This window comes from Dendrobates tinctorius, unplaced genomic scaffold (genome assembly GCF_039654945.1).
Source record: "Dendrobates tinctorius isolate UK_male_01 unplaced genomic scaffold, ASM3965494v1 ptg000250l, whole genome shotgun sequence".
NCBI classification, from domain to species: Eukaryota; Metazoa; Chordata; class Amphibia; order Anura; family Dendrobatidae; genus Dendrobates; species Dendrobates tinctorius.
This window is the reverse complement of record NW_027361917.1, coordinates 8205231-8493588: the sequence shown is the minus strand read 5'-3', so window position 1 is coordinate 8493588 and position 288358 is coordinate 8205231. Positions and strand designations below refer to the sequence as shown.

The 288358-nt window shown below is 45.1% G+C and overlaps 1 long non-coding RNA gene across 1 annotated transcript; it reads left to right on the top strand.

Annotated features, from left to right (window-relative positions):
• The first annotated feature begins 100112 nt into the window (after positions 1–100112).
• LOC141063607 (uncharacterized) lies at positions 100113–223366 on the top strand. Its single transcript, XR_012224907.1, has 3 exons — positions 100113–100183; positions 222247–222322; positions 223080–223366. It is a non-coding gene; the product is annotated as an uncharacterized lncRNA (long non-coding RNA).
• Positions 223367–288358: the final 64992 nt, after the last annotated feature.

Below are 288358 nucleotides of genomic sequence, written 5' to 3'. Positions count from 1 at the left end.
AGGTGGACATCAGACACTGGAGCAGCATTTACAGGGCCCATTATACACTAGAGCATTAGAAATGGGGCCCATTATGTTTGGAGTATTATTTGGGCCCATAAGAAAGTGGAGCTTCATCCATGGGGACCAACATATACTGTAGCATTATGTGGAGCTCATCATATACTGTTTCAAACATTATATGGGACCAATGATTCTGTATGGAGAAATAGATGGGCCTCGTCATGAGATGTAAAAAGTGAAGTATTTTTCATTGTACTATACCGCTATTTCTCTGCCGTATCGGAGCATGATGAGTTGTGGTATGTGTTAAAGGGGCGCTCTTTTGCCCAGGGCACATGAAAACCTGGAGCCAGCCCTACCCCCCCACAACTTTAGCCAAATAACCCCCATTTTTCAGTGCGTAACTTGTATTATGAAGTTAATTAAGGTTGACCAGCTTAAGTAAGAAGAATTGATGCTTTTGGCATTCAAATGAGCACTGTAGGTGTGTTTCCTGTCCTCCTCTCACTTCCGACTTTTATTCCCCATTGACTTACATTGGGTTTCGTGTTTCGGGACGACCCCGACTTTTCCCTATAATCGGCCGATCTTGCTCGACCCGACTTTTGGAAAAGTCGGTTTTCACGAAATGAAACTCGACCATAAAAAAACAAAAGTCGCTCAACTCTAACTGGCAATATTAATTGCAGTGCAGGGAGCTGCCGGATCTCTGCATCACAATACATTTCAGTTGAAAGTGCATTCTACAGTCACTGCTGCACTCTCTACGACAGTGATCGTTATGTCTTGCCAAAGGGTCTGGAAATATAAATTTATGATAGTTTTTTATACTCTCCACAAAAGACCAAATCTGTCACAAGGATTTATGACTTACTGCAAAACCTGAGGAATCTGCTCCAGAGACAATGAGAGTATCATGTTGCTGATCTTACATGAATATTGGGACAATAAAACTTTCATGCCACCTATCTGAACTAATTAAAGGAACCTGACAGGTTCCCCATACCTACCAGCATTTGCATATTTCTTCCTAAATACTCTGCTTAACCAGATCTTTATTGTGTTGGATGCCAAAACACGTTTTAAAAAAGTATTTTTAAACTCTGTTTTTCATATGCAAATTAGACTTTTGGCTAGCCGATGTACCGTCCTCTTCATTCCCTGACATGCGCAATGCGCCTCTGAAGTCGGGAAGCATACACATGGGTCCAGAGGCACAATGATGTGGGTGAAGAAATTGACGTGCAAGTACAAGATTTGCAGAGATCTAGCACTCTTGCAAATCTGCTATAATGCCCACAGGGGAGTAGAAACATCTGTCTGGTGAAGCAAAAACCCCATTGATTAGTCAATTAGTCAAGTATTGCATATGGAAAACAGTTTCTCAAAACATTTTTAAAACATATGTTGTGGTGTCAAGCACAATAAAGGGACTATTAGGTAGAGTAGTTATCAAGAAATAATGTGGGTTGGAGGGCATGGGGGACCTGTTAGGTTCCCTTAAAGGATTAACTCGGTGAGCTCAGTTTGCTCTTTTTCTTTACCCCTTAATGACCGCCGATACGCCTTTTAATGGTGGCAGTTAAGGGTACTTATTCCTCAGTGCCACTTTTTAACGGTGCTGAAAAATAAGTGTACAGCGACCCCCCATTGTCGGAAATTCTCTGGGGTCTTGTCTACGATTCAGGTTGGTTTTTACCAACCCCAGTGTTGCGATCACCATTATTCATGAAATAACGGTGACCGCAAAAAAATAAAGGCCGATTTCCTATTTAATTTCTCTCTCCTCTGATGTGATCTAGCACATCTGAGGAGAGAGAAATGGGGTCCCCAGAGCCACCCCTGTACCTTCAGTGTCTCTAGACCCTCCAGCATCGCCTGTTATTATCTTCCAGGAAGAATATGATGGACGCATGTGCAGTACGTCCACCAAGATCTGCAGGCCGGCACCTGGCAACAATAGGAAATTTTTCCTATTGGTTCATTTTGATCATTGTGATAAACCCTATCACAGTGATCAAAATAAAAAAAAAGTAAGTCAAACCCCCTTTATCACCCCGTTAGCTAGGTAAAAATAATAAAATAAAAAAGTATTTATTTCCATTTTTCCATTAGGATAAGGGTTGAGTTAGTGTTAGGGTTAAGGTTGGGGCTAGGGTTAGGATTGGGGCTAGAGCTAGGGTGAGGGTTGAGCTAGGGTTAGGGTTGGGCTAGGGTTGGGGCTAGAGTTAGGGTTGGAGCTAGGGTTAGGGTTGAGACTAGGGTTAAGGTTAAGCTAGGTTTAGGGTTGGGCTAAAGTTAAGGTTATTGTTGGGCTAGAGTTGGGCTAGCGCTAGGGATGTGTTGGCGTTACGGTTGTGGTTAGGGTATTGGTTGTGGCTATGGTTGGGATTATGGTTAGGATTGAGAGTAGGGTTAGGGGTGTGTTAGGTTAGGGTTGTGGTTAAGGTTATGGTTAGGGCTGGGATTAGGGTTAGGGGTGTGTTGGGGTTAGGGTTGTGGTTAGGGTTAGGCTTATGGATAGGGTTGTGATTAGGGTTTGGGGTTGTGTTGGGGTTAGGGTTGGAGTTAGAATTGGGGGGTTTCCACTGTTTAGGTACATCAGGGGGTCTCGAAATGAAGCATGGCGCTCACCATTGATTCCAGCCAATTTTACGTTCAAAAACTCAACTGGTGCACCCTCCCTTCTGAGCCCTGCAATGCGCCAAAACAGTGCCTTTCCCCCACAGGGTTTTGGCGTACTCAGTAGAAATTTCACAATAAATAATTTGGTTCATTTTCTCCTGATACCCTTGTGAAAATAAAAAAAATTGGTTTCAAAGTAAATTTTTTGTGAAAAAGTAAAATGTTTATTTTTTCCTTCCATTGCTTTAGTTCTCGTGAAGCACCTGAAGGGTTAATAAACTTCTTAAATGTGGCTTTGCGCACCTTGAGGGGTGCAGTTTTTAGAATGGTGTTACTTTTGGGTATTGTCTATTATATTGACCCCCCAAAACTCACTTCAAATGTGAGGTGGTCTCTTAAAAAATGGTTTTGTAAATTTTATTGGAATAATGAGAAATTGTTGGTCAACTTTTATCCCTTATAACGTCCTAACAATCCTAACAAAAAAATTATGTTTCCAAAATTGTGCTGATGTAAAGTTGACATGTGGGTAACATTATTTATTTATTAACTACTTTGTATGTCACCACTCTCTGATTTAAGGGTGCAAAAATTATAAGTTTGAAAATTGCAACATTTTCAAACCTTTTGCCAAATTTCCATTTTTTTCATATGTAAACGCAAGTTATACTGAAGAAATGTTATCATTAACCTGAAGTACAATATGTCACGAAAAAACATTCTCAAAATCCGTGGGATACATTGAAGCGTTCCAAAGCTATAACTTCATAAAGTGACATTGGTCAGAATTGTAAAAAATGGCCAGGTCATTAAGTACCAAATTGGATCTGTCTCTAAAGGGTTAAATATCCCTTTATTATGCCATGTAGGTATTCTTTTTTTTTTTTTGTGTATGTATTTGATTTTCTTCAAATACTTTGTTATACCATGCCTGATAAAGAGACCTAAGAAGTCTCAATAGCTTGTTTTGTAACATCATGTATTTTACTTTTGTTAGCTTAAGTATTGCTTTTATTTTTGCTATAAAATGTATCATTACTACAATATTATTTTGTTTCTCTCATTGAGAACAATCAATCTTTGGGCTGAAAAGCAATACAATTGAGAGCTGATATATTACAAAATTGTGTTTGTAAATTTTATACTGTCTGCATACTAGTAATTTTAAACAGCAATATATGCAGAATACATTATAAAACATAACTTTCAATATTATTTTTGCTTCAAAGTTGCATACTGGCAGCTGAACTTTGTGTGCTGAGAACAACTAGGATTGACCAAATATAACAAACATCATAATCTGTGGCTGTCATACAATGTGAAATCCATACTTTTTTTTTTCATGACTTCTTGCAATCTCCAGCAAATATTTTATGCTATTAGCACATTTATTTTTACTAGTCACCTCTCTAACTTCCTTACAAGTCAAAGTCCCCCATAAATTTTCATTAACAACTACTGTCTCCAACTCTATTTGCTTAATATAACTTCTTATCGCACAACCTCCCTGCCTCCAGTTCATACTTTAAAATCTTTTTTCACCATTCTAACCATCCTTTCTCCCAGCACAGCTGCAATCTCCCATTGAAGTACAGTCCAGTTAAACTTGTGTGCCATTTAGCTGACAGAAATGTTGGCCCAGTTCCCCATGAACTCAAATCCATTCTTACTTGAAAAATTTCTAAGCCATTTTGTTTAAATGATGTTCGAAAAGTTTGTGAACCCTTTAGAATTTTCTACATAAATTTTGACCTTAAACTACATCAGATTTTCACCCAATTCCTAAAAGTAGATAAAAGAAACAGTAATAACTGCATCTAAAGGTTTCTACTAATTGGAGATTAGTCCTGCTTGTCGTCCCTTGGGAATTTTACCCCATTCCTCCCTACAAAACAGCTTCAACTTTGTTATCTTCATAGGTTTTTTCCCATGAACTGCTCGCTTCATGTTCTTCCACATCATTTCTATAGAATTAAGATCAGAGTCTCAACCATTTTGTTTTTCTCAATGCCACCAAGGAATTTTTCTATCTGATCTACAATATTCCAACCCGATCACCCAGTTGACAATGCCCTCTCTGGCTATTCCCTTACTTATAAATTCCCCTGCCACCAACATCTGTCTGACCTTTTCTGCACTCCTATTTCCATCCTTCCTACAGCAGTCGTTTTCCTGGTCGATAGAAACAACATCCTGCTGTATTGATGCTAATCCTTGACTGTATTCCCTCCTATTAGACAAGCAGGCATATTTACTAGGGTGTTCCTCATCAGGATTTGTCTCTGGTAGTTTTACCCCTTCCCTTTCTTCTGCTATCCAGCTATTCAACTGAGTGAGTAAAATAAAAAGAATATTGTGATATCAGGTAGACCTATCTAACACATACGTGTCAAGCCCAATTCAGCTGAGTATTTGCATCATTTACATAAAATTGTGCCAAAATGTTAAATTACCCAAGGCACCTAGTGTTTAGTGACATATAGTGGCATTTTCTTGCAGAAGCAGGGTGAGCAAGCTTACTGAGTACACTGACCTTCTGTGAAAGATTACATTCTTAGGATGGCACAATTCTTTGTCAGGAGGGAAATCAGTCTAATTAAAACGTGAACGTTTCTATTAAAATACTTGCAACCAAGCTGAAAATGATATTACTGTTTAACTCAATCATTGAGGCAAAACAATAATGCATTTGGGAAGAAAAGTTTAATGGGGACAGGAAAGCCTTACAAATAAAAATGTCATACACTAATACTACATTTTACCCAGGGCACTGTTACTATTAAATATTTCACATGACAGAAGCAGTTCAAAATCTGAAATAATTTAAAAGTAGCATAAAAATAATTTGCATAAATTAAGTTTACACATATGACTAGAGTATGAATAAAAATGACAATTATAATTTTGCATTATTTTTCAGGTTTCTCTTGAGGGATTTACTATGGGCTCCACAATACAAGATCTTCTGCTCAGAAAAATCCTTCTTCTTAGTGCTCATAACCATGATGTCTGCATGTCAAATTTAGCCCCAACTGGTCAGGGGTATGTACCTGTAGGCATACAGCTTGCTTCTGTGTGGTACCTTATATGAGGCAATCTTTTCAAATGTGAATACTTGTGGGGAGACTTTACATGAAAATGAGAAACATACAGATATACAGTATAGGGGCCAGGAGAGGAAAGGGCACCTTAACTTGGCCACAAGTAGGTTTGGAACAAGTATCATGCTCTCTCACCCATTTTTTTTTTACTTACACTCTCTATGAGTCTCTAATGACTCCTGTCAGCTAATTATAGGGGCTGGAAAAATGGAGAAAAATTGAGTCACCAATTGCTGTATAAATAGACAATTTTATTAATTACAAAAGGAAATATATTGGGTCGAGACAAACTTCATAAAATAGTCACATAATAAGTGCAAAATGATGGGAGACTAATGACCATTACCCGGAAAAGAAAGGCCGTTATAGCCCTATTGTCAGTAACCCCTGGGTAGAGGCAGGCTGAGGCTGGTCAGATTGTCAGATGGATAGGCGACATGCAACCAGAAATGACAGGTAGTAATGCACATGTAAGGGGATAGGCACCCTGCCATACCAATTACATATCGACCACCAAAAGGCAAAGAAAGGCCAGGCACAGCACACAAATATACAGCTAGTAGCCACCGAAGGGGCACACAAAATAACATATGAAGAGGGGCAGAAAAAAGCCTCTATATAATAAAGCAAAGTTGGAAAATTCCCTGATAAAAAAAGAGACTTGACCGCACCCCCCCCAGAAAAATCATAAACAACATTAGCCAAAGAATAAATTACCCATTGTAGTGGATGTAGGGGAACACCAGCCACCCTGACGTATGTTTCACGCAGGTGATATTTGCTTCTTAAAGCATTAGCTTTATCAATCATTTGATTCCCTTTTGATAAAGCTAACGCGAAACGCGCGTTGAGGGGTGGTACGTGGCTCCCGGGCACCTGAGCCCCATACTCATGGGTAAGCACTAAAGCACTCACTTTTGTTTGGTATTGAACCATTTTCCTCATTAGTGTATATGGCGTCCTTAATGGTTGCAATTTAGGGCTAGTCCGTTGATTTAAAATGCCATTATTACTATGTTATATTAGGGTCATATTTATGATTCTTGACAAGAGGGATAAAAGGTGCTATGATGTTGGATACATGATTTTATTTTGCTTTAAGTGATTTTTTATAATACCTTTTGTTACATGCCCTGGATCCATGTAAATGTCACTAGGGTCATTTGTGTTGTACCACCTTGTGGTTTTTTAGCTACATCTATGTAATTTTCTGAAGTAATAACTACTACTTTTTTATTAATTTTTCTTGTGTATGGAACTCCATTTTTTCTTTGTTGTTTGGTTATGGTTTGGGGTATGTATTACAGTCATTAGATTTCATGGGTAAATAAAATAGTATAAATCTACTTGGATTACGCATTTTTATATATATTCGTTGATAATACCCATAGCTGTATTGGGAGTTTGATCATATTGGTTTTTGGTGATAAGTCTAAGTGGTATGTGTGGAGAAAACCAGGCACTGCTCATCACCTGCCCAATACAATCCCAACAGTGAAACATGGCGGTAGCAGCATCATGCTATGGGGTGTTTTTCAGCTGCAGAGACAGGACAACTGGTTGACATTCAAGGAAACATAAATGCTGCCAAGTACAGAGATATCCTAGATGAAATCCTCTTCCATAGTGCTCTGGACCTCAGACTTGGCCGAAGGTTCACCTTCCAAAAAGACAATGACCCTAAGCACACAGCTAAAATAACAAAGGAGTGGCTTCAGAACAACTCTGTGACCATTCTTGACTGGCCCAGCCAGAACCCTGACCTAAACCCAATTGACCATCTCTGGAGAGACCTGAAAATAGCTCTCCACCAGTGTTCACCTGGAGAGGATCTGCAAGGAAGAATGGCAGAGGATCCCCAGATCCAGGTGGGTGTGAAAAACTTGTTGCATCATTCCCAAGAAGTCTCATGGCTGTACTAGCTCAAAAGGGTGCTTCTATTCAATACTGAGCAAAGGGTCTGAATACTTATGACCATGTGATATTTCAGTTTTTGTTTTTTAATAAATTTGCAAAAATGTCTACATTTCTGTTTTATTTCAGTCAAGATGGGGTGCAGAGTGTATATTAATGAGAATAAAAGAACTTTTTTGAATTCACCAAATGGCTGCAATGAATCAAAGAGTGAAAAATTTAAAGAGGTCTGAATACTTTCCGTACCCACTGTACCTGCTCTCCCTAACGCTTAAACTATGGCTCAGGTGTTTGTCACTGAGATCATGAAGGTTCACCTCTGATGTGGTGTCAGACCGGGAGAACCAGTTTGTATCAAAATTCTGGAGGGCACTTTGTGCTCACCTGGGAATGCATTTATCCTTTTCTTCGGCATTTCATCCTCAACATTATGGCCAGAATGAACATCTAAACCAAAGTCAAGTCTGGAGTCATAACTCAGGTGTTTTGTGTCAGTTAACCTGGGGAATTTGTCATCTTTTCTACCATTAGCTGAGTTTGCCTTAAACAATCACTGCAGTGAGTCCACTGGTAAGTCACCATTTTTTGGAGCGTAAGGCTTTCATCTGCAGTTCTGTATCTTCAATAAAGAGGGGTCTTTAGAGATTCATGGGGAGGAACGATTCTGTTCATCACTCTTCTATGTATAGACAGAGGTTCAGAACTGTGGAGGACAGGACCCATTCCTCCCACGTCATCAATGTGACGTAACTACACAGGCACAGCTCTCCGGCACCCCCTTTGTCTCTCAGGTCAGGAAGGGAACTGCACCTAGAGCAAATGGCCGCCGGGGAGGATGTCCTGTTACCCGCTGGGTATTCTAAGATTCGTAATCAGAGTAAAAGCATCAGCCCAAGATTAATTTTATGGTTTAATTGCCTTAAGGGCTCACTAGATAATTAGAGAAATATACAGTAAGCTATGCAATGGAATTACAGTGGATTTTCAGTCAGAGTAAACTATAACAATAAGGGTACAAGACTTAGAGATATTAAGCTGGAGGTCAATTTACCAGATTGTAGGTTGCATGTGGGTGTCGGGAGCTCTGCAGTCCACAGGTACAAGAATCTTGGTTACCGGACAGATCCCAAAGCGCGGGCCGCTGCTGCAGATCTGTCCCCCAGTTCCTTCTTAGATCATCATCGTCTGGTTCTTCTGTGAGAGTGTGTCTCTCTGCCCTGTGCCTCCAGTTCTTAAGCATGCTGGGTTCCTCCCCCCTGTGTCAGAGGGTGGGCTAATAGTCTCCACCCTTTAGCTCTCTGCAGAACTTATTCCCAATATCTAAGAAAGGGAGTAAGTTCGTCCAGGATGATCGGATTAGGACACGAGAGGTAGCAGTGAATGTGGTTTGCTTTGCCTGTCGTGTGGAGAGCAAACATGGCCCTATTGGGTCGCTGTGTAGGGCCAATCTCTATATCTCAGGTCCCAGAGCCCTCACCGACTCAGGAGTCGCACTGCCAGATGCGCGATTTCCTCAGGGTCATGCGGATATTTTTTATGAGTCTATAACTCGAAAGGTGTGCTCATAATCCATGATCCTAGGTTGGAGTCGAAGAGGCTGGGAGAGACAATGGATGTGTATTTCTGTGTCCAGCTGACAGGTATACTCTAATTGAAGCCCTCAGGCACCTTCATGCCCCATGCTGGTGTGACTCCTACTCAAGCTTTGAAGTTCTGCTTTGGCTTTATCTCATTATCATTCTAAAAGATCTTGCTATTCAACATTGGAGCACTAAATCCTGTTTTCTTCAATATGCTTACAGGCCCTGGGGGGAAGGAGCAGTTAACTCCTTCATCACACCTCCTTGCTTTAGAGGGCACTAGGGGGTATCACATTCCTGTGTTCCCCCCATGTGCCCTTCCGCACCCTCTCCTTGCCAGGAAAACCCATCAGCGTTACCATGGTCCCTGCCTCTTTTGTGGTGAATGGTGAAGTGATACTGCTGGAGAGCGAGGCTCCAGCATAGCAACCTCCCATTCGTCCCAGAGACCGTGTGTAACCAGCCGAGGGGGTTGTGGTCTGCTTCCACAGTGAATTGGCGTCCGTACAAGTATGGCTGCAGACGCTGCAGGGCCCACACAATTGCCAGACATTACTTCTTCATCGTAGAATAGGCCACTTCCCTCGGCAGGAGCTTCTGGCTCAGGTACAGAATGAGGTGTTCATGGCCCGTAGTGTCGACCTGGCTGAGCACAGCACTGAGGCCGAAGTCGCTGTCGTCGGTCTGCACTATGAATGGCCACGTGAAGTCGGCTGCCTGTAGTACAGGAGAGCTAGAAAGGGCGGTCTTGAGCAACAGGAAAGCTGTCTCGCAGGCGACAGTCCAGACGACTGGGATGGGCAGCTTCTTCTTGGTGAGCTCCATCAGGGGCATGGCCAGGGCACTATAGTGTGGAACAAACCTCCTATAGTACCCGGCAGTCCCCAAGAAGGACATCACCTGCTTCTTGGTCCAGGGGGTGGGCCAGGATGCGATGGCATCCACCTTCCCGGGCTCTGGCTTCAGAGCTCCCCCACCTACCAGGTGTCCCAGGTAGTGGACCTCACTCATATCCATCTGGCATTTTTCCGGCTTAATGGTAAAGCCTGCTCGCTGGATCCGCCCAAACACCTGCGCCAGGTGCTCTAGGTGTTCCTCCCAGGTGGGACTGAAGATGGCTATGTCATCTAGGTACGCGATCGCATACCCTTCCAGTCCCTCAAGCAGCGTGTTGACCATCCTCTGAAAAGTGGCAGGGGCATTCTTCATGCCGAATGGCATCACCGTGGACTCGTACAGTCTGAATGGTGTGATAAAGGCAGAGCGTTCCCGTGCCCCAGGGGTCAGGGGAATCTGCCAATACCCCCTGCTCACATCCATGATGGTCAGGTACTTGGCCCCGGCCAGCTGATCAAGCAGGTCATCGATGCACGGCATTGGGTGCGCATCGGTGACCGTCACAGCGTTGAACCCCCCGGTAGTCCACGCAGAACCGCGTAGTTCGGTCCTTTTTAGGGACGAGGACTACAGGCGAAGCCCACGCGCTGTTGGACACTTGGATCACCCCCAGCTTCAGCATCTCGTCTATCTCTTGGCGCATGTGCTGCTGCACCTCAAGAGAGACCCGATACGCTGAACGCCGGATTGGGGGGTGATTGCCGATGTCCACGTCATGGACGGCTGTCTCCGACCTTCCAGGCAGGCTGCTGAACAGCTCCCAAAAGGAGTGTAGGGTGACCCCCAGCTGGGAACGTTGGTCCTCTGAGAGCTGGTGGCCAACCCCCACATCCTCGATGGATCCACCTGCCTTGGCTTGGGTGAGCAGATCCAGGAGGGTTTCTACCTCTCCTTCCTCTGGAAGGTTGCACACTGGGTGGGCACAAGCCTCCCGCTCATGATGGGCCTTCATCATGTTCACGTGGAAGGCCTTCCTCCTTCCACGGGCGTGGTCCAGGGTGACTAGATAGGTGACAGTGTTTAGCCGCTGGTGCACGAGGTATGGACCCTCCCAGGCCACCTAAAGCTTGTTTTGAGGTACGGGGACCAGTACCCACACCTTTTGACCCACGTGGTTGTTCCGTTCACAAGCATTCTGGTCTTACCACCGCTTCTGGTCAGCCTGGGCTTGGGCCATATTGTTATGCACCAGCTGTGTCAAGGCCATCATTCTGTCCCGGAAGCGCACGACATACTCAATGACCAACACTCCAGGGGTGGCCAAATCCCCTTCCCATGCTTCCTTCACCAGTGCAAGGGGCCCCCCTACACGTCGCCCGTACAAGAGCTCAAAGGGGGAGAACCCCGTTGAGGCCTGTGGGACCTCCCGGTAGGCAAACAGCAGGTATGGGAGATAGTGTTCCCAGTCTCTCCCGTGGGAGTTGACCAACATCTTCAGCATCTGCTTTAGGGTGCCATTGAACCGCTCACACAGGCCATTGGTCTGTGGTTGGTACGGGCTGGCTACCAGATGTTGCACCTGTATCTGCTTACAGAGAGACTCCATCAGCTGCGACATGAATTGGGTCCCTCAGTCGGTGAGCATTTCCTGGGGGAACCCCACTCTGGAGAAAATCTCCAGTAAGGCAGTGGCCACTTTGTCGGCCCGAATGGATGACAAAGCTACCGCCTCCGGGTACCGGGTGGCATAGTCCACTAACGTTAGTATGAAGCATTTCCCGGAGCGGCTGGGAGTGGACAGAGTCCAATGAGTTCCACAGCCACCCTCGAGAAAGGCTCCTCGATGATGGGCAGAGTTACCAGTGGGGTTTTGGGGCGCCACCCTCTGATAGGTGTCACACAAACGGCAGTAGGCAATCACCTTGGTCCTCATTCCCAGCCAGTAGAAATGCTGAGCTAGCCTGACCCTGGTTTTAGTGATCCCTAGATGTCAGGCCATGGGAATCTCGTGTGCGATCCGCAACAATTCTGCCCTGAAAGGATAGGGTACCACTAACTGTCGGTCCCTGGGCCACGCCTCCGGTGAACCCTGCTGGACCGTTACCCGGTACAGCCATCCCTTGTCCTGACCACTCGCTCGCGGTCGGACTCCAGGGGAGGCTGTGCTGCCTGCTCCTTGAGAGCTTTCAGGCTAGCATCAGCTTCCAACGCTGCCTGAAATCCCTGACTCGATATGGCAAGAATTGACGAAACTGCCACATCCTCTGTCAGCTCCCCAGGATCTGTCTCCTGGCCGCTGTCTGACTCAGCAGCCACTTGGTCGGAGAGGGGGAAGCCGTCGGTCCTCCGCAAGGCTCCTCGGGCTCCGGCGCTCCTACTTCTGGTAACAGCGGCCACGACCGCTGAGACCACAGGTAGTGTCTGCTTCCCCTCCGCCCCTGACCAAGTCGCCGGGTCAGACAGACTTCCCTGGCCTCCTGACATCACGGATGCAGGGAACTTCTGCCCTGGGGTCTTACCTGGTGGCTCCTCTCCCGGGAGACCCCTTTCCCCATGGCCTGTTCCTCTTTCTGCAGAGGCACTAGACTCAGCAGGCTGGATTCATTTAGGGACCCTACACTGCCCATAGCAGCCCCTCCCTCCACCTCTGAGCTCTCCCCTGAAGTCTTCTCACCTGTCCTCACTGTGAGCCCTGTGTGTGTAGTGTCAGTGCATGGCTTACCATCAGGTTTCACTCCCTCCTCCACTGTTGGAGGCACAGTCAACACATTAACATTAGCATTCACAGTAGAGTATGACATTCTTGGGGAGCCAGACTTTGGGGTTCAGTGGCCACATACTGAGACACTAGCCGCCCCAAATCGGTCTCAAGCAACACATTGGCAGGAATATTTGGCGTTACTCCCACCTCCCACATTCCCCTCCCGGCGCCCCAGTCCAAAAACACCTTAGCGACGGGCAGCGCCAGTTCAACGCCTCCAATTCTGGAGATGGAAAGGGTTTTCCCAGGCACCAAGTCTTGAGGGGACACCACCTCAGGACGTACCAGGGTTCGTTCCGCGCCTGTGTCCCGCAGTCCCATGACCACTGAGCAGCCGATGGTGACGGGTTGGTAATTGTCCAGGGACCTCCCACCACCCCCTCCCACACACAAAGCAGTGGACGGTTTCTGGGACAGGGATGGGGCCTTCTGGCGCTGAGGACACGCAGCCTTAAAGTGTCCCGGCTGGTTGCAATGATGACAACTTCTGGGTTCTGCTCATGGCCTGGAGAGGGCAACAGGGGGGTACACCCCTTGCACTCTGGGGGCTGGGAGGACAGGGGCAGGATTGGGCTTACCCCCTCTCCAGGTGCTGCTGGCAGGCTTCTTTGGCTCAGATGCCCTGTTGTTGGCATACTCATCTGCCAGGGCAGCTGTAGCATAAGCCCCCTTTGGTTTCCGGTCACGGAGGAACTGCTGGAGGTCCTCTGGGCAGTTCCACAAGAACTTCTCTGTGACGAACAGTTCCTGGACCTCCTGGCAGGTGGTGAGCTCTAGACCCGAGGTCCAGTGCTCCGCAGCTCTCAGCAGTGCCCACATGTGGTTGGTCCAGGTGTCCTTTGAGCCCCGCTGCAGGCTCCGGAACTTCCTGTGCTACGACTCCGGGGTGAGGTTGTAGTGCTGGATCAGGGCCCGCTTGATGCTGTTGTAGTCCTGCTCCTCCCCGGCAGGTAAGTCCCCCAAAACTTCCAGGGACTTACCCCTCAAACGGGGGGTCAGGTACCTTGCCCACTGATCCAGGGCCAGATGGTGTTGGAGGCAGGTTCTCTCAAAGGCCAGCAGAAAGGAATCCAGGTCTCCATCCTTTTAAAGCAGGGGGAAGTCCTCCGCCCAGACCGTGGAAGCCTTGGTCCCCGGTGGGGCTGGAGCGTCTAGCGAGAGCCCGTACTGAGCCATCTCCAGTCGGTGCCGGCGCTCCGCAGCTTCACGGCATTCTGCAGTCTGCAGCACACGTTCGGCATGCTCACGCTCTGCTGCTTTCTCTGCCGCCACCTGGAGTCTGTCATGGGTGGCGTCGTTACCAGCCTCGAGCTGTGCCATAGCAGCTTGGAAAAGGGCCTCCGATTTGGACAGGCTGGGGCGGGCAGGTGGTGGACAGTCCACTGCGGGACTCAGCACGGGGGTCTGAGTCCTTGGGGAGCCCTGGCTGAGCTCCCCCTCGCCTTCATTGGTATTGTCCTCCACCACCTCAGTGTTAGGATTTAGTGTTAGGTACCCGTAAACGTGGAGATCTTTGGCGCAGGTTACGGGCTCACGGATTTTGGCCAAAATATCAGCTAATACTCCACATTTTTTAATGTGTTTTTTGAACTTTTTATTCAGGGTGCAGTTGGGCGCATTTGGTCTTGTAAACTGCGGTGTCTGTTCACATGGCATGCATTTTGATAGCGCTGGGCCAGCCCGCCTGAGCTAATAGAAGGGTGTCACTACTAGGCTTGCCTGGATGCTGTGCATGGCCATAGTGTGAACAGCGCCGTATACAACTTTTTTATTGTGCATCAACATACCAGGCAATCGCCCCCTCCATGTATTGGTAGGCTGTGAGCGGTTGTTTTATCGGTATTCTTGCACCTGTGTTGCCATCTTAATTATATGGGTCCACTGCATCCTGATAGTGCAGTTGTCTGGAGGCCTGGACAGGTAAACCTTTTTGCTCTTTTGCTGTTTTCTATTATTGGAGGATTTTTAAGTCCTCTTTCTGTGCTATTTCAGTGTTAAAATTTTCAGAGCAATCTTTATTCAAACAAAAATCAATTGAAAAAATAGTGGACAGGAACAGGAGCAAGCGACGCATTTCGAACACGGTTGATCTTTATCAAGCTTGCATCACAGAACACAACAAATGTATCCTTTCTCCCAGAAAAACTATCCAGGAGGGCCACCTTAGGTTCTGGTTCTGGATGGCCAGGCCAACAGTCTGCCGCTGTGAGACCCTAGATTGCAGATCTGATATGCTGTAGAAAAAGACACATGAGATTCAGTTTTGGGTATTATTTCACCAATATACAAAATATTTCTCTACATTTATTCTATGGTCAGCAAAATATGAATTATCTTGTAAAATAGGCAAAAATGTTTCTTGGACTCTAATTTTCTAGTGGGAAGAATATGGACTGAAGAGATAATTTACTACACATAATTTATCAGTACTTACTCCTACTGCTGTGTAAAAGTCTAGCAAAATACAGAGCTGTTAGGCCTTCGATATTATAAAAAAAACTTTTCTCTTATATCACATTTAAGTCCTACTATTTTACATTTAAAACTAGATTTAAGGCTGGATCATTTTGATGAAATGTATTTTAAATTGTCCAAAACATCCTAAAATCATGTTTGCTCTGCTTGATCGTTCTTTCAGAAGTATTATATTTGTGAAGTCACTCTGGACGGATCATGTAAAATCAAATTCATGTTTTTTTTCTGCTAACTTTTCAGGCTTCTAGCAAATGCAAAATCTACTACTGTTTATGCATAGAACAAGAATGATAGAGCCGCTTCTTGTAATCCAATTGAGAATTAGATTGTATTCAATGTTTCTGCTAGACTGCTCATCCTGAAAATCAATATTTGTGCCATGAACAGCATTGAAATGATCATGTATATCCAAAATTAGAAGTGCTCCATCTAAACAATAAGAGAAAATTTAAAAATTTATCATAGTTAATATAATAATTAGAAAATAAAAAAAGATAGAGGCTGCGCACCATATAGAATTAGAAAGTTCTGCACTTGAGACCGAAACGTCGCCACATGGGCTATTAAAAAGCACTTTTTTCTAATTCTATATGGTGTGCTGCCTCTATCTTTTTTGATTTTCTATTTACAAGGACTGGTCTTTGCACCCCACTTTTTCCTGTGCTGTTGTTCTCTATTTTTAATATAATAATTAGGGATGAGCGAGTACTGAAGTATTCGGACTCGCTATACTCATACTGAGTGTACCGTAATACTCGGGTATTCGGTACAATTAGCGAGTCCAATGATAGTCAATGGAAAATGCGAGTATGTTAGCATGGCTGGTCTGGAGCCGGAATCTCCAGGAGTGGACCCTCTGGGCCGTGGCACAGAGGGGCCCCGGGCAAGCTGCCAGGTGGAACCGACCCCTATACAGGAACCGTTAGGAGCAGGCCCAGGGGATTGAGTACCACAGTAGCCGGTACCGAGAGGGGCGGCTCAGGATGGACTGGAGTAGGACTGTGGGACTGAAGTGTAGTTGACAGAACAGAGCTGGAACACAGGAGACAGGAGTGGAGTAAGACTGTAGACTGGAATGTGGAGGGACTGAAGTGTAGATGACAGGACAGAGCTGGAACACAGGAGACAGGAATGGAGTAAGACAGTAGACTGGAACATGGAGGGATGGCTGGAGCAGTAACACAGGAGACAGGATTGGAGGAGGACGGAAGGACTGGAGCAGGATGGAACTGGAACACCGGAGGCAGGACTGGAGTAGGACGGAACAGGAACACCGGAGGCAGGACTGGAATAGGATGGAAGGACTGGAGCAGGATGGAACAGGAACACCGGAGGCAGGACTGGAGTAGGACGGCAGGACTGGAGCAGGATGGAACAGGAACACCGGAGGCAAGACTGGAGTACAGTGGGACATGGATAGCAAGACTGCGAGGCTGCTGCAGGGAGCACACGAGAACGTGACTGTGAGACTGCAGAGAGCACACGAAGAAGCGAGGCCCAGTGTGCTAGGAAAAACAACAATCAGGTGCCTCCCTCAGGGGGAAGCGGCCTGATATGCCCCTGTCTGATCTGCCATTGGTCAGGGGGTGCTTCCGGGTCAGGGCATAGCCGGAGCACAAGAAGCAGAAGGGAGGCGCGGCCGCGGCTATGGCGCCTGCACATTGCATGCAAAGATGCCTGTTGGCCTTGCGCCTGTCAGAGGTGAACGCCGTGGCTGTTGGGAGGCGAGGGGCTGCGGCATGGGAGCGATGGCCGGGTGAGTATGCAGAGACTGCGTGACAGAGTAATTGTCTGCTGGACTCTACAAAGCGGTCGGGGGGCTGAGGAAAAGGCTAAAAAATGTGTAAATGCTAAAAAATGTATGCTGTAAACAAATGTATATAACATGGGGGCACCTGGTCAGGGACTGCACGAGTGGATTTACACCACTGCTTAACTAGAATGTACAAACACTATTTGAAGTCCTGTGGTTTTTTACCAGCGGGACTCGTACGTCACTTATGCAGTGTCAGTGATATATCAGAAGTGCCGTAAGATTGAGTGATGATGGAGGCGATCTTCTGACAGCTAAGTGTGTAAGGAGAGCGATCTGCCCTGGGGGCTTTGTGATGGTTAACGCAGGAAGAAGCTACCCATCATCATCATCACAAGGGTTTCACAATAATAAAGCTTGGACTACTGTCCTTGTTGTTCCACTGCCTCTGCCCAATGTGTAGGCATAGACATAGTGTCTTCAAAACATTAGCCCAGGGGCTGTATCATGGTTGACGCAGGAAGGAGGCCTCAAGAACCAGACAATTATGAAAGTAGACTACTAGCACAGTAGTTCCAGTGCCCAGTGTCCAGGCATAGCCATTGTGTCTCCAAAAATTAGCCCAAGGGGCTGTATCATAGTTTATGAAGGAAGCAAGGCAGGTCTGAAGGGCCAAACAATTATGACAAAGATAGGACTACTAGCATAGAGATTGCAGTGCCCAGTGTCCAGGCAAAGCCATAGTCTCTCCAAAAATTAGCCCAAGGGGCTGTTTCATAGTTGATGAAGGAAGCAAGGCAGGTCTGAAGGGCCAAACAATTATGACGAAGCTAGGACTACCAGCATAGAGGTTGCAGTGCCCCGTGTCCAGGCATAGCCATAATGTCTCCAAAAATTAGCCCAAGGAGCATGATACCATGGTTGATGAAGGAAGAAGGGTCTCACTCTCATCATAAGTGCCTCTGATGGGAAATATTAATTAACGTAACATTGTTTTTAGCTTATTGTTATTGACCATGAGGTACATGTAGCAGAAGCCAGATTTGAAAACACGTGTAAGAAGAAGAAAAGGGGCTTGTATGGGAAGGGATGGACGTGATCACCAATTTAAAAAAAATAACATTTTTGGTGACTTTAGGTTGGGATACTGTCATCTGGAGGGCTTAAATACTGTTGCGAAATCCAGTCCTTGTTAAATTTTATCAGAGTCAGCCTGTCTGCATTATCTGTAGTCAACCGTGTGCATGTATGTGTGATGACCGCCCCAGCGGCACTGAAAACACGCTCTGACATCACACTAGCAGCAGGACAGGCCAGCACCTCCAGGGAATATAAGGAGAGGTCTGGCCAACTATACAGCTTGGATACCCAGTAATTAAACGGTACTGAAGCGTCAGGAAGGACGCAGGTATGGTCACTTAGATACTCGTTGACCATCTTGTTCAACTTCTCCCTCCTTGACATTGCTACTGTTCCAGCTAGTCCTTGGTGATGAGCCAGGTTTAATAAAGATGGCCCAGTTTGTGGACATTTGACCACCACCTCTTTTGGACCTGCTTGGCGTGTCTCTCCCCATTAATGCATGCTGTTGCACAGAGCTGGTACCTCTGCTAGCAGTGGTGTCTGAGGGTGCTGTTGCCATCAAATGATCGACAACGGCCTTCTTGATGGATTCCATTGTGAAACCCTTTGGTGACTGCAACAGTAGCGAAGGAAATTTGTCTGTGTACCGTGGGTCTAGAAAGGTGGCCAACCAGTATAGGTTGCTATTGAAAATGTGGATTACGCGAGGGTCTTGGCACAGACAGTCAGATATGAAGTGTGCCATGTGTGCCAAGCTACAAAGAGGCAAATCTTCTGTGACCCCAGAAGGAGGAACAATACCCATCCTCTCCTCACACTGACTCACCTCCTCCATCTCCTCCTCTCCAGCCCATCCGTGCTGGACAGACATGAAGCTGGTGTTGGGATTCCCCTCTGTATCATGAGGTGTCCCCTTGGTACTACTGAAAAAGAAGTCCTCTCCCTCCTTATTTTCATCATCATCTTCATCCCCCAATGTTACCTGATGATATTGGCTGGGCTGGGTAGGATCACCTATTGTGAAATCATGCTCCATACCCAGCTGCTGGGCTCGCAAAGATTCCATTTTTTGATTTTGCAGTGATTTTTTCAGCAGACATAGCATAGGGATGGTTATGCTGATAATAGCCTGATCATGACTCACAAGATTTGTGCAGTACTCAAAGTTATCAAGCACCTCACAAATATCAGCGATCCACACCCACCCGACAGTTGTTATGTGTCTAGGCTGAGTCTCTTTGTGATCAGAATGTTTAAGCTGGTATTCAACAAGTGCCCTCTGCTGCTCACTTACCCTAGCCAACATATATGTTGAGTTCCACTGCATTGGCAGGTCGCAAATGAGTCTGTGGTTTGGCAAATTAAATTGCTTTTGAAGCACTGCAAGACCGGCAAAAGTGGTTGAGGAATGGCGGAAATGGGCGCAAATACAGCGCACCTTCTCAAGTAGGTACAGCAAGTCAGGGTATGTTTTCATAAATTTCTGCACCACTAGGTTCAGCACGTGAGCCATGCATGGCACGTGTACCAGCTTGCCGAGTTTTAAAGCTGCCATCAAGTTACGCCCATCATCGCAGACAACCAGACCAGGTTGGAGTTGCAGTGGGGAGAGCCACTGATCGGTCTGTTGTTTTATTCCTTGCCACAGCTCTGCTACAGTGTGTGGTGTTTCACCTAAGCAGATCAGATTCAGCAGAGCATGTTGCCGCTTTGCCGATGCGCTGCTGCACAGCTCTCATCTTGGGAGTGATGTGGAGGGTAATTCAGCATAGGATGACGAGGCGGAGGAGGAGGAGGAAGAGGGGAGACTGGACGTATATGATGAGGCGGAAACTTTGATTGAGGTTGGGCCCGCTATTTGTGGCGTGGGTAGGATATGTGTTGATGGTCCAGTTTGAGACTTTGTCCCACCCTCCTCCAGGTTGAGCCAGTGTGCCATGACAGAGATATATCGTCCCTGGCCACAAGTACTTGTCCACGTGTCTGTTGTAAGATGGACCTTCCCGGTTAAGGGGGTTGGTGAGAGCACTCTTTAGATTGTTTAAGACGTGCTGGTGTAACGTGGGGATGGCACACTGGGAAAAATAGCGCAGGCTGGGAACCGAGTATCTTGGGGCAGCCACAGCCAAAAGATCACGGAAAGACTGTGTTCCCACAAGCCTAAACGGCAACATCTCCACGGCTAGCAACTTGGCAATGTGCACGTTCAGTATTTGTGCTTGTGGGTGCGTGGCTTGGTATTTACGCCTCCTTTCATACATCTGGGGCACGGACAATTGGACACTTTCCTGGGACAAACAAGTGGATGAGCTTGTTGTGACCTGTGTCTGTGCAACCGTAGCTTGAGAGCAAGAGGTATGATAATCACCTGCTTCCTGCCTAGCAGATTGGAAAGGATATATCACAGGCGACATGGCAGTGGTTTGACCCGCAGTCGCAGACACCAATTTGGTACCCTGTTGTCAGGGCTGGTTTTAGGCAAAGTGGGGCCCTAGGCAAAGTTTAAAATGGGGCCCCAAATGCTAACATATTGCACATCACACAGAAGCATTTCGGTTGTAGTTCGCTGAGTTCAGGCCGCTAAATGAGTGTGATCAACAATATTGAAGTTGTTCAACACTTGTTTCCCGGCCTCCATCCACCGTCTGAGAAAGAATGATAGGGACAGAGTAATCACTAATGGATCACTAACAGATCACCATACAGTATCATGTTATCAGCAGCACATCTACAGTTTACACCCCATAGTCCTCCATATAATATAATGTGCCCCATAGTCCTCCATATAGTATAATACACTCCTCATAGTCCTCCATATAGTATAATGCACTCCTCAGTCCTCCATATAGTATAATACACTCCTCATAGTGCTCCATATAGTATAATGGATTGCCATAGTCATCCATGTAGTACAATTCACTTCCCATAGTCTAATGCACCCCATAGTTCTTCATATAATGTATTCCCCATAGTCCTCAATGCAGTATAATGCAGCCCACATATAGTATAATGCAGCCACCCCATAGAGCATAATGCAGTCACCCCAGAGAGTATAATGCAGCCTCGCCATACAATATAATGCAACCCCCCATAGAATACAGTGCAGCCCCCCTCTTATAGTATAATGCAGCCACCACTTAGAGCATAATGAAGCTACCCCACAGAGTATAATGCAGCCACTCCACAGAATATAATGTAACCCCCTCATAGAATATTATGCAGCCCCCCTCATATAGTATAATGCAGTCCTTCCATAGAATATATTGCAGCTCCCTCATAGAGTATATTGCAGCCCCCCATAGAATATAGTGCAGCCTCTTATATAGTATAATGTAGCCCCTCCATAGAATACAATCTAGCCCTCTTCATATAGTATAATGCAGCCCCTATAGAATATAATGGAGCCCCCTTATAAAGTATAATGAAGCCCCATACAAAATAATCTAGCCCCCCACAGAATATAATGCAGCCCCCCCATAGAATACAATATAGCCTCCTCATATAGTATAATGCAGCCCCCTCAGAGTATGATGCAATCACCCCCCATAGAATATAATAAATATAATACACCCCCCCTTAGAATATAATGTAGCCCCAATTAGAATATAATACAGCCCGCCTCACCATAGAATATAATGCAGTCCCCCATATTATATAACACAGCCTCCCCCATAGAATATAATGTAAAATGTACCCCCCATGGTATATAACACAGCCGCATAGTATATAGCCCAGCACCACATGGTATTTAGCCCTGCCCCACCATGGTATGTAGCCCAACCCCACCATGGTATACAGCCCAGCATCATGGTATATAGCCCAGCCACACATGGTATACAGCCCAGCACCACATGGTATATATAGCCCAGCCACACATGGTATACAGCCCAGCGCCATAGTATATAGCGCCCAGCCACACATGGTATACATAGCCCAGCCACACATAGTATACAGCCCAGCACCACATGGTATATAAAGCCCAGCCACACATGGTATATACAGCCCAGCCGCACATGGTATATACAGCCCAGCCCCCCATGGTATATATAGCCCAGCACCACATGGTATATACAGCCCAGCCCCACATGGTATATATAACCCAGCCACACATCATACAGTATATACATCCCAGACCCACATGGTATTTACAGCCCAGCCCTACATGGTATATACAGCCCAGCCGCACATGGTATATATAGCCCAGCATCACATGGTATATACAGCCCAGCCCCCACATGGTATATACAGCCCAGTCCCACATGGTATATATAGCCCAGCACCACATGGTATATACAGCCCAGCCCCACATGGTATATATAGCCCAGCCACACATCGTATATACATCCCAGACCCACATGATATATACAGCCCAGCCCCACATGGTATATAAAGGCCTGCCGCACATGGTATATACAGCCCAGCCCCCCATGGTATATATAGCCCAGCACCACATGGTATATACAGCCCAGCCCCACATGGTATATATAACCCAGCCACACATCATACAGTATATACATCCCAGACCCACATGGTATTTACAGCCCAGCCCTACATGGTATATACAGCCCAGCCGCACATGGTATATATAGCCCAGCATCACATGGTATATACAGCCCAGCCCCCACATGGTATATACAGCCCAGTCCCACATGGTATATATAGCCCAGCACCACATGGTATATACAGCCCAGCCCCACATGGTATATATAGCCCAGCCACACATCGTATATACATCCCAGACCCACATGATATATACAGCCCAGCCCCACATGGTATATAAAGGCCTGCCGCACATGGTATATATAGCCCAGCACCACATGGTATATACAGCCCAGCCCCCACATGGTAAATACAGCCGAGCCCCACATGGTATATACAGCCCAGCCGCACATCTAATATATAAAGCTCAAAGTGTATATGTATGTATGTATGTATAATGTGTGTGTGTGTCCGGGATAGGCATCCGCACCGTCGCAGATACAGCCACAAAATTTGGCACAGTCACACGTCTGGACCCCGAGAGCGTCCTAGGCTATGTTGTGAGGCGAAATTTTAACCCCGCACATTCCAATTTACCAAACAATTTTGCCCCTGTCTACATACTGGGGAAAAAGTGTGAGCGTGTCAAGCCCCGCCCCTCATTATGATGTCATAATGCCCCTATCTATATACTGGGGAAACAGTGTGTGCGCGTCAAGCCCCGCCCCTCATTATGATGTCACAAAGGTTAACTATGGAATAGAGAATGTGTGATGGGTATAAGGGCGCTGGACTATGGGATGGAGGATATGTATGACGGGTATATGGGCACGGGACTATGGGATGGCGGATATGTATGATGGGTATATAGGCATGGGACTATGGGATGGCGGATATGTATGATGGGTATATGGGCACGGGCCTATGGGATGGAGAATATGTATGATGGGTATATGGGCACTGGACTATGGGATGGAGGATGTGTGATGGCTGGGTATATGGGCACGGGACTATGGAATGGAGGATAATTATAATTTGCTATAACTAACCACTGTTAGTTACTATGCCCGGGCAGCGCTGGGCTCTTCAGCTAGTCTAATATATAAAGCTCAAGTGTGTGTATGTATGTGTGTATGTATGTGTGTGTATGTCCGGGATTGGCATCCGCACCGTCGCAGCTACAGCCACAAAATTTGGCACAATCACACGTCTGGACCCCGAGAGTGTCCTAAGCTATCTTGTGAGGTGAAATTTTAACCCCGCGCATTCCAATTCATCAAACAATTTTGCCCCTATCTACATAAAAAGGGGAAAAAGTGTGTGTTTATCAAGCCCCGCCCCTCATTATGATGTCATAATGGTTGCCATGGCGACGCTGATGTCATCATAGGTTGCAAGCCCCACCGCTCATTATGATGTCATAATGGTTGACTATGGGATGGAGGATGTGTGATGGGTATATGGGCACTGGACTATGGGATGGAGGATATGTATGACGGCTATATGGGCATGGGACTATGGGATGGCCGATATGTATGATGGGGATATGGGCACGGGACTATGGGATGGAGGATATGTATGATGAGTATATGGGCATGCATGAGACTATGAGATGAAGGATGTATGATGGGTATATGGGCATTGGACTTTGGGATGGAGGATGTGTGATGGGTATATGGGCATGGGACTATGGGATGGAGGATGTGTGATGGTATATGGGCACAGGACTATGGGATGGAGGATATGTATGATGGGTATATGGGCACAGGCCTATGGGATCGTGGATATGTATGATGGGTATATGGGCACTTGACTATGGGATGGAAGATAATTATAACTTGCTTTAACTATCCACAGTTAGTTACTATGCCCGGGCAGCGCCAGGCTCTTCAGCTAGTGGTATATAAAGCCCAGTCGCACATGGTATATACAGTCCAGCCGCACATGGTATATACAGCCCAGCACCACATGGTACAGTTAGGTCCATATATATTTGGACAGAGACAACATTTTTCTAATTTTGGTTCTAGACATTGCCACAATGAATTTTAAACAAAACAATTCAGATGCCGTTGAAGTTCAGGCTTTCAGCTTTCATTTGAGGGTATCCACATTAAAATTGGATGAAGGGTTTAGGAGTTTCAGCTCCTTAACAAGTGCCACCCTGTTTTTAAAGGGACCAAAAGTAATTGGACAGATTAAATAATTGTAAATAAAATGTTCATTTCTAGTACTTGGTTGAAAACCCTTTGTTGGCAATGACTGCCTGAGGTCTTGAACTAATGGACATCACCAGACGCTGTGTTTCCTCCTTTTTGATGCTCTGCCAGGCCTTCACTGAGGTGGTTTTCAGCTGCTGTTTGTGTGCCTTTCTGTCTGAAGTTTAGTCTTTAACAAGTGAAATACATGCTCAATTGGGTTGAGATCAGGTGACTGACTTGGCCATTCAAGAATATTCCACTTCTTTGCTTTAATAAACTCCTGGGTTGCTTTGGCTTTGGCTTAAACTCCTAAACCCTTCATCCAATTTTAATGTGGATACCCTCAAATGAAAACTGAAAGTCTGAACTTCCACTGCATCTGAATTGTTTTGTTTAAAATTAATAGTGGTAATGTCTAGAACCAAAATTAGAAAAATGTTGTCTCTGTCCATATATATATGGACCTAACTGAATATACAGCCCAGCCCCACATGGTATATATAGCCCAGCTGCACATAGCATATCCCCCCTCGAGAGGGGCCCCACAGTCCAGCACACACAACGATATATTAAAAAAAAAAAACACTCCTCACCTTTTCCTCGTGCCCGCGCTGCTCCCGGCTGTCTCATGTCTCCTGCTCTGCCTCGCACACAGTGGGAGCGTGATGATGTCATCGCGCACCCGCTGTGTCAGAAGCACAGCGGGGTATGATGGGAGAGGGAGCGTCAGCTGACACTCTCTCCTCCATCATTGCTGTGATGGCAGCGGGGGGAGTCGGCGGCGGGGGGAGTCGGCGCTGGGGGCAGGCAGGCCCCCCTGCCTCACAGGGGCCCAATAGCGGTGGAATGATGTGCCGCTAGCTGGGGGCCCCTGGGGGAGCGGGAGCCCTAGGCAGCTGCCTGGTCTCCCTGCCCCTAACGCCGGCCCTGCCTGTTGTTCAGCCCACCGACTAGGGTGCTTGGCTGCCATGTATTTCCGAATACTGGTGGTGCTTTGGTTGCCTTTGCTCTGGCCTCTATTCAGCTTCGTATGGTAGATGCTACAGATGACAACATTTTGTTCAGAAGGACTATTGGAAAAAAAATTCCAGACAGCGGCTGAATGCACCCTTGCCTTGACTTGGGGCACAGAGGGATTGCTTTTGGCAACAGTTGACACACTTCGCACTCTGCTCAAACCAGTAGCCCTTGTTTTGGTGCATGCTACGTATCCACCTTCTTCCTCTGTGCTGCTGTGCTGGCTATGCGTGCCAACTGTCCAGGTCGGATCGGTGGTCTCATCATCGACCACCTCATCATCCATGTCATCCTCCTTACGTGTTGATATTGGCGACTGGCCAGATGGCAACTGTGTGTCATCACCATCAGCCTCCACCTCTTCACCCGGTATATTACGTGGATGAAAGTGACTTTCTTCTGGCTGTGGGGTTTCAAATATTTGACCATCATCAACAGACGATACCCCCTAACGTTCCTCTTCAATTTCACGCAGTGAGAGGCCAGAGGCAACAAAAGGAAATGGATCAAACAGATCCTCGGAGTGACCAAGGTTGGGGTCAAATGTTTCCTGTGACTCCTGACCGGGTGATGAACTAGGAACAAGTTGAGAATAGGATGACCCAGCGTTCTCTGTATGGACAGTAGACTGTTTTGTCATGGATGATTGGGTGCTGCTAGAACATTTCATTGAGGCCTTATCAGCAATCCAAGACAGTATCTGCTCTACTTATTCTGGCTTCCAGACCTGTTTATGTTCCAGACCGGGAAATTTCATCAGGAATCTAGATGCATCAACCTTCTTCTGTCTCCCAGACTCTGTGCCTTGTTGGGCACCAATTACAACCCCATGTTCACATCCCTGTCCCTTCACAACAGCCTTTTTAGGAATTTTGGATTTTTCTGCCATAGTTGCAGATGTTCAGATTCAGATATTGGGGAGCAAGGAGCAATTAGTGCTTTGTGGCAGGTAACACTACAGCCTAGTACTGCTTTGTGTTTTACAAACAGCACCGCAGCAGCACAAAAATATTGCCCAGAGGTTTAAGGTGAGATTACGCACCTCAGTCACCACACAAGACAGCGGTGCTGGCTGCGTGTCAGTTGTGCAGTACCGTGCGTGCGTCCTATTCGCTGTGAACACAGCACCACAACAGCACAAAAAAATTGCCCTGAGGTTTAAGGCGAGATTACGCACCCCAGTCACCTTACAAGACAGCGGTGCTGGCTGTATGTCAGTTGTGCAGTACCGTGCATACGTGCGTCCTATTCGCTGTGAACACAGCACCGCAACAGAACAAAAAAACTGCCCTGCAGGGGTAAATGAGACCCCCAAAACAGCTAGGAAAACTGTCACTACTCAGTCCCTGACCTTATACTTTCAGCTCTGAAAAAAGCTTTTGGGTTTTACAGAGGATTTTTGGATGATTTGCACCAAAAAACACAACTCTTTCTTGCAGCTGCTCACACTTTCCCTACACTAGCTGTGTTCTGCATGCAATGTGCAGAAAATGGCAGTGGCAGGGCTTAGATAGAGCCAGGCTATGATGACTCATAGCCTATGATGCTGGGCGGCCAACCAATCATAGTAACGCTGCCCACAACCAAGAAGACTGCGGCATTACTGTGATTGGCAACTGCTGAGCGGGAGATCCGAGTAGTGCGAGGTGAGTAGTGAAATACTCGCTATGTCCCGAGAACCGCGAGCACTTCACTTCTCGCCGAGTACCGAATACCCAAGATTATGATCGCTCATCCCTAATAATAATGTATACTTAATAGTACAAATATATTGATTTATGTTTTTACTAGTTAAAAATATTTTATGTTCTGTTCATTAAATAATTCTGCTTAAATTTGTGTGACTAAACTTGCTTCCATTTTTTGAGTGATGGCAGGATCTGTGACAAATTGCAAACACCATCAGTGTTTACAGTTATTAAACATATTGAATTTCAACCTTCTCAATATCTTTTATTTTCCAGGGATTAGACTAATTTATACAGGTATTGTTATAAGGTAGTTAAGAATGGTGGGTACCGACAAAAGCTTATGTGATGTCTATGAGATATGCTGGCAGAATCATCAGCAGATTATCTAGTCGAAAAAATGGACCAACTGCCCAATCCTTACATCCCTTACATATCCTCAGGCTTCACAGAATCATCCAGATCCTTGGGTTCAGACAGAGAATTTGGATTCAATCGACCAAAATATTTTTTAGCCAACAACGATGATACTGCAAAAGAGGACCCTCTGAACCAGCAGGAAACACAAAAGCAGGTGGCTCAAAAGTTCAGACATATTCTTCAGTAGGACTGAACTGTTTGTGAATAACATATTCTTCCAGAATATAACATCTAGTGAGTTGTACAGTACGTGTTACAAAAATGGTGTTTACTGTTGTCCCACTCCCCAATTCAACACATTTACCTTAGACCAGGAGCTACATTGAGTTTTTTGAACTTTAAGACTGAAAACTAGTGTTGAGCATTCCGATACCGCAAGTATCGGGTATCGGCTGATAGTCGCTGTATCGGAATTCCGATACTTAGTTCCGATACTTTTTTCATATCGAATACCGGAATCGGAAGTTCCCATAATGCTAGGAGCCCGCTCGATTTGATTCAGCCAATGGGGATCCTCAGAAGTGTGGGCACATCCTGTTAGGCATGTAGGCATGTTAACTACTGGCATGGCTGTGATTGGCTGCTGAAATGATGTCATGATGCACTATAAAAACCGCAGCAGTCGCCATTTCGGGTTCACTCTGCTGTGAATTCAGTTAGGGACAGGCTGCTGTTGAAGACTGTGAGGGACAGTTAGAAATAGCGATCATCAAACATATCTATTGCTCTACCCAGGCTACATAATCCACCACTGTAGCATTTTTGTAGCCCAGCAGCGCTGTTTTAATAGCTGTCTGCAAGGGCTGTGTGAGTGCAGACCCACGCTGTGTAGTGTGTCCTGCAGGCACGTCTGGTTGTAGGCCACCCAGCGTGTGTCTCTGCCTCATACACATTTTTCTTTTATTGCTGCTTTTTTTTTCTCCTGTATAGTGTGCTTCCATACGTATCCATATACGTTGGTTGCAAACACTAAAGGAGTGGACAGCGGAGCCTTTCAGTGCTATAGCCCATTTCTCTGCACTGTTTTTGGCTGTCTGATAGGTCTCTCTGTGAGTGCAGCTCACGTTGCAGTGTGTTCTACAGCCACCGCTGGTTGTAGTCCGCTCAGCGTGCGTCACTGCCTCATACATAGTCCTTTTTTTGCAGCTAATTTGTCCAGATTTTTGCTCCTATATCAGTGTGCTTCCATCTGCAGCCATTGTCATTGGTTGGTTGCAAACACTATATAGGATTAGATAGAGGAGCCTTTTTGCTGGCTTGTGCCCTTCAGGGCCAGCCAGACTAGTATCACCCTATTTTTTGGAGCCTCATCAATTGCATTGTAGGTTAGCTTCCTGCATTGTAATCGCTCCAAAAAGTTTGTGATACTATAGCTTTCAAACTTTGGTCACATCCTTTTCTTTCCCCCCCCAAAAAAAAAGGAAATAAAGTTCACCAAACACTCCACTTTAGAGTTGTGTAGGCCACATTAGATCATATTAAAGTGTAGTACACACACTCTTAGCCAAATTAGTGTTTCTTATACTGGTTAGCAGGTGTTCAGGAATAAGAACACTAAGCCACCCCTTTTTTACTTTTCTGCCTATCTTTATCAGTCTACCAAGATGAAGAAGGCAGGGAGTAAGGCACGTGGTCATGGCCGTGGAGTTTCAGCAGGGAGAGGACGGGGGGATTCAGCAGGGAGAGGACGTGGGGATTCGGTGTCTGCTGCGGCCACCAGTGACCCGGCATCCCCCACTTTTACCAGGCAACAGTCCTTCATGCGCAGCTTTGTAGGACCTCGCCGTACCCCACTGCTGCGTGACGAACAAATTGAAGCCATTGTCGGATGGATGGCAGCTAACGCATCCACTTCAATGACTTCCGCATCCTCCCAGGGCCAGAGCACTGAAGAGCAACCATCTGTCTCTTCACCACCTGCCAAATTGCCCAGGCAGTCTGAGAGCCCTGGACAGGAGCCATCTCAATCTTTACTTCTGTTCTCAGAATCTGTTGGCTTGGAAAGAGGTGGCCAGCCAAGCAGCATTCTAGAGCGTGAAGAAGAGGGAGTATGCAGTGATGCGCAACTGCTTTGTCCCTCTGAATCTGAAGAGGCGGGTGGGCCAGTGCCTATTGTCAGCACACCTCAGTGCTCATCTGATGATGATGAGACTCAGTTGCCAATTTCTGGTGCATACGGTGCTGGCGAGACAACCCAGGACCAGCCGGTGCTTGAAGAGGGGAGTGGAGATGATGAGGTCCTTGACCCATCATGGCGTCAGCCACAGGAAGGTGGTGGGAGCAGCTCTGAGGAAGAGATTCCCCGAACGGCCAAAAGAGGAGGGAGAGGGCGGGGGCAGACTTGGTTGCCTGTAGCCTCCACTTTGGCACCCGTGAGGAGCAATCCTCTTCCAAAACAGAAAACGGGCGCTCCCAGGACTTGCAGTGCGTGGTCTTTTTTTGACACAGTTGCAGATGACATTTGCTTTGTCAAATGCAAGCTGTGTCATCAGAAAGTTAAACGAGGGAAAAATGTGAGCAACCTCAATACCACAAATATGTGGAAACATGTGCGTACCAAGCACGAGGTGGAGTTACACAGACACACTGAAGATGTAGGCCAACCTTCAGCAGCACCTACCACCTCTTCAGCTCGTGTTGGGGCCTCTTCCTCCAGCTCACACACAGCTGGTTCGGCTTCCTCACTGGAACGCCATGGAAGAACCTCTGCCACTGTTGTCCAGAGACCCAGTGAAATTCCACCCACTGAACCACGTTCTCAGTCATCAGCACACTCCCAGGCCACTCACCAGCAATTGGTAGCACAGGCATGGGAGAAAAAGCGGCCATACTCGGCAAACCATCCCCGAGCACTGGCTCTGAATTCCGGCATTGCCAAACTACTGGACCTTGAGATGCTGTCATTCAGGCTGGTGGAGCCTGACACCTTCCAGAACTTGATGTCATTGGCAGTTCCACAATACAATGTGCCCAGCCGCTTTTATTTCAGCAGGCAAGCTGTCCCTGCCCTGCAAAAGCATGTGGAGGGAAAAATTAAAAATGCGCTACTAAACGCCGTCAGTAGCAAGGTCCACCTGACCACCGATGCGTGGACCAGTAGCCATGGACAGGGACGATACCTTTCCCTCTGTACGTATTCTGCCAACTCCAAGGATTGCAGGAATGCAGTCTGTACATATTGAGTCCTCCTCCTACTCTAGTTCCTCGGAATCAGCACTGCATGAGCCTGTTAGGCCAGATATGAGCACAGGTGTGGCCAAACGTCAACAGGCCATCCTTAAATTAATTTCTTTGGGGAATCGGAGCCACACAGCACAGGAGCTCTGGAATGCCATCAAGCAGGAGAGCGATGTGTGGTTTGTGCCAGCGAATCTCCAGCCAGGTTTGGTAGTGAGTGACAATGGCCGAAATCTAGTGGCAGCTCTGGGCCTAGGCAACCTCACTCACATACCATGTCTGGCACACGTCCTCAATTTGGTCGTGCAGAGCTTTCTGAGGGACTATCCGGATCTTGATGCACTGCTGCACAAGGTTCGCCTAGAGTGTGCTCATTTGTGGCGTTCCAGCATGGCAAGATCGCGCATTGCATCTCTGCAACGCCGATTCCACCTGCCAGAACATCGCATCATATGTGACCTCCCCACCAGGTGGAATTCAACGTTACATATGTTGGAGCGGTTGTGTGAGCAGCAGGCAGCAGTAATGGAGTACCAGCTGCATCAGGTGCAAACAAGTCGCACTGTGCGCCGGACACACTTCACCACCACTGAATGGGCCACTATGAGGGACATCTGCCAAGTTTTGCGTGCCTTCAATGACTCCATGCGGATGGCCAGTGCAGATGATGCACTAGTCAACATGACTGTCCCCCTTATCTGTCTGCTTCAAAAAACCTTACAAGCACTAAGTGAGGAGGTTTTTGAAGAGGTCGAGGATGAGGAGTCAGAAATGCCATCTGCTTCTGGCAAGTCTGCGCAACGTGCTTCCACACAAAGGCAAGGGACACTTAGTGAGGAGGATGATGAGGAGTCAATGGAGGAGGAGGAACACATCTCTCCAGAGGAGGGAGGTACACAAGGCTCTAGTAGTCAGTGTGTACAGCGAGGGTGGGGTGATGCTGAGTAGGCTGAGATGCTGCCTCAAGCTGGGGACAGCGTTTCCAGTCCAGTTGGCAGTCTGCAGCACATGGTTGATTTCATGCTGCAGTGCTTGTTAAATGACCGCCGCATCGCCAACATTCTCCACACGGCTGATTATTGGGTGTACACCCTCCTACATCCTCGCTACCGGGACAACTTACAAAGCCTCATACCACAGTTGAACCGGGAGCGTAAAATGCGGCAGTACCAAGAAACACTTGTGCAGGCCATCATGTTCTCCATTCCCCCCGCAAGTGTTGCTGGTAGTGCTTTTCAAAGCAGCCATGTGGGTAGAGGCAGTGGAGGAAGCTCTGCACAAAGAGGTAGCAGAGGCAGTGCGCAGGACAAGGCAAGGCCAGTATGGCCCAAATGTGGAAAAGTTTTGTGGGACCGCCACAAACGGCTACACCATCACAGACGGCTCCAGTCAGCAGGAGGCAACGTTTCCGTCAGATGGTGACAGACTACTTGTCTTGCCCTGTTAGTGTACTCCCAGACGGCTCTTCCCCATTCAAGTATTGGGTCTCTAAGCTGGATACATGGCCAGAGCTTAGCCAGTATGCATTGGAGGTGCTGGCTTGCCCTGCTGCCAGTGTATTATCGGAATGTGTCTTTAGTGCTGCAGGTGGTGTGGTAACAGACTGTCGCACGCAACTATCCGCCGATAATGTTGACCGGCTTACTTTTCTGAAAATGAACAAGGCCTGGATCTCACCTGAATTTGCCAGTCCTCTTCCAGAATAAATAATTGGCTGGCAACAGGATCCAGGTCTCCTGTTGTGTTCATGTTTCTATGACTTGAACTTTATTTCCTGGGCTACAGCAACGCCCGTTGTTGCTCAGAAGTGCTGTCCACACAGACAAAACACTCGCTCATGTGTAAGTGGGGTTCGGTAACGTCAGCTGATCCCCTGCTGTGTGTACGGCAAACTCTCCTGCTGCCTACAACTTCTGACTACCTCTGATTTAATATGTTCTCTGATTTGCCCTCTGTCTCCACTCTGTTTTGAGTATTTCCTCCGGCCTACAACACTGCCTGTTTCTGCTCTCAAGTGCCGTCTGCACAATCAACACTTGTTCCTGTGTTACCTGGGTCCTGTAACATCTGCTCATCTCCAGAGGTGAGTCCGGCAATGTCTCCTGCTTCGTCTACATTCCCACTACTTGTAGTGGAAAAGTGGACAGAGCAGGAGACATTGCCTGACTCACCTCTAGGGAGAAGCTGCTGTTACAGAAGCCCAGTAACACAGGAACAAGTGTGGGTTGTGCAGACGGCATTTCAGAGCAGCAACTGGCGTGGTTGGAAGCCAGAGGAAATACTCGAAACAGAGTGAAGACAGAGGCCTATTTGGAGTACGTTGACAGTTAGTAGTAGTCTAGAAACAATTGAAAACTGCCACCAAGTAGGCCTCAGCCTACTACCTGATTTTCCCTGGGCTCCGACACCGCCAGTTGGTGCTCAGAAGTGCTGTCCACACAGACAAAACACTCGCTCATGTGTAAGTGGGGTTCGGTAACGTCAGCTGATCCCCTGCTGTGTGTATGGCAAAGTGTCCTGCTCCCTCCACTGTCAAACAACCTCAGATTTACACCTGGCTCTAAGTAGGCCTCGGCCTACTACCTGATTTTCCCTGGGCTCCGACACCGCCAGTTGGTGCTCAGAAGTGCTGTCCGCACAGACAAAACACTCGCTCATGTGTAAGTGGGGTTCGGTAACGTCAGCTGATCCCCTGCTGTGTGTATGGCAAAGTGTCCTGCTCCCTCCACAGTCAAACAACCTCAGATTTACACCTGGCTCCAAGTAGGCCTCGGCCTACTACCTGATTTTCCCTGGGCTCCAACACCGCCAGTTGGTGCTCAGAAGTGCTGTACGCACAGACAAAACACTCGCTCATGTGTAAGTGGGGTTCGGTAACGTCAGCTGAGATCTCCTGCTGTGTGTATGGCAAACTCTCCTGCTGCCTCCAAATTCAAACAACGTCTTATCTTAAACTGCCTCCAAGTACGCCTCAGCCTACAAAATGACTATCCCTGGGCTCCAACATCGTCAGTTATTTCTCGGAAGTGCTATCCACACAGAAAAAAACACTCGTTCATGTGAAAGTGGGGTTCGGTAACGTCAGCTGATCCCCTGCTGTGTGGAGGGCAAACTGCTGCTGCCTCCAAATTGTAACTACTTCAGATTTAAACATTCTCTGATTTGGCCTCTGTCTCCACTCTGTCTCTAGTATTTCCCCGGACCTCCAACGCCGCCAGTTCCTGCTCACAGTTGCCGTCCACGCATTCCACACTTGTTCCTGTGTTCCTGGTGTTCTGTTACGTGAGCAGATCCCCCAATGTGTGTCCGGCACTGTCTCCTGCGCTGTCCACCTTCCCACTGCAAGCGGTGGGAATGTGGACAGAGCAGAAGACAGTGGCAGACACATATCAGGGGATGTGCTGACATTACAGAACCGCAGTAACACAGGAACACGTATGGATTGGGCAGACGGCTGATGTACGCATAAACTGGCGGTGTTGGTGGTCACGTGAAATCCTGGAAACAGAGTGGAGACAGATGCCTAATTGGAGCACATTGACAGTCTGTTGTAGCCTACAAACAATCTAAAACTGCCACCAAGTAGGCCTCGGCCTACACCATAATTGTCCCTGGGCTCCAACAACGCCAGTTGGTGCTCGGAAGTGCTGTCCACACAGAAAAAAACACTCGTTCATGTGAAAGTGGGGGTCAGTAACGTCAGCTGATCCCCTGCTGTGTGGAGGGCAAAGTGTCCTGCTCCCTCCAAAGTCAAAATAGCTCCGATTTACACCTGGCTCCTAGTAGGCTTCGGCCTGCACCATGATTGTCCGTGGGCTCCAACAATGCCAGTTGGTGCTCGGAAGTGCTGTCCACACAGAAAAAAACACTTGTTCATGTGAAAGTGGGGTTCGGTAACGTCAGCTGATCCCCTGCTGTGTGGAGGGCAAACTGCTGCTGCCTCCAAATTGTAACTACTTCAGATTTAAACATTCTCTGATTTGGCCTCTGTCTCCACTCTGTCTCTAGTATTTCCCCGGACCTCCAACGCCGCCAGTTCCTGCTCACAGTTGCCGTCCACGCATTCCACACTTGTTCCTGTGTTCCTGGTGTTCTGTTACGTGAGCTGATCCCCCAATGTGTGTCCGGCACTGTCTCCTGTGCTGTCCACCTTCCCACTGCAAGCAGTGGGAATGTGGACAGAGCAGGAGACATTAGCAGACACACATCAGGGGATCTGCTGACATTACAGAACCCCAGTAACACAGGAACACGTGTGGATTGGGCAGACGGCTACTGTACGCATAAACTGGCGGTGTTGGTGGTCACGTGAAATCCTGGAAACAGAGTGGAGACAGATGCCTAATTGGAGCACGTTGACAGTCTGTTGTAGCCTACAAACAATCTAAAACTACCACCAAGTAGGCCTCGGCCTTCACCATGATTGTCCCTGGGTTCCAACAATGCCAGTTGGTGCTCGGCAGTGTCTTTGGCACGGGTACTCCCTGTTGCCCAGCCTGGTTCCAGCACGCCAGCTGTTTCCGGGTAGTGTCAAGGCCACCCGGGTTCCAGCACTGTCAGCTGGTTCTCGCCAGAGCCTTTGGCCTAGGTGCCTCCATCTCGGTATCCGAAGGTCCAGCACCATCAGCTGGTCCTTGGTAGTGCTTTCTAGCACAGGTACCTCCTGCCTAGTAACCGTGGTCCAGCAACGTCAGCTGTTCCTCGGTAGTGCCATTGGCTCTTGTAGCTTTTGCTACTCATCTGGGTTCCAGCACCATCAGCTGGTTCTCGGCAGTATCTTTGGCACGGGTACTCCCTGTTGCCCAGCCTGGTTCCAGCACGCCAGCTGTTTCCGGGTAGTGTCAAGGTCACTATGCCACCAATCCGTTGTCCTCTCGTCTTGCGGCCAGGTTAGCCAACTCTACAGTGCCTGCAGTTTAGGTGACTCCTATGTGGGCTGCGGGAACTGGCACTGAAGGCTGGATCCGTAGTGCCAACGGGACATGGACCCCCTGTAGGACTGTGGGTTTTGGTGACTGCGGCCGGCTTGTGGCCTGGCTACTTTGCTTTGGATGGGTACCTTCTGCTACCCAACCGGGTTCCAGCACTGTCAGCTGGTTCTCGCCAGAGTCTTTGGCCTAGGTGCCTCCATCTCGGTATTCGAGGTCCAGCACCGTCAGCTGGTCCTTGGTAGTGCTTTTTAGCACAGGTACCTTCTGCTTAGTAACCGTGGTCCAGCCCCGTCAGTCGGTCCTCAGTAGTGCCATTGGCTCTTGTTCCTTCTGCTATCCATCCGGGTGCCAGCATTGTCAGCTGGTTCTCGCCAGAGCCTTTGGCCTAGGTGCCTCCATCTCGGTATCCGAGGTCCAGCAAGGTCAGCTGGTCCTTGGTAGTGCTTTTTAGCACAGGTACCTTCTGCTTAGTAACCATGGTCCAGCACCGTCAGTTGGTCCTCGGTAGTGCCATTGGCTCTTGTTCCTTCTGATACCCATCTGGGTGCCAGCACTGTCAGCTGGTTCTCGCCAGAGCCTTTGGCCTAGGTGCCTCCATCTCAGTATCCGAAGTCCAGCACCGTCAGCTGGTCCTTGGTAGTGCTTTTTAGCACAGGTACCTTCTGCTTAGTAACCGTGATACATCACCATCAATTGGTCCTCGGTAGTGCCATTGGCTCTTGTTCCTTCTGCTACCCATCCGGGTTCCAGCACTGTCTGCTGGTTCTCGCCAGAGCCTTTGGCCTAGGTGCCTCCATCTCGGTATCCGAGGTCCAGCACCGTCAGCTGGTCCTAGGTAGTGGTTTCTAGCACAGGTACCTCCTGCATAGTAACCGGGGTCCAGCACCGTCAGCTGTTCCTCAGTAGTGCCATTGGCTATTGTTCCTTCTGCTGCCACTAGGGGTTCCAGTACTGTCAGCTGGTTCTCGCCAGTTTCTCAGCCTTCTTGTACCTTCTGCTACATTTCCAAGATCAAACTTTTTGAAATTGTCTTTGGTAATCCTTATTGATCTCCATGACGACGACCCTGAAGACCACACCAAAGAAGACCAGAAATATGACCCTAAATAATAAGACCAAGAGGACAAAGAACATGAAGACAACCACCAAGATACAGAACAAAAGACAGAAGAACAAGAAGCAGAAGAAGCAAAAGCAGAAGAACAGAAAGCAGAAGAACATTATTATTATTATTATTATTATTTATTGTTATAGCGCCATTTATTCCATGGCGCTTTACATGTGAGGGGGGTATACATAAAAACAAGTACAATAATCTTAAACAATACAAGTCATAACTGGTACAGGAGGAGAGAGGACCCTGCCCGCGAGGGCTCACAATCTTCAAGGGATGGGTGATAATACAGTAGGCGAGGGTAGAGCTGGTCGTGCAGCGGTTTGGTCGATCGGTGGTTACTGCAGGTTATAGGCTTGTCGGAAGAGGTGGGTCTTCAGGCTCTTTTTGAAGGTTTCGATGGTAGGTGAGAGTCTGATATGTTGTGGTAGAGAGTTCCAGAGTAGGGGTGATGCGCGAGAGAAATCTTGTATGCGATTGTGGGAAGAGGAGATAAGAGGGGAGTAGAGAAGGAGATCTTGTGAGGATCGGAGGTTGCGTGCAGGAAAGTACCGGGAGACGAGGTCACAGATGTATGGAGGAGACAAGTTGTGGATGGCTTTGTATGTCATGGTTAGGGTTTTGTAATGGAGTCTCTGGGCAATTGGGAGCCAGTGAAGGGATTGACAGAGGGGAGAAGCTGGGGAATAGCGGGGGGACAGGTGGATTAGTCGGGCAGCAGAGTTTAGAATAGATTGGAGGGGTGCGAGAGTGTTTGAGGGGAGGCCGCAGAGCATGAGGTTGCAGTAGTCAAGGCGAGAGATGATGAGGGCATGGACTAGGGTTTTTGCAGATTCTTGGGTGAGGAATGAACGGATGCGTGAAATATTTTTGAGTTGAAGTCGGCAGGAAGTGGAAAGGGTTTGGATATGTGGTTTGAAGGAGAGATCAGCATCAAGGATTACTCCGAGGCAGCGAGCTTGTGGGACTGGGGAGAGTGGGCAGTCATTTACTGTAATTGATAGGTTCGTAGGGGGGGTCACGTGAGATGGGGGAAAGATGATGAATTCTGTTTTGTCCATGTTGAGTTTCAGATATCTAGTGGAGAAGAAGGATGAAATAGTGGACAGACATTGAGGGATTCTGGTTAGTAGGGAGGTGATATCTGGTCCAGAGATGTAGATCTGTGTGTCATCAGCATAAAGATGATACTGAAAGCCATGAGATTCTATGAGCTGTCCCAGGCCAAAGGTGTAAATAGAGAACAGCAGGGGCCCTAGGACTGAACCTTGTGGGACTCCGACAGATAGGGGGCGAGGTGAGGAGGTGGTGTGTGAGTGGGAGACGCTGAATGTCCGGTCTGTTAGGTATGATGAGATCCAGGAGAGGGCCAAGTCTGTGATGCCGAGGGATGAGAGGGTCTGTAATAATAGGGAATGGTCCACTGTGTCAAAGGCAGCCGACAGGTCCAGGAGGAGGAGGACAGAGTAGTGTCGCTTGCTCTTGGCAGTTAAGAGGTCATTGGTGACCTTAGTAAGGGCAGTTTCAGTGGAGTGGTGTGACCGGAAGCCAGATTGTAAGCGGTCGAAGAGGGAGCAAGAAGAGAGATGGGAGGACAGTTCAAGGTAGACGTGTTGTTCCAGTAGCTTGGAGGCGTATGGGAGAAGTGATATAGGGCGATAGCTAGATACAGAGGATGGGTCAAGAGAGGGCTTTTTGAGGATAGGTGTGATGGAGGCATGTTTAAAGCTTGAGGGGAAAACACCAGTTGTTAGTGATAGGTTGAAGAGATGGGTTAGGGTTGGGATGAAGACTGTGGTGAGGTTTGGGATGAAGTGGGATGGGATCGGGTCGAGTGCACAGGTGGTGAGATGTGATCTTGAGAGTAGAGTGGAGAGTCGATCTTCTGTAATGGTGGAGAAGTTGGTTTTGAAGGTGGAGGGCTGGGAAGTCGGGAGGAAGGGCTCTGGGGGTTGTTGACCAAAACTGTCCCTGATGTTATCAATTTTCTGCTTGAAAAATGAGGCAAAGTCTTCAGCTGAGATGAGTGGGGAGGGAGGAGGTGCTGGGGGGCGGAGGAGAGAATTGAAGGTGTTGAATAACTGTTTAGGGTTGTGAGACAGGGAGGATATGAGAGATGAGAAGTAGGTTTGTTTAGCTGTGGCGAGTGTGGTCTTGAAAGTAGTGAGGGACTGTTTGAATGCGATGAAATGCTCGTTGGAGTGGGATCTTTTCCATCTGCGCTCAGCAGCCCTGGAAGCTCGCCTCAGCTCTTTGGTCAGGCTGGTGTGCCAGGGCTGTCTGTTGATTTTGCGAGTTTTGGTATGTGTAAGTGGGGCAGCGGATTCCAAAGCTACAGCTATTGTGGTGTTATATAGAGCGGCAGCGTCATCCGCATTGTGTAAGGAACTTATATCTGTAAGAGGGAGGAGGGATTCGGAGAATGAGTGTAGGTCAAGGTGTTTAAGATTCCTGCGAGGGTGTGAAAGTTTGTGGGGTGGGGATTGTAGACATGGAGTGAAGAGGGAAGAGAATGTGAGCAGGTTGTGGTCAGAGAGAGGAAGAGGTGAGTTAGAGAGGTTAGATAGGGAGCAGAGGCGGGTGAAGATGAGGTCCAGTGTGTGGCCATCTTTGTGGGTGGCTGTAGAAGACCATTGAGTGAGGCCGAAGGAGGAAGTGAGAGATAGAAGTTTAGTGGCAGCTGAGAGGGAAGTGTCAATGGGGATGTTGAAGTCGCCCATGATGATAGTAGGGATGTCCGCGGAAAGGAAATGAAGTAACCAGGTGGTGAAGTGGTCAAAGAAGGTGGTGGCTGGCCCTGGGGGGCGGTAGATGACAGCCAGTTGGAGGTTGGAGGGGGAGTAGATGCGCACAGAGTGCACCTCAAAGGAAGGGAGGGTAACAGAGGGTGGCAGTGGGATTGGGGTGAAGGAGCAGGTATCTGACAGGAGAAAACCAACTCCTCCACCATGTTTGCTGCTGGGGCGGGGGGTGTGAGAAAGGTGTAAGCCGCCATACGAAAGTGCAGCAGGAGAGGCTGTGTCAGAAGGGGTGAGCCAGGTTTCGGTGATGGCGAGGAAGGAGAGTTTGGTAGTAACAAAAAGATCATGGATGTAGGAAAGCTTGTTGCAGACAGAGCGAGCGTTCCACAGAGCTCCTGTTAGTGGGACTGGGGAAGCGGGGGCTGGGTGAATGGGTATAAGGTTGGAGAGGTTACGGAAGGTTGTGATAGAGCGTGGATGGGAGGTAGAAATGACTGTGGGAATGTGGTGAGGAGGACCAGGATTTGGAGAGATATCACCAGCAGTGAGAAGGAGCAGAGAAAGTGTTAGCAGGTGGGAGCAGGAGAGGGCATGAGGGGGCTGTCTGTGTTTGGAGACAGAGGATTGTATGTTAAGGAACAGTTTTGAGGCGGAGGTGAGGTGGATGGGGAGGATTGAAGAAGAGATGAACAGTTCCTTACTAGGAGTAGGGATTAGGGGAATTAGCAGAAAGTGAAGGATTATTGGGGTGAAAGTGAAAACAAACAGAAACATTGTTTACAGTGACTGTGTCCAGTTACCTTCAGTTCCCTTCAGTTCCAATTCTGGTTTTAATTCTTAAATTAATCTTCACACTTCTAGCACACACTTATAGCAATCACAATGCAGACTGAAGTCTATGCAGACTTGTACTCTGCAATATATGTACAACTAAGTGCAGTCAGGTGTGAAGCAGAGAGGAGCATTAAGCATGAGACTAAAAATCAGCATAGAAGAAATCAAAATTATAAGCAGAAGAAGACTAAGCAGTAAATGGGGGTGAGTCCGTTCCTCCTCGTGGTGCCCCTGGAAAATGCCTGCTGCTGCAGGCCAAACTGAACGTGGACAAATCCTGTTGTAAATCTTTTGTGACAGGCAGAACGTAAGGTGTAATCTTATAACTTTTATAGATAAGTACTACAGGAATGCCTGTCACCATAAGAAAATGAAGAAAAAGAAGAATAGGAAGAAGATGAAGAAATAGCATATGAAAATTAATAATAGCTGAATATGAAGAATGGAAAAAAAAAATTAATGGGAAGAAGGTGAAGAAGATGAATAAGGTGAAGAAAAAGTTGATGAAAAAAATGCTACTGCTGCGGATCATGAAGGAGAAAGTGTGGGAGAAGTACAAAAGAAGGTGAAGAGCATGGAAGTTGTGAAACATACATATCTGACAAAATATAAAAAAAGTTAACATAGTCAATATCTTTTTAACTCCGAACGTCTTGAAAAAAAAAATTGGAATTAATGCTATGCCATGTGATTTGAATAAACCACTATGCCTTTAATGTCTCCTCCACCTCCCACAATACATTCTACATGACTCTTATTTGTTTTCAATTACGTAGAATTAGCCAACAAGGAAATAAAAGGCTTTTTTAAATTCCAATACTGGAAGTCCCATTGACTTGAATGGGACTTCCGGTATCGGAATCGGTGATACCCAATATTTTTTTCGTATCGGGCGATACCATCCGATACGATATTTTTGGGTATCGAATGGTATCGCTCAACACTACTGAAAACACATCTTTAAGGTGAGGCACCCACCATTCCCCCACTAAGAACTACAGATAATGTCATCAACCCATTTACCCTAGAGAAGTTGACTTTGCGAATACCCAGCCACTTCAACCCACAAAGGATCTATCATTCCAGGTTGTAATTTGTAGTATACAGGAAGAAAAAGATTTTTCCACCACCAGGAGCAAAACAGTAACAATGCAGTGACAGGACAAGAATCTGCCTAACTAATCATATGCTAAATAGTTGCAAGTCCAATTTATGCATGAGATATCCAGGATAATTGTCTATAAAATGATGGGAGTCTCACGTTCAAAGCAGAAGTGAATGGTGGGATATGGAGTCTGAACTTGGTTATAAAACCTGCAGACAAGTGCAGAACCATTGTTCTTATGGACAGAACTTATTACACGCAAGAAATTTGTTCTCAACTGATGGACAATCATTTCTACACTCCAATTGGATTTGGATCTGATATCCAAAATAACTAGGGTGATGTAACCCCTCTTAGAAGATTATCAACAAAAAGGAATCATGGATACAAAAACAAGAGACTTCCTGTCTAACTCACATCCTATCATACCACTGTTCTACAAACTACCCAAAATTCAAAAAACCTTCTACAACCCCAAGGTAAACCCAGAGTCAAGTGTCAGTTTTATCTCCTCTAGTCATCTTTCTATAAAAGATTCTTACTCCACTTGTGAGTTAAACACATCTTAAGGCCCCGTCACACATAGCGACTCACCAGCGATCCCGACAACGATATCAACGTGTCAGGATCGCTGGTGAGTCGCTACATGATCGCTGGTGAGCTGTCAATCAGACTGCTTCACCAGCGATCAGCACCAGCGACGCCATCGCTGTGTACCCTAACTATGACATACAAAGCCATCCACAACCTGTCTCCTCCATACATCTGTGACCTCGTCTCCCGGTACTTTCCTGCACGCAACCTCCGATCCTCACAAGATCTCCTTCTCTACTCCCCTCTTATCTCCTCTTCCCACAATCGCATACAAGATTTCTCTCGCGCATCACCCCTACTCTGGAACCCTCTACCACAACATATCAGACTCTCCCCTACCATCGAAACCTTCAAAAACAGCCTGAAGACCTACCTCTTCCGACAAGCCTATAACCTGCAGTAACCACGGATCGACCAAACCGCTGCATGACCAGCTCTACCCTCGCCTACTGTATTCTCACCCATCCCTTGTAGATTGTGAGCCTTCGCGGGCAGGGTCCTCTCTCCTCCTGTACCAGTTATGACTTGTATTGTTTAACATTATTGTACTTGTTTTTATTATGTATACCCCTCCTAACATGTAAAGCGCCATGTAATAAATGGCGCTATAACAATAAATAATAATAATAATAATAATAATAGACATTATTCATACAAAAAGCTGGCTTGTCACAATGGATGTAAACAGTCTATATACAAGTATCCATTGGGCATATGATCAGTGGAGCACTTACTCAGCACCAAACAATTTTTATTAACATAGAAAAAAAAATGTATGCGGTCACACACTCATCCTTACTAGGAACTACTTTTATTTGAGGATCAATTTTATATCCAAACAACTGGCACCAAAATGTGTTCAAGAGCAGTGTGTTACCATATACAAATACATATATGATCTCATTTGAAGATGAACATGTATACACCCATGCCTTATACATCCAGCACACAATACTATGGAAAAGGTACATTGGCAATATTTTCTTTATGTAGCAAGGCACCATTGATGCTTTAATCATATTCTTTAACCCCTTAACCCCCGGAGCTTTTTACATTTTGCATTTTCATTTTTTGCTCCCCTCCATCCTAGAGCCATAACTTTTTTTAATTTTCCGTCAATATGGCCATGTGAGGGCTTATTTTTTACCGGACGAGTTGTACTTTTCAACGACACCACTGGTTTTACCATGCCATGTACTAGAACAGGGTTCCCCTACTCCAGTCCTCAAGGCTGCAATTATCACCTGAGCAATACTAAGGAAATCCTGAAAACATGATCTGTTGGTGGGCCTTGAGGACTGGAGTTGGGGAACCCTGTACTAGAAAACGGGAAAAAAATCCAAGTGCCGTAAAATTGCAAAAAAAAGTGCAATCCCACGCTTGTTTTTTGTTTGGCTTTTTTACTAGGTTCACTAAATGCTAAAACTGACCAGCCAGGTCATTACAAGTTCATAGACACAAAACATGTCTAAGTTCTTTTTTATCTAAGTGGTGAAAAAAAATTCCAAACTTTGCTAAAGGAAAAAAAATGCGTCTTTTTCTGATACCCGTAGCATCTCCATTTTTCTTGATCTCTGGTTGGATGAGGGCTTATTTTTTGCATGCCGAGCTGGCATTTTTAATGATACCATTTTTGTTCAGATATGATCTTTTGATAGCCTGTTATTGCATTTTAGTGCAATGTTGCGGCGACTAAAAAAATGTAATTCTGTCGTTTTGACTTTATTCTCACTACGCCACTCAGCGATCAGGTTAATCCATTTTTTATTGATAGATTGGGCGATTCCGAAAGCGGCGATACCGAATATGTGTATGTTTGATTTTATTTTTGTTGTTTTATTTTGAATGGGGCGAAAGGGGGGTGATTTAAACTTTTATATTTTTTTTTACACGTTTTTTTATTTTGGCATGCTTCAATAGTCTCCATAGGAGACTAGAAGCTGCCACAAACTGATTGGCTTTCTTACATAGAGGCAATGATCAGATTGCCTCTATGTAGTAGAATTGCTGACTTGCTATGAGCGCCGACCACTGGGTGGCGCTCACAGCAATCCGGCACTGACAATCATAGAGGTCTCCAGGAGATCTCCGGTTGTCATGCCAACACACTGATGACCCGCGATCATGTGATGTGGGTCACTGGTGTGTGTTTTTCTGGCGCTATTGCTGGAAGCGCTTGTTAAATGCCGCTGTCAGAGGTTGACAGCAGCATTTAACTGGTTAATAGCCGCAGGTGGATCGTGATTCCACCAGCAGCTATTGCAGACACATGTCAGCTGTTCAAAACGGCTGACATGTCCCGGAAAAGATGTGGGCTCACCGCCGAAGCCCACATCAAAGGGAGGGAGTCCGACATTGGTGCAAATATACGCCCGATATCAGAAAAGGGTTAATGACATGAGCTCATCAGCTCGAGATTATTATTATTATTCACCATTCAATATTGTAACAACAAGTTAAAGTTTCTTGACACTTGGTTTATTCAGCAACCAGATGAACAGTAAAATCCACTGACCAAAACAGGCTACTTCAATTTTCAAGCTGTCATCCTTGTCACCTAAAAGAGGCTCTTCCCAAATCTCAATTTCATAGAGTCAACAGGATTGTCTCTGATTGTTATAAAAACATGACAATCAGAGATTAATGTTGTGCGAACCCTTCAATGTTCACCGAACATCTAAAAAAGTTTGGCAGGTACCAGAGTGGAACCTGAACCCACACCCAATTCAGGTGAATGGGGGGCACAAACATCCGTTGTCATCTGCATGACAGAGTGGCAAAAACGGGCTCTGATCTTTCTGCCAGTCAGAGAGCTGTGGTTCCCATGCTGTCAGATGACAGCGTGAGCCAGCAGCTATGGCGGAGGTGAAAACAAACTTTTCACCTCCAGTCACAGGCATCGGCTGAATAGAGAGTACTTTCTCATGAGCGTACACCTGCTGTCGCTGATAATATTGTAAGGTATTCTCAGGCTGGTAAGAGCCATGGATATTGTCCCCCAAAACTTAAAATAGCAGCCCACAGCCACCCAGAAAAGGTGCATCTATTCGATGTTTAGAGAAATTTCTGACTGAACTGTGGTGAACTCATTGCTGCACCGTGAAACTTTTTCTCATTGTGCTAGTGGTGATCACAATAGTTCATGGGACCACTCACTGCAGCTAATTCTTCCTTGATTCTCTGCATGAACAGTCGCATGATTCCAAAGTTCATGCTGAAGGGCACACGTCGCACAGATGGATTGCGGTGTGAGACACTATGGATTCCAGCCATCCCTCCATACATCCCTAATTCATCTATCTCTCATCTGTACATCCCTCATTCATTCATCCCTCATCCATCCATCCAGCCAGCCCTCCATCCAGCCATCCAGCTATCCCTCACCCATCCATCCAGACCTCAATCTATCCCTCCATCCATCCCTCATCCATCTATCCCTCCATTCATCCAACCATCATTCAATCATCCATCCATCATCCATCCATACAGCCAGCGTCGGACTGGCCCACCGGAGAACCGGAGGATTCTCCGGTGGGCCCTGGCATTTGGTGGGCCCTGGCACCTGCTGGCATAAAGGGCCAGCAGTTGCCTAGGGCCCCCCACTGTTCCAGGGGCCCCCAGCCAGTGATGTGGGGGCCCTGTGCCAGCAGAGCAGCAGCGGGTGACAGGATGCAGGAGCCCCTGTCCCCGCTGCTAAAGAGAAATGAATATTCACTGCTTCCCACACCCACATGGGCGTGGGAAGCAGTGAATATCATTTCATGGTCTCCACTCCCCCAGAGGCCCGGCCCCCCCAGCACAGGAAGCTGCTATGCGGCCGTAAATCAGGGCGCCACCCTCAACTGACCCAGAGCCCATGCCAGGGAGGATGATGAGCACGGCATGACGGCACAATGATCCCTGCCAGCTGGGCATCCACAGCCTCTACTTGTAAGTTTCCAGCTCCTACAGCTGTGCACTTACCCAGGAGATGGTGAGCGCGGAGTGCTGAAGTCCTTGCCTCCCACCAGCCTGAACCCTCGGGGAGAGGGGCCATTGAGAGTGACAGTGTGTGCCATGGTCTTGTGCACCGGACCTGCCTGCTCACCGCTCAGTGCCTGCTGCCCGGAGTGCTGCTCACCCGCCGCTGGCGTCACGTGGGAGGGTCCGGAGCCCGAATGCAGACTTGGGCCGTTGCTAGTTGACGGCGGCCGCGTTCCCTTCTTGCAGAGGTGGTCGGGATGTGGGGTCCCTATGTGACTCACCACCCCATGCTGACGCGTGACTCACTTACGGCCCAGACTGATCCCCACCATTGTTAGCAAGTGCATATGATCCAGCCATAAGTCAAATATGGGACCCAGGGGCCACATTTAGGCACCATTTTAAGCTACTTTTTGGTGTTACCCTGAGAATGTAAAAGATTGGCACTAAAATGTACAAATCATCATCACCATCTATCTATCTCTCTATCTATCTATCCCATATCTATCTCTATCTATCTATCTATCTCTATATCTATCTATCCCATATCTATCTATCTCTATATCTATCTCTATATCTATCCATCTCTATATCTACCTCCATCTATCTATCTATTTATCTCTCTCTCTATCTATCTATCTATCCCATATCTACCTCTATATCTGTTTATATCTATATATCTATCTATCTCTATATCTATCTCTCTATCTCTATATCTATCTATCTATCTATCTATCTCTATATATCTATCTATCTATCCCATATCTACTCCATATCTAGCTATCTATCTATTATCTCTATATCTATCTCTCTCTATATATATATATATATCTATCTGTCTGTCTCTCTATCTATCTATCTCTATATCTATCTATCTATCTATCTCTATATCTATCTCTCTATATCTGTCTCTATCTCTATATCTATCTATCATTCTCGTTCTATCTATCTATCTATCTATCTATCTATCTATCTATCTATCTATCTATCTATCTTTCTCTATATCTATCTATCTCTATCTATCATCTATGTCTCTATCTATCTATCTATCTCTATATCATCTATGTCTCTATCTATCTATCTCTATATCATCTATCTATCTATCTATCTATCTATCTATCTATCTATCTATCTATCTCTATATCTCTCTCTATATCTCTATCTTTCTGTATATCTATCTATCTATCTATATATATATATATATATATATATATAGCATTATACCCTATGAGGGGGCAGTGTTATACCCTATGAGGGGGTGCATTGTACCCTATGAGGGTGTGCATTATACACTATGAAGGGGTGCATTATACCTTTTGAGGGGGGCAGCATTATACCCTATGAGAGGGTGCATTATACCTTTTGAGGGGGGCAGCATTATACCCTATGAGAGGGTGCATTATACCCTACGAGGGAGGCAGCATTATACCCTATGAGGGGGTGCATTATACCTTATGAAGGGGTGCATTATACCTTTTGAGGGGGGCAGCATTATACCCTATGAGAGGGTGCATTATACCTTATGAGGGGGTGCATTATGCCCTATGAGGAGGCAGCATTATACCCTATGAGGGGAGACAGCATTATACCCTATGAGGGGGTGCATTATACCCTATGAGGGGGGCAGCGTTATACCCTATGAGGGGGCAGCATTATATTGTATGGAGGGCTACATTATATTCTATGAGATGACTGCATAATATTCTATGAGGGGGAAGCATTATATTCTGTGAGGGGCTACATTATACTATATGAGGGGGCTGCATTATATTCTATGAGGGGTCTACATTATATTCTAGGAGGGGGCTGCTTTATATTCTATGAGGGAGGCTACCCCAACCCCTGCTACATAATTAAGACGTGTACTACCTTATATTATACCCTGATATTAGAGTGTTTTACCGCACAATTGGTGGTCTTGTATTTATCTCTGTGTAGCTACATAGTGGGCCCCAAGAATGATTTTCTCTGGTGGGCCCAAGGTGTTCCAGTCCGACGCTGCATACAGCCCTCATCCAGCCATCCCTCCATCCATCCAACCATCATTCAATCATCCTTCCATCATCCATCCATACAGCCCTCATCCAGCCATCCCTCCATCCATCAATCCCTCATCCATCTATCCAGCTATCCCTCCATCCATCCCTCATCCTTCTAGCCATCCCTCCATCCAGCTATCCCTCCATCCATCCAGCCATCCCTCCATCTATCTCTAGCCATCCATCCAGCCATCCCTCCATCCCTCATCCATCCATACATCCCTCATCCAGCCATCTCTCATCCATCCATCCAGTTATCCCTCCATCCATCCCTCATCCATCTATCCATCCATCTCTCATCTATCCATCCATCCCTCCATCCATTCATCCATCTCACCATCCATCCATCCCTCATCCAGCCATCCCTCAATCCATCCATCCCTCAACCATCTATCTATCTATCTATCCATCCATCTATCCATCCACCTCTCATCTATCCATCCATCCATCCATCTGTCCATCCATCCCTCATCCATCCATCCAGCCACCCCTCTAATCCCATGCAGCTGCAATGACCTGCGGTAACCATGATGATGTCACCACTAGCTACTGATGCTGCGCTTGCAGCAGCTCATTCTTTCAGTGATTCTCAGCATGGACGGTCGCATCTTTTTTACCTCCGATCACAGCTGCTGACTCACACTGTCATTTGACAGCATGAGAACTGCTGCTGTCTGACCGCTGGTAATGATTTTACCGATGATCAGAGACCGAGTTTGCACATGACAGCATGAGAAACACCCTGTGTTCAGGGGGCCAAACTCAAACAGTAACATGGACTTCCTGGTGAAGTGCTTGCCCGGTTTCTGCACCCAAACAGTAGGTGGTCGGTACGGATGCCGAACTTAACTGTTCAGGTTCGCCCATCTCTATCCATAAAGTATAATGTATCCCAATAGCCATCCATGTAGTAGAATAACCATTCAACCACTCACAGGCATATCAACATCGGGTTGACTGAAGACAGGAGCTTTAGAAAAAGCTGTCTTGAGAGCAGCAAAATCATCAACAGCCTCAGTAAACCAAGAGGAAAAGTCAATATCCTTCTCAGTCAAATCAGTAAAATGTCTGACTATTTTAAATTAGCTACAAATGGTTCTTTTTGAACAATGTATTTTTAGGACATAGCCAGGGACTCATTGCTATAGTAAACATGTCCTGATATTTAAAAGGGTTGTCAGGTACCCTAACATTGATTCCCTACCCTCAGGGTAGTTCATCAATATCAGACGCTACACCCAGCACCCCCACCGATCAACCATTCCAAGTGCTAACAGCAGCCATATGTGCTTAGTTGCATAGCGGATAATCTTCATCTGCGTCAGCTGCATAGTGGCTGAAGCAAGGTATTGCAGATCAACCACTGTTCAATTAAATAGGAGTGGATGTGCAGTACTTGACCATGGCCACTATGCAGATGATGGAGCTGTACTATGCTGCTCTGCAGCAGATCACGTCAGGCTACCATTGGCACCAGGAACAGCTGATCAGTGGGTGTGAGGGGAAACCCCTTTAATAGAACTTTGATTTGCTTGGATGGTGTTATTATGACAAAGCTTTAACTCATGGCTGGGGTCACACAAGCCTATAAAAAACTGGTCCGATTTTCATCCATAAAAGTGGGGCAATTTTTTCTCACTTGTCATCCATGTACAATCCATTATTTTACTCAGCCATTCTAAATCATGTACAGGACCATTTACAGATTCTGTTGTAACAGAATTGCAATGTATCCGTAAAAATCAGATGCCACTCTGATGGTCTGTATAACATCTGATTTTTTTCTCGAACCCACCCAATTTCAGAGTGAAATCCAGCATGCTGTTATTTTTTTCATGCTGAATAAAACTGAAAAAAGATCAGCACTGCCTCATTAAATAACTTTGGTCCGAGGACACTCATTGGCGTTATACACTCATGTGAGCGAGCCCTAATTTTGTCCCACAATGCAATCTGGCATTACAAATGAAATGTTACACAAACTAGTCTATTTAGATGAGATAATAAAAATCTAACTTTAGCCTTGGAGATTACACCAGTGTCATGATTGGTCACAAATCACAATTTTTCACCATTTAGCATGAAACACATTTTTTCTCTTGTTGTTGTAGAGCATAAGAGAAGTCCCCTCGAGTCACCTTAATGATACACTTTGCAAAGTCTAGTCTTACAAGATGCTATGGGCAAAGAGATTTGTAGTTTTCTTTCTTCTAAAATGAGATGCATGTACAGTAATTCCTAGACATCCCTGCAAAGAAACAAAAGGCATTGCGAAGATGTCAAAGGCTTGGCGACATTATTTCAGGTTGAAATGAGATGGTTCTGTCACTGGTAAACCAAATGGACTCAAGAATGTGTAAGAAAAAAGCTAAGCATCCTTGTTAAGTTTGTCATGTATTTTCTATTAAAATAGCAGTAATGCAGCTGGTGCAACAAGAGAATTCCGGGGGAAACTTCAAGTGTATAATAAAAAATTACACGAAATATGAAGTAGTAAAATAAACTAGTATGCCATTCATGCATTTCTGCATACATGTCAGGTAACTTTGTCCACTGTTTCCTATTTTTAAATAATGTAAGGAAGTGACAGGATTCAAATTTGCTTTTTATCAATCCCTGTCATGCTTTGTTTGGACTGTGGGATGTTATGAGCTCATTTTCTGCTCCTCCAGTTGAGAGTTCTCCTTCTGTTCTCCCTCTGGTGGTGACAGGAGGTAGTGAGGTTGGGTTAAGTGGTAGTGATCTGCCACCTGATGAGAAGGATAACGATTGGATCTCTGGAGTATCAGACTGGATATAAGACAGCCGACGCCCTATCCTGCTGCTGGTGATTCAGTCTGCTTCTCAGGTCTTGGACTTCAGCTCTCTTCCAGTCTTCCTAAGTTAAGTTTGTTTTTTGCTAATGTTCACACTTGCGCTTGTTGGTCAATTCAGTTTCTTGTGTAATCAGCTTGCCCCGACTGGGGCTATGCTGAACTTCCACTCCTATTTATCTGTATTTGCCAATTTGCTTTTTTGTCCCTTATTAGATTGGCCTCTTTTTGCTCTGTTTCAGAATATTTCAGAGTGCTGATATAGTGGGAGAAGTCTAGTGACTTCAGGGTTAATTTTGCTATCAGACGTGTTGGACATTATTTTTGGTAGGGTTTTTTGGCAGATTGCAGACAGTGGCTTTCCTTTCCTGTCCTTTCTAGTTAGTCGGGCCCCATCATTTGCTCAGCCTATTTTCCTGCCTGTGTATGTGTTTTCATCTTGCTTCACCGTCAATACATGTGTGGGGGCTGTCTTTTCCTTTGGGGTCTGCTCTGGGGCAGTTAGTTTTCCCTTTTCTTGCTTTAAGTTTATGTAGTCCTCCAGCGGTGACGAGGCATCTAGGAACAACGTAGGAACCCTCCACTGCTATTGTTAGTTGTGTGGTTAAGATCAGGGATCTGCAATCTGCATAGTGACCAACCTCTCTGGTTTTCTGGGACTTAGCTTTTTGTTGTTCCTCCTCCGTGACCCATTCATAACAGTGGGATCAGCTGAGTGCTTCTGACCTTTATGTTAAAGGGAATCTGTTACCACATGTGACCTATCAAAACTATTAATATGGGCATACAAGATATAGACAGTTGAAAAAAGTCCTAACTCTATGTCTAATATCAGATTTGTTGCAGTTGATAAATCTTTTCAGAAATAACCTTTTCCAGGCTCTGCGGAGGATGGTGCCTAGAAGATAACTCTGCCCCCAGAGATTATTGTACATAAATAGGGAGTTACCAGTGTGATATGTGATGGCCACTCTCTGCTCTCCTGATCTCACTGCAGAGCTGTGTCTGATTATACCTGACACATCTGCAGGTTCCTCTCAGCTTCTGCTTCCATCTTACAGGTAGACAGGACTGCAATATTACGGCAATGCAGCAGAGCTGAGACAAGCAAAAATGTGTTTGGAAGAATACAAATTTAATTTCTCCTGTTCTGTGTTAGATACATGTCAAACTCTGATAAATCCCCCTTCATGTAACGCAACGTCTGGAGGCAGAGTTATCTTCCAGGCAGCATCCTCCCAAGAGCCTGGAAGATGTCATTTATATACAGTGATAATAGATTATTTCTCCACAACAAGGCATCTGATACGAGACACACAGGGAGGACTTTTTCCAGCATTCTATGACCTCTATGCCCAAATTAATAATTTAGATAGGTCAAATGTGGGGACAGATTCTCTTTAAAGTATATAGCCAGGACTTAATAAAAAAAAAATGTATCTAAGCACTAACAGGCAGGTAATTGCAACTTACCTGCCTCTTGTGCGCTGCGCCGTTCTTCCCTGACACAGAGCCGTCATAGACTGCTCCTGCCAGAGATTCAGCTGCTTCTGCTGATGCGACAGAGCAGGACTTCCGAGGTCATTCTGATGGGGAGCCGGCTCCCCCAGTTAGACAGCAGGGATCCGGCTGTCAATCAGAATGACATCGGAAGTCCTGCCCCATTGAGAGAGCAGAGCAGAAAAGAAGCCTCTGCTCTGTAGATGTGATGTCAGCAGAGGATTGTGAATCCCCAATAGGAGTGGTTTGTGACCGCTCTATGGAGGGAAAGAACAGTGCTGGACACAACAAACGGGTAAGTTGCAAATCCCTGTCTGTCAGTGCTTAGGTACATTTTTTGTTTGTTTTTTATAAAGTTCCGGATACCCCCTTTCCTGGACAAGTTCAAACTGGAAAACTGGAACATATGATTTGGGAGAAGTTGTGCTTCTTCTTTAGTGGGACAAGTTCTTTGAAATAATAATTTACCCTCTCTCTATGATGCAACCACATAAGACTCATCTAAGTTTCTAAGTTAAAAAGATACTTAGTTAAACTGTGCAAACAGTAAAACCTTGAAAAGCATCCTGCTTCAAATTTCATGGAATGTCCACTGGTGACGTCTAGTGACGGGACTCAATATGACAGAAGTCTCTTGAATATGACATATTACCATTTTTAATCTTCCTCATAATGTACAAAAGGCAGTCATTTTCTGAAAATGAAAACTCTCTTCTATCAAAAGTTTTGAGATCCGGCATAACTTACTGGAAATTCAATGTTTTTCAAGTATGAGCAAAGTGTTGTTGTTATTCTAAAGTCATTCAATACTAAAGATCAATATTCTTCCATGAATAAATGAGGGAATTTAAAAAGAAGACGGCAGTGTACTGGTGAAAGCATAGAGCCACGTGAAATTTGTAATAGCTTAGGAAGTTATGTTCAATATGGATTCAGGACAAGCCATAAATATTCTCCGGCTCATTCTACTGTTTTAGCATTTGAATTGAGCCAGTATGTAGATATCTACGAGGGTTTGGAATATTCCAATTTATTTAGTTCACTAAACTTTTGTTCTTCGGAACTTTAAAAACTGTATTCCCTGTCAACTATTTGTCAAAAGTTCAAAGCACCCAGGAGATGTTTATTAAAAGGCCCTAAAAGTTAAACTAATGTCGAGGTGTTCATTTACATCTTGTCCCACTTCTTACAACCATTCAAAAATGTGCTGCAAAATGTTTTATTCCCTAAACTTGCCTAAATGTATATGTAATGTAGTGCAAGTGATTTAATATACTCAGCAATTGTTGTCTTCCTTGGTTTCCAGCGTCATGCCAGACCTCTTCTAACTTGCATGACTAAAATTCCGACTCGGCAGATCACACTGGGGTGTGTGTGTGAGCACGAAGTCGCATAAAGAGTGAAAGCCTATGAAGACTCATTCTGACGCTCAAAAGTCTTACATTAGACAGACTTAGGAAATAAACAAAATTGCAGTAGTGCTTCTTTAACCTCCTGCTGCCATGGCAAATTTTCATTTTGGCACTTTTTCTGTTTCTATCAAGTGTTATTACCTTTTTATTTTTAGTCAATATATTCATATGAAAGCATGATTTTATGAGTCAAACTGTAGTTTTGAGTTACAATATTATTTTTAACACATAATGTACGGAAAAATGTAAAGAAAAAAATCCAAGTGTGAATATAAAACACAATTCCACTATTGTTTTTTAGAGTTTTGTTTTAATGGTGTTCGGTGCGTGGTAGAAATAACTTTGTAACATGATTTTTCAAATTTGCATGCTTATGGAAATATCAAACTTATCTAGATTAGTATGATTATTATTTGACAAGTAAACAAGCAGAAATGTATAAAAAAAAATAAATTTAACAACTGGTGTGGGACCATTTTCTGAGATGTAAAACTTTGTCCCACCAAGAACAACATCTGAAAGGAGTTTGTATGTTCTACCGGTGTTTGCATGGGTTTCCTCTCACATTCCAAAGACATACTGATAGGGAATTTAGATTGTGAGCCCCAATGGGGACAGTGATGATAATGTGTGCAAACTGTAAAGCGCTGCGGAATGTGTTAGCGCTATATAAAAAATAAAGATTATTATCATTATTATTTTTCAGTTGAAGGAGCTGTTTACAGTGGCATGTAAAAGTTTTGGCACCCCTGGTCAAAATTACTGCTATTGTGGACAGTTAAGCAATCTGAAGATAAAATGATCTCTAAAAGGCCTAAAGTTAAAGATGACACATTTTCTTTGTATTTTAGGCAAATAAATAAATGTATAACTTCATCATTTTAAAAATTACAATAAGGAAAATGGGCCAACACAAAAGTTTGGGCACCCTTGATGCAGCAATAGATATCCAACTATACAAGATGGTGTTTATAATCACCTGTGGAGTGAGTGATATACATCTGCTGGGTGGACCATTCGGAGAAATTGTGAAAATCAAAGAGAAGAAGCCAAACATGTGATCAACAAGACAATATGGGACAAAAAATTATATAAAGATAAAATACCTTTATTGACAAAAGTGGTAAGAGGTAGCATCACATATAACAGGTGCCCACACAATTTAATAAAAAGAAAACATAATCATACCCAATAAAAATTATTATAAAAGCCAAGCCACTAGGTAGTAAATAAATGTTGTATATGAATTTGAATATATATCACAAATAGTTCAAATAGTACAGTATGTGTTTCAATGTGCCAACAATTATAACCCAAGCCTATACAGGAGGTATTGAAAGCTCAGGGCTCAAAGGTGAGGAACAAAAAGCATGATATATTAATATGTGATGGTCAAGGTATAGGTGCTCCTTAAATACATACAAATAATAATTATGTTGAAATATCAGCCATGTTGTGCCTAGGGTGTTGTAGTCAGTGAGGTGAAAGGAATAAATAAATAGAGCATAGTTCCTATGAGACCTGGGATATATTAAAGGTAGAGCACAATTCCTATAAGGTTTGGCATGTAATGAAGGAGCGGTAGGTTACCTGATTGGATGGTGGTTCAGGTGCGGCGCACACCCTGATGTGCATTTCAGACATTGTCCTTTGTCAGGGAGTGTCATCCATAGTGAACTGGGGGTTTAAGAAGCTGAGGACAGGTGCGCCAACAGATGGAGACCGGAGGAAGGGTCAAAGCATGCGTGCCAGGAGGACCCAGAAGTCACCGACACCCATGTCATGTGACCGATGATGCCGAGTCACACGATCGCGACTCGGCGTCCCGGAGACATGGAGATGAAAGTAGCAGAGGCCACTCGTGGTGCAGGCAGTGCATGCGTACAGCTCCGGTCTTCTCCTGTCAATGTAGTGAATTCAGTATGGTGAGTAATGCCTAGAGTGGAGATAGGTCAGCATTTTAAAAGCTGCATAGTGTATACTGCAATTGATGGAAAATGGGTAGTGTGTCTGGTATAGTGGAGGTGCCTTATGAGTGGCGAAAATGGCCAAAAGACCTACATTTCCTGAGAAGCTTGGGGTGTGTATGAAGATGATGAAAGAAAAAGATGAATGATGAATTTTAAGAAATGAAAAGTAAAGGATGGATAGAATTGAAAAATGAAAAATAAAAAAGACAATAATAATAACTACATCATGGATGAACAGTGGAATAGTCAGATGACCACAATGAAAGCATGAGATGGTGATGATAGGGGTGTGAAACTAAAGGGGCATGAGTGTGTGTGGGGTTATAAACAAGATGCCAAATCAGATCTATCTCCTGAACAAATTCAGTCAATAGATACCCAAATGAATAAAGAAATTGATTCATGGGTGAAAGACATTCAAGATAATCAATCTACTAAATTCATTGAATATCAAAGGGATTTGATACTTGGTAACATATACAGATGGAAAAGACATCCAACTGGGGGCCCAACCAGGGATCGCACTCTATCTCCTCCAATCCACCAGCGAGTGACATTTTATTTATTTATTTTACTTATTTATATAATGTCATTAATTCCACAACGCTTTACAGACATTATTGGCACTGTCCCCGATGGGATTCTAAGTTCCCTAACCATTATGTCTTTGGAGGAAACCGGAGAACCCGGAGATAACCCACGCAAGCACAGAGAGAACATTTAAGCTTCTTGCAGATGTTGTCCTTGGTGGGATTTGAATCCAGGACCCCAGCACTGCAAGGCTGCAGTGTTAACCACTGAGCCTCAGTGCCGCCCAATCTGGTGCCTCCTCTTCAGTCCCTGTTTCCGTTATGTCTATCTCCAAACAGAAGCATGAGCTGCGGCTTCTGCCTAACAAACGTAATTTCAGGTACTCACCGGACAATAATAGGAACACTTCCAAGGTAATTAACCTCAGCGCTCATTCATTCTCTCCCATTGAACATAATATGGTAAACAAAGGCCTCATGTTTTGCCCTATTTCTCACTTTGATAGCTTCACTGCCACTAAAGATTTGCACCTATTTGTAAGGAAAATACTATTCAAACACTTTTTTCATGATGAAAATGCTTTTAAATTGTTTCTGACAGAGACGGAACAGGAGGCACTAGCCACCCTGGAGGATTTTGCAAGGGAGCATAACACCACCCAAGAAGTTCAGGCCAGCTGGGAATGCAGCCTCAGTGACCGGCAGTAAACTCAATCATATCACTGCTAGTAACTGATGCTGCGCATTTCCCAGTGGTTCTCAGTTCTCAGCCTGGGGGTAGTATCTTGGCATCATCCAGGTTGAAAACTTTGCAATTCCCTTCAACACGATTCATGAGAGAAAATAACTTTACCCCAATCCTCTGCAGTCAAATATTTGTACTCCCTGCAAATTGATATCTATCATGAAGCTGCATTCAGACTGTTTGGAACATCTTGAAGAATGACTGTCTGGAGAAGAAAAGGTATGCGCCACACCATGAGTCCTGTGTTATACCAACAGTAAAGTATCCTGAAACTATTCATTTGTGGGAGCTTTTCATAAAGAGAATGGGCTCACTCACAATTTTACCTAAGAACACTACTATGAATAAAGAATTCGATCTAAACATACATGAAGAGCATCTTCTCTGAACGATCCAGGAGCAATTTGGTGATGAACAATGCATGGAGACCCTTGTCACAAGGCAACCATGATAACATAACTAACTGGTTTGATGAACAAAACTTTGACATTTTAGGTTCATGGCTAGGAACCCCCCCAAATCTCAATCCTATTAAGAATCCTTGGTCAATCGTCAGAAAGCAGATGGAAAAATACAAACACAGAAATTATGATAAACTGCTAGTACTGATTAGGTAAGAAAAAATTGATCATTCAGGATTTGGTCTAAAAAACGATATTCAGCTGCCAGGGCGAAGGGCAGAAGTCTTAAAAAATAAGGATAAACACAGTAAATTTGGAAAAAAGTTTAAAAACATATGAAATGCTTATAATTGTAGTTCAGTAACTATAGAAACGATTGACTAAAAGATGTAAGAACACTGACGGTGCAATCTTTGTAAAAACAAATATTTGTGTAAGTCTCAAAACTTTTGGCCACGAATGTACTTTACAATTAAATGGAGTTTTGAATACACTGAAAAAGCAGCCTAGAGCTCTGTTCACATATAAATTTCTTTTACTTCAGAAGCATGCATCTGCAGTATTAAGATTTCCTAACTAGAATCCTATTCTATCCTCTCAATCTTAGAGGACAAAATATAAAAGATAAATCATAGACCATTCCTTTAAAGAGAACCTGTCACCACTTTTTTGGCCTACTAGGTTAAAATATCATTTAATTGAGTGTCAGCTATGCATTCTGCAGCTAGTTCTGAAACCCCCTGACTCCCCATGTATCACCCATAAAAACCTTTTTTATTTGTCCCGTGCTGTATGTTAATCTGTTCGGTCCAGTCCAATGGGCATTGCCTCTGTTCCATCATTCCACCCCTCCTCGGTTTGCTGTACGCATTCTTTGCTATGAAGATCGCAGATCGCATACATATTTCGTGTGTGGGCATTGAAATGTGACCTCGCGTGTGCGCAGTATGCATTCCCCAACTGAGGGCAAAGCCGAAAATCAGTAATGCACATGATTGCGAAATACTTCCAGGACATAAGAAACAACTGCGTATGCTAGCACAGGTGCACTACTGATTTTCAGATTTGCCCTCAGTTGGGCAAAGCACGCTGTGCATGTGCAAGGTCACATTTCAATGCGCACGCGCGAAATATGTACGCGATCTGTGATCTTCACAGCGAAGAATGGGTACAGCAAGCCGAGGAGGGGTGGAGTGACGGAACAGAGGCAACGCCCATCAGACTGGACAGAACAGATTAACATACAGCGCGGGACAAATAAAAAAGGTTTTTATGGGTGATACATGGGGAGTCAGTGGGTTTCAGAACTAGTTGTGGAACGCATAGCTAACACTCAATTAAATGATATTTTTACCTAGTAGGCCAAAAAAGAGGTGACAGGTTCCCTTTAAAGGGTTTGTCCACTACCAGAACAACCTTTTCTTAAACTAAATGTTCGGCCCAGATAAAATAATAAGGCTGGAGTCACACTGCCGAATTTCTCATGCGATAATCGCATCGCATAGCACGGACTGGCCAGCACCTCTCCTGACCTGAGCATGACAGCGTGATGGATTTCTATGCAGCTGTCAAGCTCAGGTCAGGAAAGCAGACAGACAGTGCGTGTTTTACGATGCGAAAAATACGCCAGTGTGTCTCTGCCCTAAAGCCTATACTCACCTCCCGTGTCATCACTCACGGTCTCGGGGCTATGATGCACTGAAATGACACGTGATGCCTAGTGCACAATCAGCGCTGGCATCACTGTCCTCACCTTTGGACAAAATGAACATGAAGAGGAAGTCCGGGGTGAGCTGCAGCACTGACTTATTCTTCATGTTCAGTTCATACAAAGGTGGAGACAGCGACGCCAGCAAGGGAGTGCTGAAACCATGGGAATACCGCCTGCACACGATGTGAGTATAGATATAATTATTTTATAAGGGCCGAACATTTAGGTTAACAAGGGGTTGTCCTAGTAATGGACAACCCCTTTGAATGCTAATAGTACCTATACACATGTATTAATACAAATATATACTTTGTGAAAGCAATCTTGCAAAAACAAACTCTTTTTTTGCACCAATCATTTGACTATAGGATGGTATTGAATCATGGAAAATATTTAAAGTCAAATAGCAGTTGAAGCACAATGTGAATGTAATTATACAGTCCCAGCCTTGATACAATTGGCTAAGTACAGGAAAACAGCCATTGGCAATTGCAAATGTTTAATGTAGCAATTATTGCACTCTTTAACATCTTTTTTCATGTAAAGAAATCATCTTCAATTTCATCTACAATGAAAAATCGATAGAGATAAAGATGTTTTAATAGTTTCTTATTCCTACTTTTTTTTCACACATTAGTTTTACATTCCAGTAAAGTGGTTATTTTTATTTTCTTCAAATTTTCCATTTTTTTTTAGTATTCTTAATAATTTACATATACGTAATAACTTGTTACATTTTCTTAGGGAAAATAAAATAATTTTTCTCTTGTTCCTACTGTGTTCTATTGCGGTTGTTCATTGATTTCCCTGTTGTGCAGTGCTAAGCTCATGCTTCAGAGTTTCTGTCAATGTTGTCAACTAGCACCAAATAGCATTTCTACTCCCAAAAGATGGGAGACTTCAATCATTGTACCTATACATTTAGTACTTCATTTCCCTAAGAAATCTTTGTTTAATGGATCATAAGGCAATAGAATTCTCCCTTGTGGACAACTGATCTGACTGATGTGACTTTTATATTGTAATGTTTCCTACAAATTGCTATTCTTCAGTCTTTGCCACATGTTATAGAATCGTTTTACAAGTGAATAAATTGATGAGATGTACATTTTATTTCTATTGTAGTGAGTGAATGATAATCAACTGTTATCTATTACCTAGTTAATTTAGAAAGGAAAACACTGTTTCAAACATAGCTTATGTAACTACGTTTTCATTGCTTCCATGACCACAATTTTATTTTTGAAAAAAAAAATTCTGCTGACATGAGTTTTTTGCTGATTTTACACAAAGTAAATGTGCTAATTCCAGATATTAAGTAAAAGAAATATGTACTGCATCACATTTTTTTCACATATGAGAAATATTTAATTATTGGCTTTAAAGTCGAATATCAGAGGTCATAAAAAATTCTGAAGAACTGATAGCACAAAATATTTGTTTCATGCAAAAATTGAGTCTATTGTCTAAACAAGAGAGCAATAGTTGTGTAAATTTTAATTTTTAGGAAGAAATGTTCTCTTTTTGGATGTACTGGAATAGTTATGATCAGGGTGGTCATGTGGTAAACACCAGCAATAGTCTGCCATCATGTTTTGGTTCCATCCACCTTGGTAACTGTTTTCCATGATCCTGATGTCTTGGAGAAAGCATTCTCCTTGTTCTTCATTCATAGCTCCAAGTTTGGAGGGGTAGCAGTTCAGGCGGCTATCAAGGAAATGCAATTTCACACTCATGTTTGCTCCCAGTCTTTGAAAAGCAATCAACAAATATTGAACGGTTATAATTTTTGGAAAAAGTAAACCAAGCATCCATTTCTATAGTTTTCATGGTATTAAGGAACTCTCTGTCTTTGATTAGAAGCCTAATGGTGGATGTTGCTGAGTGAAAATTGTAAAATCTGCTATTGTAGTGCTCAGTAAGTTGTAGTGTCAAGTATGTTGTGCCCAGCTGGTTCTTCTGGAGACATGCACCCATAAATTAGGTGGGCTCTTGTTGCTACAGAAATGCCAAACATGTGAATGCTAAATGTGGTTTAGGCACACTGTGGGGCTCAGAAGTGAGAGGGGCATTTGGATTTGGGAGTGCAGAATTTGCTAAATTTCTTTTGGGGGGACAAGGACCAATGATGCTTTTCCAGAGCCTTTGAGCTTCCAGAAATGTGGAATCCTCCTATATTTCCGTTAACAGATGATGGACCTGAGTGCTTTTTATATGGATTGAGTTGGAGCTTTTATTGGGAACATTTTAAATAACGTTTGGGATCACATTTATCCTGCGCACTACACTGAGCACTTACATCTGGGTTTCCATCTAAATCTTCGAATGATGTAATTCAGATTAGATTCCCAATCGGTCCATTCACTATAATGAGGCAGCAGAATTACTCTAGACTCCGTCTGGCCTCTGTTCAGTGGTGTCCTTCATTTCAGAAGAGCACAAAACTGTGGTGGACTACGATTTTATGCAAGCCTAAAAAGACAGACACTGTCACATCATATTCGAGACAATGTCTAAAGCGACTCCATCTGCCTCCTTATAGGGATTCTTCCTTTGGGAGATTCATCTGAATCACGTATTTCTGAGATGTACACAAACATCTCAGTGTTAGCACGCAGCGTAGAGCGCAGGATAAATGTGAGCTGAGCCATACTGTGTTCTTTTGGGGCCGAATTAAATAATCAGCAGCAGGACAAGAAGTAGTTTATTTCATTTTTGATGCCTTTCCTCATGTGGTATAAATTATAAAACGATTTTATTCATCGGGTTTGTGTGATTACCGTGATACCACATTTATATTGTTTTTTTATAGTCAAAAAAGGAAAGGATTTCTCAGGCACTCCAATGAGGTTGGTGAAAAAAATTGTTAATTTATTCATACATAAAGTGCAGCTAAAAACAGGGGAGTGGGTTAAAAAAACCTTACGCATTTCTGGCGCGATACTGTACCCTTAGCCATAGGCATATCAAGAAAAATAAATAGACAAATATATGTAGGAAATGCTTACCAATCAACAAGATGAAATTATAATGACATTCTCTATGCACCATGTGTGTAGAAATACCAACGGATAATGGAATCTGTGGAAAAAGCAAGCAGAAACGGAAACAAATGAATTAAAATATAAGAAACATGAGCAAAGCATAAAAATGCGATGAAACAAAAAAAAATTTAAAATAAAAAAAAAATTAGCTGCACTTTATGTCAGAGTAAAGGAACAATTTTTTTCACCAACCTTTTTGGAGCGCCTGAGAAATCCTTTCCTTTTCTTAGGGTGTGTGCACACGCTGCGGAATCTGCTGCGGATTCATCCGCATTGATTTTGCAAAATCTGCAGGTCAAAAGACCTGCGGTTTATCTGCGGATTAGCCTGCGGTTTTGCCCTGTGGTTTATCATCTCCACAATGGAGGAGATGGTAAACCGCTGTGGAATCCGCAGAAAGAATTGACATGCAATTCTTTCTGCGGATTTGAAACCGCAGCAAAATCCGCGTGGAAAATTCTGCAGCGTCTGCACAGCGGTTTTTAATTCCCATAGGGAATAATGGTACTGTACACTGCAGCTAATTCTGCTGCGGATCTGCAGGGCCAAATACGCTGCGGATCCGCAGCAGAATCCGCAGCGTGTGCACACACCCTAACTGTTCATGACTGAGTTCACCAGCAGGATTGGCACCCATCTGGTTTCATTACTCCCAGCCCAACCATACAGCTTTCAACGCTATGGTGACGCTCCCTGACTGTCTTCTGCAATTTTTTTTATGTTTGGCTGCTGCTACACAGTAAAATACACTTTTTTTGCAAAAACAACTTTTTGCACTGCTATATTTTGAGAGCTATAATGTTTCCATGTTTCCGCAGATAGAGTCATGTGAGGGCTTGTTTTTTTTGTGAGACAAGTTGACGTTTTTATTGGTACCATTTTTGGCCACATAACGTTTTTGATTGCTTTCTATCCCAATTTTTGATAGTCAGAATGAACAAAAACCAGCAATTCAGGAATGTTTTTTTGTTTTGTTTTTTTATGCCATTCCATGTGCCATAAAATTGATAAGGGAACTTTATTCTTCAAGCTAGTACGACTACAGTGATACTACATTTATATAATTTTTTTTGTTTTGGCGCTTTTACACTATAAAAACTATTTTATAGAAAAAAGAATTATTTTTGCATAACTGTATTCTGAGACCTCTAACTTTTTTATTTTTCTACTGATAGAGCTGTATGATGGCTTGTTTTTTGCAGGACAAGATGATGTTTTCAGGTATACCATTTTTATTTACATTTGCATTTTATTTCACCTTTTGTTTGACAGTATGATGAAAAATGGTTGAAGAAGAACAAGTAATCGGCACAGCTGCAATTTTTCTGGAGTTATCCTACCCGGGGATCTCGGGTGCCAAACCATGAGAAATTAACAGTGACAATGTCCATATCCAAAAAAAGATAGGGTGGCACTCTGTCCCATTAAAAGAGTCCTATATTCGGATATCACATTAAAACACAGAGGTAGGAGAGTTCTTAGTGGAGACGTAATGGATGACGGCCATTTCGCGCTAATGTGAGCTTCTACAGGTCCTTTTATTTCTTTACTTCTCAATATGACTTAGTATAGGGCTAAACAGCAACACTAGTAGAGCAACCTCAACACTCAGAGAAGTCATATGGCCTAATGCATTTGGGAACCTTTTTAGAATCTTACCGACATCCACCATAGATATACAGTGCAAGTCGGTAGCGGGTATATGGGGCGGGCTCATATGGTGAGCTTGCCCCATACTCAGCAGGTCATGGCTGTGTGTTACAGCCAAGATGTGTAACTAACAATAGAGGGTAGTACGAAGCACTGCTTTCCATTGTTTTCCTGTCCAATGCCGCTGTTAAACTCTGACAGCGGCATTAACAGCATAAGGGCAGGGAGCGCATCTTTCAATGCATCAATCGGCATGCAGCCTGTGATGAGGCTTCAAAGGAGTCCATGATTTTTACTATATGCAGCAATACTGTGGCTTTGCTGTACATAGCACACCATCAGACGATCGCAGATTAAAGTACTTTAAGGGGACTAACAAAAGCAGTTAAAAGTTTAAAAAAAGAAGGAAAAAGGTGGCACTGGCCATTCCATAAAAGTCATTTTATTTATTTAACCATAAAACATGGATGTATGGAAAATGCGAGCAGCATTGTGGACATCGACCATTTCTCGTAATACCATGCTTCTACGAGTCCTAGTATGTCCATGATTTTATGGTTAAATAAATATAGAAGGAAATTTTTCCTCATTTTTAATTTTGAAAATGTCATATGTATCACAAAATCGTATCAATAAAAACATGGTTTCGCCTCACAAAAAATAAGCCATCACATAGCTCCATACACCAAAAAATCAAAACATTATGGGTCACGGAAAATAATGACCCCCCATTTTTTTCCCAAATTCTGATTTTTTTTTTCACCAATAATAATTATAATAATAAAAAACCTTGACATGCTTGGTATCACCGTAATCATATTGATGAGCAGAATCATATTGCAATGTCATCTTTACCACAAAATGTACGCAGTAAAAACAATTCCAAGAAAACAATGTCACTTGGAATTTTTTCCCTGCCTTCCTGTACATTATCTGATAAGATGAATGGTGTCATTCAAAAGTACAACTCGATCAGCAAAAACCAAGCCATGTGGACAGAAAACAAAGGCAATGGCTCTGTGAAGAAGGTGAGGAAATAATGAAAATGGTAATTGACCATGCCAGGATGTGGTTAAAGCTATTAATTTGCAAAATAATGTATTGAAGCCTAAAAGGGGAAAGTTCCTAACCTAACAACTTGCCAACTGCCATAAAAAAAAATCCAGCAGGGTTCAAAAATTTCCAATGATCACTACACAGTTGCGGTAGATCACAGGTTCCAATATAACCCCATTGACAATCATTGGATGGGATGTTGTACTGTAATTTTCACGTCACAAAATACTTATAGTCCTAGTCATAAAAGGTACCTGACAAGTTGAAAATTGCATTTGATTTACAAGCAGGATGTTATAGAACAGAGGAGGTGATCACATTTTTGTGGAAAAAGTCTCATTAAAACTTGTATTTTGGTCATTTAAATCCCTGATGTTTTTATACATGAGTCCAGTGGCCAGTGCTATTCAGCGATGGATAGTCTTCCCTATATGACTGCCCACTGGACGTTAGTGCATAAATATAATACAAGTTAAATTGAATCTTTTCCCACAAACCTATATATCAGGCTTCTCCTTGTCTCTGCAATGCTGTCCACAGATTAAACTACATTTCAAAAACAAACAGACAAGAAATACTCAAGTCTCCTGGGTAATAGTAAAAATATAAAAGTTTATTCAAAAGATCAGATAACAGGAGATGGGAGGGAAAATATAGGGACAATGAGGGGCACATCAAATGCAGGTATTTGCCAAGTATGTCTAAATCTTTGATCTGCACAACCTCTCAAGACCAACATACAGTACTATATCTAAGGCATAATTATACAAGTGAAATAATACTTACAAGTATATAATCCTAAAATGTAATACATAGTAACCTACAATTTAAGGAGGCAAGATCCGTGTTTGGGATCCAGGATTTAGACATACTGATAATAATCTTGGCAAGTACCTGTATTTTCTTGTCCCCCCATTTTGCATGTGTGCATATATTTTCCCTCTCCCTCCCCTGTTATTTCATCCTTTGAATAAACTTGTCTATTTTTACTATTACCCAGGACACTTAACCATTTTTTGGGGGTCTGTTTGGTCTTGCAATGTATTTTCTTTGATTTATACTGATATATTTAGTTAGTCCGGCCATATAGAGTGCATGCTGTCTCCATCATTGAGGTTTTATGCTATATCATAGACATGCCATATATTCCTTGGAGTTATTTATGCTAGATTAAACTGCACGTACAAAGTTACAGGTTACCTTTTAATAATGTAGCTTTAGGTAGACAGGCATATACACAGGTTTGGACCGCTCCACCAGTGGATCGGGGAATCCCCTGGTGAGCCCATGAGATACAGAGCAATCATGGTCTCAGAAGTTGTGACTTCACTGGGCCTGTAGAGGAGTCCAGGGCACCTGGGCTATTTTTGACGACCTTGGACAGGAAGCCAACATATGTCATACCAGTATGACATATGTCAGTATGGGGTTAACAATTTAAAATAAACATTAAATCTAGAAATTAATGTTTCATTTAAACAAGAAAAATTGTCTTCCCCAAGTTTTATTAATCTATAATATTACTGAAAAATTCCGGAATAGTAAATTTTGTAGAAATCCTACATAGAACAAATAGATTAATTTCCTCTTGCTCTGCTCCATCTCAACCTTGTGGCCTACTGAAGATCCACCCATGCTTAGCAAACTTTTGTTTTCTGACACACAGGACACAGCAGAGAAATTCCTGCTCCAACAAGTTGTCTTGCAGCCACTTACAAGACAATGAGAAGGAGGATCATTTATGAGTCCTTGCGACACATATAATATTTCTTCACACATTTCTCATTCTTAATTAAAATATGACAGAAAATAAAATCAAGGAAAAGAATATTAAGTAAGGAGCTGATGCTATATTTTTTTATTCCATTTTGTGCATTTTCTGGGTTATTTTATTTTTATCATATTGAACACGCCATTCTAAATCTGTGCAAAACTGCAAATGTCTGGTCTTCGTTAATAATTGTTACCTTTGCAGGGAACAAATGAAAAACCTAAATAAACTTCAGTACATAGATTAATAGCTTCAAAACTTATGGACTACAAAAAAGCCTGATATGTCAGTGTATTTTATTTTAAAGGATACATACCGTACTTCTTAAATCTTTTTTATGCTAGTCTAGCCTTCCCAGAATTCACGTTTTATTTACCTGCATACAGTGTAAAGCTGTTTACCCTTGGTAATAAATAAGAAAATGGTTCCTCTGAAACTCTGTGCACCTGAGAAAAGTCATAAACACGGCACACCATAACTCATTGTAGAAAAGCTAGAAAACTGTCCTGTCTGACCCCAACAGTAAAATGTATCTATTGTTAACTGTAAGACATTTTATTTACCGTGCCAACATGTGTCTGTGCAAGCTAAACCCGGATATGCGGCATATGAAATAAAATGAAAACTTGCTGTCCTTTCCAAATGCTTAATTTTTCTATTATTAAAAAAAGAAAAAGATGCAATTAAACAAACATTTTTATAACTACAGTATACATGAATTTAAAGCACAAATCCAGTATTTTTTTTCTAATATAGTGCTGGAGTGGTATAACTAATCTAACTTCCCAGCCGTGGTCTTCATTTGTTATTGGTGCCACTACAGTAGTCTTCTGCAGGTTGTGACCTGCCGGATTGCTCCAGTGATTGCTGGGCTATCCGGAAGTCATAACTCAATGAAAGTCCATGAGGTTCAGAACGAGGCCAGGACTAGGCTTTCATAGACTTACACTGAGAGCTTGTTACTAGAGATGGGCAGAAAACTGGATGTTTGGGTCCAGCGAGTTCGGCCGCACCATTGCAAAAAGTTCAGGTTTGGGTACCAGAACAGTACCCGGACCGAAATCCGCGCCCCACTCACTTGAATGGGGGGCCAGAACACCCAGTATTTGCAACACTATCATGTGCATGACAGCGCCGAAAACACCACTTCTGATTTGCAGTAATATCATTACTGCCGGTCAGACAGCCGCTGTCAAAAGAAAGCATGAGTGCACAGCAGTGATCGCAAGTATAAAGTTTACTTCCAGTCACTGGTGTCAGCTGATGTGACTACTGGTTATCCTGTATTTTTGATAACCAGCCAGGCAAAACTCACAGCAAGAGGCTGCAATCCTCAGCTGTCAGCTTCAGCAAGGCTGATTATAAAGAACAAAGTGGTCCCCACACTGATTTTTTAAATTATTTAAATAAAGCAGACAGCTGGGGGCTGGTATTCTCAGGCTGGTAAGGGACCATTGATATGGCCCCCACCAGCATAAAAATAGCAGTCCGCAGCCACGCAAAAAGGACTCATCTATTAGGTACATGTAGACACAGCCAGAATAAAGTCCTATATTTGAAAAAACACAAAACACACTTCTCCTTTTTTAATTAAAAATAACAAACACAGTTATGCTCACCTAATGCCCATTTCATTGAAATCCTAGTCTCCTGTAATAAGACAAAATTTAAAAACAACAATATCCCTCATGTGTTCGACGTTCTGTCCCATGCTGTAATCCATGTCTGGGGAATAAACCGTTTTCAAACTGGACGGTGCCAAGATGCGACCATCCAGGCTGATAACCACTGAGGAATGAGCTGCTGTGAGAGTAGCCTCAGTGACTAGCGGTTACGTCATTGAGGTTACTGCTGGTCACTGAGACTGCGTTCTCAGCCGGGCTGAACTATGGTAACCTCGATGAGATCCTTGCTAGCACAGTGAGAAAGTCTCACGGTGCAGCATGGAGCTCAGAGATTTCACCGTACTTCACTGTGAGAAATTTCTCACAGTGCACTGCGGTGAACTCTTCGAGCTCAGCACTGCACCGTGAGACTTTAAATAAATAAATAATTTTAAAAAAATGGCGTGAGTTCCTCTGTTTTTTTATAACCAGCCAGGCAAAACTCATAGCTTGGGGCTGCAACCCTCACCTGTCAGCTTTAGCAAGGCTTGTTATAAAGAACAGCAAGGTCCCCACACCGTTTTTTACTTATTTAAGTACCGTATAGACTCTTGTATAAGCCGAGATTTTCAGTACATTTTTTTGTACTGAAAATGCCCCATTCAGAGTCTTTGTGCAGAAAGCGGGAGGGGGAGGGGGAGTGGCAGGAACCGGCGGCTGTGACATCATACTCACCCTCCTCGTGCCATTGCTGAATGTTCCTGTGTCTTCTTTGTCCCAGAAGGGCAGCTCTTCCTGCGCTGAGTGGTCATGTGGTACCGCTCAATAAGGTAATGAATATGCACGCGTCTCCACTCCCATAGACGTGGAGCGCATATTCATTACCTTAATGAGCGTTACCACGTGACCACTCAGCACAGGAGAGCTGCAGGAAGCCAGGACAACTGAGATGCAGGGATGTGCACCGATGGCACGAGGAGGGTGGGTAGGACGGGGGAGCACAGAGGAGCACAGGGGAGAATGGAAAAGAATGGGGGAGCATGGAGGAGGACAGAGAGCATGGGGGAGTACGTAAAAGGATGGGGGAGCACGGAGGAGCATGGAGGAGGACAGGGAAGAATAGAGGAGAATGGAGGAGCACAGGGGAGCAGGGAGAAGGACGGAGGAGCATGGGGGAGCACGGAGGAGGACAGGTGAGCACGGAGGACAGGGGAGCACAGAGGAGGACGAGGGAGCACAGAAGAGGATGGGGGAGCATGGTGGAGGATGGAGGAGAACAGGAGGACGGAGGAGTACGGAGGAGGATGGAAAAGCACGGAGGACGGGGAGCCGAGCCATACATAGAAGGATGGGACTGGGGGAGCCGAGCAATGTATAGAAGGATTTTACTGCGGTCCCTGCTAGAGTTGAGCGAAACGTGTCGAAAAATTTCAAAAGTCGCCGACTTTTGGCAAAGTCGGGTTTCATGAAACGAAACCCGACCCTAGGATGAGGTTGGCCACGAGGTCGGCGACTTACGCGCCAAAGTCGCGTTTCAAAAGTTTGTTTTGCGCTCTTTTTCAGCCAATCAGGATCCACGGACACTGTGGGCAACGTGATGACATAGGCAGGGGTCACCACTAGAGTTGAGCGACTTGTTTTTTTAGGGTCGATTTTCGTTTCGTGAAACCCGACTTTTCCAAAAGTCGGGTCGAGCAAGATCGGCCGATTATAGGGAAAAGTCGGGGTCGTCCCGAAACACGAAACCCAATGTAAGTCAAAGGGGAATAAAAGTCGGCAGTGAGAGGAGGACAGGAAACACACCTACAGTGCCCATTTGAATGCCAAAAGCATCAATTCTTCTTACTTAAGCTTGTCAACCTTAATTAACTTCATAATACAAGTTACGCACTGAAAAATGGGGGTTATTTGGCTAAAGTTGTGGGGGGGGATGGCTCCAGGTTTTCATGTGCCATGGGCGAAAGAGCGCCCCTTTAACACATACCACAACTCATCATGCTCCGATACGGCAGAGAAATAGCGGTATAGTACAATGAAAAATACTTCACGTTTTACATCTCATGACGAGGCCCATCTATTTCTCCATACAGAATCATTGGTCCCATATAATGTTTGAAACAGTATATGATGAGCTCCACATAATGCTACAGTATATGTTGGTCCCCATGGATGAAGCTCCACTGTCTTATGGGCCCAAATAATGCTCCAAACATAATGGGCCCCATTTCTAATGCTCTAGTGTATAATGGGCCCTGTAAATGCTGCTCCAGTGTCTGATGTCCACCTTTGGAATGTTCCAGTGTATGGTGGGCCCCATCTATCATTCTCCAGAGTATAGTGCTCCCCAAAAATTGCTGTCCCAACATTGAAAACAATCAAATAAGTCTCCTCGCTAGGGAATCCCTGTACTAGTCTGGACTCCTCGTCGTCCCCATCTTCCATCTCACTGCACAGTATTTCAACCTTGCAAGTGCTGTGATCCCGAGCAAGCAGGGGGGGCCCACTCGTTGGCGACGGCACTGGCACAGGGCCCCTGATAGTACGGTGGTGTGTCTGATGGCGGGTGGGCCGAACCTGCACTTTCATCTGCAGCTTCCTCTATGTCACCGTGTAAGATGGAACTGTATATGGGAAGGGTAACCTGAGTTTCATCAGGGTCAGATTCAGGCCGTGTAGCGTGCGAGGGGAATGTAGTGGTCTGGGTCAAAGTACCAGCAGATTCATCGAGCAGTGGCTGGGCATCAGTGCACTTGTGTCGCCCCTAGGAGTACGGTCGCCACAGTGGCATTACTTTCCTCCTAGGGAGTGTGATGTCATTCTTGGGAGCAACGAAGGATCTCTCTAGCAGGTTAACTGATTGGGCGGCGTTATTCCCACGAGTTATGACCCTCCAAACAGCGCTCATGAAGGCAAAGTGTTTGTTTTACGTGGGCAGTATGGTTGCAAAGCTGAACCTTAAAGGAATATCCAGAAGGGCACCACCAGGAGTGGAGCCTACGGTTAAATTCGACTCCACCTGGGAAACCTCAACCATGCCAGCTACAGAACAGATGCACACATTGCAAGCTTAATTCCGTTAACGAACGAGACTCCGTCATGCCCCGCGGTCCGAGTCCGGCTTACTAGAGGGACACGTGAGGCTCTGGCACATGAGATTGGCCAATAACTGGTGCGTCATGCCCTTACATGTCCGTGGCTGCATGTGCGCTACACTGAAAAGGCCAGCATTTGTCGCTTACAGGTGCAGATAACCCGCTGAACAACGTTAGTGATGGGGATCACTGATTATTACAATTATTACCCGCGAACGATGATTTCCCAGTACGTGCAGGTCAACCGCAGTTCCGGAATTAGGCATAACCATCATTCCTGAAAAAATGAAAAACTTACGCGTGCAAACCACAGGTGCTGTAGCTTGCTTAACAGCTCGCCAGCCGTTCTCACGCCCAGTATGGATTACACGTGATTGCACAAAGGTGAGAAAGGGTACCGTATCCCCGGATAACATGTATGGATAGCGTACACATTCAAAATATATGTCTATACATCAGGAGGCAGGCTCAGACGGTGTTAGGCCCAGTATGGATTACACGTGATTGCACAAAGGTGAGAAAGGGTACCGTATCCCCGGATAACATGTATGGATAGCGTACACATTCAAAATATATGTCTATACATCAGGAGGCAGGCTCAGACGGTGTTAGGCCCAGTATGGCTTGCACGTGATTGCACAAAGGTGAGAAAGGGTACCGTATCCCCGGATAACATGTATGGATAGCGTACACATTCAAAAGATATGTCTATACATCAGGAGGCAGACTCAGACGGTGTTAGGCCCAGTATGGATTACACGTGATTGCACAAAGGTGAGAAAGGGTACCGTATCCCCGGATAACATGTATGGATAGCGTACACATTCAAAATATATGTCTATACATCAGGAGGCAGGCTCAGACGGTGTTAGGCCCAGTATGGCTTGCACGTGATTGCACAAAGGTGAGAAAGGGTACCGTATCCCCGGATAACATGTATGGATAGTGTACACATTCAAAAGATATGTCTATACATCAGGAGGCAGGCTCAGATGGTGTTAGGCCAGTATGGCTTGCACGTGATTGCACAAGGTGAGAAAGGGTACCGTATCCCCGGATAACATGTATGGATAGCGTACACATTCAAAATATATGTCTATACATCAGGAGGCAGGCTCAGAAGGTGTTAGGCCCAGTATGTATTTGACGGCCCAGACTACACAGTGGAGGAGCAGGGAGAGGTAAAGATTGCAAATGCTGGGGCCCTGCCCAAGCAAGGGGGGCCCACTCGTGGGCGTCGGCACTGGCACTGGGCCCCTCATAGTACGGCGGTGTGTCTGACGGCGGGTGTGCACCACCACCGTCAGAGACACTTGATTGCACTATGAGGGACCCTGTGCCAGTGCCCGCGCCCAAGAGTCAGCCTACCCACCTGTCCAGGGAAACAGCACTCGCATGGTGTCGTGCGCTAGGTGGTGACCCCGGCCATGGGGGGGGAGGCAGCACAGTTAGGGAGTTTTAGAAAGTGGCATATGTTGATGTTGGACATTCAGCTGATGCAAAAGGCGAAATAGGTCAAGTCCCAGGAAGAGGTGGACCAAAGCAAGCCATTTTTCTGTCACCCTATGTGTCATCAGGGGAAGGTGGGACAAAATCCTTGGAAACCCATGCATGGTTCATTTTAATGAAGGTTAGATCATCCACATTTTGGGTTGACAGACGGGTCCTTTTTTCTGTCAGGATTGATCCAGCTGCACTGAAGACTCTTTCCGATAGCACACTTGCAGCTGGGCAAGCGAGCTCCTGTAAGGCATATTGTTTCAATTCAGGCCAGGTGTCCAGTTTAGCGGCCCAATAGTCAAAGGGGAATGACCTGTGTGGGAGAACATCGATATGGGAGGAAAAGTAGTTTGTAACCATAGTTGACAACTGCTGTCTCCTGTCACTTTCCATCGATGCAGTATTACCAGTTGTGTGAGCGGTACTTGAAAAATCAGTCCACAACATTGTCATGAAACCCCTGTCTCCAACGCCACTTCTGCTGTGTGCACCATGAACACCTCAGCCAAGCTGCCCCCGGCAGCTCGTGTGAGAACCATTACCGCTGCTGTGTGCTGGGAATGCCTCAAGCAACCGATTTACCAGAGTTGCTTGTTTATTAGCCAATATTAGGTCAAGGTTCTCCTGTGGCATGATTTTTTGTCATTTGCCTTTATAGCGTGGATCCAGGATGCTGGCCAACCAGTAGTCGTCATCGTTCATCATTTTGGCAATGCGGGGGTCCCTTTTTAGGATCTGCAAGGCATAATCTGACATGTGGGCCAATGTTCCCGGTGTCAATGATGCACTGCGAGTGCTGGGTGGAGGAGCACTTTCTGGCAAATCCACATCCCTCCAGTCACGCACAAACCCTGTACCAGACCTTGCCACGCCAACATTTTCACTTGCCCCACGAGATGCATCCTCCTCCCCTAAGTAATCATCCCCATCATCATCCTCCTCCTCCTCTTCTTCCTCCACCTCGTCCAGGAGAGGTCCCTGAGCAGACAATGGCTGAATGTCATCAAGCATTCCCTCCTCCTCTTCCTCCTCATCAACATTGGCTGCAGACGCCTGCTCCTTAAGGTGCGTCAAAGTTTGCATGAGCAGACGCATAAGTGGGATGCTCATGCTTAGGATGGCGTCGTCTGCGCTTACCAGCCGTGTGCATTCCTCAAAACACTGAAGGACTTTACAGAGGTCTTTCAGCTTCAACCACTGCACACCTGTCAACTCCATGTCTGCTCTCAAAGTGCCTGGCTGTGTATCCTCCCACAAATGCATTATGGCCTGCCTCTGCTCGCACAGCCGCTCCACCATGTGCAGGGTGGAGTTCCACCTTGTTGCAATGTCGATAATGAGGCGGTGGTTGGGAAGGTGGAGCAATCGCTGCAGCTCCTGCATACGAACGGAGTGTACAGGCGACCGGCGGATGTGTGCGCACAGTCTTCGCACCTTCTGGAGCAGGGCTTTTAACTCCGGATAATTTTTGAGGAAGCACTGCACCACCAGGTTCAAGGTGTGAGCCAAGCAAGGTATGTGGCTGAGTTTTGAAAGGGTTATGGCTGCCACAAAATTACGGCCGTTATCATTAACTACCTTGCCTGCCTCAAGATGTACACTGCCCAGCCATGACTCAGTTTGTCGCTTCAAGTACTCGGCCAGCACCTCGGCGGTGTGTCTGTCGCCCAAACACATCATCTGCAACACAGCCTGCTGACGCTTTCCACTAGCTGCTCGATAGGGGGACACCTCGTGTGCAACAGTGGCAGCTGCAGATGGAGTGCTCGTACGACTGCGCTCTGTGGACGAGCTTTCGCTTCTGGAGGAGGAGGAGGAGGAGGGTCGAACGCCTACAGCCAACTGTTTCCTATACCGTGGGCTAGGCAGCACTGTCCCACCACCGCTGTCCCCTGTGGACCCTGCATCCACCACATTAACCCAGTGCGCAGTGATGGACACGTAACGGCCCTGGCCATGCCGACTGGACCATGCATCAGTTGTGAGGTGCACCTTTCCGCTCACTGACTGCTTGAGTGCATGGACAATGCGGTCTTTCACATGATGGTGGAGGGCTGGGATGGCTTTGCGAGAGAAGAAGTGGCGACTGGGTAGGTCATAGCGTGGTACTGCATAGGCCATGAGTTCGCGGAAAGCTGTGCTTTCCACCAACCGAAAGGGCATCATCTCAAACGAGATTAGTTTGGCAATGTGGGCGTTCAAACCCAGTGTATGCGGATGAGAGACTGAGTACTTTCTTGACCTACTCATAGTGTCTGGGAGGGTGAGCTGGACTTGAGAGCTGCATATGGTGGAAGTAGCGGTGGACAGGGCGGACTGAGAGAGGGTTGATGATGGTGATGGAGTTGGTGTTCTTTCTGATGGCCTAGAATCAGTCTTTCGTTGATATAACAGTGGGATTCCCTGACTGCTGTGGCCTTGCATCGACACCTCAACATTTGCTGCTGTGCTAACCGGTGGGCTTACAGTGGGGGAAACAATGTAGCGTTGCTGACTACCTTCGTTGTGATCAGTTGCACATGTGGCACTTGAGGTTTGGTGTTGTGTCCACGCTTGCAAGTGCATGCTGGTTAAATGTCTAAGCATGCAACTGGTATTCAAATTTTTCAGATTTTTCCCTCGGCTAAAGGTCTTTGCGCACTTCTTACAGATAACCTTGGCCTGATCATGAGGATTTTGCTCAAAAAAGTGCCACACTGCACTCTTCCTACTTTGGCAGACATTTTGCGGCCTAGCACACTGTGATCTTTTGACCCTCTGGACAAGCTGTCCAGCAACTCTTTTGATGTTTGGAACCTGTCTTTGGAGTGCTCCGGGCCTGCCAGATAACAGCTGTTGCGATGTCGATGTCTGCTGTGGATGCTCCTCATCTGAGCTATTGGAAGCAGCACCCTCTTCCCCCAATGGATGCCAATCTGGGTCAACAACTGGGTCATCCATCACCTCCTCTTCAATGTCATGTGCACCTTCCTCTGTGTCACCGTGTATGGTGGTATAGTGTGCGGGAAGGGGCACCTGAGTCTCATCAGGGTCAGAATCTGGCTCTGTACACTGCGAGGACAATGTAGTGCTCTGAGTGAATGTACCAGCAGAATCATCCATCAGCGGCTGTGCATCAGTGCACTCCATGTCAGATTCATCTTGGCCTGGGTAATTCACCATTTCACTTGATAATCCAGGCATGGTATGTGAAAACAGCTCCATGGAGTAATCAGTAGTATGGCCTGCATCATCCTTCAATCTTGGTTGGGGTGAAGGACACAAGGAAAGGTGTGGTTCATGAACATGAGCCTCCAATGACGACTCAGTGCTTTTACTTTTTACAACTGAAGAAGAGGAGGCGATAGAGCTGGAGGCTGAGTCAGCAATGTAAGACAAAACTTTTTCCTGATGCTCTGGCTTTAAAAGCGGTTTGCCAACTCCTAGAAAACTAAGCGTTCGAGGCCTTATGTAGCCAGACGATGACGCAGGCTCAACACCTCCTGCATTCGGTCCTATTTTGCTCTTGCCACTACCATCAGATCCACCACCAACACCATCATTACCAGCTGCCAACCCCCGCCCAATTCCACGGCCTCTTCCACCAGCCTTCCTCATTTTTGGTAGAAATGTAGACAAAATCCAACAAACTATATAGTAATGTAAAACAAGGTACAAGGTGTCTATAGGACAGGGGAGATTTTGAATTTCTGCAGACACTTGTGGACACTGGACACTTTTGGATTGTGTGAGGCCCACTGATATCTGAGCGCTATGTGACAGGCTCGATGGCACAGCTGTGACAAAAGTGACGAGAGGATAAGGGAGATTTTGAATTTCAGCAGACACTTGTGGACACTGGACACTTTTGGATTGTGTGAGGCCCACTGATATCTGAGCGCTATGTGACAGGCTCGATGGCACAGCTGTGACAAAAGTGACTAGAGGATAAGGGAGATTTTGAATTTCAGCAGTCACTTGTGGACACTGGACACTTTTGGATTGTGTGAGGCCCAATGAATATCTGAGCGCTATGTGACAGGCTCGATGGCACAGCTGTGACAAAAGTGACGAGAGGATAAGGGAGATTTTGAATTTCTGTAGACACTTGTGGACACTGGACAGTGGACACTTTTGGATTGTGTGAGGCCCACTGATATCTGAGCGCTATGTGACAGGCTCGATGGCACAGCTGTGACAAAAGTGACGAGAGGATAAGGGAGATTTTGAATTTCTGCAGACACTTGTGGACACTGGACACTTTTGGATTGTGTGAGGCCCACTGATATCTGAGCGCTATGTGACAGGCTCGATGGCACAGCTGTGACAAAAGTGACTAGAGGATAAGGGAGATTTTGAATTTCTGCAGTCACTTGTGGACACTGGACACTTTTGGATTGTGTGAGGCCCAATGAATATCTGAGCGCTATGTGACAGGCTCGATGGCACAGCTGTGACAAAAGTGATGAGAGGATAAGGGAGATTTTGAATTTCTGCAGACACTTGTGGACACTGGACAGTGGACACTTTTGGATTGTGTGAGGCCCACTGATATCTGAGCGCTATGTGACAGGCTCGATGGCACAGCTGTGACAAAAGTGACGAGAGGATAAGGGAGATTTTGAAATTCTGCAGACACTTGTGGACACTGGACACTTTTGGATTGTGTGAGGCCCACTGATATCTGAGCGCTATGTGACAGGCTCGATGGCACAGCTGTGACAAAAGTGACTAGAGGATAAGGGAGATTTTGAATTTCAGCAGTCACTTGTGGACACTGGACACTTTTGGATTGTGTGAGGCCCACTGATATCTGAGCGCTATGTGACAGGCTCGATGGTACAGCTGTGACAAAAGTGACGAGAGGATAAGGGAGATTTTGAATTTCTGCAGACACTTGTGGACACTGGACACTTTTGGATTGTGTGAGGCCCACTGATATCTGAGCGCTATGTCACAGGCTCGATGGCACAGCTGTGACAAAAGTGACTAGAGGATAAGGGAGATTTTGAATTTCAGCAGTCACTTGTGGACACTGGACACTTTTGGATTGTGTGAGGCCCAATGAATATCTGAGCGCTATGTGACAGGCTCGATGGCACAGCTGTGACAAAAGTGACGAGAGGATAAGGGAGATTTTGAATTTCTGCAGACACTTGAGGACACTGGACAGTGGACACTTTTGGATTGTGTGAGGCCCACTGATATCTGAGCACTATGTGACAGGCTCGATGGCACAGCTGTGACAAAAGTGACGAGAGGATAAGGGAGAATTTTGAATTTCTGCAGACACTTGTGGACACTGGACACTTTTGGATTGTGTGAGGCCCACTGATATCTGAGCGCTATGTCACAGGCTCGATGGCACAGCTGTGACAAAAGTGACTAGAGTATAAGAGAGATTTTGAATTTCAGCAGTCACTTGTGGACACTGGACACTTTTGGATTGTGTGAGGCCCAATGAATATCTGAGCGCTATGTGACAGGCTCGATGGCACAGCTGTGACAAAAGTGACGAGAGGATAAGGGAGATTTTGAATTTCTGCAGACACTTGTGGACACTGGACACTTATGGATTGTGTGAGGCCCACTGAATATCACAGCGCTATGTCACAGGCAGAAATTGGCTAGTGTATCACAAACTACAAGGTGTATGTAGAATTGGGCAGAATAGGAATCTCCCTAGAGTGCAGGTCTGTAAGAACGGAACATGTCCTCGTTTTATTCTCACAGAGTGACACACTGATAGCTTCACTGTGGCTGTGATAACAGCCATTACACGGTACTGTGTGAGGAGCGTACACCGCTGTATGGTGTGAAAAAATGCACGCTCAGTACCTCAGCAGGACAAAAAAAAAAATTGGGATTGCTTTTAAAAAAGCAGTTTGCGGAGCAGTGGGTAAACAGCAATGCAGGAATTTCAGGAAGCCTTAGAAGGCAGTCCAACAACCAACACCACTGATACACCACTATATAGCCTCCCCTTGCACTGCACACACAGTGACTGATGTGTTGTACAGGCAAAATCGCTAGCAGCAGAAGCAGTTTTTTTTTCTTCTCAGCAGGACAAAAAAAAAAATTGGGATTGCTTTTAAAAAAGCAGTTTGCGGACCAGTGGGTAAACAGCAATGCAGGAATGTCAGGAAGCCTTAGAAGGCAGCCCAACAACCAACACCACTGATACACCACTATATAGCCTCCCCTTGCACTGCACACACAGTGACTGATGTGTTGTACAGGCAAAATCGCTAGCAGCAGAAGCAGTTTTTTTTTCTTCTCAGCAGGACAAAAAAAAAAATTGGGATTGCTTTTAAAAAAGCAGTTTGCGGAGCAGTGGGTAAACAGCAATGCAGGAATGTCAGGAAGCCTTAGAAGGCAGCCCAACAACCAACACCACTGATACACCACTATATAGCCTCCCCTTGCACTGCACACACAGTGACTGGTGTGTTGTACAGGCACAATCGCTAGCAGCAGAAGCAGTTTTTGGTGTCTTCTTCCCTGCCTAACGCTCTCCCTACAAAATCAGCAGCAGCAGCAGCTCTCCCTATTCTGAGATCAGCATGAGTAATATGGCGGTCGGTGTGCACGCCCTTTTATACCCCCTGTGACGCCCCCCAAAGCAAGCCAATCACTTGCATGCCCTTCTGAAAGATGGTGGTGACCCGTGCCTATGTCATCACGTTGCCCATAGTGTCCGTGGATCCTGATTGGCTGAAAAAGAGCGCAAAACAAACTTTTGAAACGCGACTTTGGCGCGTAAGTCGCTGACCTCGTGGCCGACCTCATCCTAGGGTCGGGTTTCGTTTCATGAAACCCGACTTTGCCAAAAGTCGGTGACTTTTGAAATTTTTCGACCCGTTTCGCTCAACTCTATACCAGAGTACTGATATAGTAGGGCAAAGTCGTGCGACTTCAGTGGTTTTTTTGCATCAGACGTGTTGGACTTTTTGCAGGGTTTTTTGCGTGATTGCAGACAGTGTCTTTCCTTTCCTGTCCTGTCTAGTCAATGTGGGCCCCATCATTTGCTCAGTCTATTTTTCTGCCTGCATTTGTGTTTTCATCTTGTCTCACAGACAATATATGTTTGGGGGCTATCTAGTCCTTTGGGGTCTGCTCCGGGGCAGTTTAGATTTCCCCTTTCTTGCTTTATTCTTAGTTAGCTCTCCGGCTGTGCTAAGGCATCTAGGATCATCGTAGGTACGCTCAACGACTACTGCTAGTTGTGTGGACAGGATCAGGGGTCTGCATCTGCTTAGTTACCAACCTCTCTGGTTTTCTGTGGCTTAGCTTGGGCCTGCTTTCCTCCTCGGTGACCCATTCATAGCAGTCATCGCTAGTCACTGACACTGCTCATTCCCTAGTATTAATCCCCAGACATGGATTATGGTATGTGACAGATCGACCAACAGGTGAGGGATATTGTTGTTTTTTATTTTTGCTTTCTTACAGGAGACAAGGGATTCAGTAGAATTAGGCATTTGATGAGTATAACTGTGTTTGTCATTTTTAAATAAAAATGGAAAAGTGTGTTTTATTTATTTCTAATAAAGGACTTTATTCTGGCTGTGTTTTTTTACCATATACATAGGATTAGTAATGGACAGGCATCTTATAGATGCCCCTCTTTTAATCCTTGTGGTTGATGTTGCCAGGCAATACAAAGGTGACATCAATCCCACAAATATGAACCCCACTTGCCACTGCTACAGGGCAAGTGGAAAGAACCAGGCAAAGCACCAGAATTGGCTCTTCTAATAGCTGCGGGCTGCTCTTTTTAGGATGGGGGGACAATATCCATGGCCCCTTATCAGCCTGAGAATACCAATCCCCAGCTCTCTACTGTAGCAAGGCTGGTTGTCAAAAATTAGGGGGACCACATGCCTTTTTTAAATTATTTATTTAAATAATTAAAAAATATGGCATTGGGACCCCTCTATTCTTGATTACCAGCCTTGCTAACACTGATAGCTGAGGGCTGCAGCCCCCAACTGCCAGTTGTGCCTGGTTTTATATAGAAACCACAGGGGAACCCACAACAGGTTTTTCATATATGTATTTATTTATAGCGCAGAAACCAGCAGATGAATACATCCATCAGCTGCTTCTGCTCTACTTTTGTTAGTGGCCACCACCTGCTGTCATTGTTTTCACTTGAATAAAACTCTCATAATTCTCCCCTGCTTGTGCTGATCCCCGGCAGAGCAGGGGAGAATGATGAGAGTCGTCTTCAGCACCAGACACTGTGGAACAGCGCTAACTGTACCGCTGCTTGACTGGCGCCCACAGTGTGGTACTGAAGCAGCACACAGGCGGCACACTGCTGCCACATGTGTGACACATGTATTACACACATGGACACTGACATCTCCGATATCAATTTGACATTAACGTGAGCGCCGTGGGAAAATTTCTAACGCCGCTCATGCTGATGTCAGATAGGTGAAGTGAGTTCATTGGCTGTGAACTCACAGGACCTTTCTGATGCCACTGGGAGTGTGAGAACTTTGTCACACTTATCGTGACGTCAGACAGGTCCTACAAGTTCACTGTGAGACACTGTGCAGTGGTAGAAGATGTTACTCAGTGTCTCTGCTGGATGACTGGCTATATGGTTGCATCATGCAACCATGCAACCTGCCATCTAAATGTTGCGCAGCTAGATCTGTCGTGGGACAAAATGGATTATCATTTTCTCAGCATGAAGGTGAGGAATACTGTATTGTTGTTTTTTATTTTAACACTTTTTCAGAAGACAATGGTGTCACTGGAATGGGTGATGTGGTAAGTATGGTTTAATTAAGATTTATTAAAGGAATCTGTGTCATTCTTTCAATTAAAAGGACTTTTTTCTGAATGTCTGTATTTTTATATAATATGACTATGGGGTAAGTAATGGAGGCATCTTATTGACGCCTCTCCATTACTAACCTCTGGGCTTGATGTCACCTGACAATACAAAGGTGACATCAACCCCCCAGCTATCACCCCATTTGTCACTGCTACAGGGCAAGTGGGAAGAGCGAGGATAAGTGCCAGAATTGGCATATCTTAGAGATGTGCCTAGCTACCCCAGGGTAAAAACATAATTTCTCATCCACCCCAGAGGATAAGAAATGATGTTTTTACCCTGGGTTTAGCTAGTATCCATGGCCCCTTCCTAGGTGTAACGAATGGAAGCGGAGGCAGAGATGGTGAAGTTCACATTCGTTTTTAGTTTTTAAGTGTAACCTCGGGACCACGGTCCGGGGGGCTCCGAAGGGGGCATGACTAGTGAGCCCCGGACACCTGTAGTAAAGCCTCTCAGGCAGGGCCAGAATGGAATACCCGGAGGACACAGGTGCTACCTCCAGTTAGACCCCAAGCACGTGGCAGCTGTCCCAGCGGGACCAAAAGGGATAACAAAAGTTACAGCAGAGTCCGTAATGCGCTGGGTCCTGGATCCGGTTAGTTGGTAAGGAGTTGGTTCCAGTGACCTTCACACAGTTCTTGGACTCGGATGGCTGTAGGCGGAACGGGATGGCTTAGGCCCAGATGGTTGCTGATAGAACCAGGTAACACAGGATACTGATATGCTGTGGAAACAGAGAGCATTAGACAATGCACAGAGGCTGCAGATGCAGTGCAGACAGGTTAGCATGGGAACCAAATGAAGCAATGATAGATAGTCATTGCTCCGGCGCTCTCCCTATGGAGGAGAGGCCAGAAATAGCAGCCAGTGCGCTTCCATTGGTTGATTGCATTTTTTGAATAATGCACGCTGCCCCTTTAAGAAGGCAAGAGAGCGGGCGGGCGTGCCCTAATAGCCTTAGCTACAGATCTCCTCACAGGACGCCAGGAGGAGGAGGCAGGAGGGAGGACAGAATGCTGAGCAGCAGCATGAGAGGCTTGAGGTGAGTGCCCAGAACGGAAAGCAGCGGCAGACCTGGGCGCAGCGCCAGGATGGGGACCGGGTGTAACAGTATCCCCCTCTTTACACCCCCTCTTCTTCAAGCCTGTGTAGAACCGTTTAAGGAGAAGAGGAGCTTGGATGTTCTCCTTAGCCTCCCAAGATCTCTCCTCAGGACAAAACCCTTCCAGTCCACCAGGTAGTAGGTCTTACCCCTTACTTTTTTTACGGCCAGGATATGTTTTACCTCAAAAACATCATCCTCCGAGACAGGGTCAGGAGTGGTACTGGGATCCTTAAAGAATGGACTCAAAACTACTGGTTTGAGGGGAGAAACATGAAAGGAGTTAGGCACACGTAGGGAAGTGGGCAACATCAGCTTGTACAAGACTGGGTTGATCTGTCTCAAGATCTCAAATGGTCCGATGAACCGGAGATCCAATTTGTAGGATGGCATCTTTAACCGGATGTACTTAGAAGAGAGCCATACCTTGTCTCCGGGACGAAAGATAGGCGCATCCAAATGTCTCTTGTCCGCATGCCTTTTCATACGCTGGGAGGCTTTCTCCAGAGCAGTTTTGATATCCCTTCAGACCTTAGAAAAATCTTAGGAGAAAGTATCGGCAGCTGGAACACCAGATGATCCGGAGATGGGAAGAGGTATTCTGGGTTGCAATCCGAAGACAATCTGAAAGGGACACTTTCCAGAAGATTCACTTACTTGATTGTTGTAAGAAAATTCGGCCCAGGACAGTAAGTATACCCAGTCATCATGATGAGTGTTGACATAGTGATGCAGGAATCCAGCCAAGATTTGATTTGTCCTCTCCAATTGTCCATTGGATGGTGGGGATGGTACGCTGAGGAAAAATTCAGTTCAATTCTTACAAGTTTAAAAACTGCTCTCCAGAATCTTGAGATGAACTGGACTCCTCTGTCGGACATAATGTGGAGAGGGAAACCATGGAGACGGAAGATGTGCCAATGAGCAGGTCCGCCAACTCAGGAGCAGTTGGAAGACCGGGTAGTAGAACGAAGTGAGCCATTTTAGAGAAGCGATTCACCACTACCCACACCACAGAACAGCCAGATGAGCTAGGAAGATCTGTGATGAAGTCCATCGCGATATGTTGCCAGGGGGCAGACGGAATTGGAAGAGGCTGAAGCCTACCTGCGGGTAGATGCTTGACCGTCTTGTTACGAGCACAGAAAGGACAGGCTGTGATGTACTCCAGAATGTCCTTAGCCATGGCAGGCCACCAGTAGTACCGGGAGATGAGTTGCAGAGTCTTTCTCTGGCCGGTGTGACCAGCCAACTTGGATGAGTGACCCCACCGAAGGAACACGAGTATGCTCAGAAGCTGTCACGAAAGTCTTCCCGGGAGGCAGCCGGGCAAGATCAGTAGAAGCAACCAGGACTAACCTTGAGGGTTCATTGATGTGCTGCAGTTCTTCTTCTTGATCAGGAGGTAGAAAGGCTCTGGAAAGTGCATCTGCTTTGACATTTTTGTCAGCTGGGCGAAAATGAAGAACACAGTTAAAACGAGCAAAAAACTAAGCCCAGCGGGCTTGACGAGGATTCAGCCTTTGTGCAGTTTGGAGGTAAGCAAGGTTTTTGTGATCAGTGTATACGACTACCTGATGAAGAGCTCCTTCTAGAAGATGCAGAGACAATTTGATAGCCAACAATTCCCGATCTCCAACAGAATAATTCCTCTCTGCGGAAGAAAAAATCTTGGAAATAAAACCACAGGAATGCATTCGCCCGGAGAACGATTTCTGGGTTAGTACAGCTCCCGCACCTACTGAAGAGGCATCGACCTCAAGAAAAAATTGTTCATTGGAGTTAAGGGGGTTTTACACTAAGCGATATCGCTAGCAATATCGCTAAAACGTCACTGGTTTTGTGACGTTATAGCGATATTGCTAGCGATATCGCTATGTGTGATACTTACCAGCGACCGGCTCCCCCGCTGTCCATCGCTGATCGCGCGAGAATGTCCGGCTCCATTTCTCGTCGTCTGCTTCCTGCTGAGACTTCCTGCTGTGACGTCCAGCGACGCGTGGAGGCGGGCGGGAGGACGCAGGATCGCTGTGTGTGAATGGTAAGTATCGTGCGCTGCGTCGCTGCTGCATCGCTGTGAGATCTTTCTGTATGAAAGCTCACTAGCGATCATTTAGCGATGCACCAGCGATCCTGACCGGGTCGGATCGCTGGTTGGATCGCTGGTGCATCGCTAAATGTAAAAGGGCCTTTAGGACGATGAAGAACAGGTGCGACAGGAAAGGCCTTTTTGAGAGAAACAAAGGCCTCCTCAGCCTCAGGAGGCCAATCCTTCGGATTTGTACCTTTCCGGGTTAGAGCTGAGATGGGCGCCACTCAGGTGGAGAAGTTAGGAATGAATTGCCTGTAGTAGTTGGCAGAGCCCAGGAATCGCTGTATGGCCTTCAACCCAGACGGACGAGGCCATTTGAGTAGAGCCGATAACTTCTCTGGATCCACTTTTAATCCTGTGGAGGAAACAATGTAACCGAGGAAAGGCAAAGAGAATTGTTCAAAGAGGCACTTTTCAAACTTGGCGTATAGTCTGTTCTCCCTGAGCTTCTGTAAGACCAGGTGCACTTGTCTGCGATGCGAGACCAAGTCAGTAGAAAAAATCAGAATGTCGTCTAGGTAGACAACAACACAGGTGTAAAGCAGATCCCTGAAAATGTAATTGACGAACTCTTGGAAAATAGCGGGAGCATTGCTTAGACCAAACGGCATTACCAGGTACTCGAAGTGGCCATCACGGGTGTTGAAGGCTGTTTTCCATTCGTCTCCATCTCTGATTCGGATCAAATTGTAAGCCCCTCTGAGATCCAGCTTGGTGAAGATCCTGGCCCCTCGGAGACGGTCAAACAGTTCTGAAATTAGAGGCAAAGGGTACCTGTTTTTTACCATGATCTGGTTCAGTCCTCGGTAGTCAATACAGGGCCACAGGGATCCGTCCTTTTTCTTCATGAAGAAGAAGCCTGCTCCTGCCGGTGACGATGATTTTCGGATAAACCCTCTGGCCAAGTTCTCCTGGATATAGTCCGACATAGCCTGAGTCTCTGCCTGAGATAGAGGGTAAACTCTCCCACGGGGAGGAGATGTTCCAGGAAGAAGGTCTATTGGACAGTCATACGACCTGTGGGGAGGAAGTTTTTCAGCCTCCTTTTTCCCGAAGACATCCGAGAAGGACGAGTAAGCGGATGGTAATCCAGGCAGGGTAGCAGGTTGGACCGGGGGTGAAGCTGGTTCAATCCAGGTTAAACAACGGTCCGAGCAGGAATTTCCCCTATGTAGAATTTCGCCTGTTCTCCAATTAAGGACTGGTTCATGTTTCTGAAACCAAGGCAAACCTAGAAGCAAGGGGTGAGACAAACCAGGGTACACATAAACGGATTCTTTCAGAATGCATAAGACCTACCCAGAGTTCCACTGGCTCAGTTTGGAACTGGACAGGTTCGGTCAGAGGCTGGCCATCGACAGCGGTTACTCACAACGGGTTGGGAAGAGCCTGAACTGGTAAGTGGTAACGATCCACAAGCGTCTGCTGGATAAAGCTTCCAGCGGCTCCGGAGTCCAACAGACAGAGTCCAGAAAATTTTATTGCTCCGCAGGTCACGGAGACTGAGATCTGCAATGAAGGAGAGGAACGTTCTCTACCTAGGGTGGCCTCTCCTACCGAGCCTAGGCACAGGAGTTTTCCGACTTCTTTGGACAGGAGCGGATCAGATGTTCGGAACTACCACAGTACAGACAGCTTCCGTTTTTGCGACGCGCCTCCTGGCGGCGGCTGGCCAGACTTACTCAATCTACCTCCATAGATTCGGGAGAAGAGGATGAGGTAGACGTCTTGGAAGAATTAGAGTCCAGGTGGTAGGACCTCCTGTCACGCTTAATCTCCATGGAGCGCTCCTGAAAATGCAGGTCAATCCGGGTCGCCAAGGAAATCAGGTCATCCAAGATGGTAGGCCTGTCCCGTCCCGCCAGCTCATCCTTAATTTTTCCAGATAGGCCCTCCCAAAAGGTAGCCAGCAAGGCCTCATTGTTCCAGGATAACTCAGACGAGAGGGTGCGGAACTGAACAGCATACTGAGCCACCGTGAGGGTTCCTTGGCGTAAGCGAAGCAGGGCAGAAGCGGTCAACGTGACCCAGCCAGGTTCATCAAAGGTCCTGCGAAAAGTTTCTAGGAAAGGTTGAAGATCATAAACCAGCGGGTCTCCTCTCTCCCATAACGGATTCAGCCAGGCGAGAGTCTCTCTTGCTAGATGTGACATAATGAAGCCCACTTTGGCACGGTCAGAAGCAAACATATGCCACAAGATTTCGAAGTGTAGGGTACACTGATTGAGAAAACCCCGACACTGAGTGGGATCACCATGAAAGCGGGTAGGAGCCGCCAGGCGGGGGCCCTTGCTTGTCATGACAGCAGGTACCTGGGTGTTGCTTGGTGAATCAGGAGCAGCTGGGTTCCGCTGACATTGCTGGAACTCGGTTACCGAGAAGGAGGCACCTAGGCCAAAGGCACTGCCGAGAACCAGCTGACGGTGCTGTAACCCGGACGGGTAGCAGAAGCTGCAAGAGCCAATGGAACTAGCGAGGACCAGCTGACAGTGCTGGAACCCGGAGGGGCAGAAGGAACAAGAGCCAATGGCGCAACCGTGGACCAGCTGACGGTGCTGGAACACGGTTACTAAGCAGGAGGTACCTGTGCTACAAAACACTACCAAGGACCTGCAGATGTTGCTGGAACTCGGATACCGAGAAGGAGGCACCTAGGCCAAAGGCACTGCCGAGAACCAGCTGATGGTGCTGGAACCCGGAGGGGCAGCAGAAAGAACAAGAGCCAATGGCACAACCGTGGACCAGCTGATGGTGCTGGAACACGGTTACTAAGCAGAAGGTACCTGTGCTACAAAGCACTACCAAGGACCAGCAGATGTTTCTGGAACTCGGATACCGAAAAGAAGGCACCTAGGCCAAAGGCACTGCCGAGAACCAGCTGATGGTGCTGGAACCCAGAGGGGCAGCAGAAAGAACAAGAGCCAATGGCACAACCGTGGACCAGCTGACGGTGCTGGAACATGGTTACTAAGCAGGAAGTACCTGTGCTACAAAGCACTACCAAGGACCAGCAGACGTTGCTGGAACTCGGATACCGAGAAGGAGGCACCTAGGCCAAAAGCACTGCCGAGAACCAGCTGACGGTGCTGGAACCTGGATGGGTAGCAGAAGGTACCCATAATAAACAAAGTTGCAAGGCCGCGAGCAGGCCGCAGTTACTGAACCCCACAGTCCAACAGGGGGTGCTAGTCCTATTGGCACTACGGAACCAGCCTTTATTACCAGAACCCGCAGCCCACATAGGAAGCACCTAAACTGCAGGCACCATAGAATCGGCTAACCCCACCGCAACACGACAGGACAATGTATTGGTGGCAAAGTGACGCTAACACTCCCCGGAAACAGCAGGCGTGCTGGAACTAGGCTGGGCAGGAGGGAGTACCCATGCCAAAGACACTTCTGAGCAGCAACTGGCGATGTTGGAGCCCATGGTCAATCATGCAGCAGGCTGAGTCCTACTTGGAGCAAGTAGTAAATAAGATGTAGTGTGATTTTGGAGGCAGCAGGAGACTTTGTCGTCCACACAGCAGGGGAGCAGCTGGCGTTACTGAACCCCACTAACACTGGAGCATGTGTTTTTCTCTGTGCAGACGGCACTTCCAAGCAACAACTGGCTGTGTTGAAGCCCAGGATCAATCATGGAGCAGGCTGAGGCCTACTTGGAGCGAGTAGTAAATAAGATGTAGTGTGATTTTGGAGGCAGCAGGAGACTTTGTCGTCCACACAGCAGGGGAACAGCTGGCGTTACTGAACCCCACTGACACTGGAGCATGTGTTTTTCTCTGTGCAGACGGCACTTCCAAGCAACAACTGGCTGTGTTGAAGCCCAGGATCAATCATGGAGCAGGCTGAGGCCTACTTGGAGCAAGTAGAAAATAAGAGGTAGTGTGATTTTGGAGGCAGCAGGAGACTTTGTCGTCCACACAGCAGGGGATCAACTGACGTGAATGGGCCCCAGTAACACAGAAACAAGTGTGGATTGTGCAGACGCCACTTCTGAGCAGCAACTGGTGGGGTTGGAGGCCAGGGGAAATACTAGAGACAGTGGAGCCAGAGGCCTAAGTGGAGCACGGTTAAAAATCTGTAGTAGTGTGACTGTGTAGGCAACAGGAGACTTTGTCGTCCACACAGCAGGGGAGCAGCTGGCGTTACTGAACCCCACTAACACAGGAGCTAGTGTGTTTTTCTCTGTGAAGACGGCACTTCTGAACACCAACTGGCGTTGTTGGAGCCCAGGATCAAGCATGGAGCAGGCTGAGGCCTGCTGTTTTTTGAATGTGGAGGCAGCAGGAGACATTGCCATTCACACAGCAGGGGAACAGCTGATGTTACTGAACCCCACTAACACAGGAGCTAGTGTGTTTTTCTCTGTGAAGACGGCACTTCTGAACACCAACTGGCGTTGTTGGAGCCCAGGATCAAGCATGGAGCAGGCTGAGGCCTGCTGATTTTTGAATGTAGAGGCAGCAGGAGACATTGCCGTCCACACAGCAGGGGAACAGCTGATGTTAATGAACCCCACTAACACAGGAGCTAGTGTGTTTTTCTCTGTGAAGACGGCACTTCTGAACACCAACTGGCGTTGTTGGAGCCCAGGATCAAGCATGGAGCAGGCTGAGACCTGCTGTTTATTGAATGTGGAGGCAGCAGGAGACATTGCCGTCCACACAGCAGGGGAACAGCTGACGTTACTGAACCCCACTAACACAGGAGCTAGTGTGTTTTTCTCTGTGTAGACAGCACTTCTGAACACCAACTGGCGTTGTTGGAGCCCAGGATCAATCATGCAGCAGGCGGAGGCCAACTCGCAGCAAGTTTTATATAGGTTGTAGACAGCTACTGATTGTAACCGTGCTCCACTATGGCCTGTGGCTCCACTGTCACTAGTATTTCCCCTGGCCTTCAACCCCGCCAGTTACTGCTCTGAAGTGGCGTCTGCACAATCCACACTTGTTCCTGTGTTACTGGGGCTCAGTCTCATCAGTTGATCCCCTGATGTGTGTCCGGCAAGGTCTCCTGCTCTGTCCACATTCCCATTACTAGTATGTCCGCTGTCTACTCCTATAGTGTTTGCAACCACCGTATATGGATACGGATGGATGCACACTTATAGGAGAATTAAAAATTAGCTGCAATAAAAGAAAAATATGTGTGAGGCAGTGACGCACGCTGAGCAGCCTACAAGCAGACGTGCCTGCAGGACACACTACAGCGTGAGCTGCACTCACACAGAGACCTCTCAGACAGCCGTGAACAGTGCAGATAAATGGGCACTAGCACTGAAAGGCTGCAGAAAGGCTCCGCTCTCTACTACTATAGTGGTTGCAACCAACGTTTATGGATACGGATGGATGCAATTGCACACTAATAGGAGAATGAAAAATTTGCAGCTATAAAAGAAAAATATGTATGAGGCAGTGACACACTGAGCGGCCTACAACCAGACGTGCAGGCAGGACACACTACACAGCGTGAGCTGCACTCACACAGACCTTGCAGACAGCTGTGAACACTGCTGCAAGGCAAAAGAAAGCTACACTTATTGAGAATGTAGCCTGGGTAAAGCACAATATGATTTTGAAAATCGCTATCACTAACTGTCCCTAAGAGTCTTGAACAGCAGCCTGTCCCTAACTGAATTCACAGCAGAGTGAACCAGAAATGGCGGCGGCGGCTTTTATAGTGCATCATGACATCATTTCAGCAGCCAATCACAGCCATGCCATTAGTTAACATGCCTACATGCCTAGCAGGATGTGCCCACACTTCTGAGGATTGTCATTGACTGAATCAAATCAAACTGGCTCATAGCATTATGGGAACTTCCGATTCCGGTATTCAATATGCTAAAAGTATCGGAACTCATTATCGGAATTCCGATACAGTGAATATTGGCCGATACCCGATACTTGCGGTATCGGAATGCTCAACACTAAAGATAACTAATATCAGGATAAAACAATAAATAAATTAAAAAAAGAGATCGGCACTCCTTAGTGCAATTGTGTTCCTCATGAACAGTTTGTAAATCCCTATTCAATTATATAAATTAATATTCAATTTAAGAAGAAAATGATATTTCGTAAAAAATTAAGAAACAAAGTAAATATTTCTGGTAGTTTCCCAAAAAGTATTTAAAAAAGGGACTCTTTTTTCCCGGATAACACATATTTCCAGTAGCTACTATCAGAATTATGTTGAAACGTTATGTGTGACACTATCCGTTTACATGTTTTGCTGCTCCATTGCCATGATCTAAGGACAGAGACCTTGATTTCAGACTTAGTGTGCTTCTTACAGTAATTTTTCTAAAAACAATGCTACAGCTCTTCTAGTCCTCTCAATGATGAGCTCTGCCCAACCCTACATGAGACATTGATTGACAGCTTTGTGTCTGCACCATGCATAGGCACAAAGGTGAGTCAATCAATGATGGGGGTGTAGTGACAGCCAGAAGTCAAGATTATCAAGGATGACATATCTGCAGGTTTATTAATCCTCTCAATCTCCTGCTCATAAAACACAGTTTTATCAAAACTACAGCAAGACATGTACAGTAATGTCTAATGTGCTGCTAAACTTTTTTATTGCAAGCAATGATGCAAGCACTGTGCACTATGATATACTATCTGATCTGCAGGTAGGCAGACTGGCTGGGGTCACAGGTTACATGTGGTTGCCAGAGCGTTATGCTTCACGGTCTCTGTTCAAGCTAGGACCAACACATTAAGGAGGCAGCTACCACCCCTAAGTTTGAGAAGCCAATTAGTGCTTGTGTGACAAATACTGTGCATCTGTCTGGACTGGAGCCACAAGAGGTTTGGAGATTGGAGTTGGGCTTGTTTAGATTACACTGCTCTGGACTACTGTGTGTGCATGGTACGATGGAAAATGCACTGAAGGTGGCACCAAAAATAGCAAGTAATCAAAATAATGGTGGTGACACAATAAGCTCCCTTAATTGAGCTGCAGCCATTGACCGTGTCAATCTACCTACCCTGAAAGCTCTTTTGAGACCAAACGATGAGCAAGAATGTCTGGATACTAACCGTGAGAAGTGCTCAAATTAGAGAAAAAACATTGGATTGAAAATAGAGTGAACTGATCATAAGCAGAAACCATAAGGATAGTATGAATATGTAAATTAATGCAGTTTTTACTTTTTTATCACTATTCTTTGCAGCATTGGGATTTCTTTGTCAGGAACACCGCACTGCACTTGCTCACTGAGCCAGTGCGCGTGTCCTGAGTACAAAAGATACCTGTGGAGCAGGGCAGCAGCGGTGAAGATGCATGCTTCAGACTAACAGGACCTAGAACAGGTGACTGCTGGGGGCATGGCTTAAGCTCCACAGAGCTAGGAGCTGAAGGAAAACTCCTATAAAGGTAACTACAGGACAAGTTACCAAGGGGCATAGGCAGAGACGTAAACTAGATCAAGCCGGGGTCAAAGCACGAGATAGCACGACAGTACCAAAGAGTTAGACAGAGTGAATAGTCAGGACGTAGCAAAAGATCAGAAAAACAGAAAGGGCAATAGACGGTACAATAGGGACAAATGGTAACGAAGTAATGATAGCCAAGCCAGGGGGTCAGAACCGGAGAAGACAATAGTACCAAAACGTGAGACAGAGAACAGAGTGAGGGGACAGACCGAGTCATACACGGGAAGCAAACAAGCAATGCAGTATACACGCACACCAGGGGGGGGTCAGACATACAGCCAGAATAACAGTATAGCTGACAGGGAATCCTAATTTGGAGTGAGTATAAATACCCCTCCCAAATCCAAAGGGAGGCCAGCAAAATTAACCCTGAGAAAACATGACATTAACCATGTCCTAACCATGACAGTACCCCCCTCTTAATGGGGGGCCACTGGACCCCCTGGTTTCTCAGGGTATCGGGCATGAAAAGCCTGCACCAGTCGCTCAGTGTGCACCGAACTGGCTGGAACCCATGACCGATACTCAACGGAATATCCCTTCCAATGAATAAGGTACTGAAGTCTCCGGCGCACCCATCGTGAATCAATGATGCGCCCTACCTCGTATTCCAGTTGACCCTCTACCAACACTGATGGAGCCACGGATGAGGGATCTTCTCTAACTGTCCCCACCGGTTTTAATAGGGACCTGTGGAAGACGTTAGATATTTTAAAGGAGGTGGGCAACTGTAATCTGTATGCCACCGGGTTGATCACCTCTACAATCTTGTATGGGCCAATAAATTTGGGGCCCAACTTCATATAGGGTACTTTAAGTTTGATGTTACGGGTGGACAACCAGACTTTTTCCCCCACTGTTAACGCAGGACCCAACCCCCTCCTCCTGTCCGCAAAATGTTTGTACTTCTTCTGGGCTTTGGAGATGTTCCCTTGCACCTCCCTCCAGAGGGTTTTTAACTGTTGTACCATCCCCTCGGCACCAGGGCAATCCGAATCCATACGGGAAAATTCCCCAAACTGCGGAACAAACCCATAATTGACCTGAAAGGGAGACTTTCCGGTAGACTGATTAATACGACAGTTGAATGCAAATTCTGCCATGGGTAATACCTCACACCAGTCTTCCTGGCTGGAGGAGGCCAGGCATCTCAGAATCTGCTCCAATGACTGGTTGGTGCGTTCAGTCTGTCCGTTGGATTCCGGGTGATAGGCAGAGGAGAATGACAACGTGACTCCCAACTTCATACAAAACGCTCTCCAAAACCTGGCCACAAATTGCACACCCCTGTCCGACACCACATTCACAGGCACTCCATGCAACCAAACAATGTGCTGTATAAACAAGCGGGCCAAGGTTTCAGCAGATGATAACGCAGGTAATGGCACAAAGTGGGCTTGCTTAGAAAATCTATCAACCATTACCCATACCACTGAGTTGCCCTTGGAAGATGGAAGATTAGTGATAAAGTCCATGGACAGGTGTGTCCATGGTTTATCTGGAATTGGCAAAGGCACCAATTCCCCGGCCGGCCAGACCTGAGAGCTTTTAGAGCGAGCGCACACCCCACAAGTATTTACAAACCTTTTTATATCAGTACCTATAGAGGGCCACCAAAAACCCCTAGCTACTGCCCCCCGGGTAGCTGAAATACCAGGGTGTGCACGTAACACAGAATCATGAAATTCTTGAAGGAGTGTGAGAGAGAATTGTTCGGGTACAAACAATTTACCTGGGGGTTCATTCCTGGGAGCTTGTGCTTGTGCTTCCAGAATCTCTCTCTGTAGCTCAGAAGAGATTTCGGCTACAACCACTCCCGGTTGAAGAATGGAGGAAGGAGGTTCTGGAGGGGACACAGAATCAAAACTTCGGGATAAGGCATCCGCCTTTACTTTTTTAGACCCTGGTCGGAACATGATGGTAAAGTGAAATCGAGGAAAAAAAAGTGCCCACCGAGCCTGTCTGGGGGTCAACCTCTTAGCAGACTCGATATAGGCCAGGTTTTTATTATCAGTGATGCCCGTAATGGGATGAGCGGCCCCCTCCAAAAAATGCCTCCATTCTTAGAAGGCCAATTTAACCGCTAACAATTCCCTGTTACCGACATCATAGTTTCTCTCGGTCGAAGAGAACTTCTTAGAGAAAAAGGCACAGGGTTTGAGGTTTGTCAGGGTAGAGGGGCCCTGTGACAATACTGCCCCCACCCCCACCTCTGAAGCCTGATAAAAGGTCTTGACGAATCGGGTTGTACCAACACAGGGGCTGTAGTAAAACACTTCTTTAACGTAAGGAAGGAAGTTTTGCGGCCACGGACCAATTTTTTACATCTGCCCCTTTAAGAGTGAGGTCCGGCAAGGGTTTCACGACCTTCGAGAACCCTTTAATGAACTTCCTATAATAAGTAGCAAAGTCCAGAAATCGCTGCAACCCCTTCAGGTCATGAGGCTGCACCCAATCTGTAATGGCCTGAACCTTCCCTGGATCCATGCGGAATCCCTCCCCGGATACAATTACACCCAGAAAAGATAGTTCTTGCTTAAAAAATGAGCACTTCTCCAGCTTAGCATACAAATGGTTCTCCCGGAGTCTCATAAGAACCGTACGTAGATGGTGTAAGTGTGACTGACTGTCCTCAGAGTATATCAAGATGTCATCCAGGTAAATGACTACATAACGTCCAATCAAGTCAGAAAAAACAACATTAATGAAGTTCTGAAAAACAGCAGGAGCGTTAGTGAGGCCGAAGGGCATAACCAGGTTTTCAAACAGCCCCTCAGTTGTCAGGAACGCTGTTTTCCATTCGTTCCCCTCCCGGATCCTTATTAGGTTATAAGCCCCTTGTAGATCGAGCTTAGAAAACCATTTGGCCCCTGTGAGTTGATTGCATAGATCAGGAATCAACGAGAGAGGGTACGTGTTCTTAACAGTAATTTTGTTCAGTTCCCGAAAGTCGAGGCACGGTCGCAACCCACCATCTTTTTTCTTTACAAAGAAAAAACCCGCTGCCACGGGTGAGACCGAGGGCCGAATATGCCCCTTGCGAAGGCTCTCTTTGATGTACTCTTTCATAGCTTGTTGCTCAGGCCCTGACAAATTAAACAAACGAGCCTTGGGTAATTTGGCTCCAGGTACTAAATCGATAGCACAATCATATGGTCTATGTGGTGAGAGCGCCTCAGCCTCGCTTTCGGAAAGCACGTCTTCAAAGTCTCTCAGGTACTCCGGAATACCCTCCAGACCAACAGACGACACAGATACAGATTTTATCGGATTGACAAAAGGACCCGGGTTACAACACAGACCATTATCATTACATCCCCATCGGGTGACCTCCCCCTTCACCCAATCAAGGAGAGGATTGTGGCGTTGCAACCAGGGCATCCACAATACCAGTCCTGCAGGCAGATTATTCATAATGAAACAACTTAACTTTTCCACATGAGTGGAACCCACTTTCATAGAAAAAGCTTCAGACATAAAGCACATTCCATCCCGGGTAAGAGGGCATGAATCCACAGCAACAATTTTAACAGGGTCTTTTAACCTGACTGTCCCTATCTTATTAAGAGTCACAACTTGGGCATCAATCAGATTAATGGAGTAACCACAGTCAACAAAGGCGGTGGTCATAACAGGACCGCCAGCGGGTTCCAATTCAACCTGGAGCGCCATTTTTGAAAGTGAGAAAAAATGTACCTGGGAGTCTGGACAACCTCCTCGATTGTTGCCCAGACTCAGTTGTTTCTCTGATGGCTTCTCTGAAGAAGGGCAGGAGGGGCAATTCCTTTTCCAATGTCCAGAGGCTCCACAGTAAAAGCATAGTAGATTGTCTCTATGGCGCCTTCTCTCTTTCTCCTTAACCGAAACTGACCCAACCTCCATGGGCTCAGATACAGGTGCAGTGTCACACAATTTGGGGTATAAGGGAGACTCTTGTTACATCATTCCTCTAGTACGGAGTCTCTGGTCCACATGGACTGCCTGCATCATGGTGTCCTCCAGGGTATCAGTAGGAGGATGTAATGCCAGCGCGTCCTGCAGATGGTCAGACAGGCCCCTGCGGAACAACCCCCTCAGGGCGGCGTTGTTCCAGGATACTTCAGCGGTCCAATGTCTAAACTCTGAGCAGAACCATTCAGCAGAGTGCCTCCCCTGTGTTACACTCATCACCATATCCTCTGCCAGACGCACTCTATCAGGCTCATCATAGATGTGCCCCAGAGCCTCGTAGAACAAATTCACAGACATACGTTCAGGAGCAGAGGAAGAGAGAGAGAAAGCCCATGCCTGTGGAGCCCCCTGAAGTAGGGAAATGACGACCCCCACCTTCTGGAACTCGTAGCGGGGCCTCAGAGAAAAAAAAAGCTTGCTTCCTTCTCTGAACGACCTGAACTCCCTTTTATCCCCTGAGAAAGAGTCTGGCAATTTGACCTGAGATTCGGGGGACGCTAATGACACATCTCTATCCCCAGAACTAGGAGCCCCTGCAGCGACAGCCCCCTGCACAGTATCCACCAACTGTTGCTGAGTATGGGCCATCGTGCGCTGTTCTACATTGAGCTTATGGAACATTTGGGTCAGGTGCTTAACCTGATCAGCCAAAGCTTGTAAAGAATCCATGAAGATAATTTTTTTTTTTCAGAGAGAAAAAAAACTGTAATGGTCAGCTATAATGTCAGGAACACCGCACTGCACTTGCTCACTGAGCCAGTGAGCATGTCCTGAGTACAAAAGATACCTGTGGAGCAGGGCAGCAGCGGTGAAGATGCATGCTTCAGACTAACAGGACCTAGAGCACGTGACTGCTGGGGGTGAGGCCTAAGCTCCACAAAGCTAGGAGCTGAAGGAAAACTCCTAGAAAGGTAACTATGGGACAAGTTACCAAGGGGCATAGGCAGAGACGTAAACCAGATCAAGCCGGGGTCAAAGCACATGATAGCACAACAGTACCAAAGGGTTAGACAGAGTGAATAGTCAGGACGTAGCAAAAGATCAGAATACCAGAGAGGGCAATAGACAGTACAATAGGGGCAAACAGTAACGAAGTAATGATAGCCAAGCCAGGAGGTCAGAACCGGAGAAGACAATAGTACCAAAACGTGAGACAGAGAACAGAGTGAGGGGGCAGACCGGGTCATACACGGGAAGCAAACAAGCAATGCAGTATACACGCACACCAGGAGGGGTCAGACACACAGCCAGAATAACAGTCTAGCTGACAGGGAATCCTAGTCTGGAGTGAGTATAAATACCCCTCCCAGATCCAAAGGGAGGCCAGCAAAATTAATCCTGAGAAAGCAGGATATTAACCATGTCCTAACCATGACATTCTTATTGACATTTCATACACCAGTAGAGATATTGGAGGCTGCTGTTTACCTTGATTGGCTTCTGTGGTCATATGCGCATCCATGCCAGAAAGGAACTACAGAAAGCTGCAGTGGCCATGGTCAGTGCCAGAATGGTGGTGGTAGTGCATTGGAAAAACATGTGAATTTTTTTTTTTTTTTTATAAATTACTTCATGGTTTCATTGTTTTTTTTTAATAAATCAGTGTAGAATCCCCTTTAAATAGAGGTTTTGGAACTCCTATCAGAAAGGAATTATTGAAGTTTTCAAAAGAGTTTACATAAAGTGAAGTAGGGACCTAGGAAGAACTGACAATTGGGTTTAAAGGGGTATATGACACTCCAGAATTCAGTATAAACTTATTACCCTCACCCACAAAGCCCTCCATGGCTCAGCACCACCCTACATCTCCTCCCTCTTCTCAGCCTACCACCCTACCCGTGCCCTCCGTTCTGCTAATGACCTGAGGTTAACATCCTCAATAATCAGAGACTCCCACTCCCGTCTCCAAGACTTTTCACGAGCCGCGACAATTCTTTGGAATGCACTACCCAGGCTAGTACGATTAATCCCCAAACCCCACAGTTTTAAGCGTGCCTTAAAAACTCATTTGTTCAGACTGGCCTATCGCCTCAACGCATTGACGTAAATATCCCTGTATGGCTCATTTCTAAATTTTTTACCATAACCAGGTTCCTCTCATCATGTTCTCATATGCTTTTTGCATTTAATAGCCCTCTGTGTCTGTACTGTTACATATTTAGACTGTTAACTGGTTCATGCAGCAACAGGAACACCTGATTCTTACAATAGGGAAGGTCCAAATCATAAAAACAATAAAAGCAATTGTTATCATCCACCTTTCGTGTCTCCCCTTTTCCCTTATAGATTGAAAGCTTGCGAGCAGGGCCCTCATTCCTCTTGGTATCTATTTTGATCTATGTGTTTATTGCTATGCTATGCTGTAATGTCTATTGTCTGTACAAGTCCCCTCTATAATGTAAAGTGCTGCGGAATATGTTGGCGCTATAGAAATAAAATTATATTATTATTATTATTTGGTCAATGGGTATATGGCATATTTGGGTATGTGACACAAAATAGTTATTTCCATCTGTATGCAATAAAATATTTAAATAACATGCAGATTTTTGGTTTAGTAGTTTCACATACTGTACATCTTCATTATCTTCATATAGAATTTATCAGATTTAAGCATTGTGAAGGGAGTAATATGTCTACTATGGATGCCTCAAGGTGAAAAGAGAAACACATTAACAAATATCAAACATTATGTGCAACCAATACTATAGGAAACATCTTGTTTTTCAGAGCAGAATTAAAAGAATGTAGAAATATCATTACTGCTTCGGGAATACTTTACTGAAAACACTAGGATCATCACCTATAACCTTTTGTTATAAGCAGCTAATGATTTATTTATAAACTGAAAAAACACAACCATTAGGAAAATACAAATTATTTGTTGGCTAATAGAATTTATATACAGATGTGACCATATATAATGTGATTGTAGTTCACATACTGCCAATAACAACCAACATTGATTAAAAAGCCTTTCAACCTAATTGGAAGATTGCTCATAAAGAAAAATCATTCTCTTAAAATTATTACAAATTCTACTCAGCAGAAGGTACTGAAGATCTGAGTACTGAAGATCTAGCTGGTAGGAAGTCTTTAGGTTAAGTCTACTTAGGAAAATCTTTGCAACAATAGTTACTGAGTCAGTTCACATGGCTTCTCACAGCAAAAAAGAATATCACGCTCTACTAGAGTTGAGAAAAAGATACTCAAAGACTCTGGTCCAGTAGTAACATCTGATGTCTGTGGCTACTGGACCATAGCACTGCAAACATCAAACTACGTGCGCCAACCTCAGCCCTGTTTCCGATTAACAGGCAGCAGGAATATCATTACATTGTAGTGTGATGCATGCATGGGAACATGGTGGCTTACTAATTAGTTAATGGCTTTCACCTGCACCACCTTCCTCACTCATTTAAAAGTGGGTTTCCTTCTTCCACCTGACCACTCCCTGAGGAAGCATTAGCGAAACGTGCAATGGAGTGTGAGGTGGAAGCTATACTGTACTTGGGCATGGAAACCCCTGGTAAATATTATGATCACAGTCACTCACATGTTTTGTTATTTTTCTTTTTACACTTGTATGGTCTGCATTTCTATTTAATTCTTTAATTAAGGATGCTTTTATTTCATTTTGTACATGGCATTTATTGAACTTTATAACACTTGTGTGACATATGTCTTTATATCACATATTTCTCATTATTTGCATTGTTGCTCACTTGAGTTTTATTTTAACATTTTGCTTATTATCATGTCCACTACCCAACATACATTACATTGTATACATGCTGTGATTCTCCACATTTTTTATTTCTAATTAGTCTTGTGTCTTGGTATTTTTCATACTTGGTTTTCCAGCTACCGTATATTTAATAATAAAATTATATTTTGTTACTTGATATATCATTTTTGGGGGTCTTCACTGACATCTTTAGGGTAAGTTCACACTGGGCGATTTTGCTGCTTTTTTTTCTGCTTTTTTTTTTCTGCAGCAAAACCTGATTTCTTGGCAGGAAAGAAGCTGCTTTGTCCATGCTAATGTCCATGACTTTTCTGCAGAAAAAACGCTGCAAATAATGAAACCTGCATTTTTTCAACACCCATTCAAGCCAATTGGTGAAAAACGTTGCAAAAACGCTGTAAGAAGTGACATGCTCTATGTCCAAAAAAAGCAGCAAAGCACAAAGTCCTGATGACACAAAAAAACAATGTGTGTGCATGAGCTTTCTGAAATCTCATAGGCTTTGCTGGTACTGTGAAAAGCAGCAAAAAAAACGCAGCAAAATGCCCAGAGTGAACATACCCTTACAGATTTAAATTAGGAAAGCATTGGGGAATCACAGAGCGTAGAAAGTTCACAGTGCTTTTGTCCAGCAGTCACAGAATGCGACATGACCGCTGGACCAGGATCCTGCAAATCTTTTGCTTAACTCTACTCTTTTTTGATGAAGAGCTGCAACTCTGAAACAATATTATCTACAGAAGGTGGTGTAAAGAGGCTTCACTGGAATGTATGCCTACTACATGCATATGTTGAGAAGATGCCTGGTGGCTCAGTGGTTAGCACTGTTGCTTTGCAGTGCTGGGTTCCTGGGTTCATATCCCATCAAAGACAACGTCTGCAAGGAGTAGGTATGTTCTCCTCATGTTTGCTTGGGTTTCCTCCCACATTTCAAATACTGATAGGGAATCTAGATTGTGAGCCCCAATAGGGAGAACAATGATGATGTCTGTAAAGAACTGTGGAATGAATGGACCTAAAACATATGATATCTTCCAAAATTTAAGTTACTCTTTAAATGCTTTATAAAGCTCCTGCCTCGGACTCTGGTACCTGTATGGTCCGCAGTCTGATGATGGTTGGTAACAACAAATTCAAGTATCCCCTTACCATTATTAAGGGCACACTGGGAGTTGCAGTTCAGCTATAGAACTTTATATGGGGCTGGCTGACCTAAACTTGGCAATTTATTCTTGTACTAATGGAGGTTCTGGTGATGCTTTACTGCACTGATGGTGGTTCTGGTGATGTATTACTGTACTGACAGTGTGTTCTGGTGATGTAGTCATGAAGATGTATCATAATTGATACTAAACATCATAAGGTCAGTGTGCTGGACTAAAAATACAACTGTCTGAATGCCTGTCAGGTGATCAAGAAACTACTATGGGACTAAAGTCCCATACACTATAGATAGCTGTCTGATCTTTTGAGTGGCAGCTATCTCGCCCGACTCTTCCATATACAGGATTGCTCACTCAGCCGAATGTTCCAGTGTTCTCTATGAGCGCCACTGTTTGACATCTCTGGCAGCAGCTTATATCTTAAAGAACAAAAGGATCTACAGTCCGAAATCGGGCATGCTGGATTCTTATATCCCCTGACAATTATTACTCAGAGGCCCCATTCACATTGGACTGTCAGCAGAACCTGTTAGAATTTAGTCTAATGTATATGGGGGTCTTAACTAGTATCTGAAGGGTATGGGCACTGTCAGTGCATGTACGCACAACGTATTTTAGACTTCTGCGAATCCGTGGAGTTTTTCAGATTGGAGATACTGTTTGAAACACATTAGTCATTTTGTCCCAAATTACCTTGATTTTTTCTTTTTGTTGTCTTTTCCGACATATGTTAGCCATCAATTTTTATTTATTTATTTATTTAAATGAAGCAGTCACTTTTAGGCCCTTCATGTTTTAAAAAACCTGAAGTGGTAAAAAAAAAAATTCCAGAAGACTGAACATATGAACAGCGAGTATTCTTTTCAGTGCAGTGCATGAGTCCATTCTTTTTAGCGTATATTTATCATTTTTTTTCATGCGGATTACAGAGCGGTTCTGCCAGAAAAAAAATTTGTGTGCACATACCCTTAGGGCTTGCTCACATTTGCGATGTAATCGGATGCATGCAATCCGATTTTTCATTAGTTTGCACTCTTCCGATTACGTTGCAATGTTAAACTATGGGGCAGCTCACATCTAGGATTATTTTCTCATACCGATTCGGCATACGAAAACAATCGCAGCATGCTGCGATTGCACCCAAGAATCGGATTGCATGCACCCATACAAGTCTATGGGGGGGTGTGAAACATTGCACAGAACTCAGTTATCACCTGAGTGCAGTGCGATCCCCGCGGACACCGGCAATGGAGTAGATGGAGAAATTACTTTCTCCGTCTCCTCTGCCCCGTGGTCCAATTCTCTCATGAGTGAGGATCAGAGCAGAGAGCACTGACACATGGCTCAAGGTCACAGCAGAGCAGGACCAGAGTGTCATTAGAAGATGGCATCGGATGCCATATCGTAATGAGACTCAAGCCTTAGCCTGACTGATCAGTAGGGGGCGTGACCACTTAAAGTGCCTAGGGCAGCATGAATGCCAAATATGGGCCTGAGTGTGGTTGTCTTTAAATAATAAGAATAACATAATCTGTGATTCTCCTGCCATAAAAGTAACCATCCTGATGCAGATCTGATGGCCTTAAAAAAAAAACAAAAACCCAAAGGGATTCATCAGGCTCCATAGGGATACATAAAACGTGGCTCTGTCACTCTGTCATCGTTCCTACAAAAATTAAAGCTATGATGCTAGTGCAGACAGCGACTTATTGATAGATTTGAAATGATTGCACTTCTTATTGACACTTTTACAAAACATTTTATGCAACAGTACAAAGGACTGGTAATATCTCTATAAGGAAACATATGGTAATTATCAATCTTAACTGTATGTTCAGATTTGTGTATTTATTGGAAAAAAAATGCAAATTGCAGTTTTTTTTAATAACCAATTAACAGCAGAATTATGGTACTGAATATATGGAATAAGTTACAGAATGAACAGAACAATCATCAATTATCTCCTCCTTACCACCTTTGAAAATTGTACACAAATGATTAATGGCCTACTTAAAATCAGGGAGCAACAGAATCAGAAATTACAGTGGATAAAGGTACTGTCACACTTAGCGATGCACCAGCGATCCCGACCAGCGATATGACGCGGTCAGGATCGCTGGTGCATCGCAAAGTGGTCGCTAGTGAGCTGCCACACAGGCAGATCTCACCACCGACATCGCTGGGGACCGGGATCGCTACTTACCTGTCAGACGAGGCGATCCTGATGTCCTCCCGCCCGCGTCCACGCGTCGCTCGTCTCCACAACAGGAAGCCCTGCAGGAAGCGGCCGACGAGAAACGGCCCAGGACGTTCTCGCGCGATCAGCGATAATCAGCGGGGGAGCCGGTCGGAGGTAAGTATCAGACATAGCGATATCGCTAGCAATATCGCTGCAACGTCACAAAACCAGTGATGTTATAGCAATATTGCTAGCAATATCGCTTAAGGGCCTGTCACACTAAGCGATATCTCTAGCAATATCGCTATAACTTGTGACGTTATAGCGATATTGCTAGCGATATCTCTGTGTCTGATACTTACCTACGACCCGCTCCCCCGCTGGTTATCACTGATCGTGCAAGAACAGGCTGGACTGTTTCTCGTCGTCAGCTTCCTGTGGCACCGACGAGCATGGAGCCGGGCGGGAGGACGCAGGATCGCCTAGTGTGACAGGTAAGTAGCGACCCCCGTCCCCTGCTATGTCGCTGGTGAGATCTGCCTGTGTGGCAGCTCACTAGCGACCACTTAGCGATGCACCAGCGATCCTGACAGCATCATATCGCTGGTCGGGATCGCTGGTACATCGCTAAGTGTGACAGTACCTTTAGTGTGACAGTACCTTTAGTGTGACAGGCCCTTTAGATGTACTTGCATCTATTTAGACTTTTACTTGATTAACTAATTTCTTGTAAATTTCATTCTTGGTGTTATCTTGTGTTTACTGTAGCCATCCAGAGCACATATTGACTGGGAAATGACTCTGGTTCTCCAGCATAAGCTGAACATTTGCCGTAATGTGGTAGTTTAATATTTCAATTTAGAATTAATAATCATGAAGAAATTACTCATGATAATTAATATTTGCTGACTTACTTAAAAAATATACACAAACGATAATTCCCTTGAAAGCAGCTCCCCTCTTCAATAGGGCTTACATACAATGCATACATTCATTCTTTCAAAGAAATGGACCATCTTCCAGTAGCCCTTAACTCAGAGCAGGGCAAACTGTGGTATGCAGGTCACATCAGGCTTTTCGGCTGTTCCAGTCTGGCCCGCAGACTGAGATAGCCAAAGGGCTAAACAGTGGCCCACGGGCTGCACTTTCACCTCACCCGCTATCTATTAGTGTTGAGCATTCCGATACCGCAAGTATCGGGTATCGGCCGATACTTGCTGTATCGGAATTCCGATACCGACTTCCGATATTTTTTCAATATCGGAATTCGGCATCGGAATCGGAAGTTCAGTTGATTGACGGCCTGACGTCATCATGATGCGCGGTGTGTGCGCATCATGATGCGCCGTCATTTCGGGCCTGCCGGGGGTCTCTGCCGGCCTGCCGGGGGGCTGTGCCGGCCTGCCGGGGGGCTGTGCCGGCCTGCCGGGGGGCTGTGTGGACTGCCCGGGGTCTGTACCGGCCTGCCGGGGGGCTGTGCCGGCCTGCCGGTGGTCTGTGCACCCTGTGGGGGTCTGTACCGGCCTGCCGGGGGGCTGTGCCGGCCTGCCGGGGGGCTGTGCTGATGTCCGGGGGTCTGTGCAAGCATCGTCCGATGGGACTACAAGTCCCATCGGGCGATGCCTGCTACCATGACAGTGATTGACACATTAGCCAATGATGGGACAGTAGTAGTCCCATCATCCGGCTAATGTGTTAAATGTTAAAAAAAAAATACTACATACATGCATGCTACATACATACTACATGCTACATACATACTACATATATACTACATACATACTACATGCATGCTACATACATACTACATGCTACATACATACTACATATATACTACATGCATGCTACATACATACTACATGCATGCTACATACTACATGCATGCTACATGCATGCTACATACATACTACATATATACTACATACATACTACATACATGCTACATACATACTGCATGCTACATACATACTACATACATACTACATGCATGCTACATACATACTACATATATACTACATGCATGCTACATACATACTACATGCTACATATATACTACATACATACTACATACATGCTACATACATACTGCATGCTACATACATACTACATACATACTACATGCATGCTACATACATACTACATGCATGCTACATACATGCTACATGCATGCTACATACATACTACATGCTACATACATACTACATACATACTATATACTACATGCATGCTACATACATACTACATGCTACATACATACTACATACATACTACATGCATGCTACATACATACTACATACATGCTACATACATACTGCATGCTACATACATACTACATACATACTACATGCATGCTACATACATGCTACATGCATGCTACATACATACTACATGCATGCTACATGCATGCTACATACATACTACATGCTACATACATACCACATACATACTACATGCATGCTACATACATACTACATGCTACATACATACCACATACATACTACATACATACTACATACATACTACATGCTACATACATACTACATATATACTACATGCATGCTACATACATACTACATGCTACATACATACCACATACATACTACATACATGCTACATATATACTACATGCATGCTACATACATGCTACATATATACTACATGCATGCTACATACATACTACATGCTACATGCATGCTACATACATACTACATGCTACATACATACCACATATATACTACATACATACAATACATTCATACAATACATACATAGACATACAGTACATATAACATAGAGTAACATACTTACCAATACTTGTCACATTGTTCCCCGAAGCCATTGTCTTTTCCGGAATAAATATTAACATAACAAACCACAAAAATACTCACCCACGATCCGAAGCAGTCCACGAGTGTGTCCCACGACGATCTTGGGTAGAGAACTGCAGCATCAGATGATGCTGCCGTTCTCTACGGGCTGCAGGAATCCAATGACGGAAGGTAGGTATCCTTCCGCACTGTATTCCTCCGCCACTTAAAAAAAAAAAAGTCCCTAGTCTCACTTTATGCCATTGCTGTGTGGGAATTTCCCACACAGCAATGGCATAAAGTGAGACTAGGGACTTTTTTTTTTTTTAAGTGGCGGAGGAATACAGTGCGGAAGGATACCTACCTTCCGTCATTGGATTCCTGCAGCCCGTAGAGAACGGCAGCATCATCTGATGCTGCAGTTCTCTACCCAAGATCGTCGTGGGACACACTCGTGGACTGCTTCGGATCGTGGGTGAGTATTTTTGTGGTTTGTTATGTTAATATTTATTCCGGAAAAGACAATGGCTTCGGGGAACAATGTGACAAGTATTGGTAAGTATGTTACTCTATGTTATATGTACTGTATGTCTATGTATGTATTGTATGAATGTATTGTATGTATGTAGTATGTATGTAGTATGTATGTAGCATGCATGTAGCATGTAGTATGTATGTAGCATGCATGTAGTATGTATGTAGCATGCATGTAGTATGTAGTATGTATGTGGTATGTATGTAGCATGTAGCATGCATGTAGTATGTATGTAGTATGTATGTAGCATGTAGTATGCATGTAGTATGCATGTAGTATGTATGTAGTATGTATGTGGTATGTATGTAGCATGTAGTATATATGTGGTATGTATGTAGCATGTAGTATGTATGTAGCATGCATGTAGTATATATGTAGTATGTATGTTGCATGTAGTATTTATGTAGTATGAATGTAGCATGTATGTAGTATGTAGTATGAATGTAGCATGTATGTAGTATGCATGTTGTATGTATGTAGCATGTAATTTTTTTTTTTTTACATTCAACACATTAGCCGGATGATGGGACTACTACTGTCCCATCATTGGCTAATGTGTCAATCACTGTCATGGTAGCAGGCATCGGCAGATGGGACTTGTAGTCCCATCGGACGATGCCTGCACAGCCCCCCGGCAGGCCGGCACAGCCCCCCGGCAGGCCAGCACAGCCCCCCGGCAGGCCGGCACAGCCCCCCGGAGCCTGCACAGACCACCGGCAGGCCGGCACAGACCACCGGAGCCTGCACAGACCCCCTGGCAGGCCGGCACAGCCCCCCGAAAGGCCCGTACAGACCCCAGAGAGGCTGTACAAGGGCAGGAAAGGGTTTTTCTTATTCCGATACCGGAAGTCCCATAGACTTGAATGGGACTTCCGGTATCGGAATCGGCGATACCGATACTTTTTTTAAAGATCGGCCGATACCATCCGATACGATACTTTGAAGTATCGGACGGTATCGCTCAACTCTACTATCTATACATCACCACCCATTGCCACCGCTATCCTCTGGCTCCTTCTTCCACCAATCAGCTTATGTGATTGAGTCAGAAGATGTCACTTCATCGCTTCTGCTGTGTGGAGAGCACCAGAGACAGGAGCAGAGCACCAGGGCAACAGGAGCAAGGCGAGTATGTGTTGTTTTTTTGTTGTGGTTTTACTTTTGGAGCGCAATATTGGCTGGAATGTCAGACACCATGTTGCGTTTGCAGAGGCCCAGATGTGCCTAAACAGTACAAACCCGCCATAAGTGACCACATTTTGGAAATTTATCTATAAGTGTGGAAAACATCTTTAACCCACAAGATGCTTTGAGGAATTTTAAAGGAGAAAGTGGAAAAATATGTGCTGCTGGTGGATGGCAATAAATCCAGGTACACATGGTAATGTGGGTTTTTTTTATTTTGTCTGCACATTTCTAAGTATAAGGCTAGTTTCACACTAGCGTTTATGAGCGCAGCGACGGCCTGCGCACGGCCGCCGCTAAGCCCCGCCCCCTGCCGTACCCCCGCCGGTAGCTCCGCCTACCGGCGCATGACGCTGCATGCGCCCTGCGTCCCCTATCTTTATCACAGGGGGCGCAGGCCATGCGCAGTATGCGTTTGGCGGCGCATGCGCCTTTTTAACGGTGCGCCGACGCAACCAAACTGCAGCAGGTTGCGTTTGGGCCTGCGCCCCCTGTGATAAAGATAGGGGACGCAGGGCGCATGCAGCATCATGTGCCGGTGGGCGGAGCTACCGGCGGGGGCACGGCAGGGGCGGGGCTTAGCGGCGGCCGTGCGCAGGCCGTCGCTGCGCTCATAAACGCTAGTGTGAAACTAGCCTAATACTTCCTCTTCAGGACAAAAAATATGACAATTGGTAGTTTAAAGCCGTATACAGTTGTGGCCAAAAGTATTGACACCCCTGCAATTCTGTCAGATAATACTCAGTTTCTTCCTGAAAATGATTGCAAATACAAATTCTTTGGTATTATTATCTTCATTTAATTTGTCTTAAATGAAAAAATACAAAAGAGAATGAAGCAAAAAGCAAAACATTGATCATTTCACACAAAGCTCCAAAAATGGGCCAGACAAAAGTATCCGCACCCTCAGCCTAATACTTGGTTGCACAACCTTTAGCCAAAATAACTGCGACCAACGCTTCCGGTAACCATCAATGAGTTTCTTACAATGCTCTGCTGGAATTTTAGACCATTCTTCTTTGGCAAACTGCTCCAGGTCCCTGATATTTGAAGGGTGCCTTCTCCAAACTGCCATTTTTAGATCTCTCCACAGGTTTTCTATGGGATTCAGGTCTGGACTCATTGCTGGCCAGCTTAGAAGTCTCCAGTGCTATCTCTCAAACCATTTTCTAGTGCTTTTTGAAGTGTGTTTTGGGTCATTGTCCTGCTGGAAGACCCATGACCTCTCAGGGAGTCCCAGCTTTCTCACACTGGTCCCTACATTATGCTGCAAAATTTGTTGGTAGTCTTCTGACTTCATAATGCCATGCACACGGTCAAGCAGTCCAGTGCCAGAGGCAGCAAAGCAACCCCAAAACATCAGGGAACCCCCGCCATGTTTGACTGTAGGGACCGTGTTCTTTTCTTTGAATGGCTGTTTTTTTTCTCCTGTAAACTCTATGTTGATGCCTTTACCCTAAAAGCTTTACTTTTGTCTCATCTGACCAGAGAACATTCTTCCAAAACGTTTTAGGCTTTTTCAGGTAAGTTTTGGCAAACTGCAGCCTGGCTTTTTTATGTCTCGGGGTAAGAAGTGGGGTCTTCCTGGGTCTCCTACCATACAGTCCCTTTTCATTCAGACGCCAACGGATAGTACGGGTTGACACTGTTGTACCCTCGGACTGCAGGGCAGCTTGAACTTGTTTGGATGTTAGTCGAGGTTCTTTATCCAACATCCGCACAATCTTGCGTTGAAATCTCTTGTGAATTTTTCTTTTCCGTCCACATCTAGGGAGGTTAGCCACAGTGCTATGGGCTTTAAACTTCTTGATGACACTGCACACGGTAGACACAGGAACATTCAGGTCTTTGGAGATGGACTTGTAGCCTTGAGATTGCTCATGCTTCCTCACAATTTGGTTTCTCAAGTCCTCAGACAGTTCTTTTGTCTTCTTTCTTTTCTCCATGCTCAATGTGGTACACACAAGGACACAGGACAGAGGTTGAGTCAACTTTAATCCATGTCAACTGCCTGCAAGTGTGACTTAGTTATTGCCGACACCTGTTAGATGCCACAGGTATGTTACAGGTGCTGTTATTTACACAAATTAGAGAAGCATCACATGATTTTTCGAACAGTGCCAATACTTTTGCCCACTCTCTTTTTTATGTTTGGTGTGGAATTATATCCAATTTGGCTTTAGGACAGTTCTTTTTGTGTTTTTTCATTTAAGACAAATTAAATGAAGATAATACCAAAGAATTTGTGTTTGCAATCATTTTCAGGAAGAAACTGAGTATTATCTGACAGAATTGCAGGGGTGTCAATACTTTCAGCTGATAAAGGAGGAGTAAGTCATACAATATTTTGATGAGTACATCAAAGAAGCACAACCCATCCTGTCAGATATGAATTACTATAAACTCACAACTCCAAACAAACCTCAAAATGTGATTTCTACTAAGTCTGATGGAGCCTCCTGGGAGACCTATCATTTCAGGCATAGAATCCCTCACATATCTCTCAGAATATATAGATATGATTATGCACTTTCTGTCACAAATCACTAAGGGATTCTTTGCAGCTGTGGGTCTACTGAAATTTAAATGTTTTTTTTCCTTTGGTCCAGCAAGAGTTAACATCAGTGTCTTGCTGGTAAACATCCCACCTCCCTTTAAATAGTCACATGACCCATCAGCTGATCATCGGTTATAGAGTTTCTCTTCTATGCAGACCATCTAGGTGTGTGGAGCTCTCCTGTGATGGTGGTTTTGCTGCTGTTGGAGTTGTGATAAGCACATGACTGTGGTGGTTGGAAGAAATCACATAGGGCATTAGGGAAGATTAGAGACAGGCACAGGTTGATGTCAGGAGGTGTACTATCACACTGTTTGGGCACACGGCAGGGCCCCTTAGTGCTAGAAAAGCAGAATCCCCTTGAAGTGACCCCATTTTGGAAATAACTTCCCAAAGGGGTATCATCTACAGGTGTAGTGATGATTTTGACTCCATGGGTGGTTTTCAAAAACAAGCAGCAGTGGATATTGCTGAGTGAAAATTGCAAATTGCCATTGTTGTGCTCAGTACATTTTAGTGACCAGTATATTATGCCCAGTTCATGCTTCTGGAGACACACACTCATAAATTAGGCAGGCTCATATAACTACAGAAATGCCATATATGTTGGCACTATATGTAATTTCGACACACTGGGGCTCAGAAGGGAGGGGGCATTTGCTGAGTTTGCTGAAAGGGGCAAGGAGCCATTTTGCTTTTTCCAGAGCCTTTGTGCTACCAGTAACGTGGAAGCCCCCTATATTTCTGTTAGCACATGATGGACCTGAGCAGGGCCTCGCTTTTTGAGGATTGAACTGAAGCTTTTATTGGGAACATTTTACATAATGTTTATGATCACATTTATCCTGCACTCCACCCTGAGCACTTACTTTGGGGTTTCCATCTAAATCTCCTAGTGACATGATTAAGACCAAACCTCCGAGGGATCCACTCACGATAATGAGGCAACAGACTTACTCGTCTGACCTCTGTTTAGTGGTCTCCTTTCTTTTCAGAAGTGCACAAAACTGTGGATTGCACTTTTATGCTCGCCTAAACACAGACGATCACAGCTCAGACGGCGTCCACAGTGCCTCCATCTGCCTTATTACAGAGCGCCAAGCCTTACTGTGATCTTTGGAAGGCAAACTGGAAAAATCAACAGCAGGTGAAGAAAGGGTTTTATTTATTTTTTTTACACTGTTCCTCATACGGTACAAGTGATTAGATGATTTTATTCTTCTGGTTGGTGCAATTGCAGTGATACCAGATTTATATTGGGATTTTATGATTGACTGTTGTCACACAATTAAAGCAGTTTTTGCATCCCCATATTTTGAGAGCTGTAATTTTTCTATATTTCAGCCGACATTCATGTGTTGGCTTGTTTTTTGCGGGACGAGTTGATGTTTTTATTGGTACTATTTTCAGACATAACTTTTTTATCACTTTCTATTCTGATTTTTGGGAGGTAAAAGGAACAAAAAACAGCAATTCAGTTCTTTTTATATATATATATATATATATATATATATATATATATATATATATATATACGATTCCGCATGTGATAAAATTGATAAGGCAGCTTTATTCTTCGGGCCTGTTCGATTACAGCGATACACCCTTTTTTTTTTTTTTTAAATGTTTCGGCACTTTTACACAATAAAAGCTATTTTATAGAAAAAATAGTTATTTTTTCATCTCTTTACTCTAAGAGCTTTAACGTTTTTATTTTTCTGCTGATGGAGTTTTATGGCAGCTTGTTTTTTGTGGGGCAAGATGACGTTTTCAGCAGTACCATTTTTATTTACATTCTTCTTTTTGATTGCATTTTTTTCCACTTTTCGTTCAGCAATATGATGATAAAGCATTGTTTTTTGCCTAGTTTTCTTTTTTTTTTTTTTTTTTTTTTCTTACGGTGTTCACTGAAAGCGTTAACTAGTGGGACAGTTTTATAGACTGATTTGTTTTGGACACGACGATACTAAATACGTTTACTTTTTTTGACTATTTTTTTATTTACATAAATAAATGTATTTATTGGAATAATATTTGTTTTTTTTTGTTCTTTATTTGGGGATTTTTTTAAAATTATCTTTACTCTTTTTTTACATTGTCTCAAGATGGGACATCACTGTACAGTATTAGATCGCTGCTCTGGATACACTGCAATGCTACTGCACTAAAAAAAACATGAAAATTGAGCTTGGTTTGAGTTGGTATACAGTACATGCAGCACATAAACGCATGTTCACATTGGCCATAAAACATACAAAATCTACAAGAAACAAAATTAACAAAAACCCTGCTGTAACTAAATAAGTAAAAAGAAAAAGTGCATTTAAATAACACAGAGTTCTTAATAATACTGTTTTAGATCAAAAATGTCATAAAAGTCATCCCAACGTCAGTAAGGTGACTCAGATTGGGAGGGTCCTACACTACACTTGACGACGTTGGGATGACTTTTATGCTATTTTTGATTAAAAAAAAAAAGTATTACTAAGAACGCTGTTATTTAAAGGCACTTTTTCTTTTTACTTATTTTAGTTACAGCAGGGTCTTTGCTGATTGTGTCTCTTGATTGCGGCACCGTACATCTACTGCTGTTTACGGGAACACAGCTCCCATATATGGCGCATGTCAGAAATGGGTTAATCACGAAACAATCATTGACCTCAGGGAGACCAGTCAAAGAAAACACTGCGGCAGCCGGCAAAGGCGCTCAATCAGTGAAATCCTAGGTGCATTGCTCCCTGGGAAATATGAATATGCAAATAACGTCCGTGGAGCCTCATTTAAGAGTCTAAAACCCGGGACTGTCTGCAGAACCTGCAGGGCACAAATCAGATTAGCTAAAGCTCACAATGAATTGAGGCTTGCAAGAGATGTCAAAAGCAATAATAAAGGATTTTGGGGATATGTCAAAAGTAAAAGAAAAGTCAAAGATGCTATAGGATTTTTACAGGATGAAAATGATGACATGGTAAGACAGGATGTTGAGAAGGCCGAACTTTTAAATTCCTATTTTGCATCTGTTTTCTCTCAGAAAGGAAATGTAACATCAACTGTTCTTCACTGTCCTATTACAGGAATAGAAGAATCCAGGATATCTATAAACAGAAAGATAGTGAGGAAACACTTAGCTAACTTAAATAAATTCAAGTATCCAGGTCCAGATGAATTACACTCCAGAGTACTGAAGGAGATAGCAGAGGAAATTTTTGAACCCCTCTCCATAATCTTTGAAAATTCTTGGAGAGCAGGAGAAGTCCCAGAAGACTGGTGAAGAGCAAATGTTGTTCCTGTCTTCAAAAAGGGGAAGAAGGTGGACCCAGGCAACTATAGGCCGGTGAGTCTGACTTCTATACCAGGGAAGATCTTTGAACAAATTATTAAACAACATGTATGTCAGTACCTGGATAAGAATGAAGTGATTAAACAGAGTCAGCATGGGTTTGTAACTAATAAGTCATGTCAGACTAACTTAATTTCCTTCTATGACGGAATCACTGATTGGGTGTATCAAGGAAATGCTGTAGATATACATTAGTATATCTTGACTTCAGCAAAGCATTTGACAAAGTCTCTCATACAATCCTTATTGAAAAAATGACTAAGTATGGAATGGACAAGGCAACTGTTAGGTGGATTCATAAATGGCTTAGTGATCGGACCCAAAGAGTGGTCATAAATGGCTGCACATCCAGTTGGATGAATGTCTCAAGTGGGGTACCACAGGGCTCTGTCCTGGGCCCTGTATTGTTCAACATCTTTATCAACGATTTAGATGAAGGAATTGAGGGTAAACTGATTAAATTTGCTGATGACACAAAGCTAGGAGGGATAGCTAATACTAGAGAAGAGAGAGAGAGGATTCAAAAAGATATAAATAAACTGGAGAAGTGGGCAGCAACTAACAGAATAGTTTTTAACAGGGAAAAATGCAAAGTACTACATCTGGGCAATAAAAATGAAAAAAGCACATACAGAATGGGAGGAGCAACAGCACATGTGAAAAAGACTTGGGTATACTAATAGATCACAGACTGAATATGAGTCAACAGTGTGATGCAGCAGCAAAAAAGGCAAATGCAATTCTAGGATGTATTAACAGAAGCATACAGTCTAGATCACGTGAAGTCATTATTTCCCTCTACTCCTCTTTGGTCAGACCTCATCTGGAATATTGTGTCCAGTTTTGGGCACCACATTTTAAAAAAGACATCAACAAACTGGAGCAAGTTCAGAAACGAGCAACCAGAATGGTGACCGGTCTGCAAACCCTGTCTTATGAGGAAAGGTTGAAGGATTTGGGATTGTTTAGTTTGCAAAAGAGAAGACTGAGAGGAGACTTAATAGCTGTCTACAAATATCTAAAGGGCTGTCACATTGTAGAAGGATCAACTTTATTCTCATTTGCACAAGAAAAGACTAGAAGCAATGGGATGAAACTGAATGGGAGGAGACACAGATTAGATATTAGAAAACTTTTTGACAGTTAGAGTGATCAATGAGTGAAACAAGCTGCCACGAGAAGTGGTGAGTTCTACTTCAATGGAAGTCTTCAAACAGAGGCTGGACAGACTTCTGACTGGGATGATTTAGCGAATCCTGCTTTGAGCAGGGGGTTGGACCAGATGGCCCAGGAGGTCCCTTCCAACTCTACGATTCTATGATTCTATGACTAGCCAGATCTTCCTCCAGGGAAGGACCCAGCCAAGGAGTGGCTCCTTTCGGAAACCACCATTACCACCATATTAAGTGGCCCTTTAAGTCAATATCCAACTCTTTACGAGTTTACAGATATGACAAGGGAAATACCAAGGCCAGGTATCCATCCACAGACAGCTGTTTCGGGGTGTTGCCCCTCATCAGTGAGGAGTAGAATTCTGGCTAGGTGGGAGCAATGCCTAGTAGACCAACATCACGAAACAATCACTGACCTTAGGGAGACCAGTCAAAGAAAACACTGCGGCTGTTAGGAACGGTAGAACGCACTAAATAAAAGTAATAATAAAGTGCGCTCGCCGCTCGGGGTCCACCGTGCAGTAGGTGATATAACCGCTGCTAAGTGGTGGCAGAAGCAATATGGTGGTAAGGCGCACAGGGTTAAACTTCACTCAGGTGCACAGAGCAATCTCAGTTAATTCACAGAGATGCCAAATAGGTACAAACACAAAGGACTGAGACTGTTGAGGTCACAGTACTCAGTAAAAACGCACACACGGTATCAGGTCACAGGAGTAGCCCAAGATGGCGGCACTACGTCCGTCTAGACCTACCGTGTGCGGTGCGTCGCAACAGCGGACGCAAAAGGGGCTGCTACTGCAGCGCGGCGTGGACATTGCCGCTAAGCGTCAAGGCTAAGGCGCAAGAGCAATGTCGGACGCTAGCAGCTGTGGATGTTGCAGCAGAGGAGCGAGGTGCTGATTCTAACTCAGTCCCTAACCACATACGTAATATCAGAGGGCAGGGGTTTTATAATGAGTCATTTACCAGAATCATACATCCGTCCTCATACACACAGCAGCAAGTAAGTCTATACTAGCGCATGGCGGAACAGCCATGCGCACCTTTTATAGCAGCCGGGACCTTCCGCAAGCTTCCAGATCTCTGAGATGGACCAATGAGATCTAGAGCGGGACCTGAGCACATGACTTCTGATCTCCAATGGGAGATCGCCCCATGAGAATGTTCAGTAGGAAGACAGCAGGACTTAGCCTCAGGAGAGATTTGCTGCAAGGCATTCTCCTCTGTAGTAGATAAACAGCAGGAGACTGCAGAATGTGAGGGTCTGGATCCCTGCGGAGTAAACACAGAAATCCGATGCCTAACATTACCCCCTCTCCTAGGGTCCCCTCCTTCCGATCCACCAACTTGTGCCCATCAGAGATGTAGGCCTCAGACTGGTCCGAAGGCAAGTCTGATGTCCCGGTAGGTGACAGAGAGACCCGGGACAAATGGAAGGCATCAGGGGCGGCGAGATCGCCAGGTTTGAGAAGGGACCCGTGAGAGACAAAGGGAGCAGAAGTTAAAGTGGAATGCCACCGTGTGTCGGCAGGCATCTCCACTTTTCGTTTAAGGAGGCTATTCCGATCACAAGAGGTGCAGGCCCGTATATATTTTTTAACATCCCGAGCCCTGTGTGGCCACCAGTAAGACCCTGCCAGGAGTTTTGAGGTCTGCATATAGCCACAGTGACCACCCCTCCTGGACGTGTGAGCCCACGCGAGAACCTTCGGCCGAAGGCGGGGAGGAACAAGGGTCTTGCCCGGCGGCACAGAATTTGGCCATTGCGGGAGATCAACCCATGAGCATGCTCAGTAGGAAGACAGCTGGACTTAGCCTCAGGAGAGATTTACTGCAAGGCAATCTCCTCTGCAACCTCCTCTGCAGTAGATAAACAGCAGGAGACTGCAGAATGTGAGGGTCTGGATCCCTGCGGAGTAAACGCAGAAATCCGACGCCTAACAGCGGCAGCCGGCAAAGGCGCTCAATCAGTTAAATCCTAGGTGCATTGCTCCCTGAGAAATATGAATATGCAAATAAAGTCTGTGGAGCCTCATTTAAGAGTCTCAAACACGGGACTAGCCAGATCTTCCTCAAGGGAAGGACCCAGCCAAGGAGTGGCTCCTTTCGGAAACCACCATTACCACCATATTAAGTGGCCCTTTAAGTCAATATCCAGCTCTTTATGAGTTTACAGATATGACAAGATACTCCACACTGATGAGGGGCAACACCCCGAAACAGTGGTCTGTGGATGGATACCTGGCCTTGGTATTTCCCTTGTCATATCTGTAAACTCGTAAAGAGCTGGATATTGACATAAAGGGCCACTTAATATGGTGGTAATGGTGGTTTCCGAAAGGAGCCACTCCTTGGCTGGGTCCTTCCCTGGAGGAAGATCTGGCTAGTCCCGTGTTTGAGACTCTTAAATGAGGCTCCACGGACTTAATTTGCATATTCGGAAATGGGTTAATGGAGTTTGAAGTGTCAGCTCTCTCTCACTTTCTCAGTCATAAATTAGTTTCTCTCTTCTCCAGTTATAAAGTATCTCATATGTTTAATATGAAGTGTTACTTCAATGGAGGTTGAAGTGTCAGTTCTTTCTAACTTAGCCAGTTATAATTAATCCCATATGTTCAATGTGAGTGTGATATTCCCCCTCTCCAGAAATTTCTTTTTTGATTTTTAATTTTTCTCCACAACAGGTAAAAAAAAACAGATTAGAAAGAGTCCGGTAAGGAATTGATCTACAGCATAGTAGAAAAACTATTAGATTATTATATTAACAGTATCTTCAGTTTACCTCCATTAACATTACCTAATATTAGCCATTATATGACAGAACATTTTTTAGTTTTATTTTTTCCTCCCCCCCCCCCTTCAAGTGAGATAACAGCTTATTTTTTTTTCACATTGTGTTTTTTTTTAATATAAAAATGGAGGCAACATATGGAGAAAACATGGTTAACTCCATATGTTGGCGCTGTTAAAGAAAACAAATTAAGTCCCATTAAGTTCAAGAATAAAGTCTGTATGCTATGAAGAAATACTGAGATTAAAAGTAAATAATTTAATATATGACAGCCTAGTGCGAAAGCATTTACAGGGATTATCTAAAAATCTGCTAGCAAACTACAACAGAATCAAAACTAATTAATGTAGCCAGTTTATCGTTTGATCTCGTATTATGCCTTTATTATGCTAATAAGGCATCATCTCTACTTTAATTATGTCAATTGTGGGTATCTTTTGAAGTAAATTAAAAAAGTAGTTATAACAAAAGAGGAGATAACAGTCATTACTGTACTAAAATAGCTGCAAATAGGGTTTATGTAAATGCGATTATACTTTGTTGATAAGTGAACACAGGTGCATTATGTTTTGTGGTGTTTATGACTTACATATAGTACAAATTAAATAAAGTACCGTAGTTACAAGGCTAAAAGAAGACTTAGGTACATCAAGTTAAACATTTCTCTATCAATTATACATTCTTTGTCCTAAATTATCTATATCCCACAATGCCATTTCTGCTAAGGCAATCATTGAGACATTTTTAAAAGCTATTACTATCTCTTGTGGTCAGACATTCCACATTCTGACCGCTCTAACTGTAAAGAACCCTTTCCTTTTTTGCTACCAGAATCACCTTTCTTCCACCCGTAATGAGTGTCCCCTGGTCCTTAGCATAGTCTTTGAAAGGAAAAAGTCACGTGCCAGTCCTTTGTACTGACCACATGTATATTTATACATGTAAATGAGGTCTTCTCTGTGAAGTCTTTTTTCTAAGCTAAACAAGCCCAACCTTTCCCATCTCTCATCATATAAAAATTAGAGATGAGCAATTGTTTAGAAATTTGAATTTTTTTGGCTGCTCTTAATTTTTCCACTACAATTTGATTTGTGGCAAATAAATTTGTGCAATTTGAATACTGGGCAGGACGTATTTGCTTGTAAAATACATTTTTAGGAGAAGAGAAAAAGAGAACCTCTCTGTAAGCGCATACATTTCACAGGTGAGAGAGAAAAAGTTCTGCTGACGATAAGAGTTTACACTTTACAGTTGAGAAAGGGAGACTCCATTGAACATAAGGGCCCCGTCACACATAGCGACTCACCAGTGATCCCGACAACGATATGAACTTGTCAGGATCGCTGGTGTGTTGCTACATGATCGCTGGTAAGCTGCCAAACAGGCAGATCTCAGCAGCGATCAGCACCAGCGACGGCAAGCGGGCACATCACTGTGTACCTTAGTTACCAGCACGCTGATGCAGGGAGCTGGTAACCAAGGTAAACAGCGGGTTTCTAAGTGCCGCGCGGCACTTAGAAACCCGCTGTTTACCTTGGTTACCAACTCCCTGCACCAGTGTGCTGGTAACTAAGGTACACATCGGGTTTCTAAGCACCGCGCGGCGCTTAGAAACCCGCTGTTTACCTTGGTTACCAGCTCCTGCTCACTGGTCTTTGCTCTCCTGCCTGCCACATGCAGCGATGTGTTCTGGCCAGCGGGAGACCAACGACCCAAAAAAAGTCCAGAGCTTTCAAGAACGATCAGCGATACCCGGCTGATACCTGTCACACACAGCGATCTTGCTGGTGAGTTCACTGTTGCGTCACAAAACTTGTAACTCAGCAGCGATCTCACTAGCGAGATCACTGTGTGCGACGGGGGCTTAAGTGCAAACACTTTACAGGAGAAAGAAGACCCTGTTGACCATAAAAGTAGCACACTACAGAAGAGAGAGACTTTAGGCTGGTTTCACACTTGCGTTTTTTGCGCTGCGTTTTTGCGCATAAATGCGCATGCGTTTTTTTCCTATACTTAACATGGGTGCGCATAGTCATGCGTTTGTACACGTTTGTATGCGCATGCATTTTTTTGTAGTGTACACCCGAGCGCACAAAATGCATCCTGTTGCATTTTTTGTGCGCCCGACCTGTCAAAAAAACGCATGCGCACAAAATTCACCCAAAAACACATAGTCTATGGGAGCGCTGACGTGCACATGGTAATGCGCACGTTAGCGCAAAAAAAAGCATGCATTTTTTTGCAAAAACCATGCGCAAAAAACAAGAAAATGCATAAAAACGCATAATGCGTTTTTTTATGCGCGTTTGCACTGTGCATGCAGCGCAGCGCAAAAAAGCGCAAGTGTGAAAGTAGCCTTACCCAGTGTTTCTGAAGATGGAAAATGCCTCTACCATATGAATTGTACTGGGAACAGCTGATCTGTGAGGGTGTTGTCCCCCTATACAAGGTATGATAATTGGCTAGATGTCATAGCTGCAGGGCATCATGGGGAAGCCCGCGTGACAATGAAAAGCAACGTTTGCCTGCTCTCTGATTCTTCAACAATGCAGAAAAAGATGCCAGTCGAATATATCTTTATTGAAAACCACAAATCAAACCTCAAAATGTTTGAATTTGTGTGAAACTGCGAATTTCAGGAAATTTGACTCAAATTCGATCCTCGGTGAATCAAACCACTCATCTGTAGTACAAATATATATTCAATTTGAATAGTTATGCCACAAGAGAAATCCACTTTGCTTCAAGACTTCAAATAAGTGTCCCATCCATGTCTGAATATGCTGCTATAGCTTCTTCCCTGGTCGCTAAACAGCGATACTAATTAGCTCTATGCTGGAAGCCATGGGTGGGTCTACCTTCTATATTAAAGGGAATCTGTCACCCATTTTTAGTGATATGTAAAGCTATCACCCAATTGTGTGTCCCATAAGGATTCTATTAAAACTTTTGATTCCCCCCGACCCTGCACCTTTGATGCATAAATACCTTTGATGCATAAATACCTTTTTTATCTTGGTGGAGATGTATGGAAATCGCCGCGGTCCAGTCCGATGGACGGGGCTTATTCACCTTCCCCCCCCCCTCATCCTCGGCTTGCTTAATGTAATCTTCATCTGTGAATATCACAGATGCCGTAGTTTTCCACGCCTGCGCATTGAAAAGGCCTCCGACACTTGCGCAGTATGCTTTGCCAACTGTGGGCAAAGCATATAATCAGTACTGCGCATGCGCCGGTATTTTTCAGCATGGTCTATGCCCCAGAAATGTGTCCTGCATGTGAAGACTTCCGGGGCATAGACCGCGCTGTAAAATACTGGCGCATTCGCAGTACCGATTATATGCTTTGCCCACAGTTGGGCAAAGCATACTGTGCAAGCGCCGTAGGCCTTTTCAATGCGCAAGTGTGGAAAACTATGGCACCTGTGATATTCACAGATGAAGATTACGTTCAGCAAGCCAAGGAGGTGGGGGAAGGTAAATAAGCTCTGCCCATCGGACCGGACCACGGCGATTTCCATACATCTCCACCAAGATAAAAAAGGTATTTATGCATCAAAGGTGTGGGGTTGGGGGGAATCAAAAGTCCTAATAGAATCCTTATGGGACACACAATTGGGTGATATCTTTACATGATATGACTAAAAATGGGTGACAGATTCCCTTTAACCCTAGCAAACTGACTCAAGCTGCCAGTTATTAGATTGTGTTCAGCTAGTGACATAGGCTCTGACTTGGCTCTAGTTATCTGTTTTGTCATTCCTGTGTTCTGACTCTGCCTTTTAATCTGACTACACACTTGCCTACTGATTTTGACCCGATTTGACTTTGTTTAATGATTATTCCTGCCTCTGGACAACAGCCCCTTCATGATAGCACTCCACTGAATCCTGTTGTAAAACAAGATCTCAGTATGGGATTTAGGCTTTATTCCTATGATTCCTACAATGAGCTTTTGATGCGATTTTGACGTTGCGTGTTTTTGCTGTGTCAAAAATGCAGCGTTTTACAGCTCCAGCAAAGTGGAAATCCCATGTCCACTATTCTTTTTAACACTGCATAAACTGACCTTGGGTGCATTTTTCAAATCCACAGCACGTCAATTTCTCTTGCAGTATGCTGAGTTCTGTACAGATTTTTCCTATAGAAATACACTAGATACTAAAAATGTGTTTTTAGTGTGTTTATTTGGCTGAAATGCATAAAAATCACATGTAATCTGCACCTGTGTGTCAATAAAATTCTAAAATTCTGGCACCTTGTTTCAGCCAGAACTAAACCTCACCAATAGAGTTGAGCGAAACGGGTCGAAAAAATTCAAAAGTCGCCTACTTTCGCCAAAGTCGGGTTTCATGAAACGAAACCCGACCTCAGTGTGAGGTCGGCCACGAGGTCGGCGACTTTAGCGCCAAAGTCGCGTTTCAAAACATGCTTCAGCGCCCCTTTTCAGCCAATGAGGAAGAACGGACACTGTGGGCAACGAGATGACATAGGCAGCGGTCCCCACCATCTTTGAGAAGGGCATGCAAGTGATTGGCTTGCTTTGGGGGGCGTCACAGGGGGTATAAAAGGGCGTGCACGCCGACCGCCATCTTACTTCTGCTGATCTCAGTATAGGGAGAGATGCTGCTGCTGCAGATTCTGTGGGGAGAGCGTTAGGCAAGGAAGATGAAAAAAAATCAGCTGCTGCTGCTAGCGATTTTGCCTGTACAACACACCAGTCACTGTGCAGTGCAAGGGGAGGCTATATTTTGGTGGATCAGCTCTGTTGGTTGTTAGGCTGCCTTATAAGGCTACCTGATAGCTGCATTGCTGGTTTCACACTGCTTTGCAAACTGCTTTTTTAAAAGCAATCCTTTTTTTTGTCCTGGTGAGATACTGAGCGTGCATTTTTTTCACACCGTACAGCGGTGTACGCTGCTCTCTCAGTACCGTGTAACGGCTGTTATCACGGCCACAGTGAAGCTAAGGGTGTGACTCTGTAAGGATAAGTCGAGGAGTTGTTCCGTTCTTACAGACCTACACTCTAGGGAGATTCCAATCCTGCCCTGTCCTATATAACATTTTTCACACCTGCCAAATTCATCCTGTCTTACAGCGGTGTGATATACACTGGGCCTGACACAATACATCAGTGTCCAGAAGTGTGTAAGGACAATCCATTTCTCCCATCCTATGTCACATTTTTCACACCTGCCAAATTCATCCTGTCATACAGAGGTGTGATATACACTGGCCTGACACAATACATCAGTGTCCAGAAGTGTGTAAGGACAATCCATTTCTGCCGTCCTATGTCACATTTTTCACACCAGCCAAATTCAGCCTGTCATACAGCGTGTGATATACATTGGGCCTCACACAATACATCAGTGTCCAGAAGTGTGTAAGGACATTCCATTTCTCCCGTCATATATCACATTTTACACACCAGCCAAATTCAGCCTGTCATACAGCGTGTGATATACACTGGCCTGACACAATACATCAGTGTCCAGAAGTGGTAGGAGAATTAAATTCTCCCCTGTCCTATATACACCTTGTACCTTGTTTTACAGTTCCATATCATTGGTGGAATTGTGGGTACATTTTTCAAAAAAATGAGGAAGTGTGGTGTAAGAGGCCTTGTTAGTGGGCGGGGATTGCCAGTTGTTAATGATGGTGTTGGTGTTGGATCTGCTGGTAGTGGCAAAAGCAAAATAACACCTAATGCAGGAGGTGTTAAGCCTGCGTCATCGTCTGGCTCCACAAGGCCTCGAAGGCTCCCTTTTCTGGGAGTAGGTAAACGGCTTTTAAAGCCGGAGCTTCAGGAACAAGTTTTGGCCTACATTGCTGACTCGGCCTCCAGCTCTATCGCCTCCTCTTCTGAACTTGTAAAAAATAAAAGCACTGAGTCGTCTTTGGAGGCTCATGGTCGTGAACCACACCTTTCTTTGTGTCCTTCACCCCAACCAAAATTGAAGGATGCAGCAGGCCACACAACAGATTACTCCATGGAGCTTTTTTCACACACCATGCCTGGGTTATCAAGTGAAATGGTGAATTACCCAGGCCAAGATGAATCTGACATGGAGTGCACTGATGCACAGCCACTGATAGATGATTCTGCTGGTACATTCACTCAGAGCACGACATTGTCCTCGCAGTGTACTGAGCCAGATTCTGACCCTGATGAAACTCAGGTGCCCCTTCCCGCATACTATACCACCATACACGGTGACACAGAGGAAGGTGCACATGACATTGAAGAGGAGGTGATGGATGACCCAGTTGTTGACCCAGATTGGCATCCATTGGGGGAAGAGGGTGCCGCTGCCAATAGCTCCGAAGAGGAGGAGGAGCATCCGCAGCAGGCATCAACATCGCAACAGCTGTTATCTGGCAGGCACGGAGCAGTCCAAAAACGGGTTACAAAAAGCCAAAAAGTTGCTGGACTGCTTGGCCAGACGGTCAAAATAGCACAGCGTGCAAGGACGCAAAATGTCTTCCATAGTAGGAAGAGTGCAGTGTGGCACTTTTTTGAACAAAATCCTCATGATCAGGCGAAGGTTATCTGTAAGAAGTGTGCAAAGACCTTTAGCCGAGGGAAAAATCTGAAAAATTTGAATACCAGTTGCATGCTTAGACATTTAACAACCATGCACTTGCAAGCGTGGACGGAACACCAAACCTCAAGTACCACATGTGCAAATGCTCCCAAAGAAGGTAGTCAGCAACGCTACATTGTTTCCCCCACTGTAAGCCCACCGGTAAGCACAGCAGCAAATGTTGAGGTGTTGTTGCAAGGCCAAAGCTGTCAGGGAATCACAATGTTATATCAACGAAAGACTGAATCTAGGCCATCAGAAAGAACACCAACTCCATCACCATCATCAACCCTCTCTCAGTCCGCCCTGTCCACCGCTAGTTCCACCATAAGGATCTCTCAAGTCCAGCTCACCCTGCCAGAGACTATGAGTAGGACAAGAAAGTACTCATCCTCTCATCCGTGTACACTGGGTTTGAACGCCCACATTGCCAAACTAATCTCGTTTGAGATGATGCCCTATCGGTTGGTGGAAATCGCAGATTTCCTCGAACTCATGGCCTACGCAGTACCACGCTATGAACTACCCAGTCGCCACTTCTTTTCTCGCAAAGCCATCCCAGCCCTCCACCTTCATGTGAAGGACCGCATTGTCCATGCACTCAAGCAATCAGTGAGTGGAAAGGTGCACCTCACAACTGATGCATGGTCCAGTAGGCATGGCCAGGGCCGTTACGTGTCCATCACTGAGCACTGGGTTAATCTGGTGGATGCAGGGTCCACAGGGGACAGCGGTGGTGGGACTGTGCTGCCTAGCCCACGGTATAGGAAACAGTTGGCTGTAGGCGTTCGACCCTCCTCCTCCTCCTACTCCTCTAGAAGCGAAAGCTCGTCCCCAGAGCGCAGTCGCAGCAGCACTCCATCCGCAGCTGCCAGTGTTGCACACGAGGTGTCCCCCTATTGATCAGCTAGTGGAAAGCGTCATCAGGCTGTGTTGAAGATGATGTGTTTGGGAGACAGACACATCACGGAGGTACTGGCCGACTACTTTCAGCAACAAACTGAGTCATGGCTGGGCAGTCTACACCTTGAGGCAGGCAAGGTAGTCAGCGATAACGGCCGTAATTTTGCGGCTGCCATAGCCCTTTCAAAACTCAGACACATACCTTGCTTGGCTCACACCTTGAACCTGGTGGTGCAGTGCTTCCTCAATAATTATCCAGAATTAACAGGCCTGCTCCAGAAGGTTCTAAAACTGTGCTCGCACATCCGCCGGTCTCCCGTACACTCCAGTCGTATGCAGAAGCTGCAGCGATTGCTACACCTTCCCAAGCACCGGCTAATTATCGACGTTGCAACAAGGTGGAACTCCACCCTGCACATGGTTGAGCGGCTGTGCGAACAGAGGCAGGCCGTAATGCATTTGTGGGAGGACACCCGGACAGGCACTTTGAGGGCAGACATGGAGTTGACAGGCGTGCAGTGGTCAAAGCTGAAAGACCTCTGTAAAGTCCTTTAGTGTTTTGAGGAATGCACATGGCTGGTAAGCTCAGACGACGCCATCATAAGCATGAGCATCCCACTTATGCGTGTGCTCATGCAAACTTTGACGCACATTAAGGAGCAGGCGTCTGTAGCCGAGGTTGACGAAGAGGAGGAGGAAATCCTTGATGACAGTCAGCCATTGTCTGCTCCGGGACCTCTCCTGGACGAGGTGGAGGAAGAAGAGGAAGAGGAGGAGGGTGATGATGTGGATTTGCCAGAAAGTGCTCCTCCACCTAGCAGTCGTACTGCATCATTGACACCGGGAACATTGGTCCACATGTCAGATTATGCCTTGCAGATCCTAAAAAGGGACCCCCGCATTACCAAAATGATGAACAATGACTACTGGTTGGCCAGTAGAGTTGAGCGAAACGGGTCGAAAAAATTCAAAAGTCGCCGACTTTTGGCAAAGTCGGGTTTCATGAAACGAAACTCGACCCTAGGATGAGGTCGGCCACGAGGTCGGCGACTTACGCGCCAAAGTCGCGTTTCAAAAGTTTGTTTTGCTCTCTTTTTCAGCCAATCAGGATCCACGGACACTGTGGGCAACGTGATGACCTAGGCACGGGTCAACACCATCTTTCAGAAGGGCATGCAAGTGATTGGCTTGCTTTGGTGGGCGTCACAGGGGGTATAAAAGGGCGTGCACGCCGACCGCCATCTTACTTCTGCCGATCTTAGTATAGGGAGAGGTTGCTGCTGATTCTGTAAGGAGAGCGTTAGGCAGGGAAGAAGACAAAAAAACTGCTTCTGCTGCTAGCGATTTGGCCTGCACAACACACAAGTCACTGTGTGTGCAGTGCAAGGGGAGGCTATATTGTGGTGTATCAGTGGTGTTGGTTGTTGGGCTGCCTTTTAAGGCTTCCTGACAGGCTGGCATTGCTGTTTACCCACTGCTCCGCAAACTGCTTTTTTAAAAGCAATCCAATCTCCCTTATCCTCTAGTCACTTTTGTCACAGCTGTGCCATCGAGCGTGTCACATAGCGCTCAGATATCAGTGGGCCTCACACAATCCACAAGTGTCCAGTGTCCAAAAGTGTGCGCAGAGATTCAAAATCTCCATTATCCTCTCGTCACTTTGGTCACAGGCAGCTGTGCCATCGAGCGTGTCACATAGCGCTCAGATATCAGTGGGCCTCACACAATCCACAAGTGTCCAGTGTCCAAAAGTGTGCACAGAGATTCAAAATCTCCATTATCCTCTCGTCACTTTGGTCACAGGCAGCTGTGCCATCGAGCGTGTCACATAGCGCTCAGATATCAGTGGGCCTCACACAATCCACAAGTGTCCAGTGTCCAAAAGTGTGCGCAGAGATTCAAAATCTCCATTACCCTCTCGTCACTTTGGTCACAGGCAGCTGTGCCATCGAGCGTGTCACATAGCGCTCAGACATCAGTGGGCCTCACACAATCCACAAGTGTCCAGTGTCCAAAAGTGTGCGCAGAGATTCAAAATCTCCATTATCCTCTCGTCACTTTGGTCACAGCTGTGCCATCGAGCCTGTCACATAGCGCTCAGATATCAGTGGGCCTCACACAATCCACAAGTGTCCAGTGTCCAAAAGTGTGCGCAGAGATTCAAAATCTCCATTATCCTCTCGTCACTTTGGTCACAGGCAGCTGTGCCATCGAGCGTGTCACATAGCGCTCAGATATCAGTGGGCCTCACACAATCCAAAAGTGTCCACTGTCCACAAGTGTGTGCAGAAATTCTAAATCTCCCCTGTCCTATAGACACCTTGTACCTTGTTTTACATTACTATATAGTTTGTTGGATTTTGTCTACATTTCTACCAAAAATGAGGAAGGCTGGTGGAAGAGGCCGTGGAATTGGGCGGGGGTTGGCAGCTGGTAATGATGGTGTTGGTGGTGGATCTGATGGTAGTGGCAAGAGCAAAATAGGACCGAATGCAGGAGGTGCTGACCCTGCGTCATCGTCTGGCTACATAAGGCCTCGAACGCTTAGTTTTCTAGGAGTTGGCAAACCGCTTTTAAAGGCAGAGCATCAGGAAAAAGTTTTGTCTTACATTGCTGACTCAGCCTCCAGCTCTATCGCCTCCTCTTCTTCAGTTGTAAAAAGTAAAAGCACTGAGTCGTCATTGGAGGCTCATGTTCATGAACCACACCTTTTCTTGTGTCCTTCACCCCAACCAAGATTGAAGGATGACGCAGGCCATACTACTGATTACTCCATGGAGCTGTTTTCACATACCATGCCTGGATTATCAAGTGAAATGGTGAATTACCCAGGCCAAGATGAATCTGACATGGAGTGCACTGATGCACAGCCGCTGATGGATGATTCTGCTGGTACATTCACTCAGAGCACTACATTGTCCTCGCAGTGTACAGAGCCAGATTTTGACCCTGATGAGACTCAGGTGCCCCTTCCCGCACACTATACCACCATACACGGTGACACAGAGAAAGGTGCACATGACATAGAAGAGGAGGTGATGGATGACCCAGTTGTTGACCCAGATTGGCATCCATTGGGGGAAGAGGGTGCTGCTTCCAATAGCTCAGATGAGGAGCAGACATCGACATCGCAACAGCTGTTATCTGGCAGGCCCGGAGCACTCCAAAGACAGGTTCCAAACATCAAAAGAGTTGCTGGACAGCTTGTCCAGAGGGTCAAAAGATCACAGCGTGCTAGGCCGCAAAATGTCTGCCATAGTAGGAAGAGTGCAGTGTGGCAGTTTTTTGAACAAAATCCTCATGATCAGGCCAAGGTTATCTGTAAGAAGTGCGCAAAGACCTTAAGCCGAGGGAAAAATCTGAAAAATTTGAATACCAGTTGCATGCTTAGACATTTAACCAGCATGCACTTGCAAGCGTGGACACAACACCAAACCTCAAGTGCCACATGTGCAACTGATCACAACGAAGGTAGTCAGCAACGCTACATTGTTTCCCCCACTGTAAGCCCACCGGTTAGCACAGCAGCAAATGTTGAGGTGTCGTTGCAAGACCACAGCAGTCAGGGAATCCCACTGTTATATCAACGAAAGACTGATTCTAGGCCATCAGAAAGAACACCAACTCCATCACCATCATCAACCCTCTCTCAGTCCGCCCTGTCCACCGCTACTTCCACCATATGCAGCTCTCAAGTCCAGCTCACCCTCCCAGACACTATGAGTAGGTCAAGAAAGTACTCAGTCTCTCATCCGCGTACACTGGGTTTGAACGCCCACATTGCCAAACTAATCTCGTTTGAGATGATGCCCTTTCGGTTGGTGGAAAGCACAGCTTTCCTCGAACTCATGGCCTATGCAGTACCACGCTATGACCTACCCAGTCGCCACTTCTTCTCTCGCAAAGCCATCCCAGCCCTCCACCATCATGTGAAAGACCGCATTGTCCATGCACTCAAGCAGTCAGTGAGCAGAAAGGTGCACCTCACAACTGATGCATGGTCCAGTCGGCATGGCCAGGGCCGTTACGTGTCCATCACTGCGCACTGGGTTAATGTGGTGGATGCAGGGTCCACAGGGGACAGCGGTGGTGGGACAGTGCTGCCTAGCCCACGGTATAGGAAACAGTTGGCTGTAGGCGTTCGACCCTCCTCCTCCTCCTCCAGAAGCGAAAGCTCGTCCACAGAGCGCAGTCGTACGAGCACTCCATCTGCAGCTGCCACTGTTGCACACGATGTGTCCCCCTATCGAGCAGCTAGTGGAAAGCGTCAGCAGGCTGTGTTGCAGATGATGTGTTTGGGCGACAGACACACCGCCGAGGTGCTGGCCGAGTACTTGAAGCGACAAACTGAGTCATGGCTGGGCAGTGTACATCTTGAGGCAGGCAAGGTAGTTAGTGATAACGGCTGTAATTTTGTGGCAGCCATAGCCCTTTCAAAACTCAGCCACATACCTTGCTTGGCTCACACCTTGAACCTGGTGGTGCAGTGCTTCCTCAAAAATTATCCGGAGTTAACAGCCCTGCTCCAGAAGGTGCGAAGACTGTGCGCGCACATCCGCCGGTCGCCTGTACACTCCGTTCGTATGCAGAAGCTGCAGCGATTGCTCCACCTTCCCAACCACCGCCTCATTATCGACATTGCAACAAGGTGGAACTCCACCCTGCACATGGTGGAGCGGCTGTGCGAGCAGAGGCAGGCCATAATGCATTTATGGGAGGATACACGGCCAGGCACTTTGAGAGCAGACATGGAGTTGACAGGCGTGCAGTGGTCGAAGCTGAAAGACCTTTGTAAAGTCCTTCAGTGTTTTGAGGAATGCACACGGCTGGTAAGCGCAGACGACGCCATCCTAAGCATGAGCATCCCACTTATGCGTCTGCTCATGCAAACTTTGACGCACCTTAAGGAGCAGGCGTCTGCAGCCAATGTTGATGAGGAGGAAGAGGAGGAGGGAATCCTTGATGACATTCAGCCATTGTCTGCTCAGGGACCTCTCCTGGACGAGGTGGAGGAAGAAGAGGAGGAGGAGGAGGAGGATGATGGGGATGATTACTTAGGGGAGGAGGATGCATCTCGTGGGGCAAGTGAAAATGTTGGCGTGGCAAGGTCTGGTACAGGGTTTGTGCGTGACTGGAGGGATGTGGATTTGCCAGAGAGTGCTCCTCCACCCAGCACTCGCAGTGCATCATTGACACTGGGAACATTGGCCCACATGTCAGATTATGCCTTGCGGATCCTAAAAAGGGACCCCCGCATTGCCAAAATGATGAACGATGACGACTACTGGTTGGCCAGCATCTTGGATCCACGCTATAAAGGCAAATTACAAAACATCATGCCACAGGAGAACCTTGACTTAATATTGGCTAATAAACAAGCAACTCTGGTAAATCGGTTGCTTGAGGCATTCCCAGCACACAGCAGCGGTGATGGTTCTCACACGAGCTGTACGGGCCGGGGGCAGCTTGGCAGAGGTGTTCGTGGTGCACACAGCAGAAGTGGCGTTGGAGACAGGGGTTTCATGACAATGTTGTGGACTGATTTTTCAAATACCGCTCACACAACTGGTAATACTGCATCGATGGAAAGTGACAGGAGACAGCAGTTGTCAACTATGGTTACAAACTACTTTTCCTCCCATATCGATGTTCTCCCACACAGGTCATTCCCCTTTGACTATTGGGCCGCTAAACTGGACACCTGGCCTGAATTGGCCCAATATGCCTTACAGGAGTTCGCTTGCCCAGCTGCAAGTGTGCTATCGGAAAGAGTCTTCAGTGCAGCTGGATCAATCCTGACAGAAAAAAGGACCCGTCTGTGAACCCAAAATGTGGATGATCTAACCTTCATTAAAATGAACCACGCATGGGTTTCCAAGGATTTTGTCCCACCTTCCCCTGATGACACATAGGGTGACAGAAAAATGGCTTGCTTTGGTCCACCTCTTCCTGGTACTTCACCTATTTCGCCTTTTGCATCAGCTGAATGTCCAACATCAACATATGCCACTTTCTAAAACTCCCTAACTGTGCTGCCTCCCCCCCCCATGGCCGGGGTCACCACCTACCGCACGACACCGTGCGAGTGCCGTTGCCCTGGACAGGTGGGTAGGCCGACTCTTGGGCGCGGGCACTGGCACAGGGTCCCTCAGAGTGCAATCAAGTGTCTCTGACGGTGGTGGTGCACACCTGCCGTCAGACACACCGCTGTACTATGAGGGGCCCAGTGCCAGTACCGACGCCCACGAGTGGGCCCCCCTTGCTTGGGCAGGGCCCCAGCATTTGCAATCTTTACCTCTCTTTGCTCCTCCGCTGTGTAATCTGGGCCGTCAAATCCATACTGTGCCTGACACCGTCTGAGCCTGCCTCCTGAGACATATATTTTGAATGTGTACGCTATCCATACATGTTATCCGGGGATACGGTACCCTTTCTAACCTTTGTGCAATCACGTGCAATCCATACTGGGCCTAACACCGTCTGAGCCTGCCTCATGCTGTATAGACATATATTTTGAATGTGTACGCTATCCATACATGTTATCCAGGGATACGGTACCCTTTCTAACCTTTGTGCAATCACGTGCAATCCATACTGGGCCTAACACCGTCTGAGCCTGCCTCATGCTGTATAGACATATATTTTGAATGTGTACGCTATCCATACATGTTATCCAGGGATACGGTACCCTTTCTAACCTTTGTGCAATCACGTGCAATCCATACTGGGCCTAACACCGTCTGAGCCTGCCTCATGCTGTATAGACATATATTTTGAATGTGTACGCTATCCATACATGTTATCCAGGGATACGGTACCCTTTCTAACCTTTGTGCAATCCATACTGGGCCTAACACCGTCTGAGCCTGCCTCATGCTGTATAGACATATATTTTGAATGTGTACTCTATCCATACATGTTATCCGGGGATACGGTACCGTTTCTAACCTTTGTGCAATCACGTGCAATCCATACTGGGCCTAACACTGTCTGAGCCTGCCTCATGCTGTATAGACATATATTTTGAATGTGTACGCTATCCATACATGTTATCCAGGGATACGGTACCCTTTCTAACCTTTGTGCAATCCATACTGGGCCTAACACCGTCTGAGCCTGCCTCATGTTGTATAGACATATATTTTGAATGTGTACGCTATCCATACATGTTATCCAGGGATACGGTACCCTTTCTAACCTTTGTGCAATCACGTGCAATCCATACTGGGCCTGACACCGTCTGAGCCTGCCTCCTGAGACATATATTTTGAATGTGTACGCTATCCATACATGTTATCCAGGGATACGGTACCCTTTCTAACCTTTGTGCAATCCATACTGGGCCTGACACCGTCTGAGCCTGCCTCCTGAGACATATATTTTGAATGTGTACGCTATCCATACATGTTATCCAGGGATGCGGTACCCTTTCTAACCTTTGTGCAATCACGTGCAATCCATACTGGGCCTAACACCGTCTGAGCCTGCCTCATGCTGTATAGACATATATTTTGTATGTGTACGCTATCCATACATGTTATCCAGGGATACGGTACCCTTTCTAACCTTTGTGCAATCACGTGCAATCCATACTGGGCCTAACACCGTCTGAGCCTGCCTCATGCTGTATAGACATATATTTTGAATGTGTACGCTATCCATACATGTTATCCAGGGATACGGTACCCTTTCTAACCTTTGTGCAATCCATACTGGGCCTAACACCGTCTGAGCCTGCCTCATGTTGTATAGACATATATTTTGAATGTGTACGCTATCCATACATGTTATCCAGGGATACGGTACCCTTTCTAACCTTTGTGCAATCACGTGCAATCCATACTGGGCCTGACACCGTCTGAGCCTGCCTCCTGAGACATATATTTTGAATGTGTACGCTATCCATACATGTTATCCAGGGATACGGTACCCTTTCTAACCTTTGTGCAATCCATACTGGGCCTGACACCGTCTGAGCCTGCCTCCTGAGACATATATTTTGAATGTGTACGCTATCCATACATGTTATCCAGGGATGCGGTACCCTTTCTAACCTTTGTGCAATCACGTGCAATCCATACTGGGCCTAACACCGTCTGAGCCTGCCTCATGCTGTATAGACATATATTTTGTATGTGTACGCTATCCATACATGTTATCCAGGGATACGGTACCCTTTCTAACCTTTGTGCAATCACGTGCAATCCATACTGGGCCTGACACCGTCTGAGCCTGCCTCCTGAGACATATATTTTGAATGTGTACGCTATCCATACATGTTATCCAGGGATACGGTACCCTTTCTAACCTTTGTGCAATCACGTGCAATCCATACTGGGCCTGACACCGTCTGAGCCTGCCTCCTGAGACATATATTTTGAATGTGTATGCTATCCATACATGTTATCCAGGGATACGGTACCCTTTCTAACCTTTGTGCAATCCATACTGGGCGTGAGAACGGCTGGCGAGCTGTTAAGCAAGCTACAGCACCTGTCCAGACAAGTACAGGGATTCCCTAGCGAGGAGACTTATTTGATTGTTTTCAATGTTGGGACAGCAATTTTTGGGGAGCACTATACTCTGGAGAATGATAGATGGGGCCCACCATACACTGGAACATTCCAAAGGTGGACATCAGACACTGGAGCAGCATTTACAGGGCCCATTATACACTAGAGCATTAGAAATGGGGCCCATTATGTTTGGAGCATTATTTGGGCCCATAAGACAGTGGAGCTTCATCCATGGGGACCAACATATACTGTAGCATTATGTGGAGCTCATCATATACTGTTTCAAACATTATATGGGACCAATGATTCTGTATGGAGAAATAGATGGGCCTCGTCATGAGATGTAAAAAGTGAGGTATTTTTCATTGTACTATACCGCTATTTCTCTGCCGTATCGGAGCATGATGAGTTGTGGTATGTGCTAAAGGGGCGCTCTTTCGCCCAGGGCACATGAAAACCTGCAGCCAGCCCTCCCCCCCCCCCCCCACAACTTTAGCCAAATAACCCCCATTTTTCAGTGCGTAACTTGTATTATGAAGTTAATTAAGGTTGACAAGCTTAAGTAAGAAGAATTGATGCTTTTGGCATTCAAATGGGCACTGTAGGTGTGTTTCCTGTCCTCCTCTCACTGCCGACTTTTATTCCCCATTGACTTACATTGGGTTTCGTGTTTCGGGACGACCCCGACTTTTCCCTATAATCGGACGATCTTGCTTGACCCGACTTTTGGAAAAGTCGGGTTTCACGAAACGAAACGCGACCCTAAAAAAACAAAAGTCGCTCAACTCTATTGGACAGCATCCTGGATCCATACTATAAAGGCAAATTCCAAAACATCATGCCACAGGAGAACCTTGACCTAATATTGGCTAACAAACAAGCTACTTTGGTAAACCGGTTGGTTGAGGCATTCCCAGCACACAGCAGCGGTGATGGTTCTCACACGAGCCGTAGGGGCCAGGGGCAGCTTGGAAGAGGTGTTCGTGGTGCACACATCAGAAGTGGCGTTGGAGACAGGGGTTTCATGACCATGTTGTGGACTGATTTTTCAAGTCCCGCTCACACGACTGGTAATACTGCATCGATGGAAAGTGACAGGAGACAGCACTTGTCAACTATGGCTACAAACTACTTTTCCTCCCATGTCAATGTTCTCCCTCACAGGTCATTCCCCTTTGACTATTGGGCCGCTAAACTGGACACCTGGCCTGAACTGGCACAATATGCGCTACAGGAGCTCGCTTGCCCAGCTGCAAGTGTGCTATCGGAAAGAGTTTTCAGTAGAGTTGAGCGATACCGTCCGATACTTCAAAATATCGGATCGGAATGGATCGGCCGATCTTTAAAAAAAGTATCGGTATCGCCGATGCCGATACCGGAAGTCCCATTCAAGTCTATGAGACTTCCGGTATTGGAATTGGAAAAACCCTTTCCTGCCCTTGTACAGCCTCTCGGGGGTCTGTACGGGCCTTCCAGGGGTCTCTGCCGGCCTGCCGGGGGGCTGTGCCGGCCTGCCGGTGGGCTGTGCGGACTGCCCGGGGTCTGTACCGGCCTGCCGGGGGGCTGTGCCGGCCTGCCGGTGGTCTGTGCACCCTGTGGGGGTCTGTACCGGCCTGCCGGGGGGCTGTGCCGGCCTGCCGGGGGGCTGTGCACCCTGTGGGGGTCTGTACCGGCCTGGCGGGGGGGCTGTGCTGATGTCCGGGGATCTGTGCAGGCATCGTCCGATGGGACTACAAGTCCCATCTGCCGATGCCTGCTACCATGACAGTGATTGACACATTAGCCAATGATGGGACAGTAGTAGTCCCATCATCCGGCTAATGTGTTAAATGTTAAAAAAAAAAAAAAAAATACTACATACATACTACATGCTACATACATACCACATATATACTACATGCATGCTACATGCTACATACATACTACATATACTACATGCATGCTACATACATACTACATGCTACATACATACTACATGCATGCTACATACATACTACATATATACTACATGCATGCTACATACATACTACATGCTACATACATACTACATGCATGCTACATACATACTACATGCTACATACATACTACATATATACTACATACTACATACATACTACATATATACTACATGCATGCTACATGCATACTACATATATACTACATGCATGCTACATACATACTGCATGCTACATACATACTACATGCTACATACATACTACATACATACTACATATATACTACATGCATGCTACATACATACTACATGCTACATACATACTACATATATACTACATGCATGCTACATACATACTACATGCTACATACATATATACTACATACATACTACATGCATGCTACATATATACTACCTACCTGCATGCTACATATATACTACATGCTACATACATACTACATACATGCTACATACATACTACATGCATGCTACATACAATACATTCATACAATACATACATAGACATACAGTACATATAACATAGCGTAACATACTTACCAATACTTGTCACATTGTTCCCCGAAGCCATTGTCTTTTACGGAATAAATATTAACATAACAAACCACAAAAATACTCACCCATGATCCGAAGCAGTCCACGAGTGTGTCCCACGACGATCTTGGGTAGAGAACTGCAGCATCAGCTGATGCTGCCGCTCTCTACGGGCTGCAGGAATCCAATGACGGAAGGTAGGTATCCTTCCGCACTGTATTCCTCCGCCACTTAAAAAAAAAAATAGTCCCTAGTCTCACTTTTGACATTGCTGTGTGAGAAAGTTCCCACGCAGCTTTTGCCATAAAGTGAGACTAGGGACTTTTTTTTTTTTAAGTGGCGGAGGAATACAGTGCGGAAGGATACCTACCTTCCGTCATTGGATTCCTGCAGCCCGTAGAGAGCGGCAGCATCAGCTGATGCTGCAGTTCTCTACCCAAGATCGTCGTGGGACACACTCGTGGACTGCTTCGGATCATGGGTGAGTATTTTTGTGGTTTGTTATGTTAATATTTATTCCGTAAAAGACAATGGCTTCGGGGAACAATGTGACAAGTATTGGTAAGTATGTTACGCTATGTTATATGTACTGTATGTCTATGTATGTATTGTATGAATGTATTGTATGTAGCATGTAGCATGTATGTAGCATGCATGTAGTATATATGTAGTATGTATGTAGTATATATGTGGTATGTATGTAGCATGCATGTAGTATATATGTAGTATTTATGTAGCATGTAGTATGTATGTAGCATGCATGTAGTATATATGTAGTATTTATGTAGCATGTAGTATGTATGTAGCATGCATGTAGTATATATGTGGTATGTATGTGGCATGTAGTATGTATGTAGCATGCATGTAGTATATATGTAGTATGTATGTAGCATGTAGTATGTATGTAGCATGCATGTAGTATATATGTAGTATGTAGTATATATGTGGTATGTATGTAGCATGCATGTAGTATATATGTAGTATGTATGTAGCATGTAGTATGTATGTAGCATGCATGTAGTATGTAGTATGTATGTAGCATGTAGCATGCATGTAGTATGTATGTAGTATGTATGTAGTATATAGCATGCATGTAGTATTTATGTAGCATGTATGTAGCATGTAGTATGTATGTAGCATGTAGTATGTATGTAGCATGCATGTAGTATGTATGTAGCATGCATGTAGTATGTATGTAGCATGTAGCATGCATGTAGTATGTATGTAGCATGTATGTAGCATGTAGTATGTATGTAGCATGTAGTATGTATGTAGCATGCATGTAGTATGTATGTAGCATGTAGTATATATGTAGTATATATGTAGTATGTATGTAGCATGTAGTATGTATGTAGCATGCATGTAGTATGTATGTAGTATTTTTTTTTTTTTTTTTTTTAACATTTAACACATTAGCCTGATGATGGGACTACTACTGTCCCATCATTGGCTAATGTGTCAATCACTGTCATGGTAGCAGGCATCGCCAGATGGGACTTGTAGTCCCATCGGACGATGCCTGCACAGACCCCCGGACATCAGCACAGCCCCCCGGCAGGCCGGTACAGACCCCCACAGGGTGCACAGCCCCCCGGTAGGCCGGCTCAGCCCACCGGCAGGCCGGTACAGACCCCGGGCAGTCCACACAGCCCCCCGGCAGGCCGGCAGAGACCCCCGGAAGGCCCGAAATGACGGCGCATCATGATGCGCACACACCGCTCATCATGATGACGTCATTTCTGCTGTCAATCAACTTTGAACTTCCGATTCCGATGCCCGATATTGAAAAAATATCAGACGTCGGTATCGGAATTCCGATACAGCAAGTATCGGCCGATACCCGATACTTGCGGTATTGGAATGCTCAACACTAGTCTTCAGTGCAGCTGGATCAATCCTGACAGAAAAAAGGACCCGTCTGTCGACCCAAAATGTGGATGATCTAACCTTCACTAAAATGAACCATGCATGGGTTTCCAAGGATTTTGTCCCACCTTCCCCTGATGACACATAGGTTGACAGAAAAATGGCTTGCTTTGGTCCTCCTCTTCCTGGGACTTGAACAATTTCGCCTTTTGCATCAGCTGAATGTCCAACATCAACATATGCCACTTTCTAAAACTCCCTAACTGTGCTGCCCCCCCCATGGCCGGGTGCCACCACCTAGCGCACGAAACCGTGCGAGTGCCGTAGCCCTGGACAGGTGGGTAGGCCGACTCTTGGGCATGGGCACTGGCACAGGGTCCCTCATAGTGTAATCAAGTGTCTCTGACGGTGGTGGTGCACACCCGCCGTCAGACACACCGCCGTACTATGAGGGGCCCAGTGCCAGTACCGACACCCACGAGTGGGCCCCCCTTGCTTGGGTAGGGCCCCAGCATTTGCAATCTTTACCTCTCCCTACTCCTCCCCTGTGTAGTCTGGGCCGTCAAATCCATACTGGGCCTGACACCGTCTGAGCCTGCCTCCTGATCTATAGACATATATTTTGAATGTGTACACTATGCTATCCATACATGTTATCAGGTGATACGGTACCCTTTCTCACCTTTGTGCAATCACGTGTAATCCATACTGGGCCTGACACCGTCTGAGCCTGCCTCCTGATATATAGACATATATTTTGAATGTGTACACTATGCTATCCATACATGTTATCCGGTGATACGGTACCCTTTCTCACCTTTGTGCAATCACGTGTAATCCATACTGGGCCTGAGAACGGCTGGCGAGCTGTTAAGCAAGCTACAGCACCTGTGGTTTGCACACGCAAGTTTTTCATTTTTTCAGGAATGACGGTTAGGCCTAATTCCGGAACTGCGGTTGACCTGCACTTACTGGGAAATCATCGTTCGCGGGTAATAATTGTAATCCCAGATCCCCATCACTAATGGTGTTCAGCAGGTTATCTGCACCTGTAAGTGACAAACGCTGGCTGTTGTGAGTTCATTTTCCCCTTCGTCACTGAGGTCTGGTGAACTCCCTATTCTGGTAAAGGAAGGTAATGAGCCTGATTATCAGGCACCTGAGCCTAATGAGGATGACTGGCTGAGTGGAGTCATGGACTGGATATAAGGCTGCCGACGCCCTTCTGCCCTGCGGGTGATTTCTCTGTGGACTTCTAGGACACCAGTCTGATTCCTGCTCCTCTAAAGCTAAGTTTTCTGCTTTGCCTGTTAGCATTTGTGTTTTGTTATTGTTTTTCTTGCTTTTCTGGATTCTGCCATTCCCTGCTGGGGTGAGCTGAATCTCCTTTTGCCAGTTGCTCTGTCTTCAGAATATTCCTGAGTACTGACATAGCTTTTTTGAAGCCTAGCGTCTTCAGGGCCTTTTTCACTGTCAGTCTGTTGGCTCTTATTTTCATAGGGTTTTTCACGGATTGCAGACAGCAGCCTTCCTGTCCTTTCCTATCTAGTTAGCTTGGGCCCCGTCTTTGCTCAGTCTATCTTTCTGTCTGTGTTAGTATTTTCATCTTGCTTCACCGTCATTATATGTTGGGGGCTGCCTATTGCTTTGGGGTCTGCTCTGAGGCAGTTTAGATTTCCCCTTTCTCTCTTTAGGCCTATTTAATTCTCCGGCTGTGATCGAGGGGTCTAGGGCATCGTAGGAACCCCCCACGGCTACTGCTAGTTGTGTTGATAGGTTCAGGGGTCTGCAATCCGATAGCTGCCAACCTCTCTGGTTTTCTGGACTTAGCTAGCATTTCTGTTTTTTACTCCTACGGTGACTCAATCATAACAGCTGGCCCTTTCAGTGTAGCGCACATGCAGCCATGGACATGTAATGACACACCAGTTATTGGCCAATCTCATGTGCCAGAACCTCGCGTGTCCCTCTAGTAAGCCGGACTCGGACCACGGGGCATGACGGAGTCTCGTTCGTTAACGGAATTAAGCTTGCAATGTGTGCATCTTTTTTGTTGCTGGATGGTTGAGGTTGCCCGTGTTGAGTCAAATTACGCCGCAGGCTCCACTCCTGGTGGTGCCCTTCTGGACATCCCTTTAAGGTTCAGCTTTGCAACCATACTGCCCACGTAAAACAAACACTTTGCCTTCATGAACGCTGTTTGGAGGGTCGTGACTCATGGGAATAACGCCGCCCAATCAGTTAACCTGCTAGAGAGATCCTTCGTTGCTCCCAAGCATAACATCACACTCCCTAGGAGGAAGGTAATGCCACTGTGGCAACCGTACTCCTGGGGGCGACACAAGTGCACTGATGCCCAGCCACTGCTCGATGAATCTGCTGGTACATTGATCCAGACCACTACATTCCCCTCGCACTCTACACGGCCTGAATCTGACCCTGATGAAACTCAGGTTACCCTTCCCTTACACTGTTCCATCTTACACGGTGGCAAAGAGGAAGCTGAAGATGAAAGTGCAGGTTCGGCCCACCCGCCATCAGACATACCACCATACTATCAGGGGCCCTGTGCCAGTGCCGTCGCCAACGAGTGGGTACCCCCCTGCTTGCTCAGGATCACAGCACTTGCAAGGTTGAAATACTGTGCAGTGAGATGGAAGATGGGGACGACGAGGAGTCCAGACTAGTACAGGGATTCCCTAGCGAGGAGACTTATTTCATTGTTTTCAATGTTGGGACAGCAATTTTTGGGGAGCACTATACTCTGGAGAATGATAGCTGGGGCCCACCCTACACTGGAACATTCCAAAGGTGGACATCAGACACTAGAGCAGCATTTACAGGGCCCATTATACACTAGAGCATTAGAAATGGGGCCCATTATGTATGGAGCATTATTTGGGCCCATAAGACAGTGGAGCTTCATCCATGTGGACCAACATATACTGTAGCATTATGTGGAGCTCATCATATACTGTTTCAAACATTATATGGGACCAATGATTCTGTATGGAGAAATAGATGGGCCTCGTCATGAGATGTAAAAAGTGAAGTATTTTTCTTTGTAGTATACCACTATTTCTCTGCCGTATCGGAGCATAAGCCGTATCGGAGCATAAGTTGTGGTATGTGTTAAAGGGGCGCTCTTTCGCCCAGGGCACATGAAAACCTGGAGCCAGCCCTACCTCCCCACAACTTTAGCCAAATAACCCCCATTTTTCAGTGCGTAACTAGTATTATGAAGTAAATAAAGGGTGACAAGATTCAGTAATAAGAATTTATGCTTTTGGCATTCAAATGGGCACTGTAAGTGTGTTTCCTGTCCTCCTCTCACTGCCGACTTTTCTTCCCCATTGACTTACATTGGGTTTCGTGTTTCAGTCGGACCCCCGACTTTTCCCTATAGTCGGCCAATTTCGTTCAACCCGACTTTTGCGAAAGTCGGGTTTCGCGAAACCCAACTCGACCTGAAAAAAGGCAAAGTCGTTCATCTCTACTCACCAATGTATAACTAGGCTCTCCAATAAGTGAAATAGTAGTAAACATTTGTTTTTGCAACTGAAAATTACACATACAGTGGGGCAAAAAAGTATTTAGTCAGTCAGCAATAGTGCAAGTTCCACCACTTAAAAAGATGAGAGGCGTCTGTAATTTACATCATAGGTAGACCTCAACTATGGGAGACAAACTGAGAAAAAAAAATCCAGAAAATCACATTGTCTGTTTTTTTTTCATTTTATTTGCATATTATGGTGGAAAATAAGTATTTGGTCAGAAACAAGCAATCAAGATTTCTGGCTCTCACAGACCTGTAACTTCTTCTTTAAGAGTCTCCTCTTTCCTCCACTCATTACCTGTAGTAATGGCACCTGTTTAAACTTGTTATCAGTATAAAAAGACACCTGTGCACACCCTCAAACAGTCTGACTCCAAACTCCACTATGGTGAAGACCAAAGAGCTGTCAAAGGACACCAGAAACAAAATTGTAGCCCTGCACCTGGCTGGGAAGACTGAATCTGCAATAGCCAACCAGCTTGGAGTGAAGAAATCAACTGTGGGAGCAATAATTAGAAAATGGAAGACATACAAGACCACTGATAATCTCCCTCGATCTGGTGCTCCACGCAAAATCCCACCCCGTGGGGTCAGAATGATCACAAGAATGGTGAGCAAAAATCCCAGAACCACGCGGGGGACCTAGTGAATGAACTGCAGAGCTGGGACCAATGTAACAAGGCCTACCATAAGTAACACACTACGCCACCATGGACTCAGATCCTGCAGTGCCAGACGTGTCCCACTGCTTAAGCCTGTACATGTCCGGGCCCGTCTGAAGTTTGCTAGAGAGCATTTGGATGATCCAGAGGAGTTTTGGGAGAATGTCCTATGGTCTGATGAAACCAAACTGGAACTGTTTGGTAGAAACACAACTTGTCGTGTTTGGAGGAAAAAGAATACTGAGTTGCATCCATCAAACACCATACCTACTGTAAAGCATGGTGGTGGAAACATCATGCTTTGGGGCTGTTTCTCTGCAAAGGGGCCAGGACGACTGATCCGGGTACATGAAAGAATGAATGGGGCCATGTATCGTGAGATTTTGAGTGCAAACCTCCTTCCATCAGCAAGGGCATTGATGATGAAACGTGGCTGGGTCTTTCAACATGACAATGATCCAAAGCACACCGCCAGGGCAACGAAGGAGTGGCTTCGTAAGAAGCATTTCAAGGTCCTGGAGTGGCCTAGCCAGTCTCCAGATCTCAACCCTATAGAAAACCTTTGGAGGGAGTTGAAAGTCCGTGTTGCCAAGCGAAAAGCCAAAAACATCACTGCTCTAGAGGAGATCTGCATGGAGGAATGGGCCAACATACCAACAACAGTGTGTGGCAACCTTGTGAAGACTTACAGAAAACGTTTGACCTCTGTCATTGCCAACAAAGGATATATCACAAAGTATTGAGATGAAATTTTGTTTCTGACCAAATACTTATTTTCCACCATAATATGCAAATAAAATGAAAAAAAACCAGACAATGTGATTTTCTGGATTTTTTTTTCTCAGTTTGTCTCCCATAGTTGAGGTCTACCTATGATGTAAATTACAGACGCCTCTCATCTTTTTAAGTGGTGGAACTTGCACTATTGCTGACTGACTAAATACTTTTTTGCCCCACTGTACCACACTGTGCAAAAGTTTTAGGAAGGTGTGGAACAAATTTTGCAAAGTAAGAATGCTTTCAACAATAGAAGTGTTAATAGTATACTTTTATCAATTCACAAAATGCAAAGTGAATGAGCAAAATAAAAATATTTTTGTGTGTCCGAATTTTCCTTCAAAACAGCATCAGTTCTTCTAGATATTCTTGCATAAAGTCAGGCATTTTCTAAAATTATAATCAGGTGTATGCGTAACCAAACATATCAAGCATATGTAGCTTGAAACTCAATCATTTTACAAAAACAGAAACTGCTGGGAAGGAGGCTAAGAACTGGGTGAGGTTGAGGAAGACAGTTTGATGTGGCAACACGGAGCAGAGCAATACACATGAGTTAGTTATACTTCCTTATGAAAGTGTACCTATTGCAATGATTTCAAAGTAGACTGGAGTTTCAAGATTTACTGTTCAGGCTCTTTTGAAGAAGCATCATGAAATGGGTAATTTTGGGGGCTGGTGACGAAGTGGCCCGCCAAGGAAACTTAGCACAGCAGATGAAATACATATTGTTCTTAATGTCCTTTGAAATCAGAAAATATCTAGTAGTGCCATCAGTTCAGATCTGGCAGCAACCAGTGCGACCCAGCTATATTCATCTACTGTTTGGAGAAATCTTTTTAAAATTACATCCAAAAAGTCATACATTTGACATGGAAACAAGACAAAGTAACTTAACTATGCAAGAAAACCTAGGAACTGGGATCCAAAAAAATGACAACAGGTGCTCTAGACTGAATAGTAAAAATGTTAACTATCTCAATGTAACAGAAGACAATTTGTTTGCTGATGAGCTGGAGAGTGGTAGAGTGTCTGCAGGCAATAGTGAAGCATGGTGGAAGTTCCTTGCAAGTTTGCAGCTGCATTTCAGTAAATGGAGTTGGCTAGTTATCCAGGAATAAATGTGTCTTCAATACTGAGAAAAACTGGCAAATATTTACCTATCATACAATACCATCATGAAGGCACCTGATTAGCTCAAATTATATTCTGCCGCAGGACAACAACCCTAAACATTCATACAGTGCCATTAAGAATTATCTTCAATGTAAAGAAGAACAATAAGTCTTAGAAGTGGTGTATGGCCCCCAAAGATCCAAGACATCAACATCAATGAGTCTGTCTGGGATTACATGTCAGGATTCAAACCCAGAAGCTCCTGTGCACCAGACAGTAGCTCTTCCTTCTGAGCTGTTCATCTCACTGGACAGTTCAGTGCTAACCCAAATACTTGTACCTATGTTGTTGCGGATGTCTCTACTCTGAGCTCCTGTTGGTCACCACCCTGAGCTTTTGATTGGCTCATCCTGATTGCACATTATTTAAACCTGGCCTTGTTCTCCTTTCCTTGCATGATTATTGAGCTACCTGCCCATAGTCAAGCTTCCTTCCACCTGCTATTCCTTCAAACAACATTGTTGCTCCTGGTAAAGACCTCTGGTTTCCTTGACTATGATTCCTGCTTATTTCTTCAAACTACATTGCTGTTCCTGTGTACTGAATCCTTGGCTGTCTCAGACTAAGCTACCTGCTGGTGCCTAACCTAGTGGTTGCAATATCACTACGCAAAACCAGGTCAGTCCATAACACCACATCCACAAATCAGTAGTTAGTTCTTCGAGATATTTGGAACTATCTTTCTATGAAAAACTGAATGCACGTTGATCCAGAATTGATGTTTTTGAAGGTAAAGGGTGGTCACTAAAGATGAGCAAATTTATTAAAGTGGAAATGAATTTTAGTTGAATTTAACAAAAATAATTATTTTCTACAATATGGATTTTTAGAGAATAAATATTTTCTGCAATTTGTTCTGTGCAAAGTCAGCAAAATGGTGGCCAGCTGCAGCTGTCATTTTGCTGGACCATAGAAGGCAAGCTGTAAAGGTAAAAAAAAAGAATACTCACCACTTACCAGTCTTGCTATCCTCACAGCCTACCATCATGTCCTCGGTGCCTCTTCCTCCATCATGCACATTCTCTTTAACTTCTTCTTTCTGTAATGCCTGTGGATCGTGGACCACTGCGTTACTGGCTGGGCTTACCCTGGAGTGGCTTAACTAAGCATCTACTTGGTATTCACTGCAGCCTCTGATGGTGAAATCAGGCTTGAGCAGCAGGTAGCTGCCAGGTACCATTCCAGGGCAGTGTCCAGAGCAGTAGCAGCAGACCTCAAGGATCAGAGACACTGGTTCAAATAGTGTGTCCCAGGCAGGACAGGACAGCCCCTGGTACAGTTTCAGACTGTGCAGCTTTTGGATAGCACACAGGTCAACCACTGGTACGAGTTCAGACTGTATGGCCTCAGGGTAGAAGACAGGATGGCCACTTGTAGTGTTACAGACTGTGCGGAGTCTAGTTAGCAAACTGGAAGGCCACTGGTACATGTGCAGACTTTGTGTCTTTTGGATAGCAGGAGGGTCAGGTATGGAGGCAGAGCACAGGTTAGACAGAACAGAATCAGGAAAAGTGGGCAAGAGGACCGGACAGCAGGCAGTCAAGTATTAACTAACTTTGCACAAACGTTGCTAAGGCACCTCGCAACAGGTGGAGGTGCCTTAAGTAGTAAATGTCTGTCAGCTATTGGCTCGAGACACTTTAAGAGAGTGCACTCTGTCCTTTCAAGAGACAGGAAGCATGTTTGAGTGCCCTAAACGTGCAGACAGGGTATCTTCCAGGCATGTGCAGATCCTTGTCCAGGCATGTGCAGATCCTTGCTGGGAGGAGTGAGAGAAGACATGCAAGGACAGGAAGCATGTTTGAGTGCCCTAAACGTGCAGACAGGGTATCTTCCAGGCATGTGCAGATCCTTGCCCAGGCATGTGCAGATCCTTGCTGGGAGGAGTGAGAGAAGACATGCAAGGACGCCGGAGCTACACTTTTTAGTCACTAGCTTTTAGATTTACAAGGCATTTGACAAATCATTGTTTGACAAATCATTGCACATTTGTTGTGATATAGTAATGTTACGACATTACGAAGCACATTGCCAAAGCGACAAAATGGGGCACATACAGAGTGCTGCCAGAGGCCACGTAGAATGGCAATTCGCAGCCTAGATTTAATAGGGCTAAGAGAATACGCGCAATGGGAAGAGACTATAAGCACACTGAGGACTGGATAGCAGGCTAAGGTGGCAGCAGGACAGAGAAGCAGCAAGGCAAATTATGAAAATAAGGAACATTCAATTAGAAGAGAATGGCTTCTCTGTGGATCAAATTTCTAAGTAAAATCTGCGTGATTAGCTGCATTCTAATCTCGGCAGATCCATTTATTTCTAGTGCTCACACCAAACATTGGCTTGATGTACATTTCCCTTTTGTTCATTCTCTTTGCATTTTGTTAATTGCTAAAAATAAACTATTAACAATTCTATTTTTGATAGCAATCTTCAGTGCTTCATGTGTGACCTTTAATTCCACAATGTCAGACCTTTGTCTCAACCGAATTTCACAGAAAACAAACGTACAATAAATACAAAAACACATAAAATCAAACCATTGATAAATCTTTTCCCAGAGTCACGTTTATTATTTTACTCACTTATATAATGAAATTAATTTCACACCGCTTTACAGACATCATCATGACTGTCCCAATTAGGAAAAATAACAAAATTCCCTATCAGCATGTCTTCGAAATGTGGGAGGAAATTGGAGTACTTGGAGGAAACGTATGCAGACAAAGGGAGAACATACAAACTTTAAGTCTACAGTGCTAACCACTGAGCCACTGCCCATGCCAGTGAGCATGACTGTCCACATAGGATCCTACAGCTAATACAATGGAGACTGGATCTATGTCAGAATGTAGTAGCTATCTTGGTAACTGCAAGCATCTGGATATACCACCAATATAGATGAGGCTTGTATGCATAGCTACAAGAGATGGGCTTTGTGCTAATTCAGCAAAATTTGTGGGCAGCTGTGGCAGCCATCTTGCTGAACAGTAGAGGGCCGGTAAAAGGTAAAAAAAAAATTAAAAAACATACCACACAGCCATTAATTGTACTGCATTACTACATCTCACATTAATGTTAGTAAATTAGTTATGTTGCCAAATTGGGATTGTCTTACCTAGTGTTGAGCATTCCGATACCGCAAGTATCGGGTATCGGCCGATACTTGCTGTATCGGAATTCCGATACCGACTTCCGATATTTTTTCAATATCGGAAGTCGGCATCGGAATCGGAAGTTCAAAGTTGATTGACAGCCTGACGTCATCATGATGCGCGGTGTGTGCGCATCATGATGCGCCGTCATTTCGGGCCTTCCGGGGGTCTCTGCCGGCCTGCCGGGGGGCTGTGTGGACTGCCCGGGGTCTGTACCGGCCTGCCGGGGGGCTGTGCCAGCCTGCCGGTGGTCTGTGCACCCTGTGGGGGTCTGTACCGGCCTGCCGGGGGGGCTGTGCCGGCCTGCCGGTGGTCTGTGCACCCTGTGGGGGTCTGTACCGGCCTGCCGGGGGGCTGTGCCGGCCTGCCGGGGGGCTGTGCTGATGTCCGGGGGTCTGTGCAAGCATCGTCCGATGGGACTACAAGTCCCATCTGGCGATGCCTGCTACCATGACAGTGATTGACACATTAGCCAATGATGGGACAGTAGTAGTCCCATCATCCGGCTAATGTGTTAAATGTTAAAAAAAAAAAAAAATACTACATGCATGCTACATACATACTACATGCTACATACATACTACATACATACTACATACATACCACATATATACTACATACATACTACATACATAACACATATATACTACATACATACTACATACATACTACATATATACTACATGCATGTTACATACATACTACATACATACTACATACATACTACATACATACCACATACATACCACATATATACTACATATATACTACATACATACTACATACATACTACATACTACATACATACTACATACATACTACATACATACTACATACATACTACATACATAACACATATATACTACATACATACTACATACATACTACATACATACTACATGCATGCTACATACATACTACATGCTACATACATACTACATACATACCACATATATACTACATACATACTACATACATAACACATATATACTACATACATACTACATACATACTACATATATACTACATGCATGCTACATACTACATACATACTACATACATACTACATGCATGCTACATACATACTACATGCTACATACATACTACATACATACCACATATATACTACATACATACTACATACATAACACATATATACTACATACATACTACATACATACTACATATATACTACATGCATGCTACATACATACTACATACATACTACATACATACATACTACATACATACTACATGCATGCTACATACATACTACATACATACTACATACATACTACATACATACTACATACATACCACATATATACTACATACATACTACATACATACTACATACATACTACATACATACTACATACATACTACATATACACTACATGCATACTACATACATACTACATGCTACATACATACTACATATATACTACATGCATACTACATACATACTACATACATACTACATGCATGCTACATACATACTACATGCTACATACATACTACATATATACTACATGCATGCTACATACATACTACATGCTACATACATACTACATATATACTACATACATACTACATACATACTACATGCATGCTACATACATACTACATGCTACATACATACTACATATATACTACATGCATGCTACATACATACTACATGCTACATACATACTACATATATACTACATACATGCTACATACATACCACATATATACTACATACATACTACATACAATACATTCATACAATACATACATAGACATACAGTACATATAACATAGAGTAACATACTTACCAATACTTGTCACATTGTTCCCCGAAGCCATTGTCTTTTACGGAATAAATATTAACATAACAAACCACAAAAATACTCACCCACGATCCGAAGCAGTCCACGAGTGTGTCCCACAACGATCTTGGGTAGAGAACTGCAGCATCAGCTGTTGCTGCTGTTCTCTACGGGCTGCAGGAATCCAATGACGGAAGGTAGGTATCCTTCCGCACTGTATTCCTCCGCCACTTAAAAAAAAAAAAAGTCCCTAGTCTCACTTTATGCCATTGCTGCGTGGGAATTTCCCACACAGCAATGGCATAAAGTGAGACTAGGGACTTTTTTTTTTTTTTAAGTGGCGGAGGAATACAGTGCGGAAGGATACCTACCTTCCGTCATTGGATTCCTGCAGCCCGTAGAGAACGGCAGCAACAGCTGATGCTGCAGTTCTCTACCCAAGATCGTCGTGGGACACACTCGTGGACTGCTTCGGATGGTGGGTGAGTATTTTTGTGGTTTGTTATGTTAATATTTATTCCGTAAAAGACAATGGCTTCGGGGAACAATGTGACAAGTATTGGTAAGTATGTTACTCTATGTTATATGTACTGTATGTCTATGTATGTATTGTATGAATGTATTGTATGTAGTATGTATGTAGTATATATGTGGTATGTATGTAGTATGTATGTAGCATGCATGTAGCATGCAGTATGTAGCATGCATGTAGTATATATGTAGTATGTATGTAGCATGTAGTATGTATGTAGCATGTAGTATATATGTAGTATGTATGTGGTATGTATGTAGTATGTATGTGGTATGTATGTAGTATATATGTAGTATGTATGTAGCATATATGTAGTATGTATGTAGCATGTAGTATATATGTAGTATGCATGTTGCATGCATGTAGTATATATGTAGTATGTATGTTGCATGTAGTATGTATGTAGTATGTATGTAGCATGTATGTAGTATGAATGTAGCATGTATGTAGTATGCATGTTGTATGTATGTAGCATGTAATTTTTTTTTTTTTACATTCAACACATTAGCCGGATGATGGGACTACTACTGTCCCATCATTGGCTAATGTGTCAATCACTGTCATGGTAGCAGGCATCGCCCGATGGGACTTGTAGTCCCATCGGACGATGCCTGCACAGCCCCCCGGCAGGCCGGCACAGCCCCCCGGCAGGCCGGCACAGCCCCCCGGCAGGCCGGCACAGCCCCCCGGCAGGCCGGCACAGCCCCCCGGCAGGCCGGCACAGCCCCCCGGCAGGCCGGCACAGCCCACCGGCAGGCCGGCACAGCCCACCGGCGCCTGCACAGCCCCCCTGGCAGGCCGGCACAGCCCCCCGGCAGGCCGGCACAGACCACCGGAGCCTGCACAGACCCACTGGCAGGCCGGCACAGCCCCCCGAAAGGCCCGTACAGACCCCAGAGAGGCTGTACAAGGGAAAAACAGGATTTTTCTTATTCCGATACCGGAAGTCCCATAGACTTGAATGGGACTTCCGGTATCGGAATCGGCGATACCGATACTTTTTTTTAAGATCGGCTGATCCATTCCGATCCGATACTTTGAAGTATCGGACGGTATCGCTCAACTCTAGTCTTACCCTGTCTCTAGTATTAAAACTTTATCTTGTGCCAGCTGACGTTGATGTTACTATGGGCAGTGCAGGACATGTGCCAGATGGTTCAGACACATGCCCATGGGAAGTTATATACAGTATATAAAATGCCTAGATCAAAAAGGCAGGCCACGCCCCTGTTTGTGCAAAGTATAAGATGCTACAGTGCAACCAAAGAAATGAGTTGGCGCATAAGTTGGTATACATGCAATTTGTAAGATCATTTTCACACTGTGGCCATTTCACAGACAAATCCCAAGAGAAAAACAAAATGAGTAACCTGTAGTAAGTAAAAAAAATAGTAAGGGTACATGTAAATAACATAGGGTACTTAGTTAACAGCATTTTGATCAAATAAAACCATATAAGCCATCCCATTGCGACAAGGTGTACCCAATCGGGATGGTCCTATCCTGTCTTTAGTTTTAAAACTTTACCTTATGTCAGCCAACCTCAGTGTAAATAAATTCAGCAAGAGTGAATATCCAGGATAATCTTAGAAAACTAACATATGGATGCCATAAAACTTAACATTTATTCAATCACAATATAAAATGTGAAACACACAAACAAAAAATCAAAGTGAAAAAAAAAACAAACAGACACAAGGTGCAGGACAAATATAAAATCTTATAGAACAGACAGGTCTGTAAAAAAAACACGAACAACCTCTTATAGCGTTCCTAACAAACACAATGTGCTCTATAAGAGCTATCATACATATCCCATTGACCACCATTGATACCCATTAATTAGCCCAATGTATAAATAAGAGGTATAGGATATCAGAAAATAAATTCTAAGACAGAAGGCTAATATGTTCAAAAAACATCCAGTGATGCATTAGAAAAAAGCCACAAATAACACTCTCCAGGCCACAACAGACCAGTACAGCGTACTTATATATAGCAACAGTATGGAGGCACTAATAGAAAACACATCATATATACTCACAGATATATAAGATAATCCATGGAACCATGCCACCCTCATTTAAAAATTACTAGTGGGTATTCCTACAGATTATCAGTAAATGACCGTTTTTATATATATATAATGATGCAGTGTAATCACTTTGACCTGATACACATATAAATCAATGCTCCAACAGTTTATAAGAAACCAGTTGGGTCTCACCCATACAACTCGGAAACCCACGCTTCAGCATCAAATAGACGAGGGGTCCATAGAAATGTGTGACATCTTTTTGCCTAATGTACAGCGTCTCCCGATGCATTTTGTCCAATCACGGACTCATCAAGGGAGTAAATTCAGGAGCTGCCTTACCGGGAGACGCGCCACTCAAAACCACGCCTCCAGTGTGTGACACGCTTCCTCTCTACAAAATTCGATGGAGACAAGCTAGTCCCCCGCAACAGCCGCAAATAGCGCAATCCAACACTTTAGGTCATGGAAACATGGTACAATATCCAGAATATCTGAATGATTGGACCAAATAGACTGTACATAAAAAATAACCTCAACTCAAACCATAAAAGTTTGATTAAATGTCGGCCTAAATATGACAACGATAATTAAATGTACATCAATCTATCATTGTCTGAATATCCTTATTGGTATGATTCAGGGACCCTGTCGGCTATAAAATAACCAAAACCTAGGAGTGTCTCTATGTGATGGGAATAATATTTATAAAGGCTCATAGAAAAATTCTTTTGAAAAACAAAACAAACTACCAATAGGCTCAGAAAAAAAGGGGAATATTTTTAAGATATATGTTTTTAGATATATGTAACACTCCCACTTTAACATAATGGGGAAAGGAGTCTTTCAATATAATCACATAGAAAAAAAGGTATTTTTTACACTCACAGGAGTAGAACACCGAAGCTGGAATACCCAAGAGGACCGGGCGAGCTGAGCCATATGTATCCACCCCCTATACAGGGAGCGTTAGGGGCAAGCCCAGGACATCAAGGTACCCCAACAAAAAAGGAGGCGGCTCCAGGAGTATCAAAACAAAATGCAAAAAAGTGATTAGAAAAATCTCATAAACAGCCATAAGATAAGTGTTCATTTAACCCAATGGTTGCACTGTTTTCAAATGAAAGATCCATTTGCTCTCCTTTTGAAGGATAAGCTTATCCCAATCGCCCCCCCCCCCCTCACAGGAGCAATGATTTTATCAATACCAATGAAAGAAATTATTTTAAGGTCCCCATGATGATTTAAGTTCATATGATTGGCAACTGGAGTGTCCCTCTTATTGCTGATATCACGAAGATGCTGACAGATTCTTCTGTGGAATTCTCTTTTTGTCTTGCCCACATACTCAACACCGCATCTACAGGTGGCTTTGTACACAACACCTTCTGTGACAATTTATAAAATGCCGAATTGAGTAAGTGGTACCAGTCACATTGTGAGACTTTAGGAGGTACTCCTGGAGTGGACCCACTGGACCATGGCAACGAACCTCCCACGGGCGAGCTGACCAAGTGGACCACCCCCTATACAGGGAGTGTTAGGGGCAGACCCATGGGGAACTATCACCACGGCGACTGGTACCCAGGGAAGGACACAGGTGTCACAACTGGAGGCCGGAGAGGCTGGAGGAGGACCACCCAAGGACAGGAACACTGATGGCGGACAGGACTGGAAACACGGACAAGATGGCAGGGTCCAGGCATGGACTGGATGACACGGCTGGGAGACCAGAACAGGACAGGACGGAGCCACGGACTACCAGGACCTAGGAGAGAGGAAAGCGGAGAGAGCGAATGCGGTACAGGCAGGGGAGCGGAGGCTGCAGGCAGGGACACGCTCAGCGGGACGTGGGGCCATAATCACTTGATAGGTACAAATGATAATCAGGCACCGCCAGGAGGGAGAGGCAGCCTGATATAGGGAATGAGCCAGGGACTTCCGGGTCATGACCCCCTCCCAGAGCAGAGTGAAGAGAGCGCACGCCCTCAGGGAGGACGGAGGGCACGCGCGCTCCTGAACACAGTGTGAGCACGTGCCCATCGAGGAGCAGGAAGCCAGGCAGGAGCGCGCGCCCATCGGAGAGCAGGAGACAGAGCAGGAGCGCGCGATGGGTATGTGTGCCAGAGAGCGAGGAACAGCGATGAGACCCGGGGCGGCCGCGGCAGCGGCGTGGGAGCCAGCGGGGACAGCGGCAGTGACCGGGACAACCGCGGCAGCAGCATGGGAGCCAGCGGGGACAGCGGCAGTGACCGGGACGACCGCGGCAGCGGCGTGGGAACCAGCGGGGGCCGCCACGGCGTGACACACATTACTAGTGAATGTTTTACATTGTGTAATTGATGCACATGCTTTGCATTGGCCGCATTTATGGCATCCCTTTACTTAACTGAGCACACCTGTAAGTTCTTTTGATTGAAAATGGCTATGTACTAGCCTATCTCGTAGGGACCTGCCCCTTCTGTTTGAAATCTGTGGGGTGGGGGAGATATATTGATTGATGTCACCATCCATCATTAATATCGCCCAATGCCTTTGTAGGATAGATCTTATCTTTTCTGATCCATTAGAAAGCCTTGTAATGAAACGGATATTGGTTTCATCTGTTTTTGTAGGCTTAGAAACCAATAAATCCCTCCTCTCGCTTCTCCAAGACTCTTTATAGGCCTGTTTCAGAATCCCCTCCGGGTAACCTCTATACAAAAAACGAAGATCCTTTGCCTGTGTATGGAAATCTCTCATATCCGAACAATTTCTACATGTCCTCAGAATCTGACTTTTTGGAATTCCTTTCTTCAATACATAGGGATGGTTACTTTACCATCTTAAAAGAGAATTAGTGGCAGTCTCCTTTCTGTGTGTCTTGGTAGAAATAACCCCTCCTTCATTCCTTGTAATACAGATATCAAAGAAGGTAAGTGCAGTGGAATTTACCACACATATAATACCAAGGCCAATATCATTACAGTTCAGGCCCTTGACAAAGGAACAAAATCCTCCATATTACCCTTCCATATGGCCAGGATATTGTCAATGTAGCGTAGTCACATGATGATCCTGTCATCTGGGCCCTGTGCAGACTCACTAAATACCACATTCTCCTCCCACCAGCCCAGGAGCAAATTTACATACAAAGGCACACAAGGGCTACCCTTCGCAGTGCCCCTGAGCTGGTGGAAGTATCTCCGGTCAAATTAAAAAAAACATTCCTTGGTTTCTAAGCCTAAAAAAACAACGTGACTCAAAATTCAGCGCCTGCGCCTCAGAAGTCCACAAGCCAAGAGGGCCCAGGCGAATTGCGAGTGCATATGAGAAAGAAGGCGCAAATAATGTACACCGGGATATGATGGATATGGTGTCACTCTGTGATGGTATATCCATTTTATGGCCTTTAATTACATTATTTGATGCCATTTCCTAATGCTTCAATATACTCATACTACCCTTTTGTTTACATCCTTTTTATCTGTGTATACTGCCACTATTGTGCGGCCTTACTTTATAATACACATGCGGTGTTCATTATTTGCGCCTTCTTTCTCATACGCATGCGCCTGGGCCCTCTTGGCTTGTGAACTTCTGAGGCGCAGGTGCTGAAATTTGAGTCACGTCATGCATTACTCCACGTTTGCGCAGTGTTCTTATCTAACGCCGCTATGCCCTACTGCGCACTTGTGCAGTTCCTATACCCAACGCTGTCTGTATTGTCAGTGACGACTTTCCAGCGCAGGTGCTCATCCTGGCCAAGATTCATTTCTGCTGCATGCTGCCTGCTGGCAACACACAGGTAATCTTTCGTACATAATCGCTCTATTATATATTACTTGACTGATGTCTCCCTTTCACACGTCCCCTGACGAAACTGCAGTCGGCAGCGATATGCGTTGGGCTCCCCACATCATCTTTGGTCCCAGGACTACTCTCCTTTGGACATGAATATCCCTGACATTCTGTGACGGACAGCCTTATATAGTGACTCTGCAATATCTCTTCCATCCCACCATTTTGGATCTTTTTGCCTTCCCTCACGCTTTCTGCATACTTTATTCTGATAGCTACCTTTCCCTGTTAGTGCATTTTCATCACATGTCCCACCTGAACCACATACTGCTTGTATATTTGTTGGGACACTAAGGGATGACTAAGCTTTTTTTTAATAAGACTCACTACTGTTTGGAACAGGAGTTCTTTTTCATCGTCTCTGGGGACTCCCAGATTCGATTAAGGTTTGATCCATATGGTTGCAGTATATATGACATATACTCAGGGATAATCTCAATTATTTGTTATAGTGTATAGTGATTTATTGTATCATTATGGGATCACCAGGGATGTGGCTTCATGTGTTTGACTTTTAAATGTTTTTAATTGTGGGTGTTTTTTCGTCTTCAAATAAATTTTGTTTACTCTTTAATTACACAGGTGTGCACTCTTTATGCATGGACCTTTTCTTGTTCTCTTTACACTTTACTGTTCTGTTTCAGCAGCCTACCAAACCTTGTTGAAAGGCTGCAGTGCAGCCAATCAACAAGTTTTAAGGCTGTGGGTGGTCACTTCTGGTCCCATCACAGCCATGCCAAGTAATGGCATGGCTGTGATTGGCAGGCGCACTGCGTGACCCATCCTGACAGTGGAAAATAATAAATAATTTTAAAAAACGACATGCAAACCCCCCTATTTTTATAATCAGCCAAGGAAAAGCAGACAGCTGTGAGCTTGTCTTATTATGCTGGGAAAGTGCCAATTTTCATGGACCTTCCCAGCCTATTAATATCATCCCACAGCTGTCTAATTTGCCTTTTCTGGTTATTTAAAAAAAATTTGCGTGGTCCCTCCTATTTTTAAGAACCAGCCAAGGCAAAGCAGACAGTTGAACGCTGATATTAATAGGTTGGGAAGGGCCAAGGATATTCATTCATCCATTCAGAGAACAAAGCTACATAGACTAGAGCAGCAGCCACTGCCAGGTCTCATGCTGTACTCCGCGAGACCCCGCCGTTGAGAGCTGAAGTGATGTATGAAAGCTTACCTCAGTTCACAGGCATCGGTTCTCATGAGGTCAGCACGTAAGCAGGAATGATGAGTGATGACATCACAGATTTGGTCCCTGAAAAAATCGGTCATACACATTGTCCCATTAAAGGCAATCTGTCACCGGAAGTTGCAGGCCTATGTAAATGGCCTGGGTCTGGTCCGATGGGCGGTGTTTCTTCTTTTTTCTCCACCCCATCCATGGCCCCATGTCCGCGCTCTTCTCCAGTATTCTTCTCCATCTTTCGCGCGTGCGCAAAAAAATCTTGCTTCGCGCACACACAGTATGCTTTGCCCAACTGCGGACTAAGGGCCCCGTCACACATAGTGATGTACCAGCGATCCAGACCACGATATGACCTTGTCAGGATCGCTGGTGTGTCGCTACATCATTGCTGGTGAGCTGGTGAGTAATGATTTTCGACTTTGCCCGCAGTTGGGCAAAGCATACTGTGCGTGCAAGATTGCTTTGCGCACGCACGAACGATGGAGAAGAATACCGGAGAAGAGCGCGGATGGGGGCCACGGATAGGGTGGAGAAAAAAGAAGAAACACCGCCCATCGGACCGGACCCAAGCCATTTATATAGGCCTGCAACTTCCGGTGACAGATTCCCTTTAAATAACATTGGTCTAAGTGCTTTCCATTGTTTCATGGACAGCACTTGGACCATTAATACAGTCTTGTGAACAATCCCAAAGTCTATGTTATTGAGAGAAAGAGCCGGCATAATTCCCTTAGCAGTTAACTCCAGCCAAACTAGCACTTATTAGTGGACTGTGTAGGTGATAAAAGCTTCTGATTAGAACATCTTTTTTTAACCCTGAACTGGATCTAATCTTGAAGGGTAATGCAGCCCACCTTTGTTGTTAAAATGCTGTTTCATCATTTTATATATAGACGTTCTGCCATAAAGCATGAAATGTGCAGTCAGGTGTTAGAAAAAGATGTTTCATGGTTTCAAATGAAGCTGCTGACGGCATTAGCGTTTGTATTCAGATTCAATTAGCTTGTGAAAGTTGTGAATGTTCTCTCCTCCATGGTATTGAACTGAGCAATCACTCTTCAAATTACCTCAGCTGTCAGCAAAACCGCTTTGGGCTTTTTTGGCAACTAAACAGTAAATGAAAGAGGACATACACTCATCACATTCAAATTAAAAATGAGAAGTATTTGAGCCCTGAACTGTTTTGGGGGACAAGGACAAGTAAATACTATTACCTGAAATTAGAACAGAAATGTTTATAGGGTAGCCAGTAAAATATACAGTGAGATTTCTAAAATTTGATATATGATTGTTAAGGAGTGATACGGTGGCTGACACCCTCTGAAGACATTGCTATTAGTGATGTGCGCACTTATAAAATGATTGAGTGCTCGGTAGTCATATTGAGCAGGTAGGACACTCGGATGGGCTAGACTCGAGTATCGAGTATAATGGAAGTCAATGGAAAACTCAAGCATTTTTCTGGCAGACACTACTTGGAAGGCTGGGGGGGGAAATCACTGAAATGGATGGAAACAGACTTCAGCCAAGTGTTGGCTTGTCAAGCAGATGTAAATTTAAAATGAATGTTCCCTGCTCACCACGCCCATAATCCCGCCCACAACAGCCGGCAGCTGTGATGAGCGGTGACGTAAAGTTATCATTCCAGCTCTCGCACTTCCCTCTGTGTTACCTGATGGGGTGTGCAGCAGTAATCTTACTGATGTCACCGCTCATCGCAGCCGCCAGGTATCGAGGAGTGCAACTTAAGACTTGGCAGTGACTGCTGTGATAGTCTATGGAGCTTCATTCTCTGAACGAAGCTCCATAGATTTTGGATGACAGTCAGGGATCGTTGGGGGACTTCCATGTGGACTACCACGGACGGGTGGAATTTTCGATTTTAATAAACTGGTGAAAGAGGGAAATTGTCAGGACGTGATTTTTTTTCAAATAAAGATTTTTTGTGTGGTTGTTTTTTTTAACTACTGGGTTAGTAATGGGGGTGTCTGATAGACACCTCTCCATTACTAGCAGCAGGGCTTGATGTCATCCAGCTACTGACATCAACCCCACAAACATTAAACCGCTTGCCACTGCACCAGGGCTATCGGAAACAGCTGTGGCAAAGAGCCATAATTTACCCAACTAATGTGATGTGTCACTTCTGGGGTGGCTGCGGCTGGAATTCTTAGGCTGGGCGAAGTCCAAATAACTATGAACCTTCCCAGTCTAATAGGGGACCCCACGTAGTTTTTTTTTTTCAGCTATTTACTTGTTTATTTAATATGTTAAAATGAAGATTTTTTTTTTTTTTTCGTACTAATCTATTGGTGTCCTGAAATAAGGCTGCACAAGCTCCTTTAGGATATGTAACATTTATTACTCTCACTTTTTTAGTTTTCTTGCTTTCAGCACCAGAGAAGTGAGAGCCGTGCACTGTCCAGTTAAGCAGATTTAAATTCAAAGCGAAAATTCACTGCTCCAAATGCCCATCTCTCGGCGCCGGGTAAGTGATAATTAGTGTTGAGCATTCCGATACCGCAAGTATCGGGTATCGGCCGATATCAGCGGTATCGGAATTCCGATACTTAATTCCGATACTTTTTTCATATCGGATTCCGGGATCGGAATCGGAATAGGAAGTTCCCATCATGCTATGAGCCTGCTTGCTTTGATTAAGCCAATGGGAATCCTCCGAAGTGTGGGCACATCCTGTTAGGCATGTAGGCATGTTAACTATTGGCATGGCTGTGATTGGCTGCCGAAATGATGTCATGATGCACTATAAAAGCCACCGCAGCCGCCATTTCTGGTCACTCTGCTGTGAATTCAGTTAGGGACAGGCTGCTGTAGAAGACTGTGAGGGACAGTTAGAAATAGCGATTCTAAAAACAATATTGTGCTTTATCCAGGCTACATAAACCACCACTGTAGCTTGCTTTTCCCTAGCAGCGCTGTTTTCACAGCTGTCTGCAAGGGCTGTGTGAGTGCAGCTCACGCTGTGGAGTGGGTCCTGCAGCCACGTCAGGCTGTAGGCCACCCAGTGTGATCACTGCTGCCTCATACATCTTTTATTTTTTGAGCTGCATTTTTTAAATAATTTCAATCTAGTGTGCTTCCATCCGTATCCATATACGTTGGTTGCAAACACTAGTAGTAGACAGCGGAGCCTTTCTGCAGCCTTTCAGTGCTAGTGTCCACTTTGCTGCACTGTTCACGGCTGTCTGAGAGGTCTCTGACTGTGTGTGAGTGCAGCTCACGCTGAGTAGTGTGTCCTGCAGCTACGTCTGGCTGTAGGACGCTCAGCGTGCGTCACTGCCTCACACATATTTTTATTTGAGTGCAGCTCATTTTTTCTTCTATTAGTGTGCATCCATCCGTCTCCATCTACGGTGGTTGCAAACACTATATAGGAGTACACAGCGGAGCCTTTCTGCAGCCTGTCAGTGCCAGTGCCCACTTAGCTGCACTGTTGACGGCTGTCTGAGAGGTCTCTGACTGTGTGTGAGTGCAGCTCACGCTGAGTAGAGTGTCCTGCAGCTACGTCTGGTTGTAGGACGCTCAACGTGCGTCACTGCCTCACACATATTTGTCTCTGAGTGCAGCTCATTTTTTCTTCTCCTATTAGTGTGCATCCATCCGTATCCATCAACATTGGTTGGTTGCAAACACTATATAGGAGTAGATAGAGGAGCCTTTTTTTCTGGCTTGTGCCCTGCCGGCGCAGCCAGATTAGTATTACCCAATTTTTTTGGAGCCTCATCTTTTGCATTGTAGGTTACCTGCCTGCATTGTAATAGCTCCAAAAAGTTGGTGATACTATCAGTTTCAATTCTTTGTTCTCATACTTTGAGTTTGTTTCAAACAAAGAAACCACATAAAAAGTTCACCAAACACTACATTTTGAACTTGTGTAGGCCACATCAGCTCCTATTAAAGTCTAGTCCACACACACACACTTCATAAAATTAGTGTTTCTTGTACCTGTAACCAGCTGTTCAGGAATAAGCACACTAAGGCCCCCCTTTGTCCTTTTTTGCCTATCTTAAGCAGTCTTGCAAGATGAAGAAGGCAGGGAGTAAGGCGCGGGGGCGTGGGCGTGGGCGTGGAGTTTCAGCAGGGAGAGGACGTGGGGATTCTGCAGGGAGAGGACGTGGGGATTCTACAGGTAGAGGACGTGGGGATTCTGGGCCTGCTGCGGGCACCAGTGGATCAGCATCCCCCAGTTTTAGCAGGCAACAGTCCTTTATGCGCAGCTTTGTAGGACCTCAACGTACCCCACTGCTGCGGGAGGAACAAATTGAAGCCGTTGTCGGATGGATGGCAGCTAACGCATCGACTTCAATTACTTCCGCATCCTCTCAGGGTCAGAGCACCGAAGAGCAACCATCTGTCTCTTCACCACCTGCCAAAGTGCCCAGGCAGTCAGAGAGACATGGACAGGAGCCATCACAATCTCTACTTCTGTTCTCGGAATCTGTTGGCTTGGAAAGAGGGGGCCAGCCAAGCAGCATTCCTGAATGTGAAGAAGAGGGAGTATGCAGTGATGCGCAACTTCTTTGTCCCTCTGAATCTGAAGAGGCGAGTGGGCCAGTGCCTATGGTCAGCACACCTCAGTACGCATCAGATGATGACGAGACTCAGTTGCCACTTTCTGGTGCGTACGGTGCTGGCGAGACAACCCCGGAGAAGCAGCTGTTTGAAGAGGGGAGGGAAGATGATGAGGTCCTTGACCCATCATGGCGTGAGCAACAGGAAGGTGGTGGGAGCAGCTCGGAGGAAGAGATTCCCCTACCGGCCAAAACAGGAGGCAGAGGGAGGGGGAAGACTTGGTTGCCTGTACCCTCCACTTCGGCACCCGTTAGGAGCATTCCTCCTTCCAAAGGCAAACCGGGCGCTCACAAGAGTTGCAGTGCGTGGTCCTTTTTTGACACAGTTGCAGATGACATTTGCTTTGTCAAATGCAAGCTGTGTCATCAGAGAGTCAAAAGAGGGAGAAATGTCAGCAACCTCAATACCACAAATATGTGGAAACATGTGCGCACCAAGCACGAGTTGGAGTTGCAGAGACACCCTCAAGACGTAGGCCAACGTACAGCACCACCTACCACCTCTTCAGTTCGTGTTGGGCCCTCTTCCTCCAGCTCACACACTGCTGGTTCGGCTTCCTCACAGGATCGCCAAGGAAGAACCTCTGCCACTGTTGTCCGGAGACCCTGTCAGATTCCACCCATAACAGCACGTTCCCATCCATCACAGCCATCGGTAGCACAGGCATGGGATAAAAGGCGCCCTTACTCGGCAAACCATCCCAGAGCACAGTCTCTGAATGCTGGCATTGCCAAACTTCTGGCAGTTGAAATGCTGTCATTCAGGCTGGTGGACACTGACACCTTCCGGGACTTAATGGCATTGGCAGTCCCCCAATACAACGTGCCCAGCCGCTTTTATTTCAGCAGGCGAGCCGTCCCTGCCCTGCAGAAACATGTTGAGGGCAAAATAAAACATGCGCTACTAAACGCCGTTAGTAGCAAGGTCCACCTGACCACCGATGCGTGGACCAGTAACCATGGACAGGGACGATACCTTTCCCTCACTGCCCACTGGGTCAATGTTGTGGAGCCGGGTACGGATCTGGAGAGTGGCGCTGTACGTGTTCTTCCAACGCCACGGATTGCAGGACTCCAGTCTGTACACATAGACTCCTCCTCCTACTCAAGTTCCTCAGAAACAGCAGAGCAGGAGCCTGTTACGACCGATATGAGCACAGCCGTGGCCAAACGTCAACAGGCTGTACTCAAATTAATTTCTTTGGGGAATCGAAGCCACACAGCGCAGGAGCTCTGGAATGCTATCAAGCTGGAGAGCGATGTGTGGTTTGGGCCAGCGAATCTCCAGCCGGGCTTGGTAGTGTGTGACAATGGCCGAAATCTGGTGGCAGCTCTTGGCCTAGGCAACCTCACACACATCCCATGTCTGGCACATGTTCTTAACTTGGTCGTGCAGAGCTTTCTGAGGGACTATCCGGATCTTGATGCACTGTTGCACAAGGTCCGCATAGAGTGCGCTCACTTGCGACGTTCCAGCACGGCAAGATCGCGCCTCGCTGCTCTGCAGCGACGATTTGGCCTTCCAGAACATCGCATCATATGTGACCTACCCACCCGGTGGAATTCAACGTTACATATGTTGGAGCGGTTGTGTGAGCAGCAGGCAGCAGTCATGGAGTACCAGCTGCATCAGGCGCAAACAAGTCGCACTGTGCGCCGTTCACACTTCAGCACCATTGAGTGGGCCTCTATGAAGGACATCTGCCTCGTTTTGCGTGCCTTCGATGAATCCACGCGGATGGCGAGTGCAGATGATGCACTAGTCAGCATGACTGTCCCCCTTATCTGCCTGCTTCAACAAACACTGCAAGCACTAAGGGATGAGGTTTCAGAAGAGGTGGAGGATGAGGAGTCCCAAATGCCATCTGCTTCTGGACAGTCTGCGCTACGTGTTTCCTCACAAAGGCCTAGGCAGGGGACACTTTGTGAGGAGGATGAGGAGGAGTCGATGGAGGAGGAAGACATCTCTCCAGAGGAGGGAGGTACACAAACCTCTACTCAGTATGTACAGCGAGGGTGGGGTGATGCAGAGCAGGTCGAGGTCACGCCTCAAACAGGGGACAGCGGTTCTTTGGCAGTTGGGAGTCTGCAGCACATGGTTGATTTCATGCTGCAGTGCCTGAGAAACGACCGCCGCATCGCCCACATTCTCGTCTCGGCTGATTATTGGGTGTACACCCTCCTAGATCCTCGCTACCGGGACAGCGTACAAAGGCTCATACCAACGTTGAACCGGGAGCGTAAAATGCGGGAGTACGAAGAGTCACTGGTGCAGTCCATAATGTTTTCCATTCCACCCGACAGCATTGTTGCAAGTGCTTTACAAAGCAGCTCTGTGCGTCGAGGCAGTGGAGGAAACTCTGCACAAAGAGGGAGCAGAGGCAGTGCCGCAGCACAAGGCAAGACCACTATGGCCCAAATGTGGCAAAGTTTTGTGTGTCCACCACAATTGTCTACACCATCAGCGACGCCTCGAGTCAGCAGGAGGCAACGCTTCCGTCAGATGGTGTCAGACTACATGTCTTGCCCTGTCGCTGTACTCCCAGATGGCTCTTCCCCCTTCAAGTTTTGGGTCTCTAAGCTGGATACATGGCCAGAGCTTAGCCAGTATGCATTGGAGGTGCTGGCTTGCCCTGCTGCCAGTGTATTATCGGAACGTGTCTTTAGTGCCGCAGGTGGTGTACTAACAGACCGTCGCACGCGACTATCTTCCGATAATGTTGACCGGCTGACTTTTCTGAAAATGAACAAGGCCTGGATCTCCAAAGACTTTGCCATTCCTCTTACAGACTAAATTAGTGGTTGGCAACTGTATCCAGGTCTGCTGGTGTGTTCATTTTTCTACCACCTGAACTATAATCCCTGTGCTTCAACACAGCCAGTTGTCGCTCAGATGTGTCGTCTGCACAGAGAAACACACTAGCTCCTGTGTTACTGGGGTTCAGTAATGCCAGCTGATCCCCTGCTGTGTGGACGGCAGAGTCACCAGCTCCATCAACATTCAAACCACTACTGATTTTTAACCGTGCCCAACTTAGGTCTCTGGCTCCACTGTCTCTACTATTTCCCCTGACCTCCAACCCCGCCATCTACATCTCTGAAGTGGCGTCAGCACAATCTACACTTGTTCCTGTGTTCCTGTGGCTCAGTCCCATCAGTTTATCCCCTGATGTGTGTCCGGCAAGGTCTCCTGCTCTGTCCACATTCCCATAACCAGTAGTGGGAATGAGGACAGAGCTGGCGAACTTGCCGGACAAACATCAGGGGATCAACTGATGGGACTGAGCACCAGTAACACAGGAACAAGTGTAGATTGTGCTGACGCCACTTCAGAGATGTAGCTGGCGGGGTTGGAGGCCAGGGTAAATAGTAGAGACAGTGGAGCCAGAGGCCTAAGTGGAGCATGGTTAGAATCAGTAGTAGTCCACAACCTCCATAAAAACCGCTGCCCATTGGCCTCTGCATGCGGCATGCGTAATCCTGGGCACCAACAGCGTCAGTTGGTGTTCAGAAGTGTCGTCTCCACAGAGCCAAACACATTCGTTCAAGTGTTAGTGGGGTTCAGCACTGCCAGCTGTTCCCCTGCTGTGGAGATGGCAAGTCTCCTGCTGCATTCACCTGCCAAAATCCAGTAGGCCCCAGCCTGCTCCTCGCCTAATCCTGGGCTCCAACAGCGTCAGTTGGTGTTCAGAAGTGTCGTCTCCACAGAGCCAAACACGTTCGTTCAAGTGTTAGTGGGGTTCAGCACTGCCAGCTGTTCCCCTGCTGTGGAGATGGCAAGTCTCCTGCTGCATTCACCTGCCAAAATCCAGTAGGCCCCAGCCTGCTCCTCGCCTAATCCTGGGCTCCAACAGCGTCAGTTGGTGTTCAGAAGTGTCGTCTCCACAGAACCAAACACGTTCGTTCAAGTGTTAGTGGGGTTCAGCACTGCCAGCTGTTCCCCTGCTGTGGAGATGGCAAGTCTCCTGCTGCCTTCACCTGCCAAAATCCAGTAGGCCCCAGCCTGCTCCTCGCCTAATCCTGGGCTCCAACAGCGTCAGTTGGTGTTCAGAAGTGTCGTCTCCACAGAACCAAACACATTCGTTCAAGTGTTAGTGGGGTTCAGCACTGCCAGCTGTTCCCCTGCTGTGGAGATGGCAAGTCTCCTGCTGCCTTCACCTGCCAAAATCCAGTAGGCCCCAGCCTGCTCCTCGCCTAATCCTGGGCTCCAACAGCGTCAGTTGGTGTTCAGAAGTGTCGTCTCCACAGAGCCAAACACGTTCGTTCAAGTGTTAGTGGGGTTCAGCACTGCCAGCTGTTCCCCTGCTGTGGAGATGGCAAGTCTCCTGCTGCATTCACCTGCCAAAATCCAGTAGGCCCCAGCCTGCTCCTCGCCTAATCCTGGGCTCCAACAGCGTCAGTTGGTGTTCAGAAGTGTCGTCTCCACAGAACCAAACACATTCGTTCAAGTGTTAGTGGGGTTCAGCACTGCCAGCTGTTCCCCTGCTGTGGAGATGGCAAGTCTCCTGCTGCCTTCACCTGCCAAAATCCAGTAGGCCCCAGCCTGCTCCTCGCCTAATCCTGGGCTCCAACAGCGTCAGTTGGTGTTCAGAAGTGTCGTCTCCACAGAACCAAACACATTCGTTCAAGTGTTAGTGGGGTTCAGCACTGCCAGCTGTTCCCCTGCTGTGGAGATGGCAAGTCTCCTGCTGCATTCACCTGCCAAAATCCAGTAGGCCCCAGCCTGCTCCTCGCCTAATCCTGGGCTCCAACAGCGTCAGTTGGTGTTCAGAAGTGTCGTCTCCACAGAACCAAACACGTTCGTTCAAGTGTTAGTGGGGTTCAGCACTGCCAGCTGTTCCCCTGCTGTGGAGATGGCAAGTCTCCTGCTGCCTTCACCTGCCAAAATCCAGTAGGCCCCAGCCTGCTCCTCGCCTAATCCTGGGCTCCAACAGCGTCAGTTGGTGTTCAGAAGTGTCGTCTCCACAGAACCAAACACATTCGTTCAAGTGTTAGTGGGGTTCAGCACTGCCAGCTGTTCCCCTGCTGTGGAGATGGCAAGTCTCCTGCTGCATTCACCTGCCAAAATCCAGTAGGCCCCAGCCTGCTCCTCGCCTAATCCTGGGCTCCAACAGCGTCAGTTGGTGTTCAGAAGTGTCGTCTCCACAGAACCAAACACGTTCGTTCAAGTGTTAGTGGGGTTCAGCACTGCCAGCTGTTCCCCTGCTGTGGAGATGGCAAGTCTCCTGCTGCCTTCACCTGCCAAAATCCAGTAGGCCCCAGCCTGCTCCTCGCCTAATCCTGGGCTCCAACAGCGTCAGTTGGTGTTCAGAAGTGTCGTCTCCACAGAACCAAACACGTTCGTTCAAGTGTTAGTGGGGTTCAGCACTGCCAGCTGTTCCCCTGCTGTGGAGATGGCAGTCTCTCCTGCTGTCTCCGCATTACAAAGACAGTAGGCCTCTGCCTACACCCTCCTATTTCCTGGGCTTCAACACAGCCAGTTGTAGTTCGGAAGTGCCGTCCACACGGAAAGAGACACTTGCTCCCGTGTCTCAGTGGGGTTCAGTAACGTCAGCTGATCCCCTGCTGTGTGGATGGCAGTCTCTCCTGCTGTAAACTCATTCAAAATACAGTAGGCCTCTGCCTACACCCTCCTATTTCCTGGGCTTCAACACAGCCAGTTGTAGTTCGGAAGTGCCGTCCACACGGAAAGAGACACTTGCTCCCGTGTCTCAGTGGGGTTCAGTAACGTCAGCTGATCCCCTGCTGTGTGGATGGCAGTCTCTCCTGCTGTAAACTCATTCAAAATACAGTAGGCCTCTGCCTACACCCTCCTATTTCCTGGGCTTCAACACAGCCAGTTGTAGTTCGGAAGTGCCGTCCACACGGAAAGAGATACTTGCTCCCGTGTCTCAGTGGGGTTCAGTAACGTCAGCTGATCCCCTGCTGTGTGGATGGCAGTCTCTCCTGCTGTAAACTCATTCAAAATACAGTAGGCCTCTGCCTACACCCTCCTATTTCCTGGGCTTCAACACAGCCAGTTGTAGTTCGGAAGTGCCGTCCACACGGAAAGAGACACTTGCTCCCGTGTCTCAGTGGGGTTCAGTAACGTCAGCTGATCCCCTGCTGTGTGGATGGCAGTCTCTCCTGCTGTCACCTCATTCAAAATTCAGTAGGCCTCTGCCTACACCCTCCTATTTCCTGGGCTTCAACACAGCCAGTTGTAGTTCGGAAGTGCCGTCCACACGGAAAGAGATACTTGCTCCCGTGTCTCAGTGGGGTTCAGTAATGTCAGCTGATCCCCTGCTGTGTGGATGGCAAAGTCTCCTGCTGCCTACACAGTCGTACCACTACTGATTTTTAACCGTGCTCCAATTAGGCCTGTGGCTCCACTGTCTCTCGTATTTCCCCTGTCCTCCAACCCTGCCAGTTACAGCTCCGAAGTGGCGTCTGCACAATCCACACTTGTTCCTGTGTTACAGGTGTTCAGTCCGATCAGTTAATCCCCTGATGTGTGTCCGGCAATGTCGCCTGCTCTGTCCACATTCCCATTATCGGAATGTGGACAGAGCAGGCGACATTGCCGGACACACATCAGGGGATTAACTGACCGGACTGAACACCTGTAACACAGGAACAAGTGTGGATTGTGCAGACGCCACTTCGGAGCTGTAACTGGCGGGGTTGGAGGACAGGGGAAATACGAAAATCAGTGAATCCACAGGCCTAAGTGGAGCTTGGTTCAAATTAGTAGTCTACAACCGATCTTAAAATTTCTTCAATGCAGCCTAAGCCTGCTCCGTGCTTGTCCCTGGGCTTCAACACAGCCAGTTGTTGCTCGGAAGTGCCGTCTTCACAGAGTAAAACACTAGCTCCTGTGTTTGTGGGGTTCAGTAACGTCAGCTGTTCCCCTGCTGTTTTGATGGCAATCTGTCCTGCTGCCTCCCAATTGACAGCACATCAGGCCTCAGCCTGCTAAGTGCTTGTCCTGGGCTCCAACATCGCCAGTTGCTGCTCATAACTGACTTTGGCACGGGTACTCCCTCCTGCCCAGCTTGGTTCCAGCCCTGCCTGCTGTTTCCGGGAAGTGTCAATGTCAGTTTGCCACCCCAAGTTGCCATGTCGTGTTGCGGTTGGGTTAGCCGAGGCTAGGGTGCCAGCAGTTTAGGTGCTTCCTATGTGGACTGCGGGTTCTGGTAAGAAAGGTTTGTTCCATAGTGCCAGTAGGACAAGCACCCCCTGTAGGACTGTGTGATTCGGTAACTGCGGCCAGCTTGCGGCATGCCAACTTTGCTTTTCAGGGGTAACTTCTGATACCCCTCCGGGTTCCAGCACCGTCAGCTGGTTCTCATCAGAGCCTTTGGCCTAGGTGCCTCCATCTCGGTATCCGAGTTCCAGCAACGTCTGCTGGTCCTTGGTAGTGCTTTGTAGCACAGGTACCTCCTGCTTAGTAACCGGGTTCCAGCACCGTCAGCTGGTCCTCGGTTGTGCCATTGGCTCTTATTCCTTCTGCTGCCCCTCCGGGTGCCAGCACTGTCAGCTGGTCCTCGCTATTTCCATTTGCTCTTGCAGCTTATGCTACCCCTCCGGGTTCCAGCACCGTCAGCTGGTTCTCGTCAGAGCCTTTGGCCTAGGTGCCTCCATCTCGGTATCCGAGTTCCGGCAACGTCTGCTGGTCCTTGGTAGTGCTTTGTAGCACAGGTACCTCCTGCTTAGTAACCGGGTTCCAGCACCGTCAGCTGGTCCTCGGTTGTGCCATTGGCTCTTATTCCTTCTGCTGCCCCTCCGGGTGCCAGCACTGTCAGCTGGTCCTCGCTATTTCCATTTGCTCTTGCAGCTTATGCTACCCCTCCGGGTTCCAGCACCGTCAGCTGGTTCTCGTCAGAGCGTTTGGCCTAGGTGCCTCCATCTCGGTATCCGAGTTCCGGCAACGTCTGCTGGTCCTTGGTAGTGCTTTGTAGCACAGGTACCTCCTGCTTAGTAACCGGGTTCCAGCACCGTCAGCTGGTCCTCGGTAGTGCCATTGGCTCTTGTTCCTTCTGCTGCCCCTCCGGGTGCCAGTACCGTCAGCTGGTTCAAGAGGACAAAGAACAGGATACAACCACCAAGATGCAGAACAACAAGAGAGAGAAGACAAAGAAGCATAAAAAAAACAAAGCAGAAGAACATTAAGCATAAGACTAATACTCTGAGCAAATGATATTATCTTATTTATAAGCAGAAGAAGACTAAGCAGTGTATGGGGGTGAGTCCGTTCCTCCTCGTGGTGCCCCTGGAAAAGGCCTGCTTCTGCAGGCCAAACTGAACGCGGACAAATCCTGTTGTAAATCTTTTGTGACAGGCAGAACGGAAGGTGTAAACTTCTAACTTTTCTAGATAACAACTACAGGAATGCCTGACACAAACAAGAATATGATGAAGAAGAATAGGAAGAAGATGAAGAAGCTGAATATGTAGAATAATAATTGTTGAATAAGAAGAATATGAAGAATGTAAGAAAAGGAAGAAGAAGAAGAAGAAGAAGAAGAAGAAGAAGAAGAAGAAGAAGAAGAAGAAGAAGAAGAAGAAGAAGAAGAAGAAGAAGAATGTAAAAAAAGGAAGTAGAAGAAGAAGAAGAAGAATGTAAAAAAAGGAATAAGAAGAAGAATGTAAAAAAAGGAAGTAGAAGAAGAAGAAGAAGAATGTAAAAAAAGGAAGTAGAAGAAGAAGAAGAAGAATGTAAAAAAAGGAAGTAGAAGAAGAAGACATACATGTCTGGCAAAATATAAATGAGGCTAACATAGTCAATATCTTTGTAACTCCTAACATCTTTAAAAAAAAAAGTTTAATTCCTGCTATTCCATTTGATTGGGCTAAACCTCTATGGCTTTAATGTCTCCTCCACCTCCCACAATACATTCTACATTATTCTTAGTTGTTTTTCTTCATGTAGAATTAACCTACAAGGAAAGAAAGGGTTTTTTTTAATTCCGATATTTTGGCCCCATTGACTTGCATTGGTTCCCGGTATCGGAATCGGCGATACCGATACTTTTTTTTAAGATCGGCCGATCCATTCCGATCCGATATTTTCAAGTATCGGCTGGTATCGCTCAACTCTAGTGATAATTAAAATCTTCACAGGTGCCGAGAAGTGATTTTTCTTTGTTTATAGAGGAAAGTGTGCCGAGCATCACGTCAGCAAGTGTTCTATAACACCCGAGACTTGATGCGCATGGCTAATCACAGTAATGCCAGTAGCCAGGAAGGTCACGGCATTACTGTGTATGGCAGGCAGTCCCCGCATGTTTATTGGCTGTCTTACAGCTGTAAAATATGCGAGCATGGTGCTCGAGCATCCACAATACTTCATCGAGTAGCGAGCGTGCCCGAGCACTCCGATGTTTGATCGAGTATTGAGCAGTGGCGAGCACACTCGCTTATCACTATTTCCTATTGTGATTTTTTTATATCATGCCTTATAATGCAAATATGTGGGGAAAGTGAAAGGAACATTGCAGGCACAAGGTAAAGAAAGAGTTACAGTTAGCCAGTAGTGATGATCGAACACTAAAATGCTCTAGTGCTCGATACTCGTTCACATGGTCAGATGCTCAGATGGGCTCCACTCAAGTTACGAGTATAGTGGAAGTCAGTGGGAAACTTGAGGATTTTTCAGGAATACCCTACACAGAGGGCTGAGGGGAGGCAGGAAAATTGCTGAAATTACTGAAAACATTGCTCAAATGGAATGGGAACAGCATGGGGAAGACACCTGGATGCATCTCTGACTACCAGGTCCCTACTGGGAACAATATTGTCAGAGTGTTATGTAACTTTTACGGACTGACAAAACATACAAAACCAAAGATAAAATGGATTTTGGAGAAAAAATGTTAGGAAACATTCTTTCCTGTATAATTATTTGTACAGTATAAGGCAAAATTAGAAAGAGAAAAAAAGAGAGCCTTCTCCACTCCTTAATAGCTGGGCCATCTCTCACCATATAGCAGAGGGGGATATAAAACTACACCCACCTTTAGTCACCAGTAAATGTAATTTTAACATTTTACTACCTTATCTTGGCATGTGGTGTGTGTGACATGGTCAGAAATATCCTTTTTAATTTATGATGAAGGGACTCTGGACTCGCAAAGCCTATGTGGACAATGCAAGAACTGTCAAAAATTAAAAGTAGGAGGGACTCTGATGCACCCTGTATTAAACATAAAGGAGGGCCTCATACAAATTCTGTTAAAATTAAGGTAGTAGGACTCGTAGACTCATAGTGCATAGGCTTTAAGTGCAAAGGCTGCTAAAATTTAGGAAGGACTGCAAAAATTTTGAACGAGTGCCGCATGATGACCCTCTAAAAATTTGAAGTCAGTGCCACATTATGACTGTAAAATATTGTAGAGAGTGATGCATAGTGACTCTTTAAGATTTGGAAAGTGATACACAATGATCCTCTAAAAATTTGGAAAGTGGCAAAAAATGATTGTCTAAAAATTTGCTGTGAGGGCCGCATGATGACCCTACATTTGAATTGGCTTTATGTTCTGCTGCTGTCATCCGGTGAGGTTGAGAAGTCTAGTCAAATTCAGGCCTTGCTCATTTTGAGTGAGGGTAGCCTAATGACACTACAAAGATTTTAAGTGAGGGCCGCTTGATGACCCTACATTTGAATTGGCTTTAAGTTCCGCTGTTGTCATCCGGTGGGGTTGAGATGTCTGGGCCAATTCATGCCTTGTTCATTGTGAGTGAGGCACACATGACGACCCTGTAAATATTTTTTGTGAGGTCCACCTGATGAGCCTACATTTGAATTGGCTTTAAGTCCTGCTGTTGTCATCCGATGGGGTTGAGAAGTCAGGGCCAATCTAGGCCTTGGGCATTTTGCATGTGAGCTGCCTGATGATCGTATAAAGATTTTATGTGAAGGAAGCCTGTTGACCTTATAAAGATTTTGAGTGAGGGTAGCCTAATGATCCTATAAAGATTTTTGAGTTAGAGCTGCCTGATAATCCCTACATTTGAATTGGCTTTTTGTTCCGCTGCTGTCATCCAGTGGGATTGAGAAGTCTGTGCCAAGCTAGGCATTGTTCATTTTTAGTGAAGGTCGCATGATGACCCTATAAAGATTTTGAGTAAGTGCCACCTCATGACTAGAGATGAGTGAACATTTCAATGTTCTGCTCGTATTACGATCGCCGAATTTGCAATATTTGCCGATTTATTCGTCTAATATTCACCGAACATAGCCGAACGTCTTTGAAGTCAACACCTTAAAATGGGACTAAAAGCTTCCAAAACACATCAAATTAGGGGCAGACACCAGGAAAGTGGCCTCAATTCACCCACAGTACAAATTTTAGAATGTCACAGCAGAAATCAGCCATGCATGAGGTATCAGGGTCTGGCCAGGAATTTACAACTTTGAATTGAACGTCAAATTAAGATGAGGTGAGTGAGGGATTGGTGTAGTCCTTCTGTCCTGGAAGCCCGGATACTACATGCAACAGCTCAACCTGCTTTCATGCTAAGCCACACTCAGGTGGCACACATCAGTTTCGTAGACTACTATTGTCATAAAAATCTAATGAAACTAACATGGGTAGTTGACTCAAATGAAGTGGCCAACAGCATTTCTGTGGCTAACAGATTGGAAATGATGGAGTTCAAACTATACTACGCTCTCCTTCTGATAAGAACTCTCCCAGAACTGCTTCCTGAACACACTATGCTGAGCATCATGTCACAGTATCTTATATAAGACCCCATGAAGCGATGAGGCCGGACAATCACAGTAATGACAATAGCCAACATGACTGCGGTAATACTGTGCATAGAGGCCAATTCCCACATGTTCATTGGCTGTCTAACAGTTTCCAAACATGTGGGGTGAGGACTTGAGCATGGTGCTTAAGCACCAGTGTTAATCGATTGAGTACCGATTGTGCCTGAACAGCCCGATGCTCTTAAGTAGGAGGAGAATTACAGACAATTATGTGTAATGACTAGTTAGACATATATGTGTATCATTAGAGTGCAAGAAATATGTAAACATATAGAAAGAACAAGGACAATTAATAAAAGTGAAAATAATAATAAAGAGTGTACAAATGTACATGATAGCGGTATTAGATAAAATATAAAATGAAATGAAGCGGGTGAAGCTGAAAAGTGAATAGTACTGAGGAGAAGAAAACAAATGTTATAAAATACATGACACAGAGTAATTATAATAAGCTTGCAGTACAGCAGATGTGTCAAGATTGACTACTCTGACAATGTATATTGGCCCTGATATATTTCAAAACACAGAATTACAGATTATAAAATCCTGTAATTAAAAGGTCTTCATTAATGCCCCTAGGAGAAATACAGTTTATAGATCCAGCAAGATTCACAGTGTAGTAGGGCTGGAACAATGTCATCAAAACCTCTGATGTTTGTGGGAACCACTTCAAAGCGAACAACTAAAGTGCGTCTTAATCTACACCTATGTTGCTGCATTCCATGGGATGCTACTGTGTATAGTGGTTTGCCCTGTTTGGGGTGTTTCTCTGCCAAATTAATGTTAGAAAATTGTTGTTATAATCTTACATATTTTTAGTTTTGCCCACATATAGCATAGGACAAATAAAAACATAAATTACATTGTTTGACTGACAATTAATATAACCACAAAGTGGATACTCGTAATGATTTTCAGGATGGATAAAGGTATAAATGTGTAGGGTCGGTGGGCCGAGCTGGGGGGTGGTCCCTCTCTTACCGCGCAGAGATGTAACAGAGACACGATGGAGGCAAATGTCGGGTACAACAGGTCCAAGTTTTATTCTCTCTTGCCGCCCACTTGACGGCCTCCGCAATACACCGCACTTCAATGCATTTCTTCACTTTACTTATCGGCCCTCCGTTCCCAGAGCTGCTTCCCACACACCGTACTTTACACTGGGGACGTGTATGTATACACCGTCCCCTCTTCACTCTTCGACGCTCCTGTCAGATCCGTCACTGTGGCCGCCTTAGGCCCGTAAACCAACAGTACTTCTACTGAACAGTTGTCTCTCTCTTTTTCTTTTCAATGTTCTTTTTATTACATTTTTAAAGCATAACATCAAATGCAATAGAACAGTAATACATTTTCAAGTTTCAGTGCTTAACATATATACATACATATAGTTGATGTCAGGGTCCTGACAGCGCCGGCGTACAGCCTCCGCTAAGCAGGGACTCACCCGCACTGTAAGGACCCCTTGGGACAAGAACAGCCGGACAATAAAGACGCACGGGACCTGAATGTAGAAGATTAGAAAGCCGGCACAGGACCTACGGTCATGTGACTGAAAGGGGCGGAGCTTAGCATCCTGCTTTCAGAGGAGGAAGAAAACTCAGAGTCGGGCAAAGCAGAGGTCAGGCACAATACAGGCAAGCGAGGTACAGGAGGGATAAACAGACGGGAGGTCAGAGAAAGCCAAAGGTCATACACAAGATATCAATACAGTACCAGGGATGAGACAGAACGGACAGTCAGGGCCAAGCAGAGATCCAAAACCAAATGGACATAGAAGGTACTAAGCAAAATCCAAAGCGATATCCAGAGAACAGACCGAGTCATACACAGGGAATCAAGCAACCAGAACACAGCACTAACACACTCAGGGGTCACCACACAATGCCAAGGGTGAAAGTATAACTGACGGGGGATGGGAGCTTCCTGAGGCTATTAGAAGCCTCCCCAGAACCAATGAGAGGCCACCCTAATAGGTCCCAGGTGTGCAGGTGAGAGTCTGCACTGCGAACAGAACATTAACCCCAGAAGTGCCGGTCACCCAGCACTGTTATCATGACAGTTGGCTAGTCAAAACCATTGTAGTACACGTCATTTACTTATGGCTAGCATTATGCAGCCATATTGAAGAAAGTGTTTTGACAACTGAAGAATTCAAAATACAATAATGCAGAGTATCGAACTAAGAGTACCAGGATCAATCCAACACTTGGCCTTTTCAATATAGCTATCTGGGACAACAGCGAACCAATTAAGAGATAGTTAGAGTAAGAGAAGAGAAATAGGACAGACAAAGAGTGAGAAGGGATGGAAGGGGGGGGAGTGAGTCTTCACTGTGTGGCGTCCTGCTTAGAATCCAAGTGGATGTTTGATCTGAAAAGAATCCAAGGTTTCCAGGAGTCCTGGAACAGCGTTAAAGAGAGATTCACGTGTGCCACCAACTCAGACGTGTGATACAGTTGATCTATCTTATACAGCAATTGCTGGCGTGTGGGGTTATTCTGTTTTCCAATAAATGGGTATTAAAAGTTTGGCTGCCGCTATTATGTTGTGGACTAATATGGATAATTTCTTGTTACCCGGCCACACCGGAAAATTCAATAGTGTTGTTTCAGGCGCTAGGGTTACTGTCTTTCCAGTTACCTCTTGAATGACATTTTCAGTGAGTGCCTAGAAGCGTTTTATAACTGGACAGGACCACCATAAATGGAGGTAGTCGCCATCTCCAGTACCACATCTCCAGCATTTCGTGAGGTGATTCACCCGCCAGGCCTGGTATTGTGTTTGTGAGATGTACCATCTGGTCACTATCTTATAGGAGTTTTCTTGGGTTTTAACGCATTTAGTCGGACCGTGGGAGTGTTTATATATATATATGAAGTACCTGTTCTTTCGAGAATGTGTAGCCTAGGTCATTTTCCCACTTTGCTATATAGGCACGCTTAAGGCAATGTTTCACACGAAGTAGCTCATGGTATATAACGGATAGTATATTTGTGGGTTTGTTTGATTTGGAGCATAGAGTCTCGAAGGGTGTGGGTTTGCGCGTTAGGTCTGCGTAATAGTGTATTCTTTCCAATGTCTTTTTTATTGTGGAATATTGTATAAAATTGCTGTTTGCTAGCCCGGGCAATTTGCACAGTTCTTGGAGGGGTGGGAGCATTCCGTCTGTTAGCAACTGGTCTATTGTAATTTTCAATCCCGGCAGAGCTTCTTCAGTCGATGTGACAAGGGAATGAGCTAAAATGTCTGATAGCGTTAATATTGGTGATGAAGGGGGCATCAGAATGTTGTATGCTTTTGCCCACACTTTTAGCAATGAGCGTGTAAGTAAATATGGAGAGGGAGGAAGGGGGGTCCCTCTAGAATTGGTCAATAAGAGCTGTCTGATGGGTTGGGGTGAAAGCTCCTTTTCTATTGCCACCCATTGCTTGTCTTGTGATCCTCGGATCAAGTGTACTGAACCTGTTAGCACCGAGGCATAATAGTACTTTCTTATGTCAGGGGCACCCATTCCCCTCCTTCCCCTAGGCAGGGTCAGCGTGTGAAAAGTTATTCGTGGTTTCATCTTGTTCCACATATATTTGGAAAAAAGGGAGTTAACTCTAGCCAAATAGGAATCTGGTACCTGGATAGGTAGCATTTGGAACATATAGGTGAATTTTGGTAATATCATACTCTTTAAAAGATTTTTTTCTCCCTGTCCATGATAGGAACGAATCTCTCCATGCTCCAATTGTAGTTACTGCGTGTTCTATCAATGGATCATAATTGTACTTTATCAATTCTTTTTCTGTTCTACCTATTTTAACTCCTAAATACGTGATATAATATTTGGGCCAGGTGAACGGATATTCCTTTTTCAGTTTGCCGAGGGTGTGGGCTGGGACGTTTAGGTCTAATGCCTCCAATTTAGACACATTCACCTTAAAGTTTGAGACACTGCCGTATTCATCTAGTAGCCTTTTGAGGACTGGAAAGCTCCTATGTGGTTTCGTCATTATGATGAGTAAATCGTCGGCGAAGGCCGCAGTCTTGTAATTTTGCTTCCCAATTTTTACCCCTTCTATTTCTGGACATTGCTGTATTGCAATTAGGAGAGGCTCCATCGTCAACACAAAAAGCAGTGGTGACAGTGGGCATCCCTGGCGTGTGCCATTTCCTATGGTAAACGTGTCTGTGAGCGAGCCATTAATGTCAATGCGGGCCTTCGGGTTTTTGTATAATTTCTTTATGGTTAGAACTAACTGGCGTGGGAATCTGAATCCCAACAACGTTTCCTCTAAATAAGTCCAGTCCACCCTGTTGAAGGCCTTTTCAGCATCTGTGCCTAGTAAGACCAGAGGGAGTTTACTCCTTTTCACGTGTTGCATAAGTTGTATAATCTTGTATGCATTATCTCTCCCCCACACAAAATCTGTTTGATTTAAAGATATTACAGTCGGCAAGATCTTTGCTAGTCTGCATGCCAGCATTTTTGCAAATAGCTTCAGGTCGAAATTAAGTAGTGATATTGGCCTGTAGCTGTTACATTGTTCCTGATCTTTGCCTTCTTTATATATTAAGGATATTTTAGCTTCCAAAGCTTGGGCAGGGAACTGATCTCTGTCCATTATAGAATTACACATTCCCAGCAGGTGTGAGCTGATGATTAGGGAGAAGTTCTTATAGTAAGTTATTGGTAGGCCATCTGGTCCGGGTGTTTTCCCCTTTGGGCTCTTCGACAGGGCAGACCGGAGCTCGTCCATCCGAAACGGCTTAGTTAGTTGAGTTTGCTGTGTTTCAGTTAATTGAGGTAATTTCAGTCGGGCTAGAAATCTCCCTATTGTCCTTTTTCTTTTTTGTTGTTCTATATTTGATTCTGTCGAGCGGATGTTATATAGTTGCTTGTAATATTCTAGGAACTCTGACTCTATTTGCGCATAATTTTGCGTGCTTAGTCCTCCTGATTTTTTGATTGAATGTATATATGTGTGGTTTTGGCACTTTCTTATGCGTGAGAGCATAAATTTAGAAGCTTTGTCCCCATGTACAAACATTCTATTTCACCATGAGGCATACCATTTTGCTGATTTTTTGTTTAGAAAATCTTTGATTTGTTGCCTCTTTTTGGTTAGCTCATTTAACCATTTTGTGTCTGGTTAGCTCATTTAACCATTTTGTGTCTGGTTGTTTCTTATGTAGGGTCTCTAATTCGAATATCTCTCCAAATAACGTGTTTATTTCATGTTGCCGCTTTTTATTTAGGTACGAAGTGATTGAGATTAGTTCTCTTATTACTGATTTATGCGCTTCCCACAATATAGAGGCTGAAACCTCTTCTGTGTCGTTTTGTGTAAAGTATTGTTCAAGTGTTTTGGATATGTGGGTACGAATTTCTGGGTCAGTCAGAATTGACTCATTTAGTCATCATGTTCTTGTAAGGGAAAAAGGCTTGGGTAGTGTCATTTTAAGTGTAACTATAGAGTGGTCAGAGTGAACATTTGGGAGTATTTTTGAGGTCAGGGCGTTGGGGAGAAATCTTCTCGGGATTAGTATATAGTCCAGTCTATGATAGGTCTTGTGGGGGTGGGAGTAGTAAGTGAAGTCCTTGTCACCGGGTTGTAAATACCTCCAAATATCTATCATTTGCAGTGACCTAATTTTTGTTTTAATCCTAGTCAGATCTCTTAGAGATATTGAGCTTTTCTTTTTTGTAGAGTCTATTTGAGGATCTAGTGCTACATTTAGGTCTCCCCCTATGACCAGTGTTCCTTCCCTATATTCTTCTATTTTCCCAAAGGTTGCTAGAAGCCACTTCAAATGTTTCTTATTCGGGGCATAAAGGCTACAGATTGTGTACATATTCCCCGCTAAAATTCCCTTGACAAATACATATCTCCCGTTTGAATCGGTTTTTATATCATGTATTTGAAACGGAATTCCTTTCGCTATCGCTACTGAAGTAGATCTAGAGCCCGTTTGTGTTGTTGTGGCATGGTACCATGTGTTGTAATGCGACCTTTCAAAGTTAGGAAGTTTCTCTGAAATAAAGTGTGTTTCTTGGACCATCAAGATATCTATGTTTTGCCTTTTAAGCATGTCTAATGTATGTCTTCTAGTGATTGGTGAGTTTAGGCCATTTGCGTTAAGGGAGGCAAAAGTAAATACCTTATTAAGTATAGCCATAGGGTTGAGAGGTTTGGCGGGTGAATCTTCTCTTAAATGGTAGTGGTTTTCGACGCAGGCGTTTCTTGGTGCTGGTTCTTGGGTGGAGGGTGGGGAGGAGAGAGAGAGAGAGAGGGTGAGTAGGAAAAAAGAAGATGAAATATGATGAGATTCATACAAAACATTTCAAACAAAAGATTGCAGTTAACAGTTCTACTGAACTTGGTCATAGTTCTTGTAGGCTTTTGAGGGAAAATTTTTCCTAAGATTCAGAGCCCAATGGGACAAACCTAGCTTAGCATAAAAGTGATGTTGTAACAGCCGCCACCACCATCATGCAAAGGCAACGGCCACAAGACCAGAAATATCCGTCATGGAATATTTTTATCAAAGGGGAAATCCACAACAAAACAGCTGGCAACAGGAGGCCCGATTATTCAAGTTGCCCCTTCATCCCCTTTTGAGTTTGGGGACTTTGCAGTTTTCTTCTTTTGTTTCTGGAGATTTGGAGTCCCCGCCAATTGCCATGGTGCTGGGCTTGGCAGGTGTCGGTAGTTTGAGGCAGAATGAAACGTCTCTAGGTCCGGATACTGCTCCAGGGAGATGTCCAGGGTCTTGCAGATTTCTTTAATGTCTGGGGATGATCTGGCTTGGAATTTTTTGTCTCCTGCTGATATATAAATTTCAAATGGGAGCAGCCAACGATAGCGGTAGCCTTTTTGAGCTAGGGCTTCTGTGAATGGTTTTAGGAATTTGCGTTTTTTAAGTGTTGTGGCTGACAAATCTTGAAAAAGCCTTATCGCAAGCCTTCATATAAAAATTCCTGCGTTTCGCGGGCTCTGCGAAGAATCAGGTCCTTCACGCGGTAGTCAAGGAAACGGCACAGCACATCTCTTGGAGGCTCTCCTTGCTTGGGTCTGGGACGCAAAGACCTGTGTACTCTTACAAGTTCAATATCTTTGGGGTCGTCTTCTAAAAGCAGATCAGAGAAGATCTCGATTGAAGCTTTGGTTAGCGCCTCCGTAGCCACGGATTCCGGGAGCCCCTTTATGCGAATGTTGTTCCTTCGCTCGCGATTCTCGTGATCTTCTAGCGTAGTTTGGACCATATGAATCTGGCTTTCATGTTTGCTAAGACAATCATACAGGACGTTGGTATGCTGTATCAGGGTAGTCTGATAGTTTTCAACCACTTTGAGCCTGCGGCCTTGTTGTGAAATGTCTTGCTTTATTTCCGCCAGTTCCCTTCCAATAGGTTCCAAAGCTTTTGAGAGGATCCTTTTAATAAATGTGCGGGTCACCAGGGAGTCTTTTGTGGTTCCCCCTCTATCTGAGTCGCTCTCCAGATCTGTCTCTGAATCGTCTTCCATTTGAGAGTCTGTTTGCCGTGAAGGTTTAATAGGGTCTGGAAAAGAAGCCTGCTTCTTCAGAAATTTGTCTACGTCCGCTTGTGTTTGAGATTTTGTAGCTCTAGTAGTGTTTTTCAAAGATTTTACTGTGGTTTTTCCCATAGTTATTTCCGTTGAGTTTTGGGTGTTACTTTATGCTGTTAATATGTTCTTTTCCCTCCGCCAACAATCTTCAGGGTTAGAGAAGCATGTCAAGTGTTTTTTTTTTTTTTTTTATATAGCTTTTTCAAGTGGGTGTTAGGCACGTAGTTTCCTCTGATGGTCACCAGGTGTCGCTCTCTTCTCTCCCTCTGAATTCAGCTTTTATCCGAGGAATAGAAAGCGTGATTCCTCTATATAGCACTGTCTACTCTTGGTCCCTCTGAATGTTGCCAAAAAGACCACTGTGGGTCTGGCGTCTTGCTCAAGTACCACCTCCTGGCCTCAGTTTAGGTGTTAAGGACGTGACTATTATAGTTGCACAGGAGGAGAAACAATAGATAAACGCTATCTCACTGGGGAGGAGGGGAGGGGGGCATAGAAGTGATCCTCTGCATCTGATTCAGCAAAGTCAAGGGTCACTCTCCCAAGCCAACAGCAGGGGAGAGCGGCAAAGGATCATAATTCCCCTTCCACCCAGAGGACTGACTTGCAGGGTCTAATATCTCAGGAGTCTCTCTCTGTGTGCAGCAGGTGGGAGGGGGATGAGGAGGGAGCCAGACACCAGAGATGGATCTCAGCAGCTCTTATCACTTCAGGCTCTTATGTGGCTAGACAGAGTGTGTAATGAGGTGGGGGAGGGAGTCACTGACAGGGGATTTTATCTAGTGGCTCCTCCACAACAGCGGTACCTTCACAACAATCCTTGCAGCTTGTAATCCACCATTCCCCTCAGCCTCTCAAGATGGCGCCTGTCTCTTCCAGCCACGCTCCACTGCTTGTTTATGAAGCACCTCAGGGGTGATTAGAGCCAAGCCTCCCTCTTCAGTTACGACTCTCAGATGTGCCAGAGAGGTTTATCTCAGCTCTGGGAGCCAAACCGCAGCTGTAGTATCTCTCAAAATTCTAAATTTAGCAGGTAATGTCGAACAGTCGTCGCTCTCAATACGGTATGCTTTACCTCAGTGTCTCGTCTTCTCTGCTGTACTTTCCTGTCAGGACCACCCCCCTGACGTTCTCTCTCCTCCGTCCCCCCTGCTTTGGTTTTCCTCAGAGTGCACAGACTGTCGTAGTCCTCCTGTCACTTGAGCTCCCCCTGGGGACTGGAACTTTCTGGAACCCTCCCTCAGTATTTATATCATTCCCGGTTCCCTGTAACTCCTTTGCTCACACTCCTCCCTGCCCTCTAATGGTCAACCCAAGGTACTGCACGTCCACTACACTTTCCTAGATGTTTCCCCACTGTAGTAACTGACACCTATCTAAACTGTGCAAACCTTTCCTTCTTCACTCTGACAAGTCTGTCCGTCAAGTCACCTACCCTACACTCCTCCTTCCTTTGTCTATTGTCGTCCTCGACAATCGTCATCCCTGCCTTCGTCCTTCTGAAACTTCACCTACACTCTGTTGTCAGACCAGCTGTTGGGCCAAACCCACTACCTGCGGGGTCCGAACCATACTGGGAGCACCATGCTCTGAGTAGCCTACTGTTACTCACCAGCGCGCACGCCACATGACAACGTCTTCCAAACTGGGCTAGGTACACCCATAGTCTCTCTATGGCATGTACCTTCCCCTACTTTCCCTTTCTGTTACCTTCCACAGTCTGGTACGCCATGATTGAGGTCTCACACCTACCAGATCATTGCCGGCGTCCATTTCTCTCCTCCAGGGGTGTCCGTGGTGTCGGGGACCTGACTTAGGAAGGCTGTCTTTTTCACATCTTCCACCTCTTGTACCTTTCTTTCAATCACATGTCATGGTCGGCGTCTCGGTCTCCCAGACCCTCTTCACACATAGACTCCTCTTCGGATCTCACACTTCCCATTGGTACCTCAGACTTTCCCTCACCCGGACCTGTTGCATTTTACTTTTGCTTATTATACATCAAACAACTTTATAATAGCACAAGTACCCATTTTTATATTTTTTTTTTCATTTTCTTTTGCTCATTTTCTTTAAACCAGCATTTAACAAATAAACATCACATGCTTTTTCCTTCTCCCCCCCCTTCCTTGGACATATGCACTCCCTCGCTTCTTGACACCCCTGCTTTGCCAGGCTTAATATAACCAACAACTTTAACTTCTTATATCAAACTTTTCATTAACGTATACATCAACTGTCCTTATGCTTTGGCACAACGGTGCAACGAAATTTCGAGAGTTCAAACCACTCCCAGGCGGCCGGCAGCGAGGGGCCCCACAGCAGTGGAGCGCCCGGGGTATAGGGAGTGTCCTAGGAGTTCTTACTACGGGGGTTCACGGTCCTCTGGCTCAGCAACCACAGCTACCTCGTAGTAGTCACGGGGGCAGTACTCCTTGTAGTACGACACCCAGTCCCCCTCATGTAGAGCCCAGCCGTGACGAATAGATGCCACATTAATGTAGACCTTTTGTCCAGTCTCATCCTGGATAAAACCATATCATCTATCGATGTTGGTGTATACCAGCCGGCCCCGTGATCTCTTCACCGCCATGCCAGCCTCCCCTTTTGAGTGGAGCAGGCTCCATACCTCCTGCTCCTGGACCTTCTTCTGCTTGATCACCTCCGCGACCCAAACGGAGGGTGCCGCTCCAGTCCCAGAGTCCGGTGGGCTGGACTTTGCCGAAAAAGCATGTGGGGCAGAGGCGGCCGATGATATCTGCGGCCCAGCAGCCACTGGGGCCAGGTGGCAGATGGGAGCAGCCGTGTTTCCGGAAGACTGAGGCTCTGCTTCCTGCCTGTGGATCTGAAGATGATGTCTTCTGGCGCAGCTCAGTCTCCCGCCGCCATTGCCACTCCAGGTGGCCGATGCACCGACAACTGCAGCGTCTCATACCATCTGGTGGGCAGCAATCGAATGGCACCAAGCAGCCGCACCCAAGCTTTTCTTCAGTGTCACTCACTCTGTGGGGTGGGGCGTTGGCAGGCCTCTCCACCCACCTGTCAAGGTCCAATATATGGAAGCGTCGGTCTCCGGGCACATACTGCTTCCCTTTGGGGTACGTTGAAGGGGGTCCCAGTCCATTCTGAACAACTGCGAACACCCAGACCTCTCCTCTACGCTGAAGCAATACTGCCATACTGCACAGTACCTGGTACCTCCCCGGATCCTCTGCTGGCCACACAGATCTGCCACACCGCTCCCCATTTGTATTCCACAGGTAGGTAATTTTGTAATCTACAGGTGATTGTAATCCAAGCAGAGTAATCCAAGTTTTTTTCCATTCTTTGAGGCAGGTCTGCCGCAGAAGATGACATATTAGCGGCGTTGATCCTGCTGACTACGCCAAGTGTAGGGTCGGTGGGCCGAGCTGGGGGGTGGTCCCTCTCTTACTGAGTTGTAACAGAGACACGATGGAGGCAAATGTCGGGTACAACAGGTCCAAGTTTTATTCTCTCTTGCCGCCCACTTGACGGCCTCCGCAGTACACCGCACTTCAATGCATTTCTTCACTTTACTTATCGGCCCTCCGTTCCCAGAGCCGCTTCCCGCACACCGTACTTTACACTGGGGACATGTATGTATACACCGTCCCCTCTTCACTCTTCGACGCTCCTGTCAGATCCATCACTGTGGCCGCCTTAGGCCCGTAAACCAACAGTACTTCTACTGAACAGTCGTCTTTCTCAATACGGTATGCTTTACCTCAGTGTCTCGTCTTGTCTGCGTTACTTTCCTGTCAGGACCACCCCCCTGACGTTCTCTCTCCTCAGTCCCCCCTGCTTTGGTTTTCCTCAGTGCACAGACTGTCGTAGTCCTCCTGTCACTTGAGCTCCCCCTAGGGACTGGAACTTTCTGGAACCCTACCTCAGTATTTATATCATTCCCGGTTCCCTGTAACTCAGTCCCGCATGACCAACGGTTTCCTAAGCCCTAAGCTGATGTCAAGTCCTTTGCTCACACTCCTCCCTGCCCTCTAATGGTCAACCCAAGGTACTGCACGTCCACTACACTTTCCTAGATGTTTCCCCACTGTAGTAACTGACACCTATCTAAACTGTGCAAACCTTTCCTTCTTCACTCTGACAAGTCCATCCGTCCATCAAGTCACCTCCCCTACAAGTGGATGGCATAAATGGACAGACAGAGCAACTCCCACATGCATGTGGACCCCTGAGGGCAAAAGCTCTAGTCAAACTGGTAGATGGACATACAAAATGGCTTCAGATGAGATAATACGTAAGATTTTTGCTTTTTCTGGCTGTCAAGTGTGGTTTTCAAGAAACAATATTCATCACTTTTGGTTAAGTAAGTAGGATACGCTAATGTTTGTTGAGTAACTTGTAGAGATCTTGCCACTGGTTATTAAAAGATGCAATCAACTGACTGGAGTTATCATGCATGTTCATCCTAGGGTGTAATAGGACAGTCCTATACTCCTGATGGGCATAATTAAGAGCTTCACTGATGACTTGCTTGAGGTACACTTTGATATTGAACTGTTGAGATAGTTTTCTGGCCTGTTGGTTAAAATAAGATACATGACAACAATTACGTCTAGCCCTGATGAACTGGTCAAATGGAACAGCCTTTTTAAGATGTGGAGGGTGAAAGCTGTAAAAATGGAGTTGGCTATTTGTAGACGTAGCATTGTGAAATAACGTAATGATCACTCTATTTTCTTGGACTGCAACTTCATTTCAACAAAATTCAAGGTATTTGCAACATTAGTTGTAAGTTATATGTTGCAAGAAATTTAATTCAAGGTGTAAATGAACTCATAGCAAAGTTCCGTGGGGACAATCCAGAAAAGATGGACAATGTCAGTGTATCTGTACCCCTTAAATACAAGACGTTTGAAGAGACCCAAAGGGTACACATGTGCACTTCCCACCTTTTCAGAAAATGTTTAGTGTAGTAGGTGCACAGCGTGAACCCATTGTAGTACCAGACAACTGTTTATAGTAGGTGCAGTCAAAGACAAAATAGTTCTGTTGAAGTACAAAAGATAGAAGCTCCAGGAGAAATAGATTGTGTAGGCTGTTCCAAGAAGAATTTTGTTGCCTGTAGGATCAGTTCATGTGGTATGGTGGTTTACAGAGATTCTACATCAAGTGACACCAGCATGCTTCCAATTAAACAGTGATGGAATAGTGATGTCCTCGAAGGTCTCCAACAGATGCATCGTGTCCCGGGTATAAAAATCCAGTTCCATAACCAAGGGCTGAAGGTAGTAGTCCAGATATTCGCATGCCCATTGGTTGAGACTGTCAATTCCAGCCACAATGGATCTACCAGAGGGGTTGGACAAAGATTCTTTATTCAAGGGTTAGGTTATTGGATCTGTGTTTATACAAAGCAATTTTCTGGACATAAAGGGCCATCGCCTTAAAAAAGGTTTGAATAGCAGACAAGATACACAAACAAGGATTGAATTAAGAGGTAAAATGTGGTATGAAAGGTCTTGTGGAGGCACGGGGGTCAGCGGATGAGTCCTGACTAGAGTTGAGCGATACCAGCCGATACTTGAAAATATCGGATCGGAATGGATCGGCCGATCTTAAAAAAAAGTATCGGTATCGCCGATTCCGATACCGGGAACCAATGCAAGTCAATGGGGCCAAAATATCGGAATTAAAAAAAACCCTTTCTTTCCTTGTAGGTTAATTCTACATGAAGAAAAACAACTAAGAATAATGTAGAATGTATTGTGGGAGGTGGAGGAGACATTAAAGCCATAGAGGTTTAGCCCAATCAAATGGAATAGCAGGAATTAAACTTTTTTTTTTAAAGATGTTAGGAGTTACAAAGATATTGACTATGTTAGCCTCATTTATATTTTGCCAGACATGTATGTCTTCTTCTTCTACTTCCTTTTTTTACCTTCTTCTTCTTCTTCTACTTCCTTTTTTTACATTCTTCTTCTTCTTCTTCTACTTCCTTTTTTTACATTCTTCTTCTTATTCCGTTTTTTACATTCTTCTTCTTCTTCTTCTACTTCCTTTTTTTACATTCTTCTTCTTCTTCTTCTTCTTCTTCTTCTTCTTCTTCCTTTTCTTACATTCTTCATATTCTTCTTATTCAACAATTATTATTCTACATATTCAGCTTCTTCATCTTCTTCCTATTCTTCTTCATCATATTCTTGTTTGTGTCAGGCATTCCTGTAGTTGTTATCTAGAAAAGTTAGAAGTTTACACCTTCCGTTCTGCCTGTCACAAAAGATTTACAACAGGATTTGTCCGCGTTCAGTTTGGCCTGCAGAAGCAGGCCTTTTCCAGGGGCACCACGAGGAGGAACGGACTCACCCCCATACACTGCTTAGTCTTCTTCTGCTTATAAATAAGATAATATAATTTGCTCAGAGTATTAGTCTTATGCTTAATGTTCTTCTGCTTTGTTTTTTTTATGCTTCTTTGTCTTCTCTCTCTTGTTGTTCTGCATCTTGGTGGTTGTCTTCCTGTTCTTTGTCCTCTTGAACCAGCTGACGGTACTGGCACCCGGAGGGGCAGCAGAAGGAACAAGAGCCAATGGCACTACCGAGGACCAGCTGACGGTGCTGGAACCCGGTTACTAAGCAGGAGGTACCTGTGCTACAAAGCACTACCAAGGACCAGCAGACGTTGCCGGAACTCGGATACCGAGATGGAGGCACCTAGGCCAAACGCTCTGACGAGAACCAGCTGACGGTGCTGGAACCCGGAGGGGTAGCATAAGCTGCAAGAGCAAATGGAAATAGCGAGGACCAGCTGACAGTGCTGGCACCCGGAGGGGCAGCAGAAGGAATAAGAGCCAATGGCACAACCGAGGACCAGCTGACGGTGCTGGAACCCGGTTACTAAGCAGGAGGTACCTGTGCTACAAAGCACTACCAAGGACCAGCAGACGTTGCCGGAACTCGGATACCGAGATGGAGGCACCTAGGCCAAAGGCTCTGACGAGAACCAGCTGACGGTGCTGGAACCCGGAGGGGTAGCATAAGCTGCAAGAGCAAATGGAAATAGCGAGGACCAGCTGACAGTGCTGGCACCCGGAGGGGCAGCAGAAGGAATAAGAGCCAATGGCACAACCGAGGACCAGCTGACGGTGCTGGAACCCGGTTACTAAGCAGGAGGTACCTGTGCTACAAAGCACTACCAAGGACCAGCAGACGTTGCTGGAACTCGGATACCGAGATGGAGGCACCTAGGCCAAAGGCTCTGATGAGAACCAGCTGACGGTGCTGGAACCCGGAGGGGTATCAGAAGTTACCCCTGAAAAGCAAAGTTGGCATGCCGCAAGCTGGCCACAGTTACCGAATCACACAGTCCTACAGGGGGTGCTTGTCCTACTGGCACTATGGAACAAACCTTTCTTACCAGAACCCGCAGTCCACATAGGAAGCACCTAAACTGCTGGCACCCTAGCCTCGGCTAACCCAACCGCAACACGACATGGCAACTTGGGGTGGCAAACTGACATTGACACTTCCCGGAAACAGCAGGCAGGGCTGGAACCAAGCTGGGCAGGAGGGAGTACCCGTGCCAAAGTCAGTTATGAGCAGCAACTGGCGATGTTGGAGCCCAGGACAAGCACTTAGCAGGCTGAGGCCTGATGTGCTGTCAATTGGGAGGCAGCAGGACAGATTGCCATCAAAACAGCAGGGGAACAGCTGACGTTACTGAACCCCACAAACACAGGAGCTAGTGTTTTACTCTGTGAAGACGGCACTTCCGAGCAACAACTGGCTGTGTTGAAGCCCAGGGACAAGCACGGAGCAGGCTTAGGCTGCATTGAAGAAATTTTAAGATCGGTTGTAGACTACTAATTTGAACCAAGCTCCACTTAGGCCTGTGGATTCACTGATTTTCGTATTTCCCCTGTCCTCCAACCCCGCCAGTTACAGCTCCGAAGTGGCGTCTGCACAATCCACACTTGTTCCTGTGTTACAGGTGTTCAGTCCGGTCAGTTAATCCCCTGATGTGTGTCCGGCAATGTCGCCTGCTCTGTCCACATTCCGATAATGGGAATGTGGACAGAGCAGGCGACATTGCCGGACACACATCAGGGGATTAACTGATCGGACTGAACACCTGTAACACAGGAACAAGTGTGGATTGTGCAGACGCCACTTCGGAGCTGTAACTGGCAGGGTTGGAGGACAGGGGAAATACGAGAGACAGTGGAGCCACAGGCCTAATTGGAGCACGGTTAAAAATCAGTAGTGGTACGACTGTGTAGGCAGCAGGAGACTTTGCCATCCACACAGCAGGGGATCAGCTGACATTACTGAACCCCACTGAGACACGGGAGCAAGTATCTCTTTCCGTGTGGACGGCACTTCCGAACTACAACTGGCTGTGTTGAAGCCCAGGAAATAGGAGGGTGTAGGCAGAGGCCTACTGAATTTTGAATGAGGTGACAGCAGGAGAGACTGCCATCCACACAGCAGGGGATCAGCTGACGTTACTGAACCCCACTGAGACACGGGAGCAAGTGTCTCTTTCCGTGTGGACGGCACTTCCGAACTACAACTGGCTGTGTTGAAGCCCAGGAAATAGGAGGGTGTAGGCAGAGGCCTACTGTATTTTGAATGAGTTTACAGCAGGAGAGACTGCCATCCACACAGCAGGGGATCAGCTGACGTTACTGAACCCCACTGAGACACGGGAGCAAGTATCTCTTTCCGTGTGGACGGCACTTCCGAACTACAACTGGCTGTGTTGAAGCCCAGGAAATAGGAGGGTGTAGGCAGAGGCCTACTGTATTTTGAATGAGTTTACAGCAGGAGAGACTGCCATCCACACAGCAGGGGATCAGCTGACGTTACTGAACCCCACTGAGACACGGGAGCAAGTGTCTCTTTCCGTGTGGACGGCACTTCCGAACTACAACTGGCTGTGTTGAAGCCCAGGAAATAGGAGGGTGTAGGCAGAGGCCTACTGTATTTTGAATGAGTTTACAGCAGGAGAGACTGCCATCCACACAGCAGGGGATCAGCTGACGTTACTGAACCCCACTGAGACACGGGAGCAAGTGTCTCTTTCCGTGTGGACGGCACTTCCGAACTACAACTGGCTGTGTTGAAGCCCAGGAAATAGGAGGGTGTAGGCAGAGGCCTACTGTCTTTGTAATGCGGAGACAGCAGGAGAGACTGCCATCTCCACAGCAGGGGAACAGCTGGCAGTGCTGAACCCCACTAACACTTGAACGAACGTGTTTGGTTCTGTGGAGACGACACTTCTGAACACCAACTGACGCTGTTGGAGCCCAGGATTAGGCGAGGAGCAGGCTGGGGCCTACTGGATTTTGGCAGGTGAAGGCAGCAGGAGACTTGCCATCTCCACAGCAGGGGAACAGCTGGCAGTGCTGAACCCCACTAACACTTGAACGAACGTGTTTGGTTCTGTGGAGACGACACTTCTGAACACCAACTGACGCTGTTGGAGCCCAGGATTAGGCGAGGAGCAGGCTGGGGCCTACTGGATTTTGGCAGGTGAATGCAGCAGGAGACTTGCCATCTCCACAGCAGGGGAACAGCTGGCAGTGCTGAACCCCACTAACACTTGAACGAATGTGTTTGGTTCTGTGGAGACGACACTTCTGAACACCAACTGACGCTGTTGGAGCCCAGGATTAGGCGAGGAGCAGGCTGGGGCCTACTGGATTTTGGCAGGTGAAGGCAGCAGGAGACTTGCCATCTCCACAGCAGGGGAACAGCTGGCAGTGCTGAACCCCACTAACACTTGAACGAACGTGTTTGGTTCTGTGGAGACGACACTTCTGAACACCAACTGACGCTGTTGGAGCCCAGGATTAGGCGAGGAGCAGGCTGGGGCCTACTGGATTTTGGCAGGTGAATGCAGCAGGAGACTTGCCATCTCCACAGCAGGGGAACAGCTGGCAGTGCTGAACCCCACTAACACTTGAACGAATGTGTTTGGTTCTGTGGAGACGACACTTCTGAACACCAACTGACGCTGTTGGAGCCCAGGATTAGGCGAGGAGCAGGCTGGGGCCTACTGGATTTTGGCAGGTGAAGGCAGCAGGAGACTTGCCATCTCCACAGCAGGGGAACAGCTGGCAGTGCTGAACCCCACTAACACTTGAACGAATGTGTTTGGTTCTGTGGAGACGACACTTCTGAACACCAACTGACGCTGTTGGAGCCCAGGATTAGGCGAGGAGCAGGCTGGGGCCTACTGGATTTTGGCAGGTGAATGCAGCAGGAGACTTGCCATCTCCACAGCAGGGGAACAGCTGGCAGTGCTGAACCCCACTAACACTTGAACGAACGTGTTTGGCTCTGTGGAGACGACACTTCTGAACACCAACTGACGCTGTTGGAGCCCAGGATTAGGCGAGGAGCAGGCTGGGGCCTACTGGATTTTGGCAGGTGAAGGCAGCAGGAGACTTGCCATCTCCACAGCAGGGGAACAGCTGGCAGTGCTGAACCCCACTAACACTTGAACGAATGTGTTTGGTTCTGTGGAGACGACACTTCTGAACACCAACTGACGCTGTTGGAGCCCAGGATTAGGCGAGGAGCAGGCTGGGGCCTACTGGATTTTGGCAGGTGAAGGCAGCAGGAGACTTGCCATCTCCACAGCAGGGGAACAGCTGGCAGTGCTGAACCCCACTAACACTTGAACGAACGTGTTTGGTTCTGTGGAGACGACACTTCTGAACACCAACTGACGCTGTTGGAGCCCAGGATTAGGCGAGGAGCAGGCTGGGGCCTACTGGATTTTGGCAGGTGAATGCAGCAGGAGACTTGCCATCTCCACAGCAGGGGAACAGCTGGCAGTGCTGAACCCCACTAACACTTGAACGAACGTGTTTGGCTCTGTGGAGACGACACTTCTGAACACCAACTGACGCTGTTGGAGCCCAGGATTAGGCGAGGAGCAGGCTGGGGCCTACTGGATTTTGGCAGGTGAATGCAGCAGGAGACTTGCCATCTCCACAGCAGGGGAACAGCTGGCAGTGCTGAACCCCACTAACACTTGAACGAATGTGTTTGGCTCTGTGGAGACGACACTTCTGAACACCAACTGACGCTGTTGGTGCCCAGGATTACGCATGCCGCATGCAGAGGCCAATGGGCAGCGGTTTTTATGGAGGTTGTGGACTACTACTGATTCTAACCATGCTCCACTTAGGCCTCTGGCTCCACTGTCTCTACTATTTACCCTGGCCTCCAACCCCGCCAGCTACATCTCTGAAGTGGCGTCAGCACAATCTACACTTGTTCCTGTGTTACTGGTGCTCAGTCCCATCAGTTGATCCCCTGATGTTTGTCCGGCAAGTTCGCCAGCTCTGTCCTCATTCCCACTACTGGTTATGGGAATGTGGACAGAGCAGGAGACCTTGCCGGACACACATCAGGGGATAAACTGATGGGACTGAGCCACAGGAACACAGGAACAAGTGTAGATTGTGCTGACGCCACTTCAGAGATGTAGATGGCGGGGTTGGAGGTCAGGGGAAATAGTAGAGACAGTGGAGCCAGAGACCTAAGTTGGGCACGGTTAAAAATCAGTAGTGGTTTGAATGTTGATGGAGCTGGTGACTCTGCCGTCCACACAGCAGGGGATCAGCTGGCATTACTGAACCCCAGTAACACAGGAGCTAGTGTGTTTCTCTGTGCAGACGACACATCTGAGCGACAACTGGCTGTGTTGAAGCACAGGGATTATAGTTCAGGTGGTAGAAAAATGAACACACCAGCAGACCTGGATACAGTTGCCAACCACTAATTTAGTCTGTAAGAGGAATGGCAAAGTCTTTGGAGATCCAGGCCTTGTTCATTTTCAGAAAAGTCAGCCGGTCAACATTATCGGAAGATAGTCGCGTGCGACGGTCTGTTAGTACACCACCTGCGGCACTAAAGACACGTTCCGATAATACACTGGCAGCAGGGCAAGCCAGCACCTCCAATGCATACTGGCTAAGCTCTGGCCATGTATCCAGCTTAGAGACCCAAAACTTGAAGGGGGAAGAGCCATCTGGGAGTACAGCGACAGGGCAAGACATGTAGTCTGACACCATCTGACGGAAGCGTTGCCTCCTGCTGACTCGAGGCGTCGCTGATGGTGTAGACAATTGTGGTGGACACACAAAACTTTGCCACATTTGGGCCATAGTGGTCTTGCCTTGTGCTGCGGCACTGCCTCTGCTCCCTCTTTGTGCAGAGTTTCCTCCACTGCCTCGACGCACAGAGCTGCTTTGTAAAGCACTTGCAACAATGCTGTCGGGTGGAATGGAAAACATTATGGACTGCACCAGTGACTCTTCGTACTCCCGCATTTTACGCTCCCGGTTCAACGTTGGTATGAGCCTTTGTACGCTGTCCCGGTAGCGAGGATCTAGGAGGGTGTACACCCAATAATCAGCCGAGACGAGAATGTGGGCGATGCGGCGGTCGTTTCTCAGGCACTGCAGCATGAAATCAACCATGTGCTGCAGACTCCCAACTGCCAAAGAACCGCTGCCCCCTGTTTGAGGCGTGACCTCGACCTGCTCTGCATCACCCCACCCTCGCTGTACATACTGAGTAGAGGTTTGTGTACCTCCCTCCTCTGGAGAGATGTCTTCCTCCTCCATCGACTCCTCCTCATCCTCCTCACAAAGTGTCCCCTGCCTAGGCCTTTGTGAGGAAACACGTAGCGCAGACTGTCCAGAAGCAGATGGCATTTGGGACTCCTCATCCTCCACCTCTTCTGAAACCTCATCCCTTAGTGCTTGCAGTGTTTGTTGAAGCAGGCAGATAAGGGGGACAGTCATGCTGACTAGTGCATCATCTGCACTCGCCATCCGCGTGGATTCATCGAAGGCACGCAAAACGAGGCAGATGTCCTTCATAGAGGCCCACTCAATGGTGCTGAAGTGTGAACGGCGCACAGTGCGACTTGTTTGCGCCTGATGCAGCTGGTACTCCATGACTGCTGCCTGCTGCTCACACAACCGCTCCAACATATGTAACGTTGAATTCCACCGGGTGGGTAGGTCACATATGATGCGATGTTCTGGAAGGCCAAATCGTCGCTGCAGAGCAGCGAGGCGCGATCTTGCCGTGCTGGAACGTCGCAAGTGAGCGCACTCTATGCGGACCTTGTGCAACAGTGCATCAAGATCCGGATAGTCCCTCAGAAAGCTCTGCACGACCAAGTTAAGAACATGTGCCAGACATGGGATGTGTGTGAGGTTGCCTAGGCCAAGAGCTGCCACCAGATTTCGGCCATTGTCACACACTACCAAGCCCGGCTGGAGATTCGCTGGCCCAAACCACACATCGCTCTCCAGCTTGATAGCATTCCAGAGCTCCTGCGCTGTGTGGCTTCGATTCCCCAAAGAAATTAATTTGAGTACAGCCTGTTGACGTTTGGCCACGGCTGTGCTCATATCGGTCGTAACAGGCTCCTGCTCTGCTGTTTCTGAGGAACTTGAGTAGGAGGAGGAGTCTATGTGTACAGACTGGAGTCCTGCAATCCGTGGCGTTGGAAGAACACGTACAGCGCCACTCTCCAGATCCGTACCCGGCTCCACAACATTGACCCAGTGGGCAGTGAGGGAAAGGTATCGTCCCTGTCCATGGTTACTGGTCCACGCATCGGTGGTCAGGTGGACCTTGCTACTAACAGCGTTTAGTAGCGCATGTTTTATTTTGCCCTCAACATGTTTCTGCAGGGCAGGGACGGCTCGCCTGCTGAAATAAAAGCGGCTGGGCACGTTGTATTGGGGGACTGCCAATGCCATTAAGTCCCGGAAGGTGTCAGTGTCCACCAGCCTGAATGACAGCATTTCAACTGCCAGAAGTTTGGCAATGCCAGCATTCAGAGACTGTGCTCTGGGATGGTTTGCCGAGTAAGGGCGCCTTTTATCCCATGCCTGTGCTACCGATGGCTGTGATGGATGGGAACGTGCTGTTATGGGTGGAATCTGACAGGGTCTCCGGACAACAGTGGCAGAGGTTCTTCCTTGGCGATCCTGTGAGGAAGCCGAACCAGCAGTGTGTGAGCTGGAGGAAGAGGGCCCAACACGAACTGAAGAGGTGGTAGGTGGTGCTGTACGTTGGCCTACGTCTTGAGGGTGTCTCTGCAACTCCAACTCGTGCTTGGTGCGCACATGTTTCCACATATTTGTGGTATTGAGGTTGCTGACATTTCTCCCTCTTTTGACTCTCTGATGACACAGCTTGCATTTGACAAAGCAAATGTCATCTGCAACTGTGTCAAAAAAGGACCACGCACTGCAACTCTTGTGAGCGCCCGGTTTGCCTTTGGAAGGAGGAATGCTCCTAACGGGTGCCGAAGTGGAGGGTACAGGCAACCAAGTCTTCCCCCTCCCTCTGCCTCCTGTTTTGGCCGGTAGGGGAATCTCTTCCTCCGAGCTGCTCCCACCACCTTCCTGTTGCTCACGCCATGATGGGTCAAGGACCTCATCATCTTCCCTCCCCTCTTCAAACAGCTGCTTCTCCGGGGTTGTCTCGCCAGCACCGTACGCACCAGAAAGTGGCAACTGAGTCTCGTCATCATCTGATGCGTACTGAGGTGTGCTGACCATAGGCACTGGCCCACTCGCCTCTTCAGATTCAGAGGGACAAAGAAGTTGCGCATCACTGCATACTCCCTCTTCTTCACATTCAGGAATGCTGCTTGGCTGGCCCCCTCTTTCCAAGCCAACAGATTCCGAGAACAGAAGTAGAGATTGTGATGGCTCCTGTCCATGTCTCTCTGACTGCCTGGGCACTTTGGCAGGTGGTGAAGAGACAGATGGTTGCTCTTCGGTGCTCTGACCCTGAGAGGATGCGGAAGTAATTGAAGTCGATGCGTTAGCTGCCATCCATCCGACAACGGCTTCAATTTGTTCCTCCCGCAGCAGTGGGGTACGTTGAGGTCCTACAAAGCTGCGCATAAAGGACTGTTGCCTGCTAAAACTGGGGGATGCTGATCCACTGGTGCCCGCAGCAGGCCCAGAATCCCCACGTCCTCTACCTGTAGAATCCCCACGTCCTCTCCCTGCAGAATCCCCACGTCCTCTCCCTGCTGAAACTCCACGCCCACGCCCACGCCCCCGCGCCTTACTCCCTGCCTTCTTCATCTTGCAAGACTGCTTAAGATAGGCAAAAAAGGACAAAGGGGGGCCTTAGTGTGCTTATTCCTGAACAGCTGGTTACAGGTACAAGAAACACTAATTTTATGAAGTGTGTGTGTGTGGACTAGACTTTAATAGGAGCTGATGTGGCCTACACAAGTTCAAAATGTAGTGTTTGGTGAACTTTTTATGTGGTTTCTTTGTTTGAAACAAACTCAAAGTATGAGAACAAAGAATTGAAACTGATAGTATCACCAACTTTTTGGAGCTATTACAATGCAGGCAGGTAACCTACAATGCAAAAGATGAGGCTCCAAAAAAATTGGGTAATACTAATCTGGCTGCGCCGGCAGGGCACAAGCCAGAAAAAAAGGCTCCTCTATCTACTCCTATATAGTGTTTGCAACCAACCAATGTTGATGGATACGGATGGATGCACACTAATAGGAGAAGAAAAAATGAGCTGCACTCAGAGACAAATATGTGTGAGGCAGTGACGCACGTTGAGCGTCCTACAACCAGATGTAGCTGCAGGACACTCTACTCAGCGTGAGCTGCACTCACACACAGTCAGAGACCTCTCAGACAGCCGTCAACAGTGCAGCTAAGTGGGCACTGGCACTGACAGGCTGCAGAAAGGCTCCGCTGTGTACTCCTATATAGTGTTTGCAACCACCGTAGATGGAGACGGATGGATGCACACTAATAGAAGAAAAAATGAGCTGCACTCAAATAAAAATATGTGTGAGGCAGTGACGCACGCTGAGCGTCCTACAGCCAGACGTAGCTGCAGGACACACTACTCAGCGTGAGCTGCACTCACACACAGTCAGAGACCTCTCAGACAGCCGTGAACAGTGCAGCAAAGTGGACACTAGCACTGAAAGGCTGCAGAAAGGCTCCGCTGTCTACTACTAGTGTTTGCAACCAACGTATATGGATACGGATGGAAGCACACTAGATTGAAATTATTTAAAAAATGCAGCTCAAAAAATAAAAGATGTATGAGGCAGCAGTGATCACACTGGGTGGCCTACAGCCTGACGTGGCTGCAGGACCCACTCCACAGCGTGAGCTGCACTCACACAGCCCTTGCAGACAGCTGTGAAAACAGCGCTGCTAGGGAAAAGCAAGCTACAGTGGTGGTTTATGTAGCCTGGATAAAGCACAATATTGTTTTTAGAATCGCTATTTCTAACTGTCCCTCACAGTCTTCTACAGCAGCCTGTCCCTAACTGAATTCACAGCAGAGTGACCAGAAATGGCGGCTGCGGTGGCTTTTATAGTGCATCATGACATCATTTCGGCAGCCAATCACAGCCATGCCAATAGTTAACATGCCTACATGCCTAACAGGATGTGCCCACACTTCGGAGGATTCCCATTGGCTTAATCAAAGCAAGCAGGCTCATAGCATGATGGGAACTTCCTATTCCGATTCCGATCCCGGAATCCGATATGAAAAAAGTATCGGAATTAAGTATCGGAATTCCGATACCGCTGATATCGGCCGATACCCGATACTTGCGGTATCGGAATGCTCAACACTAGTCCTGACCCAAAACTGCATAGACCAAGGCTCATTCCACTGAATGCCCGCTCTCCTTTTATCATGGGCACAGTTACAAATAAAGAGAAAAGCATATGCACACAAATAGGGATCACCACACACTAATATAATCAAGAATCAAATTTTATTATAGTGAACACAACAAGCAAACACTTAGTTTAAAAACAATTAAAATGTCTGAACTCACAGACAAACAAAAACAATGGGTCATGTTAATAGACAGTTAAATACTGTGGGCCCCAGAATTAACCATTTAATCAAATAATAAATATCTACTGAATTTCAATATCTGGAATCTAACACCACAGGTTAACAATCCCAATCTTATTCATTGTCATAATATCATGGTGTTAATACAAATGTACCAGAATATCTGACACTGACCTTGAGAAAGACACTGCATAGTGTCGATACGCGTGGGTTTGGGGGTCCCATACAATTTAACCATTGGTCTGCTTGTCCTCAGAAACCAGGTGATATCATGTTAGGGAAAGGGGCTATGTTGTCCCTATTTTCTTGTATTTGATTTAGTGGTAACATGTTGAGAATTTGATGCATACACATGGCGTTTATTTTGCCTGTGTATCCCTTATGTAATCACAGTGTTTCCCTATAGGACTTGATATGTAGATATTCTGGTACATTTGTATTAACACCATGATATTATGACACTGTGTTAATTTATTTATATGCACTAGGTGATCCCACCTGAGTATATATTGTGGATTGTGCCCGTTTATCCCTTTTAGTCAGCCTTTTATCATGGGCATAATATTACTCAATCAAAACAGGGTGAGGCTAAAACAGAGTGGCAATAATTTATTGAACCGCAAAAAATAACAAATAGACCAAGCAAAATAACCAAGATTTTGCAAAATTACAGTCTCACTTTTCCGCTGACTCGCCGGGATTATAGCAGTTGCGACTTCAAAGCTTCCAGGGCCAACTAACTCCAGGTATGGCAAGCACAGTGAGGAGGTAACGACAAACTAGGGAAGCTTGTGACCAGTGAGGTATGTGGCCAGATGACCTGATTGTCCCAACCTGAATTCTTCAAGACGTCTTTCAGGGTTTAGTGATGGTCAATAGAGCAGATCTGTGTTCTTCCAGCTGGGGCTACAGTCCCCTAAGCTGACATTCTGTATAATGTTTCTGGCTGTAATTTTCTATAGTCTCTGGACTCTCTTTTATTTACTTCACAACTATTGTCCTTCAAGCCATCATCCAGAGGTCAAGAGGAAGGTGTGATGTAAATAACTAATTGTTTAAAGACCCTGCATCCCTGCCTTGCAAAGATAGACAATAAGTTACAATAAACATCAACTGAAAAGTCAACATAAGGATAAGTCTATGTCTCTATGCCTACTGAATTTACATCTGGCATCACTAAAAAGAAATGCTGTGTCGTCACAGGTCTCCTACCTGTATAATTGTCATTTTCATGTAGGTCAAGCAGATCTTAAAGTCTGTCGTTCGTCATTAGGTAGATCATTCAAAACTTTAGATAATTGGTAAAGAAGTTTAAATGCTAAATTCCTAAAAAAAAAAATTAGAGATCTTTAATAAAAGTAAATTTGTCTAGAGTCTGCATAGGGAAAAGGTGAGACCCTTCTCCAAGACTGACCTCTCCAGGTCAGTATGTGATCGGAAAGACTAACGATTTGTATATCTTCAGAATGGAATATTACTTATTTTATGATGGGGAAAATGTTCTGTTCCTAATTACCCTTTTGTTTCCTCCACCTGCGGCCTTCGCAGGTGGTGCGCCTATCTTGTCGCTTGTGTCTTTTGATAAAAAAAAAATCACTTGAAGTGACTTCACCGTCATTAGTTTCTTCAAGTTTTTGCTTTGGAAAATCTTTTCCTTTTTTACCAGAATGAGTCCACTTACAAGCTTTGGAGTTCTCAAAATCCATTCTGTCTCCATAAAATGTTTGCTTTTTTCAAGCTATGATGTCCCTTTCATAGCATTCAAAAGACTTCTTAAGTTTGGTGAAAAAGGGTTGAACCAGACTGGTTTGATCAAAAGCATTGCGTTCTAGGTCACACATCTTGATTTGTTTCTCAATCTGCATCAGGAGGGCTCTATCATGCTCAATCAGCATATTAAGAATAGTGATGAGCAAATAGTGAAATATTCGGTTTCATGAAAATCGGCACTAGTAAGGCTAGTTTCACATTTGCGTCTTTGTGCGCAGCGCATCGTGCGCAAGTAAAAACGCATGCAAAAATGTGCATGCGTTTTTGCATGCATTTGCGTTTTTAATGGGCATGCGTTCTCTAGGTGTCACATTTCACAGGAGGAAAATCCTTGAAACAGACTCCACCAATGGAACATCAAACAATGTTTCTTTATGTAGGGGGTGGTTTAAACCAGTGTCTAGACATGTTTACTCAAAAAAATGCATGCGCACGAAAACACAGATGAACGCATGTCCATACGCACGCCTGCGTTCCCATAGACAGTAATGCGTTATTTTGTTGCATTCCATGCGCAAGCGTGCACATGCGTTTCTTTATGCCTTTGGGCGGACCCAAAAATGCAACATGGAAAAAACGCATGCGCACAAAAATGCAGACGAATGCATGCAAATGCAAGACCATGCGTACACCATGTTAAACATAGGTACGCATGATGCATGTGCATGGATGCGCACGATGCGTTGAGCACAAAAATGCTAATGTGAAACCAGCCTAATTTCGAATATCCGTGTATTCGTCCCAATTAACGGATCCAATGCAAGTCAATGGGAAAGCCAAATATTTTTCTGTTGGACCCAAAAAACAGGTCTGGGGTCCTGAGGAAAAAGCTGAAATGGATGAGAAAGTGCTAAAACTAAATGGGAACAGCATGGAGAAGATGCCTGCATGCCGTTCTGACTCAAACCGAGATAGATGAAAAGCCAGCAATTCATCTGCCATGTACAGTAAAATCCCAGCAGGATCCGACAGGATAGAGTGGACAGATTACATACAGTATATATATTTTTGCGCCAGGAGCAGTGTGAAAGACTGCTGGAAAGCATGCCAAGATGCATGAAAGCTGTGGTTAAAAATCATGGTTATTCCACAAAATATTGATTTCTGAACTCTTCCTGAGTTAAAACATTACTTGTTTCTAAATGATTATGAACTTGTTTTCTTTGCATTATTTGATGTCTGAAATAAGTGGGTTTTTTTAATTTTGACCACTTCTCCTTTTCAGAAAAAAATACAAAATTTATTGCTAGAAAATTCAAAGACATGTTGTCAGTAGCTTATAGAATCAAAGAAAAATTTACATTTTACTCAAAAATATACCTATAAAGAGAAAAAATAGACAAACTGAACATTTTGCGGTGGTCTCTTAATTTTTGCCAGAGTATGTATGTATATATATATATATATATATATATATATATATATATATATATATATATATATATATATATATATAATATACAATATATATATCATATATTACATAGATTAATGATAGAATAAAATCCAGCAATTCAGAAACCACGTACTGTAAAATCACAGCAGGAGCCAACAGAATAGAATACAGTAGATGGATTGCATAAAGTATATACACATGGAATAGATACAGGTGCTTCTCACAAGATTAGAATATCATCAAGAGTTAATTTATTTCAGTTCTTCAATACGAAAAGTGAAACTCATATATTATATAGTCATTACAAACAGGGTGATCTACAGTATTTCAAGTGTTTATTTCTCTTAATTATGATGATTATGGCTTACAGCGAATGAAAACCCAAAAGTCATTATCTTAGTAAATTAGAATAATTAGCAAAAAAACACCTGCAAAGGCTTCCTAAGCATTTAAAAATGTCCCTTAGTCTGTTTCAGTAGGCTATACAATCATGGGGAAGACTGCTGACTTGACAGATGTCCAGAAGGCAGTTAATGACACACTCCACAAGAAGGGTAAGCCACAATTGGTCATTGCTAATGAAGCTTTCTGTTCACAGGGTGCTGTATCCAAGCATATTAATGGAAAGTTGAGCGGAAGGAAAAAGTGTGGTAGAAAAAGGGCCAAGCACCGGCGCTGTTCCCCAGCGCCTGGTGCTGAAGGCAACTCACATCATACTTCCATTATCTGCTGGCGATCAGGGCAAGCAGGGGAGAATGATGAGAGTTGTATTCAAATGAGAACAATGACAGTAGGTGGAGGCTTTTGGCACTATTACTCCTATCAGCCTACACCTGCTGCCACTAATAACAGTTAGAGTAGGAGTGGCTGATGGGGGTATTCTTCACCTGTCACCTGCGCTATAAATAAATGAATGAAATAAACAGCGTGGGTTCCCCTTTATTTTCTATAACCGGACAGGCAAAACTGACAGCTGGAGACTGCAATCCTCAGCTGTCAGTGTTAGCAAGGCTGGTTATCAAGAATAGAGTGGTCCCCACACCATATTTTTAATTATTTAAATAAATAATTTTAAGAAACTGCGTGGGTTCCTCCCATTTTTGACAACCAGTCAGAATAAAGTCCTCTATTAGAAATAAAGCAAAACACACTTTCTCATTTTTATGTAAAAATTATAAACACACTTATACACACCTTACGCCTAATTCCACTGAATCCCTTTGACTCCTTTTAATAAAACTAAAATAAAAAAACAACAATATCCCTCACCTCTCCATCGTTCTGTCCCATGCCGTAATCCACGTCTAGAGATTAATAGTTTTCAACCTGTATGGTGCCAAGATGCGACCATCCAGGCTGAGAACCACTGGTAAATTAGCTGCTGCGAGCGCAGCCTCTGTGTTGTCATCGAGATTACCTCCGGTCACTGATGCTGCGTTCCCAGCCGGGCTGAACTGCGGTAAGAAATTCTCATGGTGACCTGCAGTGAAGTCGCTGAGCATGAACTGCAGTGACCTCATCATTGACTTTTTCCCATGGTGCTGAGGTCACAGCAGTTCAGCCCGGCTGGGAATGCAGTCTGTGACCAGAGGTAACCAGAGGCAAAGCATAATAAATAAAACTAAGCAAAGATTTGAAAAATAGATGGGAGAGAGAATGATTCCCCATGCATTACACCATGTGCGGTGGCTTCATCAGGGGTGTGATTTGAAGTAAATGCACAATAAGAATATATATATAATACGGGATATATATACGGGATGTCCTTCGGACTGGAGAAGTGCGGCCGGTTGGTAATAAAGAGAGGCAAGGTAGTCAAGATTGATGGAGTGGAATTACCAGCAGGGCACGTAGTAGATGTGCTACAAGTATTTCGGTATCCCGCAGGGATACGGTCACCATGATGAGGAGGCAAGGAAAGCAGCAACATCCAAATACCATCAAAGGGTAAGACGGGTTTTGAAGAGCCAGCTAAATGGGAAGTATAAAATCCCTGCTATCAATACATATGCCCTGCCAGTTATTAAATCCCCTGCTGGCATAGTGTGCTGGCCAAAGGAAGAGATGGAAGCTGCAGATGTGAAGACCCAAAAGCTCCTCACAATGCATGGAGGTCTCCACCATAAGTCTAGCACCCAAAGATTGTATACAAACAGAAAGGAGGGTGGTCGAGCCTTGATAAGCATCCAAGCCACCATCATGGAAGAAACAAGGAGTATCCAGGAATACATCAGAAGAATGGCGCTAAAAGATGAGATGCTGAGAGAAAGTCTAAGGCAGCAACAATAGATCTGGAAGGAAGAACAGGAACATGAAGCGCCATGGCAAGACAAGCCACTGCATGGGATTTACCATCGGCAGATAATGGAGGTGGCTGACATGGAGAAATCCTACCAATGGCTGGAGAAAGGTGGACTCCAAGACAGCACAGAGGCACTAATCATAGCAGCACAAGAGCAAGCACTAAGTCCCAGATCCATAGGAGCAGGAATATACCACACAAGACAAGACCCAAGGTGCAGACTATGCAAAGAAACCTCAGAAACCATCCAACACATAGTGTCAGGATGCAAAATGCAAGCAGGAACAGCATATACCGAATGCAACAACTAAGTAGCGGGAATTGTATACAGGAACATGTGCACAGCATATGTGCTAAGTCCCCCTAAGTTCAGGTCGGAGACCCCAGAAAAAGTGGTGGAGAATGAAAGGGCTAAAATCCTGTGGGACTTCAAGATTCAGACGGATAAGCAGGTGTTGGCTAACTAACTAGACATTGTCGTAGTAGACAAGGATCAGAAGACAGCAATGATAATAGAGGTGGCAGTGCCAAGTGACAGCAACATCAGAAAGAAGGAATATGAGAAGCTGGAGAAATACCAGGGCCTCAAAGGAGAACTGGAGAAGATGTGGAAGGTGAAGGCAACAGTGATTCCAGTGGTGATAGGAGCACTTACTTGGAGCAGTGACCCCTAAGTTGGAAGAATGGCTAAAACAGATCCCAGGAGCAAGATCTGAGCTCTCTGTCCAGAAATGCGCAACACTGGGAACATCTAAGATCCTGCGCAGAGCCCTCAAATTCCCAGGCCTCTGGTACAGGACCCGAGAATGAGAAAGGACAACAAAGACCACCCCCAGTGGGGGTGAGAAGGAAGTATTTTTTTTTTTTAGCACTGTGAGGCAGGGTAGGATCCAAATAACAATTAAATGAAACAGGTATAAAAGAGGTGAAAGCAAGGTGTTTTCTCTATGGACATTATTTGGATGTACTGTATTTCAAGATTTTAACACGATTGAATAAAGATTCAAAATTTTATTCCATAAATAAGGACTTATTCTTCGTTTGTTTCTTTGAAGATATTTCTTTGCTATTCTTATTGAAGGAAAAACGAATTAATTTCATCCAAGGTGATACACTTTTCAGGCCAGGACCTAGTCCAAAAGACAGAAAATTCATGTGTGCACCCAGTCAGGCCCTGCATCAGATTTGACCAGTTTGTTTCTTTAAGAGGCAGGAAAAAGCCAACACCAGTAAATTATTTACTTTTAGGATTTTGTATTTTAAGAAATATATTCAATAATAATGTAACTATTTCTGTACACCATGAAAATGGAAATAAATGAACTAAAAGTGTTTTATATCTGTTCATGCTTTTATTGTCAAAGAAAGCATTTTTATCATAATTATTAAATACAATAGCCCTTAATGTCAGTAATTTTAGAAGTGGATTATAAAATTATAAATAACATAGACAATAATAACAACAGCTCATAATATACAGTAGATGAATACATATTTTTCATCCAATCCATTTCAATCTGTTTATTTTAATTATCCTCTATTTAACTTGTTGGGACATAAGGTTAAGCATAAAAAGCAGCACTATTGTATAATAAAATGACAATAATATTATAGGATTTCAAGTAACTTAAATTACAGGCTTAGCTATAGCAGATGACATCTGCCATGATCAGCCAGTAGATTGATTGGGGACCACAAAATCCTCATTAAATAATCAGTTCTCCTGTTGGTAGTGGATAGATAATTGCACTTGAATGATATGTTCTTAAAATAAATCACCTGCTTTTTCACGTCCTGTCATTTTAGATCTCAAATTTGTTGATTATTTTGTAATTTTTTTTTTTTTTTTATAGTCATATCCATGTTTTTCTCAGACAGAACTTAATATCCTGTGCCTAGACAACTATATGTTACAAAATTGTAGCTTTCTGCAGCCACAACTAGAGGGAGCACTTGAACAGACTGCATACTGTCTTAGAACAAGGATTAGTGATTAAAGGGGCTGTCTACTACTTGACAACCCCTTCTTAAATTCCTCATTGTAATATTCCTAAACAAACAGATACTCACATCCCGCTACATCGCCGCTCCAGCAATCTCGGCTTCAGGTCTCCCGATGCAAACTTGATTTTGTTATGCCACGTGAGTGCTTCTACCAATCAGCGATAGCTAATGGGTTGCTTATCTCACACCTCCCAGACAAAACCCAGACATCTGTGGGAAATGTGAAAACTGCAGCCTGTTAGCGGCCAATGATTGACTGCAGCACTAGGGAGTATAGCATTTAGGAAGAGGTTATCCAAATAGTGGGAAACCCCTTTAACAGTTTGTTTATAAACACTCTCTAATATCATAACATGTGACAACACCTGCGCTTACACTGAAAGTTGGCTGGATATAACGCTAGAGTGGCCGAAGTAGCACCTGTGAGTGATGGCCGCGTTATATCCAGCCAACTTTCAGTGTAAGCGCAGGTGTTGTTGCGGCTCCCCTGAGGCTCAGTCACCACAGAGGTACTGCACCGCCTCCTGAGGTGTGGTGCCTCACCATCCAGGTAAGGTGGAAACACCTGAGCGCACTCCAACACCTGCACCCCACACCACAGAGTAGTGTAGCAAAGCACCTTCGGCGGCTCCCTGCTTGGAGTATAGAAAAGGATCCCTTGGTGGCTCCCTGCTTGGAACACGAAACGTGCTGGGAGGTGGGTGGAGTTTAGTTCGCACCAAAAGAGCGGGAAGAGTTGAGTCAGTCAGTCAGTCTTTCATTCCGTGAGTGAGTGAAGATGTAGAAGGACAGAGTGTGATACAGAGAAGATCCCCGGGAGAGGTATGGAAGAGGGAAGTGCTGCAGCAGGCCACAGTGATCTGGGTCTGCTGGCACAGGAAAGAGACAGAGAAAGGAAGCTTGATTCTCCATTGGGAAGAAGGATTAGCACGGAACGTGAGGAGAATAAGAGAACAAGGACCAGGGTTAGAGGAGAACCCTTTTCAAGTTCTAAGCGCAAGGCCGGGGCCCGGTCCCCGAGGTTGTACGGATACTAATGGTCCTGCAGCAGACACCGGAGGAATAGAAGTAGTGACCACTTTATTCCCACACAAGACTTGGGGGCACAACAGCAACATATAAGTGAGCCTGGACTTAATAGCAAGGAGTCCCCGAAGCAGGCTACAGCTGTCTGCCGTACAAGTAGAGTTCATAGGAACATCTGACAGGAGGAACTCCAGTGAAACTCAGTACTAGGAGTACTTCACTCAAAGGCGCTATAAGAGGAGACATTCAGAAAATGCACATATGTTGGCGGAGTGTTGGAAGGGAGTATTCCATCTGGCCTGGAGGTTGACTGAGTCCCTAACCGGGAGGACACGGTGCAGAAGCGGGCACCTGTTTGCACAACAGACTGTGAGTAAAGCTTTGGAACTACATGCCCTGGTGTCCTCCACTTATTCCTGCGCCAACCTGCCCAGCGCCACTACATCCCTTGCACCTGACACTACATCATCTAAGTGTAACTTCACCTACACTGCCCTGGGACTACAGTGATGTTATTAAACAAAACCGTTGGCACAACCCTGTGGTATTGGTGGTGCTCAAGTAGGAGCCCAATCCGTGACTCGTGATGTACAAAAACTTGGCACACACTAGTGGATTCTGATGCAGAAAAGTGATGGATTTTAATAAAGTACAGTACATACAAATAGACGTTTCGGTCTATGACCTTCATCAGTGTACTGTAGGCATGAAACAAAAAAATAAAAAACAGCAATAAACATAGATACAAAGAAAGTATATACAAAAACTGGGTCGCTCGAACAGAATCGATCATAAACATATGCAGAGACATCAAAAACATTAATGCACATATGTGTAAGGTGTATATGAAAAGGGAATAGTAGTGGAAACCAAGGTCTACTGAGTAAGAGAGAAACATTCCGTGAGACTGTACTGTGAGCTCAAAGATAACTGGGCATAATTCTAGAAATCCTATGGGAGAAGGGTATTATTGTAGGACTTAAGGTACACTGAATGGTGGGAGTATTTAACATACCCAGATTACATACCGATAAATGAGGAGGCACAAGAGGCCGTTTATCTGCAAAAAAAGGAATATATGGAGCTAATGAAAAGGGTCCCATATCAAAGTATAGATAAACTAAGTATCCATAAGGGCTTACCGTTGCTTATAAATGGTAGATGGACGCGGTATCTGCCGCAAGTCAATGGCGCTAAGTGATAGGGGTGCATCAGGGTTTATATCCCTGAGAAAAGTGGAGGCTGAGTGAAGGAGCGCGGACCGGAAGTGCGCAACCGGAAGTGAGCCTGGCGTGCGCTCCACTATCATCATTGTGCGCTCCAGGCACTGAACTATGAAAAGAAGGGGGCGTAGATAGGAGACGCCAGTGTGTGTGTATGAATACTAATGAGTGGGATGGATTGAGAGGAGATACAAGGTGATGACTAGGTTACCATAGTAACCGCTAGAACGTAGTTACAGGAGGTGCCAGAGAATAATGTAGAGAAAGTTCAGTGCTCTGGTGACGGTGATTTCAAGACAATTCACAATTGTTGGTTCTGAAATAGAGATGAAAACACATTAGTATACGGTATGCAAGTTTAAATACATAGTATGTTTATCATATAGACCATACCGCCTCGTATCCCAATAATAATATCATATGATAGCCCATAGATTAGTTCATAGATTGCAAAAATGGTTATGATGGAAGAAAGGATTGTATATCATAGTCCTTATTTAACCCCTTCGGCGCCAGGGTATTGAGCTCATGGATCCAGTAGGCCTCTCTTCTTTTTAATATATTGATCCGGTTGCCCCCCCTGCGTGACGGATGAATTTGTTCTATAACTTGAAACTTTAGTTGTGCAATAGTGTGTCCAGCAGTGATGAAATGATGAGGAACCGGAAGGAGCATATTTTTACATCTGATAGTAGATTTATGTTTGGATATCCGATCCCTTATATGCTGTGTAGTTTCCCCCACATATAGTAAGCCACAAGGGCATTTAATGATATATATCACAAAAGAGCTGTCACAGGTATAATACTCTAATGTCATATTTTCTGCCTGTGTGGGGATGATGAAAGGTATTTCCTTTCTGAATGTTATTGCACTGTGTGCATTGAAGGCAAGGGAAGGTACCATATCTAGGATTTTTAAGAAAGCGTTGTTGACTGTAGGGACGAGGAGAGCCTATGTCTGCTTTAATTAAGATGTCACGTATATTTCTCGGTCTCCTAAAACAAGGGAGAAAAGGTTTTTTGAAAGCCTCTATGTTTGGATAGGCCGTTGTCGGAAGGTGCCAGTGACGTCTTATGTTGGAATGTAATCGATAGGCTAAGGGATGGTAATCATGTACAAATGCGATCCGGTTGGTTATCTTTGGTTTGGGAGGGGAATTTAAATCTAAATTGTTCAATGTGTGTGATGGATAACCCCTCTCCAAAAATTTAGTACGCATCTCATTCATGCGTACTTTCTGTACCTCCGTGTCTGAGACTATCCTCTGAACTCTCTTCAATTGCGATTTTGGGATAGCATTCTTCATTTTGGTCGGGTGAAAGCTTTCGTAATGAAGCAAGCTATTACGATCAGTTGGTTTTCTATATAGATCGGTGGAGAGGTTGCCTAGGCTATCTTTAATGACTAGTGTGTCCAGAAAATTAATCTGGTCATTGTGATGTGTCATTGTGAAACTGAGGCCTGGCCAGGATGTTTGTAATAAGGAGAAGAAGGAATCCAAGGTGTCAAGTGATCCACTCCAGATGCAAAAGATATCATCGATGTATCTCTTCCACACTATAGAATAGGTGCGGAAGAGAACATCACGATATATGACACAGTCCTCAAAATGGGCTACGTTGCAATTTGCATAAGGGGGTGTAGTGTTAGAGCCCATCGCGGTCCCCCTGGTCTGTAGATAATATTTATCCTCAAAGAGAAAAAAAATTTTTGTTAATACTATGGACAGGAGTTCACAGCAGAGGTTAGTCTGTTGGGGATGAAATTGAGACAATTCAAGTAGCCTACGTACTGACTGGATACCCTCCTTATGAGGAATAGACGTGTATAAATCTTTGACGTCAAATGTAACAAGGATGGCATCCTTGGGAATTGGACCTAGATTATGGATAATATCCAGGAAGGCTCCTGTGTCTAGTAGGAAAGATGGTGTTGATTTTATGAGAGGTGTGAGAATTTTTTCCAAATATTTCGAGATGGGAGAGAAGATGGACTCTGTAGAGGCCACGATCGGTCTACCTGGTGGATTATTTAAGTTTTTGTGTATTTTAGGGAGAATGTAAAAGACAGGTGTGATTGGAGATTGTTTAGTTAAATAACCACAAGTTTTGTCATCCAACATTCCACTAATTTTATATTTGGATATCGTGTCCTGAATTAATAGTCTGACTTCATTAGTAGGATCATGAGGAAGTGGTTTGTAAACTGACGTATCGCCAAGTTGGCGATAAACTTCACCTAAATACATGGATTTGTCTAGAATTACAATAGCTCCTCCCTTTTCAGCCGGTTTGATGATAATCTCCTTATCATCTTGTAGATTTTTGAGCGCTAGTTGATCCAGTGTAGTGAGGTTTGATGGGAAGTGAACATTGCCCTTATTGATATCACCCCTGAGGCTCTGAAAAGTGTCATCTATGAAAGAGATGAAAGTCTCCAGGGCATGAGACCCCATGGGTGGTCTATAGTTACTCTTATTCCTGAGTCCCAGGCTGTCGGATGATATCAATGGTGAATGTGATGGTATGGATTCGTTTCTGTTATCAATAACACTGGAGAAATGTAATTTAAGTCTTAACGATCTATAGAACCTTTGAAGGTCCATATCAAGATTAAATGTATTATATTTGTAACTAGGACAGAATGAGAGACCCTTCTGTAGCATACGATGTTCCGCTGTACCTAGATTTTTTGAAGAAATGTTAACTACGAGTGGGTCATTACCTGTGAGCGTGTTATGCGACCAAAGTCCGTATTTCTGTGTAGGTCTCTTCCCCCTCCGGGTCCTCTTCTTTTTGAGGGTCTGCGTCTCTGTCCTAAAAAATGACTCGATGGCGCCTGTCTCTCGTAGTCTGAACCTGAAGAAGAAATGTCCGTGGTAGACCTGTAATTTGAGTGAGTGTGGAAGTTCCCGGAACTGTAGGATTCTCGCCATTTATACACTCTGTTCTGTTCGTAGTCCTCCGTATCTCGAACAAATGTATTCCTTTTCCTTGTCTCGGTGTCCCGTCGATGTTGTTCAATGACGCTATTAATCTTGGTTTTCAAATTGTTGAATTCCTCAGTAGTAGTAGAAGATGCTAGTTGTGTTTCGATGTTGGAAATCTCTTCCTTGCACTTAGTGATTCCCAGGTGCAGATGCTCTAACGTTAGAGTGATAAGGTCAAAGGAACATTTATTAATAATTTGCTCAAACCGCGAGCAAAAATCATGTGAATCACTGAAAAGAGTGGGACGTAAGGGGACCCGTAGCCCCCTAGGAATCCTCTGAACTTTCAGGTATTCCGTAAGAGTAACACAGTGTAACTCAAGGTTAGTGCATCGCCTGAGTGTTTTCTCCAAATCACGACCTCTGGTCTCTTTAGGAGGAAGTCTAAGGAAATCACTCGGCAAGGTAGACTGTGCTATAATGTTCGATGTCTCCTCTGCATTATACGAAAAAGTCAATGAAGACATAGCCCAGAAAGGGTGTGCTCAGCGTAAGGGTTACTATAATTAAACAAAACCGTTGGCACAACCCTGTGGTATTGGTGGTGCTCAAGTAGGATCCCAATCCGTGACTCGTGATGTACAAAAACTACACCACACCATCTGTCCCAGAGGATCTGTCTACATCTCTATTGCCGAACACCACAGGTGGCGTCACGAATCACTAATAAACTTTCACTACCATCAGCACACTGAAACAAGCCCTTTTACAATGGGCGCCCAGGGGCACGGGCCGGGTCGCAGCTGCCGTGACATATCCCATTGAAGCTCATCGAGCCCGATACCGAGTACCCCACAGCCCTGGGTGTGAGGGCGACCCATTGTCACATGTTATAGCATTTTCTCCTCACTGTAATCAAGACTAGCACAGAACCTGATTTTACACCAGCAGCTCTTATTTGTCACTCTTTTTTCCTTTATAGGAGCGCCAGTGCATTATACAATATATACAAACTCTCTAATATCAGCTATAAACAGTCAGCATGGTACTTTATAAATCTATGTCTTTTCAATGGATTTGCAGATTTGTATCAGTTATTGTAATGCTGGTGGGTGGGGAACCACTGCCCCATGGGCCGGGCTTATCCGGGAGAGGCATTACTATGTGACTACTTGGTGTTCAATAGAGCCTTTGGTGGTGAGGTAGTTGCCAGGTACCACTCTACAACAGTCCCTGGGGAATGCAGCAGCTAACGAAGGGTCAGAGCCACTGGTACGTGGTACAGTGGGGCAAGGCAGATAATGCGAGATCGGGTCAGGCATTACAGGATCAGAAAACTTAACCGATGTCAGGAGTGAAGAGGTCAGGCAGGAGGAGTAAACAGGCCAGGTCATTAACGGAAAGGTGAATACAGAAGGATGCATGCACATGGGCTAAAAGAGCAGGAACCATGTTCAAGTAAAGAGCGGTGGGTGGAGCTGCCTAAAATAGGACCTGTTGGCAAAAGAGAGGCCAGGGAAACAAAGGACACAGCAGGGTTAAATTCCTGCAGACACTAGCCATGTCCCTCTAAGGATAGATAGTTCCCACATGCAAAAGCAGCAACACAGTGGAGTACAGGAAGAAACAAGTTCAGTGGCATGACCTGCCATGAGGAGAAACCACACAGTGAATGAGGCGATCCTGAGGATATATGGTAAATGATGCCGTGACAGTTATCAAATTATCAGGCATAGTACCTCATTTACTATACCATCAACATTTGTACAGCATGCATTACACTTGCGGAGTATGTAATGTTAGAATCTTGATGTATCCAGATGCAGGCCAACTCAATTATGTTGGACTGCAAACTAAACACTAAGACCTCAGCAATTCATAGCAATTTTACCAGAAATCTTGAGAACTTTGTTTTGAAAAATTACCAAATTTTTAGTTTCACAAAGGTGTTTCAACTTTTGGCATTTTTCCCCTGCTCTGGCAAAACGAGTACAGCTTGGGGGACAGGGCACATTGGCAGTGTGATGCCAAAGCTCATCTAATTCATGATGAGCTGTGGATTTCCTTATGTCAGAAATCTTGCTAGAGAAATCTGTGGTGCTTGGTGGCACACCCCACTGGTCAGACATGCACCTCTGAATGAAACAGGAACGTCTGGCTGACATGCAGATGTTATGACGTGTGAGCCCTGCACCCATTCAGCGGTGGTGTCACTGTCTCTGTCTTCAGATGCATAAGCAATCAAGAGGAAGTAGGTGGCCATCCACAGCTCTAACTTCCTCATGATTATTTATACGTCCGAAGGTTTATATGACATAACAACCGCACATGAGCCCCGGGAACATGAGTGTCGACATTCCAGTGGCAGCTGGAGATGAGTATCAATGGTTTCATTTTCAGGGGGGGGAAATATTCAGATTAAGAAGGGGTTGTCATAGTAGTGGACAACAATTTTAAGCAAATCATGTCCATATAGTCATTTGACGCAATCGTGTCACTACATCATCCGTATATTAGCGCATCTGCTTTTAACAATGACATATGCAAAGAAACATGAAAATAATTCATTAATTTTAAATGGTTTGTCTGATCACAACAAGTTGCTTACCTAAACATAGGATAGGTCAACGTTATCAGATCAGTTGGTGCCCAACATCAGGCACGCCTAAAGATCATCTAATATTTGCTCTGGTGACCATCGGATGTAAATACTTTGAATACAGATGAAGTGTGCAGCTCCATTTAATGTGCAGTGGCCCCTGCTGGGTACTGCAGAAATTCTTTGTTTCCAAGTCCCTGGCATATGACCATTTGTAGACAACAAGCTATGCTAGAGAGCCCAGTAGCAGCCATTGCACATTCAATGGATCTGCGCAGTACAACTTCGTTGACAGTGTTTAAATCCGGGACCACTAGAGCAAATACCAACCAACTTTTAATGGTCCTAGGTGTTGGATCACCACTGACCTGATATCAAGGACCAATCCAATGACTAAATAATCAATGTGTTGTGACTGGACATCCATTTTAATAGTAGAATTTACAGTAATTCATTTCTATTCCTTCCTTCGTCAACTTACTAGTTGGCTTTGAAAGTGAAAAAAGATGAATATCAATATTTCGTTTAAGAAATACCACAGTAAAATGTTTACTTAAGAGAAATAGATTCTTGTATTCAGTCATTTTTGCTTTGATCCTAAGATGATAAGTGTGTCTGGATTGTGAGCTTAGAAAGAAATGTATCTTCATGACGTGTGTTACAAATGTGGAAATTGAGTGAATACATTGTGTAAAGAAAAATCAATAAAGCTCTGTGACAGAAAAAAAACTAAGGCAGATGCTTTAACGTACACATTTCATAGACTGACGGCTTAATCCAATAACAGTTCATTGTGATTTTAAATTAATGCAGAAAATGGGGAATAATCTTGGTAAATAAAATGTAAATATTGTAGACAGTATCTTAACTATGTCAATAAAATTATAAAAATTCCTAACTTGTGCACTGATCCCTACAAAAACAGGTTCAAACGTTGAAGGATTAGTCAACAAATTTTCAAAAACAGTTGCAAATGTTAAAAAATATAAGGAATTACACTCACCTCTTTTTTTGGCTGCGCATCCATCACTGATACACCTGGGGTCCTCTCATATTTTGTTTACAAATGTTCAGTTCATGACCACTGCAACCACTCAGGGACTGAATTATTGGCATTATTATTGGCATAACGACATTATCAGCACTATTGGCAATAATGCCACTGTTTAAAGTAGGGTTAGTCTGCAGGTTAACAGTGTTTGGAATCTGTACGGTATCCACACTTAAACCCCTGATACCGGGAAGAAATTATCTTTATTCCTCCCTGTAGCGTTCTGGTTTCAGTCATGGGGGCTTTTCCAGTACAGCTTCACTCACTCACTCGGCGTCGGGCGCCTGCGCACTCTCTCTCTCCTGGCGCGCAGGCTCCTGGGAAGAGTGACACTCTGGCCCTGCCCCCAACATGGCGGCGCCCATCGGATACGTATGCTCGGCATCTGGACAGGTAAGACACCTGTCTAATGATTGCGGTGATGCTGTCTTCTTTGCAGCGTTCTCTGTGTCCCAGGCCCCCTCGTTCCTCTGCCTTTTCCTGCGCTACCTCTGGTAGCTCTCCCCCTGCACCTTCTGCCATTCCTTGTCCTCCTTCCTTCCAGTGTCTTCCCTGTCCTGCTCCTTCCATCTACTTGTCTGGTCCTCGTACTGTCCCTGTTTGTCTGCCTTGCCTTCTGTTTGGTTTTACCTGTGCTTTCTCTTTATTGCAGTCTCCAGCCATTGCCACCCTCTGTGCTCCGGTCCTGCACTCTGCCATTCTCCGTGGTCTCTGGGTCCCCTGGTGCCTAACAGTTCGGATACGTCTGTGCCTCCTTTCCAGCCTATAGCCCCAGTCGTCCCTTTGGTTCCAGCTGTCGCGGCTCTATCCTCTGGAGGTCTGCCCCTAACACTCCCTGTATAGGGGGTGGCCTCACCTTGGCGCTCGCCCTTGGGGGCTCTGGAGCCGTGATCCAGAGGGTCCACTTCCGGGGTGCCCCTACGTCTCCTCCCTGCTACAGCAACCGTAACAGCTTAGACAGGCCACGGACCCCGCTGGAGCCACGGCTGCTCAAAAAGAGTTAGTTTTCCTTCGGGAGAATCGAACGTGCATTATGTCCTTTATGAAAACTATGGACTCACGCCTTTCCGCTCTCCAATCCTCTGACCCTGGTAATGCCGCCCAGTTGGCTGGCTTACAACAAAAATTGGCTCAGCAGCGTGACGCTCTGTCACATATTCTCAGCTACATGGCTTCGGTGGACGGTCGATTGCTTTCCTTGCAGGCGGCTGTCTCAGCTCCTCCTGCTGCGGTTTCTCACCCTCCCCCGCGGTTGGTCAAACCACCCCGGTATAACGGTGACGCCAAATTGTGCCGGGGTTTTCTAAATCATTGCCGCCTTCATTTTGAATTGCTGCCCCAGCAATATCCCACAGACTGAGCCAAAGTGGCCTTCATCATTTCCCATCTGGAGGGGGATGCTTTGGCTCCCCTCTGGGAGTGTGATGACCCTGCAGTTACCCAGTTGTCCATTTTTTGGACACTTTTCGTCGGGTATTTGATGAACCAGGTCATTTAGCCTCCACCACTGAGGCTCTGTTTAACCTCTGCCAAGGTTCTCTAACCGTGGGCCAGTGCACCATACAGTTTAGGACCTTGTTCTCTGACTTAGGTTGGAATAATGAGGCGTTGGTGGGCGCCTTTTGGCGAGGTCTCTCGAGCCGTATTAAGGATGAGCTTGCTGGGCGTGACACCCCTACAGCTCTGGAGGATTTGATTTCCCTAGCCACCAGGATAGATCTCCGGTTTCAGGAACGGGCCAGGGAGAGGAAGGTTTTTCGTCCATTGTCTTCTGTTCACAGACCCCCCAGTCCCCGACCCAGGGTTCTCCCTCCTGCCTCTATGCCTGAACCTATGCAGGTGGACCGCCTGAAGCTCTCTGACCAGCATCATAGGGAGAGAACCCTCCAGGGCCTTTGTTTCTACTGCGGCAGCGGTTCCCATTTGCTCCGAACTTGTTCTGATCGTCCGGAAAACTCCTCCGCCTATGCCAGGTAAGAGAGGCCTCCCTGGGTGTATGTGATACCTCTCAACCCTCACTTTGTCTGTCCTCTTGCATGTTGGTGGGAAGTGGGCTTCTCTAGTGGCCTATGTGGATTCGGGCGCCGCTGGAAATTTTATTAGGCTTGAGGAAGTTAACAAATTTTCTGTTCCCGTGAGGACCTTGGAAAATCCCCAGGTTCTTGCATCCGTAGATGGTCGACCCCTGCAAGAGACGGTTACTCTTGTCACCCAAGTGGTGGAGTTGCAAGTAGGGGCTCTGCACAAGGAGAAAATTACGTTTTATGTCTTAGCAGGTATCTCCCATCCTATTCTACTCGGTCTTCCTTGGCTGCGGCTCCACGAGCCCACCTTAGATTGGCATAACGGCAACGTCTTGTGCTGGGGGGAGTCTTGTCGGGCTCGGTGTCTGCTGTCGGTGTGTCCCGTGGGTACCCCCCGTTTTTCCCCTGTTCCCTCGGGATTGCCGTCGGCTTACAGTGCCTTTTTGGATGTCTTTGACAAGAGAGAGGCTGAGACTCTTAGTCCGCATCGTCCCTACGATTGCCCCTTTGAGTTCGTCCCAGGCACCACACCTCCTCGTGGAAGGATTTATCCTCTCTCCTCAGCAGAGACCCAAGCCATGTCAGAATACATTCAAGACAACCTGGCCAGAGGCTTCATTTGGAAGTCTTCATCCCCTGCAGGAGCAGGCTTCTTTTTCGTTAAGAAGAAGGATGGGTCGCTGCGTCTGTGCATCGACTATCGTGGCCTGAATCGCATCATGGTAAAGAACAAATACCCGCTGCCACTCATCTCGGAGCTCTTTGATCGCCTGAAGGGAGCAAGTGTGTTTACCAAGCTCGACCTACGAGGAGCCTACAATCTTTTTCGCATACGCTCTGGGGACGAGTGGAAGACTGCGTTCAACACGCGAGACGGGCACTACGAGTATTTGGTTATGCCGTTTGGTCTCTGCAACACACCTGCAGTGTTCCAGGAACTCGTTAATGATGTCTTTCGAGATCTCCTCTACTCCTGTGTCGTAGTTTACCTCGACGACATCTTAGTCTTCTCCCCCGATCTGGCTACACATCGCCGAGACGTTCGCCAAGTTCTCCAACATCTCAGAGAGAACCACCTTTTTGCTAAGTTGGAGAAGTGCCTCTTTGAGCAAACTTCATTGCCTTTTCTTTGTTACATCGTTTCGAGCTCGGGGTTAGAGATGGACCCGGAGAAAGTCTCAGCGGTTCTCAATTGGCCACATCCCCTCGGGGTAAAGGCAATTCAGCGATTTTTGGGTTTTGCCAATTATTAAGGGCAATTTATCCCCCACTTCTCTTCTTTGATGAAGCCGATTTCGGCTCTCGTTCGCAAAGGAGCTGATCCCAATCATTGGCCCTCTGATGCGGAGGCTGCCTTTGAAGCCCTGAAACAAGAATTTGCGAAGTCTCCTGTGCTCCATCGCCCGGATACCAGCAGGCCGTTCATTCTCGAGGTTGACGCATCCTCGGTAGGAGCAGGAGCAGTTGTTCTGCAAAAATCCCCCTCTGGCCGTGCTCTCACCTGCGGTTTCTTTTCTAAGACCTTCTCCGCTCCTGAACGTAACTATGCCATTGGAGATAGAGAACTCTTGGCCATAAAAATGGCTCTCGAAGAGTGGTGCCATTTTCTCGAGAGTGCCGTCCATCCGTTCATCATTTTCACGGATCACAAGAATTTGGCCTACATTCAGTCCGCTCAAAGGCTCAACCCACAGCAGGCCAGATGGTCATTGTTTTTGGAACAATTTGACTTCGAACTCCACTTCCGACCTGGGGATAAGAACATCAAGGCTGATGCCCTATCACGGTCATTCTTGTCAGTGGATAAGGAAGAGGGTCCAGCACATCTCATCAACCCTGCCAAAATCCTTACCATGGCCCCACTAAGCCTGGTGTCCCCACCTTCGGGTAGAACCTTTGTTTGGAGTGGAGATAGACTGAAGGTTCTACATTGGAACCACTCATCTAAGCTTTCTGGACATGCAGGAGTTAAAAAGACTCTCTCACTCATCTTCCGTCATTATTGGTGGCCTTCGCTTCACAGAGATGTCCAGGATTTCATCGCTTCTTGCCCTTCTTGTGCCCGGAACAAAGTCCCTCGACACCTTCCTGCTGGACTCTTACATCCGCTACCCGTAGAGACTAACAGCAAGCTAGTACCGATATACAAACAAAATTAAAACTAATCTACTTTATTAGAACCAATTAAAAAGGAAAAAATCCTGATAAAAAGTGCACATGACAAAAAACAAACAACATAAAGACTGTCCTGACGCCTGCAAAGACAGTAAAAAAATGACCCAGATGATCACCAAATAGGCACTTTACTTGAATAGAAACCCTAACAAGCGTCTCAGGGGCAAATCAATCAGTACCTATGAACCAGGCTTCCCCTTTAAGTGTGATCATTGCAGTCAGCAATCCCATTACTCTTTATCAATAATAGATGGGATACAGAGATTGTCCATGAGAAATCAAAAAGCTCAATTTAAGCATTTAAATGTTGCATCCTCCTCAAAGTGGAGGGTACTCATAACATAGACAATCAAGCAGCAATATAATGTCTTCAAAACAGTGACATCACTTAGCAAGCTGAGGCACCTCTTACAATGTAGTATATGGTACTTTCCCCTTTCGGGCAAACATCCAAATTATCAGCCCCCAGCTGGCTAGAATTTGCATACTGGCATAAACACAGGGAGGATCTCACCCAATCATATGGTAATGGATTCCTCCATCTCACATCTGCCGTCTCCCATGCGTTTCACTGTTGTCCAGATCATCAGGGAAGTTAGTGTGGTGTGAATAGATACCTTCACAACACAAGAATGCCATCCACAAGCTGCTCACTGGTTTATCTTTATATCACGCGCCACCACATATGCTTCCTTTTCTCACATATGTGGTGAGCTAATTGTTGCTGACAACTTCCTCTATGCCACGTCATGAAAACGCCCAATACACCCATCACACAGGCGCAGAGCTTGGTGGTAAGGAGTGCACCCGCAACGCAGGCACGGAACAGAGACACATTCCCGATCTCATCTCAGGTCACCTAATGCATGTCATAGGCATGCCCAGTACACCCATCACATATGCGCAGAGGTAGGCTGTGAAGGGTAAGCCTCCCACGCAGGCGCAGAGCGAAGTCACACACACAAACTCACGTTGGGCCACCTAATGTACCTACTGCGCAGGCGTCCACAACAAGCGGTGCCAGAAGAATGACTTATCGCGCAGGCACATATGAGACCGGCCAAGGAAAGACGGTCCCATACTGCGCAAGCGCAGTTCATGATGTCAGGCCGCCCTTCAACTCTGTTCATCACGCAGGTGCGATTTCACGCAGCGTGATCAATTTACCGGCCAAAGAAAGGACGATTCAATACTGCGGAGGCGCAGTTCATGATATCCGACCGCTCTTCGACTCACCACCTCTGTGCAACACGCCGGCGTTGGTTAGCGCAGCATGATCAATTTACCATGCATGCGTCAGATCAACTGGCCACTTGGGCTTTTATCAACACCGCCTTCTGTCTTTTTTGAGCAAGCACGATATACACAATATATCTACACGACTTAACTCTTAATATACCTAGCTCACACAATACATGTGGGAAGGCACCAGGCAAAAAGTGGTTACACGGCGCGATACACATAGTATAGCTGCAGGAATTAACCCTTGATGAAACGAGCTCACCCAATACATATGTAAAAAAAACATCGTCAGGCCAAAAAGACCTATCCAGAAGGGGATACAAGATTCTGCTCAGGCAAATATAACTTTTATGCGTATATGGATGAATAAACAAATACATTACCATAACACATATAACAAAAGAGCAATTAATGCCAGAAAATCTAATATTGGCGATAACAAAGTCAGTGTATATAGACGAGATTGATAGAATAAAAGTATCAGCACCAATTAAAAGGCATAATTAAATACCTCAAAAAGGAACATTTCATATCCCAAAATTCTGTCACATAATCATGATCATTCATATAAATTATGTCATAATTGAGATACACATCACAGACAAGGCCATATGCTGTTCCCAACATAGTAACGATAATCAAGCCTGATTTAATTCTCGGTGAAGGTTTCCATCATTTTTGACAAAAATAATAAATACCCAAAAAGTAAAAGAAAAAGGGAAATGCAGATCCACAGAGCGATCCCCCGAGAAACTCCACAACCCTTAAATCCCTATACAGGGATCTGGATTTACATGGAGTCCAGTTGAGAAAGATCCTAGAAAATGCACCCAGAGTGGGGTAAAAATAAATTCCCGGAGGAATCCAAAGAAGGGGAAAAAAAGAGGAAAAGAGTCTCATATATATGTGGTAAAAGATAGTTGATCATTTAAACCCGTAGGTTGAAGGGTTTTAAACAAAAAGATCCATTTGCATTCCCTTTGCAGGATAAGTCTGTCCCAATCACCACCACGAATAGGGGAGGGGACTTTGTCTATCCCCATAAACTTCATAATCTTATAATCACCCTGGTGAACTTGATTGATGTGGTTCGCTATCGCCGTATCCCTGTGGTTAATCACCTCTCCAACATGTTCATTGATCCATTTCCTAAATTCCCTCCTCGTTTTTCCCACATACTCAAGGCCACACACACAGGTTGCCTTATAGATCACACCTACAGTGCTGCAATTTTTAAATTGTCTAATCGTGTACATCATCCCTGTATTATTGCCTTTGAAGGATTTTCCTTGTGTTACTGACTGACAGGATTTGCAGTTCCCACATTTATAGCAACTAGAGTTGAGCGACTTTGGTCGGATCGGGTTTCAGTTTCATGAAACAAAATTTGTTTCAGATGAAACTGGTCCGACTAGGGCAAAAAAAAGTCAGAGTTTTGTCCGAAACCCGACCCCAATGCGTGTCAATGGGGAATAAAAGTCGGCATTGAGCAGATGAATGTCATCTGCTCAATGCCGACTTTTATTCCCCATTGACTCGCATTGGGGTAAGGTTTCGGACGAAACTCCGACTTTTTTGCCCTAGTCAGACCAGTTTCATCTAAAACAAATTTTGTTTCATGAAACCCGATCCGACCAAAGTCGCTCAACTCTAGTTGCTATAAATGTGGGAACTGCAAAGCCTGTCAGTCAGTAACACAACTCCTTCAAAGGCAATAATACAGGGATGATGTACACGATTAGACAATTTAAAAATTGCAGCAATTGTGAGGTCTTATTTTTTGTGGGACGAGTTGACGTTTTTATTAGTACAATTTTCGGGCACGTGACATTTTTTGATCGCTTTTTATTCCGATTTTTTTGGACGCAGAATGAACAAAAACCAGCATTTCAAGAATTTCTTTTGGGGGTGCGTTTACACCTTTCCGCGTGCGGTAAAATTGATAAGGCAGTTTCATTCTTCAGGTCAGTACGGTTACAGCGATACCTCATTTATGTCTTTTTTTTATGTTTTGGCGCTTTTATGCAATGAAAACAATTTTATATAAAAAATAATTATTTTTGCATCGCTTTATTCTGCAAGCAATAACTTTTTTATTTTTTCGCTGATGATGCTGTGTGTTGGCTCGTTTTTTACAGGACAAGATGTCGTTTTCAGCGGTACCATGGTTATTTATATGCGTCTTTTTGATCGCGCATTATTGCACTTTTTGTTTGGCGGTATGATGACAAAACTTTATTTTTTGCTTTATTTTTTATTTTTATTTTTTAAGGGGTTCGCTAAGGGGGTTAACTGATGGGACAGTTTTATAGAGCGGGTCGTTACGGACGCGGTGATACCAAATATGTGTACTTTTATTGTTTGTTTTTTTATTTCCAAAAAATGAATTTTTTAAATTTAATTTAAAATTTTAATTTTAACCCACAGGACCTGAAGCACGTGACTGCTGGGGGTGTGGCCTAAACTCCAGAGAGCTAGGAGCTGCAGGAAAACTCCTAGAATGGTAACTACGGAACAAAGTTACTAATTGGCATAAACAGGGACATAAACCAGATCAGGCCAGGGTCAAAGCACGAGATAGCACGACAATTACTAAAGGGCTATACAGAACGGATAGTCAAGACGTAGCCAAGAAGTCAGAAACCAGAGAAGCAGATATACAGTACAGAATCAACAGGCAAACGCACAACGGGAGACAGAACCGGATCAGAACCATATAAGCAAGCTATAAGACAACGAACAGGCACACAGGTGTCAAAACACTCGGCCAAAGGCAAAAGTATAAGTGACAGGGATTGGAGTTTCTCAGGGCTATAAAAAGCTCTCCCTGAACCAAAGAGAGAGGCCATAATAATTAACCCCAGGCGTGCAGGTCAAAGCCTGCACTGAGCTCAAGACATTAACCCCTGACATGCAGGTCAAAAACCTGCACTGGGATCATGACACAAAGGCAACTCCTGTGGACAGTGTCCTCCAGTTTAACACATAGATTTTAAATTGGATTCAGGTCTTGGCTGTGGCTGGTGTCATGCTTCTGGATTCAAACTCTTGATTCTGTGATCGGCATCTCTTTCCACTGAGCCACAACTGACACATCTTTTCTTTAAGTCTGTCCTATCACCTTTTGATGCCGCTTTAAATACCTCCTCCTACTGGTGTTTCTTGATGGTGATAGACTTGAATGTTGAATTAATTCACTGTGCTGTAGTTTGAGTTGGTTGCAGTTGCTTTGTGTGTGATTTTTTTTTTTTTCTCCTTAGGGAACTGCTACTCTAGCGATCCTATGAGCGGCTAAGGACATTTTCAGGGTATGAAGAAAAATTGGAAAAATAGTCCAGATTAAAATGACATGCCACAGAGATGGTGCGGTAACTCAGCAACGCGTTTCGAACACACACTATGTTCTTTGTCAGAGCTGCATACAGAATAACAATGAGACAATTTATACAAACGTAATCAAATAACCACTCCCCCCAACAAGTCGTGTGATTAAGAACAATAGACCAAAATAAATAAAAAGAATGAAAATTCATTCATAAGCAAGGTATTAATGACCACATTATTTTAATTTTGTTATTTTTATTTTTACCTCAAAATGATTTTAGCTTATTTCCCAATAGATTTTGTGGTACAGTAAAGGGTGTTTTACTGGATGGGAGATACATTTCTCCCAGCAGATTAATGTTTGGCTGGGTTTTTCCCTAAAGACAGGACCTGCGATGATGTCATGGTCACGTGATCAACCCATGTGATGTCTACCTCACTTGTGTTGTGAGAGGGGTTATGGGCTATGTAATGGAGGTTGGTGTTTGGCACATGGTGAGTGTGTGTCCAGAAGTTAGGCAGTGAGGCTTAGCATGTCCCACGTGTCTCCTGCTTTGTGACTGCACCGCCCCATGTCAGAAGGTAATCAACTTAGTTTCCACTCGCTATTATGATGTGCCCGCATACCATGCTCTAAATGAGAGTCCCTGTCTTATTATTTAGATTTATACTACTGCATATCGTTGCACCTGTCAAGACCTTACAGGGAAGACTTGATATTATTACTTTTTACGGGCGCTCATTCTCCCATAGACCATAGGTCTTGCTGTTATTTCCAACAGGCAGTTGCTGCGGTTCCTTCACATGCAGGTCTCTTAGTGGGACTTTTCTCTTTCTCTGTTTGGTGTGTAAAATATCCCCTGACTCTTGCACTTTAAAGTTATTCTCACATCTTCTAATGGAAGTAGCATACATTTATCTATTTATATATTAACCATTTGATGATTATGGCGACACTAGCTATGTATTATCATTACCATTGTGTGTGCATTAGTATGTTATGAATATTATTATTTTCACACCCATTTCCCCTCTCCTTTTATCTGTAGCTCCATTGCGCTCGTATAACCATGCCTTTTCTTGTCACATTAAGTTATGATCATAAACTTTATAATATTTTTTGATATTTTGTCAGCCTCTATTGCTCTATTTAGGGATCTTTTAATAATATTTTTATATTTCATAGTGACGACGAGTTATGTATAAATTATTGGGAATCATTATCACGTCTAATCGTCACATATAATATTTTCAATCCTTGCCTTTGCTCTCTGTTTTTGGTATATATTGTTGGTCTTAGGCTGTGTGCACACGTAGCGTTTTAAAACGCTCACTAAAAACCGGACTCCTTCCCAGAAATCGCGCGTTTTTTTCCGCGTGATTTTACCGCGATTATGATCACGATTTTCGCGTGCGTTATTCAAGCACTTTCCAAGCAATTTGAAGCATCGCTTGGAAAGTGATTGACAGGTTGGTCACACTCGTCAAACATAGTGTTTGACAAGTGTGACCAGGTTTTTACTATTGAGGCCGCCTATGCGGCATCAATAGTAAAAGATAGAATGTTAAAATGCTAAAAAAAAAAAAAATCGGGGTATATTTACCTTCCGGCGTCCCACGCTGCATTCCCGGGCCTCAGCGTTCCCAGTAATGCCTTGCGAGACCTGTGATGACGTAGTCTCGCGTTGCTATAGCGATCTCGCGAGACCGCTAGAGTCACGCGAGACTACGTCATTACAGGGCCTTGCCGCAAGGCATTACTGGGAACGCTAGGCCGGGAATGCAGCGCGGGACACCGGAAGGGAAATATACCCCGATTTTTTATTTTTTATTCTTTTTTTTACAGGGGTAGGTTACCCAGGGCCTGGAGGACAGTCTCCTCTCCTCCACACCGTGGGTACCAACCGCACATGAGACGCTTAACTTCCCGCATGGTGGGCATAGCCAGATGCGGGAAGTAAGCGATTCTCATGCATTCCTATGTGTGTGGAATCGCAGCAATTCTTTGCGATTCCGTACAAAAGAATGAGCATGCTGCGATTTTTTTCCGCGATGCGATTCCGCTGCGGAAAAAAGCGCAGCATTAGCACAGCATGTGCGGAATACCATAGGAATGCATGGGGGGCGTTCTGTACACGATTTTTAAGCATTTTCGCAGCGTTTTCGCGCCGAAAATCGCAGCAAAAAGCTTAAAAATCGCTACGTGTGCACACAGCCTAAGGGTGTTTCCACTTGGCCATGTGGAATAATTTTTTGGTTTAATCCGTGCAAGGGATGAGTCTGGGACCAGTGGTTCTCCAAGCTGGAGTATATTTTTGTTTTTCCTTACTTTCTGTTAGCCGGTTGTTTGCAGCATGACATTAAACCACTGAAATTGGACTTTAAGCCTGTGTGTTGCCTCGTTACTGCAGCCCTGCCATTACCTACCAGAGCGAATCCCTACAATTGGTGGACTGAATGCGGGCAAATGCAGTGAGGCCAGGCTGTTTTTGCTTATTTTTGATTTGTACCCCAGCCTATGTCCTGGGTGAAACGAGTGGCACAGACCCAGGCGCGGAACTTTCCAGAAATGGAGGCCACGGTAAAAACGCTCATAGAGGCCATGCGACAGCAGCAGCAGGCTACACAGCAGCAGGAGGCCATGCAACAGCAGGCTATGCAGCAGCAGGCTATGCAGCAGCAGCAGGAAACCAATCAGCTGTTGATACAGCATATCACGACAGTGAAGACAAAAGGAACTAACCGGGAATCCATGATGTCCAGAAAGCGGTTCGTACAGCGGTTCCCAAAATGGAGAAGTCGGACGATGTGGAAGCGTACCTGGAGATGTTCGAAGGAGTCGCTGAGAAAGAGAAGCTACCCCGGGGCCAGTGGGCAGAAATTATAGCTAAGTTTTTGGCCCCAGGACCTTTGAAAGCGTATCAGGACCTACTCCCGGAGCAAAGGGCAGACTACACGGTCGTCAAGGGTGAGATACTGGCACATCTTGGGGTAAATGTGTTAGTTCAGGCCCAGCGGGTATTCCAGTGGGAGTTTACCCCCTCCAAGTCGGCTCGGTCCCAGTATTATGACCTGATGCACCTGTTACAAAACATGAGGTGTTGTCCCCCACGGCCATGCTGGACCGCATAGTGACTGATAAGTTTTGGAGGGCTTTGCCCCACTCCCTCCAGACATGGGTCGGACTGGCATCCCCTACTAATGCCATGCAGATGATAGACCTCATAGAAAAGTATTGGGCTACCAAAGAGCTACAGGGAGGGACTCCCCGGAAGGTAACAGGAAGGTTCCCTAAGTCTCCACCCCTGGTTCGGCGAGCGGAGCCCAGGAAGGCTGCTGTCAGAGACACCGCACTACACTCGCTCACAGAGCCAGTGCGCGTGTCCTGAGTATGGAAACAGTGCTAAAAGATACCTGTGGAGCGGGAAGCAGAGGTGACAATGAGTGCTTCAAACTATTAGTGTCAGGGTCCAGTCAGCGCCGGAAAGTAAAGAGGCACAGGACCTGCGGACACTGAAATTAGCAAGCTGGCACAGGACCTATGGTCAGGTGACTGCAAGGGGGCGGGGCTTAGCATCCTGCTTTCAGATATGACAGGACACCATACAACAACTCAGAGTCAGGCAAAACGGAGGTCACAACAGTACGGGCAAACGAGGCACAGGAGGGACAAACAGACGGGTAGTCAGACAAAGCCAAAGGTCATACACAAGAGGGTGACGTGGTACCAAGGGGACGAGCAGAGAGAAGTAGGGTCACAAGCAGAGAGTCATACACAAGAGGTAGCGCAGTACAAGAGGGGCAGGCAGAACTCGTAACAGGGACAGAACCGGATCAAAACCAAACAAGCAAGCAAGATATCAGGCACAAGGCACACATACGCACAAGGTCAACTAACTCAGCCGAGGGCAGGAGTATAACTGACACCGGACTTAGGTCCAGTGAGCATTAAATAGCTGCCCTCTGCCAGGGAGAGGCGGAGCAATTAACCCCCAGTCTGATCAGGACGGGCCAAAGGGAAACCCCGTCCTGGATCATGACAGCCGCTCAGGACTTATCTGGGGAAGTGAGGAGCCCCGTAATCTGCTGGCGATGCCAGGAACCAGGTCGTATGAGAGCTGATTGTCCCCAAATGGCTGAGCCCATGGACACAAACTTTGGGTACCGCCAGTCTCACTATGCCGAACCAATGTGTGCAATGGGCACCCCAAAAAGTCCAAATATGGAACATTTGTGTTTGGTTGAAATGGAAGGCACCCCCGCTGTGGCCCTATTGGACTCAGTGAGTCTTGTAACCCTGGTACGAGCCAGCTGGAAACAAACCAGTGAGTATACGGGTTGGAAAATAGGGGTGTTGTGTATACATGGGGACTTAGACTATACCACTGCACTCGTCGTGATAAACATGCCAGCGGGAAGGCAGTGCCACGAGGTGGGGGTTGTGACTAATTTGCATTATGAGGTGATAATTGGAACAGACTTTCCATTATTTTCTGTGCTGTGGCCATCTGTTGTCCCACCCACGGAGCAACTGCCGGCACCAGAGGCAACCAGGTTACATTCTACAGAAGTAGGGCATGAACCTGGTGGCCCGGAGGAAGAAGTGGTGGCGGTAGGGGTAACCTTCCCTTCGGTGGAGGAGGGGAGGAATTCTCCCATAGAAGTATTGGCTGAGGAGGTGGGAGACTTGCCGCCAGGACCAAAGTTGTCAGACTTGAATGTATCAGGTGACAATTTTGGTACGGCGCAACTCCGAGACCCTACTTTGGCCCTGGCCAGAGAAAATGTACTGTTGGTCAATAGGGAACCTCAACATCCTGGGGCCGCTACAGTGCTGCCACGCTTTGAGCTACACCAAGATTTGTTGTACCGAGTGGAGAAAATACGTGGGGAACTTGTAGAACAGTTACTGGTACCTCAGACCTATCGTAGGCTGGTAATGGACTTAGTGCATGTGCATGCTCTTGGTGGGCATTTGGGCCAAAAGAAAACCCTAGACTCAATTCTGCAGCGGTTCTACTGGCTAGGGGTCCATGAACAGGTTAAATGGTACTGTAATTCCTGTCCAGTGTGCCAGGTAACCAGTCCCCAGCCTCACTTTCGTCCTTGGATGCCTTTGCCAATTATAGAGGTACCCTTCGAGAGAGTGGCAATGGATCTGATGGGGCCTCTCAATAAGTCAGCAAGGGGACACCAACACATCCTGCTAGTTCTAGATTATGCTACGCGATATCCTGAGGCCATTCCTCTGCACCACACATCAGCTAAGCTTAGAGCAAAGGAACTCATGGGTATGTGTTGTGAATTCGCTTTCTGGCCTACCTCTGGTTACTACTGAAGGTAGTGGAGGTGGTCAAATTGACAGAGGGGTTGCGAGTTCTCTTTCTGGGCTCCCTCTGGTGGTTACTGGAGGTAATGGAGCTGATCTGATTAACAGAGGCTTGCCACCTGATAATGATGATGACGATTGGAGATCTGGGGTTTCAGACTGGATTTAAGACAGCCAACTCCCTCTATCCCTGCTGGTGATTTGTTCCTACCTCCTGAGGTCTTAGTTTCCAGCTCAGTCCCTGCATGCTCAGCTAAGTGTTGTTTTGCTATTCTGTTCACAATTGATCTGGTTTTGTCTATTTCAGTTTTGTGTGGGTCAGCCAGCTCCGGCTGGGGCTGTGCTGAATCACCATCCATTTGTTACTGCTTGTGCCAGTTTGTTTTTGTCCCTTTTTAGATTGGCCTCTTTTTGCTCTGCTTTCAGAATATACCAGAGTGCTGATATAGTGGAAGAAGTCGTGCGACTTCAGTATTTTTGCACCAGACATGTTGGACTTTTTTGCAGGGTTTTTTGCGTGATTGCAGACAGTGTCTTTCCTTTCCTGTCCTGTCTAGTCAGTGTGGGCCCCATCGTTCGCTCAGTCTATTTTCCTACCTGCGCTTGTGTTTTCATCTTGTCTCACCAACAATATATGTTTGGGGGCTATCTATTCCTTTGGGGTCTGCTCTAGGGCAGTTTAGATTTCCCCTTTCTTGCTTTAGGCTTAGTTAGCTCTCCAGCTGTGCCGAGGCGTCTAGGATCATTGTAGGCACGCTCCACGGCTACTGCTAGTTGTGTAGACAGGATCAGGGGTCTGCAATCCGCTTAGTTACCAACCTCTCTGGTTTTCTGTGGCTTAGCTTGGGCTTGCTCTCCTCCTCGGTGACCCAATGATAACAGGTATGTTTTCGCAGGTGGGAATTCCTCAAGAGGTTTTTACAGACCAGGGAACCCCCTTTATGTCAAAAATTATGAAGGAACTCTGCCATTTGCTAAATGTTAAACAGTTGCGCACATCGGTCTATCATCCCCAAACAGATGGCCTGGTAGAAAGGTTCAATGAGATGCTGAAAAGCATGTTAAAAAAGGCAGTTTCCAAAGATGGGAAGGACTGGGACCTCTTATTGTCATATTTGTTGTTTGCCATGCGGGAGGTGCCTCAGGCATCTACGGGGTTCTCACCCTTTGAACAATTGTACAGCAGACATCCACGGGGCTTACTCGATATAGCCAAAGAGGCCTGGGAGAACCAACCTACCCCCCACAAAAGTGTGATAGAACATGTTGCAAAAATGCAAGAAAGAATGGAGACAGTTCTACCCTTAGTCCGGGAACATATGGAGGCAGCACAACAGTCACAGAGTCGGGTCTATAACCGGGAGGCTCAGGTAAGAACCATTAGTCCTGGGGATCAGGTGTTGGTACTTGTGCCTACCGTAGATAGCAAATTTCTCGCAAGGTGGCAGGGACCCTACAAGATCATGGAGAAGGTGGGGCCAGTAGACTACAAGGTACGCCAGCCAGGACGGAGAAAGCCAGAGCAGGTTTACCATGTTAATTTGCTTAAACCCTGGAAAGATAGAGAGTACCTTGGTGGGGATAGTCCGCTGCCTGCATTTCAGATGGAGAAGGCTCCGTTACCTTGGGGCGAGGCAGGAGAAGCCAAACCGGGAACAAAATTGCAGATACTTTGTCTCCTAGACAGGTTCAGGAGGTCCAGGAGTTCCTTAGCCGAAATACAGATGTTTTTTCAGGACTCCCTGGATGCACCTCCCTAATCCAACATGACATTGTCACGGAGCCACAGGCCAAAGTCCGACTAAAGCCCTATCGGGTACCTGAGGCCCGGCAGCAAGCCATCTCAGAAGAAGTAAAAACTATGCTACAGTTAGGGGTCATAGAAGAGTCCCAAAGTGAGTGGGCCAGCCCAATAGTCCTAATACCCAAGCCTGATGGGTCTCTAAGATTCTGTAATGATTTTAGAAAACTTAATGACATTTCAAAGTTTGACGCCTACCCTATGCCCCGGGTTGACGAGTTGATTGAGCAATTTGGGGAGGCACGGTATTTTACAACTCTGGACTTCACAAAAGGTTATTGGCAGGTACCCCTAACAGAGGTGGTGAAGGAAAAAACGGCTTTTGTAAGACCCGAGGGGCTGTTTCAGTATAAGGTGTTACCCTTTGAGTTGCATGGCGCACCAGCAACGTTCCAGCGGTTAATGGATATTGTTCTCCGTCCCCATCGCCGCTATGCCTCAGCCTATCTAGACAATATCATTGTGTAGAAATTTGTATAGAAGTCCAGCTCACCCACGTCTGACCTCACCGCACTTCAGACTCGGATCCGGCCCTGCCCTGGCCGCACAGCAATAATGAAAGAAGAAGCGATCCAGCTGAGTGCTTTGGTGATTTATTGAATGCTGTTCAGACAACAGAAAGTTGTTAACGCGTTTCTGGCTAGACGCCCTTAACGCGTTAACAACGTTCTGTTGTCTGAACAGCATTCAATAAATCACCAAAGCACTCAGCTGGATCGCTTCTTCTTTCATTAATATCATTGTGTACAGCACCGACTGGGAAAGCCACTTAGCAAAAGTACAGGCAGTGATAGACTCTCTGTGACAAGCAGGGCTAACTGCCAATCCAAAGACGTGTTCCATAGGGTTGGAGGAAGCTCGGTACTTGGGTTACGTTATTGGGAGAGGAGTTCTCAAGCCTCAAGTAAACAAAGTGGAGGCAATCCAGAACTGGCCCCGTCCTCTCACAACAAAACAGGTAAAAGCCTTTTTAGGTTCGGTGGGATATTACAGGCGGTTCATTCCCAATTTTGCAACCCTGTCCGCGCCTTTAACAGACTGCTTAAAAGGGAGGAAATCTGTGATGGTCCACTGGAATGATCAGTTAGAGGAGGCCTTTACAAAGTTAAAAGGGGTACTGTGTGGTACACCAATCCTTATCACTCCAAATTTCCAAAAAGAGTTCGTTGTGCAGACGAATGCCTCTGAGATAGGGCTCGGGGCCATCCGGTCTCAGGAGGTTAACAGGGAAGAGCATCCCGTTAGTTTCCTAAGCCGGAAGCTTACCCCAGCTGAAACCAGGTACAGTATTGTCGAGAGAGAGTGTCTGGCCATCAAGGGGGCACTATAGTCATTGCGCTACTATTTGCTGGGAACATTTCGGTTGGTGACAGATCATTCCCCTCTTACATGGATGAGTCAAGCTAAGGAGGGGAATTCCCTAGTCACCAGGTGGTTCCTATCCCTGCACAATTTTAAATTTTCAGTAGAACATCAGGCAGGCAGACTACAGGGGAATGCAGATGCCCTGTCCAGAGTTCACTGTATGTCATGTGTCCACCCCCTTAGGGTTGAACATAGGAGGGAGGTATGTGGTATAGTAAAGGGTGTTTAACTGGATGGGAGATACATTTCTCCCAGCAGGTTAATATTTGGCCGGGTTTTTCCCTAAAGACAGGACCTGCAATGATGTCATGGTCATGTGATCAACCCATGTGATGTCTACCTCACTTGTGGGAGGGGTTATGGGCTATGTAATGGAGGTTGGTGTTTTGCACATGGTGAGTGTGTCTGGAAGTTACAGGAACTTGGCTGGACTTAGCCTGAACTTGTATACAGGATCCCCGTGCTGCAAGACTCTCAATAACCCGGGGAATGGCACCTGGTGGATGGCGCGGACCTGGCAGCCACTTAGTTAAGCCTGTCCCGTACAAGGGGTGAGTCTGGAACCAGTGGTTCTCAAAGCTGGAGTATATTTATGTTTTTCCTTACTTTCTGTTAGCCGGCTGTTTGCAATGTGACATTAAACCACTGAAATTGGACTTTAAGCCTGTGTGTTGCCTCGCTACTGCAGCCCTGCCATTAAATACCAGAGCAAATCCCTACAATTTATACAGACATCAAAGGTGAAAAAAATCTGAAATGTTCCCAATGTTAAAGATAGGTACGCAGGACGCATGCCGTCATATAGCAGAGCTGAATGGAAGAGGTATGGCAGTGGGTGGGGCTTAATGGAGGAAGTATGCAGCCCTCCGCAGCTCTGCACCATGCAAGTGTGAAACCAGCCTTAGGTGTTAAAGTGCATTATTAGTGCTAGATTATTAACATGTCCAAAAGGACCGATAATAGTAGACAATAGTGAAAAAAGCAAATGCACACTACAAGGCACTGTGGGCACTGGTCAAATAGCCGATGGACAAACAGTACATGCTCCTTTAAAGTAAGACAGGAACATCAAGTAAGGGAAGATAGGATAGCAGCAGATACATATGGTATCTCAAGGGCATAGGCTGAATAGGGTGTATTACCTAGCAGAGGAGTGCTGAGACCCAACACGCATTTCCTTCCTGGGGGGGGTCATTGCTGCTATCCTATATTCCCTTTTTAGACTTCAGGGCCAATATCCATGGCCTCTTACAAGCCTGAGAATACAAGACACCAGCTGTCTGCTTTAGCAAGGCAAGTTTTCAAAAATGGGAGGGATCCCACGCCTTTTTTTAATTTATTTAAGTAAACTACAGCGTGAGGACCCCTCTATTCTTGATAACCAGCCTTGCTGAATCTGATAGCTGAGGGTTTCAGTGCCCAGCTGTGAGTTTTATCTGGCTGGTTATCAAAAATATGGGGGGAACCCAAGCCGTTTTTTTTTTTTATTATTTATTTACAGCACAGGAGCCTGCTGATGAATACTCCCATCTGCCGCCCCTGCTCTCATTGTTTTTAGTGGCAGAAGGCATCGGCTGATGGGAGCGGTAGTCTCATCAGCCCACACCAGAGTCCAAAGGTAAAGTTTATACCTCCGATCACCACAGCTGAGCACTTACGCTGTCCTTTGACAGCGTGGGAACTGCGGCTCTTTGACCGGCAGTGATGATTTCACTGCCGATCAGAAGCGTTGTTTGCTGCACTGTCATGCACATGATATCGTGGCAAACACTGAACATTTGGGCCCCCCATTCAAGTGAATGGGGTCCAAGTTTGGGTCCGGGTACTGTCCTGGTACCCAAACCCGAACATTTGTAACTGTTTGACCGAAGCAGCCGGACCCAAACAGCCATGTGTCCACCCATCTCCATTCACCACACTTTCTCTAACTGACTAACTACACTTCCTGTTCTTGACTCTAAAGGGGGTTTTACAGATAGCGATATCGCTAGCGATGTCGCTAAAGCATCACCGATTTTGTGACTCAGCAGTGATATTGCTAGCGATATCGCTATGTGTGATACTTGCCTCCGACCGGCTCCTCCGCTGGCTATCGCTGATCATGCGAGATCGTCCACATCCATTTCTTGTCGGGTGCTTCCTGCTGGGCTTCCTGCTGGCGCCAACGAGCGACGTGTGGACGCGGGCGGGAGGATGTCAGCATCGCCGCCTCTGAAAGGTAAGTAACGACCGCTGCTGCATCGCTACATCGCTGTGAGATCTGCCTGTTTGGCAGCTCACTAGCGACCATTTAGCGATGCACCAGCGATCCTGACTGGGTCGTATCGTTGTCTGGATCGCTGGTGCATCGCTAAATGTAAAGGGGCCTTAACTCTCAGTTTTCCTTTGCAATCAGGGCTGGCAGTTATAGTTAACCCTGTCTAGGCTATACTGCAGCCCCAGAGATATTATCTACAATGCAGGACAGCTATAATACAGTAAAACTCTCTTAGAATACATTCTCATACATTTAACTACTAGGAGATGTTAGAGGATAGAACATCATCCTTACCACTATTACAGGTGTAAGTCACACAAGCCTGGTGATTGATCTATTTTTGTGGGTTTTTTTAAATGGTGTCATAGCTCCTGCTGGGTTAAGCAGGTGAAATTTAGTGGAGAATTTGTGGTATTCCTGATCGTGTCATCTGTCATGGAATTTTCATATGCAAATCCTATCAAGAAGAAAGTTTTTAGAATGGGGGGAAGGTGTTTCCCCTCATCCTCTTCTACTCTTTCACCCACATTATTTTTGAGGGGCCCAATATTATCACTTTTTGCTTGTTAGCTTATATAGTTAAAGAATATTTTGGGATTATTTTTACTTTCTTTGGCAATGAGTCTCTCTCTGAGTCTTTGCTGCCTTGATTTATTTTTTGTCCCACAAATTTTTTTCTACAATTGTTTAATGCCTCATCATTATCCTCTTGATTAAACTAATCAAAACAATTTCTTTTGTCATTTATTACGCCCCTTACAGCTCTACTTAGCATGGTGGTTTTCTCCTTTAAATGGCTTGTTTATTCCGATAGGGTATATACAGTATTGTGCACAGGTCCTGTAGCTAGCTCGCTACAATGTGGACATAGCAGCTCTCAGCGAAACGTGCTTAGCAGATAAGGGCCAACTGACAGAGCTTAATGGTGATGCGCACTTTTCTTGAGTCTTGAGGCAGCACTGAACGACGAGAAGCAGGCATGGGATTTGGTACCAAATCTCATTTTGTTCATAAACTTGCCCAACTTCCGGAGGGCATCAACAACTTCCTGATGACACTTCAGCTCCCACTTACAAGCAAGAAATGTGCTATGATGACTAGTTCTTATGCTCCCACCTAGACCAATCCAGATGACATTTAGAATAAGTTCTATGATGAACTTGACACACTTATATCAGTAATCTCGCAGTCAGACAAGCTCATTATACTCATGGACTGTAAAACCAGAGTGGGAACAGACTATCAAAACTGGGAAGGAGTAATTGGGAGACACGTCATTGGCAAGTGTAACCGTAATGGCCTTCTGTGCCTCAAGACGTGCGCCACATGTGACCTTGTCATCACCAATACTCTGTTCCATCCCACTCACAAGAGAACATTGTGGCTGCACCCATGCTCAAGGCACTGGCATCTCATTGACTGCCAGGAACACAGAGTGGACTTTAGAGTAATGAGACCCATGTGTGGTGCCGACTGCTGGACCGACCACAGCCTCATTGTGTCTAAGTGCAGACTTCACATTCTTCCATCTAGGAGAGCCCAAAGGCAGAAGACTACAAAGATTCTGAATGTCTTCAAGCTGCAAAGCAGAAGAGTTGCAGGGGAATTTTTGTTGACGGCAGACTGTCAGACACATCGCAGGAAGACAAAACCAGCATTGAAGAACAGTGGACAATTTTTAAAGCTTCTAATTACTATACTGCCCTGGAGCATCATTGACCAGCAGCCTGAAGTAACCAAGATTGGTTCAATGATAACAATGAAGAAATATGATGAGCTAAAGGCTGTACATGAACCCCAATCATGAAACTCCTCATCTACCCTCATTGTGGAGGAAACTAAGCTCCTGACAGAAAATAAATAGATTCTGGAACAGTGGGCTGAGAACTGCTCTGCCATTATCAATGACGAGGCCATTGCTCGCCTGCCCCGGGTAGAAATCAACAAGGACCTTGATGCTCTTCCTAGTAAAGATGAAGTCAGGAAGGAAGTAAAACAACTCTTCTGTGACAAAGCGCCAAGAAACAATGTTTTATCTGATAAAGTATAGAAATCAGGAGGCCACGTCCTGATACAAATGATGGCTAAACTATTCCAGTCCATGTGTAAAAAGCAACAGATTGTGCAACAGCTGAAAGATGCCAGTAAAATCCACATCTATAAGAAAATATGGGTCGCCCTCACAGGGCTGTGGGGTACTCGGTACCGGGCCAGTGTCAGGGGGATGTGTCACAGCAGCGGTGACCCGGTCCGTGGCCCTGGGCGCTCAAGCAATGGGGAGATGTAGTTAATGGTAGAATAGTTCATGACGCCACCCGTGGTGTTTGGCAAATATGGTGTTAGACCAATGCTGCATACAGATCCGCTGGGACTGATGGTATGTGCAGCTTAGATGGTAAAGCTCCCCACGGGTGAAGCTGTAGTCCCAGGGCAGTGTAGATGTAGCTGGCACGGGGATGTAGCAGTGCCGAAAGCATTAGGAACAGACAAGACACAGTGGTTGCACTTTCTGTACCTTTACTGAGTATATGCAGTCCAGAGTCCAGATTACAGATGGTATTCGAGCAGGCTTGCCTGGAAGCAGATCAGGATTCTCTCTCAGCAGAAGGGTTGTGCAGTCTCCTTCCTAGCTCTTTGTAGTGTGAAGCACTCCAGTACTTAGTTACTCTGAAATGCCTCTCTTTAGATGTTCCTAGAACTTTACTTGTATGACAGACAGCTGTAGCCTCTCTTGGGGACTCCTCTCCTGATTCCTGGCTCTGTATTCAATTGCTGTTGTGTCCCAAGTCTTTGGTGAGAGCAGGGCATTTACAGCCTCCTACTCCTCTGGCTATCTGTGGCAGGACCGTTACTATACATACCACCGTGGAGACCAGGCTCCAGTCTTTGTGCTCTAGCGGTGAGGGAGCTCTCCTCCCGGAGCTCAACCTCCACCCTGCTCCACGCGTCTGCACACGTGGACCTCCTCACACTATCTGACTAATCCTTTCTCCTGACCCTCAGAGAGTACTCTGCTCCTCAATCCCGGTTCAGAGTTCCCCCTGGTGGCCCGGAGTGGAACTGTGTTGCATGCATTAGGTTAACTGCTGGAGAGACCCATTCACTGCTTCCAAGCCTGGCATTACCCTCCCCTGGAGGAAGGCAAAGCCAGTGTGGCGACCATACTCCTGGGGGCGCCACAAATATAAACCTCCAATCTTGCCACAACCATCGAGGCATCTCCCTTCTGTCAATTTTTGGGAAGATTCTGGCTCACCTCTTGCTCAGCTGCCTCCTTCACTACCTTGAGCTAGGTATACTAGCTGAAAGCCAATGTGGCTTACATGCGGAAGGTGGGATGGCAGACATGGTGTTCAGGAAAAGTGCCAGAAGCAATATAATGACCTTTGTCGAGTTGACCAAGGCTTTTGACAGAGTCAACAGAAATATCCTCAGGAAATCATACTTGAGCAAGTTAATCACAATCATCCAGCAGGTCAATGATGTTATATGATGTTATGATGGTGAAGGTCCTGAATGATGAAGACAAATCGGAGGCCTTCCCAGTTACAAATAGCTTAAAAAAGGCTATGTTCAGTATGCTATTTTCTGCCATGTTGAGACTGCAAGCTATTCAACTTCACCTACCTGGGCAGCACACTCACCCAGATAGTGACCATAGATGCACAGAATTGCCAAAGCCAGCACCACCTTCAGCAAACTGCATAAGACTGTCTGGGAGCGAAGAGGACACAGATTTACCATTAAGCTGAAGGTCTACTCGGCGGTGGTCCGTACCACACTTCTCTATGCCAGTAAGACCAGAATTGTCTATAGTCGGCTTGCCAAACAGCTCAGTGACTTTCACCTGAGCTGTCTCTGCAGACTTCTGGTACAGGCAGTACTTCAGAGATAACTACCTTTGCCTTAAGCTTATGCCTTAATTCTCTTAAATAATTTTTAAGGACCTTCCATCTACTTTTAACTTATTCATTGCTGTCGATGTTCACTGTGACCACTGGAACCTCACTAACTCCTCCCAGTAATTTGTCAACCTGATCAGTGTTGTGCCAAACTCGGAAGCCAGGAAATAAATGTACCATTTGATGATCCTGGTCTTTGTGACCAATTGCACTGTTTGTTCCACTAATAATGAAATCCCTCGCTACCAGTACCTGTTAGGCCTGCCATGCAGTAATTTCCCCCTTACTGGAACAGACTCTTCCTTTGCTTTTAATTGAATGCATAAAAAATGCTTCAAAAATGAATTAAAAAAACAAAAAACTTGCAACTGTAAAGCACTGTGTGAACACACCCTTAAAACAAAAACTTTTGATTACATCTTTCGAAAGTCTAATGTTTGATAATGGTAAAAACAATATGCCATGTTGAAATATCAGACCAAATTAATACAGGAAAGATGTATATCTTTGTACCGTGTAAGCCAGTAGAGAGAAAAATATTCAGGATTGAGAGTCCTCAGTAGTTGATACCTTTTAATGGCTAACTGAAAAGATGGTAACACATTGCAAGCTTTCGAGACTACTCAGGTCTCTTTATCAGGCTAGACTAATACAAAATCTGAAGTCACATATTTATGCACAATACAGCCTAGAAAAAATGCAATAGATAAGACAAGTGACGTGAAGCAGAACTATCAATATGGGAGAGGGAGAAACATAAATATAAACATTGGACCAGTTCATAGATAAGGAGTCTGGATGTTTTATGGTCCTCTGATTGGGGTCTAGTTCTGTGTTGTGATGCCCCCACAAGGTTTTAAAAGGAAATTCCTTAATTGATGTAAAAAGACATAAATCCATGCGACACATTCATTCAAGCACTGAGAGTGTCAAAGGTCATCATAAATTTGTACTCCCACACTCGTCTCTGTCTCTGAGAATTGAAGTTACCTTTCAATACCAGTAATTTCATATCCACGTTGCTGTGATCAGGGATACAGAAATGTTTTGCCACAGGTAGATCCATTCTTTTTTCTCTTATTGTGTGACAATGAGAATTCATCCTTGTTCTAAGCTTTTGCCCTGTCTCCCCCACATACAGACCCCCAGTTGGACATTTAGTACAAATAATTAAGTACACCACATTAGATGTAATGCAGGTGAAAGTACCTGGGATCTTGTAGTCCTGATGTGAGTTGGGGATCTTTATCTTGTCCGTGGTCATTATAAATGGACAGATTTTACATTTTTTCTGGTTGCAAGGAAAGGTTCCTGCAGCTGTTGGAGAGGACAGGGAGCTTCTGACAATGATGCTTCTTAAATTTGGGGGCTGCCTTAAACACAGCAGTGGGGGTTCTGGAAAAATGGATTTTAATCGGGCATCTTTTTGTAGTAAAGGTTGTAATTTCCGTGCAGCTCCCCTTAGCACCTCCAGATTTGGGTTGTAGGTGACTACTAGAGGCACTCGGTTATTTTCTTCTTTAGCTTTCTAATGTAGCAGGTGATTCCATGACAATCTGGTGGCTCTTGTAATTTGGTTTTCAATTGTTCTTGGATGGTAACCCTGATTCAAAAAGGTCTTTTTGAGGCGACCAAGGTGTTTGTCTCTATCCATGGGGTTGGAACATATACGATTGTATCTGATGGCTTGGCTATAGATAATAGAGTTCTTTATGTGTTTTGGATGGAAACTGTCCCATTTAAGGTATGTTGGACGGTCGATTGGCTTCTGATACAGGGATGTCTCTATTTCATTGTTTTTTAGCTTAATGATAGTGTCCAAAAAATTAATCTCAGTACTGGAGTAGTTGAGTGTTAAATTGATGGTGGGATGAAATTGATTAAACTGTTCGTGGAACGTCTTTAGCTGTTGCTCAGACTCCGTCCAGATGATTAAAATATCATCAATGAAGCGGTAGTAGGCCAGGGGCCTGATGGGGCATGAGGACAAAAAGTCGCTTTCAAGCTTGGCCATGAAAAGATTTGCATACTGTGGAGCCTTTTTACTTCCCATAGCTGTGCCAGTCTCCTGTAGATAGATCCTGTTGTCAAATCCAAAGTAATTGTGGGTGAGGATGAATTTTATAAGTTTCACCACAGCATCAGCATCAGTCCCTGTGTTTTCCAAGAAGAATTTGCAGGCATTTAAACCATCTTGGTGTGGGATATTAGAGTATAAAGATTCCACATCCATGGTGGCCAGGATGGTTCCTTCTGGTAGAGGACCTATTGCTGCTAGTTTATTCAATAGGTCAGTTGTGTCCTGAATGTAGCTGGATGTATCCTTCACCAGTGGTTTAAGAATACCCTCTACCCATCCAGATACCTGCTCCGTGAGGGTGCCCACACATGAAATAATTGGTCTTCCTGGATTTCCAGATTTGTGGATTTTGGGAAGCATGTAGAATGTCCCTATTCTTGGAGTCTCTGGTATCAGGTCATCGCCAGCTCAGACTGGACACCTCCACCTGGACGCAACCCTCATTTGGATAAATATATAGACTCCTTCAGACATTGGATAAAATCCACAATCATAGACACTAACAGGAGACAAGCATCCAACATCAGTGCCCAGGAGAGAAAGGCCATACAGTCTTTAAAAAACAACAAAGAAATCATCATTAAACCTGCTGACAAGGGAGGTGCAATAGTCATGATGAATACGTCAGACTACATGAAGGAAGCAAACAGGCAACTTATGGACACACGCTACTATAGAAAATTGGAGTCTGATCCTACACAGGACTATTACAAGGAACTAAACAAGTTGGTTTCTTGTCTGCCTGACCAGTCCATAAGAGCTGGCGATGACCTGATACCAGAGACTCCAAGAATAGGGACATTCTACATGCTTCCCAAAATCCACAAATCTGGAAATCCAGGAAGACCAATTATTTCATGTGTGGGCACCCTCACTGAGCAGGTATCTGGATGGGTAGAGGGTATTCTTAAACCACTGGTGAAGGATACATCCAGCTACATTCAGGACACAACTGACCTATTGAATAAACTAGCAGCAATAGGTCCTCTACCAGAAGGAACCATCCTGGCCACCATTGATGTGGAATCTTTGTACTCTAATATCCCACACCAAGATGGTTTAAATGCCTGCAAATTCTTCATGGAAAACACAGGGACTGATGCTGATGCTGTGGTGAAACTTATAAAATTCATCCTCACCCACAATTACTTTGGATTTGACAACAGGATCTATCTACAGGAGACTGGCACAGCTATGGGAAGTAAAATGGCTCCACAGTATGCAAATCTTTTCATGGCCAAGCTTGAAAGCGACTTTTTGTCCTCATGCCCCATCAGGCCCCTGGCCTACTACCGCTTCATTGATGATATTTTAATCATCTGGACTGAGTCTGAGCAACAGCTAAAGACGTTCCACGAACAGTTTAATCAATTCATCCCACCATCAATTTAACACTCAACTACTCCAGTACTGAGATTAATTTTTTGGACACCATCATTAAGCTAAAAAACAATGAAATAGAGACATCCCTGTATCAGAAGCCAATCGACCGTCCAACATACCTTAAATGGGACAGTTTCCATCCAAAACACATAAAGAACTCTATTATCTATAGCCAAGCCATCAGATACAATCGTATATGTTCCAAACCCATGGATAGAGACAAACACCTTGGTCGCCTCAAAAAGACCTTTTTGAATCAGGGTTACCATCCAAGAACAATTGAAAACCAAATTACAAGAGCCACCAGATTGTCAAGGAATCACCTGCTACATTAGAAAGCTAAAGAAGAAAATAACCGAGTGCCTCTAGTAGTCACCTACAACCCAAATCTGGAGGTGCTAAGGGGAGCTGCACGGAAATTACAACCTTTACTACAAAAAGATGCCCGATTAAAATCCATTTTTCCAGACCCCCCACTGCTGTGTTTTAGGCAGCCCCCAAATTTAAGAAGCATCATTGTCAGAAGCTCCCTGTCCTCTCCAACAGCTGCAGGAACCTTTTTCTTGCAACCAGAAAAAATGTAAAACCTGTCCATTTATAATGACCACGGACAAGATAAAGATCCCCAACTCACATCAGGACTACAAGATCCCAGGTACTTTCACCTGCATTACATCTAATGTGGTGTACTTAATTATTTGTACTAAATGTCCAACTGGGGGTCTGTATGTGGGGGAGACAGGGCAAAAGCTTAGAACAAGGATGAATTCTCATCGTCACACAATAAGAGAAAAAAGAATGGATCTACCTGTGGCAAAACATTTCTGTATCCCTGATCACAGCAACGTGGATATGAAATTACTGGTATTGAAAGGTAACTTCAATTCTCAGAGACAGAGACGAGTGTGGGAGTACAAATTTATGATGACCTTTGACACTCTCTGTGCTGGAATGAATGTGTCGCATGGATTTATGTCTTTTTACATCAATTAAGGAATTTCCTTTTAAAACCTTGTGGGGGCATCACAACACAGAACTAGACCCCAATCAGAGGACCATAAAACATCCAGACTCCTTATCTATGAACTGGTCCAATGTTTATATTTATGTTTCTCCCTCTCCCATATTGATAGTTCTGCTTCACAAGTCACTTGTCTTATCTATTGCATTTTTTCTAGGCTGTATTGTGCATAAATATGTGACTTCAGATTTTGTATTAGTCTAGCCTGATGAAGAGACCTGAGTAGTCTCGAAAGCTTGCAATGTGTTACCATCTTTTCAGTTAGCCATTAAAAGGTATCAACTACTGAGGACTCTCAATCCTGAATATTTTTCAGACCAAATTAGTAATTTCAATTAACATACAATCATTAAAAAGAAATCTAGCCCAGAGTATTTTGTGGAATTACCTTCTGATTATGATACAGAGGAACGTACAGTACAACTATAATGATTTATACACTCAAGGTCATATTTCACAGTGAGAATGATCTCTTTAGCAGTTGGGATTGAAGTGCTGTTATTATTGCACTGCAGTATGAATGAAGCTGAAAGTATTATAGACAAAAAAAGTGCTATGCATCCTGAAAAGTCATCCTCACTCCTGTTGAGAGCTTCATTTCTGTTGCTCTTTCATCAAGTCCTTAAGGATTTCAATTTTAACATCAAAAGCAGTTCTTTTCCTTGTACTTGATTGTGCATCACATAAGACAGTTTAATAGCTTGTGTTTGATTCATATAATTAATTTCTGGAAAAGGTAGTAGAGGTTAAATCTGCTTGAGAGATGGCATCTGTCCAATGAGTAGTTTCTTTAATGAAAGAAAGATAAGAAATAAAAATGACGACATTTATAATGCTACCGCCAAAGAAAATCAATTTTAGAAGGCACAAAGCAATCTCTGAACTTTGTTATCCATGTATTTTGGATTTGGTAATCATTTCAGGGAGTTCCCTAAACCAGTAGATTTGAAAAATTAATAGTGTTTGCAGTGCATATGAACTGATTAATGTGACTATTACACTATTCATTTACTTCTGCAGATTCACTGCATAATATTCCATTGCCAACTATTAACTCCTTCCCACAAAAGAATGTGAAAAAACTTCCTGTTTGTAGGAGGTACTGAATGGAGCAGGTTTAGGTTCTGAGCCTGATACATACACATTGGACATAGGTCTCAGCAGTATAAAACCAGCTATCGGTAACCTACACATTCAACACTCCCTTGTTCACACCTGTTAGATCATCACCCCCACCTCAACGAAGTTCTAGACTGTTATCATGGTGGCAGCAGTCCTAATTATGGTCCCAGATCTACAATGTTAAAAGTATTAAGGGAAAAATAAATACGTCCATTATAAAAAATTATCAAAATTGATATGCACCATAAAATGAGAACTAAAGCAGACACCCTGAAAAAATAAGTTTACGTTAACGTCCACAAAAATGGGTGGGTAGGTCAGTTATCTCAGAATATTTAGACAGAAATCAAATATTTTTCTTATAAAATTTTACTTTGAAGAGGTGTTCAAGGTATGAGAGCAAAGTCTGCAGTTACTCTATGCGACTGTAGATTTCTGAATTGTTACAGCATGCGGAGCTCTATGTTACATATCAGAATCCTAATATATTTACGTGCTCTGTTGGATGCCATGTGACATAACAGTTTTTCTATGTAGTATTTCCCCACAATACAATGCCGTACAGGTGTAGAATGCCATATGATGTATACTGCTCCATAGTATGGAGTCAAAGAGACTCTAGATTGGGGGTGGGGAGCCTTTTTTTTCTGATAGAAGCCATTTGGATATTTATACCATCACTTGGGGACCATGGAAAAATTATCTACTTGAAATTATCCTGCTATATTTAGTCAAACGTTTAATTAACTCCCTCCCTAAACCCATAGTGTGACGGCTGGAACTGCATCTTTGGTGAGATGATATGTGTTATGGATCATAATGTCACATGCAATTGGTTTTCCAGGTTTGCGTCCGTCTGGATCGCAGGTGACTCTTTGCTCTGAATTTTTAAAATAACTTGCAGCAGTATGTTCTCAGATGCACATTACACTGCAGGTCTCCTCACAGGGGGAAATCACTGCTCATTCACATATATAGAACTCAAGCCGTGGGGTCTGCATATACATGACAGGATACACTGGGGCATACACATCACAAGATGATATATAGAAAAGAAAATCGGGCTACAAGCCCCAGCCGGCTCACCGACAGCCTATGGTGCTCGGAACTCCGTCTGGACAGGACGTGAGGTATCCAGTGAAAGGAAAAGGGGAAACGTTCCAGCTCCATAAAATTAAGACATCTTTATTGATCCATAAAAATAGTGAATTTGGCAAATCCTCTGCAGTGAAAGTGCACACCAGGAATATAGCGAAGCGTTTCGATCTCAAGGATCTTTTCACAGCTGATCTTTTTCACAGCTGGAATGTTTCCCCTTTTCCTTACATCACAAGAGGGCCTGGGCACATAAATCTCAGTAAGGGCTGATGCACATAACATACATCACATGAGATGCTGAGGGCATATACATCACATGAGTGGATGGGGCCATATATACCACAGGCGGAGCTGGGGCATACATACATTACAGTAGGGACTGTATGCAAATATATATTAGAGGATATGCTGGGGCATATACACATTAAAGGAGGAGCTGGGGCTGCCGCTGCAGTTGTCGTAGGTGGGAATAGAGAGCAGAGCGGCACATGGAAGCCACAAGACGTAATCCTTCATTCCACCTGCTGCAGAGTTCAGTAGTGACACAGTGTCAGGAGCAATTAAAGGGTTGGCCCAAGCAATGTGCACCCCAGAACTCTGCCCGGGAGCCAGAGAAAAGGACATTCACATAGGTTCCCCACCCCTGCTTCAAATCCATGTCTCTGCCTTGTAAAAAGTACCATGCTCGTAACAGCTCTTTTATTCTCCCTTCGCTAAGATACCAGGGGATGTTTGACGCTAGCGTTCCTAATACCAAAAGAAAGATATCATATAATTCTTCCATACCCACTGTCAGGCAGCTGTGATTGCAGTGCAAAATAAAAGTAAGTTTGGTCCTGGGCAAGCTATTTTCCCAAAGCAGATTTAAGAAAACCCACCACATACATTTAGTTTCGGAGAGAACTACAGGATGGTAGTGGTGCGGTCCATTTCCTCCCAGTCAGGTCTTACAAGCGGCCTATGACCAAAGATTCCTTTGAAAAACCCTGCAGCAAAGGGTTGGGTGTGTCAGTTTTGGTGTGCAAACTTGCAGAACATGTGGCTCTGCAAAAACTCCCCCCCTGTGTGGAGTAACACAGAGCAAAGCATAGCCAAAATGAGAAAATGGAAACGGTCTCAGGAGCGCAGGAAAGAGACTCAGACAAGAGATGGGGTTAAACCACAACACGTTTCGATGGAGGATCCGTCTTCATCAGGTGGAAGACGGATCTCCGTTGAAACGCTTTGTGGTTTAACCCCATCTCTTGTCTGAGTCTCTTTCCTGCGCTCCTAAGACCGTTTCCATTTTCTCATTGCTCCTATCCTCCATTGGAGGTTTTTGGCTGGAGCTGGGGTGGAGACCTGACAATTTTGTCTGCCCCTGGGTTGCTTCCTAAGCGCACCTCTATGACCGCTTATCACTGACTCTCAAGCATAGCCAAAAGGCCTGGCACTCAGCGTAGCATGATGGTCCAGTCGCCCACTGCAACTGATCTCTGATACTGCTGTTTTGATTCCCGGCTGTGATCCAGAGGATACCACTTGTTTTCCATTTGTGAGTATGCTGGACATTAAAGAGACTTTGTTTTTGAACTTTCCTGTGGTCACTGCCTGTCTGTCACACTGCACCAACCCTGCTGCATTACATATGGTTGGAGAATGTGGGCAGTGTGAACTGAGACATACCCAAAGCCAGCTGCATGTTGGTTATTAGGCCTGCAACGCTGCAGCTCAAGCCTGCCGACAAGATGGAGGAGCTTTTGAAGCAGTTGGTCCTCACTCAGCAATGGAAGCAGTAGCAGCAGCAATGGCAGCAGCAGCTGCAGTTTCAATGGCAGCAGGAGCAACTGCAGTTAGAGCAGCAGCAGCTGAAGCAGCAGCAAAAAACTAATAAGCTGATTCTGCAGCCTGTTGCGGCTAAGTGAGCGGCATCCTCACCAGTAACCCTGACCTGTTCTGAGGCCCGGTACAAAGTGCAGTCAGCGCTGAGGAAGATGGGTCCTGAGGATTACATGGAGGCCTTCCTCACTGTGTTCAAGCACACTGCAGAGCGGGAGAGCTTGGCGTTTTCCCAATGGGCTGAAGTGGTGGACCCCTTCCTGATGGGAGTTGCTGAGAAAACCTACTTGGTCCTCAGTCGGGACAATGTCCTGGACTATGGGAAACTGAAAGGTGAGATCCTTCCCCGACTGGGGGTTAACACATATGTACGTGCACAACTGGTATTCCAATGGTCTTTTGCAAAGACTCAACCCGCCACGTCTCAGGCATATGACTTGGTGCAGCTGGTAAAAAATGGCTTCAGCCTGAGACCTTAACCCCATTCCAGATGGTAGAGAGGATGGTGGTTGACCGGCTGGTGAGGGTGCTGCCAGCAATCATACAGCATTGGGTGGTGCAAGGGGACCCGGGCACTCTGGACCAGGTGGTGGGACTGATTGACAGGTTTATGGCCACACAGGACTTTATACGGGACACTGCTCCACTTCGGCTGTCACATCGGGCCCAGGAGCCTGGGAAAAGTCCACGACCCTCTACTGGGGCCAATCAGGACCGAGCCCATACTGAGGGGATATCCTGAATTGAATGACAACCGACCCACTTCCCCTAAATCGGCCCCAATGTCCAGTCATGCTACAGCTATTAAGTGTTGACAGTGTGTTGTGAATTCGCTTTCTGGCCTACCTTTGGTTACTAGTGAAGGTAGTGGAGCTGGTTATATTGATGGAGGGCTCATGGGTTCTCTTCCTGGGCTCCCTCTGGTGGTTACTGGAGGTAATGGAGCTGATCTAATTAACAGAGGCCTGCCACCTGATAATGAGGAGGATGACTGGAGATCTGGAGTTTCTGACTGGATTTGAAGACAGCCGACTCCCTCTATCCCTGCTGGTGATTTGTTCCTACCTCCTGAGGTCTTAGTTTCCAGCTCAGTCCCTGCATGCTCAAGCTAAGTGTTCTTTTGCTATTGTTCACATTTGATTTGGTTTTGTCTATTCCAGTTTTGTGTGGTCAGCCAGCCCCGGCTGGGGCTGTGCTGAATTTCCATCCATGTTACTGTTTGTGCCAGTTTGTTTTTGTCCCTTATTAGATTGGCCTCTTTTTGCTCTGCTTTCAGAATATACCAGATTGCTGATATAGTGGGCGACGTCTAGTGACTCCAGTATTTTTCAGACATGTTGGGCATTTTTTGCAGGGTTTTTTGCGTGATTGCAGACAGAGTCTTTCCTTTCCTGTCCTTTCTAGTTAGTGTGGGCCCCATCGTTTGCTCAGTCTATTTTCCTACCTGCGTTTGTGTTTTCAGCTTGTCTCACCGACAATATATGTTTGGGGGCTATATTTTCCTTTGGGGTCTGCTCTGGGGCAGTTTAGATTTCCCCTTTCTTACTTTAGGCTTATTTAGGTCTCCGGCTGTGTCGAGGTGTCTAGGATCATCGTAGGTATGCTCCACGGCTACTGCTAGTTGTGTGGATAGGATCAGGGGTCTGCAATCTGCTTAGTTACCAACCTCTCTGGTTTTCTGTGGCTTAGCTTGGTCTTGCTTCCCTCCTCGGTGACCCAATCATAACAGCAGTGCCAAGGACCCGGACATGTGGCTGCTAACTGCCAACCTGACAGCTGAACCCATGGACAGCAAGTATACTCGCCGTATGTCTATGTACGTCCAGCCAGTCTGCACTGCAACTACAGGCACTGCCGGCAGCGAACCCCAACTGTGCCAGATACTTGTCGTCAAGTACCAAATGGAGTCTCTCTTGGACTTGGGGAGCTTAGTGACTCTGGTACATGGGTCTCTTGTTGCCGGGGATAGCCCCAATGGACGGAAAGTGGGAGTGGTGTGTATATGTTTGGAACTCCAAGAGTACCCGATCACGGAGGTTACTTTTTCCATACCATGTGCAGAAATTAAATGTGGGAGTGGTGAAGACCCTTCCATTTGGGACTGTGTTGGGAAGAGACTTGCCCCTTTTCTGGTCCCTGTAGGAGACCAGGGTTAACCCTCACAGGGTAAATGTTATTCTGGGCTCGAAACCCGAAGATCCCGAGCAAGGGATACCTGCTGTAGTGGTCACCAACCTAGGGACAGAGTGTAATCCCAATAGGTTTCCCCTAGAGGTATTGGCAGGAGAGGTCCAGGAGACCTCATTAATCTCTGAGCTGGAAGTGTCCCCTGGTAAGTTCGGGACAGCTCGGCTCCAGGATCCCACTCTGGCCTGGGCACGAGAAAGGGTGGTTGAAATAAATGGAGTGGCTCGGCAGCGAAGGGCCGAGGCAGTTTTTCCCCGCATGGCTGCCCACCGAGATTTGTTATACAGGGCGGATATAATCGGGGATGAAGTGGTGGAACAACTGGTAGTGCCCCAATCCTACCATTGGGCGTTGCTTGAAATGGCTCACACCCACATGCTGGGAGGGCACTTGGGGGCCAAAAAGACGCAGGAGCGTTTTTTTGTTTTTTTGCTTGGAATTTATGCTGAGGTCCAGAGGTATCATGAGTCCTGTCCCGAGTGCCAACTTGCCACACCTATTGCGCATTTCCGGAGTCAATTGGTGCCTCTACTCATTATAGAGGTACCATTTGAGTGGATAGCAATGTATCTGGTAGAGCCTTTTGTGAACTCCGCTCATGACCATCAACATATTTTGGTCATGATGGACTTCGCCATGCGGTTCCCAGAGGTGAAACCTATCTACCATGCCTCGACAAAATTAATTGCCCGCGAGCTGGTTGCAATTTTTTATCGCCTTGGGCTACCAAATGAGTTCCTCACAGATCAGGGGACTCCTTTTATGTCCAAGGTGACCAATGAGTTATGTAAGCTGCTCCGGACCAAACAGCTACGCATGTCGGTATACCACCCGCAAACTGACTGGTTAGTAGAGAGGTTATTATTATTATTTATTATTATAGTGCCATTTATTCCATGGCACTTTACAGGTTCAATAAGACCCTTAAGTCCATGCTTAAAAAGGAGGTCTCCAAGGACGGGAGAGAATGGGACATGTTACTTCCCTATCTAATGTTCACTATCTGCTAGGTACCACAGGCGTCCACGGGTTTCTCACCATTTGAACTATTGAATGGCAGTCATCTGAGTGGATTGCTCAACATAGCTAAGGAAACATGGAAACAGGAGACAACTATGCATCGGAGTGTGAGCAAGCATGCAGGACCGGATTGCAGCAGTCAGGCCCATAGTGTAGGAGCATCTCATGGGTGCCCAGGCCACGCAGAAACACATGTATAACAAAAGAGCCATGGTCAGGACCTTTAGAGAAGGGGGCCAGGTGTTGGTGCTAGCACCCACCACAGAGAGCAAACTCATGGCCAAGTAGCAAGGGCCATATGTGATACAGGGGAAGGTGGGGAAAGTGATATGGGGGAAGGTGGGGAAAGTGTTCCGGAAAGAGGAAAGAAGAAACCCAAATAATGTATCATGTAAACCTGTTAAAAGCCTGGAAGGACTGGGAGTGTTTGGTCATGGAGGCGACTCCGGTCATACCAACAGGGAACCCTCTGTCATCGGTCAAGGATGCGACAGGGAGTCAGGTTAAAATAAATTATGCTGTCACAAGACAGCATTAATGTGAGGCTTGGGTTCTGGTGCAACAGAATACAGATGTATTCTCAGAGCTGCAGGGGTGGACCTCAGAGATCCAGCATGTCATTATCACCGAGCCCCAGGTAAGGGTACGGATGAAACCGTACCGAGTGCCAGAAGCCTGGAGGCAAGCCATCGCAGCCAAAGTGAAGCAAATGCTTCAGTCGGGAGTCAGTCAAAGAATCTCGAAGAGAGTGGGTTAGCCCCACTATACTAATTCCAAAGCCAGACGGGTCATTACATTTTTGTAATGACTTCAGGAAACTAAATGAGGTATCTAAGTTTTACCTCTATCCGATACCCTGGGGGGACAAGCTAATTGAGAGACTGGGAGAGGCCCAGTACTTCACCACACTCGATCTCAGCAAAGGTTACTGGCAGGTCCCACTGACAGAGTCAGAAAAAGAAAAGACCGCCTTTATAACACCAGAGGGTCTCTATCACTATGCTGTTTACCTTTTGGACTACATGGGGCTCCGGCCACATTCCAGAGACTGATGGACATAGTGTTAGAGCATCATCAGAAACACAAGTCGGCATATTTAGATGACATAGCCATCTTTAGTACTAGCTGAAATACCCACATGTCCCAAATACAAGCAATGCTGGATTCTCTCAGAATCACAGGGTTAACAGCAAAACCCCAAAAAATGTGTGATAGGGTCACAGAAGCCCTGTACTTAAGTTACATGATTGGCCGCGTGTTATCAAACCCCAAATAAATAAGATTGAAGCCATCCAAAACTGGCCCAAGCCGCTAAGTCCAAAACAGGTGAGGTCATTCCTCGGCATCAATGGGTACTACTGCCAGTTTATACCCAATTTTGCAGGGAGATCAGCACCCCTAACCGATCTGTTAAACAGCAAGAAGTCAATTATGGTCCTGTGGAATCCTCAAGCGGAGGAAGCATTCCAGTCCCTGAATCGGTGTTGGGTGTGCAGCCGGTCGTCATCAGCCCCAACTTCAGGAAAACCTTCATTGTGCAGATGGATACCTCTAACATGTGGCTAGGAGCAGTCCTGTCGCAGGTGGTGAACAGAGAGAAACATCCAATCACCTGCCTAAGTAGGAAACTCACCCCAGCTGAGAAAAATTATAGCGTAGTAAAGGAGTGCCTTGACATTAAGTGGGACTTGGAGTCCCTATGCTATTATTTACTCGGTCGACCATTTCACTTGGTGACAGATCATTCACCCTTGGTATGGATGAAAAATGCCAAAGAAAGGAATGCTTGGGTCACCAGATGGTTTATCTCTCGGCAGAACTTTAATTTCACTGTGGAACATCGGGCGAGGAAGTCGCAGAGAACTGCGGATGCCATGTCACGGGTACTCTGTATTGTGACAAATGTTAAACCCCACAAGTTTGAACAGGGGGGTATGGGAGGCAGTGACAGGTGTTATACGCGAAGGTCGCTATGTGTCCCCCAGGATGAGCACAGAAGCGTATTGAGGCTGCTGGAGTGCATTACAGTCACAGGCATAGCTGTGATTACAGTGCAAAATAAAAGCAAGTTTGGTCCAGGGCAAGCTATTTGCCCAAGGCAGAATTAAGAAGACCCACCATGGGCTTTTGAGTGGACTACAGGATGGTAGTGGTGCAGTCTGCTTCATCCCGGCCAGGTCTTACAAGTGGCCTATGGCCTCAAATTCCTTTGAAAAACCCTGCAGCAAAGGGTTGGGTGAGTCAGTTTTAATTTGCAAACTTGCAGTGCAGGTGGCTCTGCAAAAGCTCAGCCTGTGTGGAATAACACGGAGCCAAGCATAGCCAAAAGACCTGACACCCCTCACTGTAGCACGGAGGTGCAGTCACCCATTGCAACAGGTCTCTGATACGGACTGTTTTGTTTCCCGGCTGTGATCCGGAGGATACCACTTATTTTCTGTTAGTGAGCACGCTGGACATTAAAAAGACTTTGTTTTTTTAACTTTCCTGTGGTTACTGCTTGTCTGTCACACTGCACCAACCCCGCTGCACTACACCATTTATTTGCTAAAAATGTAATTACCAGGCATATTGTGAAGAATAATAAAAAAAAACTTGGAGTCCAACTCAACTGGAATAGATTTTCCTTTTCTTTTTATTTTTCAAAAGAAAAGAGAATATAGTGCATACAAAAGAAAAATTTACATGGTCGACATGACTCAGTCAACGTGTTTCGACTGCACTCAGCAGTCTTACTCTTGAGCAACTGTGTGAGCTGGAATTAAGTTTTTATATTGTGAAGAATCCACCCATTACTGTAATGATTTAGAACCTCAAGGTTTGAAACACGTATGCTACTGTATACCTCACCATAGGGGGCTTGTGTGACGTTTATGCTGATTCTATCAAAAATATATTTTTAATGAATTATGAATAAAAAATAATTTTTATGGATATCATGGAGCTGGACCTTGCTTCGTGATCGAATAGTTTAACATTGGGCCAAGTTCTATCTGATAAAACATGAGAGAGCACTCGACAGTGATAAGCCCCTGTCACACACAGCGATCTCTCTAGCAAGATCGCTGCTGAGTCACAAGTTTTGTGATGCAACAGCGATCTCACCAGCGAGATCGCTGAGTGTGACAGGTATCAGCGACCGGCCCCCCTGCCGGGTATCGCTGATCGTTGTGGAACGGCCAGGACTTTTTTTGGATCGTTGGTCTCCCGCTGGCCAGCACACATCGCTGCGTGTGGCAGGTGGGAGACCAGCGATCAACAAGCTGGACGCTGGTATCCAAGGTAAACAGAGGGTTTCTAAGCGCCGCGTGGTGCTTAGAAACCCTGTGTGTACCTTAGTTATCAGCGCTCTGATGCAGGGAGCTGGTAACCAAGGTAAACAGGGGGCTTCTAAGTGCCGCGCGGTACTTAGAAAACCCGCTGTTTACCTTGGTTACCAGCTCCCTGCACCAGCGCACTGGTAACTAAGGTACACAGCGACGCGAGCGCTCGTCGTCGCTGGTGAAGCTGCCTGTTTGGCAGCTCACCAGCGATCATGTAGCGATACACCAGCGATCCTGACAAGTTGATATCGTTGTCGGGATCGCTGGTGAGTCGCTATGTGTGACGGGGCCCTTATACGCCAGTGTGAGTGAGCCCTAGTAGTGAAATGACCATAGCTGCTGTCCTCCATAAAGCAAACATTAAACGCTTTGCAATGTAGACATATTGCAATGTAGTTTATTTGTATAAATTTTATTTAATCTCGGTTTAACAAGACATTTATCACAGGAGGCAGTGTTTATACTGCAGTAAGTTTTTAAGCTAATTAAAGTCTGAAATACAGCCAGCAAACGATGGAACTAGCCGCATTTCACTTGTTTCTTTTTTCTACTGTTTGCAACTGTGTGTTACTCAGAATAGAGTCTGTCCTCTGCACAGTGCCTCATTTCATAATCTGCGGAATCCTTCGCACTACATTTTATTACCTTCATTTTCCTCTTCATTTTGTGCCTGGTGATAACATTTTCTGCATTACCACCGAATGCTATAAGAAGACATCTTTTAAATGGCAAATTTACAATAGATTTGGAAATATTATTTAAACAATTGTGCAAAAAGAAGCAGGGGAGTTTAAAATATCGGACTGATTAGAATTTGCCCAGCAGGCTTTTTTACTGCTCGCACTTAAATATATACAGCATAGAAATCATTAGTGTTGACCTTGCTCTCAAGAACAGTCTCACAATGGGGTACGGTTTCTTAACAAAGTCCTTAAGTGGTTGGGATGTAGAGACACTTGTATATCAGTTCAAAGTGGTTACCAAAATAAATTAGATGTTTAAAGTTTGTGATTGTTGGTGTGAATTGTGAAGGAATTCTAATTAGGGAATCACTGCTGCCAGAGATTGCTCTTACTTTTTATCAAATATGACGATGGAATGAGCTACTGAGCGGTGCAGGTAACTTCCAGTAATCAGCAGTAACACATTATCAAAATGAAAAATACTATACAAGCTGAGATAATCTTACAAATGTGCTCCTGCTGTGTACTGTATAATGGCTGTGTCTGACTGTGCAGGGACATGGTCTGATCATACTACAGCTCCTGGGCAGGGGAGGAAGCAAAAGAGAGTATACAGACACAGATGCTGCTTTCTGTGAGGTTAAACATCTCCCTAGCCAATTTAAAAACCATGTTTAACATCACAAAAAAAATGTTTTACATCACAGAAAGGATCTGTTGCGATTCCTTGCTGTTCTGTTTGTATACTCTATTTTGCCTCCCACTTTCTTGTACAAAAGTAGTAAAACATTAAAAGGTTGCAGACTGGCCATCAAAGAAATAGAAAAAACAATGCCAGAATTGCAGGGTTTTTTTGTCCATCCCCATACAAGAAATGCAAAAGTAATTAAAAAGTCATAACTACCCAAAAATGATACCAATGAAAACAGCATCTCACTGCACAAAAAGAATAAAACCTAATATAATTTTATTGATTGCAAATTGTTAAATTTATGAGTCTCAGAATGAAGAGATCACGAAAACAAATTGTTTGACAACCAAAGTAATTATTGCCTAAAAGTAATAAAATCTACATAAAACTAAATACATTTGGTATCACCACAATAATAACTACCTAAAGAAATGAAATGAAAAGTGTAAAATTTTAAAAATATAAAAAGTCTTTGATCTCATTGATAATACACTGTACTACTTATGTAATGTAGAGCATTACCTTGTGTTTCAGCATTTGACTGCTAGGTTAGGCAGTTAGAGCTACAGCAAAGGCAATTATGGAGGCCATTATTAGGCATTTATAACTTGTTTCTGACAGTGTGCCAAGGTAGTATTTTAGTGCACTATAGTGATTTATTTCCTAGACAAAATACAGAACCTTTATTTAGCAAATTTAGCTTATGTTGGAATTTATTTACAAATACATATTTATGTATGTATTTTATATTGTTAGAGAATGTCTAAAGCAGGGGTCTCAAACTCAATTTACCCGGGGGCCGCTGGCGGTAGAATCTGGGTGAGGCTGGGCCGCATCAGGTTTTCCACAAGAAAAGCTCTTACAAAAACTTTCCAATGTTATCAAATGTCTTTATTTTTTCATCTTCTTTTGTGCTAAAATAAAAATAAATTAACAAAATCATAAGAAAAAAATCAATCAGTAATCTAATATATAAAGCTCAAGTGTGTGTAGGTATGTATGTATGTATGTATGTATGTCCGGGATTGGCATCTGCACCGTCGCAGCTACAACCACTAAATTTGGCACAGTCACACGTCTGGACCCCGAGAGCGTCCTAGGCTATGTTGTGAGGTGAAATTTTAACCCCGCGCCTCCCAATTCACCAAACAATTTTGCCCCTATCTACATAATGGGGAAAAAGTGTGTGTGTATCAAGCCCCGCCCCTCATTATGATGTCATAATGGTTGCCGTGGCGACGCTGATGTCATCATAGGTTGCAAGCCCCGCCGCTCATTATGATGTCATAATGGTTGACTATGGGATGGAGGTTGTGTGATGAGTATATGGGCACTGGATTATGGGATGGAGGATATGTATGACGGGTATATGGGCACGGGACTATGGGATGGAGGATGTGTGATGGGTATATGGGCACTGGACTATGGGATGGAGGATATGTATGATGGGTATATGGGCATGGGACTATGATATGAAGGATGTGTGATGGGTATATGGGCACTCGACTATGGGATGGCAAATATGTATGATGGGTATATGGGCATGGGACTATGGGATGGAGGATGTATGACGGGTATATGGGCACTCGACTATGGGACGGAGGATATGTATGACAGGTATATGGGCACGGGACTACGGGATGGCGGATATGTATGATGGGTATATGGGCACGGGACTATGGAATGGTGGATATGTATTATGGGTATATGGGCATGGGGACTATGGGATGGAGGATATGTATGATGGGTATATGGGCATGGGACTATGAGATGAAGGATGTGTGATGGGTATATGGGCACTCGACTATGGAATGGCGAATATGTATGATGGGTATATGGGCATGGGACTATGAGATGGAGGATGTGTGATGGGTATATGGGCACTCGACTATGGGATGGAGGATATGTATGATGGGTATATGGGCACGGGCCTATGGGATCGTGGATATGTATGATGGGTATATGGGCATGGGACTATGGGATGGAAGATAAGTATAATTTGCTATAACTAACCACAGTTAGTTACTATGCCCGGACAGCGCCGGGCTCTTCAGCTAGTAAATAAATAAAATGAAAATGATAATAATACAGCAGATATAGAAGACTGAAGAAACCACATATAGTCGCTGACTATAGAAATGTAATTATTATTATTCAGATGTCTGTATTAACATTTCTTTAACATTTAATTTTCTGAACATGAATGGAACATTGAACATAAACTGTTTTGAACATGGCTTCTTCTGCCTACTTCTTGCTGCTGGGGATCTGGCAGTGCTTACTCTTGCATAGCCGAGCCACATTTGGCTTAAGGGAGGAAGCAGTTGAGACCCTCAGTAGGGCTTGAAGATGCTCATCAGTAAGCCTGGACCTGTACTTGGACTTATTGAAGTTCAAGGTAGAGAAGAGCTTTCCGCACAATTATGTGCTCCCAAAAAGACATATTGTCCGCTTGAAGATTTGGGAAAGCTCAGGGAAGCTGGGTGGCAATTCTCTCAAAAATTTCCCGAGCTTGTCTGCTTTTCCACTCACCTCCCCGAACTTGGCTTTGTGTTCAGAGTTGCACTGCAGGTCATTGAGCTCCATTTGAAGCACAGGAGGGGCATCTTGCACATCAAAGGAGAAGGGGTCCGCAAAAATTTAAAATGAGGCTCTGTGCGTCTTGAAGTCTGCAAATCTGTGATCAAATTCCTCCTGTAGCTTCAAAATGACATCCATATACTCCTCACCACTGAATGGTGTGCCTGCTTCCATGAGTGCCTTGCATGATGGGAAATGGCAAAGGTTTGTCTGAGAAAGCTGGGCTTTCCATAACATAAGTTTTGTAGAGAATGCTCTCACGTTGTCATAGGCAGCACTGACAAGTTGCCCCTGGCCTTGTAACTTCTTGTTCAGTACATTAAGCTCATGTGTGATTTCAACAAAAAAGCTAAGTCCATGAGCCATTTTGGATCACTTAGCACAGGAACAGCAGCCCCATCTTTCTCCATGAAGGCTTTCACTTCCGCTCTCAACTCAAAAAATCTCTTCAATATGTTTCCCCTGCTGAGCCAACGTACCTCGGTGAAGTAGAGAACATCCCCATATTCTGACTCCATTTCCTCTAAAAAAGCACAAAACCTTCTGTGGTTTAAGCCCCTGGATCTGATTTGGTTGATGCATTTCACAACGAAAGACATCACACTGTCAAACTTCAGGCATTTGCTGCTGATGGATAATGCAGTACAGAGCAATGACCTCCTCCACACCTTCCTCCTCCAGTTTTTTTTTTTTAACAAGTGAGCAACTCCTCTATGACTTGAAAATTGTCATCAACACCACGGCCATAGACTGCAGGCTGGGCAGTGTCGGTGATGTCTATGGTCTCATCAAGAGCGACTGAGTAGACACGGAAACATTTTGCTTTCTCACAGTTGATCATAAATGTCACTTGACAGGTCAGACATGCGCTCTGCTACGGTTTTGGCAGAAAGGCTGATGTTGCTAATCTGACCTTTCTTTTCTGGACAGACAATACTTGCAGCCTGTAATATGCACTTTTTTACAAATTTACCTTCTTTGAATGGCTTTCCTGCTTTAGCAATCATCTCACTAACCACGTAGCTAGCTTCGACTGCTGCAGCATTCTCTTTAGTTGCTTTGTTAAAGAAATCTTGTTGCCTCAGTAGATATCTTTTAATATTAGCAACCCGGTTTGCTCTTTCATCTCCCTGGTATTTTGCATTCTCCTCAGCATGTCTAGTTATGTAATGACATTTCAAATTGCATTCTTTGTGCACTGCAACTTTCTCTGTGCAAATAAGACATGTCGGTATGCCCCTGTGCTCAACAAAGAAATATTGCACTTCCCACTTTTCCTGAAATTGTCTGCACTCATCACCAACCTTTCTCTTCACTGCAGGCTTTGAAAAAGACATGTTTGGGGCTGTGTAATAGATAATTCCACTTGGTGTCACAGTTTCAGTGTTAGCCAATGCGTCTTTTCACCTTTTTTTTCTGTACCGCTGAGCAGCAATTTCCGCGGCCGCCTCCGCTTCCGAGCCCGGGGTAACGGCGCAAGTTCGCGATAAGGCCGGCTGATGTCCCGCCTCCAAGAGCAATATACCGCACCGCCCCACCGCTCATTCTGAACCTGAGTCTGTGGCGCAGTCCGGTCCCTGCTCGGCTGCTCCTGCTGCATGTGTTGTGAGTGTGACTCATACGCCTTGCCTGCTGACAGCAGGCTGCTGTGACTGTCTAGCCATCATCATACCTCTTCCTGCTTCAGCTCCGATGGACCAGCGCCGACATCTTCCTGTATGAGCGCGCGGTCACATGTCACGTGATACCGCTCATTAAGCTCATGAATATGGGCGCCACGCCTATGAGAGTGGAGTGGCATCCATATTCATGACCTTAATGAGCGGTACTATGTGTGACTGGGATTTCACATGCGAGACTCGGCCGTGTTTCTCGCATGTGTGATCCCGGCCGAGGTGAGGGCCGCAAACTATTGTCCCGAGGGCCCATGAGGTGAGGGCCACAAACTATTGTCACGAGGGCCGCATTTGGCCCATGGGCTGCGAGTTTGAGACCCCTGGTCTAAAGGGAACCTGTCAGCAGAATTGTGCACAGTAACCTACAGACAGTATCAGGTTGGCGTCGTTATACTGATTAAAATGATATCTTGGTTGATGAAATCCATCTTTTAGTAGTTCTTTAATCTTTCTCATGTTAATCTCATTTTAATCAGTATAGAGGTGCTGATCTGACAGTATGCGCGGTCTGTACCGACTGCGGGGGGGTCTGTGCCGACTGTCGGTGGTCTGTACGGGCCTCTCGGGGGTCTGTACAGGCCTGTCGGGGGCCTGTGCCGGCTGCCGGTGGTCTGTATGGGCCTCTTGGGGGTCTGTGCCGGCTGTCGGGGACCTGTGCCGACTGCCGGTGGTCTGTACGGGCCTCTCGGGGGCCTGTGACGGCTGTCGGTGGTCTGTGCCGGCTGCCAGGGGCCTGTGACGGCTGCCGATGGTCTGTACAGGCCTCTCGGGGGTCTGTACAGGCCTGCCAGGGGCCTGTGCCGGCTGCCGGTGGTCTGCACGGGCCTCTCGGGGGCCTGTGCCGGCTGCCGGGGGCCTGTGCCGGCTGCCGGCGGTCTGTACGGGCCTCTCGGGGGTCTGTGCCGGCTATCGGTGGTCTGTGCCAGCTGCCGGGGGCCTGTGCCGGCTGCCGGTGGTCTGTGCGGGCCTGCCGGGGGTCCTGTGTGTGTGTGCAGGCATCGTCCGATGGGACTACAAGTCCCATCGGGCAATGCCTGCTACAATGACAGTGATTGACACATTAGCCAAAGATGGGACAGTAGTAGTCCCATCATCCGACTAATGTGTTGAATGTAAAAAGAAAAGAAAAAACATACTACATATATACTACATTCATACAACATACATGCATACTACATACATACTTCATATATACTACATTCATGCAACATACATATACACTACATACTACATACATGCTACATATATACTACATTCATACAACATACATACATACTACATACTGTACATGCTACATATATACTACATTCATACAACATACATACATGCTACATATATACTACATTCATACAACATACATACATACTACATACATGCTACATATATACTACATTCATACAACATAAATATATTCTACATACTACATACATACTACATGTATACTACATTCATACAACATACATACATACTACATACATGCTACATATATACTACATTCATACAAAATACATACATACTACATAATACATACATACTACATATACAATATACTACATTCATACAACATACATACATACATGCTACATATATACTATATTCATACAACATACATATATACTACATACATACTTCATATATACTACATTCATACAACATACATACATACTACATACATGCTACGTATATACTACATTCATACAACATACATACATACTACATACACGCTACATATATACTACATTCATACAACATACATATATACTACATTCATACAACATGCATACATACATACATACTACATACATTCTACATATATAGAAAAAAGAGGGGGAGAAGCCAGCGCTGCTTGTGGTCAGAACGTAATACATAAAGTGTGAAAACACACATTGGTTTCTATCTGTATTCAAAAATGAGACATTTAGCAAAAAATTGATCAATTGTTTGAGCTACCCCGCCACGTCAAGGCAGTCTCGTATGGGGAGTCCTACTCTACGTTTTTTATGTTCGCTGTGCCATTGCGGCCTCCTAAATGTATAAAAGCAAGACCTCATTACATGCACACTGTACCTCAAGCATTTCAAAATCGTTCCTATGGCACCAGAGGACAAGCGCAGATAAAGGTTAGCCAGGTCCATGCAGACATTTCAGGTCCAACCTCCACACTGCCTGACCAGCACCACAGATAAAGGACGATCCAGGCCCAGATACAGGTGCGTAATCAAATAAAGCCTAGGGCAGGGCAGGGCCGCTGTTAATGTGAACAGCAGCCTAGATCAATCACTAAGAAAACAGAAAGAATAGCGTACATGACCCAGCGCGCACGGCTACAGTGGTGGTCAGCCACAAAACCAATATCAAGAAAAAAGAGGGGGAGAAGCCAGCGCTGCTTGTGGTCAGAACGTAATACATAAAGTGTGAAAACACACATTGGTTTCTATCTGTATTCAAAAATGAGACATTTAGCAAAAAATTGATCAATTGTTTGAGCTACCCCGCCACGTCAAGGCAGTCTCGTATGGGGAGTCCTACTCTACGTTTTTTATGTTCGCTGTGCCATTGCGGCCTCCTAAATGTATAAAAGCAAGACCTCATTACATGCACACTGTACCTCAAGCATTTCAAAATCGTTCCTATGGCACCAGAGGACAAGCGCAGATAAAGGTTAGCCAGGTCCATGCAGACATTTCAGGTCCAACCTCCACACTGCCTGACCAGCACCACAGATAAAGGACGATCCAGGCCCAGATACAGGTGCGTAATCAAATAAAGCCTAGGGCAGGGCAGGGCCGCTGTTAATGTGAACAGCAGCCTAGATCAATCACTAAGAAAACAGAAAGAATAGCGTACATGACCCAGCGCGCACGGCTACAGTGGTGGTCAGCCACAAAACCAATATCAAGAAAAAAGAGGGGGAGAAGCCAGCGCTGCTTGTGGTCAGAACGTAATACATAAAGTGTGAAAACACACATTGGTTTCTATCTGTATTCAAAAATGAGACATTTAGCAAAAAATTGATCAATTGTTTGAGCTACCCCGCCACGTCAAGGCAGTCTCGTATGGGGAGTCCTACTCTACGTTTTTTATGTTCGCTGTGCCATTGCGGCCTCCTAAATGTATAAAAGCAAGACCTCATTACATGCACACTGTACCTCAAGCATTTCAAAATCGTTCCTATGGCACCAGAGGACAAGCGCAGATAAAGGTTAGCCAGGTCCATGCAGACATTTCAGGTCCAACCTCCACACTGCCTGACCAGCACCACAGATAAAGGACGATCCAGGCCCAGATACAGGTGCGTAATCAAATAAAGCCTAGGGCAGGGCAGGGCCGCTGTTAATGTGAACAGCAGCCTAGATCAATCACTAAGAAAACAGAAAGAATAGCGTACATGACCCAGCGCGCACGGCTACAGTGGTGGTCAGCCACAAAACCAATATCAAGAAAAAAGAGGGGGAGAAGCCAGCGCTGCTTGTGGTCAGAACGTAATACATAAAGTGTGAAAACACACATTGGTTTCTATCTGTATTCAAAAATGAGACATTTAGCAAAAAATTGATCAATTGTTTGAGCTACCCCGCCACGTCAAGGCAGTCTCGTATGGGGAGTCCTACTCTACGTTTTTTATGTTCGCTGTGCCATTGCGGCCTCCTAAATGTATAAAAGCAAGACCTCATTACATGCACACTGTACCTCAAGCATTTCAAAATCGTTCCTATGGCACCAGAGGACAAGCGCAGATAAAGGTTAGCCAGGTCCATGCAGACATTTCAGGTCCAACCTCCACACTGCCTGACCAGCACCACAGATAAAGGACGATCCAGGCCCAGATACAGGTGCGTAATCAAATAAAGCCTAGGGCAGGGCAGGGCCGCTGTTAATGTGAACAGCAGCCTAGATCAATCACTAAGAAAACAGAAAGAATAGCGTACATGACCCAGCGCGCACGGCTACAGTGGTGGTCAGCCACAAAACCAATATCAAGAAAAAAGAGGGGGAGAAGCCAGCGCTGCTTGTGGTCAGAACGTAATACATAAAGTGTGAAAACACACATTGGTTTCTATCTGTATTCAAAAATGAGACATTTAGCAAAAAATTGATCAATTGTTTGAGCTACCCCGCCACGTCAAGGCAGTCTCGTATGGGGAGTCCTACTCTACGTTTTTTATGTTCGCTGTGCCATTGCGGCCTCCTAAATGTATAAAAGCAAGACCTCATTACATGCACACTGTACCTCAAGCATTTCAAAATCGTTCCTATGGCACCAGAGGACAAGCGCAGATAAAGGTTAGCCAGGTCCATGCAGACATTTCAGGTCCAACCTCCACACTGCCTGACCAGCACCACAGATAAAGGACGATCCAGGCCCAGATACAGGTGCGTAATCAAATAAAGCCTAGGGCAGGGCAGGGCCGCTGTTAATGTGAACAGCAGCCTAGATCAATCACTAAGAAAACAGAAAGAATAGCGTACATGACCCAGCGCGCACGGCTACAGTGGTGGTCAGCCACAAAACCAATATCAAGAAAAAAGAGGGGGAGAAGCCAGCGCTGCTTGTGGTCAGAACGTAATACATAAAGTGTGAAAACACACATTGGTTTCTATCTGTATTCAAAAATGAGACATTTAGCAAAAAATTGATCAATTGTTTGAGCTACCCCGCCACGTCAAGGCAGTCTCGTATGGGGAGTCCTACTCTACGTTTTTTATGTTCGCTGTGCCATTGCGGCCTCCTAAATGTATAAAAGCAAGACCTCATTACATGCACACTGTACCTCAAGCATTTCAAAATCGTTCCTATGGCACCAGAGGACAAGCGCAGATAAAGGTTAGCCAGGTCCATGCAGACATTTCAGGTCCAACCTCCACACTGCCTGACCAGCACCACAGATAAAGGACGATCCAGGCCCAGATACAGGTGCGTAATCAAATAAAGCCTAGGGCAGGGCAGGGCCGCTGTTAATGTGAACAGCAGCCTAGATCAATCACTAAGAAAACAGAAAGATGGTGGTGCTGGTCAGGCAGTGTGGAGGTTGGACCTGAAATGTCTGCATGGACCTGGCTAACCTTTATCTGCGCTTGTCCTCTGGTGCCATAGGAACGATTTTGAAATGCTTGAGGTACAGTGTGCATGTAATGAGGTCTTGCTTTTATACATTTAGGAGGCCGCTATGGCACAGCGAACATAAAAAACGTAGAGTAGGACTCCCCATACGAGACTGCCTTGACGTGGCGGGGTAGCTCAAACAATTGATCAATTTTTTGCTAAATGTCTCATTTTTGAATACAGATAGAAACCAATGTGTGTTTTCACACTTTATGTATTACGTTCTGACCACAAGCAGCGCTGGCTTCTCCCCCTCTTTTTTCTTGATATTGGTTTTGTGGCTGACCACCACTGTAGCCGTGCGCGCTGGGTCATGTACGCTATTCTTTCTGTTTTCTTAGTGATTGATCTAGGCTGCTGTTCACATTAACAGCGGCCCTGCCCTGCCCTAGGCTTTATTTGATTACGCACCTGTATCTGGGCCTGGATCGTCCTTTATCTGTGGTGCTGGTCAGGCAGTGTGGAGGTTGGACCTGAAATGTCTGCATGGACCTGGCTAACCTTTATCTGCGCTTGTCCTCTGGTGCCATAGGAACGATTTTGAAATGCTTGAGGTACAGTGTGCATGTAATGAGGTCTTGCTTTTATACATTTAGGAGGCCGCTATGGCACAGCGAACATAAAAAACGTAGAGTAGGACTCCCCATACGAGACTGCCTTGACGTGGCGGGGTAGCTCAAACAATTGATCAATTTTTTGCTAAATGTCTCATTTTTGAATACAGATAGAAACCAATGTGTGTTTTCACACTTTATGTATTACGTTCTGACCACAAGCAGCGCTGGCTTCTCCCCCTCTTTTTTCTTGATATTGGTTTTGTGGCTGACCACCACTGTAGCCGTGCGCGCTGGGTCATGTACGCTATTCTTTCTGTTTTCTTAGTGATTGATCTAGGCTGCTGTTCACATTAACAGCGGCCCTGCCCTGCCCTAGGCTTTATTTGATTACGCACCTGTATCTGGGCCTGGATCGTCCTTTATCTGTGGTGCTGGTCAGGCAGTGTGGAGGTTGGACCTGAAATGTCTGCATGGACCTGGCTAACCTTTATCTGCGCTTGTCCTCTGGTGCCATAGGAACGATTTTGAAATGCTTGAGGTACAGTGTGCATGTAATGAGGTCTTGCTTTTATACATTTAGGAGGCCGCTATGGCACAGCGAACATAAAAAACGTAGAGTAGGACTCCCCATACGAGACTGCCTTGACGTGGCGGGGTAGCTCAAACAATTGATCAATTTTTTGCTAAATGTCTCATTTTTGAATACAGATAGAAACCAATGTGTGTTTTCACACTTTATGTATTACGTTCTGACCACAAGCAGCGCTGGCTTCTCCCCCTCTTTTTTCTTGATATTGGTTTTGTGGCTGACCACCACTGTAGCCGTGCGCGCTGGGTCATGTACGCTATTCTTTCTGTTTTCTTAGTGATTGATCTAGGCTGCTGTTCACATTAACAGCGGCCCTGCCCTGCCCTAGGCTTTATTTGATTACGCACCTGTATCTGGGCCTGGATCGTCCTTTATCTGTGGTGCTGGTCAGGCAGTGTGGAGGTTGGACCTGAAATGTCTGCATGGACCTGGCTAACCTTTATCTGCGCTTGTCCTCTGGTGCCATAGGAACGATTTTGAAATGCTTGAGGTACAGTGTGCATGTAATGAGGTCTTGCTTTTATACATTTAGGAGGCCGCTATGGCACAGCGAACATAAAAAACGTAGAGTAGGACTCCCCATACGAGACTGCCTTGACGTGGCGGGGTAGCTCAAACAATTGATCAATTTTTTGCTAAATGTCTCATTTTTGAATACAGATAGAAACCAATGTGTGTTTTCACACTTTATGTATTACGTTCTGACCACAAGCAGCGCTGGCTTCTCCCCCTCTTTTTTCTATTCTACATATATACTATATTCATACAACATACATGCTACATATATACTACATTCATACAACATACATACATACTACATACATGCTACATTCATGCAACATACATACATGCTACATATATACTACATTCATACAACATACATACATACTACATATATACTACATTCATACAACATACATACTACATACTACATACAAGCTTCATATATACTACATTCATACAACATACATACATAGTACATACTACATACATACTACATACATACAACATGTTACCGACATACAACATACATACATACATACTGCATACAATACATTCATACAATACATACATAGACATACAGTACATATAACATAGAGTACATACTCACCATCACTTGTCACTTTGATCCCCGAAGCCAGTGTCATCTATGATAAAATATTAAAATAACAAACAAGCCATATACTCCCTGATCCGCAGAAATCCACGAGGGTCCCACGCCGATTTCCCGTGGAGAACAGCAGCATCAGCTGATGCGACCGCTCTCTAGGGGCTTCAATAATCCAATGACAGGAGGTAGGTATCCTTCCGCACTGTATTCCTCTGCCACTGTAAAAAAATAGTCCCCTGCCAAATCAAAAAAACATCATCAATAAACCTGTACCAGCACTGCGCCTGGGATGTGGCCCGAGCGCCGCCACCGAAAACCTCTCGCTCCCAATACCCCAATACCCCAAAAAGAGATTAGCGTATGACGGCGCACAGGCCGCACCCATCGCGGTGCCTCGTTGCTGTAAATAAAATATATCCTTAAAAGTAAAATAATTTTGTGACTGAAGGACCCACTGCGCATGCGCCGGCGTCTAAATGGCCGCGCGCACTGAATTTGAACTGGCACTTACATTTGGATCGCTATAAAAGATCCCTCAGCCTGATAACTAGCCATACGGCCCCCCGAGGAAGCCCTTTGTGTGCGAAACACGTAGGGGCGGTGGCGGGACCCCCGGTACTAACACTATGGGTAAGAAATAAATTTTCTCATGACTTGCATTGACGGTTGAATATTAGGAGTTCAGGAATATGTTGTGGGATATATAGGTTGGCTACTGAGCCGTGTAATGGCACATAAAGGTATTTACCCCAGTCAGGGCATTACATGTATTTATATTGATATATAGTCTTTGACTATGTGCCTAATTAAGGACTTGGGGATACTCATTTCTCCTATAATCCCCTTCTGTTAGCCTATATTCACCTGATTACAACAATTCTACTGGGTGTTCTGGCCATGTTGTCTTTCACCATGTACTGACTCATATTTTGTAATTACTGATATTTTAAGTGATTTAATAGCTTAATAAAATATTTATATTCTTTGCACAAGATATTACTCTGTGTGTATTTCATATTGAACAATGTAGCTCTTATTCATTGGGCGTTTTCTGAACTCAATTGTGTCTCTGTTGTATGTTGTATGAATGTAGTATATATGTAGTATGTATGTAGTATATATGTATGTTGTATGAATGTAGTATATATGTAGCATGTATGTAGTATATAGTATGTATGTATGTTGTATGAATGTAGTATATATGTAGTATATATGTATGTTGTATGAATGTAGTATATATGTAGCATGTAAGTAGTATATATGTATGTTGTATGAATGTAATATATATGTAGCATGTATGTAGTATATATGTATGTTGTATGAATGTAGTATATATGTAGCATGTATGTAGTATATATGTATGCTGTATGAATGTAGTATATATGTAGCATGTATGTAGTATGTATGTATGTTGTATGAATGTAGTATATATGTAGCATGTATGTATGTTGTATGAATGTAGTATATATGCAGTATGTATGTAGTATATATGTATGTTGTATGAATGTAGTATATATGTAGCATGTATGTATGTTGTATGAATGTAGTATATATGTAGCATGTATGTATGTTGTATGAATGTAGTATATATGTAGCATGTATGTATGTTGTATGAATGTAGTATATATGTAGTATGTATGAAGTATGATTTTTTTTTTTTTTTACATTCAACACATTAGCCGGATGATGGGACTACTACTGTCCCATCATTGGCTAATGTGTCAATCACTGTCATTGTAGCAGGCATCGCCCGATGGGACTTGTAGTCCCATTGGACGATGCCTGCACACACACAAGACCCCCGGCAGGCCCGCACAGTCCACCGGCAGCCGGCACAGGCCCCTGGCAGCCGGCACAGACCACCGACAGCCGGCACAGGCCCCCAAGAGGCCCGTACAGACCACCGGCAGCCGGCACAAGCCCCCAGCAGCCGGCACAGACCACCGACAGCCGGCACAGGCCCCCGAGAGGCCCGTACAGACCACCGGCAGCCGGCACAGGCCCCCGACAGGCCTGTACAGACCCCCGAGAGGCCCGTACAGACCACCGGCAGCCGGCACAGGCCCCCGTGTTATGAATGGGTCACCAAGGAGGAAAAAATAAACAACAAGCTAAGTCTCAGAAAAACAGAGAAGTTGGTAACTATGCAGATTGCAGATCCCTGAACTTAACCGCACAACTAGCAGCAGTCGTGTAGCGCTCCTACGATGGTCCTAGACGCCTCATCACAACTGGAGAGCTACATAAGCCTAAAGCAGGAAAAGAGGAAAACTAACTGCCCCAGAGCAGACCCCAAAGGAAAGACAGCCCCCCACATGTATTGATGGTGAAACAAGATGAAATTACAAACAAAGGCAGGAAGATAGGCTGAGCAAACGATGGGGCCTGGCTAACTAAAAAGGACAGGAAAGGAAAGACACTGTCTGCAATCTGCCAAAAAAAACTACAAAAATATTGTTCAACACTTCTGATAGCAAAATTAACCCTGAAGTCACTAGACTTCTAAACCTATATCAGCACTCTGAAATATTCTGAGACAGAGCAAAAAAGAGGCCAATCTAATAAGGAACAAAAAGCAGATTGGCAAATACTGATTAATAGGAGTGGAAATTCAGCATAGCCCCAGCAGGGGCAAGCTGATTACACAAAAAACTGAATTGACCAACAAGCGCAAGTGTGAACATTAGCAAAAAACAAACTTAACTTGAGAAGACTGGAAGAGAGCTGAAGTCCAGGACCTGAGAAGCAGACTGAATCACCAGCACCCGGATAGGGCGTCGGCTGTCTTATATCCAGTCTGATACTCCAGAGATCCAATCGTTATCTTTCACATCAGGTGGCAGATCACTGCCACTTAAACCAACAGCACTACCTCCTGTCAACACCAGAGGGAGAACGGAAGGGGAACTCTCAACTGGTGGAGGAGAAAATGAGTTCATGACACCCGCGGCAGTCGGCACAGACCCCCGAGAGGCCCGTACAGACCACCGGCAGCCGGCACAGGCCCCTGCCAGTCGGCACAGACCCCCGAGAGGCCCGTACAGACCACCGGCAGCCGACACAGGCCCCCGAAAGTCTGCACAGACCCCGCGAGAGGCCCGTACAGACCCCGCCTGCACACACAGACACGCACAGTGTCCGCCCACGCACCGCCCACACTCTTCCCCACTCCCGAACAGGATGTACAAGGCAAGAAAGGGGTTTTTTTAATTCCGATATTTCTGTCCCAATGACTTGAATGGGACTTCCGGTATCGGAATCGGCGATACCGATACTTTTTGGGGTATCGGGCCGATCCAATCCAATCCGATATTTCTGAATATTGGATGGTATCGCTCAACACTATTGATCATTGTAGATAGAAGCACTAGTGTATAAATAACTATTCAAAAACTGAGACTTGTGAAAGATTCACCGTAATCATTTTTTATATAAAGTAATTAATCTTGAAAGTGATAACAGCACAGCAAGCTAATTCAGCATATGATACCATAAATCCTTTATTTAATGAATTCATGTACCACTGGGATGTCACAGCAGCTGTTTTTGTTAATACTTTTGCAGAAATTACCAATGCAGCAACTGATCTTCCATGCAGGTCACCGAGATGGGATTATTTATTTCATAGAGGTTAGTGACTCAAAAGGAATACACAGTCCCCTGAACATATGGCCATGTGTAATTACAGTGCTGGTGTCACTGTTGTCTTGGGCTTAAAAACCATAGATCATATGAAGAGACAGAATAAAAAATATGTTTGAATTATGTTATTTATAATGGGTTATGTTATTTTAATTTAAAAAAGCACACTCTGCAGTTTTTATTACTATATCTATAAAATTTTGAGCTACAATATAATTTACTGCCACTCCTAAAAACACAGAGCGGTGCCTGCCAAACAATGAAGTGGTGTGTCACTAACCTAAGGCTCTCAGAATAAAACTAGTACAATAAAAATTAAATACATGGTATGAAATAATAAAAGCTACAGTGGGTACAGAAAATATTCAGACCCCTTTAAATTTTTCACTCTTTGTTTCATTGCAGCCATTTGGTAAATTCAAAATAGTTCATTTTTTTTCTCATTAATGTACACACCGAACCCCATCTTGACTGAAAAAAAAAAAAACAGAAGTGTAGAAATTTTTGCAAATTTATTAAAAAAGAAAAACTGAAATATCACATGGTCAATCTTATTGTCTCTTTATTTGAAAACACACATATGTGTGTATTGTATTGTTGACTTGAAGTAGTAATGGACATAGTAAGCAAACTTTACAGGTACATTTAATTACAAGCAGATTAAACCATCTTGTCTTGCCATGCCACACGTCCAATATCAGAAACAAAGTAAGCAGCAAAGTTATCCCTCATTTGGGCAACTTCCACTGTAGTCCTCTGAGGGTGAACTTGGTAATACCGCAATGTGGCAGCAACATGTTCATCAAGTTCTAAGTGGTGTCGCTCTTTCGCCAGGATGTAATTGTGCATATCAACACACACTTCGACAACCTCATAATTTGTCTCAGTTTTCAGACTGATGGGTGTTCCCAAAATGCACCATTTTGATGCCAGTAAACCAAAGGCACACTCCACAGTTCTTCGTGCCCTTGTCAGTAGGTAGTTGAAAATTCTTTTGATGTGATTCAAGTCCCGACTCGAGTACAGTTTTAGGAGGTTGGCACACATTTGAAACGCCTCATCCCCAATTACAACAAATGGCACTGGCGGTCCTTCAGTGTTCAGAAGAGGTTGTGGCATTGGAAAATTGAAATTATTACCATACAAACATTGGCCCATGTCAGAGTCTTTGAAAGTCTGAGAGTCATTTCCTCTTCCAAATGACCCAACACCTACGGCGACAAATCGACAGCCAGCATCTGCAATCACCATGAGAACAATTGAAAAGTATTTTTTGTAATTGAAATACTCGGATCCACTTCTAGCAAGTTTCATAATCTGAATGTGTTTGACGTCCATAGCCCCCAAACAGTTTGGAAAATTACAAATGTCCTGGAATTTTGCAGCATTTTCCAGCCACAGTTCAGTTGTGGGTTGGGGGAGGAATTCTTCACGCAGAACGTCACATGAAGCACGGGAGGTGTCTCCAACAATCCCAGAAAGGGTGGACACTCCAATCTGGAATTGAAAATGTAGAGATCTTAAGGTCTCTCTGATAGCCAGAAATCTGCCAAACAGAAAATGGAAAAAAATCAGTACATGGCTTTTATAACTATAATACTAATGCCATGTGTTTCTTTTTCAAAATTACATACCTCAGGGTCACCGACAGACGTTCCTCAGCAGGAATTACTCGACATAGTTGTGTGTCCTGCCTGGTGATGGATCCTCGGTAGCAAGTCATCGAAGCTCTGTTCCAACATCCTCGTGTAGTCGAAAAAATTTTCAGGGTTGTCAAGCAACTCGTTGTACAATGAGTAGTAAGCTGCATGGCTCTCTCAAATGTCAACGATGGGGTGTTGCCAGTAGTGACGACGACTTCTCCGTTTTTCTCTTCTTTCTTCTTCACAAGCCAGAGCAAAGGCAAAAGCCAATTTCAATACCGAATCCAGATTATGATAGAAGCTCTCAATGCCAAGATCCACCTTGCAGCTGGATAGAGCAGCAAAAGATGAGGATTTCATCTGTGCAAGGGTCTATATACAGAATTCCCATGAGACACACCCATTGGACATGGCTTGTGTCAAGGAAATGCTCCTGGAAATTTTGAATGCATGTGCAAAAACAACGCATACGCATGCCAAAACACATACAAACGCATGCACACGCAGCTTTTTTTTGCATCATGCGTAAGCTGATGCGGATAAAAATGCAGTGTAAGCATGCGTTTAAATACATTTTGGCATGAGTTTGCGCATGCAGATGATACGCTGCATACAGAAACGCTAATGTGAACCTAGCCTAAGACAGGAGCTTTTTGAACATTATCCATATAGTTTTCATACCACTGACATCATTGCAACATTTATGGTCAATTAGATGCTAAGAAAAGAAATCTCAATGAAATATGTGCTTTATGAGTAGAACAATTTATCCTAAAGTCATTTGGTGTATGGAGTCTTATAGGTTATGGCCCCTTTAAAATGTTTGCATACAAGTTCCCCATAACAAGTAAGCTTTCTTGCTAGTGCAAGCTATAGTTAACTACCCTATAAGGCAAAGACTGATCCATAAGAGCATTGAAAAATGACTACAGAAATTTTCTGGATATGTTTCAAATACTTATTCTTTGGAAATTGACTTATTGAACAGCTAGTGAAAGCTGTCACTACTGTAAAGAAAACATTTGATTAAATGGCTGTACCTTTGGTTTCACTACCAAATCAATATAACACTGATATGTACTTGGAATGAAGACTATCCAGTTAATGCATGCTATCATTGTGTCCAAGTCAAAAGCAGGGCTCATCGCTGAAGAGCATAACCCTCCATTTAAGTCTCCATTGCTTGATTCCAGGCTCTAGTCTAGGACACAATAAAAGACATAGATTGGTTTGAAGACCACATGGGCAATGCCAAGAAGAAGCTTTGATGAAGGAATGTCACACTAGTTCCATTCCCAGGATTATTGTTTGAGGTGGCATAATGTATAGTATCGGCATCCCATTAGTCTTCAATATGTATCATTATACATAATATGTAAGAAAGCAGTAGATAAGATCCTCGATGGCAGATATGTGTCACCGAGGTGGTTGGCCTTGGCAATATAAAGTTTGTACCAGAAACACTAGGTTACTGAGAGAGTTTTCATTTGAATGAACTTTGGGTCTGGAATTTAGGGGCAGTCCAAAAGATTCTGGGTGGGAAAGGTCATTTCCATAATCCAGACTGGACCTTACAGGCCTAATAACAGGCAGCTGTTAGCTCAGCAGAGTGGAGTTGTGCTGAACAGAGCTGTGTTTGGTGAACATGTTTAAACAGCTTGAGCTGATATTACCAGGAATACCGAGATTGATGAGGCTGCTAGATTTACTTTGTTTCATTGTGCCCAAAGAAAGGACTGTTTAGGTTATTTATTTGTACTGGAGAAAAGCTGTTTTTGCTTTTGAGCTGTAAACTTTATGATGTACAATAAAGTTTGTTGTTTTGATGTCCAAGTGGCTACCAGAGATCTGAACCCCTACAATATATTAGTATATTAATATTATAAAGGTTTTATTAGTATTTAGATTTTTTTGAAGGTCATTCTCTATGTAATAAGAGAATTATTATGGCAGTGTAAAATTCAGCACCCAAATGAATCATTATCAAGAATAAAACAAAGATTCAGCTCACTCACTTAGAAGGCCGATGCTCAGAGACCGGCAGTGCAGCAGGGAAAGTGAATAAGAAGGAAGGATTCTAGCTTCAAGGATTTTCATAAAATCATTATCTTTATTAGGTAAGTGTAAAAAATAAAACCGTTGTACAAAAGTCACAACCCCATTGGGGTATATTCTGTAGCAAACGTGTTTCAAACTGACCTTTAATCATTGCATAAGTGAATCATTGTCTCCATTTTGTTTTAGTTCAATACATAGTGACAGATTCCCTTTAAGGTATGGCCTAGGACTTACCATAAAGATAATCTGTCACTATGTATTGCACTAAAACAAAATGCCAGATCTCACTATCTCACTGTACCACTGTATATGTGTTGTAGCTATGATATTTATTCATTCCTAGCTACTTTCTAATGTGCCATATCACTCCATGTAAAGTTTCAAGGGTTTGTCTAAATTATATGTCTAACAAAATCTACCTTCCTCTATAGTTGTCAACCTGTCCTTGTTGACTATGATTTTCCAGAGCAAGTAAGTTTTTTTTGCTTCTCTCTAAACACATTTCCATCCTGAAACAATTTGTAATTTGGCTTGAAATATATACCCTTAGGATAATACATTATATCAATGTCTTTTGCTAACAAGCCAACAAATTGGTCTCTCACTTTCATTTTACAAAACAAGGATGAGATGGTGAAGAAGCCAAGATGGAAACGGTGCCAACACAATGACAATCAGAAGAAAAAGGATATTCAGCTACCTGTCACTTATAATAAGACATATTTTTTCTGATTTATAACACACTAAACTTATCCTAGTAGACAGAATATAAAAATAACAAGTAAGGCTAGTTTCACACTAGCGTTTTTGAGCGCAGCGATGGCCTGCGCACGGTCGTCGCTAAGCCCCGCCGCCCTGCGTCCCCTATCTTTATCACTGGGGGCGCAGGCCGTGCACAGTATGCGTTTGGCGGCGCATGCGCCTTTTTGACGGTACGCCGGCGCAACCAAACTGCAGCAGGTTGCGTTTGGCGCAGGTCGGCGCACCGTCAAAAGGACGCATGCGCCACCAAACGCATACTGCGCACGGCCTGCGCCCCCAGTGATAAAGATAGGGGACGCAGGGCGCATGCAGCGTCATGCGCCGGTAGGCGGAGCTACCGGAGGAGGTGCGGCAGGGGGCGGGGCTTAGTGGCGGCCGTGCGCAGGCCGTCGCTGCGCTCAAAAACGCTAGTGTGAAACTAGCCTAGCAAATACATAAATGACTATGTCAATAAATGTGTGTATGTATAAATTAGGAACTGTATATACAGTACTGTGCAAAAGATTTATCTCCTTCACGACATGCGCCATATATATACGACGCATGTATTGTCGCCCACTTTGATGTTGGCTCCGGCACTCAGCCCTCATCTTTTCCGGCACATGACAGTTGGTTTGATCAGCTGACATGTGCCCCTAACAGTCGAGAGTGAAATCGCTATCCATCCGTGGCTGTAAACATGTTAAATGTTGCTCCATGTTAACATGCACGCTCCAGAAGCGTGTCACAAATCACGCCCATCGGCGCCCCTGTCACATGATCGTGAGGTGTCGATGGATTGGTATGGCAACCCGGGGTCTGCAGGAGATTCTGTAGTTGTCATAGTTTATCTGCTATGAGCACCGCCGAATGGCCAACATTCATAGCAGATGAGCATTTCTGCTACACAGATCAGGGCTGCAGCCCTGCTTTGTGTAGCACAAGCGATCAGATGATCACAGCTTCAAGTCTCCTATGGAAACTATTTAAGCATGTAAAAAGTAAAAAAAAGGCTTATAAAAATATTTAAAAAATTAAAGTATTAAAGCTCGAATGACTCCCCTTTTGACCCATTCACAATAAAGCAATTACAAATATAAATATAACAAAAATACACATATTTGGTGTTGCCGGGTACAGAAATGCGGGATCTATCAAAATATAAAATGAATTAATCAGATTGGTAAGTCGTCGTAACTAGAAAAAATTTCAAAACGCTAGGATTCCTTTTTTTTTGGCCACCACAATATTGCAATAAAATGCAATAACAGGTAACATAGTAACAGAGTTATTAAGGTTGAAGGAAGACTTTAAGTCCATCTAGTTCAACCCATATCCTATCCTAACTTGCCCTAACATGTTGATCCAGAGGAAGGAAAAAAAAACCATGTGGCAAACGGTAAGCTTCACATTGGGGAAAAAAATTCCTTCCTGACTCAACATACGGCAATCACACTAGCTCCCTGGATCAACGCAACATTTAGGAAACTAGTGTATATACCCTGTAATATTATACTTTTCAAGAAAGGCATCCAGTCCCTTCTTATATTTTAGTAAGGAATCACTCATTACAACATCATATGGCAGAGAGTTCCATAGTATCACTGCTCTTACAGTAAAGAATCCGTGTCTGTGAGTATGCTTAGACCTTCTTTCCTCCAGAGGTAGAGGATGCCACCTTGTCCCCGTCACAGGTCTAAGAGTAAAAAGATCATTAGAAAGGTCTTTGTACTGTCCCTGCATATATTTATACATTGTAATAAGATCACCCCTAAGCCTTCGATTTTCCAAACTAAATAACCCCAAGTGTAATAACCTGTCTTGGTATTGCAGACCCCCTAGTTCCCTAATAACCTTGGTCGCTCTTTTCTGCACCCGCTTCAGTTCAGCTATGTCTTTCTTATACACCGAAGACCAGAACTGTACACAGTATTCTAAGTGTGGTCGCACTAGTGACTTATATAGAGGTAAAATTATGTTCTCCTCATGAGCATCTATGCCTCTTTTAATGCATCCCATTATTTTATTTGCCTTTGCAGCAGCTGCCTGACACTGGCCGCTAAATGTGAGTTTGTCATCCACCCATACACCCAGGTCTTTTTCAGTGACAGTTTTGCCCAGTGTTTTACAATTAAGCACATAATTATACATCTTGTTCGTTCTACCCAAGTGCATGTCCTTACATTTATCCCCATTAAAGCTCATTTGCCATTTATCAGCCCAAGCTTCTAGTTTACATAAATCCTCCTGTAATATAAAATTGTCCTCCTCTGTATTGATTGCCCTGCAGAGTTTAGTGTCATTTGCAAATATTGAAATTCTACTCTCTATGCCCCCTACAAGGTCATTAATAAATATGTTAAAAAGAAGCGGGCCCAAAACTGACCCCTGTGGTACCCCACTACTTATCGTGACCCAGTCTGAGTGTGCTCCATTAATAACCACCCTTTGTTTCCTATCCCTGAGCCAGCTCTTAACCCACCTACACATATTTTCCCCTATCCCCATTGTTCTCATTTTATGTATCAACCTTTTGTGTGGCACCGTATCAAAAGCTTTTGAAAAGTCCATGTACACCACGTCCACTGCATTCCCTTGGTCCAGTCCTGAACTTACCTCTTCATAAAAGCTTATCAGATTAGTCTGACAGGAACAGTCCCTTGTAAACCCATGTTGATATTGGGTCATGAGGTTATTCTTCTCCAGATACTCCAGTATAGTATCTCTTAGAAAACCCTCCAGGATTTTACCCACAGTTGAGGTTAAACTTACCGGCCTATAATTTCCAAGTTCAGTTTTTGTCCCCTTTTTGAATATTGGCACCACATTTGCTATACGCGAGTCTTGTGGTACAGACCCTGTTATTATGGAATCTTTAAAGATTAAAAATAAAGGTCTATCTATGACTGTGCTTAATTCCTGCAGTACTCAGGGGGTGTATCCCATCCGAGCCCGGGGATTTGTCAATTTTAGTGATTTTTAGACACCGCCGTACTTCCTGCAGGGTTAAGCAGGTGACATTTATTGGAGTATTTTTATCCCTGATCATGTTATCCATCATGGGATTTTCTTGTGTAAATACTGTTGAAAAAAAGTCATTTAGCATATTGGCTTTTTCCTCATCCTCATCCACCATTTCACCCAGACTATTTTTAAGGGGGCCAACACTATCATTTTTTAGCTTCTTACTATTTATGTAGTTAAAGAATATTTTGGGATTATTTTTACTTTCTCTGGCAATGAGTCTCTCTGTCTCAATCTTTGCTGTCTTGATTTGCTTTTTACAGAATTTATTTAATTTTCTGTATTTATTTAATACCTCATCACTACCTACTTGCTTTAATTCTCTAAATGCTTTATTTTTGTCCCTTATTGCGCCCCTTACAGCTCTATTTAATCATAGTGGTTTCCTCCTATTTCTCGCATGTTTATTCCCATACGGTATATATTGTGCACAGGTCCTATTCAGGATGCTAATAAATGTCTCCCATTTTCTTTGTGTATTTTTATGTCTCAGGATATCGTCCCAGTTAATTGCACCAAGATCATCTCTCATCCGTTGGAAATTTGCCTTCCTGAAGTTTAGTGTCCTTGTAACCCCTCTACTACACATCGTATTAAAGGATACATGAAAACTTATTAATTTGTGATCACTATTACCCAAGTGACCCTCAACCCTTACATTTGATATGCGGTCTGGCCTGTTGGTTAATATTAGGTCTAGCAGTGCCCCTCCTATTGTTGGGTCCTGAACCAGTTGTGAAAGGTAATTGTCTCTCATAGTTGTCAAAAACCTATTACCTTTGCTGGAACTGCAGGTTTCGGTTCCCCAATGTAATTCAATGTATCCATCCCAAAATGGTATCAATAGAAACCTAAGTTGGCATGCAAAAATTAAGCTCTCAGCCAGCCCTAGATCACGAAAAAAACGGAGACACTACAGGTCTCAGAAAATGGCACCATTTTTCTTTTTTTTACAAAGTTTGGATTTTTTTTCAGCACTTAAATAAAAAAGAACCTAGACATGTTTAGCATCTATGAACTTGTAATGACCTGGAGAATCATAATGGTACATTAGTTTTAGCACTTGGTGAGTATGGTAAAAAAAAACAATTAAGGAAATGTATGTTTTTTTCAATTTCGCCGCACTTGGAATTTTTTCCTGTTCTCCAGTACATATGGTAAAATCAATTGAGTCATTCAAAAGTACAACTTGTCCCGCAAAACAAGCCCTAACTCGGCCATATTGGTGGAAAAGTAAAAAAGGTATGCCTCTGGGAAGAAGGTAAGCAAGAAACAGAAATGCAAAAACAGAAAATGGCCCCAGGATGAAGGGGTTAAACAGGTGTGGAAAAATGCTGCAAACTAAAATTGCTTTCAAAAATTGAAGTAGCAGTTTATTTGTATAAATTAAAGTGAAAACTGAATGAAAAACATAAATCAAAAGTAAATGAGTATTTGATGTGACTGCCCTTTGGTCTTCAAAACATCATCACTTCTTGTAAGCACACACACAAAGTTAAGGATTTTGCAGGCAAAAGGATATAGTCTTGTTCTGTGTTCTCAGCTTCCGTTCTTAATGCATGTGTTTCCTGTTTACCTGTGTTGACCTCAGCATGTTGACGTTTCTCCTGCCTGACGATTTTGTACCCTCTCGGTCCACTTGGTTTTGACCAGGCGACTGTGACGCTAGTCATTTCTCATGGCCAAACCATGAGTCAGGATAGTCAGTGATTCCAAGGTCAGAAGCCAGGAGGGTACTACATAAGAAGAAGGAAGAGACAAAAGCTTAGTAAGGTAACGTTCTGAAGTTTGAATACCAGGAGGATAGCGGATGAGAGCAGAATGGGTTAAATAGATGGATGATCAGAACAAGGTCCAAGGTCAGGCAAGATCAACATAGAGAACACAAGGCACAGAGGAACAAAACAAACAGGAGCTGAGTGTATGAGTGCCTGAGGTCTGGGAGAAACAGTTCAATTAAGTAGGCTGGCAATCACCTGGGATAATGAACATCTGGAAACAGCCAGCGCCTCCCAGTCTCAGATTGGATGGCCACGCTGTTAATCAACACACTGACAGCTCCGCACGCCCCTGCACCAGACTGGATGACTGAGCTGTCAAATCAAGGTACTGACAGCTTCAGCACACACCTGTACCAGATTGGATGGCCGAGCTGTTAGTAACCGCATCCCAGACATACTGAGTGGAGGATCCATGACAGCTGACAGATGATTCTCTTGCTCTGCTTCATTCCCATGGACAGCAGCCCTTCCTTGGAAGCAGTCTAGTGGATCCCCTTGTAATACCAGATTCCTGTACAGGAGTTAAAGTGTGATGGTCAGAATTCCTCTAGTATCTGCCAGACAGAGCAGCTTGTACCCAGTCTGTCAGATGTATTCTTATTGAACCGGTGGACTCTGACAGATGTCACACACACAGCATTTCAGCTCAAACATATAATATCAAGAGTAAAGTACAGTGGTGGAGAGATTATGATTTTGTCTTATTTTGAAGCCTCAGGATCTGGTCACCTTGCAGTAATTGAGTTGACAATGAACTCTGCATACCAGAATATTTTAAAGTCAAATGTAAGACCATTTATCCAAAAAGCTAAAGTTTTGCCTAAACTAGGTCAAGCAACAGGACAATGACCTCAAACACACCAACAAATCTACATCAGAATGGTTGACAAGATTTAAAGTGAACCTGTCATCAAAATTTTGCTAAGTAAACTACAAGCATTGTCAGGTTTGATTAAAATGATACCTGGGTTGAAGAAATCTGTACTGTGGTTGTTTAATCCTAGTTTGCAGTTTTAGTTAATGAGATTCTCGTGCTTCGGGGTGGGACTGTGGGCGCATCTTTCTGTGGTGCTCTGGCCTCATCTTCATCATTGTGGCTTAAATGACAGGTCACTCATCCTTCTGTGGCCTGCCTAGTATTTTAAATATTGCAGTTAATATTGTGGTCTTTGAAAGATGCTACTGCGCATGCGCCACTGTCTGCGCCATTTTGCTGGAGGTACTTTTTTTTTTTCAAAGACCACAATATTAATTGCAATATTTAAAATAGGAGGCAGGTCATTGAAGCATCAATGACCTGTCATTAAAGCCACAATAATGAAGATGAAGCCAGAGAACCAAAGAATCACCTGCCCACAGACCTGCCCAAAACACGGGACTCTCATTAACTGAATACAGTAAAAAAGATAAAACTAGAACCACAAGACAGATTTCTTCAACCCAAATTATTCAAATAAGGGTGTAGCCTCCATTTTCTTTGATGTGGACATTACATTTATATAGCTCCCCACTGCTGGGTGTCCTTTAGTCGTGGCCTGAATCCTTTAGACATATGTTAAGATTTTAATGCAAGAGGTAAGGACTAGAGATGAGTGAATGTGTCCAGAAAATGTTTGCCAATCTCAAATTCGGCACGAACGTAGCACATTCGGATTTGTGTTTGCTTTCATGAGCATTTTTACTCAAAGTCAGCAAAAGTCGGTCACAGTTAGGTAAATCGTCACGTTTCCACTAGTGCTTTTGCATTACTTTGGCTTTGATAGTGGTGCTGTGTGATGAGCGATGGGGATGGGAGTGTTTGATGCGGGAAGTGGAGATGTTTAAGGAGCTTCTGAAGAGATTACAGGAGAGGTGTGCTTTATTTTCTGACCTTTATGTGTGTTGATTCCGACAACCAATCAGGGTACAGAAATCATCCACAACGTCATGACACAAGGTCTTCTGTGATTAGTTGCCGACGTCACATGTCCCTGACTATCTTAAAAGCGGACATCTTCTTTTGCTGCGCCATTTGCTCAGTGTCACATTGCAGAGAGGTCGCTCCTGCAATAGAGCTGGTGCTACTGAAAGTGAACTTGCCCTGTATGAAATCAATCTTCCAGCATTAAAGTAGAGTGTGCAAAAACTGTGTTGCAGTTTCGGAAACCACATAAGCAACTTGTAATCGTTTGCGCTAAAACTGTGTTTCAGTGGCAAATCAGAAGGCCAGATTTCCACCTAAAAATTGTTGGGTCTAATATAGTGTTGCAAATTAACTACTCCAAATCGTTTGTGCTAAAACTGTGTTTCAGTGGCAAATCAGAAGGCCAGATTTCCACCTAAAAATTGTTGGGTCTAATATAGTGTTGCAAATTAACTACTCCAAATCGTTTGTGCTAAAACTGTGTTTCAGTGGCAAAATCAGAAGGCCAGATTTCTACGTAAAAATCATTGGGCATAATACAGTGGTAAGAAATAAGAGAATAAGGAGTATCTGATTAATGCAGTAAAACCATGTATCAATATTATTCAAGTATTAATATAAAATAATATTAGGATAAAGTGATGAGATGCTTAGGCAAACACAGACAAGAGGGGCATACATCATGAATCATCATAAACATCCGTGGTAAATAGAACAATAAATGTACTACATTATCAATTAGTACATCATGGTCAGATCTGTCCTGATGCATAAAAAGTGCTTAATAGCAAGTGAATATAATCAGGTTACTGATATAGGAGAGGGGCAGAGCTTACCAGAGATGTATGGGTGACCCTGAGCTGGATGGCAAGACCCCAAGTATATATTTGTATATACTAATACAGTGGCGTAGCCACAAGGCACAATTAGCTACTCCAAATCGTTTGTACTAAATCTGGGTTTCAGTAGCAAATCAGAAGGCCGTTTTTCCACTTGAAAATCATTAGGTCTAATATAGTGGTGCAGCCACTAAGCCCAATTAGGTAATCCAAATCGTTTGTGCTAAAACTGTTTCAGTGGCAAATGAGAAGGCCAAATTTCCACTTAAAAATCGATAGACCTTATAACCTTATATAGTGGTGCAGCCATGAAGTGCAATTAGCTACTCCAAATAGTTTGTGCTAAAATTGTGTTTTAGGCCGGGGTCACACTGGCGATTAAAACGAACGAATGCAATGCTATAAAAAATCACATTGCATTCGTCCCAATGTTATTCTATGGGGCAGCTCACATCATGCGATTTTTGATCGGATCCGATCCTCGGACCGAGACAATCGCAGCATGCTGCGATTGTCACCGATTTTTGGATCGGATTCGACAATGCAAGTCTATGGGGACGTGAAAAAATTGGATTGCAAACGGACCCGATGAGTGAGTTGCGATAAAATCGCACCAAAAGCCGGCATTTTTTTTTCCAAAATACAGTAAAATCACAGTGTCCGGTTAAATAAAGAAACGAATTAATAGATCTTGACACATTAAATAAATATATATATATAGATTTTATACATGTCATATAGACACATTTATATATATATTTCTAATTCATACAGTTCTTAATTGCAGAATAGCCGCTGACACAATTGCCGGCTTTTGTATAACATTCTCCTGCCCGACATGAAATGACACATGGTTTACATATAGTTAACCATTTCATTTCATGTTTTTTTTTTATGTCTAGCGCTATTAATTATATGAGGTCTTGTGGGTAAAATTTTGGAGTTGTAGGGGTTCATTTAAGGGGTTAATTCGTTGTATTAAATTGCGGGGACTCCCTGCAGCCTCAGTGACGTCAGCGGGAGTCCACGCAATTTAATACAACGAATTAACCCCTTAAATGAACCCCTACAACTCCAAAATTTTACCCACAAGCCCTCATATAATTAATAGTGATAGACATAAAAAAAAAACCATGGAATGAAATGGTTAACTATATGTAAACCATGTGTCATTTCATGTCGGGCAGGAGAATGTTATACAAAAGCCGGCTAATGTTTCAGCGGCTATTCTGCAATTAAGAACTGTATGAATTAGAAATATATATATAAATGTGTCTCTATGACCTGTATAATATATATATATATATATATATATATATATATATATATTAATGTGTCTAGATCTATTAATTCGTTTGTGTGGGGAAACCTGTCATTGGGCTCCATGATATGTCCATTTAGCTATCCTGCGAGAAAATCTCACAAGAAGGATGTCAAAAGGATCCTTACATGCGATTAAAATCGCATCAATGAAGAAAAATCGCATCAAAAACGGATCACTGGTTAAGAAACTTTTGTGCGATTTCGGACCGTTAAAATGGGACCGATTTTTTTATTCGTTGTGTGTGACTCCAGCCTTAGTGGCAAATCAGAAGCCAGAAGCCACGTAAAAATTGTTAGGCCTAATATAGTGGTGCAGCCACTGTGCTTCAGTGGATGGCAAGTGCTGCAACAAGTGACCTCTCCTCTTCTTCCTCCACCTTAACATTGCACACAGTACAGTCCTCAGAGGTGACACCCCAATCACCTTTGTTTCCCCCCTATGTCAAATCTTTCCAAATACCCAACTGACTGTGGGGAATTTTTGATGGGTCATTCTGAAGAGCTGTTCATACATTGTATTCCATGGGCATCAGAGGTCTACTGGGAAGAAACACAGAATCCAGAGGAGGATAGTGTCTGCACCGATGTCCAAAATTTTTTCATGTTTGATCCAGTGTGTCAGGGCAGGAAAAGGAGGAGGGTGACTCTCAGGGTGAAGAGTGTGAAAACTGAGAGGATGACCATGAGGTTGTAGATCCCACTTGGTTTGAACCAAGAGGTATGCAGCTGAGTATCTCAGCAGAGGAGGTGGCGGAGGTGGAAGATGAAGAGGTTACTTTGAGGTTACCCACACAGACACGAAGTAATGCAATCATGACAAGCACTGCATCCTCAGCTCCAACTCTGGCTGTGGCCAGCATCGGTAGTTAGTTTGTCCCATCAACACCATCTGCTGCTTCTTCCTCCTCTGTGACTATTCCAAGTCTTCTCACACAGGTCTCCGGCCGCAGAAACTACAATTGTTTACCCACCTTAGTCGGGGTGAGTGATGTCTCTATCTAACATAACTGCTGCTTTTGTGTCACCTAACACAACACATCTTTCTCAATCCACCCTTACATCTCCACCTGCACCTCACTCATAGTCCAGCGTTTGTCCTGTTCTCTGTACTCCACCCTTTCTCAGCACAGCAGCCAGCCCTCGATCCCACAGTTGTGGTCACATAAAAGAATGTTTCATCCTACACATGGCAAAGCTAAGACCTTTATGTGGGGAAACAGAGAAACAGTGGGCGCCCAAGTCTGCAGGGTGAGGGGAAAACAGTGTGTCAATGCTTTATTGAACCACAAAACAGGCAGTTAACAGTCCCAGCAAAATTCCCCAAGATGGTGCACATTACAGAGTCTCACCCTTCCGCTAACTTGCCAGGATAATGGCAGATGTTTGGATACCCCACCTATGATACACACACAGAGAGGAGATAAAGAAAAGTGTAGGGAGATGACAGTCCAAAGAGTCCATACAAGGTTCAAAGACAGGTGACACGAGAGTCATCAGCGGGTCCCAAACCTGGCTTTCTCCAAACGTATCCATGGTTCAGCAATAGTCAATGGAGCAGATCTGTATTCTTCCAATCAGAGCTGAAAACCCCTAGGTTGTTTCCTGTAAAATGATAGATCCGTGTCCCTCTTGATGGTGCCATGATGGATTGGCTGCAGTCCTTTCTCTGGTCCGTTGAGTGTTTTGCATAATGTCCAGCTGTGTCTCTCTCTGTCTCTGAGTATCTTTATACAGAGGCATGCAACCTATTTTTAGATTTACCCAGTGTCCTTCTGTCCACCTTCACAGATAAGAATGGTGATGACCTAGTTGCTTTGTTTGACTATGTAATCTATTTGCATAGATTTTCCTCCTCTGTTTTAAAAATCCACTAACTGCCTGGGCTAGACAATGTATAATTAGCATTTCAGAACTCACTATTCATCAAGGATAAGAGTACACTATGTTATATAAAATATCAGCTTACAAGTTAATATTCAAGGTTTACACAAACTAATGTCTGTTTTCTTGACTCACCAGAAATCAACACTTAAATCCAAAAGCCAACATACAGATAAAAAGTCAATTCTTCTTGGTTTGCTAAACATAGTCCTCTGGGTAATTAAGATATAATCTGGTTTCTTCACACTTGAACTCCACTATCTCCAATCTGTTGGCCATGGAAATGCTGGCTTTCTGCCTGACGGATATAAATGGTTTCAGAAAGTTGATGGCCGTCACAGTCCTCCAGTACCAGCTGCCCTGTTGCAATTACTTCTCTAAGAAAGCTGTGCCTACGCCACACCAGCATGCCGCTGACAACATCACTCGTTTCCTGAAAAAAAACAATGTATGCCAGGGTGCAACTGACACCTGCACGAGCAAACACATTCAGCGGCTTTACATATTGCTGACTGGGCACTGGGTGACTCTGGTGGCTGTGAGGGCAGGTGGTCAAGGGGCAGCTCCACAAGTCATTGAATCCCCAAGGCTTGTGGAACAAACCTCTGCATCTAACAGTTCCTACACTGCTTCTGCCTCCACCTGTGCCCTCACCCTCTCCCTTACTCAGAAACGCTTTTCAACAGTGCAGATAGAATCTCCCCCACTTCCGTACTACGCCGTCAAGGCTCACTGCAATTAGGCAGTGTTTTAATTTAATATGCCTTTGAGATCGCAGTCACACAGCTCAAGAGTTGTGGACAGGAATCCAGGACAATGGCTGTCTCCACTAAACCTGGAGCCAGAAATGCAAGAACTCTGTCACCATTCACATTTTATTTAGGTGTATCCATATAAATGGCCCACCCAAAAAAGTTTGCCTCATCACTGAACATAATGTTCTGTGTAAACTGATGGTCCTGTTCCAATTTTTGTTTTGCCCATTCTGCAAATTCAGCTCGCTGATCTGGCATCAGTCGAACATTCCTTCGGCGAATATTAGCTACTCACAAATGGCACCCTTACAAAATCCAGCTGCTGCAGCATCTCAAGGAGGATGACCCAGATCGGCGTGCTGAATTTGTAGAAGGGGCAAAACAAAACTTGGCACAGAACCCTTAGTTTACACAGAACATTATGTTCAGTGATGAGGTAAACTTAACGTAATAAAGTTACATTAAAACCAAGCACACCATTGTTTTTCCTGTGCAATTCTAAATAGGTTTGATGTGTCACATGACCCTCTTCCCATTGGAAAAAATAAAGTTGGATCCAAAATAGCCAACTTCAAAATGGCCACCATGGTCACCACCCACCTTGAAAAGTTTTCCCCCTCCCATATACTAATGTGCCACAAACAGGAAGTTGATTTCACCAACCATTCCCATTTTATTTAGGTGTATCCATATACATGGCTCACCCTGTAGAATGCCACATTTGTATCCTGAAATATGTTGGTTCCACAATAAGAAAATTAAATATATAGGATAAGGAACATCTATACAATATTGAAAAACCTACAAATCTTAACATCTCAAATATTTCTTACCACTTTATTCAAATACATAAAAGACAAACTATAGCTTTTCTAGTACACACGATTGATTGCATATGTTCCTATACATATATGCGGTGGCAGGGCCAGACTGGCCATCTGGCAGTTCTGGCAAATGCCAGAAGGGCCTGTCTGGTCGTGGACTGCCTTGTCTGCTGAGTTGTTAGCATAATCGGGGTTCTCAAGACACTCATACTTTTAAAAGTTGTGACGCAGCACAAAGTGTCATTTACCCCAGCAAGCCATAGGTATCAATAGAAATATTGTTCTTGTAGTAAATCTTCCTTTCCTCTATCCAGGGTAATATTAGTAATATATCCCATCTGGTGCTTGGGGCTGGGGACAGCATAGGCCTGAGTGATTTCACATGCCTGGGCTGAATTTTAGCCCCAGTCCATATCTGTGCTTTGGTGATAAACATGTGGCCTCACTTTTCTTTAAGCTGGACATTATATTTAAGTTTCCACATGACTGGGTGTCTGTTAGCCAGGATTCAGTCCTTCTCAGCCCTAATCCACATGTACATCATTTGACAAATGGTAAGGTGACTAGAGGTTTGGACCCTCCCGAATATGGTTACCGTGACATGGTGGGATGGCTTAAAGCTTTTTTTTTATCAAAATTATGTTAACTAAGCACCCTATATTATTTTCATGCACTTTTGCCATTTATTTATTTACTGCAGGGTATTTAATTTTTATGCTTTTATCATGGGCTGTGTCTGTTTATTGGCCAGTGTGAATATGTGCTTACAAGCTGCATACACACCAGCTTATATTTCAGTTAATCTCTTTACATTTTTTGTTTCAGTTTTTTAGCACCTTGTGCAGATAAAGGTGTGGCCTCCCTTTTCTTTGACCTGGACATTACATTCATGTAGCTTCCTATGCCTAAGTGCCCATTAGTCGAATCTCAGTTCTTCTCAGCCCTTATTCAAATGTACATCACTTGATATATAGTAAGGGTTTAGGTTTTAACACTGGACTATCCCAAATAGGGTCACCGTGACGTGGTGGGATGGCTTATACTTTTTAATCAAAATTATGTTAACTAAGGACTCTATATTAGTTTCATGCACAGTTGCTATTTATTTATTTACTGCAATGTATTTGTTTATTATGTTTTTATTTAGGCCTTTATTATGCTATATATGTCAGCTGAATACCACTTGCTGTGTGCTATTGCTAGGTAGCATTGTGCCCTTTTCAGTTAAGTATGCATTGCAATGCCTTATTAATGTTTATTATTGATAGTTATTGTGTGATGCTTTGACTAAACTGCAAAAAATGTTATGTTAATTACATTGGAGATATTCCCCCAGGTCAAGAAATAACTATCACAAGGTGCCACTTAATGTAAATTCTAGAGTTACATCAACATTCAGTGACATTAATCAAAGCCAAGCTAATTTGACATTTTTTCATTTTGCAGCATTTGCAATTAATAAGAATTCTGCTAGCTCCCACAGACTATTTTTTCCACATGAAACTTTTCAAATGCAAATAAAAGGGGTTGCAGAAATTATTTTCCCATGCATTGGATGTGGATTTCACATAAATTCTAGCATGGAATCCATGTGAAAAAAATGCTGTGTGGACATGCCCTAAAAGGTTTGTTAAATATTTATAGCATTCACTTTTTAAACATTTTATAGCATTTGTCATTGACTGTGGGTTATCATTGGACACAGCAGACAGCTTGATTAATGATTCAAAAAAAGTAAGACAATGAAGAAAAACCTAGACAGATGATTACTGTTTTCCCCTCTCCTTCAGCTTAGCTGCCACTGTTCTAATTGAAGCATCACTACAATGTTATTTATCTCCAAGTGTCAAGCAAATTGAACAAGTTAGAAGTATTTTATTGCTATTCCAGCTCACCTGTTTTAATGCTGAAGGGTACTTAAATCTATTTTTGCAAGGAGATTTTGTTTTATTGCTACCTTTGAGCATACTGCAGAATTTACTGCCTAAGATGGAGGAGAGGGACAAGGAAAACAAAATATGAACTTAATCTAAAATATTACAACAGAACTGATGGTAAAACTCTAATTTCTAAACCTATTTCTTTTCAAGCAGCCCATAAAACA